This window comes from Vulpes lagopus, chromosome 2 (assembly GCF_018345385.1).
Source record: "Vulpes lagopus strain Blue_001 chromosome 2, ASM1834538v1, whole genome shotgun sequence".
NCBI lineage: Eukaryota > Metazoa > Chordata > Mammalia > Carnivora > Canidae > Vulpes > Vulpes lagopus.
In genome coordinates this window covers 143,954,159-144,242,516 of record NC_054825.1, presented here as the reverse complement: position 1 = coordinate 144,242,516, position 288,358 = coordinate 143,954,159, and the positions used below count along the sequence as shown (strand labels likewise).

The 288,358-nt window shown below is 42.8% G+C and overlaps 2 protein-coding genes and 2 long non-coding RNA genes across 6 annotated transcripts; 2 read left to right on the top strand and 2 right to left on the bottom strand.

Moving 5' to 3' along the window:
• Positions 1–49,768: 49,768 nt before the first annotated feature.
• Positions 49,769–75,623, bottom strand: KLF9 (Kruppel like factor 9). The gene is made up of 2 exons (XM_041740268.1): positions 74,413–75,623; positions 49,769–53,184 (listed from the first exon to the last, which is right to left on the bottom strand). Exons 1-2 carry the CDS (start codon positions 74,915–74,917, stop codon positions 52,955–52,957), a joined length of 735 nt encoding a protein of 244 aa, XP_041596202.1. The 5' UTR covers positions 74,918–75,623; the 3' UTR covers positions 49,769–52,954.
• Positions 75,624–75,887: 264 nt separating this feature from the next.
• LOC121482377 lies at positions 75,888–162,752 on the top strand. Of its 2 annotated transcripts, none has more exons than XR_005985596.1 (3): positions 75,888–76,018; positions 115,184–115,834; positions 162,622–162,752. It is a non-coding gene; the product is annotated as an uncharacterized LOC121482377 (long non-coding RNA). The 2 variants fall into 2 exon arrangements; XR_005985597.1 differs by lacking the exon at positions 75,888–76,018 and adding an exon at positions 105,850–106,076.
• On the bottom strand, positions 161,919–257,067 carry LOC121482335 (transient receptor potential cation channel subfamily M member 3). 2 transcript variants are annotated; one of them, XM_041740232.1, is made up of 15 exons: positions 252,552–257,067; positions 244,530–244,565; positions 244,215–244,355; positions 241,388–241,417; positions 240,208–240,497; positions 239,317–239,545; positions 236,996–237,163; positions 230,983–231,123; positions 224,322–224,450; positions 219,496–219,747; positions 213,616–213,790; positions 177,447–177,597; positions 177,128–177,327; positions 175,059–175,191; positions 161,919–167,664 (listed from the first exon to the last, which is right to left on the bottom strand). In XM_041740232.1, the coding sequence occupies exons 1-15, from the start codon at positions 252,651–252,653 to the stop codon at positions 166,212–166,214; spliced, it is 3,630 nt and encodes a 1,209-aa protein (XP_041596166.1). In that variant the 5' UTR covers positions 252,654–257,067; the 3' UTR covers positions 161,919–166,211. The 2 variants fall into 2 exon arrangements, with proteins under 2 accessions (XP_041596166.1, XP_041596169.1); XM_041740235.1 differs by lacking the exon at positions 244,530–244,565.
• On the top strand, positions 168,517–171,469 carry LOC121482372. Its single transcript, XR_005985595.1, has 3 exons — positions 168,517–168,976; positions 169,473–169,871; positions 171,032–171,469. It is a non-coding gene; the product is annotated as an uncharacterized LOC121482372 (long non-coding RNA).
• Positions 257,068–288,358: the final 31,291 nt, after the last annotated feature.

Sequence of the window (288,358 nt, the reverse complement as noted above, 5' to 3'; positions counted from 1 at the left end):
CACCTAAATAGATAAGGCAAATATTAAATGGACATAAAGAGAAAATTAATGGTAATATAATAATAATAGGTGACTTTAACACCCCATTTACATCAATGGATAGATCATCCAGGTAGAAAAAATATCTGTAAAAAAAAAAAGAGTATCTTTGAATGACACATTGGACCACATGGATGTAACAGACATATACAGAATATTCCATCCCCAAACAACAGAATATATATTCTTTTCAAGTGCACACTAAATATTCTCCAGACAGATAACATGTTTGGCCACTAAACAAACCTCAATCAACTTAAGAAGAATGGAATTATACCATGCATGTTTTCTGACCACAACCGCATGATACTAGAAACCAATCTCTGTCCCTGTCTGTCCGTCTCTCCCCTCCCTTTCTCTCTCTCTCTCTCTCTCTCTCTCACACACACACACACACACCTAAAAAAAGTCAAATATGTGGAAGCTCAACAAGGTGATATTAAGTAATCAATGGTAAATGAGTCAAAGAAGAAATTGAAAAAAGACACGGAGACAAATGAAAACAGAAGGGTCTCAAAGATTTGAAAAAGTGATTCTAAGAGGGAAATATATAGCAATATAGGCCTACATCAAGAAACAAGAAAAAGCTCAAATACACCATCTAACTCTACACCTAAAGGAACTAGAAAAAGAATAAGCAATCCCAAGGTTTGTAGAAGAAAGAAAATAACAAATATCAGAGCATATGACATAAATGACATAGAGACAAAAATTTTTTTAAAAAATTAAACCAAGAGCTGGTTCTTTGAAAAGATAAATAAAATTGATAAACCCTTAGCCTGACTCATCAAAAAAAAAAAAAAACCCAAATAAATAAAATCCAAAACAAATGACATCACAAATACATAGGATTATAAAAGAATGCATTAAAGATTATATGCCAACAAACTGGACAACCTAGACTAAATGGATAAAGTCCTAGCAACATAATTTTCCAAAACTGAATCAGGAAGAAATAGAAAATCCAAAACAACCGATTACTAGTAATGGAATTGAATCAATAATGAAAAAGTCTCAGATGGAATCACAGACGAATTCAATCAAATATGCTATAAAACTGTAGTCATCAAAACAGTATGGTCCTGGCACAAAAAAACATACACATTGACCAATGGACCAGAATAGAGAACCCAGAAGTAAACCCACAATTATATGGTCAATTAGTCTATACCAAAGGAGGAAAGAATATGCAATGAGGAAAAGACAGTCTCTTCAGTAAATAGTGCTGGGAAAACTGGACAGCTGCATGTGGAAGAAAGGAAAGAAAGGAAAGAAAAAAGAAAAGAATAGAAAGAAACTGGACCACTTTCTGACACCCTACAATAAAATATACTAAAAATGGATTGAAGACCTAAATGCAAGACCTGAGACTATAAAACTCCTACAAGGTAACACAGGCAGTAATTTTTCTGACATTGGCTATAGCAACATTTTTCTAGATATATCTCTTAAGGCAAGGGAAACCAAAGTAAAAATAAACCATTTGGACTATATCAAAATAAAAGGCTTTTGCACAGTGAAGCAAACAATTAACAAAACAAAAAGGCAACCTACTGAATGGGGAAAAAATATTTGCAAGTGCTATATCCAATAAAAGATTAACATCTAAAATATATAAAGATCTTCTACAACACCAAAACAACAAACAATACAATTTAAAAATGGGCAGAGCACCTGAACAGACATTCCTCCAAAGAAGACATCCAGAGGCCAACCAACACATGAAAAGATAATCAATAACACTCATCATCGGGGAAATGCAAATCAAAACCACAACGAGGTATCGCCTTCTATCTGTCAGAAAGGTTAAAATAAAACACAAGCAGTAACAAGTGCTGACGAGGGGAGAAAAAGGAATCTTTATATACTGTTGATGGGAAGCTAAATTGGTTAGAGCCACTGTGGAAAACACTATGAAAGTTTCTCAACAAATTAAAAATAGATATGATCCAAATTAAAAATACCATATGATCCAAAAAAATTCTACCACTGGATATTTACCCAAAGGGAAAAAAACCCCCACTAATTCAAAGCCATACATACCCCTATATTTATTGCAACATTATTTACAAGAGCTAACATATGGAAGAAACCTACATGTCCAGTGATAAATGGATAAAAAATTATTTTATATATATATTCATATGCAAGCAAATGCACATACAATGGAATATTGTGCAGCTGCAAAAAAGAATGAGATCATGCTATTTGCGACAACATGGATCTAACAGAGAAATAAGACAGAGAAACACAGATACTATATAACTTCATTCATATATATGGAATCTAAAAAACAAACCAAATGAACAAACAAAAAAGCAGAATCAGATCTATAAATACAAATGGTGTGTAAGGGAGTGGGAGATACAGGCTTCCGGTTATGAGGGAATAAGTCATGGGGTGATAGGGATAAAAGGCACAGCATAGGAACAGAGTCAGATACTGTGATAGCATTCTGTGGTGACAGATGGTGGCTATGCTCCTGGTGACCATGGCATAATGTATAAACTTGCCAAATCACTATGTTGTACTCCTAAAACTAATGTTATATTGCATGTCAACTATATGTAATTTTAAAAAAAGAAAATCAGAAATGAAAGCAATGTTACAACTGGTACCACAGAAGCGCAAAGGACCATGAGGAACTTTTATGTGCAAATGTTTGCAAAAACATTAGACAACACAGGACAAATGTCTAAGTTCCTAAAAACATCTGAGAATGAATTGTGAACAAATAGAAAATCTGAACAGACCAATTACTAGTAAGGAAGCTGAATCAGGAATCAAAAACCTAACACACAGAAGTCCAGAATGAAATAATTTCCCAGTGAATTCTATCAAACATTCAAAGAATTCATACCAATCCTTTAAAAACTCTCCCCCCAAAATAGCAGAGAGACTGCTTCCAAACTCATTTTAGGAGGCTAGCATTACACAGATCCCAATACCAGACCAGGATGCCACAAGAAAGGAAAATTATGGGCCAATATCCCTGTGAAGACAGATGCAAAAACCCTCAACAAAATATGAACACATTGGGGAGTTGGGTGGCTCAGCTGCTTAAGCATCTTCCTTCAGCTCAGGTCATGATCCCAGGAGCCCCACATTGGGCTCCCTGCTCAGAGGGGAGTCTGCTTCTCCCTCTCCCTCTGCCCTTCAGCCCCACTCATGTGTGCGCTCTCTCTCTCTCGCTCACTCTGCTCTCTCCAATAAGTAAATTCTTTAAAAAAATATTAATGCATCAAATTCAACAATACATTAAAAGGATCATATGCCATGATCAAGGGGGTTTATTCTGGAGATGAAAGGTTGGCAAACCTTTGCATCTGCAAATCACTTGATGTCATATACTACATTAACAAAACGAAAGATAAAACTCATATGATCATCCGAAGAGATGCACAGAACGCATTTAACAAAATTCAACATCCACTTATGATAAAAACTCTCAAGCATGTATAGAGGGAACGCACCTCAATGTAACACAGGCCTAGAACTAACATCATGCTCAATGGTGAAAATCTGACTTTTCTCTGTAAAAATCAGGAACAAGATTGGGATGCCTGCTCTAACCACTTTTATTCACTTTTATTTTATTATGGTGCTAGAAGTCCTAACTAGAGTAATTAAGCAAGAAAAATGAACAGAGGCATATAAATTGGAAAGGAAGAAGCTAACCATTTGCATATGACATTATATATATATATATATATATATATATATATATATATATATAAAACCCTAAAAACTGCAAATTCAGTAAAGTTGCAGGATATAAAGTCAATACACAAAAATCTGTTGTATTTTATACATTACTAATGAACTATCAGAAAGAGAAAGTAAGACAATAATCCCATTCGTAATTGTTCCAAAAAGAATAAAATATCTAGGAATAAATTTAACCCAGGAGGTAAGAGACTGAAAACCATGATGAAACATTAATGAAAGAAATTGAAGAGGACACACATACAAAAATGGAAAATATTCCATGTTCATGTGTTAGAAGAATTAGCATTGTTAATTGTAAAAGAATTAGCATTGCAAAATGACCCTATTACCCCTAACATTCTTTTTTTTTTTTTAAGATTTTATTTATTTATTCATGAGACACACACACACACACACACACACACACACACACACACACACAGAGGCAGAGACACAGGCAGAGGGAGAAGCAGGCTCCATGCAGGGAGCCTGATGTGGGACTGGATCCCGGGTCTCCAGGATCACACTCTGGGCTGAAGGCGGCGCTAAACCGCTGAGCCACTGGGGCTGCCCAAACATTCTTTATTCAATGCAATCCCTATCAAAATTTGACGGCATTTTCTACAAAATTAGAACAATCCTAAAAAACTTTATGGAACCACAAAAGATGCTCAGTAGCCAGAGCAATCTTAAACACAAAGTTGAAGACATCATGCTTCCTGATTTCAAACTATATCACAAAGCTATAGTAATCAAAAACAGTAGGACATTGACCAAAAACAAACAAAAAACCCAAAAACCAAAAAACCCATATAAATCAATGGAACAGAATAGAGACCTCAGAAGTAAGCCCACTCATTTACTGTCAATTTATGACAGAGGCAAGAATATATGATGGAGAAAGGACAGTCTCTTCAATAAATGGTGCTGGGAACTGGACTTTCTTACACCATACACAAAAATTAACTCACAATAAAGACTTGAATGAAAAAACCTGAAACCATAAAACTCTCCCCACGCCTCGAAAAACATAAGCATAAGGGTTGGTGGTGATATTTTGAATTTGACACCAAAAGCAAAAACAAGAAATAAGCAAATATAACTACCTCAAACTAAAAGTCCTCTAGGTAGCAAACCATAAGTAAAATGAAAAGGCAGCATACTGAATGGGAAAAGTATTTACAAAGCATTTATCTGATTAGGGGTTAGTATCCAAAAGATATATAGAACTCATACAACGCAACACCAAAATAATAGGATTAAAAAATGGGTTGAAGTTGTAAATAGATATGAAAATACGCCAAACATCATTCATCATCAGGGAAATGCAAACCAAAACCCCAATGAGAAATCACCTCACACCTATTAAATAGCTATTATCAAAAAGACAAGAAATACTAAAGTGTTGACAAGAATATGGAAGACAGAACCCTTGTGCACGGTTGATGGGAATGTAGAATTGTTTCTCAAAAAAAAAAAAAAATAGAACTACCATATTATCCAACAATTCCACTTTTGGGTATTTATCCAGAGAAAATGAAAACACTCAAAAAGATGTCTCTACCCCCATATTCATGGTAGCATTGTTTACAATAGCCAAGATATTAAAACAACCTCAGTGTCCATCAATAGATGAATGGATAAAGAAATTGTATATATACACAATGGAATTTTTTTTAAAGATTTATTTACTCATGAGAGACACACAGAGTGAGGCAGAGACACAGGCAGAGGGAGAAGCAGGCTCCCTGCAGGGTGCCCAATCCCAGGACCCTGGGATCATGCCCTGAGCCAAAGGCAGATGCTCAACCGCTGAGCCACCCAGGCATCCCTACACAATGGAATATTTAACCTTTAAAAAGAATGAAATCTTGCCATTTACAACAACATGAATGGAACTTGAGGGCATTATACTAAGTGAAATAAGACCAAGAAAGACAAATACCATGTGATTTCTCTTACACGTGGAATCTAAACAAACAAAAAGCAGCCTCATGGATATAGAGAATGGACAGGTGGTAGCTAGAGGTGGGGGGTAGGGGATGGGAGGAATGGTTGAAGGAGGTCAAAAGGTAAAAAAAAAATAAAAGCTGAAAATAAACATAAATAAGAAAATAATTGTAAAAGAAACTTGGTCTATGAAGATGCTTTAAATTGTGCCACAAAGTGGGACACCTGAGTGGCTCAACATTTGAGCGTCTGCCTTGGGCTCAGGGCATGATCCTGGGGTCCTGGGATCGAGTCCCACATCGGGCTCCCTGCAGGGAGCCTGCTTCTCCCTCTGCCTGTGTCTCTGCCCTGCTCTCTCTTAAAAAAAATCTTTTAAAAAAAAATTGTACCACAAGGACGCCCAGGTGGCTCAGTCTGGTAAGCATCTGACCCTGAATTTCAGCTAGGGTCATGGTGTCAGGGTCCTGAGATCAAGCCCTGCATCTGACTCTGCTTCCTGGGGCATCTGCTTCTCTTCCTCTGCTCCTTCCCCCACTCACACACTCTCATTCTCGCTCTCTGTCACACAAATGGATAAATGTTTAAAAAATTTAAAAAACTGTACCACAAAGACACTTTGCAGTGCAGTAAATGGCACGTGGATTGAACACTATTGGAATTGAGAGGGCATGGGATCTGAGAAACGGGAAGGCTTCATGAAAACACAGAATTTGGATGTTGACAGTGGGCCTTCCCGAGGGGCAAGCAGAACATGCAGGCGAGATCTCACAGGCAGTTTATGGAAGTGGAGAGACATTCATGTCATTAAAAATATATGTCCAGTTATTTCCAGCTGATCCAAGACAATTTGATCACGTATCACTCTTACAAATTTTGTTTGGGGAAAAAAAAAACTGAATTTAACACAGATGATGGGACCCCAGGGTGGCTCAGCAGTTGAGCGTCTGCCTTTGGCTCAGGTCGTGATCCCGGGGTCCTGGGATCGAGTCCCATGTCGGGCTCCCCGCATGCCGCCTGCCCCCTGCCTCTTTCTCTTTCTGTCTTTCATGAATAAATAAATAAATTTTTTTAAAAAAGGGCAATCCTGTCGGGACCCTTCTCACTTCTGAAAGCTTTCTCTATACCTTTGCTTAATAAACTTCTATCAGTTTACTCACAAAAAACAAAACAAACAAAAAAAAACACGGATGAAAGTTAGCTACTCCCCCCTACAACCCTGTTTACAGGATACGATGAAAATAAGTCTTAGATAATTCTGCCAATCATAGATATTTGAAAGTATTTTATTATTTTGTTATTCCATAGACATTTGTTAAGCATTTGGTACAAGTAAACACAAAACTATTCTTGTGTTTTCTAAGTATAGTGAAGTTATATCTAGTTGTTTACCATTTTGGGTGATTTGATCATGTTTTGCATGAAAGGTTCACTTGTATCAGATGTAGTAATAATTCCTTTAAATGGACAAACAACAAGAAATCCTTAGACTGATTGCCAGTCATAAGTCTGTTGGAGGAGGAGGGGGGAATTCAAGCTTTGGGAATCACCTCTAGAGGAAAACATCTAGAATTTGCTGGATCCTTATACCCAGGTTCTTGAAATAATTGGGAGTATCTGAGCATTTTAGCTAAGCTATTAATACATATCTTGAATACCTTCCTCAGTGAGGGCCCATTGGTAACATTCATCATGTTAATTACAAGCTATCAATGTAATAAAAACCCAATTTTGACACTCTGTGCTAATTAACGAAGCATCTGTCTGGTTTTAATCAATATACTGATAGTAGATGCACTTTTGATAGCTGCCTCTCTGGGGTGGGCTTTCTGTTCAGAATGCTGAAGTACACACTGATTAGGCCAATTGGCTGTGCCAATATAACCTCCCACATGATAGATATATCGCTGTGTGCAGGCAGGAACATTTGAAAGAAAGGAATTTTACATATAACAGCAACAGCGGGCAAAGGCAGCGGTGGAAAATGGCTTAGCAAGGTATAGAGTGGGGCTAAATAACAGAATAAGGCACAGAATTTTCTTAATTACATGGTCTTTTTTTTTTTTTTTTTTTTTGGTTATTGCAGGAGAGTAACACAATGAGAACTTAAATCCTGGGTGACTCATTTGACCATCGAATTTGGGGGAAGGAAACAAGGGCATGTGAGAAAGATACACAGAAAGCAGGTAGATGCATAATAAAGCCTGAACAGTTGCTGTGCTAAAAATAGTAGCAGAGAAGTGACAGTAAAGCACAAGAGCTATTTATACACAGAATATATAAAAATACTGATTCTGCTTCCCATTTGTGTAATGCGTGGTCTTTCACGGATCTCCTTTAATTTTGATAGAGCCTACAGAAAATGAATAGGAGCTCCACCGAAGAAGAGGATTCGGAGAGATTAGAGTGACTTGTCTACACTTGTGAGCCCAGTACAATGCCAGTGCTGGGGACCGGGGCGGGGGGGTGGGGGCAGCAGTCTGGCCACTGCAGAGCACAGGGAAGGGCCAAGCTCCAGAAGCAGGCAAGCCTGCGGGGAAAGAGGCACCTGCTCCGTCCGTGACCCTGCCAAACTGGTGTCGCCTCCGTGGTGAGCGGTGTAGAGATCTGTTCCGAGGAAGGTCCCTTCTGACCTAGCAGGTGCACCCACAGGAACGAATCCTGCCCTATTCTCCACTTGTAGGTCCAAGCCTGTTCGAGAGCATGAAGCTCAGTACTGCTTGATATAGCCATTGATTAAGAACAGGTTAATAAGGATCCCTGGGTGGCGCAGCGGTTTGGTGCCTGCCTTTGGCCCAGGGCACGATCCTGGAGACCCAGGATCAAATCCCACGTCGGGCTCCCGGTGCATGGAGCCTGCTTCTCCCTCTGCCTATGTCTCTGCCTCTCTCTCTCTCTCTCTCTCTCTCTCTCTCTGCGACTATGATAATTTAAAAAAAAAAAAAGAACAGGTTAATAAATTAGGATGCAACCAACCACTTAAAAGAATATTGTGGGACACCTGGGTGGCTCAGTAGTTGAACATCTGCCTTCAGCTCAGGTCCGGATCCTGGGGTCCTGAGATCGAGTCCCCCCATTGGTCTCCTCACAGAGAGCCTGGTTCTCACTTTGCCTGTGTCTCTCATGAATAAATAAAAATCTTTAAAATAAAAGAATACTGTACAGTTGTTGAAAGAAAGAGGCTGCTTTTTATGTACTGATATGATCAGAGCCCCAGGCTGCATTAAGGAAAACAGCAAAATCCTGGGGGGAGGGAGGGGGAGGGAATTTACCATGGACACTTACAAAGAAACAAATACACAGACACACATTACATTTTCCATCTCTTTAAGGGTAGAAACAAATGGTGGTTACTTCTTCAGAAAGCAACAGGGTTGGAAAGAAGATTTATTTTTCACCATATGTCCTGTTTGTAGCTTTTGAATCATATAACTTACACTGCTTATTTTTTAAGGCTTTTATCTGAAAAGAAGAAAGAAAAGAAAAGAAGAGAAAAGAAGAGAAAAGAAAAGAAAGGAAAAAAAAGAAAAAGAAAAAGAAAAAGAAAAAAAAGAAAAAGAAAAAGGAAAAAAAGTTTGGGCTTTGGACTCAGAGAATTTGTTTCCACTACTTAACTAGCTATGTGAACATGGCCAAGTTTTTTTTTTTTCCAACTTAATGTGACATAATAGAACATATGACAAAGTCTCTTATGAAGCCAACACTTAGACACAATTATTGTCAAACTTTGATGTAATTCCTCATAGTCTCTAAAAAATAAAAAAAAGGTGGGGGCACCTGAGTGGCTCAGTGGTTGAGCATATGCCTTTGGCTCAGGGCATGAACCCGGTCCTGGGATTGAGTCAGGCTTCCTGCAGGGAGCCTGCTTCTTGGTCTGCCTGTGTCTCTGCCTCTCTCTCAGTGTCGCTCATGAATAAATAGTCTTAAAAAATATTTTTAAAAACCACTTTACTTCTTTCTGATACATGTAACAGTTAAATTTTAAAATGTATATTACAAAATTCATCAACCCATGTAAGGTATAGTGACGTGTGCTGAAAAATTAGAACATTGGGAAATATTTAAAGGTTTACTGGTCAATAAGTGTGCCATGTTTTCCTGTTAAAGTCCCAAAATCATCTTTATTGTCAAATGCATCCTTCCTGGCTAATAGCATATCCCACCTGGAAAAAGAAGTAGTGACAGTGTTACTACTTTATTTATTTTTTTTTTTTAATTTTTTTTTTTTTTAATTACTACTTTAAATCCCACAGCTCTGGGAATTTGTATGGAAACAATACAGGTTATTTTGTCTATGCAGTTCTCTAGTACCACCACAGATTTTAATGCTGGCACATTATTACTCCTGGGAGTGCATCATTCAGTGACTTCCAGGAACTTTAACACTGTTACTATGCTTTATGGATGATGAGGACAAATGCGAGTCTTAGCCAGAGTTTGCAGGAAAATATGAACCATAATTCATCTTCCGGGCGGGTTAAATTTGCCATTCAGAATTTTATGGCGTAAATATAGAACAACATGTTTTCCAGCAGGGCTTTTGCTTGAGCTCTTTAGGCCATCGTCACAGCAAGTGCAGACCATGCTCTCTTTTTCTGCAGGGCGCCCTGCCTTCCACCACTGCCCGGAGAGAGAAGCATAAGCAAGGGGCCCAGATGCCAAGTGAGAGAAGCAGCCCCATCTGCACAGGGAATGTCTGTCCCAGTTAGGTAGGACCCAAGTAAGACTCAGCCCATGAAGGAGGCTGAGTCCCGGGGCCCAGGGCAAGGTTCCCACTTGCAAAGCCGTCCACGTTGATCTGGACCATTCACAGAGGGAGCATTAAATAGAACAGAAATGAGCATCTGTCTTAAGCCACATTACTAATGTTTGATCTCTGGTACAGCAGTGTAGCCTTATCATAATTAATATACTCCTATATATCAGATACTGCAAATCTGTCATTTCCATAAATCTGATAAAGCAAAAATAAAATACCTTCTTTTTCTTGCCTAATTTGAACTTGTTAGTGAGGTTGAGCCTTTCTGCTCTGCAGTCATTTGTATTTTTTCTTTGAATCGTTTCTTTTCCTTCTGTGCCCATTTATCTTATGGACTTTTTCATACCTATTTTTATAAATATATTTCATAAATATATAAAAATATTTCATAAAACAAAAAAAATAGATTGGGGAAAATATTTGCAACTTCCATCATGGACAAATAGTTTAATTTTTTTTTTTTTTTTTTTACTGTTTATAGTGTATTTTTGTTTTTGTTGAAGTAAGATTTGTTCCTGTCTGTTTAGGTTTTGCTTTAGTCAGATTTTTCATTCTATGCTTTATGTCATTTGCAGAAAGGCTTTTCCCACTCTTACTCATGTTTTCTTCAGTCTTTTTATAGTTTTTTTACATTTAAATCTTTGTCTGTAATTGATTTTGACAGAAGAATGATGCAAGAATAAAGTTCCCACATGTAACAAGTCTATTGCCACATTGTCTTAATTACTCTTGATTTACAGTATTTTCTTACCTTGTGGAAGTAAGTAGTCTACTTTTATTGCTCAGAATCACTCTGTTTCCCTATGTTTATATTTCCAGGTGGACTTTAGAATCATTTTGGCATTCTAAAAAACAAGCCTATTATGATTTCGTTTGATACTGTATTAGTTTACCAATTAAAAAACTGATATTTATATAATACCAGATCTTCTCATCCAAGAGTAAGATAGGTCTATTTAATCACACTTCCTATATTCCAGGGAGATTTATGGTTTTCTTCACAAAAGTACTGCATAGGTCTTATCAAGTGTATTTCTAGGCATCAATTTTGGTGTTACTGCTATCATAAAACAGAAAATATAATGATGTTGATATTTTGCAACTATTAAAAAAATCAATAAGAAAATTTTTGTTCCCCACCCCACATTACCAGTTGCACATGGACCTATTTTATGAAACTGATATTGTACACTGGAGCATACAATTAAAAAAAAAACCTAGCTCATATGAGCTAGTCTATTCATAAAATTTGTTATGAAGCCATATATCCTAGATTAAAATTATTCAAAGCTTTTAAGATATAAAATATGCACAAGCCAAAAATGTTAAGTAACATATAAAACAGTATCTGAATTGCTGATATATTTTCAGGTTATTGATACTTCTTACCATAAAATACATAATTCTATTTCATGGATGAGCATGGAAATATTTGTTACAATTAAATATTTGTTACTATTTAAAAACTAAGGATTTCCTCATTTTGTAAAGAGTATATATTAAACCCACAGGACCAAGAAGTCTAAAGAAACCCAAACACAAGAAACGTGACAAAAATGTACCAAAGTACATCATAATGAAATTGCTAAAACAACAACAACAACAACAACAACAACAACAAAAAACAGGAAAAAACTTAAAAGTATCCACAGGAAAAGATATATAAAACAAGAACAAAGATAAGATTAATAGCAGATTCCTCAATGGATATAACACAACTGAGGAGTCAGTGGAGCAGCACATTTACAGAAAGAAAAAACCCAGCCTAGAAATCTATACACACACAAAAAAAATCTCTTTCTAAAACAAAGGCAAAATAAAGACAGCCTTATTTTTTAAAATAAAGTTATTTATTTTAGCAAGCTCTATACTCAGTGTAGAGCTCGAACTCACAACCCCCAAGATCAAGAGTCCCATGCCCTTCTGACTGAGCCAGCCAGAGTAAAGACGTGTTTAGACACACTAATACTATAATAAATGTTAACAGAAGTCCTTCTAGCAGAAAACAAACAAAACCCAGAAATCCAGATCTATAAAAGGAATAAAAAAGACGAACAAGGGGCATCCTGGGTGGCTCAGTGGTTTAGCACCAGCTTCGGCCCAGGGCCTGATCCTGGAGACCCGGAATCGAGGCCCATGTCGGGGTTCCTGCGTGGAGCCTGCTTCTCCCTCTGCTTGTGTCTTTTTTTTTTTTTTTTTCTGCTTGTGTCTCTACCTCTCCCTCTCTCTGTGTCTCTCATGAATAAATAAATAAAATCTTTAAAAAAAATGAACAAAAAAAAAGAATTAAGTAGTAACTACCTGGGAAAATGTATAATATTTAATGTGTAAAATATATAAAATTTAGTATTATTTAAATCTCTTTAAAAGATAATTGACCATTTAAATAATAGTAATAATGTGGTGTTGGGTTTATATCATATGTAAAAAAGTAAAATGTAGGACAATACCATAAAGATCAGAAAGTGGGAAATGGAAGCATATTATTTTAAGGTTCTAATAATATTACATATAGAGAAGTAGTATAATATTACTTGAAGATAAGATACAACAATACCTCATCACAGTCTAGAAGCCCTAAGGCAATTGCTAAAATAACATATAATTACAGCTAATAAGCAGAGGCTGGGGTGTGGACAAAATGGGTGAAGGTGACCAAAGGTACAAACTTCCAGTTATAGAATACATAAGTACCAGGAATGTAATGTATAGTGTGGTGACTATAGTTAATAATAGTGTACTGTATATTTGAAAACTGCTAAAAGAGTAAAATCTTTTTTGTTTTACATATTTTATTTATTTGTTTGAGACAGAGAGAGAGCAAGCACATGCAACTGGGGTGGGGGTGGGGGAGTGTAGAGGTGGGGAGGGTAGGAGCAGAGGGAGGGGGACAAGCAGACTCCACTATGAGGTGAGTGTGGACCCAAGGTGGGGCTCCATCTCAGGACTCTGAGATCATGATCTGAGCCGAAATCAAAAGTTGGCTAACAACCAACTGAGCCACCCAGGTGACCCCTAAGAAAGTAGGTCTTAAAAGTTCTCATCACAAGAAAAAAAAATGTAATTATGAGTGGCAATGAATGTTGACTAGATTTATTGTGGTGATCATTCTGCAGTATATGCATGTATGCATTTTTTTATTTTTTATTTTTTATGATAGTCACAGAGAGAGAGAGAGAGAGAGAGAGAGAGAGAGAGGCAGAGACATAGGCAGAGGGAGAAGCAGGCTCCATGCACCAGGAGCCCGATGTGGGATTCGATCCCCGGTCTCCAGGATCGTGCCCTGGGCCAAAGGCAGGCGCCAAATCGCTGCGCCACCCAGGGATCCCACATGTATGCAATTACTACATTGTACATCTGAAACTAATACAATGTTATGTGTCAATTATATATCAATTTTTAAAAAACATTTTATTTATTTATTCATGAGAAATAGAGCGACAGAGACACAGGCAGAGGGAGAAGCAGGCTCCATGCAGGGAGCCTGACATGGGACTCAATCCCAGGACTCCAGGATCACGCCCTGGGCCAAAAGCAGACGCTCAACCACTGAGCCACCCAGGCGTCCCATATGTCAATTTTTTAAAAAAAGAGTTCAATACCCTTCTCTCACTAATTGATTGGTAGAATATTAAACCAGAAAATGAGTAAAGATGTTCAGCACTTAAGCAACACTGTCAACCAACCGGTTCTATTTGACATTTCTAAAACACCCTATCTTGGAACGCCTAGGTGGCTCAGTGGTTGAGCGTCTACCTTTGGCTCAGGGTATGATCCTGGAGTCCTGGGATCAAGTCCCACATCAGGCTCCCTGCACGGAACCTGCTTCTCCCTCTGCCTATGTATCTGCCTCTCTCTCTCTGTGTCTCTCTTAGGAATAAATAAAATCTTTAAAAAAATAAAATAAAAAAATAAAACACCCTATCTAACAAAAACAGAATACACATTCCTTGCAGGTGCACATGGAAAATGTACCAAGACAGACCATATTCAAGGTGATAAAATAAAATTTTCTAATTCAAATCATACAAAGTAACTTCTCTAACCATAATATAGTTAAATTAGAAATAGAAAAATCTAAGGGGAAAGTCTCCAAATATATAGAAGCAGAACAAAATATTTTAAAATAACATGTGAGTCAAAAAATAATCAAAAGGGAAATGAGAAATTATATGGAAATAAAAAACACAACATCAAAATTGGGTAGATGCCTACAAACCAAGACTTGGGAAATTTATAAGCAATAAATGGTCGTATTAGAAAATAAGAAAGATCTCTAACCATAAACCTCCTAGAAGAACACTAGGCAGTAAGCTCTTTGACATCAGCCTTAACAACAGTTTTCTAGATCTCTCTCTTCTCGGGCAAGGGAAACACAATAGTTTATTTTTGCTTGAGATTATACCAAAATAAATCAGTAAAGCAAAAAGGCAACCTATTAGGGAAAATATTTGCAAATAATATATCTGATAAAGAGTTAATATCTAAAATATATCAAGAACTCTTACAACTCAACATCAAAAACAATCCAATTAAAAAATGGGCAGAGGACCTCAACAGACTTTTCAAAGAAGACCTATAGTTAACCAACAAGCACATGAAACTGGGCTCAGCATCACTCACCATCAGAGAAATGCAAATCCAAACCAAAGAGAGGTCTACACCTTACACCCGTCAGAATGGCTAGAATCAAGAAGATAATAAGCATTCATGAGGATGTGGAGAAAAAGGAACCTTCATACACTGTTGGAATGTAAATTGGTAATAGTCACCATAGCCACTCTTTTTTGGAGTTTCCTCAGAAAATTAAAAATACTATATGATCCAGTAATCTCACCATTTGATATTTATCCAGAGAAAGCAAAAACATCAATTCAAAAAGATATATGCAGGGCAGCCCTGGTGACCCAGTGGTTTGGCGCCGCCTTCAGCCTGGGGAGTGATCCTGGAGACCCGGAATCAAGTCCCACCATCGGGCTCTCTGCATGGAGCCTGCTTCTCCCTCTGCCTGTGTCTCTACCTCTCTCTCTCTCTGTCTCTCATGAATAAATAAATAAAATCTAAAAAAAACACACAAAAGATATATGCACCCCAATATTTATAGAATTATTTATAATAGCCAAGATATGGAAGCAACCTAAGTGTCCATCAATAAATGAATGCATAAAGAAGATGTGGCATTTATATATAATGAAATGTTACCCAGTCATAAAAAAGAATGAGATCATGCCATTTACACAACTTAACATTTTCCACTTAAGGATGGACCTTAAGTCAGACTGAAGAAGATAAACACCATATTATTTCACTTACATGTGAAATCTTAAAAGCAAAACAAATGAGCAAAGAAGCCAAAAAATGGACTCTTAAATACAGAAAACAAACTGATAGTTGCTGGCATTGGGTGGAGGGTGAGTGAGGAGTGAGAAAATAAGCAAGATCTCCAATTAATGACCTCAGCTTCTACTTTCAGTAGTTAGAGAAAGAGTAAATTAATTCCAAGGTAGGCAGGAGAAGGGCAATAAAAATCAGAATGAAAATTAAGAAAATAAAAACCTAAAACAATAGATAAACATCAATGAAACTAAAGCCCGTTGGAACGATTAGGAAAGAATGCAGTACAAAAGTTACCATTATCAAGAATGAGAAAAATGACATTACTAGAGATTCCATAGGTGTTAAAAGGATAATATCATGAACAAATTTACACCAATAAATTTGATAATTTGATAACTTAGATCAAATGACAAATTTCTTAAAAGATACAAACTGCCAGAGCTTGCCGAGGAAGAACGATAAGATCCAAATAGCCCTATATCTATTAAAGAAATTGAATTAGTAGTTGAAAGATTTCCCACAAAGACAACTCCATGCTCAGAGGGCAGCACTGGTGAATTCTAATTATTTACAAATTCTTCACAAACTCTTCCAGAGATTGAAAACGAGGGTAAATGTCCCAACTCATTCCATGAGTCCAGAGATAACTCTGATACAAAGCCAAAGATATTACAAAGAAATTGCAGATCAGTATTTTTATGTAATAAACAGGGATAACAAAAACCCTAAGCAAAATTTTTACAAATGGAATCCAATGTATGTGAAAAGGATAATTAATACATTTTGACCAAGTAAAGTTTATCCCAAGAATGCAAGATCGTTTTGACGTTTGAAAATCCACCAGTGTAGGCCAGTGGCACACGGCTAATTCATCTGAATAGAAAAAATCCATCAATGTAACTTACCTTGCTGACACATTAAAAAATATATATCTATAAACATATAAATTATATGTGATTATCTCCATAGATGTGGACAATCATATGAGAAAACCTAACTTCCATTCTTTTTTTTTCTTAAGATTTTATTTATTTATTCATGAGAGACTCAGAGAGAGAGGCAGAGACACAGGCAGAGGAAGAAACAAGCTCCATGCGAGCCCGACGTGGGACTTGATTCCGGGACCCGAGGATCACACTCTGGACTGAAGGCAGCGCTGAACCGCTGAGCCACCCGGGCTGCCCTCTAACTTTTATTCTTGGTTTAAAAAAAAAAAAACTCTCTGGTAATGAAGAATAGAAGGAAATATTCTTCACCCTGACAGAGGACATTTACTTAAAATCCCCTAACTAGCATCAAACTTAATGATGTTAAACTAAATCATTTTCCCCTAAAATCAGGAACAAAGCAAGGATGCCTACTCTCAATATTAAAGATTCTAGCCATTGTGAGAAAGCAAAAGAGAATAAATAAAAAGCATCCATATTGGAAAAAGTAAAACTGTCTTTTTTCACAATGACATGATCCCTTCTGTAGAAAATCTGATGAGATCTGTAAAAACCCTAAGAGCCAATAAATGAGCTCAGTGAGTTTTCCGGATACAGGATCTACATACAAGCACTGTTTCTATATACTAGCAATGAAGATTCAAAAATTAAAAATACCACACAGTATTGTTTATAATGGTACCAAAACCATGAAAAGTCAGGGAATTAAGTCTAACAAAAGATATGAAAGGCTTACACACAAAACTATGAACAACGCTGAGAAAAATTAAAGAAGACTTAAATAAATGGAGATACACTTTATTCCTTAGTCAGAAACTCAGTATTGTTTTTGGTTCTGCCGAATTCATTCTGGCTTCAACACAAGCTATACCAAAATCCTAGCAGGTGTTTTTGTAGAGATTTTGACAAGCTGATTCTAAAATTCACATGAAAATTCAAAAGATCGAGAATAATCAGAACAAATTTGAAAATGGCAACAAAATTTAAGGTCTGACACTAACATTTCAAGAATTATTATAAGGTAAAAGCAATCAAGTCAGTATGCTATTAGCATACATAAATTGACTAATGGAATAGATTAATGGAATTAAAGGGTCCAGAGACAGACATTTTTTTCAGCAACTAATTTTTGACAAAATTGCCAATATGATTTAGTGGAGAAATGACAGTCTTCTCATCTACAACAACTAAAGATCCTCATGTTAAAAAACAAAATAAACAAAACCTTGATCCATATTTTGCAACATAAAAAAATTTAACCTAAAATGAATCATAGGCCTAAATGTAAAACCTGAAATGGTAAAACTTCCATAAGGAAACGGGGGAAAACTTTTGTGACCTCAGGTTAGGCGAAGATTTCTTAGCTAGGACACCAAAAGCACAATTCATAAAATAACAAATTGTTCAAATTTCTGCACATTGGAAGACACAGGTAAAGGATAAACAAAAACAGAAATTCCAAGGTTGAAAATAATTTCAGAGCATATATCTGATCAATTACTTATGTTCGGAATATATGAAGTACTCTCAAAACTCAGTCATTAGAAAATAAACCAATTTTTTAAACTGCCAAAAGTTTCAGGGGTAAATTCACCAAAGAAGATATGACCAGCACATTAGGAAGTACTCAATATCACTGATCACAGGAAAACACAAAATAAAACTACACTCGGTAAAACACCTAAAATTAAAAAGATATTTAATGACTGGTGTTGACAACCATGTGGAGAAGCTAAAATGCTCCTACAAGGCTCGTGGGAATGCGAATGGAACAACCACTTGGAAAACCAGTTGGACGGTGTCTTGAAAACTTAAATACATTAAAGCATATGATAAAGCTCTTCTACACCTGAGTATTTACTCAAGGATTGTAAGCATGCGTCCCTGCAAAGATTCTTCAGTGCAGATTGGTAAAAGCTCTCTTTGTCATAGCCTCAAACGAGCAAAAACCCAAATGTCCATCAACAGAGAAACGGGTAAGGGAGCTATAGTTTATTCATGCAGGGGAATTCCACATGGATCTACCTCCAAATAATTATACTGGGCAAGAGAAGCCAGACACTCCTCCCCTCAAAATAGAACAGGCTGTATTATTCCACTCATAAAATTATAGGAAATGCAACTTACCTTATAGGGACAAAATACATCAGTGGTTACCTGGGTGTGGTAGAAGAGGATGGAAAAGAACAGGAGAGGTGGCTGGTGGCTGAGCCTGGTGGCTCAGTGGTTTAGCACCGCCTTCAGCCCAGGGTGTGGTCCTGGAGTCCCGGGATCGAGTCCCACGTCGGGCTCCCTGCATGGAGCCTGCTTCTCCCTCTGCCTGTGTCTCTGCCTCTGTCTCTCATGGATAAATAAAATCTTAAAGAAATTTAAAAAAAGGAAAGGAATGGGTGGAGTTGCATGGGCAACTTTTGGGTCTGATGGACATATTCATTATCTTGATCATAATGATTTCATAAGGTGTACATATGCTAAAATGTACATCGTGCAGTTTCTCGTATGTCAACTATAACTCACCAAAGCTGTTAAAGTTATTAATTTCATAAGATAATGAGAACCTAGCTTAACCTGATCATCCCTATGGAGAGATGGGGGGAAAAGGAAGACTTTCATAATAAAGGAACTCCCATTCCGGAACAAATCAAAGCTTGAAGACTGTTTCTTACAAAGGTTTGCTTCTTTGTTTTATTGTTGGTTGTTTGTCTTACCTTTCATCGATGCTAGTTCCCGAGAGTCCCCATAAGACTGTTTTGATATAGAGTGAGCAAAAATCCCATACCCCAAAACCCTCTAGAAAATATCCTGCTCCTTTAAAATTCAAAATGACCCATTTGTCATCATTAGAGGGAAAACAGTTTCTCTGCTGATTATAATCCAAACTTGTTATGAAGTTACAGCCAATGTTCAGTCTTACAAATCATGATTACTCCCTGAGACTATAAACCAGGGAAATAGGAATGCCCAGCTTAATGAATTGATCACCATTGTGTGCTTGAGGCCTCTTTCTTCTCATCCTTTTTATTCTAATGTGCGGATATAAATTCATTCTGTATAAGCTTGGATTCAGTTTATAAAATTTAGCAGAAAGTCTTCAGAACCCACAGAGCCCAGGTGGAGAGATTCTGTTCTTTATCTGGCCTCCTGCCTCTGCTATAGCTTCTGAATGGATGGAAAGTCTTTAGAGCGAGGCTGTGCCCCCACCCTCCACCCCCAGCTCAGCACCTGTCAGATCTTGGGAGAAGGCAAGCACAGCAGTGGAGCAGAGAGGGGACAGAGTTATGTTTCAGTGAGCATCACAAAAGGCAGATGAAACCGAGGCCAGGACCCCAAAGCCCCGTGCTCTTGGACTGTGCTATCCGAGGCTTCTTTACATTATTTCAAAATTATAATAAGCAACTGTTTTCATTTTGAGAGATTCCCTTCACGTTTCCTTTCTGCTCCTCGGTTCCAAACTTCATGGCTCTTCAGAAACTCAACGTGGAGAAATTTCAAGTGGGAAAACTCTAGCCACCTGTGAGAGGCACAGAATATCATCAACTGCTGAAAAAAAAAAATGGCATTGGCATTGGTTTCTCCACCTGGCTTTGTATGCGGTATCCAGAGAACAACGCCTTCCTTGGAGACTGTCTCAGGACAGTCACTTGAAGTGACTGTGAAGATGAACAAGGAATCAACAAAAGCAGAAAGTGGCAATAAAGTGACTTTATGAGGAATTTTGGGGCTTATGTTCATATTCCCCATTCATTGATACACCTCCCCCCTCAAACAGTTGAAAGATTTTGGCCATAAAAATTGCCTTGATTAGAGAATTATCAAAACCCATTTCAAGAATATCCCATTTCTATACCATCTTATGGGTGAAGTGCTTTTTATTTTGCCCAAGTTCCTATCTCCTGCTCACAGGTTTTAATTATAACAGTTATCTTAACCATTTACACATTTACATACACTTTTTCCCCACCACTTAGCCAAGAAATTTCCCACAAACACTGCCTATTTTTTTTTCAACACAACATACATATGGCCATTACTTTTCCTTTTGTTTTTTTCCCCCTCTTTTATCCTCAAATGTATTTTCCCATTCTGCTTCCATTCTTCTGATGCCTACACATTTTGCAGACTTCTACATTTCTATTCTTTCCAGACCCATTGTTTTTCCTCTCTTCTCCCACTCAAAAGGTACCTGTGAATGAGCAGCAAAAAAAAATCACCTTGGTACAGAACCATCCGGAGGCTTTGGAGACGTGCAGACCTGGACTTGGACCAGGGACCTAACACCTCCATCTTTCTGCTTCAGCATCTTTAAAGGGCCTCGTAGTGTTGTGGGGATTGAATGCGATGATGTAAGCTCCAAAATACAGCTGCCCCCACTCTTCCCTTTTTCCTCCCTCCCCCCGTTTTTTTGGCCAAGTGGACTCCAAATCTTTTTGTATTAATACATAAACAACATCAGTTGAACTTCCAGCCCTGTGTTCAGTATATTATATGTGCTGTCTATACTATCTCAATCATTATGATCACAGTGTCATTCCCGGTGCTACCCCAGCTTGCAGAGAAGGGGACTTAGGCTTACAGAGGTAAAGTCACTTAGTTCCCCGAAGTTACACACAGAATAAGCTGCAGGACTAGCTTTGAGCCTCTGCTAGCTGGTTTCAGAGCCTGAGCCCTTGCATACTGAGCCCCTTCTTGTTCTAGGACCTCCATGCCTTTCTTTGGAGAGACCCTATTTTTCCTTCTTGTTCTAGATGTATCCTCTAGCTTTGATCTTATATTAGTCCTATCACCTGAAATATTTTGCCAAGCAAAATAGATAAGAAAAAATTTAATGCTGATATTTTTAACACTGATATATATGTGCATATATGTATGTGTTATATACACATACACAATATATAGATTTTTTGGTCTTTTTTGTGAAAAGACTCCCATGAGTTCCTGTCTTCGTCTTCAACTTCAAATTCTGTAGTTGCTTTCCGATGCCTAGCAACCCTGCCTGCACGTCCAGGGACTCTTTCCGTCTCCCCTTGGAGGTAGCCTGGCATTTGCAATTCCCTCCTCCTCTTTCTCATGCTTGGTTCACCCTTCACTTTGTCTGCTGTGTAGCTTTTTCTCTCCAGAGCTGGGCTTCCCCCTCCCCAGTCTTCAAACCTCAGGCAGTGGGTTTCAGAATTCTCTCTCCAATCCTGTCTTCTTCATATGGAAATGCAAGAACTGAAAAGGACCCTGCCTCTATCAGGCCTCTTGTAATAGTCTGACTCCCGTGTTTATGCTCACCTTCTGAGGCTTGTAAGCCTCCCTTCTCTGTGCTCCACTGGTGGGCAAGCTGACAGAGGCCAAGGACCCCTCCTTTGAGGGGGTTCAAGCCTCACAAGGCACTGCCCTCACCCTGGCCTGATCCCCTGTCCACCTCACTCTGCTCTCCCTGTCTTCTTCCCAAGCCATTCTGGGTACACCTGGGAGGTCTGCTCTGATCATCCCCAAAAGACTTGTTATGGGAGTAATAAGCCTCTTCATACCTCTTGGTATATGTGTGTGGGATCATTAGTTTGGGTGTCTGCACCACATTTGGGGTTGAGAGTCCACCCTGCTCCTGCAGAGTTCCCGCACTTGCCACTGAAGGAAGCCTTGTCCTCTTTCCTCTCTCGAGGGCCCTTCTGAGTCGGCTGCCTTGGTACAGAAGGTGCCCAGACATTCCTTGACTTGCCTCACTGCTGGTCTAGCCTGGACTGCTAACTTTCCTGACCTTAGTACCTATCCCAATTGACTGTTTTCTTTCTTTCTTTTCTTCATATAAACCAAGAATTCTCACCAGCCTGCCCATTATTTGTGTTTATTTAATATTATAGTGTTTTGTTTCTCTTATGTTTATCATTTTCCATTTGGGGTTGCATTTTGCTTCTACTTCTATAGCATATTCTTTATTCAATTTAATAAGTGTTACTGATCAGTCGTGTGTCATACAAAAGATGGATTTGTTGGACAAGGAGTATTTCCAGTCATGGTTTCGCAACTTTTCAGTCAGCAAGGGCTCCTTTACCTTAAACCACGCTTCTATATTTACAGTGGAGATAATAAATACTGCCTCTAATTATTGGAATGTTCATTTTATTTTTTAAGATTTTATTTATTCATGAGAGACAGAGAGAGAGGCAGAGACACAGGTGGAGGGAGAAGCAGGCTCCCTGAGGGGAGCCTAATGCAGGACTTGATCCCAGGATTATGCTCTGAGCCAAAGGCAGACACTCAACCACTGAACCACTCAGGTGCTTCTGGAATGTTCATTTCAAAGGTAATGTATTTTCCAATTGAAAAGATAATATATGTGTGTGGATATATAAAAGATAGACAAAGACGTCTCCCTCTTACCTCAGACCTTCCCACCCCCTTCTCAGAGGCAATCACTTTAACATTTTATTAGGTATTAGGTATATACCAGGTATATAACACACATGTATATCCCTATATACACACAAAATTTTTAAAATTATACCTTTATAGATATATGTAGACACACATGTAAATACTTATTTAAAAATCCTTACAATGGGGCACCTGCATAGCTCAGTCGATTAAGTGTCTGCCTTTGGCTTAGGTCATGATCCCAGGGCCCTAGAATCAAGACCCATGCAAGGAGCCCACTTCCTCCCTCTGCCCACTTATGCTCTGTGGCTACCTCTGTCTCTCACAAATAAAATTTTAAACAAAAACACAACCCTCACAAATGGGGTGCATGATTGGCTCTGTCAGAAGAGTGAGTGACTCTTGATCTCAGGGTTACAAGTTTGAACCCCATGTTGGATGTAGAGATAGATTCATTCATCCGATAAACAACCAAAGGCCTCACAAATGAAAATACGCTATATGAAAGTAAGCCTTGTCTGCCTTAAGTGCTGCTTCTCTAGGGCTCAGACAATACCTGGCCTATATTTATTTTTAAATTAATGTTTTTACATTTTTAAATTTAAATTCAATTTGCCAACATATAGTATAACACTCAGTGCTCAATACCTGGCTTTTAGAAGGCACTCACTCAGGGACGCCTGGGTGGCTCAGGGGCTGAGTGTCTGCCTTCGCCCTCAGGGCATGACCCCAAGGTCCTGGGATCGAGTCCCCCTGCTTCTCCCCCTGCCTATGTCTCTGCCTCTCTGTGTCTCTCATGAATAAATAAAAAAATTTTAAAGCACTCATTCAATAGTTTGTTGAATGAACGAATGCTGTTCACAGAATTTATCTTGAGAAGTGTCCCTTGTCACACAGAGGTCCTACCTCATTCTTTGTAAAGCAAAGGTGAGTCCATGTTCTAGGTTTGTTATTAATTTATTTAACTGAGAGACTACGATGGACATCGAGTTTGTTTTCGACCTTTTTTTGCCTCCAAGATTAATAAGAAGTAATGTTGCCGACGTCTCTCACGTCCTGCTTTCCCACTCTGCTGTTTACAAAAAGTTCTTTGCCCTTTTCAGGAATAAGCCATAAAAATGCATCATCCCTTTAGAGGTTTCCAGCTTTTCTTTCTGGAAAATAAAACCGAAAAAACCCAAACGGTGAAAGCTGCCTTCCTTGGAGACTGTCTCGGGACGATCACTTGAAGTGACTGTGAAGGTGAACAAGGAATCAACAAAATCAGAAAGTGGCAATAAAGTGACTTTATGAGGAGTTTTGGAGCTTATGTTCATTTTCCCCATTCATTGTGCACCTCCCCCTCAAACAGTTGAAAGATTTTGGCCATAAAAATTGCCAACATTTTTCCTTTTCAAGAATACCCCATTTCTATACTATATAATGGGTGAAGTGCTTTTTATTTTGCCCAAGTTCCTATCTCCTGCTCACAGGTTTTAATTACAACAGCTATCTTAACCATTTACACGTTTACATACAATATTTCCCCATCACTTAGCCAAGAAATTTCCCACAAACACTGCTATTTTTTTTCAACACAATATACATATGGCCATTACTCCATGCATCTAAATGTAAGAGAAATATTCAGTTGAAAACGTAGAAAGTGTTGACAAGCAGGCAAGGAGAGTCTCTGACTGGAAAAAGGATTTTAAGTAACTTAGAAAAAAGTGACTGCTTAAAAAAATAATTAAAAAATTAAAAGATACATTTAGAAAATTTGTAAGTGTCCCCTGGAGTACACAGATGTTATCTATCTTCAAATTGATTGTAGCCAACATTGTTTTTACTAGTTTGCTCTTGGGCAATTTACTAGGAATTGGAGATTAAAATTTTAAACAATGGAAGTATTGCTTAAGTAGAAGAGTGTAAACAGCTTAAGACAACTCAAATATTTCAGATTGAGAGGGACGAGAAAGTCTAGGTTGGAGGGAATCCCTGGTTCATTAGAAGTACCACCTAAATTCTCTACCCCTTGTCATTCTGGAAAAATAGGCCCAAAAGGATAATTGGCCAATGAAAGATTGCAATGCTATTTGACTTGTAACAGATCAATTAAATATAGGCACAGCTCATTTTATTGCATGTTGCTTTATTATACTTGGCAGATATCGTGTTTTTTTTTTTTTTTAAACAAACTGAGGGTATGTGACAAGCAAGTCTATTGGCACCATTTTTCCAATAGCGTTTGCTCATTTTGTGTCTCTGTATCATTTTGGCATAATTCTTGGAATCTTTCAAACTTTTTCATTATTATCATATTTGTTATGGTGATCGGCGACATTTGATGTTACTATTGTAATTGTTTTGGGGTGCCATGAATCATGTCCATTGGAGATGGAGAACTTAATTGATAATTATGCATATTTTGAGTGCTCTACAGCTAGCCATTCCCCCATCTCTCCCTCTCCTCTAGCATCTCTATCCCCTGAGAGGCAACAATATTGAAATTAGGCCAATTAATAATCCTTTCATGTTCTCTAAGTGTTCCAGTTAAAGGAAAAGTCCTACATCTCTCACTTTGAATCACAAGCTAGAAATGATTAAGCTCATGGAGGGAGGCTTGTCGAACCTGAGACTGGTCCAAGAGGCCAAGCTTTTGGTTTAAGAGCCAAGTTGTGAATGTGAAGGAAGAGCTCTTCAAGGAAATTAAAAGCGCTACTCCAGTAAACATACGAATGATAAGAAAGTCAAACAGCCTTATTGCTGATATGAAGAAATTTCTAGAGGTCTGGATAGAAGACCAAACCAGCCACAACATTCCTTTCCACACAAGCCTAATCCAGAGCAAGGCCCTAACGCTTTTTAACTCTATGAAGGCTGAGAGAGGTGAGGAAGCTGCAGAAGAAAAACTTGAAGCTAGCAGGGATTGGTTCATGAGGTTTAAGAAGCCATCTCCATGCAGTGCCTGGGTGGCTCAGGTTAAGCATCTTACTTGGTTTGGGATCAGGTCATAATCTCAAGGTCATGAGATCAAGCCTTGCATCAGGCTCCATGCTCAGCATGAAGTCTGCTTGTGATTTTTCCCCCTCCCTCTCTTACCCCTTCTGCTCGCATTCTCTCTAAAAATAAATCCTTTAAAAGACAAAAACAAAAGAAGCCATCTCTATAACATAAAAGTGTGAAGTGAAGCAGCAAGTGATGATGTAGAAGCTGTAGCAAGTGATCTAGAAAATCTAGCTAAGACAGTGCAGGAAGCCACACTAAACAAATTTTTATTAAAAATGAAACAGCCTTCTATTGAAGGAAGAAAATGCTGTCTTGGACTTTCAGAGCTAGAGAAGTCAATGCCTGGCTTCGAGCTTTCAAGCACACGCAGACTCTCTTGTTAGAGGCTAATGGACGGGTGACTTTAAGTTGAAGCCAGTGCTCCTTTACCATTCAAAAAAATGCTAGGGGCCTTAGGAATGGTGCTAATTCTTCTCCGCCTTCTCCTGCCCCCTTCTGCCCACCTTTGTTGTTTGGAACAGCAAAGCCTAGGTGACTGTATATCCACTAATAACATGGTTTACTGAATATTTTAAGCCCACTAGTAAGACCTACTGCTCAGATTTTTAAAAATATTACTGCTCATTGACAATGTACCTGGTCATCTGAGTTATCTGATGGAGATGTATGGAGATTAATGCTGCTTTCATGCCTGCTAACCCAACTTCCTTTCTGTAGCCCTTGGAACAAGGAGTCTTTTTCACTTTCAAGTCTTATGATTTAAGCAATACATTTCATAAGGCTGTAGCTGCCATATATATAGTGGTCTCTCTGATGGATCAGGGCAAAGTAAACTGAAACTTCTGGAAAGGATGTGCCATTCTAGGTGTCATTAAGAACATCCATGATTCATTGGAAGAAGTCAAAATATCAATGTGAACAAGAGTTGGGAAGAAGTTAATTCCAAACTTCAGGGAGGACTTCAGTCTTGAGGAGCTCAAGACTTCAGGGAAGGAAGTAACTGCGGATGTGGTAGAAACACCAAGAGAACTAGACCTAGAAGTGGAGCCTGCAGATGGGAATGAATGGCTATAATTGCATTATAAAGTGTTAATGGACAAGGAGTTGCTTCTTATGCATGAGCAAAGAAAATGGTTTCCTGAGATGGAAACTACTCCAGGTGAAGTTGCTATGAAGACTGTTGACCTAATAACAAAGAATTTAGCATATTACATAAACTTAGTTGATAAGGCAGGGAAAGCATGTGAAAGGATTGACTCCAAATTTGAAAGAAGTTCCCCAGTGGGTAAAATGCCAACAAACACCATCACATGAGAAATCTTTTATGAAAAAAAAAAAAAAGAAAAGAAAAAGAAAGAAAAAAGAAGAATCCACTAATTGGCAAACTTCACTGTTGTCTTATTTCAAGGAATTGCCACAGCCACCCCAGCCTTCAGCCACCAGCACCCTGATTAGTTAGCAACCATCAAAAAAGAAATTAAGACTCACAAAAGTTCAGATGATGGTGAGCATTTTTTAAGCAAAGTATCTTAAAATTAAGGTATATACATCTTTGTTTTTTAGACATAATGCTATCACATATGTAACAGGCTACAGTATAGTGTAAACATAACTTTTATATGTATTAGGAAACCAGAGTCATTTGCCTTCCTTTGTTGCAATAGTCACTGTATTGTGGTGGTCTGGAACTGAACCTATAGTATCTCTGAGGTATGCCCGTTTCATTGGCTTTAAAAAAAAAAAGTGAGATTAGAGATTTGAAAAAAATCTGTTTAATGTTTTGTTGGTTTACAAATATTTTTTCACAACCTTGTGATAGAAAGTTTGACCAGCTTCATGGAAGACTTCTTGGTTGAAAGTCATGAAAGGATCTCAATTTTAAAAATGGAACTGGTGAATACGAAATGGAAAATCTCACACACGCCCTGTCAGTAGAAGGGAAGTTAAGAACCAAGAGACTATTTCCTGTAAATGCTTCATTTACTGAAAACCATGATTTCTCTCTTGACTAATGAACAGCCACCAAGAATCTCTTCTCATCCTCAAGCCAATGACTTCCTACTTGGACACTGCCTGGACTTCCCCTTTGCACTCCTTGTCCATAAATACAGCCTGCTCCAAACACATGCTACCGCATGCATTTCCCAAATTGTAATTCTTCTGTTATTCCCAAACCCTCCTTCAATAAAGTGGTAGATATTCCCTCAGTTTTTAGTGATTCAAATTCCCCTCAGTTTATTTGAGTTGACATTCACAGGTGTCAGAAGAGGAATCTGAAGGAGACAACTCCCAGGACAGTGACTGAGAATTAGGGTGCACTCGGTTTGGATCGAAACCTATAGACGTTCCTCAGAAAAAAACTAAAACTAAGACTGATAGGCAGAAGTTGAGCACCTAAATACTGCTAGAACATTTGCCACTTTCACCTGAAAGACAACAGTCTCTAAAGCACAAGAATCCCATATAAGGATAATATGGACATATGGACAAGTGTCATGATTGCTTGCCACCCACAAGAAAATTCCATGCAATGAGGGATATTTGGTCAAGAATCAGACAAATTGGGCAGAGACTGTCAGCCAAGAAACACAAGTATCTCTCAAAAGGCACACTGTTAAATAAAACCCAAGTCCCAGCCTTCAGGCTATCGAGGATTTTCTTCTCCTCTTGAGAAAAATCCAGATGTGGGATCCCAGTCATTAAAATGCTCTAAGGGTGGCCCCCTCTTTGGGAAACCCAGTTGGTTTTATGTTAGACATTATGGTCTCTCCTCACATTAATTTTTACTAAATGGACGAATCTTACTAAGACAATCTAGAATTACAATGGCCATTATGAGGAACATCCCAATTAGACAAGATCCCTCCTTTATGAAGTGCACTTGAAAGGGTTCCCCTCAAAAACAGAATGGGATACATACTTTAATTGGCATGCAGAAGCTTCTAGAAACCTTCAAGATTTTAATAGCTTCATTGGAAGATTCATTGCAAAACGCTAATGAAAAATTATGAAGTAACTAAAAGACTGTAAGACTTAAGTGACTCCCACTGCTTTCTCCTATTCTCCCTTAATTAGGTACTCAGGCTACTAATCCTCTAACTCATCTTTCCACTCTGAAGAGTCTATAGGATCATAAATAAGTCTGCCAAGTTAGTGGCCATAAGGACATCCCCATATCCACCCTCAAGGGTTGATAGGACTCTGAAGTGTTCTCCTGTAACTGTTACCAGTCATTTCCTTAAATAGCCAAGGGAAAAAAATTAATATAAAACTGCCAAATTCTGGTAGATACTAGAGCTACATGCTGTACTTTGAACTCCACTCACTCCAGAGCCTGTAGATGGGATCCTGAGAAAACCAGAGATGTTGGTGAAAAGTAAGGATTCCTAGCAGATTCAACTTTCCTGAATCTGTCTATAGCACCCAACTGAAAGAAAATTAATTTTCATGTTGTCCCTTTCTAAATCTGGACCCACATTTTTAATCCTTTATCTCCCAGAGACAGCTATTGCCTTCTTGTTTGCCCCCTTCTGTGTCCTGAGAACTCAGCTTGGCAACCATTAGATTGGGGGTGCCAAAATATTGCTAGACAGAAATGTGGATCCAACTCCATGTTTAGGTAGGGTCAAACTGCCTACTGCCAGCCCTCAAGAGAATTGTCCAAGTCTTTTTTCCTCTGGCTATCTTTCGAAATTTCTCTGGATCTTGGGAGTGTGGTATCCTTTGCATCATCCTCGGGGAGGCTTGTGTCCAAGAGAGTTGTTCAGTATTGCCAGGAATATTTACTCCTGGCTGAACCCTGATGAGATATTTGAAAGGATTTTTCTGAAGTAGCCCTATGGTCAGAAGTTGAAAGTGAAAAGAGATATTGAAAGCAAAATCAAAAGCAGATATTCAGGGCCTCACAGAAACTTTTTTTTTTTTTTTTTAAGTCTTCTTCTCTAACCTAAAATGAAACTGTACTGAGAGGGAAAGTAAAAAAACAAAACAAAACAAAAACATTCCAAAGACAAACAGCTCTAAATCTAGAATGCAGGAATTTTTCCAGTTTCCATCTTAGTTGAAGATCTTCCCCCTGGTCTAAGGAAACAAAGTGAAGATAATGTAGTAGGATGGATGGGTCAGCCTATGATGTCATTCAAGTTCCAACCCAATTCCTTGAGGAATTTAAAACCATGTTCCTTGTCTTATGGAATTCAATCTTTGTAAGAACAAGAATGCAGCTCTAGAAGCAATTTAAATCCCATTTTTTTAACCATCAACCTCCCAAACACTCCCCTACTCATCTCAAAAGGCCTGCATATTATTATAAAAGATGTGGTGTTAAGAAACCAATGTTCCTCTTGGAATAGCCTCCATCCTCTCCATGTGCCTCTGAGATGTCAGTGTTCTCCCTGGTTGCCCCTATGAACTCTGAACTAGGCTCATCTCTTTGAAGTGCAAACTTCAGGGGGTTTATCCTTTTCAAAAGAAAAACTGGAGGGTAGAGGAAAGACCATTTGGAAGACTTAGGTGAATTTTCTCAAGTGTCTTGTCCACAAATATTAGTCAAAAAGCTTTAACCTTCTGAGCAGTTAATTTTAATTTATTCAACTTCCAGAAACAATTTGGATTCAACCATTCTTTCATAAACTAGTGAGTTGTATTCATGGCTAAAATTTTACAACAAAAGCTGTAAGATCTCTATTGTGTCTGCCTGTATTTTTATGTACATCTATGTATATGTGTATGTATGAGACAAGTGTGTGGAATTTTTCTACCTCTGGATGGTATTGCTAAAGTTAATTTGGCTTTAATTGGCTAAAAGAAAAAGTAGGACTTACCAAATTAAATATTCCTAAAACTCTCAAAAGTATAAAAATGAACCCAAATGTTTTTCACGTTTACATGATCTAAGGTAAGTCTTTAGTGCATAAAAGCTAATTGGTTAGTCTAATTAAAACAAATGTGTCTTTAGAGCTGTCAGCACTAAATATTAAACTTTTGTTCTGCCTAAGTTTACTGAAGGTCAAATAAACCTGTGTAATCCGGTTGTAGAATTTCTCAGCAAGAGAGAGAACTTCAGATGATGGTTAGGCTGTTTAAGGTCTCAGGAAATTTTCTTGAGTAATCTAAGCCTAATTACTAAAAAACAAGTAAATAAAATAGACGTAAGTAAATTTATGAATGAACTTTTCATCAGTAATTGTGCATTTTAAAATAGTTTCTGAAATCTTTTTGGTTACTTGAAACTGTAAAGTTATACTGACAGAAATTAAAGGACGTTGAATGTTTACTGGAATGTTTACTGGAAACAATTATTGAACATAGATTTGTCTACTTTGCACTTCCAATTTACAGAGGAACTAAAGATACTTGTATCCATGTTGGTAAACATGCCACACATTTCTAGAAGTGTATACTTCTAAGAACTCAAAGTTTTTTTTTTTTTATATATATAGAAATTTGCCAGTAGCACAGAGTTCACAATTGTTTACCCAATTTTCATTAGAAATTAAGGTTAAGAGTTACAAATTCAAAAATATGTAATTAAAACTCATAGAAAAAGAAAAGAAAAAGAAAAAAAAACTCATAGAAAAAGAAAAGAAAAAGAAAAAAAAAACTCATAGAAATAATAAGGAAACATCTCTGTATGCCAGGAAAGGAGAATGTCAATTTTAAGCAGAAAAAGGTATGAGCCTGGACTACTTGCATGTATGTTAGAAAGAAAGAAATGCCCAGCTGTTTAAAGCTATAATCATTTGGAGTTTCTCTGTTTTAAAAGACAAACCACATGCATTTTCTCCCACAAAGTTCCAGTTAGGTAGACAGGAAAAAAGACCCATCATTTTATTTCAAAGAAGAGAAGACTAGACATAGAAAAATAAGTGGAAGCACTGAGGTTAAGATCCGGGACTCCCGGGCATCAGTCTAGGACTCTTTCCTTACAAAGCTCTGCAATTAATTTGTTCCATGGCCTCAACTTTATTTATTCCTTTTTAAAGATTTTATTTATTTATTCATAAGAGACACAGAGAGAGAGGCAGAGACAAGGGCAGAGGGAGAAGCAGGCTCCCTGAGGGAGGCCCGATGCACAACTTGATCCCAGGACCCCGGGATCATGACCTGAGGGGAGGGCAGACACTCAACCACTGAGCCACCCAGGCTCCCCGCCATTGCCTCAACTTTAGACAATGATTTTGTATTCACTCTCAGACATGGTATGGAATTGCGACTTTCCCACTATAGAAATAAAAACTCATAAGCCTTGATTAAAAAAAAAAAAAGAAAAGAAAAGAAAAAGGTGTGAGGAATGGAGGTGTATTTCTATTCAAGGAAAAGAAAGTAATTGTGTCCCAAAGTAATTTTGGTTATTTCAGAATGGGAAAAAGGCAAATAAAGGGCAAAATGAATGGATTTAGAAGGCTGGGAAGAAAGAGGGGAATGGGTGGGGTGAGGAGAATCATAACTTGTGTGGTCAAGCTGGCTAAAATAGAATCAGTTTATTACAAGTTTTTTCTTTTTAAAAAAGTTTTACTATAAATAGTTACTTATATAAAACTCAACCTTAATTTTCTTTCAGCTACTGAAAAGAAAACTTTTCTTGGGCTATTGGTCTGCTCCTGGGGTAAGAGATTGTGAAGGATTTTATTTTTATTTTTATTTTTTAACATCTTTCAGGCTAACTGCCTGGACAGCAAAGATTTTGTGTCTTAACAATATAAGTGTTGTTGTAGAAGTTTATGTTGTCCTTACCAGGTCTTTACTTCAGAAAACCCATTCTTCTCAATATTAAGAGAGCTAAGCTTTGTTCACAACTAGGTAAGTTTCCATGTTTACCTTTAAGATATTCTATTTTACTTTGGTTTAAGATTTCACAATGGTCTGAGATCCTTTTCAGATGCTCAAACCCTTTGACATTTTGACAACTTCCCCAAATCAAATTCTAAATCTTATTATTTTTATTTTTATTTTTATTTATTTTTTTTTTAAATTTTTATTTATTTATGATAGCCACACACACAGAGAGAGAGAGAGAGGCAGAGACACAGGCAGAGGGAGAAGCAGGCTCCATGGACCGGGAGCCCGACGTGGGACTCGATCCCGGGTCTCCAGGATCGCGCCCTGGGCCAAAGGCAGGCGCCAAACCGCTGCGCCACCCAGGGATCCCTAAATCTTATTATTTTTAAACCTTCAAAGTAACTTTGAGATTTCCCACAACAAAAAAAATCTCAAAGGACTTGTCTCTCATTTGGTAGAATGTTAAACTAATTAGGTTTATTTGACTTGTTAAGTTACATGGGAAGTATTCTCAAAATTCAGAACTGAGGCTATATCTTCTCAGCTTATATTTGTATAGATGCATGTTCTTAATTCAAGTCTTCTAGAAACTTATGGAATTCCTGGAAATCTGGTATGTTCTGGTATGATTTTATCAGTCATAATTCCAGTTATCTTAAAATGTTGGAAGCGGAACAGAAAGTCTTTGGCAAAATATTATCTTAGGCTAATTATGTTTAAGAAATAACAGATCTAGAAAAATCTCTGAAAATTGAGTAGAAATTACCCATTTCTAAGAAACATTTACATTTATAAGGAAGATCTCCATTTGTAAGGGGGTCTCCCTCTTTGTACCAGAAGAGGAGGTCTCTAAATCTCTAGAAACTCTTGTCAATGGAGAAGCCAAAAAACTGAAAGCTGCATAACAATCTATCCTTGTTTCCCATGATTTCCGTGGTAACCTCCCATAACTGGCTCTCCCCAACATTTTATTTTGTGTTGAGCTGGAGATGCTATTTAAGGTGGTGGCTTAGACCACTCAGTTTTCCTGAGTGTCTCCAACTTATACAGGTGGTATACAAGTTGTTATTAAACTTCTGTTTTTCTTCTGCCAATCTGTCTCTTAACCTACGGTAGTCTCAGACAAAAACCTAGAAGGTAGAAGGAAAATTATTTTTCCTCTCACTCAGTGATGCACAGAAATAACCAAATTTCCTCGTCAATTCAATTATAACAAACTCACCAGATTTGGAACCATGGGCATTTTAAAGACTTTTTTTTTTTTTTTGTCATTTAAAGATACTCTTAGGATTTTACAAAAGTGAGATTTGTGGGAAAAACCTTAACCAAGCACTCTTGACCACTGACCCTACTGGCAAATCACAAGGTGTCAAATGTTGGGTGCATATTTCACAAATGAAGACTCTCCACCTGATATCAAGTCCTGTGCAAAAACTGGAGACCTCAAAGTCACATTGACTAGTAAAAGAGGAGTAGCCACTATCCAAGTAGACTACTTCCATTCAACTCATTGGATCAAGGACATTTCTTCCCATTCTTTCTTCCTTCCTTGACAGCCTTTTTCTTAATTTTTATACCATGAAGATCTTTAGGATTCTTCTGTTTAATCTTTCATTTTGCTTTGGACTGGAAAGAAAATGCCATTGTTGACTAATCTCAGACTGTTGCAAATGGAGGTAAATCCAACCTCCAAATGACTGTGGGATCTGCCATGATGCTGGTGATCCTGTAGCTCTGTCAGAAACTTCTCCCTGATTTTCAATGCCTCAGTTGCTCTGGAACAAATTCAGCCTCCTCTGGATCGTGTCAGACTCCCTAATGCTAGGGATCCATTTCCCAATCTCTAGGTAACAATCTTACATCTGAAGAAACTTGCTTCTAGGTTCTGTACAAAGAAAGGGACACAAGGCAGGGGTAACAGAAAGAAAGCCATCTGTGTGGCCTACAGACTTTTACATTTTTTGGCCTCCATAGCAGTCACATTTCCAGTCCTGAGCCACAGACTCAAATGAATTACCAGGAGGCATTCACAGTTCAAAGTTCACCTCATTTGGCAGATCCTCCCTACTCCTCTGGCTAGGAATACATACAAATCATGCTATCATTAGGAACCTATCCTTAACTCTTGAAGATATTGCAGAATCTGTTTCTCAAAAAATAGCTGCCCAACAAAAATTCCTAGACTCTGGCCCAAGCTGTTCTTGATAATAGGGCAGTTTTGTTTATCTTTAGCAGAGCCAGGAGGTGTTTGTGCTATGGCCAACACCACTTGATCCACTTAGATGGACTCTTCTGGCAAAGCTGATTTACACAAGATCACAGAACAAGCCAGTTGTCTTAAAGGGACTCTTTCAATGAAGGTTTTTCTTTCACTTATTTGATTCTGATTGGTTTGGGTCTTGGAGACCAGGGTCCCAAAATATACTCCAGATTGTGAGGATTACTCTCCTTATAATTTTATAATAATCACAGTAGTCTCTCTAGTGAGCTGGATTAAGAAGATTGTTTTTTATGCTTATCAATTGACCATGGACATGGAGCTAACCAGACTAGAAGAGCATGACTAAAATTCATTTCTTATTCCTTTTGTTGCTCAAGTAAGACCAACAATATCCACTTGCCATTCCCCTCCTACATGGGATAAAACACCTGAGGATGGTTGTCCTCAGCTCCAAGGAATCTGCACCCCATCTAACAATGTTTTTGAGGAAAAAAAGGATCTAAGGAAAATAATTTTTAAATAACATGGTTGATGTGCAATGCTTTCTGTGGAAGATCCTAATGAAAGGGGTAAATGTGAAAGAATTTCAATCTAAAACAGAACCAAATGTAGGAGATGAACAATCTCACATCTGTACCCTCAGAAGTAGGAAACTGAAAATCCCCGATTTACAGAAGACCAAGACTTATATTTTAAGTAATGAATATCCACCAAGAATCTCTCCCCATCCTCAAGCCAATGAACCTATTGTTTAGACTCTAGCTGGACTTCCTCTTTGTACTCCTTGCCCATAGTTCTAGCCCACCTGAAACCCCCAGTGGACTCGCCGATAACTTGCTACAGCATGCATTTCCAAATTCCAGTTCCTTTGCTATTCCTGAAAAAACTCAATTTCTGGCAATTTGAGCTTGCCTCAGTATTTGCCACCTCTTTATTTAGGGTGACAAAAACCTGGAAATTGAATTTGAACTAGCTTGAACAAAATAGAAAATTCACTTATACATACAACTGGGAAGTACAGGGCTAGAACTAGGATTCAAGTACAGCTGACTGGTTTGAAAATCAGCCTTTTGTAGTTCCAGACTCATTAGGCCAACTTAGCCAATGTAGCAGAAAAAGCTCTTCTCTCTCTTCCCAACATTGGTTTGGCCAATCTGAATATCTGAGAGAGACAGGGTATAGGAGTTCCCAATGGATGCTATGCCAAGATAAGTAACACAGTCAAAAACAAACAAACAAACAAACAAAAAACAAAAAACTAAGCCTACTGGAAAAGTGAAGAGTAAATACATTGCTGTATTACACAATGTTGTGTGCTATGGAAGCCTAGAATGACCAAATCTTTGTTTTAAAAACAGAATCAGCCTTCCATGATTAATATCAGTGTTACACGATCTGAGTAAATGCACAAAATTCTTTAACATTTATACCACATTTCTCTTAAACACAGCATTTCCTCATAAAAACACTAGTTTGTTTAGCCTCCTACTCCCACTTTCGCTCCCAATAACCACTCCTTCATCTTGCGAAGACTTATTCCAACGTTTAAATGAGCAACATTTTCTAGTCAGAAAGAATACTTGCCCAGAAGAAATTGAGCTTATTCTTCAATTGTGTTCCTGTATGCATTATCATCGTTAAGATTTCAAATGGGGAGGTGGTGGGACAGGTGAGAAGAACCAGGAAAATTAAATGCCGATTTCAAAAGCAAACTTCAGGCATTCTCATTCTGAAATGACTTTTAAGTATATATAAAATTTCAGATATTTAAATTGAAGGACCCTTAAAAATATTTAAACATTGAGACATTCCTTGATAGAATCCTGAAGAAAAAAATACCAGTGATAAGCCCTGATATTAAAAATAAACATTAACTGAAACATGCACAAAGGCTGACTCACTCAGGTAAATTCCTCAGAGGCCAATTGGCATTTCCATTGGTGGGGACAAGAGAAAAAACTATTTTTGAGGATGCCCAAAGCTGCTCACCTAGGATCAGCACAGAAACATAGAAATGAACATAGTCCCTTTAAGTCCTTTTAAAAAGGGACTTGGATTTTCAAAGGAAACCTTTACCATCATCAGAAGTATTTGGGAACAATAGATTGCATGTCACTGCTGATCAACTTAGAGAAACAATTTTTAAAAAATTTATTTGCTAGAGAGAGAAAAGAGAAGAGGGGGCACTAAGGAAAGGGAGAAGTAGGCCTCCACTGAGCAGAAAGCCCGATTTAGGGTTCCATCCCAGGACTCTGGGATCATGACCTACGCCAAAAGCAGATGATTAACCGACTGAGTTGCCCAGCTGCCCCAAAACAAATCATTTAAAATGCACTTATTCATGGCTCCCTTAATAACGGGGGAAGGGACTGAGGAGGGAGGGTTTCAAGCCCCACATGGGGGCACCCACTGTCCTGGGGACCCACCAGGAGATGAGCTCTCATCATGTCTGGCTTTGGAAATCAGCAGGACTTAACCCAGAAGGCTATGGGAAACAGACTCTGCTCATATAGGGCCTGCACACAATCTCCCTTGCTCTGAGACTCAGCACAGAGGCAGCAGTTTGAAAAGTGCATGTGCCATATGTGAAAGAGATTTGTTGAGTCTCTTTAGGGCATGTGCTAGGAGGGATACAGGGACGCATAGAAAATTATACCAGGAATGGAAGCACAGGCAGGAGCCATTTTTTTTGTCCTCCTTCAGTCCAGCCAGCCTCATGTTGGCAGCTACCAGTTTTGAAATTCTCCATCTACGTTGCTAGCAATGCTCACCCAGTTCCAGTGTTCCCCGACCAACTTGCCACACCCAACCCATCTGCCCCAGTAAGGGCCCCTCTGAAACAGCTCCCACCACATCACACCTAGCCAACAGCCTCAGCTGGGACCAGTGTCCTTCCAGATTGTCTCCCGCCCCAGGGAGGAAGAGGCCAGCTCTACCACCAGCATGCCCACAACAGCTGCAGGCAGCCACACCAGTGGCTAACCCCACCCACTAGCCTGCCTGTGGCAGCTGCAGTTAAGCTGCCCAGCCAGCTGTGCTGGGGGTCACCCACCCACCAGTGCACCCACAGTAGTCATGGCCCAGTCACGACAAGAGAGCACATGCAGCCTCTACAGTGGATACCCCTGGAGAACTTGGTTCTGGGGGCTGGGGGATTGTATTTTTGGGACCCACAGGAGGCCTTCTGCCTAAGTCCACTGCCTTCAAGACCAGGAGAGGTAGTTGCTTTACTTTAGATAGCAAGAAACACAGAGAGTCAGACAAAATGAGGAGACAGGAATATGTTCTAAATGAAAGAACAAGACAAAACCTCAGAAAACAAAACAAAAAATGAACAACTACTAAATGAAGTGGTGCTAAGCAGTAAAGAGTTAAAAATAATGGTGATTATGGATGCCTGGGTGGCTTAGTGGTTGAGCATCCACCTTCAGCTCAGGGCATGATCCTGGAGCCCTGGGATTGAATCCTGCACCAGGCTCCCCACAGGCAGCCTGCTTCTCCTTCTGCCTGTGTCTCTGCCTCTGTGTCTCTTATGAATAAATAAATAAAATAAATAAAAATAATGGTCATTAAAGATGCTCATTCATCTTGAGAGAAGAGTGGATGAACTTAGAAATTTGAGAGTGATATTAAGAAGAATCAATCAGAACTAAAGAATAACGGCAATGAAGAATAAGCTAGAGAGACCCAAGGCAAATATTTGCCTTTCTGCATTCAAATAATGGAAGGGAATTTAAGGCAATTCCATTTATAATTCCATCAAAGAGAATAAAATAGCTAGAAATAGATTTAACCATGGAGGTGAAAGACTTGTACTCTGAAAACTCTAGGTCAATGATGTAAGAAATTAAAGATGCCATGAACAGAAAGATAGCCTATGCTTATGGATTAGAAGAATTAATATTATTAAAATATCCATCTTGTCCAAGGTAATCTACAGATTCAATGCAATCCCTATTGAAACACCAATAGCATTTTTCACAGAACCAGAACAAATAATCCTAAAATTTGTCTGGAATTACATAAAACCCCAAATAGTGAAGCAATCCTAAGAAGAACAAAGATTTCATACTATACTACAAACCTATAGTAATTGAAACAGTATGGTACGGGCACAAAAATAGGCAACACAGATCAATGAAATAATTGTAAGCCCAGAAATAAACCCATGCTTAGATGGCTAATTAACTTAGGACTGAAGCAGGCAAAAATTTACAATGGGGAAAAGACCATCTTTTCAATAAACATTACTGAGATAACTAGACACCTGCATGCCAAGTAAAAAATCTGGGCTACTTTCTCACACCATACACAAAAATAAGTTCAAAATGAATTAAAGACTTGAGCCTAAGACCTGAAACCATAAAACTCCTAAGACAACGGTCTTAGCAATTTTATATATTATATATATATATATACTTATTAAATTTATATATATATATAATTTTTTTTATCTGTCTCCACAGGCAAGGGTGTCAAAAGCAAAAACAAAGGACTACACCAAACTAAAAAGCTTTGCACAGTGAAGGAAACTATCAACAAAAGGATAGCCTCTGAAGGGGAGAAAGTATTTGCAAATGATATACCTGATAAGGGTTAATATCCAAAATATATGAAGAACTCCTATAACTTGAATCACAACAATTTGATTAAAAATGGGTGGCAAAAAAAGAAAAATGGGTGGCAGACCTGAATAGAAAATATTTTCTCAAATACAGAGATGGCCAAGAGACACATGAAAAGATGCTCAACATCACTGATAATCAGGCAAATGCAAGTCAAAACCATAGTGAGAGATTACCTCCCACCTCTCAGAATGGCTGAAGTCAAAAGAGAAGGCGTAATGAGTTCTTGCAAGGACCTTGGAGAAAAAGGAACCCCCATGCACTGTTAGTAGGAATGCAAACTGGTGTAGCCAGTATGGAAAACAGCATGAAGTTTTCTCAAAAAATTAAAAATAGAAATACCATATGATCCAGAAATTCCAATTTTGGTTACTCAAAGGAAATGAAAACAGACTAATTTGAAAAGATATGTGCACCCTTGTGTTCATGGCCAAAACCATGAACAGCGTTATTTACAATAGTCAAGGTATGAAAACAACTTAAGTGTCCACTGCCTGATGGATAAAAAAGATGGGTGTATATACACAATGGAATACTACTCAGCAAGAATGAAACCTTGCCAATTATGACCACATAGGTGGATGGACCAAAAGGATATTGGGCTAAGTGAAATAAATAAGAGAAATACAAAGACCACATGATTTCACTTATAGGTGGAATCTAAGAAACAAAATAAATGAACAAACACAACAAAAAAATAAAGACTCAAATACAGAGAACATACTGGTGGTTGCCAGAGGGCATGGTGGAGGGAGAATGGGCAAAATAGATGAAAGGGATTTAGAGGTACAAACTTCCAGGTATAAAATAAGTCATGGGGATGAAAACCATAGCATAGGGAATATGGTCAAACAATATTGTAGTAACTGGGTATGGTGGTTGATGGTAACTACACATCGTGGTGAGCAATTCCTAATGTACAGAGATGTCCAGTCTATCTGTACACCTTAACAGCATGATATTATGTCTTTTCCTAAAATAATTCATTTAATAAAAAAAATGGGGGAAGTTAGCTGGAATCCTGGCTAGCATGAACACAATATGATGAAATTACATAATGAACACATCCTAGAACATAATCAAAGCTTAGAAACGCTATAAACAGCTTAGCACTTCCTCTTTGGGAGACCCCCCTCTGGCTTGAGTTGTCTTGGTTTGTCAGATGTGTATGTAATTATTGTGTATTTAAATGTGCAGAAGAGTAGAGAGGCTCACCAAGGCAGGGATCTAAAATCTGCCAGAAGAGCTAGGGAAAAACCCCTAATAGAGACAAGGCATTGGAAACCTTTGAAGGGACTGAACGGGAGGTAGTACATGGGGCTGGTATCCTGCTGCTTTAGGAAAATGGAGAAATCTGCAAACATTTGATGGTTCACAGCTTAAAAATGCAAAGATGGTATAAAACCCTAAGGTTTTTCCTGGGATTAACAGAGAACAAGTATATTTCCTTGGGTAAATATGGTTGTTTTGAGCTACCATTGGAAGAAAACCTGCATGCTATGAGTCTCCAGGGGGTGTGGTGTTTCGGCCTGAGAACAACATAAAGGTCCTTTAGAATAAGCAAAACTGAGTTGAGTTTTGTTGTTTATCATCATCCTAAGGGCTGTGGCCTTTTAAATCTTGCCCTTGCGTGTACTGCCTTTTTTAGTGTTAGTTTCATTTAATAAAGATTTTTACTTTTACAGAAGAACTGTAACAGAATGGATGATGTGCTAGATTCGCCCTGCAATTATTTGTGCCCCATGTAGCCAAATTTAACCCTGACAGTTCCGGTTGCATCCTGATCATCTCCACCAAAATACCACTTATATGAGAGGAAAGGAGAATAAAAAAGGTCTTTCTGCAGAGGCTCCATCCAAGACACTCTACTGTCCCTGTTCAGGGGACTGCCTTTTGCAGGATAAAATAGAGTATTCACCATTAGTATCTGAACATCTCACCTACACAGAAATTAGAAAGTCAAAGTGGTCACACTGCATTGAAATCCTCCATTATAAAGGGATTACAGGCCCCTTTAAAGTAGCATCTTCTCAGAAGCTTGTTTATAAATTAAATAACAAAGGAAGCCAGTAACTAAGGCATTGGTGATCAAACATCATTTTGAATGTATGGCAAAAACAAATCAAAAATAATATTTAAAAATAGATTTAGAACCTAAAAGCTTACCCATAAATCTTGTCAAGACCACTAACCTGATAGCTCCTAAACAGGCTGAACATCTAAAAACATCTTAGCTGTGTCAGGCCTGCAAACCCAAATCTATCACATTCATTGGGATTTAAGGGATGGTCATTTTAAAAATTAAGCCTTCAAAATTCATTTATTTTGATGATTTTTTTAAAAATGCAACCCAATGAGCAACACCTTTCCTATTTAAAGCTTGCCTCCAAGAAATACTTAGATAGGAAAAAGCCCAGAGCAGAGGTCAGCAAACACTTTACATAGAGGGCCAGGTCGCAAATGTTTTAGGCTTTGCAGGTTGTACAGTCTCTGCCACAAATACTTTGTGTGTGACATTATGTGACAGCAGTCATAGACCACATGTAAACAAATGAATGGTTGTGTCCCAATAAAACTTTATTAACACTGAAATGTGAATTTCATGTAAGTTTCACGTGTCTGGTATAACATTCTTTCTGATTTGTGCAGCTATTTAAAACCGTGGAAACCATTCTTAGCTTGCTGGGTTCATAAAAAAATAGGCTGTGGGTCAGGTTTGAAGAGGGGCCATAGTTTGCCAACACCAACACCAACGTCCCAACCCCCAACAGACACAGACACACACACACTTCAAACTCTGCTCTTTCTGAATAACAGCAAAGGCTGTTCATAAACAAAGGCTGATATAGGGAAACTGTACCCACTCACGAGAGAGAAATGGGGCTGTAACTCCTTTTATTAATTGGAGGCTATATTAACTCTAGGGGTGGGGGACGGAAAGAACAAGTATTTGTTGAAAACAGCACTGTGACAGGTGTATATTTAAGCCTTACTGATTTGATCTGAACAAGAGATGTTACATACACATGAGATGTTACATGTACACTTTTCCTGGAGGAAAGAGACTCCGAGATATGAACTGCTTGGCCTAGATCTGGTTCCCAGTGAGGATGTGAACATGGCTCAGTCTGTAATGTGGTACCTCGACCAGAGGGGAGCTGAGTTGATGGTGAAGATAGGAGGAGCGAGAGCTGCATAGCAAAGAGGAATGGAGCTGTCCTGGGCTGGAGCCCTGAGTGAGAATTCACTGTCCTTCTACACAGCAGCCCCAGAGGCGACCGCACAATAATCCAAACCGACTGGATGGTGTGACCCTAGATTGGCCTGTTGTGGTGAGACAAGCAGTCCAGAAGTGGACCATTAAAAATCTAATGAAGGCCAGGCCATAGAGCAAGTCAACCCCATGCGAGAGCTAGGGGTTTACCTGCTGTTCTAAGAGATTTTTTTTTTTAAGATTTTATTTATTTATTCATGAGAGACAGAGAGAGAGAGAGGCAGAAACACAGGCAGAGGAAAAAGCAGGCTCCATGCAGGGAGCCTGACATGGGACTCGATCCCGGGTCTCCAGGATCATGCCCTGGACTGAAGGCAGCGCCCAAACCGCTGAGCCACCCAGGCTGCCCAAGAGATGGTATTGAGATGGATTTTGCCATTTCGGTTTTTCCCCTTTTAACAAATCTAATACATCATCACATTGTAAAGACTTGAGAAAAATATAGATAAGAACTATGAATTAAAAATTGTCCATCAAATTAATCACAGTTAGCATTTTTGGGTAATATCCTTCACATTTTTCTGGCCTTTTATCTACACGTATTAAAGTGGGGACTATGCTATTCATACCGCTTTTTTGCACCAAACATATCACAGATGTGTTTGTGTCATTTCTCAGAATCAAATTTACAAAATGTCCCCCCAAGACAGAGCAAAACAACCATAACCAAAAAGGCTTGTGTCATTCTGTGCTGCGTGGGTGCCTCAGGTGTTAACAATACCTATCCGAGAAGAGTGAGGTTCTCAGAGCTCCAGTGGAGAAACCTGTTCACTCTGCCAGGGTATCTGCAATTTACGTAGTCATGGGATCCTTCTGGAACATAACATTTGGAAAACTGACATTCTACAGAAGATTCTTGGTCAAAAGCTATTCTACATAATTCATAATGGTGCATAATATTCTACTGTTATTTAAACGATCCATTATGAATTGTTATAAACAATACCATGTTCATTTTTGCAACTAAATCTTTGCAAACATTCATGGTAATTCCTCAAACATGCAATTGCTTTGTCAAGGATGTAGACATTCCATTTGTTGTTTTTTTCCAGAAATGGCATTATAATGAAAATTTTGTTTTACATGAGAACTTGAATGCTAAATTTTCCCTTTTAATTTTATTTCATTAATAATTAATACTTAGACATTTAATCAGGCAATCTCTACTAGATGCTTAATATTCTGTGTCTACACTAAGACCAGCATGAAAAAGCAATTGAAACTCACACACTCCTAGTGAAAATTTAAATTGGTACTTTGAAAAACAGTTGGCAGCATCTACCAAAACGAATACATGCACACTCTACATGTTAGTTTTTTATTGCTGTATAACAAATTACCACACATTTAGTGGCTTAAAACCATTGTTAACTCACAGTTCTGTAGATCAGTCTGACACAAGGCGAGTGGGTTTCTGCTCCCGCACAAGGCTGAAATCAAGGTGTTAGGAGGACTGAGTCTTATGTGGAGCCCTTGGGGAGAAATCCACATTCTGGTTCACTCAGGTTGTTGGCAAAAATGCAGGTCCTTGAGGTCCGGCTTCCGTGCTGGTTGCCAGCTGAGAGCCACTCTCAGCTCCCAGAGGTTTCCCTACAAGACCCATGGATCAAGCCAGCAACGATGCAGCAAGAATCCCTCTGGCTCCAGATCCCTCTGACTTTCTCTTCCGCTCTTAGCTGCAGGGAAACTCTCTGCATTTAAAGTGGCTGGTGTGATCCGGCCCACCTGGCTATCTCTCTGTCATAAAGCCCACCTGGATAATATCCCTGTCATTAGCGCATGGAATCTGGGGGTGGGGGCATGCTTATTCCCCGTGCCTCCTATGAGTTCCAGTCCTAGATATACACCCGATAGAAATGCACACATAATGTTCTCCAAAATGCATGCACAGGATGCTGATAGAAACACAACTCAAAGTAGCTAAAATCTGGAGAAATTATTTAACAACAGTCGTGGTATATTTTTATAACTGAATACAGAAATGAGAATGAACAAACCGCCACTACATACGATAACACAAATGAACCTCACAAACACAATGCAAAGTAACCAGGTCAGTGTTTTATGGGACCAAGTGGAAGGGAACCTAGCCCAGCCCAGAAAGTCACAGAAAGCTTCCTGGGGAAGGTACAGCTTTCACTGTGAAGATTTAGAGTGAGTGATGGGATAAGGGAGGGCAGGACTGGCTTTCCATGTGAAAGAATAATATGAACAGAAGTAACCTATCTGTAAAAATTATGGCAGGTGGGTATTATGAATGGATAGCAAAATGGGGCTGGTTGGGAAATGATGTGTCTAGAGAAGGTAGATGCAGATAAGGACATGGAGAACCTTGCAGGCCATATTAAGAAGACTGATCTCGGGGCATGCTGGTGGCTCAATTGGGGGAGCACCTGACTCTTGGTTTCAGCTCAGGTCATGATCTCAGGGTCTTGGGATCAAGCCCCGTGTTGGCTCCACGCTGAGTATGGAGCTTGCTTAAGATTCCTTCTCCCTCTGCCCCTCCCCACCCCCTTTCCTGTGCTCACTCTCCCTAAAAAAACAAAACAAAAAACAAAGAAGAGATGGATCTTAGTCCTCTTGATGATGGCACCATAGGAGGTACTTGCAAAAGGAAGCATATGGACATATTTACAGTTGGGATCAGCAATACTGCAAAGCGGAAGGTGAAATTTCAAGAGGGAAACGAGGAGACTAGGTTGAGTTAGGAGGCTTTGCAAGTAGTACGGGTTACATACAAGATGGGAACCTGAGTTAGCTGGAGTGAAGAGGGCCAGGGACAATATTAGAAGCATGGATGCCTTGTATCCACCTCCCTTCCCAAGATCTCTTAAAGTCATCTAAATGTTTTTGTAGTTTTGAATCCTATTAGCTCTCAGAAGACACTTGCCAATCTGAATTCCCACTAACAATATGCCCATCTCTCTCAATACTTGACAGAATGGGGGCTTTCAAAAAAATGTCACCAATTGCATAGGCAAATAACTATTTTATATTTTATATTGTATTTTTGATTGAAAGCATTAACATTTTTTTTAAATGTTCATTGACTATCATTTTATAAAGCATCAATTCACATCCCTTGCTAGATTTTTTGAAATGTGTTCATTTCTTCATATTGACTTGTAAGAAGTTATTTATTAAAGATGCTAGCCCTTTTGAAGTCCATTTTTCCATATCCACACCTTTTGATTTTGTTTAGGCTAATTTTTCATTTATAATAGTTCCACATTATTAAATCGTTTAATCTATTCATGTTTCTACTATTGGCTTCTACCTTTCGATTTATGCATTTGAGTTCCTCTCCAATCATGATTTGTGAATCTTTACCTATATTTTCTTTAGGTGCTTTAATCATTTTATTTAAATCTTTAATTGATATAGGATTTATTTTGATATATGGTATATTCTGTATCTTAATTTTTTTTCAGATAATCAGTTGGCTAAATGAAATGGATAATTCATCTTTCCCTGTTGATTTGAAATGCCACTCTTATAAAATAAATTAAGTCTTCAAAACAGGCTGTATTTCATGGTAGGCCAAATTCCCCTACATTACCTTTCTTTTACAAAATATTCTCAACTATTCTTGTAAGTAAGGATTAAATTAGCATCGTATAGGAAACTGAGGTGTTTCTTATCATTTTCTATGCTCTATGTTCTAAAAGTTTAAAGGTCTTAAAAATTTTATTTTTTGAGAGAGAGCACGACCAGGGAGAGAGGCAGAGGGAGAGGGAGAAGCAGACCTCTCACTGAGCAGGGAGCCCTGCAGGGCTTGATTCCAGGGATCATGACCTGAGCTGAAGGCAGACACTTTACTGACTAGAGCCACCCAGGCACCCCTATTTTAACAGTTTAAAATCTAAAGGAGATAGCTCAAAGGTTTTCAAACCTCCTCAAAGGTTTGAAAGATTTTACTTATAAAATTTTCCAGATGCTGGAATTCTCTGACATTTGTCAACTTCTTTTATAGTTTTTGGTTTGTATAATTATATCATCCATTAATATGCTTCTTTGGGGCGCCTGCCTGGCTCAGTCGGTAGAGTATGTGACTCTTGATCTTGGGGTTGTAAGTTTGAGTCCCACATTGGGTGTAGAGATTACTTAAAAATAAAATCTTTAAAAAAGCAAACCATCTTTTACTAAAAAGAGCCACTTAAGATGTCCAAAAATATTAACATACTACACATCTATAGCTAATTTCCCTTTCAACTCATAATATGCATTCAGATTTTTTTTTTGTTTGTCTTTGCCAAAAATGTCCATTTTTCTGGTCTTTTCAAAGATCCACTGCTTGGGTTAAATATCAATCCTGCTTAAATTTTATTCTTTCCTTATGCTTTTCCTAGATTTTTTTTTTCCACTTTTGGCTTCTTGAATAGATTGCTTGGTTATTTTGCTCATGGATATAAGCATATAAATGGCTCTAAGTTTTACTTGAGGTAGAGCTTTGGGGTTTATTTTGGATATATAATTTTCCCTATTTTTATTGTCCTAAACTCTGATTATAGTTTGTATTTTTTCTTCAACCTATGAATTACTTGACAGTATTTTAATTTCTAGTAATTAAAAAAATATCTTTGTTATGAATTGCTCACTTCATTGCCTGGTGGTCAGAAAGTGTAGTCTATAACGTGTTACTTATAGTCTTATCATGTTCTATATTTTTGTCCAGGTTCCATGGATATTTGAAAAGAATATACATATTATAAAAATACTTTTTCTCATTTTTGGATAAGGCTGGTTTTCATAATATCCTCCTGCTGTTTTCTTGCATTTTTGCTTTGCATATTCTGATGGACTGTTACTAGGGACTGTTACATCTTCAATAGAGAATGCTCCTATACAAAGTAATTTTTCTTCCTTAAATTCTCTTTTCTTAAAATCTCATTATGAGTACTCTTGAATTGTTTTGTGAACCTTTTTGCCTTGTCTATACCAATCACTCTGTTTAATCAGTGTCGTTTCATCTTAGGTGAGTCTCTATTAAATGTGTGCGCGCACACACACACACACACACACACACACACACACTTGCACTGGTACACACATACACGGGACTTCATTTTTTGACCCAAATTGAAAGTCTAGGGGTGCCTGAGTGGTGCACGTCATGACCCCAAGGGTTCTGGGATCGAGTCCCCTGCATCAGGCTGCTCAACGGGGAACCTGCTTCTCCCTCTCCTCCCCCTGTGCTCTCACTATTTCTCTATCTCTGTCTCTCTCTCAAATAAAATCTTCAAAAAAAATTGAAAATCTAACTTTAAGTAGGGACATTTAGGTGACATGTGGATTCTATTATCCTTCTTAGTTTGTCTGTTTCTTGAGTCTCCCTTCCTTCGCTGTGCATTGATCAAGGATCCTTTGTTTTCACTTTCTACAGACTGTGCAAGAATTGACTCTACTTCCCCTTTATGTCTTTCACTTCCTGATTATTCCTCCCCCTACCCAACCAGATGTCTATTTTCACTGTTCTAATGTAACGGCTCTAATAAGCCACCAATAACTTCTGATTCCTAAATACAGTGAACACTTCCCTTTTCACTGAGCCCTAGTCTACTACACCCTCCTTGTGACATTCAACACATTGACTGCCCACTGCCCCTTGTTCTAGGACCCTGTGCTTTTCTAGATTTTGCCTGTCTTGATATTGCTATCCTCTTCGTCTTCCCTCTTCCCTCCCATTCCTCCTCCAGCCGCTCCTCTCCAGGTGCTAACCCCCTACCCCTCCCATCTGTATTCTATCTCGGGTGATTTCATCCACTTGTGGCTTCAGTTTCTATCAAATACGACTGACTTCCAGATCTCCAGTCCAGATCACTTTTCTGAGCCTTAAGCTAACATATACCATCATTCTCTTGACATTTCTGTGTGATGTCTGACCGACACATCAACCCTGACATGTCCGAACGTGAGTCCGTGACTTTTCCCTCATGCTGACCCTCTCTCCTTTCCTCCATCTGATCAAACTGCATTAACAGTGACCTGCTTGTTGCTCAGACCATAACCTACGAGTCATTACTGGACTTTTCTATCCTTTACCTTTGACCTCTAACATCACTAAGTCCAAATGATTCTGCCTCCTACGAGTGGTCAGGGGATGGTCTGAATGACCGCCCCCTCCTGCAAGGTATCTGACTCTCAATTTCTTCATCAAAATATGTGGATAACCAAAGTATCTACCGTAAGGGGCTGTACAGAGCTGCTGTATGGATTAAATGAGAAGAAAGTCCTAAATACTCAGCACCATGACTAGCATATGGTAGGTGCTTAATAAATTGTAGCTAGCTAGTATGTAACTATATAAATTACTTTCTCTCTTTCTCTCTCTCTCTCTCACACACACACATTTTGGTGTTCACCTTCATTTGGTTTTAATGGTTCTGCTGTCCTACCTTTGAGACCTTGACTTGCGTGTTCTTATCAGTATCCTATCTCAAGAGCAGAATCCGAGTCCCTAACATCCTCTGCCCAGTTCCTAGCACACCCCAGCATGGTTATGAACTTTTACAAACTTCTTCAAGTGATTTACCTGCAAATGCAAATATTCACCTCCAGTATCACACAGTGGTTTCAAGCAGACTCTAATCCAACCTCTTCCTCCGAGGTCCATGAACAAGTAAACACACGTAGGCCTATACAAATATCACATGTGTTGAAAGATGCAGAGTAAAATCATCTTGGGACTTGCCATAAAGGTCCTGTGAGCCCTGGTTAAGGAAGCAACCACCATCACAGCAAGACATGCCCCTTTTACAACATATAATGGCAGGGACAATTCACTCTTTGTCATTTATTACTTTTATTTGGACAACATATATACATATGTACAAAATACCTACGGTCAGAATCCTCTTTTATAATTTCATTTGATTTACAAAAACGGGACAGCAAAATAACTTAGGTCACTAATACTGTACAAAAATAAAACTGATTAAACAGTTGTAAAGATCAGTATCTTACAGTGTTACAGATCATTCATCTGTTGTGAAAGAACATCTCAATCTATCCAGAGTGATGAGCGCTGTGCTAAATCTACCTGCAAACTGACAACTAATCAATTTCTGTAATATGGCTACCAAATATAATTCTCAAAAGAAGCATGATGTAGAGCTAGACCTTAAAGCCAGGGCATCATTCCACAGTGGTGAAGGGCTTTCTTCTTCCCTAACCAAGGAGAGGAGTTATCTTAACTCTAAAACTATTAAATTTTCCAGAATATGACAACTACTTACAGTATTAGATAAAACGACTTTTCTTTCTTTTTAAACACCTGCAATAGTCTTTCAAAAAATTCAGTTTGGTTAAAAAAGTAAACAAAAATTACTATCCTGCATTTGGATTTTTATAAGTTAAATCCATGGTCTTTTTAATATAAAAAGTAATTGCGTCATAGTTTTAGTGTTCAATGAACTCTAGTAGTCCTATTTGAACCATATCTCGATATAGTAAATCTAATTAGAATGCTGGTTCCTGTTTCGTGACATTTTAAAACAGGATTTATCACGAAGAATAAAAAGCCTTGAGTTTATACGTTACGTTACTATAACATATTAGAGAATATCAAATGTGTGTTCTTCAACAACTTGAAAAGGCAAGTAACAACTTTTTTTGGGAAGTAAATTGTGCATTTTTTTTTTTTAAACAAGTTGCTGCATTTATATCCATCTAAGTAAGTGCTGGACAAAAGCCACATATAGATTTACTCCTGAAACTACAAAGATTGTCTTTCACTGACTTTGCTTGGTTTTCCTTCATTTCTTTCTGTGAGGGGAAGATGAGTTTGTCCAAGTTGGTGGGTTGCTAGGCAACCCCAAACTCCTCACTCACTAAAAGGCAGCGTGCAGAGGATCACAAGCAGGACCGTTCCATGAGCTCAGTAAGAAATAGACAGCCTAACCTATTTCGTATGGAAGAACAGATGTCCTTGAAACTTATTTTGGACACAGAAATTAAAATTTGGTTTAAAATAAGCGTTTCAAAAATCTGAAACAGAGGTAGAAAGTGTTCTTTATTTTTCCTGACATGTTTTCCCGTGAGAAAACACTTTCCTTTTTATCTCAATGGACTGTTCCCAGTCCCTAATGTTAAAAGCAGTTCTCTTTATAGAACTACTAATACAACTACGTTGGTTAAACAAACAAAAAAAAAAATAACACCGTGCTAGTGATGGCTATTGTATTGGAAGTCAGAGTCAGCCAGGACCCACGCCTGCCGTAGGAGCCCACACTGCTTCTGGACTGGAAATGCGCCTGTGTCGGGTGAAGTCACGAGTTCACCTTCAGGGAGGCCCCCAACGTTTGCACGACACAGCTTACAGCACGTGTATAAATGAGAGTGCACCATAGCTCCCTGGTTTATATATTGGATAAAATTGTCAGGAAGCATGATTTCTGACAAAAGAAAATGTAAACATTTCTCCCATGGTCACTGCTGACTCTCTTACTTGAGGTTTCTTCTTCGCTATGAAAACAGTTCATTGTTCTGACCACGTGAAGGCCAAACTTAAGTTTTCAGGTAAATGGCATATTATGGATGTAGTGGTTTAGGCCATTGTAGACACCTGGATATAAGATATCTAGTGGTGAGGCTTCTGATGTCAAAGGTACAGTGATGTGTTCTCATTCACACGCGTTCCGCGTACCCTCGTTTTCCAAAAGGGACCGTGCTGAAGTCACCTTGGAAATCATCATGGTATATTCCCTTGGGGCTCCCTACTTACAGAGGGATAGGCTTCTCTTTTCACATGTCAGCTCCCTTTTCCTTTTACATAACTCTTGCACCTGTTTGTGGGAGTTTGTAGGAACACGGGCAGGAGACCAACACACCTTTTTCTCCACCAAATCGGTGTTTCCCGAGCAGGTTACTGTTTTGCACCCATTCAAATAAAACCCAACAGAGTCAAAACCCTCTCGCTTCGTGGCATTAAAACAGTAAGGTGATGTTAACTAAAAGGATCGGAAAATTTGGAAAAGTTAATAGAGTTAAAATTCTGTTTGTTCTTTTTGATTTTTTTTTTAAATACTACCCTCCTCCTCCTTCAGCATCTGTCGGATGTATTTTGCCCTCCCATCTCTGCCATGATTTCATAGGGAAATGTGTATACTATATATATAAAAAAAAGCAGATTATAACGTGGTTCCAAACAGAATGTCTGCTTCTACCTTAAAGCACGTATTTAACTTATTCATCCTCTGCATTAGAAAATAAAAGTGCAGCTTATGTTCAAATAGTACAATTCATACAAAGCAAGGTTTAAAAGTTCTGTACTTAGTGTAACCTTTCAGAGGTTTGTCTTGATTAGTATAAATTCAGACTGCTTACCCATTGACTATAAGTAACTTTTTTTTTTGTGGTTTTTGTTTTTGTTTTCAAGTCTTTAGATGACAGATCATGCTGGAGTAGATGTGCTCTTGCTTGCATAAAGACAGCTGTGCTATGGCGTGTTTTTTGTTTTTTTTTTGTTTTTGTTTTTTTGTATCTCAAAGGTTAACGTGATTCAAGAGAGTGGTTTTTGCTAAAGAAACCGAAGCACACTCGTCATTACATCGAAAAAGGTAGGAAAACAATTCTGGAGAGAGACAGCAAGCAGAAAGGGGCCCAGCGTCACCCCGGGACGCCGCAGGTCCGCTCACCGGGTCGCACGTATGTACACCAGGGTCCAATCTTTAAAATCCTGCCCCCAAGTCTGGGCTTTGCCCCCTCCCCCCGGCCCCCTTAACCCCCCCCCCGAAAAAATAAAGGAGAGAGAGAGAGAGAGGGAAAAAACAAAAAAGCATTTGCCTTCCCTCCAACAGTCAGAGACGTTGGGAGCTGCCTCGGCGGGGCCAGGTGCGGGCTCGGATGTCCGGCCGCGCTGTGCTTCGGGGAGACGCTGCGGGAGCGCGTCCTGGTCCCGCCGGCGGCCGGGCGGGCGGGCGGGCGGGCCGGGGCGGGGCGGGGCGCAGTCCGGCCGGCGGGCGCGGCCCCTCACAAGGGGTGGGCCAGCGCCTTCTTGGAGCGCTTGATCATGCTGGGGTGGAACTCGGTGTGGCGCCGCGCGTGCTTGGTGAGGTGGTCGCTCCTCATGAAGCGCTTCTCGCACAGCGGGCAGCGGAACTGCTTCTCGCCCGTGTGCGTCCGGTAGTGGCGCGTCAGCTCGTCCGAGCGCGAGAACTTTTTAAGGCAGTCTGGCCACGTGCAGGGGAAGGGCCGCTCACCTGCGGGGGGACAGGGCGCAGGTGAGGCAGGGCGTCGCGCACGCCGCCACCGTCCGGGCCGGGGGCACACACACAGCCCTCTCACCTGGGGGCCCAGTGTGTGCCCCGCAGCCACACCCCCGCACCTGCCACCCCCCCCCGCACCTGCCACCATCACCCCCCGCCCGCACCTGCCACCATCACCCCCCCAGCCCGCACCCGCCACCATCACCCCCCCACCTGCACCTGCCACCATCACCCCCCCGCCCGCACCTGCCACCATCACCGCCCCCCCCGCCTGCACCTGCCACCATCACCCCCCGCCCGCACCTGCCACCATCACCCCCCCAGCCCGCACCCGCCACCATCACCCCCCCACCTGCACCTGCCACCATCACCCCCCCGCCCGCACCTGCCACCATCACCGCCCCCCCGCCTGCACCTGCCACCATCACCCCCCGCCCGCACCTGCCACCACCCCCCCCGCACCTGCCACCATCACCCCCCGCCCGCACCTGCCACCATCACCCCCGCCCGCACCTGCCACCATCACCCCCCCCCGCCTGCACCTGCCACCACCACCACCCTGCCCCCACCTGCCACCATCACCCCCCCCCCCGCACCTGCCACCATCACCCCCCCCCCCGCCCCCACCTGCCACCATCACCGCCCCCCCCCCCGCACCTGCCACCATCACCCCCCCCCACCCGACCAGGAGCCTGCATCCCCAGTGCTGGCATCCTGCCCACCCCACCCCCCACCCCCGGGGACCTCAGAAAGGGGCGCTGCATTTGGGGACAGAGAGCGACCCCAGAAGGAACCAGTGCCGCCGACTCCCTCACCTTGGGGCTGCAGCCTCCCACACCAAGCAATCCGTTTCTGTTCTGTAAGCCACCTACTCGGGGACACCTGGCCAGTGAATACGTGAGGACGGTTGGGAGAATCATGTTCTCCGGGCACATGAACCTGATATGTGATCCCCACTGGATCCCCAGCAGCCTTGGAAAGTACTGTTATTTGGGGGGAGGGGGTGGTGGTGGTGGTTATTCTACGGGGTTGCTGGTTCCATCGGTTCCGTGGGAAAGCCGGAGAGTGGGAAGCCCTAGCCCTTTGCTGGATTTGCCGGCACCGCAGGACTGAGGCGGCTAGTCCAGCCAGGCTGTCACCTGGAGCAGGTGTTTCCCCCTGAGCTCCTGAGTGCTGTGGCCAGCAAGCCTCTGGCTGACCCAGTCTGGTGACAGGGAGGCCAGCAGCCACAGGAAAGAACAAACAGTTCTCAGTAACAAACTCAGTAACAAACACTTTTAGAGACACGGAGAGTGCCTCCTGTGTAGGCCATATTTTAGGTCATATTGTCTTATTATTATTTTTTTTTTAGTAATCTCTATGCCCAAAGTGGGTCTCAAACTCAAGACCCCAAGATCAAGAGTCACACACTCCCCTGATGTAGCCAGCCAGGCACCCCAAGTCATACTGTCTTATACAAAAAACAAGTTTGTTTCCTCTGCCACATAATAATCCTTCAAATATCTGAAGACAGCTATCATGTCTCTCTCTCTCTAATCTCTGTTCAGACTAAGCAGTCCCGGTTTCTTTCATATTTCTCATACAAAGAAATTAACATTATTCTAATATAGTAAGAGCTAAGGCATCCTGTCACTGAATTCTCACAGGACACCCTGTGGAGGTGGCCCATTTCACAGATGAGGAAACAGGCTTAGCACTTGCTGGTGTTGCCAGCACCCCCTCCTTTGCGGCTCCTCTCCTCAGAGTCAGTATAGTGTCTTCATGTCCCACTTTATTAAAATGCGACTGAGCCTCACCCTCCAGACGTGATCGAGTTAGCACTGAGGGCCTCTGCCATGGCAGGAGAGGGCCTATGGCCATGTTTGCTGAGGACACACACAAGCAAAAAGGCATAAGGAGCTGTTGATGATAAGAGAGTCTTGTGTGCCCTTCTTGTGAGCACCTGGCTGCCTTCTTCTCACCTTGTTCAAGCACGGCCCAAAGCTGCTGCCTTACAGACCCAGGGCACACAGGCTCCTGCCTTCCACAGAACTCTCCAGACACTCCTTTGGAAGGTGTGAGGAGTGCATGTTTTCTCACTCCAGTTCCCACCTTCCTGGAACCCAGAAACTCAAAAGGCTGAGAGCTGTCCACTGCAGTGCATCTGAGTCATCCACATATTATTCATCCTTTCCTTCTAGTGTCTCCTACCTCATGCCAGAGATGTAGAAATACTGATCATAAGAACAAAACCAAAGCTCGGTCATTTCTGTGACAGTCCACACATGGCTAAGGTTTTATTTGCTATTCTCTCAGCAGAGCCATGGTTATCATGCCCTGTACAATCTCTTTATTCTTATGGGAAACCCAGTATGGGTAATACAAATCTCTATTAGTAGATTCGTTATACGTGGGTTTAGGTACGAACCCTCACTGAGCCAGGGGGCTGAAGAGCCATACCAGCAAAGGCAACAGCAAACCCGTGAATGCCAAGCCCTACCCAAGGTGGATGGGTATTGGGGTTAATGAGGCAAGAGGATGCTCAAAGACTCCGAGAGGGCCAAAAAAAACCCCAAAACTAAACAAGAAGAAACCACACTTCAAACTGAACACTTTTGAAAAAACTCAATGACACGGAATTTGGAGACCACACTTCAACTTCTGCTGGATCAAACAGTTTTCTACATGGTTCAGAACTTGGAACAAACGTGGAATGCAGGTTGTCACAACACAATAAGGTTGAGCCTCTTGGGATGAAGACAGCATCATGAATGATTTTTGTACTACTTATATCACCAAGCATTTAGTAAATGCCTAAATTGTGTGTGTGTGTGTGTGTGTGTGTGTGTGCACACATACAGCCGAGGTTGCTCACATGACTAAAGCCTGCTCAGAAGTTTCCTAGATCGCTGGGGGAAGACAACTCCTGTCTCTTCCAGAATTACACTGCAACCAAGTCCTCTTAACTCCAATGAAAGGTCTATGGGAGAAATATTCTCTTAAATATGTTATGTTAAAAAATATAATGAAGGGTTAGAACTCACACAGTGATGAATTATAAAACCAAACCAAAGCAAGCCAAACGGAACAACCCTCACTGCTCTCTCCACACTGGCTGAAGCCTTCTCTCCCCTGCTTTGTGATTTGGTGGTGAGAAAAGCGATGAAAAGGAAAGGCTCAGTGTTTTCTCAGTGCTTGTTAGGACAAAAACTCATCAGAGCGATTTTTCATGGAGGACTGGTAATGTGGTTTAGCTTACTCACTGGCACATGTTTCTTTCAAGTGAGTCACGAGAGGAGGTTAATTTACTGGAGTGGATCTGTGTCCACTGTGGGAAAGATGGATCAGAAGATCACTCGGCTATGCTCCAGGTTGGGAATGAAAGAAGACACGCCCTCTGTTCTAGGAAGATGGCTTTAGAGAAGAGATAGTGGATGGAAAATTACCATGCAGCCTGAATCAGCTGTATGTACAGAACCATTAAGTATTTATGATGATTTATGTAGGTTTCAAGTGTAATCAGGGTCCCTTCCCACTGAATTCACCTTCAGTCTAGCTTCTGGCTCTACTGTCTTCACTGCTCCTCATGGTTGTCACCATGTGACTGTTCTCTTGCTTCTAACCCAGATGCTACCATTGACGTAGTAGCATCTTTATCCCTGTTTCAGAGAAGAGAGGGCCACCTACTGAGCCCAGAGCAAATCAGAGCCACCAGCAGCCTTTGTTAGACTCATATAACTTGTGTAATTCCACCTTACAGTTTCTGAGCATTTAAAAAAAGATCTACCTGGAAGTGAAATGCTAGTGTAAAAGCTCCAGGATCATTTTGATTCTTCTCGGATCCTTTGGAAAAACATTAGTGATCTAAATCAGGGGTTTAGCAAACTACAGCCCGCAGGCCCAATCTGACCCACCATCTATTTTTGTAAAGTCCAGGAGCTAAAAATGGTATAAATACCATTCTTATTTTGGCTTTCACCAAATCGTTAGGGGGAAAAATCAAAATAATAATAATATTCTGGGATAGGAGAAAGTTTGATGAAATTCAAATTTTCACATCCATATACAAAGTTTACTGGACCACAGTCATGCTCATTTGTTTATATATTATTACCTATGGCTGCTTTTTACTCTAACAGCAGTGTCAAGCAGTTGCAACAGAGAATGGATGGCCCACAAAGTCTAAAAGATTTGCTACCTGGTCCTGCATAGAAAGTTGGCTGACCCATGATCTCAACCTGAGGATTTGAACTTTTACCTGGTGTATACAAGAGTTTGCAAATCCAAATGTCTTCAGGAGCCAGACACATAATGAAAAATGGGTGAAATGCCAGCTGTATTAGATCATGGGTTGTAGTGGAATCCATGGCCAACTGGACAGTGCTTTGTCCCCTCAAAGGCATTCAAATTCAACACTTTATAAAGCATTGTGCCAGCCAAACAATGTGTGTGCTTGCAGGAAGGCTGGATTCTTCTTGGGGACTGAAAATTTGTAGGCCTTTGAAGCCATTCAGTTCTTTAACCCAGTGAAGAGTCTGCATACCACCTACTTTGGTATGTTAGTTAATAATAGACACACAATAAGGTAGCATGTAAAAAATGACACATGTTTTGTACCTAAGAAAGTATGGAATGGCTAAATATGTAGAGAAGGAAGAATTTAAGGCTGAATGGGATGAGAGATTGTGGGCAGAGGAGGAAAAGAGAGGTCTTGGAGAAGCTGTGGCTGGCTTTTCATCCTGTACCCAAGAGAAAATCGAGTCAGGCCTTTCAGCTCAGTGCCAAGGCCCACAGAAGAACAGTTAACCTTCTTCACGCCGAACAAATCATATGGCAAAGCAACTACCAATTAAAGAATCTTTAAACTTGTCTTCAGCATTAATGAGAGAGTTACCATCCTCCAAGGGAGAGGGGCGGGGGAAGAACAGGAATGTACTAGTGTTTTATTTCTGGCCTTTACAGGAAAACATACCCAGAGGCAGTGACACAATAAACTCTTGCTTTACTGGAGCAGAGCTGTTAACAGCACAAGTTCCTCTGCGTTCTCATTATTTATATACCGCTCCCCTCCCCTTTCAGCAACCAGCTAAGCACCTCTCGCTGACAGACTCGGCTCAGAGTGTAAAATAAACTTGATCAAAACGGCTACTGAAGACCGCACCTGGTGTGTAAAAGACTTTCTTTGCAGAGACAGGTCAGGCCTCCAGAAGTCTCTGGGCCTCCAAAGGGTTCAAGAGAAGTGGAGTAAAGCCTGCTGGCTAGGCGCTTGCCTACTCAGCACAAAGGATGGCTCGTTGCTTTTAAGAAAGAGCCTCCACTCTACCTGGTGATTGGTGGACAATGCCAAGTAGTGAGTTCTCCATATGGAAGGAGAAAGACGACAGTGTGGGTATTGCTGCCTGGATATACTGAACCTCCTCCAGGCTGCCCTGAGTTCAGACAGGCTGAGAACACAGATCTCCCATACCCACTTCCCTACCTGGTTCTCTTTCCCATCCCATCCCAACCCACAGTTCCACGGAAGAGTCTAAAACGGGCTAACCTTAACCAAATACAAACTCTGAGCCTCCCATTGCTTCTAGCAAAAGTAACTCCATCTTGTAAAACAAATCTAAGGGCTTGAGGCCTCCTTTTCAGAACAGAATTCAAAAATACCAATTAAGAATCACAGCTTCTTGCCAGTATACAAAATCAGGGCTGCTTCTTGAGGAAAAAAAAATAATGGGTTTTGTTTATTGAAAAAAAGGAAGTAGGATTCCAGAGATAAAAGGAAAATCTGATATTAGAAAATCATATATGATTCTCTATTTTTAACAGGCAAATATACCTATCCTCACTCCCCCCCCCACATCTTCCCTTGAAAAATTCAACATCCATCCCTAATAAAAGGTTTTAGGAAAACAGAAGAATAATTCCTTAATAAGACAGAAAAATACAGATTGGACACTTTTCCTCAGCAAGGTCAATAGTAAAATAAAGGTAGCATTCTATTAAAGTCAAGCTCAAGGCATGAATGGACACTGTCTCCATCACTACAGCTACTTAAAATTATTCAGGAAATGCCAGTGAGGACAATTAGATAACAAAATAAGAAGTAAATCATTGGAAGGGGAAGTTAATATAAGAATTATATTGATCATAATTATATTGATACAGACTTGTTTGGAAAGTCTTAGAGAAATGCCTAAAAAAAAAAAAAAGCTAATATAAATTAACGAATGCATTCTTAGGTGTAAATATACAAAAGAGTAATGGGTTTCTTATATGCTAACCATAGCCAGTCAGGATGAGCCTAACAATAAAAGTTCAAGACCTGCATGAGGAAAATCTTTAGACCTTGATATAAAAGAAATTGAATAAATGGAATATTTCCCATGTTCTTGGATGGTAAGTCTCAATGGTGTGAATGTGGGAATGCTGTACAAATTCATCTATGAAATTAACACATACCATGGAAATTCTTTTTTCTTGAACTTGACAAAACTATTCCAAAGTGAATTTGGAAGAATAAATATACTCGACTTGCCAAGAAAATTTTGCAATAGAACAACAATAAGTGAACACTTGCAATACCAGTTATTACAATGTATGATTAAAGCTGCAATAATTAAGATAGTGTGAGACCAGTATAAGAAAAGACAACTCAGTGGAACAGTCAAGTCTGAAAATAAACCCAAGACTCGGTAGGGATGGGGTGTTTCAAATTAATGAAGAAATGAATGTTAAATTCAGTAAACAGCAGAGACATCTGGTTAAAAAGAAAAAAAAATTAAATCTGGATCCCTACCTTATACCATTCCCTTCAATAAATTCCAAATGAGCTATACACATAAATGTAAAAAATAAAACCACAGAGGTGAGAGAAAATATAGGTGACTATTTTTAGAATTCTGGAATGGGGAGAGACTGTTTCAACATGAAACCAAAGGCAAAATCCTATTTGAAGAGTAGTTTTGAAATACATAAAAAATTTTAAACTTCTATATAGTAAAAATATACCTAAGCGAAAGAACTTGAGTCAGAACGGTGAACCTAATAAAGGAAATTATATAGCACAAGACAAAAGGTTAAAATCTGTAATATGAAAAGGACACTTACACATCAAAATTAATAACCCAATTTAATAAAATTGGACAAGGATGAAAATAAGTAATTTATAAAATAAGAAATACTACTGGCATGGGGCACCTGAGTGGCTTGGTGGTTGAGCACCTGCCTTTGGCTCAGGTTGTGGTCCCAAGGTCCTGCAATGGAGTTGTACACTGGGCTCCCCACAGGGAGCCTGCTTTTCCCTCTGCCTATGTCTCTGCCTGTCTCTCATGAATAAATAAAATCTTAAAAAAAAAAAAAAAAGAAATACTAATGGCCAATAAATAAATATATGAATATATATTCAATCTCACAAGTAATCAAAACAAGCCAAGTAAGACACCAATGAAGTATCTATCAAGCTGGTGAAAATGTTAAAAAGTAAGTGCACATGGGATGCCTGGGTGGCTTAATTGGTTATGCATCTAACTCTTGAACTCAGCTCAGGCCTTGATCTCAAGGGGTTGTGAGTTCAAGCCCCATGTTGGGCTCCACGCTGGTCATGGAGCCTACTTAAAAAAAAAAAAAAAAAAAAAGTTTATCCATTATTGGTGGAGCCATGAGGAAATAGACCTCTGTTGTGTTGGTGGAACTTGAAATTGATGTAGGGATTTCTGGCAATATATTTCTGTAGGAATTATTTTTTGGTAATTAGATAGGAACAAAAAAGTATACAGGGGTACCAGCTTTGTTCATAAAAGCTAAAACTTGGTAACAACTTAATTGTCTAACAGTAGAGAACTGGTTTGATACATTGTAATGTATCCATACAGTGGAATAGTATGTACTTGTTACAAAGGTGCTAAGATTGTTACAGAATGAAATGGAAAAACCATAGCAATACCCAGAGATGTGAAAAGAGCAGTGTATAATCCACTGTATATTTATGTACGTGCAACATCTATAGAGAGAAAAAAAATCCTAGAGGAATATATATAAAATATGAACAGCAGCTATCTACAGGTGTGTGTTTTTTTTGGGGGGGGGGGATAAAGAGTAACACTTTCTATAATTTTCCTATATTTTCTAATTTTTTAAAAACAGTCACATACAAATTTCTTTTATGAGACAAAGTCAGAAAAAAGTCTTATACAAAACAAAGGAAACTGATGCACTCAAGTTTAAAATTTTCCATGAATGGGTTGATCATTCTCGATCAAGAATATATTCATAGAGGATGGGGGGCCAGGTATTTCCTTTCTATTGAGAAATAACACTCCGGATATCTAAGACCAAAGAAAAGAGTATCACTCTGTTTCCTTTTCAAACAAATTGTTAGAAAGAAGCTTTCAGAACATACCTCATCTGTTTTCTCACTTCTCCATCTCCCCACCGACTCCTACTTTTTCTGTATGCGAAAGGGAGAATGGCCCCTATGAGGACAGACAGGAATCTGTCCAGAGTGATGGCAATGCTACCCAACCAGGGGGTGAGTTCACTGGGAAGCAGCGGGGCAAGCATGTGCAGAGGTGCAAAGCCCAGCATCCACACAGACTCACACAGACCTGCCCTGACCCCAGACCTTCGGCACCCTCATCCCATTGTTCATTATCATGTCTTGTAAGGCTGACATGCAGGTCCAAAATGTGAGCCTTTGCTCTATTTTTCATGCCCATGATCCTCAAGTGCAGAAGCACAGTGCACTTGACAGAGGAGGTACATGGGCCATCTCTGGAAGTAAACAATTCGACAGCTCCCTGCATAAATTGTTCCAGTGAACCATGAGCTCAAAAATCAAGAAGTCAAAAGGCAAAAGAAAAATCAAAAGTCTCCTGTTTGCCAGAAATATTTCTACCTACACATGCAGATGCTCTGAAAAAATAAAAGCACTTCATAGGCTTTAAAAGAATAATCCTGCCTGAATGCCATCCCATTATATTGCCATTTGCTCTTGGCCCCTCTCAGAGTCCCTCTTGCGGTTGGGTTTCTTTTTATATTTGATTTGTTGGTATAACAGAGTCATTTTAGAGTTTGAATGTGAGATTTTACTTCCTGGCTCCCATGTTTATCTGTGGAAAGCAGCCTGTCCCATTCCTTAGGTTCTGAACTGGGAAGTGGGTGTGTGTCAGTAACATCTGCCACATAGCACTTGTTCTGCAGCACACTGGTGTCTAGGGAGCAAGCCTGTCTGAATATTGTTTGTGTGTCCCCAACCTCAACTGATCAGTGAGACAGCTCATGTGCTGGGACCTCAGAAGGAGAGACGGTGGACAACAGATTCTTGGCTCTGGGTTCTCAACCTAGCGAGAGAAATGTCCTGAAGTCCCAGGGATACGGACCCATCACAGCAACTCTAAAACTGGCAGAGGTCGAGAGCCCTCCCCACAACCACACAGCCAGGTCCAGGCCTAGATTAGCTGGTTCCCACGTTCTTCCTGCCACCCCAGACTATGCTGCTTCTGCTCAGCTGTTTGTGGGAAAGAGAAATAATAAGTGGACCCACTAAGCATTGAACAGGATATAAATGTTGAGTGGCAAAACTATCCTAAGAACATAGATTCTTTGCATCTTTGCATTTTGGGTAACTTTTATAACCATCAAATTCAAACCTGTCAAACCTGTCAGATAAAGCCAACTTAGATGGCCGATGACTTGTCCAAGGACACACATAGATGAGAACCGGTTTTCAAACTCTTCCTTGGCTTGGAGCACAAGACAAGACTGGATGTGAAAGAAGAGCAAAGGCCCTAACTCAATGGAGAGAGAGAGCCTTCTACCACACCTTTCTCTCATTTTCTTACTCCCAGGCCCTTCTTTCCCGATGGATTGGCTCAGGGAGGGCATTTACAGTTTAAAACAAATAGGTGCTGCTGAGCATTAAGTTCCAAAATAGGGTCTTAAAAATGGAAAGCAGACCCTGAAGTCCTTGAAATCTCTTGATTGGCCAGCGCTGCTGACTGAGACCTGAGCCATAGAGAGAGGCAGGAGGGGTGGGGTTTATGAACAGACACAGAGGTCCCTAACAAGTGCCCTGTGTTCTGTACTGTCCTGTTAGTAACACGTGGGGGCAGTCCTGGGGGGTGGCCACTGTGGCCTGGCCTGGCCTGGAGTCTGCACCGGCCCCTCCAGGGAAGTTCCCACACAAACCAGGGCACCTGAAGAGTCAGGCAGCCACACTGAGGAGGGGCTGTGTGCATGCCTCCCAGCCTTACCCTTCCAAATGTCGGGTGTGGAAAGGGACTGTGTGCTCTTGAGCCCATGAGCACACAGTTGGGAGAATGCCACAGGGGTCCCGAGTCACAGACTGCAAGGACCTACCACCTGGAGCCATGGTCTAGAGGTCCTCTTGAGCAGAGGATGCCGGAACATGAGGACCAAGACCTAAGCTAGTGCATGACACCCCAGGGGACACTATCAAGGTCAAAGGATGGTGTGTAACATCGACAGCCCTCCCATGATGCCAAAAAAAAGTGCATTTCTTGCCTACCAAACACCAGATCACTCCCAGAGAAAGGCAAAGGAAGAAGGAAAGAGAACCCTGATTTTGCAAATATTTACCTAAAGAAGACAACAATTCAATAGATAAGTGACAGAGAGACCCTGAATAGGACTCAAGATAAAAGTTTTTCCACCAATAGTACAAATGAGAGTGGAGGGGTGGGGGATGAGGGGCAGCACTTGAGAACTCAGTTCTGGTTATTGACAGTTACATCTTTGCACACCCCACGGCTGCGACTGGAAAATCCGTGTCCAATGCACACGGGTTACTTTGCAAGGGCTACTGAGACTTTTAGCATCCTTAGCAAACACAAGGATAACCTTTCCATTTGTGCACTTAGGTACAATTATATGTGGCGTCCACAGCTTCCTGTTGGGAGCAACCACCATCCGGAGAGCTGGCGCCTTTGGCACAGATCAAGCAATGGGCAAAAGACAAAAATATAGATGAGACTGCTGTCTGGTTAGAAAAATGCCTACTCTACCTGCCAGCCAGGCTGCGGCACTCGCAGTGACTCTGAGTGACTAGTGATGCTTCTCCAGCACGCGATGCCAGCCTTTCCCTTCTGGGCTCAACCTCTGTACACTGCTCACACCACGGTAAAGTTGTGATGACCACATGCCATGTGGGCCACCGTCAGACAGTTTTTCAAGCTTTCATGGAAGGAGCCACTGATTCCTATTGCCTGGGGTTTGTTACCAAAGACCACAACATTTGACAGTGCTGAAGTGTCCGACCTTCACCATGCAGTCCCCCACCTGGCTCCCCCGGCCCCCCTGGATGGGCATTCCTGGGCAGTGCTTCACATGTGGAAGCAAGCGGGACATGGAGAAGAAATACATTAGGTGACAGGGGCAGAGCCCATGTCTCTTTATGCTGGGGACCCCCACCTCAGAGGGATAATGCTCACTAGACAAGCATTTTCTGGCTGGCCATGGGTATGATTTGTAACTCAAGAGATGAAGAGCCAGCTGTTTGGCTGTCATTCTGCTTATTTTCATTAAAATGGCAATGATACAAAGCTACTGTAGAATTATGGCAGCACAGGAATTAAAGTCATTTTAATGTGTTCTTTAGAAGTTATTTTTAAGAGCTAATTTTTGCCTCTGATAATTTATTAGGGTGTTTGTGTTGGGCATTACACACACTAAATAGACTCCAGAATCCCTACGGGAACTGTCATATAAACAGCCCATCTTTGTAAAGATGAGCTCTTTATCTACTAACATCCAGGGTGACAAACATTCATGTAAACACAATTCATTTTCCTGGGCATTAAAATGGACAGACAACTGGAATCAAGACCAAGTGAATGGTGCTGGTTACCACACCGTTGCTGTTAACTTCATTCCATGAGAGGCTTTGGGTACTGGCTTCCAGGATGTCCACTGAAGAGGTTTGAGACATGAGCCTGAACACGAGAACTTCGTGTTGAAATAATCTATCTTTTGCAAAGGCCATTTAGTACATGCATTAGTGGCCTGTCTTTTAGGGTAAACTCCAGGGATAGCTCCGAGCCTTTTCTCTTCAAAGGGGAGAAAAAAGAAAAGCTATCATATAATCTGTCTCTCCTTTTGTCAAACCTCTGTTTTTTGGAACAACCTGTCTATAGTTCTATGTGGCAGATAGAGGGGGTATCTGTTGGTTTTGCCTGTCTGGCATCCATTGCTTCTTTTGGGTAATAAATAGCACGCCTTGCGTTTCCTCATGGAAAACACCCCTTTCCCACTCTGGCGGGGAGAGTGACCCTCAAACCCCAAGCCCAGAGGTTCAATATGACCTAGCCATGCCTCAGTGATTGAGTTCAGGGACAGCCACAAAATTCTAACTCAGTTAATGAAGATGGAAGCCTGAGACTTTTGCTGGAATCATTAGGAAATAAGAACTTTCTTTCCTGGCTGAAACGGCAGGCTGGGAGTCTGGTATGTGGTGGCCACCTCACCACCATCCAAAGACAGCCTGCTCATGAATGAAGCCAAAGCAAAGGACGGCAGAGCTGAGCCAGAGAGAGAGCCCGACACTGAGTATCTGAATCCAGAGACACCAGAAACTAGAACCACCTCAGATATGTTGGTAATTTGAACCAATCACTTTTTTTTTTTTTTTTTTTTTTTACTGAGTTGGTCCAAGTTTGGATTCGGTTGCCTGCGACCAAGAGTCCTAACTCATATAGCTGTGCACTCAGAACTGGTATCTTTTTCAATTGGAAGGAAGTAGCTTCTGAATAGCTCTTAGAAAATATTGGAGAGGTTTGGTCAGAGTTCAAGAATTCTGTAGACATTCCTAACCAAGGTTCATAAAAACCAGCCACAAGCCAGAGTTAAAACACAAGAACAGAGAGCTAAGGTTTGATGGTTTGGGAGCCAAGTCCAGGAGAGGCATGCAAGACAATGGGGTCTCTTTCCCCACTGGTGGAGATCCCAGGGGTTCAGATCAATAACAATTCATGCAGAACTACAGGCAGCTAGAAAGATACTAGGAAATTCCAGAGTAAACTTGGATTAAGATAACTGACTCCAAGTCTAATTCCTCCTATAAAATAAGAGTACTTTCCTACCTCAATGGACTTCTGTGAGCTTACATGTGACAATGCATATAAACCATTTAGGTTAGAAGTTGGCATGTAATAAATGCTGGATGTTATTGCTATTTCTATTATTATTATTACTGCTAATATTAATAATTTTCCATTAAACTATTATTCACAATGTTCACAGTGCCTGCTTTCAACATCTAGCACAGCTCTATGCATGTAACAGTCACCCAATATTCTTTCAATGAATGAGCTGCTGCTGGATTGCTCTGGAATTGCACACAAAAATTCTAGGAACCTCAAAAGCTTCTGGGCAACACCTATAAATTATTTTTAATTATAATTCTTGGTCAATGAGGATACTATCCGAAATGCTTTAAATGCATTATCTGAATTAAGTCTCAGAGCAACTTCAGTTGAATCACTGAACTCCATTTTACAGATGAGAAAACTGAGGCTCAGAGAGTTTTCAACATACAAGAGTGCCGGGGTGGGACACAGCTCAGGTCTGAGGGCCCCGAAGCCCATGCTTGGATTGCTCTCCGTACTGAAGCAAAGGCCTTTCCTGGGGATGCCGTGCATTCAGGCTCCTTAGAGTAGGCTGGTCTCCCCATTACACACTCTTCCAACTGCCTCTTCCTCATCAAAGCCGGCCCCCTGGAAGGGAGAGATGGGGAAACCTTCTTTTCCTTCTCTTTGAACCAAGATGATCTATAAAATGCTTTCCAGTTCTGAAATGTCTGCAAAGCTTTTTGTCCACTGCTTACCCTACTGGTTCCCACTTTGGGTCCAGTCAACTCTGGGAGGCACTCACTTCTAAAATGACAGAGGCTTGCCTTGGAAAAATGTTCACACTTTGTTCGATACAAAATACTGCTGCCTGCATTTCAAATCCTTGTCATTAATTTTGCATGGCTTAAGCTCCCCTCTCTTTATTTTCATCTACGTAAATAATGTCCTCGCTTTTTAAAAAGGCTCAATCAGGGATGAATTCCATTCTCCTATTCAAATTTGTGATCATTCTCAATTTTATTTAAACAAAAAAAAAAAAAGAAATTCGAACATCCAGAGGACCCAGGCTTGGACAGTGAGCTAGCTGGTTCTTGCAGCTCTAGAATCCTTGGACTTCAGATCCAGACGTTCATTCACATCTCAGAATTCCAGAGGCTAACATACCTCACGATGAACCCAGATTCAAAGGGAAGCCTGTCAGTGTACCTTGGTAAACACTGGCTTGGAGCACAAATGGAAACGAATGCCTTGGAAGATCCCACGCATAAAAAATGGATGCACCTCACTCCCTTAGAGGGGAAGGCATTCTCTATGAATAATAATGTGAGTCCTATTATTTGCTGAGGGGACTGCTTGAGGCCAGGATAAGACAAATGTTTACTCTTGGCCTTAATGCACCAAAAAGGTATTAAAGTTTCAGGAGGGCTCCAGGAAGGGCGGAGTAGGAAATCTCACTGGCACTTGGCCTTGGGCTGGTTCACAGTGTGCTGCTCCCATAATAAAAGGGCAGAGGTTCCCTCTGACTCCACCTCTGCCCTTTCGCTTGGTTAATTTGGTTAATGTGAAGCAGCTCTTTAAACCAGGATTTTAAAAATGTTAACCACAGATTGGAATTCTCAGGAGGCGGTGGGGGAAAAGAATTCAAATCAAAGAATTGCAAAGAATTCACTGTGAGGGAAGGTCTCTGCGTGGGCCAACCTGGGTTGGGCTTTTAGCAAGTCTTCAACAGCCCTATAGAGTCCGGGGCGCCCTCTTGTGTTGCTGAAGAAACCCAGGCCCCAGGAGATCGGGCTCTGGGCCGAAAGTCACATGGCTGTCAGGGCAGCCGGCCAGCCTCCCCAACCCCGGTGCTGCTGCTTCCAAACCCTCCAAGAGAACATGCTTCAATCGAACAATACCCGATACTTGGGAGGGTGGCCAGACCCTCTTCTACAGGCAAAATGATGGATGTGATGACCCCTCAAGGTCACTTCCAATCTCCAAATTCTACTCTTTTGATGCTAACAACTGCTGCCACCAAGTGCTCTGGTCATGGCCTAGACCTGGGACTAGCTTCCTAACAAAAAGTGGGGTGGAGCGAGAGACAGGCTTGCTCAGAGACCACTGCAGAGGATCCCATTTCTTTCCCTTTAACCATCTATGGGTTTTTTTTTTTCCCTTCCTGTTGCCCCTCCTTTTTGCGAGTGTTGCATAGAAACAGAAAGTGCCTTTGTACCAATTACTAGGCACTAATTTACGTTCTTCAGTGGGCGCTGGGCTTGCTGGAGAAACATTAGGATCAGGTGGGAGGGTCGGATGTGGGGGAGGCCTGGAAGGCTGCAAGCTTTTTCTCCAAGCCTGAGAACAGCCAAGAGGAGAAGAAAAAAAAAAACAACCCGAAAAATTTGGAAGTCAAGACTAACGAAAATGACAAAGCTGGTTTTATCTTGTTTGTTTGTGTGTGTGTGTGTGTGTGTGTGTGTGTGTGTGTGTGTTTGTTTGAAAGTCAAGAATACTGGTAATCATAAGGCATTCAGAAATCAAACCAATGGCCTGGAAAGTCGTCTCTAACCAGGGCCCGCCATGTTGTTTCAGAGGCTCCTAGAAGAATGAACACTGGAACCTTTCCACCCACTTTTCTTCCCAATGAACTTAAGGAAGACCACTGTCAGCTACTTTCCCAATATGTCATATGATAGTTCTCCCTGGGAAGTTCAGGCTGGGAATTTCCCACAGACATTGCAGAATGATTTGCTCTTGGAATAAGCATCAACAATTGAGACAAGAATGTAAATCTGACCTTTACATTCAGAATCCAAGCATTCACTTGGAGGTTTGAAGGTAATGGGGTGTTGCCATCAAAACAGCCCTATATTTGCTCTGCTACCTCCTCCCGACGCCGGGCCCCACTCATCCCCTCCCCTTTCCTCACCACTCATCCAAGATCTGAGGGGGAAATTAGGGGAATGACGTTTTCACCCTGTAATTCCACTCTGTGTGTATCTTCTGTTGTGAAATAATAACCCTGCCAGCAGCAGCAGCTTTTCTAAGGCAACCCCACTTTGTTTTTTGCTAGGACAGCTGGATGGAGGGTGTCTGAGGACAGGGAAGTGAGGAAGAGGAGCAGTGGGTCCTTCCTACATTGAGGACTGGCAATGAAGAGCTATTGGGTTCCCCCTGCCCCACCACGACCACCAAAGACCCCAATCCCCAGGGTGAGATCCTAGCAGTGGGCTGGGGCTGGGGCAGCCAGCCATCTGGGCCATCTTCCCTTGGAACAGAGAGGGTGTTAACCTCTTGCCTGAAACCCAGAAGCAATCCTTTCAGTAGTCCAACCTTGCGATCCTTAGAAACCTCTTATCCTCTACAGCTAGAAGCCATCTGTAGCTCTTTGCTTTCTTCTTGAATGTAGACTGTCATTTTTTCCCTGACAGGATACATGAGATTGTGTCTAGACAGTCTCACTGGGGACTGGGGTGTATACTGCCTCAAGGGGGCAAAAATTGGATCTCTGGCAGGTGAAAAAAGTCTTAGCTATTACAGTGGTTTGTGGCCTTCTCAAGGGGAGCAATACGTAAACCACTCTACAGTATATCAGTGGCACTAAGATGTCATGTGAGGGGCGGAGAATTATGGGGAAAAAAATGACTAGGGTTTCCTTACAGGAGAGAAAACCGGGCGGCGCGGGGGAGTAGAAAAACAGTTACCCGTGCAAACCCCACTCAGGCTAAGCTGTAAATCTATTTTGGATGAAGCGTGTCAGGTTATGAAATACAACAATCCACATCACTTGGGGAGTCCTAGGGAAAGAAGAACAGAGCAGAGAGAATGTCTCCTCAAAGGCCTCCGTTCTACTTACGAAGAGAAGAGAAAGTCACAGAACTGGGCATGGGCTAATGAATAGCCTGCCCGGAGGCCACTTGTGAGCTAAGGCCCCCAGCCTGGGGCCTGCAGCCAAAGTGAGACCTTGCCCTGTCCCTGAACCCCTGCCTCCCGGGTAATGGAAGTGGATCCTTTCTCACACCTCTGATGGCACAATCTCCTGAACCAAACAGTTGACTCTAAAGCTTTTTGCAGTAATTAAGGGAGATGAGTACAAGAGGCTCAGGGCAGGCCTGGCACCTGCATAAGCAAAATCTTTCAAACTCTGGTCTCAGGGAAGGAACGTCCTGGCTGAAGGGACATTCTTGAAGAGTCCAGAAAACTTGTTTCCAGGGTTGGAGGAGACCTTCCACGGTGAGGGGCCCTCCAGATCCCTTCTGCCAGATATTCTCAAGTATCCCAGGGAAATGTTCAAGCTGGATGAGGAAAAACAGAAGCAACTGCTCTTGAGGGTTTTGCAACTCTTGTGTCTCCTTATTTTACACGGACGTCCTTATGCTCTATTAAAAAAAATAAGTGTCATTTTTAAAACCCTTTCTGTAGAACTCGAGTGATATAACCATGATCCTCAAGCTCAACCCACTGTCACTACTTGGGGAGAGCTGACTTGAGTCCTAAAAAGAAAGAAAAATGGCACTTGGCATGGAAGTGAAGCCTAAGGTCTCTACCATTAGGATGTCAACCTTGCATGAGTCTACACCAGCTGGTTCTGAAGACCTGGATCTGGAATTTGGATGTTGTTGTTTCCTTCCCCCAAAGATTACCCCCCTCAGTATACATAACCATTCAAGGTGACCACAAAATCAGGAAACTTAGGATAAACTCTTTTAGTGCTCATGGAGAGACGTGGGTGTGGCAGGGGGTCTGCACAGTGAGTGGGTATTTGTGGAGTTAGTTTGGGGTATGTGCTCTGAGATGGGGGGTGTGTGTGTAGGTGTGGATGTGGGGGCTGTGAGAGGACTTCTGTGTGCACACGGGCACACAGGTAAGGGCAGTGATATGGCTGTGGCTCTGTGGGGCAGGTGTGACAGGATAATCTTAAAACCGCTTGCCTTTAAAAAAATACATATGCCCCACATGTTTTCCGGCCAAGTACTCTTAATGGGTCCCATTGTTAAACTGAAACATTACCATGAATGTCCTCTAATGTGTCCCCAAAGTCTGGAAACGAAACCAAATGTGTTTATGGCATTTTTCAGATTAACCGTGCATCTGCTTCTTAAACTTTAGAGGCACATTACTTGAGAGGAACATCTGACCCAGAGGCTAATGAAAAGCAAATTGAGCTTAGTATTATAAAATGTAAACTGACGTACTACTTAAAAATAAGTTTATCCTGGTTCCTGATTTTGAGGATACCCTCTCTATCACACACAAGCTACAAGATGCAGAATTTCTTGAGGGCTTTCTGTACGTGGAATCCTATTAGGTGCTTTGCCTATGTTATTTAATCTTTGTACAAGAACCTATGAGGAGTTGGGTGATAATAGCCTATCCAGTGGATTAAGAAACGGAGGGTCAAACAAAGAAGGATAGTAAAATTACATGCCAAAAGAGATGATGTAAATGATTAAAATAAAGGGCACTGTCGAGTAAAGAATGATCAGTTCAAGCCAATTGTTGCTGGGTAGGACTTCAGGCCCAGTACTGCCAGATGGATCGATTTTTCCAGAGAAGCCAGAACTCTGGATTTGTGACGAATCATCTGATTTCTAGATGTTAGTAACTAAACCACATTTTTATTAACTCTGTGTTGGCCAAGCCAAACAAATTTGCGAAGCAAATCCAGCGGCAGGCCTGTCTAGTTTGCAAACTTGGAATTCCAAATTGCTGAAGTTTCTCCCACCTGGGAAACAATAGGACAAACGAGAACCCAACTCAAAAGTGTGTTTTCTCTTAGGATACTGCGGAAGTAGCTGCACTGGATGAAATGCAATTTTGTTTAAATGACTCAACTTCTAAAGCCACTGGTTTTGTGGAAGTGGCAGCTGGAGGAGGCTCCAGGAGCTGGGTGAGCAGCAGGAAGGACTCTCATAGGGCCACACAGAGCAGGGGGGTGTGGCTGGAATTTTAGCTGTTAAAAGCTTCATAGAATGCAGACATTCCAAGGGCTATCTGGGATCCACCTTCTGGAAAAAACCAGGAAGCTCCTTACCTCACTCCCCCCCCCCCCCCCCCGCTTTACCCCCCAAGACAATCCAACTTAAAGCTGCTGCAACTTCCAAATGCACAAGACCTAGAAATCTCTTCTTTGGAGTATCCTTCACACATCCCTAGTTCAGTAGGAGTATGCTTCCCACAATATTTACAGAGGACGAGGTTTTTGTGCAACCACGTCCTGGTGTCACAGAGCCCCCCAAACGTAAAGAAGACACCTGCTATCACCATATCCCTAGTTTCAGAAGACCGACTGTAGCATTTAAAATGGGATTAACATTTTCACTCGGTTTTCCACTCCTGACTGTGTAAAAGGTTCTCCTGGAACAGCTGGGCCGGCTTGCCTTATGGAGAATTAAAGAGCACCACGCATGCACGCACACATAAGCAGCCATTTCTATAAATGGCCGAGAAAAAAAAAAAAAATCACTCTGCTGAATGGGTCACGTCTCCAGGAATCCTTTTTTCTAAGACAGGAAGACTCAGGTAGCGCCCACGCCCACAGAAACCCTGCAGGCCTCCCCGGCCACCCGAGCGGGCAGCTCCCTGAAGGAGAAAGTGCCTTTGCTCAAGGTGGCAGTGGGTGTCGGGGTGAAGTGAACCCCCGGGAACATGGCTGACAAGGCCAGGCCCGCCCAACAGCTGCTGGTGAGTAACACCCTGGGGCTGATATACCCCTACCTCACCCTGGGGGGAGTGACGCTAAAGGTCACATCCCCCAGTTCAGGCACACATCTGCCTGCCCCCAGCCTTGCAGACACAAACTTTGTCAACTGTGCTAGTTTGATGGCAACTTAAGAGGACAACCCCAAACAGAACCTGATTTTGCAGGAACCACGCAGGAAAGTCAGTTTTGCTCCTGTGCCAGCAGCCACCTCCACAAGGAGCACTGTCCAAAGGAAATAAAACCCGACATGCAGTTACGTGGCCTTCCTCTGAAAGAGCAAAACCAACCCAACCCAACCAATTACCGTTCTCAAACCACAGGCCCAGGGCCTCATCTTGAGTGTACCGACAATTACACCAAAGAATGACAGTACTTTGCTAAGTAACTCCAACAGCCTCTTAAATATCGCGTGGGATGGAGGGAAAAGAAGTTCTGCGAAAAAGATCAAGTCCTGTGCTTCCTTATCAGAACAGCAGTTGTAACAGAACCTTTACTAAAGATGTGGAGATAGCATGGCCCAACCCTTTCCAACTTTTTCTGAGTGTGTTACCCAGAACCAGCACAAGGCTGACCAAGAATCTCCAGAAGCCTCCAAAGCCCATCTTAACCTGCTTATGTCTTTTCTGGCCACATCCCTTGGGCCAGCCCTTGCCTTTTGGTGTCCTGGGAGAGACCCTGCTTGCAGGAGGGAGCCTGGATGTCAGGCAAGGACCACACCTCCTGGCTCGCTGACTGTTCAGGGCGCAGGGTGCCACCAATCATGGTGGTGGTGGTGGCGGTGGTGGCGGCGGTGGGGAATCAGCTATGGAATCTCATTAAAAAAAAAAAAGGCTAACTAGTCATGAAGTTAACCCCTCCACCATCACTTGATCAAACTCCTCTGCTGCCCGAAGCAGTGTTATTTTAAACCTCCCTGGGGGACTCTGGGCCAAATTTAAAACCACCTTGGCAAGCCCTGAAAAAGTAGCAAGCACAGGGCTAAATGAGTCCTTAGTCATCCCTAAAAGGCTCCCCCGTAAACTGCTTCTCCCCAGGTTTGCAATCCCACAAGAGAGTCCAATAAAAGCTGCGCCATTTGACCTCCCCGATGCCAGCGTGTGCCCGGGCGGGGTGGCCCCGCGGCCGTGGGGTGCGGGAGCCTGCGAGGGGGGGCGGGGCGGGGCGGGAGCGGAGGGGAGGGGCGGCCCCGCTCCCGGCGAAGCCACGCAGGGGGCCGGCCCTCGGCGCTGCTCCCGGGCCTGCCAGGTTAGGGCGCCCCGCGGCTCCTGCAGACGGGGAGCTTTCCGTCCCTCCGCGGCTCAGTCATTTAAAGAGTCAAACGGCAGCACCTGATCCAAAATACTGGCCCCCTCGAGGCCGAGTGTGGTGTCCTTAACGCCCAGAAAGGCTGCCCAGCCGGAGGTGGACTGACCCCAGGGCCGGGCCGGGCCGGGCCGGGCCGGGCGGGGCGGGGTGGGGGCGGGGCGGGGTGGGGGCGCCGCTAACCTGTATGCACTCTGTAATGGGCTTTGAGATGGGAGGATTTTCCATAGACTTTCCCACAGCCACTGTAGGGGCACTTGTGCCTCTTTTCGGAGGCGTGTTTCCCCTTCGCAGCCACTCCGGGGTGGAGGAGGGAGAGCGGGCTGGGCGCGCCGCCAGGATCCTGCCTCTCCTCGGGGCTGTGAGAAGGACTCGACCCAGATTCGGTGGTCACGTCGCTGTCGGATCCCATGTCCTCGTCCGGACTCTCCAGACTGTCGCTGCACACCGAGGGGGTCTGGATGGGTCGGTACTTGTTCAGGTCCAACAAGCTCTTGGCGATGGTGACCAGCGTGCAGTAATCCTTCCAGGTGTCCCCCGGGTCGCCGTGCTCCTTGGCCACCTCGCGCTCGGGGAGCCGCAGTCGCTCGGCGTCCGGGGCGCCCCCGTGCTCCGGCACCGCAGCGCGGTTCGAGATGGACACCAGACACTGGGCGGCCACGAAGTCCATGTAGGCGGCCGCGGACATGGTGCGGGCGGCGGCAGCCCCGGCGGCGCGGCCCAACTCGGCGGTGGCTGCGGAGGTTCGGCGCGGCCGGCCCTGGCCTCGGACGACGAGCGCGGCGCGGCGCGGCGGCCAAGGGGGCGGGGGCGGGGGCGCGGGCGCGGGGCGCTTCCGACTCGCAGGAGCGCGAGGCGACCTCAGCCCCTCATCTTTACGTAACCGGCAGCGCCTCCGCACGCAGCATCCACGGCCTCGGGCTCCGCCGCGCCGCCGCCGCCGCCGCCGCCGCCGCCGCCCGCGCCCCGCGCCCCGCGCCCGGGCGCGAGTCCCCCCGACGGGCGCGCCGGCCGCTCCGAGCCGGCTCCCTTGGAAAGATGCCACACGTGGCGGCCGCAAGTTTATTCGCTTGAAAACGCCCCCGAGGCGCTGCGAGAGGAAACTGCAACGGAGGTACACGCCCTCGGCCGCCGCCTCTCTCCGTCGAGCCGAAGCCCCGGGTCCCGTTCACGCGAGCACCCGCGCGCGGGGGGCGCGGGCCGCAGCGAGCGCCGGGTCTAGGACGCGCTCCGCGGCCCGTCGGCGGGCGCCCTCCGAGCCCCTGCTCCGGCCGGTCCGGGTCCGCGCCGTTCCGGCATTCTCTCGCTCAGTAACAATTTCGCAGAATCCCATCACGTCACAACCCAAACCCCCTCCCATTGGCCAGCGGGGAGGGTGATTCAACTCTGTTTACTTTCTCCCCCTGCCAGTCAGCGCGGCCTCTCGGCGGAGAGGTGCGTCTAGGACTGAGGCGCGCGGCCAATCCGGCCGTTCCGTGCCGCCGCCTCGTGCTACCCCGACAGCCTCGAACGCGGACACTTAAAAGGGTAACGGCCGGGGAGGCTGGCGGGGCGCGCCTGGCGGTCGGGGGCCGCCCCGGGCTCCCCCGGCCCGCGCGCTCCAGGCGGCGGGGCCGGGGCACGCGCCTCCCGCGCCCCCGCCCCCGCCCCGCCCCCACCCCGCCGCCCCGAACCCCCGGCGCTCGTTCTCGTGACAACAGAAAACTTCGCGCCCGGTTTTCCAGCTTGCAAACGGTTAAGTGACTTCCTGCAAACGCTAGAGTCCCAGCAACCCGCCTTCCAATCGAAAGTAAGTTGGTTGATGTCACTGACATTGGCCCGGCCAATCAGAAGGGCCGTTCCGAAAGCGAGCGCCCCGCGCCTGCAAACCCCGCGAGCTGGAGTGAAACTGGACGCAGCCTTGTGTGTCGTGGTGCTGGTAGTAAAAGTGAGACGTGTATGGGAGGGCAGGGGTGATGAGTAAATGCAATGTGAGTCAGTACCTAACAACAACAACCAAATGTCAGGCCAAGTTGTCCAAGAATAAGCACAAATGAGAAAGCATCATTTCTTTCTTTGTGTCTTTTCTTTCTTTCTTTCTTTCTTTCTTTCTTTCTTTCTTTCTTTCTTTCTTTCTTTCTTTCTTTCTTTCTTTCAGTTTGGGGATGCAGCATACTTCTGGGTAGATTTTTAATATACATGCAATGTGAGTCAGTACTTTAAAAGAAACGAAATATGTCAGGCGAAGTTGCACAAGAATAAACACAAATGAGAAAGCATCATTTCACTTCCCCCCCCCCCCTCCAGTTTGAGGCTGCAGCATGCTTTTGGGCAGATTTTTAATAATTCTTCAATCCAGGGACCCCTGGGTGGCTCAGTAGTGATCACAGCTCACGGTGTGATCCAGGGATCCTGGGATCAAATCCCACATCAGGCTCCCTGTGAGGAGCCTGCTTCTCCCTCTGCCTGTGTCTCTGCCTCTCTCTGTGTTTCTCATGAATAAATAAATAAAATTAAAAAAAAAACTATTAATGATCCTTCAAGCCAATGCATTGACTATGACCAATTCATATGAAAAATGTAGGGCTGACAAAAGTTCTGTTTAAACCAAATTCTTGGGATGCCTGGGTGGCTCAGTGGCTGAGCCTCTGTCTCCGGCTCAGGGTGTGATCCTGGAGACCAGGGATCAAGTCCCAGGTCAGGCTCCCTGCATGGAGCCTGTTTTTCCCTCTTCCTGTGTCTCTGCCTCTCTGTCTCTCTCATAAATGAACAAATAAAATCTAAAAAAAAAAAAAAAAAAGGCCTTTTTTACTATCTCACTATTCTTACACAAAATACCCCATCTTTGCTTTTGGGATACCTTTTCATTCCTCTCGTTCCTTAGTGCAGTTTATTCTAGGTAAATTATTTTAGTTTTGTTTTGAAGCTACTGTAACCCATCTTCAATTAAATGCAGACAAAAATTTGTATGACTCTTTTTAAAAACACCATTTTCTTTCCATAGACCCTTAGATGTGACTTCAGGGTTTGTTCCTCTTCCCTCACTTTACAAACGCCAAGACTGAGATGTATAGAAGTGACTTGTCTATCTTATCGGGTAGATAGTGACAGAGCTCAATTGAAACCATAAATCTAATGATTCCAAGCCCTTTGGGCTTTAAAACAACTGGGCTCTTCGATTTTGTGAAATATTAACTGTGCTAGACAGATTCTTAAGAACTGGAAGGAGCCAGAGATCCTTAGATATTGAATATTGTGGCATTACCTGATCAATGATTAGCATGGGTCCTGGAGTCTGATTAACTCAGTTTGCCCCTCCCTCTGAATGAATGATGGGTTGTTTTCCATCTTGAGAGCTGAGAAAAGAATCTAGGGCTAATGCCTCTTGCAGGAGGCAAACCATCAGCACAACTGGTTAAAAATACATTGATTTTCCTAATTGGGTATGAGAGGTACCTGCCTCTTAGTGATACAGATCCACTGAGGTCCAACCATGGCCCTCACTGGCTGTTAGCCTTGGTCAAGGGTTGGGAACATTACTCACACCAGTTTCCTGGTCTCTAAAGGTCCAAATTAACACTCCCGGTTTGAAGGCCAGTATAGTTTATTTTGACTTTGCTTTTGAAGTGATACAGGAAGATACAGCAGTAGGTTGACTATATGGAAAAGTGAAGTTTGGAAAAGGGGTGGCAGTCAACCACCAATGTTATCATCACCATCACTGTCACCATCACCAGCATGGAAAAGTAGGTACATCATGGCATGTGAAAGTGATGCCGTCTTAGAATTCTTGCATCCTAATCCCCTTAATTTTAGAAAAGAATTCACTGAAGCACAGGGGAGTTTGCCTACTTCATAATTTTTCTGGGACAAACTCTGTCCCCAAGGATAGATGATCATTTAGAAATTGCCTGTGCTTGCTTCCAAAACCAATGGTATCTCTCCAGGGTCTCTAGATCACCGCCTATATAGTCTCTTGAACTTGCATTGCAAATGGGCATTGCACTGGGTACCTCCAGACAGCCCTAGAGTTAATTAACATTCGGATTGTTCTAGAGGAGAACGAAAGTCTGATCTTTCCTTGGACATGAATGAATCAATCATCATAAGTTTTTTTAAAAATACGAACTTTCGCCTCCCTTACATCTTGCCCTCTTCTCTTTTATTAATTATCTTTAATTTAATTTGGTTTGGACTGGGCATAGACCATGAATTTTTCCAACTCATTCATTTCACAGGTATAAAGTAATAAAAGAAAAACCTAGATTTCATGCACATGAGTTTCTCTCACATATTTATAAGTGTATCTGCTGCTTGACTTGATTTAGAATAGCTTTTTAGAACCCAGAAATCCTAGAATTATAGAATGCTTTCCCCTTTATCTCTTTTTCCACTCATTCCTTCTTCAGATACTTATGTTTCAGTCAGGGAGCTAGGCATGGGGGAGTATAGAAATGACAGTCTATCCTCAATGACACTTAATATGTTAAAAACGAATTATATATTATTTTATATATATTACAAGTAATTCCTATATAACATATAATATGTAATACGCATGCATATATACATACATTATTTATATGATATCACAAAATAGCATCAATCACAAGTAATTCCTACATCAGTATTTTTTTCTGTGTGTAATCTAACAACAAGCTCTCTTTGCTCTATTGGGATGTGCGTTATAATAGTTTTATGATTAAAATCAGCTTACACTGTTTTGCCAGCATGTAGTTGTCCCAATTAAATTCTGGCAAAGTAAATTATCCCAAATTAATATGAATCATTTCTAATTACAATGAATAATTTACCAGTAAAGTATATATTATGCCACATAAATATGAGAGGTCTGTTTCTCCCCAATTTAGTCTTTGTAAATACACATTTCAAATCCACACAAACCAACTGGGAGGAGCACAGGAATTCAGACTATGACTGTGCTTCTAGTTTATAAGTATGTGTTTTCCTCTCTAAATTCTGTCTGAGGCTTGGCTTTATTATTCAAGTTCTCAAGAACAATCACTTATGGACTTGTAGCTAGAAGTCTTATTTTCTGTGCATCCTAAAATTATTATCATTATCACCTCCAGAAGAGGTGGTGCCTACAGTGAGCTGATTTTTTTGAGCAGTGTTTAGGCCAGCCTGGGGCAGAGAAGGGGCCTCCTCGGCCTGAGATGAGCAGTAGGACCTAGGCAACCTCTTAGAGGGATTCCCTTATCTGTGAATGAACAGGATTAGATGAATATATCTCCATAGTACCTTACAAACTCCAAATACTCTAGCCATCTCCCCCCTCCCAAAAAATCATACGGGAAAAAAACAGAACAAGACTTGGGTTCTTTAAACACCATCTCCTCTGCTGTACATCTACAAACAAGTCTTTATTTTATGGTCTTTTTTAAAAATTTAAATTCAATTAATTAACATATAATGTATTATTAGTTTTAGAGGTAGACTTTAGTGATTCATCGGTCTTATATAATACCCAGTGCTCTTTACATCGTGTACCCTCCTTAATTAAGGTCCATCACCAGTTACCCCATTCCCTCCACACCCCCAGTGAAGGTCAGAATATCCGAAATCAGTACTTAATGGGCCAGCAGGCACAATATAAACTTGCCCAGAATCCCTTAAATCCTTTTTTCCCCTTAATTTCATGGTCTCACTTTTTTTCCCCCTTCAAGCTAGCTTGTGCAAATTTTCCACCCTAGCCCCAGCCGAGGAATTTCTAGGCGATTGCAACCCATTCCCAGTACCCTTCCCTGGAGATTTTAATCCAAACTGAGCCCGGGGGCAGAGTCCCCCCCCCCCCGCCCCCCGCCGCCCCTCCGCGCTCTGGGTGGAGCTAATCACCTGGGGCTTAATCTAAGATACATATTGCCCAGTGTCATCTTTGCCCAAGGCCCAGGGAGGTTTGGGTTAGAGCAGTACTCCGTACGTAGTGGGTTCCGCCAACCCTGGCGTTTCTCACTCTTTCCTACTGGGAGGCGTGGACGGTGCTGGGCAGAGCTGCCAGCTTCCAGGCGGGAAGGAAGGAGGAGAACAGATGGCCCGCTGGGGGGAGGGGATCACGTGTCGGACCTCACTCGGGGCTGGATCCAGACTTGTTTCAGGACCCAGGCCCTTTGGCTTCAGCGACTCCACCTAGGCACAGAGCATGTATCTGGGGCGAAGCAGCGTTCATTATAGTGAAAGCTGGGGAGTCAGGGGAAGATGGTGAATTTGGGGAGGGGGAGGCGGGGCTGAAGGGATCGGGGCTTCCAGCAAAGGCAGTGTTCTGGATTTGAAATACAATCCGGTACGGCCCGATCTGCCGAAACCCCCGTGGCCATAACGTCAGTGAACGCGCAGCGGCTGGAGAGGGAGGGGGGCTCGGCCCGCGCGGAAACTTGCACAACGCCCTACTTTGCTCTCGCTCCACTTAGCAGCCTTCCGCAGAACTCCAGGCCTCTCCTTCGCCGAGCAGAAAGGCCACACGTTCATGCATATGCAGGAGGATAAGTTTAGCTAGCAGCCCCCGGCGCGCGGAGAGGCCCTGCGCGGCGCACCGTGCCTCACCCGCGCTCGGGGGCGGGCGCTCGGCGAGGGCAGCAGACGGGCGGGCGGCGCAGCCACTTGCGGGCTGCGCGCTCGGCCTGGCATCGCCCTTTTAAAAAGTCTTCCGCAGGCGGCCGCCGCAGCAGCAGCCGGAGGAGCCGAGTTCATCCGAGGACAGCCCCAGTTCTCAGAAATCCCTTCCCTGCTGGAACATCTAGCTCCCTTTACTGCAGTTGAACAAACTGCCCTAGATTGGGGGATGAGGAACCCGCCCCAAACTCGTGCAAGGAGCTCGGGGCGCCCGCGCCCACGTGAGCTAACCTTGAAATTAGCCCCCGCACCCGGCGGGAGGTGGGGAAGGCCGGCGGGGGTGAACGTGGGCGGGGGCCAGCTGTGCGCCCCGTGAGGCCCCAGCCCTTGGGTTTGCGCCCTCCGCTGGCGCGTACCGCCCCCACCACCCTGTTTCATAACTCTATCGGGTTGCATTTTTTTTTTCTTTTTTAACTCTTCGGGGTAAGATAGGTGCGTGTGTGTGTGTGTGTGTGTGTGTGTTGGCGGAGGTTGCGGGGCGGGTGGAGCCACCTTCCCCATCCCCCCAGCCCGCGAGGAAGAGGAAAACCTGCCCTGCGGTCTCCCCTGGGAACACTGCGGAGTAGGGTGTCGGGATGACATCAGCTTCTAAACATAGCCCGCACCGCACCCCAACTCCGAGCGCCGCTCGCAGGGCCGGGCGGGAGCGCGGGGAGCGCAGGGAGGCGGGTGCTGCTGTCCGCGGGCGGGGCGGGGCGGGGCGGCGCGGGGCGGGCCGGCCGGGCTGTGCGGGAGGAGATGACTTTGCAGGAATCCTGCTCGCAGAGTTTGCAGGCGGTCTCTCCCGCGCTGCTGGGGCCGCGGGCTTAGGGAACATTCCTGCCGCTCCGCGCTCCCCGCTGCCCCGCAAAAAGCCACATGCACACGTGCGCACGCACGCAACCCTGGGAGCTAAGGTGTCTTTCTGTATCTAAATCAACCCCGCCCTGAGCCGTGGCGCCCCGGTGGGGGCCGCCCGGGGGCACCGCGCCCTCCAGCCCCGCGCCTGCCTCGGGGCTCAGCCCGTGAGGGGGTCGGCGCGGGCCTCCCGGTGAGTCAGAAGGGCTGTGCTTCCTGTGGTTGTTGTGGAACAGTTTGTCCTTTTTACCACCGCCCCCCCGCCCCGTCTCCACCCCCTTGGTAAATATAGCGCTCACGTTTCATCATCTCTTTGTCCAACGAGCGCCAGACACCCCGGCCCGCGGTCCCCGCCGCCTCCCCCTCCTCCCCGCTCGCGGTTACCTCGCATAACCCCGCGCGGGCAGGCGGCGGGCAGCAGCCTGCCCCGCGGGCCCCGCCAGCCCTGCGCCCCAGCGCCTCCCGGAGCGGCGCGCCCCCACCCACCCCCTCCCGTCCCCTCCCCTGCTGCCGAGTCCCGCTCAAGTTGTGCCCCCAAGCCGCCGCCCCGCCCCTCCGGCCCGGCGTCCCGGGGACCCAGTCTGGATCTGTGTAGGTGCTGGGCGTGGACGCCCCTTCTTCGCGGCCCCGGGCGTCACCCCGCCCTCGGGCCGGTGCTGGGCCTTCCGCTTGCGAACCCCCCTCCACCCCCGGCCCCCCTCCCGAGCGCAGGTGACGAGCTGCTGAGACAGTGTCTGATTCACAGCTAAAGCTGCGGCGCGTACTTGTAGGGCTGGGGGTGGGGGTGGGGGTGGGGGTGGGGGGCGCGTAGGTTCCCGAGGGGAGTGGGCTGCAGGGGCGGGAAGAGCTAGGTGGGTGGCTGGCAGCCGAGAAGCGCGTGCCTCCCCTTCCCTCTCTCCCTCTTCCCCTCCCGGTTTCATTTCCACACATACAGCCACCCACCGGGGACCGGAGGCGGCTGGTGTTCTCTGAACGCAGGGAACTGGCTCTCTCTGTGGTCTCCTGTTTACTTCCCTCCTCCTCTTCCCCCTCCCTCCTCCTCGCCCCCACCGCCCCACGCCTCCTCCCGCCCCCAAGCAGCTGGGAAAGCTGCAGCAAAACACTGCAGTCATGAGATTTCCCTGGACCCGAGCTGTGGCCTGGGTTTGCCCTGCCCTGCCCTGCCCTGCCCTGCCCTGCCTTGCCCTGCGTCCACTTGGGGCACTTGGTCCTGGAAAGAAAGGCTCTTGGGGCTCCCCATCCAGGAATGTGGAAGAGGTGACAGCCTCCCCCCACCTCCCTCCCTCTTCCTCTCCCCCCTTGGCACCAGATACCATCCTGTGGGGGCTCCGCCTGGCTGCCTTTTTTGGCCAGGGCTCTGGGCCACCCCCGTGAGTGGCCACCTGTCCAGGGAGGGGCAGTGAGAGAACTGCCGGGGTGTGAGAACTCCGTATCCAGGATGCTGCAGGGCTGCCTGATTTGCCATCACAAGGCTGTCCTGTGCCTGCTGGGGTGCCCAGAGTCCCCTGCTGACCCAGGCTTTCAGGCAGAGCCCCCAAAACCTGCTCCGGGGGACCCACCCTCTCCTTAGGGAGTCTGGCAAAACCTTCCCTTTCTAAGCTTGCTTCCCAGCTGGGAAGAATTCAGCCTCTCTTCCTAAGTAAGCTGAATGAACAGAGCTCCGGGGAGGCCTTGAGGGTGAGCTCTGGGTGCCCACTGCCTGGAGTTCACCCCTATTTCAAAACCACCCCTTCACCATCGCTCTCTGCTCCACTGCCATGGTTACCAGCTCCCTGTCCTGCGGCAGCACAAGCGTTGAGCAGAGGCAGAAACAAACAAGGGCATTTTAAATGTTCTTTTAAATATTCCCAAACAACAGCCTTGGTATTTGGGTAGTGGAGAAGAGGGAATAGAAGTCCTGACAGTTCCTTGGTTTCCTTCTGACCCTGTGACCCTGAATCAATCCCTCACCCTAATTGGCCTCTCAGCTGCCAAAGGGAGGGAAAGAAGCTTATTGAGATACTAGAGCGTGGAATTGAGAACAGAACAGGTCCACCCACGCTGGTGAATCTTACTAGTTCTCCCCTCCCCGGCAGACTTATCCACATGCCACCCCGCCCCCCGCAACCCAGCTGCTGGGGCTATACCACCATCAGACCAGCCACCCCTGCTTGCCGCTGTCTTTAGCAGCATGTCTTGCGTATTCCCTCTCATTCCCAGAGATTCTGGCGTGGGAATCACGGTCCTCCACCTCCACCCCACCCCACCCCATCCTTGTTGACGTTTTCTGGGGAATTTAGCAGCCTTGCGGAATAAGGACCTATCTGGAACCCCAGACCTTACACTGCAACCATTTCTCCCTCCACCCTGCCTTGGAGTTTGGTCATGTGGGTACCCCCCCCTTTTTTTTACCTCTAAACAGCACCACCTCTGCTCTTTATATCTCAAGCGTTCTGTTCCCTGCCCAACTCGTCTTTCCCTTTCCTAATTACCCCATTTGAACCATTCTTTGACCTTATTATGACCTCCAACCTACTTTTTCACTGTTCCTGTCGCCCTTATAGCCTCACTACCCTCCTGTCCAGCTTAGATTTCATGCTCTCTATCTGTCCCTATGGCATCCATACACACCTCGCTTTCTTCTTCCTGGGACCACCACCCCGCTCCCCCACCCCCGGCAAAACCCTGATTCTGTCCAACTTAACACACTGGGCACAAACAACAGTGCTGTCGTCACTAACTACGATCATAAATCTCAAGTGGGCTCTCAGTGCTGCCCTTCTGCATTTCCCTAGTCGGTTAGCTCTCTCACACTCTGAAACGACACTGTACTTCGAAGCCTCAGATACCGCGTAGCTCTCCCCTTCCTCACTCCGAGCTGAGAACCCTGCTTCTTAATCACAGACCAAATAAAAGCAATTTCACAAGCACTGCCTCCTCTTCCCCTGCGCCACGGCTTCCATCCGGCCTGCCTCTCTGCCTGCCTCTGCCTCCCCTCCTGCCACATGGAGGTGGTATCCCTGACCCTATCTACAGCAGACCCCCCCACTTGGCACCAAGGTCCCTCCCTCTCTTGACCATTTAGTGGCTGCTCCTGGAGTTCTCTCTCCTGCTCATCAGTTGTCTTCTTCTTCTTCTTCTTCTTCTTCTTCTTCTTCTTCTTCTTCTTTTTGAGAGAGAGAGTGAGCTGGGGGGGCAGAGGGAAAAAGAGAAGCAGACTCCCTGCTGAGCAGGAAGTCTGACGTGGGGCTTGATCCCAGGACCCTGAGATCATGACCTGAGCTGAAGACAGATGTTTAACCAACTGAACCACCCAGGCACCCTAGTTGTCCCCCTCTTCTAAATAATTCATGTTGACAGAAAAACATGGTGTACTCCATTTTTTTTAAAGAGAGAGAGAGAGCACACATGCATGTGTGAGCAACAGGGGTGGGGCAGAGGGAGAGGGAGAGAATCTTAAGCAAACTCCATGCTCAGCACAGAGCCCATTGAGGATCTTAATCTTAGGACCCGGAGATCATGTCCTAGCTGGAATCAAGAGTCCAACACTTACACAACTGAGCCACCCAACCCCCCCTTCCTCTATCTGTCTATCTATCTATCTATCTATCTATCTATCTATCTATCTATCTATCTATCTAATCTATCGCGTTAGCTCCAAATTCCCCTCCATTATTACTCCTTTTGCCACTTTTTCTTGGCTGCAAACATCTCAAAGTTGCCTGTGGGTCTACACCTCCTATTCTCTCTTGGTCTTGTGCCAATCTGACTTTCACTGTCCTTGTGCCACCAAAACTGCTCTTGTCAGCGTCACAAATGAGTTCCATCCTACGGAATCTGTTGGCCAGGTATTTCACTTCATGTAATTGGAAGCAAAGAAAACCAAGGAGTGGGCAGTGAAGTAAGAGAAAAACAGAAAAATAGGCCATCTCAGAAGCAAAGGGAAGAAATTGTTTCAGGGCAAAGAGTTGAATTCTTTTTTTTTTTTTTTTTTTTTTTTAAAGCTTTCTGTTTATTTCTTTATGAGAGACACAGAGACATAGGCAGAGGGAGAGGCAGGTTTCCTGAAGGGCCTCCATGCAGGACTCCATCCCAGGACCCTGGGATCACGACCTGAGCCAAAGGCAGATGCTCAACCACTGAGCCACCCAAGTGCCCCAAAGAATTGGGAACTTACCACTTTATTTGCAATAGCTCTTTCTTCTACCTGGAACCTCTTCTCTGAGAGGGTTCTGCATAGAGCATCTGTGTGGCTCAGGTGGTTAAGCATCTGCCTTCTGCTCAGGTCATGATCCTGGGGTCCTGGGATCGAGCCCCACATTGGACTCCCTGCTCAGAGGGAAGCCTGCTTCTCCTTCTCCCTCTGCCCTCACCCCCTGCTCATTCTCTTTCTCTCTAGTGAATAAATAAAATCTTAAAAGAAAGAAAGAAAGAAAGAAAGAAAGAAAGAAAGAAAGAAAGAGGGATCTGCCTGGCTCACTCCCTTACTTTTTTCAAGTCTTTGCTCCCCTGTCCCCTTCTAAAAGTGGTCTGCCCTGACAGTTCTATTTATAGAGCTCCTGCCATTGCAGGAGTTTCTATAAATTTCTTTCTACATTTACTGCTATATTCTCTTTTTTCCTGTGACACTTAGCATATTCTGACATGCTCCACAGTTTGCTTATTTATTACTTTTGTCGTTTATTGTCTGTCTCCTGCAATCTATCTTACTTTCTTCCCTTTCTTCTTCTTCTTCTTCTTCTTCTTCTTCTTCTTCTTCTTCTTCTTCTTCTTCTTCTTCTTCGTCTTCTTCGTCTTCTTCGTCTTCTTCGTCTTCTTACTAATTTTTCGGCCAGTGTATTCTTGGTGCCTAGAACAGTGCCTGGCAGATAATAAGCTTTCAGTAAAATGTGCTGAGTGTTGAGTACACAACAGTTATAATGTTTTTGTTTGTTTGTTTGTTTGTTTGTTTGTTTGTTTGTTTTTTTAGAACCCTGGCAATGTGCCAGGCCAGGCACTCCAAAATGCACTGTATGGTCTTGGCACTCGTGGATGACAGATAAAGAAATTAAGGTTCAGGGAGGGCAAATGACAAAGCCAAGCTCCCACGGTAGCAAAGCTAGGATTTGAGCTCAGGACTCATGTTCCTAAGCTCTCCATTTTTGTGCCCCTGCAAATAAGGAAGCTGTAAGGCCAAGAGTAAGTTCTTTTTGTTGTGGCTACAGAGAAGTGCATTGGCTTGTGACATCTCCGCACGTCACCTGAGGATGTGTGCAGAAGCAAGATGGATCCCCCTGGTTCCTTCCCCTACTCCTAGTCTAGTGCTGAAGGAAGGGTCAAGGTGATAGGCAAGGACATGGCCATCTGTTTTGCTTACCCTAGAGTATTTTGGCCACTTTGAAAGATGTTGGGCATATTTGTATAAAAGAGACAGCACGGGGCTCACGATACATTTTACATTTCTTGCTCACGATACATTTTAAACAAGGATTGGCTGGGGTCTCTATTAATTTAAGACTCAGGTTGATGGAACAGCCACCATTTGGAACATCGGAGTCATTATTCCTCCTTACATTTTGTTTGTCACCATCATAGCCATAAAGAGAACAGGAACCATGATATTTCCAGGTGCCCAGAAGGCCAAGAGCTAGAAATATTTCTTAGGTCCATGTCCAGTATGACTCAGTAAGCTTTTGTTGGACTAATCCTCTTACAGATGACAGTGATACACCCTGGATGATACGTAAAAAACAATGACCTGAGGTCTCTGGAGAGTGAACAAAAGCAGGCAGGTAGTGGAAAAGAGTTGGCTTATGGAAGATGGGAAAGACATGAAGATGGCTTTTGACTTGAGTGTAGGTCCTAATTCATACCATTTAAAATGATTAAAATAGGGGCACCTGAATGGCTCAGGTTGTGATCCCAGGGTCCTGGGATTGAGTCCTGCATCGGGCTCTCCACAGAGAGCCTGCTTCTCCCTCTGCCTATGTCTCTGCCTCTCTCTCTCTGTGTCTCTCATGAATAAATGAATAAAGTCTTTTAAAAAATAAAATAAAATAAAATATCATCTTCAGCTAACAATTTTCTGTGGATGTTTTCTGTATTCCATGTTACATTCTTCCACCTTATTATTTAAAGAGATGATTTATTTTTTGAATAAGTAAACATTCACATGCTTCAGTTAAAAAAGTATAAAAAGCTATATAATGAAAAATCTCTTTCTCAACCCTTCCCTTTTCTTGTTATCCTTTTCAGAAACAAATAAATATTACTCTTCCCTCTACCATTTTTTTTAGGGTAAATCTCTCCTGAGATATTTTATGTATATCTAAGCAAATACATGTATCTTGCTGACATTGTACACAAATGGTTAATATCATCACAGTCCTCTGTAGCTTACTTTATTTTTTTTTTTTTTTAAGATTTATCTACTTATTTTAGAGAGAGAGAAAGAGAGCACGAACAGAAGGGACAGAAGGAAAGAGAGAGAAAGAATCTCAAAGCAGACCCTGCGCTGAGTGCGGAGCCCAGGGTGGGGCTCGATCTCACGACTCCGAGATCATGACTTGAGCAGAAACCAAGTGTCTGATGCCCAACCAACTGCCCCACCCAGGCGCCCCTATACCTTACTTTATTAACATAATGGTATATCTTGAGGATCACTTCAGATCAATATACATGGTTTCCTCATGTTTAAGGACTGCCATAGAATTCTCATATAAATGTACTTTAAGTTGTTTTTTTTTTTTTTAAACAAGTCCTCTGCTGCTCAGCATTTAGGTTACTTTGAGTTTCTTGGAATTTCAAAAATTATTACCACAAATAACCTTCTTTCACCCTGGGGCAATGCAGCTGTAGGATAAAATTCTCGAAATGAAATGCCGGATTAAAAGATACCTGTGTTTGTAATTCTGAGAGATGTCAAATTGCTTTCCCCAGACTTTGTACCAGTTTATGCATGCCTACCAGTGAGTGTACAGAAGTGCCTGTTTCTCCGCATCCTCATCAATGAGATGGTTGAAAATGTGTTCGATCTTTGCCAATGTGATTGATAAAAATGACATGTCAGGGTGATTTATTTTCCAACCTCTCATTCATTATAGGTGAGGTTAAGTATCTTTTCATAGGATTGAGAGTTTTTGACATTTCTTTTTCCTTTTTTAGTCCATAGCTATTACCGCTTTTCTTCCAGACCATAGGCTTTTTCCCTACAGAGTCTTTCTATATTAGGACATTAGCCTTCTATCTGTGAGAATGGATCATAGTTATTTTCCCCAACCTGTCACTTGCTTTTTAATTTTATTTACTGTGTTGGTGCCATGCAGGAGTTTTTATATTATTATTATTGTATTTTTCAGTTTTCCATACTTCTAGATGTTATTTCATAACTAGAAAGGCCTTCCATATTCTTACTATGAAACAATTGTCTCATGGCTTCTTCTTGTACCTTTATGATCTTATTGATCTAGTAAAAAAATTTTTTCTGGTGTAATGTGTGAAGTGTGTGCCCTGTTTAATATTTTCCAAGGGATATTCTGTTGTTACAGTCCCACGTGTTGATTTTTTTTATGTGTATAGTCTTATCATCTCAAAATATAGTTTTTCTTCTTCTTTCCTGAGCTTTCTGCCTTTTCTTTTTCTTACCTCATTGTACTTACTGAAACCTCTAGCAAAATGTTGGCTAAAGTAAGGGAATGGCATCTTTGCCTTGTTCTTGATCCTACACATGAGCAAATAGGTAAATGATGGGCTGGCTATGTATTGCCAAATTATTCCCCACAAAGTTGATGCCAATTTGAACTGCTCTGCAGTGCTTGGGGTTGCCTAGGAAACCATAACCATTAAGTATGATGTTAGCTGTAGGTTGTAGATGCCCTTTATTACATTTAGAAAGTACCCTTCTATTCCTAGTTTGGTGAGAGTTTTTATCATAAATTCTGACAAGTGCTTTTTCTCTATGGGGATGATCATATGCCTCCCGCCCCCCCGGCCTTTATTCTGTTAATGTAGTGAATTATATCATTTTTGAACCTGAATAAACCCCACTTGGTCATGATTTATTGTCCTTTTTATGTATTACTTGATTCTATTTGCTGATATTTGGTTAAGGAATTTTATATTATGTTCATGAGGGATATTGGTCTGTAACTGTCTTTCTGCAGTGTCCCTGCTATATATTGATTTGAGATACCACTTCTGCCATATACTAAATTTATGTTTATATTTGAGTCCATTTCTAGATTTTATATTATATTCTGTTCCATTAATATTTGCCTTTCTTATCTCATTATTGTTAATGGGCGCATTGTTGGATATTAGGAATTAGGTTACTTCCAGTGTCCTGCTAATACAGACAACACTGTAATGAATTGTAGTTTGGCTAGATCTTTACTGACTCCTTGATTATATCCTCAGTATAAACCCTTAGACATTGAATAACTAAGTCAATGGGTAGACATAGTTTCAAGAATTTAGATATTTTGTCAACCAGTGTCCCATTGGGAAAAACAGAAACCATGCTAATTGTTTGAATCAGGGGATCTAACTTAGGGAATGATTATTATTGTTGGAAAGGCTGAAGGAGAAAAAAGGGGGAATGTGGGGTAACCCCTAGATTAGTAACTGGAAAAGTAGTTTGCAGGATCCAGCTCCAACTGAGAGCAGCAGGGTCAGTATCATGGACATTGGATCTGCACAGTTGCACAGAGACTTGTCTTTAGAAAAGCCCCGTGCTGTCATGGTCTTGAAATTCTTAATACTTTCTGAGCAGGGGGTCTTGCATTTTTATTTTGCGCTGGCCCTGCAAATTATGTGGTCAGTCCTGCCGAGCAGGGCGTGGAGGTACAAAAAGGGAGCTAGCTGGGAGCAAAGAGGAAAGTGCCAGGGCTGCTACATTGCCAAATTGCTCTTTACAAAGTTTATGCCAGTTTGAATTACTTGCCAATGTAGGGAGTTGCCTGGGAAACCACAAATTAGTTATGGTGCTCATAGAGAAGTTCTTAAGAGTTCCCCTAAACAGTCTCTAGCAGTAGCACAAGCAAGAGCAGAGAAGTCAACAAATTGGTTCTCTGTTCTTCTAGCTCAGGGAGTCTGATCAGTAATCCTCCCTGTGTGGGCACCTGGGTGGCTCAGTAGTTGAGCATCTGCCTTTGGCTCAGGTTGTGATCTTGGGGGTGTTCTGGGATCGAGTGCCATATCGGGCTCTGCCTGTGTCTCTGCCTCTCTCTCTGTGTCTCTCATGAATAAATGAATAGAATCTTAAAAAAAAGAAAGAAAGAAACCCTCCCTGTGCTGCAGTGTGTGATTCTCCTCCCTTTCCCCTAAAGGAGTCAGATCTGATTGGTGACTATACTGGTTGTCCCAAAAGTCATACATCATTGCTTTGTTTTTGTATTTCCAGTCTATCATCACATTTATCTTATATTGTTTTTTCTATAACTAACTGGTGCAGAGGAAATGGTGGGACACTCAGCAGCACCTGGGGTCAAGCTTCTAGACCTATTCCTGGATGGGGACATCAATCCTCACATTGGCTCTAAAGAACCCAGCAAGATGAAGGGAAAGGGGAAGACGTTCGGAGAAGGGTCTTGAGATTTGGGGAGGGTAGTTATGTTACAGCAAGAATCAGAGAGTGTGGCCCCATCACTGAAGGAGGTGGGGAGGTGGCCCAGAGAGGAAGCAGAGGCACTGGTTAGGAGCCTAGACCTGTGTTCCAGCCCTTTAGAGACCTTGGGATAGGGCACTTTCAGATATGCCTCCCCTATGCCTACCGCCATTGTCAAAAATGTCTTACTTAATATCTGTTTCCTGAGTTAAATCCCATAGGCTACTTTCTGCAGTTACTCATAAAGGGAGCCATTCATTCATTCATTCATTCATTCTTCAGTAGATTGGGCCTCCACTATGTGCTAGTATGAGACTTGGCAGTAGGGATATAATGGTAACTAGGACCCCCATGGCTCTGCCTTCTCTGTCCTACAGACTAAAATGGGAGGAAACTGATCAGTTGCAATCGAGTGTGATTAAGCCCTGTGACAAGGGAATTAAAAGGTGCTGCACAAGAAAACATAACAGGGGTCACTTGCCTTGTCAGAGTGTGGGAGAGTTGCTGAGAACAAAGCTGAGGGGGAGTTAGGTAAGAAAGGAGTGGGAATGGCTGGAGGGATGTTCTAGGAAGGGGAATAGCAGTACAAAGTCCAGAGGTGAGAGATTAGGCTCCTATAAGGAACTGAGAGTATGCCACCTGGGTGGCTCAGTGGTTGAGCATATGCCTTTGGCTCAGGTCATGATCCCTGGATCCCTGGATCCTAATTGGGTTCCCCACAGGGAGCCTGCTTCTCCCTCTGCCTATGTCTCTGACTTTCTCTCTCTCTGTCTCTCCTGAATAAATAAATAAATAAATAAAATCTTAAAGAGAAAGAAAGAAGAAAGAAACTGAAAGGAGTGCAGCGTGGGGAGGCCCCAGGGAGGGGAGCTGAGGCAAGTAGGTGCAAGTCATACCTTCAAGGGCTTTGAATATCCATAGGGCCTTGATCCTCAGGCCAATGGCAAGCCCTTCAGGTCTTTAGCCTGGAAAGAGGCATAGACTAGTACTTTAAGAATAGCAGTCTGTCTACATTCTGAAGAATGAATAGAAGGGGGCCAAGTTTAGAGGAAGGGAGATAAGAGCCTGGGGAAGAAAGGAAGTGGCTTGGAATATGACCGGGGTTAAGGGATGGAGAGAAGTAGGCAAATTCTGAACCCTTTAGGATGAAACATTGACAGGGTTTGGGAATCAGATCAGGTGGAGGAAGGCGGGGGCGGGGGGGTGGTGGTGATGCCAAGCATGTCTTAGGTTTTAGGGGTTTTTGGGTCACACAACTGTGGAACACATACTTGTTGGCGAGGACAAGGAATTGGCTTTTGGGTGAGTTGAGTTTGAGGTGTCCATGGAGCTGCCCGGCAGTCAGGTGGAGAACCCCTCACTTTGAAGCACTTCATTACAGATAAACCACCAAACATGCCAATTACTAAGGGGAGAAGACGCAAGTACCTTTGCTTTGCTCAAGGAGGGAGGATGAAACAAAAGCCCTGAAAGGTCGGTCTTCCCCCTTGAAATCAGGCGGCTGTGGAGAGATCCCCCACTCCTGCTTGCACTCAGCTCCCTGCGCCTTCAGGAGAACACCCATCCTGCTGCTTATGTTGCCCATTTACCCATCAGGGTTTCTTATTAGACCATGAGCTGGAAGCAGGATCTGGGTTCAATCCATCTTTGGCCTTTCAGTGCCTCCGAGGGTGTCCTGAACATAGTACACTCATCTCCCACTAAGTGACTTTAAAATAGACTAAAAATTCTGCTACTAAGTGAAAAGCTGTTATATGGGGAAAACCCGAACAAACCTCTATTTATTTTAGTGGGAAAAATAGTGTTGTATCCCATTGCAAGATACCAAACAATTTTCACAGGTAGAACAATATATCCATTGAACAATGGCACCAAATTAAGTTTAAGGAATAAGCACAACTTGGGGCACTTGGCTGGCTCAGTTGGCAGAGCATGTGACTCTTGATCCTGAGTTTGAGCTCCACATTGGTTGTAGAGATTACTTAATTAAAAAAAAAAAAAAGAATAAGCACAATTTGAAAGTTCAATCAATACAGCTTCTACAGAAAAGGTAATGTATTAAAACTTTATTGTACTTCTTTTTTTTTTTTTCTTTTTAACCTTTGGGTGACTTCTGCATTCACACTGGGTTAAAAATAAAATTATAGCCTGGAAAAATATTTCTAGGGTAAAATAAAAGTTAAACATGCACGTGCTTGGAAATATATGGAAATAGTGCGGGCACATGGCAGGTCACGGAGTCAGAGATACTGTCATTCCTCAGTTCTCTCCTGGGGCATATGTACACACAACAAAATATTTTGGGTTCATACAAACATGGCTTACAATTTAAATTTGTTCCAAGTAATATTCCCTACAATAAACTATTGTGTCACACAGGCAACCAGTGAGCTGTCTTTGTTTGAAACCCTGATGAAGAAATAGTACTTCTTTTTCATTATTTATTTAGTGAGGTTTTGAGTATAAGAGTTACTATACATATAGAGAGAAGAAAGAAATCACAAGTGGTAGGTCTTTCAAGAGGTGTTATGATGAGAAGCTGTTAATGCATGAAAGAAAGATGAATGAAGGATGAATGAATGGATGGACACCTGGTAAGGCCTTTGGTAAGGTCAGAAGGAACCCTTGTTGTCTGAGAGAAGCCTGAGAACATTGGGAAGCACACAATGATGGAGGAGGTGATGAGAAACCCAAGCAGGAGCCAGTGCAGAAAACAGAATATTCTGGAAGAACTCTAGCTACCCTTTATTGATCATACAGTATATGCTATGCATACTGACAAAATTACCTCTCCTGGGGACTTCAGCTCTGCAGAGAGTCCAAGCATATGGTCTAATTTTCTCACCCTTAGGATCCTGGTCTGCACACCAGCCCAAAAGGCCTTCATTTGGTCTGGGTTGCAAACTTGAACATGGAGTCCCTTCAAGTTTCCAGTTTACTCGGTGGAAAGATCTTCATTTGTTCTGACCACTGGGAATTTTCTTTTCTCCTGCAAGGTTATACCACCACCCATACACTCCGTGGACATGGAAATCAGATGCCTCACATGCAGCCATGCCGCCATGTTGATTCTAGTCTGTCAGGTTGGCCTAGACAGCCACAGCTTCCTTGGTCCAGGGCTGTGTTGGGCAGTTAGCACATGGTATGCATGACTTTCCTCTTCCTCACCCCCAGCAAAACCATCACCCCTCACCTCTACTCCTAAAACAATCTGGAATAGAGAACTGTTTCTTGCATTTACCATTTACCTGGGATATGCATTCCTTGAAACGTAGGTATTTTCTTCTTCCCTGTATTCCCCTTCCTCATCTCTGTTTTTTGCATTTGCTTCTTTGGTTTCCATACGTGGCTTTCTTGTTCTACTGTGTGTCCATTTTGCTCTCTCTGCTCTGTCCCAGTGCTCCATTTTTTCTGATCTCTCTTCTCCCCTGTATTTCTGCATACTTGTTCCCTCTGTGGCTTCCCACTAATGTATGTGAAGATCAGTGAGGGCTTTTTATCCCACAGACCAATGGAAAACCATAGGGAGCTCTGAGTGTGAGCATTACGTGGATGGCAGTGGAAGAACATAATAAATTGCAAAAACAATTTCAGCATTATCAGATCTTAAATCTCAGGAGATGGTAGTCATTGAAATCTCATACATCCAAGTTAAATTTTATTCAGGGCTTTCTTAAGCTCTCAGTTCTAAGGCCTTCTACTGAATAAGTCTATTTCCAGCAGCTCATAGATTAGCAGGAGTTGGGGCAAAGATGGTATAGAAAGCAAACATAACTGTTCTCCAAGGGGTCTGCAACGATTATAGGACCTTTCTTTGGATCACTGAGTAATTATCTTCAGCCAACTCTTAGTTTCCAGCTTCTTGAGTCTGGTGTTCATAGTTGCAAAGGTTTGTGACTTCTTGCAAGGTCTGTAATGGGTTTTTTTGGGCTTTGACTGGAGACTAAGAGAAATCAACTGACCTGACAAAGTTGTATCTTGGCGTTAGGCTGATGTTGATAAATTATAAATTGAAGTAGCCACACTGAGTGAGGCCACCAATTCAGCCCAAGTTATATGAACAGGGGTTTAAGATGTCAGTACTCTCATAGTTCGTATTACCATGTGGATCTCGATGGAAATTTTACTCAACACAACCATTTAAGGAGGATATCATGTCTGAGTTATTTTGAAAAGGCAGTCTGTCTTAACACTTTTACACTTTCGGTGTCTTCTAAGCATTTCTGTCATCTGAAATGGAGGCAAGCATTATCGCTCTCCTGTCATGGGTGAAGAGCTGGTGCACAGGCATTAATCGACTTTCACCTTGCAGGGCAATGGCTGAGTCATTCAGGGTTACAGGTCTCCGTTCTGCTGCTTATTCTATAGGACAGCATCACCTCGTGGTCAGAGACTTAAAAGTCCTGGGCTCCCTACTGACAGAGGCAGTCTGGTGGTGACCTTGAGGGACTTTGACATTCTCTCCGGATGCCTGTTTTCTTGCTGGGAGTCTAGATAACACGCCCGTACTTCTGATTGTATCTTATTTTTTTTTTGTTAATTAGGAATGATGGATTGCCAGTGAATCAGAGGTGAGGGATTTTATATTATACATAAGCACAGAATCTCCAGGTTAGAAAGGACCTAGGAAGGGCAGCTGGCTCAATGGTCCTGAAATTTGGCCTTATGGGAGAGCTAGTAAAGTAATTAAAAACTATAGGTAAAACTATAGGTTCTTGAGGCCCACTGTACTGAAATAGAAGACACCAGTATGAGGACCAGGATTCTGTATTAAAAAAAAAAAAAAAAAATCACTCCAGGTAGTCTGGTGCAGGTTTAGAAACCATGGCTTATGTGACACCACTCCAAGTGAATGGGGCAGGACACAAATGCTCTGCAGCTGCTGAGGGTCCGACGTGCACTTTAAATAAATAGGCCAGGAGATGAAAAAAGTCACCCCCTTAAAAGCACTTGAGCTGGGAGGAGGTGTTGGGAAACCCTGGACTCTGTTTTTGCCAGTAAGTCCTTGATGTGTGACTATCATAAGTATGGAAGCTGGAAAAAGCCCCAGGCCTGGAGCAGGCTCAGCGTTAGCCAGCTACGTGACCTTGGGCAAGCCACTCCCATCTCCTGACCTCAGTTTCCTGTCTGTAAAATGGGAGTGTGGGCTCTAAGTGTTGATCTCTAAGGGACTTCCATGACACGTTGGTACTTACCTACTGTCCTTTTGGATGTGGCCATGCTAGAATTCTAAATGTTCTCCATTATCTTAATTTTTTAATATAATGCTCTATGGACCCAGTGCCTGTCCCATTCAACCTGTTTTGAGTCACAGGCCTCCCCAACCCAAGCAGTGCGAGCACAGTGTCCGGCCACTGAGATGGGCGACAGCCTATGGAACCCAAAGCATTCCAAGATGCTTCTTGGCCCTCTTAGGGCAAAGAAGGTAAAGAAGGCGAGATCTGGGGAAGAGAGACTGAAGTCTAGATTGTAACCTCCAAGGAGGTGAGATCTGGGGAAGAGGGACAGAAGTCTAGATTGCAAAGGCACAGAGAAGAAAAGGGGTTTGGTCTGGAGGGAGGGGTGTATCCTACCAGACACCTTTGTTCCAGGTGAAGGTAACTCTACCCGCTGCCTGCTACCTCTGAAGGTGACCAGAGAAGGCCCCAACAACTGGCAAAGACTGAATGTTTTCCAGTGACCACGCTCACCTTGCCCTGGGTCGTGGCCCACGTTGGCAGGACAGGCACGTTCGGTTAGAGTAGCTGGCACCGGCGTGGGCTGCTCAGGCTCCAGCCTGGCCCATGACAGGAGGCTCAGCAAAGGCGAGGCTGTAGGAACAGCAGCATCTCGTAGGCCAGAGACGATCAAGTGTTCACCACGCTTGGAAAGGAACCAAGAGAGAACAGTTTTGGCGAAGGAGCCAAAGCCGAGGAGCCAAGTAATAGGTTTTATTGGGCTTTTGTGAGGGTCAATTAAATTCAGTGGAGGGACATTTATTGGGTAACTACTTTGGGTCAGATGCTGAGCAAGGCTTTCGGAATTCAAAGATAAACAGGGCATAGTCCCTTTCTTTAGGTGTTTATAATCCAGTAAAGCAGTTCTCTGGAAGAAGGGATATCATGTGTCATTCTAGTGGTGACAGCACAGCAGGGGAGGAGCTTACAGGGTCATGGGCAGCAGGAGAGGAAGGCAGATGAGGTGACATCTGAGCAGGACTTAGCGAGGAGAAGAAGGGAGTAGACAGGCCTTCTAGGCAGAGGAGACAAAATTGGCAAAAGCAAGAAAGTGTGTAAGAGCATGATACCTTTGGGAATGGAGAGCAGGTTGGAGGTGTGACAGGCAGTAGCTACACACAGGGGAGTGTGTGTGTCTGTGTGTGTGTGTGTGTGTGTGTGTGTGTGTATGTAAGGGATTTAGCAAAGGGAGTCTCTTGTTAGATATTCACATTTGTGTTTAAGAAATATTGTCCTAAAAATAAAAAATAAAAAAAAAAGAAAAGAAATATTGTCCTGGGAAAAATGTGGAGGATGAGTGGGTAGAGGGTAAGAATGGGGCCAGGGGACATAGTAGGAAGTTAGGGGGCAGCGAGGCAGTGGTAGAGAGGCCAAGGTCCTATTGTGTCTGGATGTGGCCAGTATGTGAAAGGGAGGTGTGAAGAATCAGTCTTGGTCTTCTGGCTTGGTCTAGGGGCTCCAGAGATGCTGCTCCCGCCCCTACCCCCCCCCCCCCCCTGCCCTGGACCCTCCTGCAAGTCTTGTATATGTTAGGCTGGTGGCATCCTGCCCTCTGCTTCTCTAACAGTCCTTCCAGATAACTGGGAAGCAGGTGGTTGAGTGACACACTTTAAGGAACAGAGAGTTCTCAGAGGCGCCCCTAGGAGGAAAGCACTTAAAAATAAACTTTTGCAAAATTCTTTTAAGAACTGCATATTATTTCGGACGATTAATCTTCTGGAAAAAAAAATATATATGGTGAAACATTACCCACATACCTGAAATATACGACAAAAATAGAAATGTATGACTCCGTGATGGATCACAAAGCAAACCTCAGTGTGACCATCACGCTGGGCTGGAAATGTGGGCAACGCTGCCAATGCCCCTGAAGGAAGCCCTCTTCACCTTCCCTATCAGCTGAGGCTCCCTTGTCCCCCTCCTCCACCCCCAGGAGAACCACATCCTCAGGAAAGCACTTGAAAAGAAACCACACATTTGCAAATTAATTAAATAAATAAAACAAACTATAAAAGCCAATCTTCCTTATTTTCCTTTTTCCAATTTAACTTAATTTCTCCTCAACTGAGACTGATTGACTTTGGAGGGGAGCCCTTAAAATGGTCATTTGGTTCAATACCCACAGTGGTAACAGAATTGTGATCTGGGCTGTCCCTTCCTCTGCGTCTACAGAAGCTAAGCTGCCATCTTTGGCGATTCATCATCTCTGTAACTTTTTGTAGCTTATACAGCTGTGAGTTTACAGAAAGTCCATTTATCTTGACAGAGGCATTTGCTCTTGTGTAAACAGTGGTGAGTACACCCCGAACCGTTTAAAGGGAGGGAGGAGGAGAAGAAAGGATGAATTGTTGTGCCTGGAATCTTTGTTGAACTCAGTTTAGGGTCTCGGTGTTCCTTATAGGCTCTGTATCCATCCCCCTTTCTAGAGCTGCTGTTTCTCCAACTGGCCCTCAGGCTTGTGGGCTTCAGCAGCCTCTGGTAGATGGGCTTCCGTTCCTTACAGGAGGGAATTTTGTGTAGAAAGGGGGTCTCCCTGGGGGAAAAAGTGGATGGCCCCATGTTTGGTCCACTAGGGTGAGCCACCTCAGGAGAGGCGCTTGGGCAGTGGAGCAAGGCATTGGGGGTTGGGGAAAGACTTCGGAGTTGGCAGCAGCCTCCTTCCTCCCCCTTTGCCATCCTGAAGGCGAGGTGGGCCAACCCCTCCCAAGTTCACCTCAAGGTTTATGAGGGTCAGTGTGTTTATGCTGGCCTTGACGTTTTCACAAATTGCTCTGTAGTTGTTTTTATTAGTTTTATTCCAGCTGTTGCTCCAGGGCCCTTCTGGCAGCCAGGCCTTCCAGGCCGGCTTGGACTCCCTCCTTAAATTGCCTCAAGTCATGAAGAGGCGCCATCTGCTCTGAACTGTTGCCTGTTGCAATGGCCGACAAGTCCCAGGCACGCATCATAGGAAAATAGGAAAAGCAGTAATGAGGCTCACACCTCCGAGCTCACAGCGGCCAGCTCTGTCTGGTCAGGTGTTAAGTGCAGAGGTGAAGTGCAAGCCACCCCATCTCCTGCCCTGCCTGGGGTGGGGTGGGGGGACAGGGGGACCTGGAAGGGTTTGAAGAGTAAACAGGGCCTGAGAACGTGCTTCCTCCTGGGGTCCTAAGTGATGCCAGCCTGGGGAGGAGATTTCACAGCAATCCTGTCAAAACCTCGCGGTTAATAGCATCACGATGACCTAAATAAAATTCACATATATCAGTTACTGCCTGTGTTTTCAATTCACACCGACCCTCCACGGAGATGCCTCAGCTTGGGAAGTACGTGGGGAAAGGCCTCAGGGAGAATTTTCCTGTGAAGCTATTAATTTTATCCCACTTCCTAGACAGAGAATATGGGGGAAAAAATGAAGGAGGTTTAGGAAGAAGGGCCTCCATCACCATGATGGAGCTGATGGGTACTGCTGTTGAAATACTTTCTTGTCTCGTGTTTATTGTTTAAAAGAGATACCAAGGGCAGTGGCAAGGGAGCAAAATATTTATTGACTTTCGGGGACTGTCCCCCCAATAGTGACTTTTTAAAAAAGTTCTATTAACTGTAGTGTGAAATCGACTCCCGTCTCCTCTGGTATAGTGCATAATCAGAGTGTCTTTCTTTGATAAATTGTGAGACGTTAAAATGGACCCAAGTTCAAGCATCCCTGGAAATGGTCTGTCTTAAAGAGGGGCTCCAGTAGGCTGCCATTTGTCTATCGGGAGAGATGAGTCACTACTGGAAACCAGAGAGCTGCATGTTGACTAGACCTTGGAAAGATGGTCTCAGAATGTACCAACTAGTTCAGGGTGTGGCAGGTGGGGCTTAGTGGCAGCGGGAGGGAGAAGCCATACATTAAAATAGATTTAAGAACCGAATCAACCAAAAGTAATGCATAGACCTTGTTTGGAGCCTGACTTGGACAAACCAACGAACTATAAAACAAACAAGACCCGAGACAATTGGGGGAAGACACTGGATATTGGATGACATTAAGACTTTATTTTTTAATATTTATTTTTAAAGATTTTATTCATTTATCCATGACACAAAGAGAGACACACACAGAGACACAGGCAGAGGGAGAAGCTGGCTCCATGCAGGGAGCCCGACGCGGGACTTGACCCGATGCTAGGATCACGCCCCGGGCTGAAGGCGGTGCTAAACCGCTGAGCCACCAGGGCTGCCCAAGACATTTTTTTTAAATGGCAATTATGTTCTTTTCTTTTCTTTTTTTTTTAAAGTTCACTTCTTATCTTTTAGAGATTTGTACTGAAGTATTTACAGATGGAATGATATAATGTCTGAAATTTGTTTCAAAATAACCGAAGGGTCAGGGTGGGGATTGAGTGTACCGCAAGGGGAGGGGAGGCAAGAGATGAGATAAAACTGGCCTTGAACTGATAATTGAAGATAAGAGATGCTGACAGGAGTTATGGGTTTATTGTATTCTTTTCTCTACTTCTCTATGATGAACATTTCCATGACAGAAAGTTACAAATGAAAGACCTCAGTGACTCTTGTCTCTGTTAGCTTTTCTTTTATAGGAGAAGGAAAAGGTATTAAGGATCCCCTCTTCAATTGGGTGTAAAATTTTTACCTTTTTAAAATTTATAATCAAAGAAATCTCAATGTGTTCTTTCTAATCTTTTTTTAAAAAATATTTTATTTATTTATTTATTTATTTATTTATTTATTTATTTATTTATTTTATTTATTCATGAGAGAGGCAGAGACATAGGCAGAGAGAAAAGCAGGGTCCATGCAGGGAGCTGATGTGGGACTTGATCCTGGGACTCCAGGGTCACGCCCTGGGCTGAAGGCAGATGATCAACCGCTGAGCCACCCCGGTGTCCTGGCTCTTTCTAATCTTATGAATTTTTGACTATATGATTCTGTAAAATTATGATGACTTGACATACTAGTCATAGTAATCGCCAGTGCTGCCCTTCCCCCCCCCTCCCCACTGGGGTTGGGGAGAGGCAGAAAGGCAAGGAACTACTTCCCACTGGAAAGTGGTTGGTTTGTTACTTACACAAAGTTATGGACCTGGTCTGAATGGTCATAACAGGGTGGGGTGATGTGAGACAAGACAATGTATGCTTTTAGGCATAACAGGTAGGGAGAATAGTTATATTTTGTGTGATAAAGCTCATTTAAAAAAAAAAGATTTTATCTATTTATTTAAGAAAGAGTGAAAGAAAGAACATGAGTAGGGGGAGGGGCAGAGGGAAAAGGAGAAACAGACTCCTGCTAAGCATGGAACCTCACTCGGGGCTCAATCCCAGAACCCCAGAGATCATGACCTGAGTTGAAGTCAGATGCTTAACCAACTGGGCCACCCAGGAGTGTTGTCACTCCCCCCTCCACCCCTTTTTTTTAAAAAAAAAGATTTGATAAAGCTCATTTTAAAGAAACTGTATCCTAGGCTCACAAATAACTTATACCTTAGAGTGGATTTCCAATGCTATCACAACTGTATTTGTTATCTGTGCTGTGTAACAAATTCTCCAATGTTCAGTGGCTGAAAACCACTAACATTTATTATCTTACGGTTTCTCTGTAATGTGGTTCTGGCTCTGAGTCTCTCTCGAGGCTGCAGTCAGGCATTGTTTGGGGCTGTGATCATCTGAGGGCCTAAGGGAGGATCTGCCTCTGCTCTTGTTCACATGGCTGTTTGCAGGCCTCAAATGTTTCCAAATTCACACCTGTGGATCTCTCCACAAGGCTGCCTCCCGACGTGGCAGCCAACTTCTCCTAGAGCAAGTGAACCAAGAGAGCATGAGTGAGAGCATCACAGGGAAGCCACAGCCTCTTTATAATATAATCTTAGAAGTGGTAACTCATTGCTTCTGCTGTATTTCATTCCTTATAAGTGAGTCACTAAATCTGTCTAGGGTGATCAATTCATCCTCATTTGCCCTGGGGCTTTCCTATGTTAACATGGAAAGTTCCACATCTTGGGAAACCCCTCAGTGCTGGGCAAACCAGAATGGCTAGTTACCCCGAATCCTGCACTCAATGGGAGGGAATTCCACAAGTGTATGAAGACCAAGAGGTGGGGATCACCGAGGGTCATCTTGGAGGCTGGCTACCATGGCAACCTTTTTTTTTTTTTAAGATTTACTTATTTATTCATGAGAGACAGAGAGAGAGAGAGGAGAGAGAGAGAGAGAGAGAGAGAGAGAGAGAGAGAGAGAGAGACAGGCAGAGGGAGAAGCAGGCTCCTTGTAGGGAGCTCGATGTGGGAATTGATCCAGGATCCCAGAATCAGGCCCTGAGCTGAAGGCAGATACTCAACCACTGAGCCACCTAGGCATCCCTATGGCAACCTTTTTAAGATTCACCTCTCCATTACTGAAAAGTCAGGCCTATGGGCCACTTTGTGATTTATAAAATGTATGTCTCAGTTTTTAAATGATAATAATGAATCATGTTGAACTGAACTGAATAAATATATAAACCAACTTTAGAGATAGAACTTCATTTGAGGTGGGTTAATGAGATGTATTATAACTCTATTTTTTTCCCTATCTTGTCATTACTTCAAAGCAAATACTGAAGTTAGTATACCAGTTGCATCTTTTGCTTTGATTTCTAGAATTTCTGGCTAGATTTATGACTGAATCTTTAAAGAAAAGTTCACTTTTGAACCATACAAGTATCCTGTTTATCCTAGACAATTTGGAATCTATCGAAGAATGATATGAAGCAAAAAGCAAAACATCTGAGGACTTTTGCTTGTTTCTGTATGTTGGCGCTTTGCATTTAATCTTTTAGTACATTTTCCTTCTTTTCACAAATTCATCATTCGTGTGCTTTTTAAGGCTACATAGTTTTTCCAATTGAGGGGATTACCATGATTTTATATTTTCCCTATGGCTGGATATTTTAATTATTTTGAATTTCAGAGCATTTTCTTACAATTATAACCTACATTTGACCATTTGACTCTGACTCAGAAGAAAACTCAAATAATTCATTCATTCATTCATTCATTCATTCATTCATTCAAGGGATCATTATTTATGAAGCACCTACTGTGCTTCACAGAGAGGACTGGCGGCATAATAGGATGAGGAGTCTGAGAGAGGGGACTGATTTGTGCTCAGGTTGTCCCCCTTTCAGGACCGACCTGCCCATAGAGAGCCCACATTCCACTCTGCTAAGGCATCCTCTGTATGGGGCAGCCTTTGCCTTTGTTGAGGGCCTTGTGATCATTCAGTGCTGCTCTATTTCTGAAATTCAGCATTGAAGCCCATTATTCCTGCACCCCTACGCCACATCTTCCCACAGTCTTTATGAGCAACATCTTAGTCAGTTTAGGCAGCTGTAACAAAAATATCATCAACTGAGTGGCTTCAACAACAAACATTTACTCCGTACAGGTCTGGAGGCAGGGAATCCCAAGAGCAGAGTCCAGCACGGTTGGGTTCTGCTGAGGGGCCCCTCCTGGTTTGCAGATGGCCGTCTTCTCCCTGTGTTCTCATGCGGCAGAGAACTGAGAGCACTCCCGTGTCTCTTCCTATTAAAGCACCAATCCATCATGAGAGCTCCACCCTTATGACCTAATCACATCCCAAAGGCCTCATCTCCAAATACCATCACACAGGATTAGGGTTTCAACATGTGAATTTGGAGGACACACATTCAGTCCACGGAAGTAATGAAGACTTTCGTCTCCTTCTGCCCGACTCCTGTGACTTTCTCTCAATTGATTCCAAACTCGGGTGAGGAAGGGACTTCCTCAAGTATGGACAGCTAAGGTCTAGTGTGTGGGCATGGGGGTGGGGCTGATCCAACTGAGAGGCCCAGGGACAAGCAGATGGCTTCTTTGGTTCAGCTCTTAACCAGTTTTCACAGAACAATCATTTTCTTCCTTTGGACTCCTGCACCCAAGCCTGCCCTGGCCCTCTCCTGGGGGTGAGTTGCTGCTCCCTTCTCTACACATGGTGTAACCCTCTGCTGTCTTGCAGCTGCTTGCAGACCCTTTTTTGGCAGCATCCTCCATCTGATAACTTGGGAGGGAGGGGAACTTTAGGAATGGCAGGCAAGAAGAGAGGACAAAAGTACTCCAAATAGTAGCCCTCTAGCCTCCTCTTTCTCAAATGCAAACTGATCCTTCTTCAACCAAGTGGACGCATGGAGATGCAAGTTTCATCAGGATGAACTCTTTCTCAAGAGGCACCTTGGTTGCTCGTGCAAATGAAACTCTTCACGAGCCAAGCCCAGCAGCTGACCAGGCCATGTCTGAATACACACGTACAAATGTATGAAATACACACATGCTAAATAAATGCAACAAAGCCAAATGTATAATATATATGCTAATATCCAATAATGGGATACAGACACATAACTTAGGATTTAATGCTACAGACAGATACACATACACTCAAAGAAGCAAGTGTATACCCACACTTTTGCTACACATAATAGAACAACTTTTCCCCCAAGCTTTTACACTGCAAGTCAATGAACACAAGGAACTTCCCATATTTCCTCTGTCCTCAAGATTAGCATTTTGAGTCATGCTTCTCTTCCAACTGGGGATTTAAATTCTTTAGAAGGACAGTATTTGGGGCACAAGAAGTTAAGGACCTGGTCCTTCTTCTGACCCTATCACTGGCTCTGTGATGTGGAGAAGTGCCCTCCTGCTTGGCTGCCTGAGTTTCACTGCAGTTAATAGGTGAAGGCTGTGCTGTAGTGGCTCTCTCGCTCCTTCAGTAGGTGTATGCTCTGAACAGACAGCCAGTGATTTGTCAGTGGTGGGGGGAAGCTGTGATGGGAGAGAGAAGGTGGTGAGGTTTGAAGAGACAGGATACTGGGTAGCCATCATCCTCTGGAGAGTAGTATATTCTGCAATTGGGAAAGGACAGGGTGTAGACATGTCAGCTGAATGCACTGCGTTATCTCTTCAGTTGTTGCAAGAATGAGATGGAGGACTATAGTCCATTTATGCACCCTGTAAAAAAGAAGGTGGGCAGCCCTGGTGGCTCAGCGGTTTAGCGCTGCCTTCAGCTCCGGGCATGATCCTGGAGACCCGGGATCGAGTCCCACGTCGGGCTCCCTGCATGGAGCCAGCTTCTCCCTTGCCTGTGTCTGCCTCTCTCTCTCTCTCTCTCTCTCTCTCTGCGTGTGTGTGTGTTTCTCATAAATAAATAAAATCTTTTTTTTTTTAAAGGAGGTATTTATAGGTGTCATGGTACTTGGCCCTTTATTGGGTGATGCAAGGAACACAGTGTTGGGCCAGCCGTGGACCCTTCCCGAAGGCTTGCCAACAGCTCCGCCGTGAGAGCTCACTTGCAGGCCCTGGAGAAACTGTTCCCCGAGAATGGGATGGGTCAGATGCTATGGAACTTGATAAACTGGAAAATGATATCCAAACCTTTCTATTTAAGTCGTCAAGTATTTACCAAATTCCTTCAAGAGAGCCCCCCTAGGATTCGTGTTTGGTTCTCTCACCTGGCCTCTCCCACAGAAAGTATGGTAAATATTTATTGAATGAATTGGCACATGTTATTTATAAAACCCTCTGTTTGGATTGCGGTTCGGTTGGGACACATTTAGAGAAGCTTTCGTGCTGCCTACAACTCCGTGCTCCAAAGGTATGACTTGAGATGGTTAATCTGGGTTTCTTAAGCATTTACCTTAGTCCCCTGTATACCCTGTTTTCTGGTTCCGACTCACTCAAGCCTTTTCCCCCTCTCCTTCCTTTACCCCCTGCCTGCAGGCTGTCACCTGCTTTGGAAGCCAATTCTTGCGGAGAGTTCCAAAAGTCTTGGGTTTTCCAGACTAGTCCTCTGCCTCTCGGAGAACAGCTCATGAGAGTTTGTCCTGAAACACACAATGATTTCTGTGCTAGATACTGATTTTTTGGTATTTCCTGCTGGAGCTCTGTGTGGGTGGAGTTCCCTCTGGAAGTGCCAGAGTTTTCCTGTTTGAGCAGTTGATTTTTAAAACCTTAAATAAACTCTGTTGTGATGTGTTCAGAATCATAACAACTCACCAACTCTTTCTAGAGCACCTGCTATGAGCCTGGCACTGTTCAAGGGGCGGGGTAGCCAGTGGTGACCTCAGTAGACACCACTTTCAGAGGGCTCTCAGGTCTAGGACACTGATTAGCAAACAGGCATCTGCCTGCCACGTGGTGAGCGCCGTGAAGGGTAAAGTCCAGGGGGCCGAGATGAGAGGTGGGGTGCCCATAGCAGGGGCAGCGGACCCAGGCTCAGGCCTGTCAGGGCTTTGGGGCGTAGGTGTGTCAGAAGAGGCTGCCAGCTTACAGCCAAATCCAGCTAAACTGAGCCCAGAATCTGAGAAACTAAATGTGATAGAATCTGTTCTCATTTATCTGTAAGTAGATGACTCCCTTTAATTTGCAAGAAAACTTTTTCAAGCCTTTTTTTTCCCCCAATAGCTTGAGTATCTCAACTCCCCGTTTCTGCTGCATGTTAACACAGACGCACCAAGTCAGAGGCGCCAACCAAGACAGGATGCTTGCTGGAGGGAAGGTCTGGGCCCTGGGGAAACGTTGCATTTCCTGCATGGAAGGAGAAAGGAGAGGTGGCCTCCAGAGGGGGAGAGTGAAGTGCTCCCAAGCTTCCACCAATTCAGGTCTCTATAGGGAACTTCGTTATTTCATTTGAAGTGAATTTCAGGGATGTCAAGCAGCCACATCCAGCTCCAGATCGGCCTCAGAGCTCTATTTCAGAGCCAAATAAATGGCTTGTGATTTCCTCTTTTTAGAGTGTCCAGGTCATTGTTTCCCACCATTCGTGCAAATCATAAAGACCAACTCCTTGCCAAAAGAAAAAAAATAGGGTGTGGGATGGGAAACAATATAAAGGATTCTGTGTGTCTGGCCAGACAGAGTTCCCTGTGATTAGTCTTGGATTTACTTTCAATCTCTTGGTCAGGCAATAAAATGCCTATTTGTTAAAATAACTTTTTAAAGGTATGATTTACATCAATAAAACACACCCGTTTTAAATAGTATACTGTTCTGTGAATTCTGACAAATGTTTACAAGGGTGCCACTCTCCACAACCAAAACTTGGACTGTATGCAATCCCCAAAGTTCCCTTAGGGCTTTCTGCAGTCACTCCAGCCCCAGCCCCAGGCAAGCACCAACCCACTTTCTGTCACCAGAGATTAATTTGGCCTGTTCCAGAATTTCCAATAAATGGAATCACACCATATATTCTTTTGGCTCTGGCTATTGCACCCAGGATAATGTTTTTTGAGATTCATTCTTATTGTTCGTATATCCTTAGCTCATTCCTTTTTTAAATTTAAGATGCTGATTTTTGAAGTGGCAAACAAATGTTCAATGTACCACTCAGTAAGACGAGCAGATCAAGGAAGTCCCTCCGGTCTAAAAATTCAATCAACTTGCCCAGGAAGCTCAGGTCTGAGCATTGCATCAGGTTAGTCCAGATCATATTTAAGAAGCAGCCAGGCCCGGGAATTTCTGAGCTGCAGGAGCCCAGGAGGCCAGGGAGTGATGAAGCCTCAGTGAATGACAGGACGTATTACAGAGGATGACAGGGCTATTTGTTCGGTTCCGTTATGAGCTCAGCAAAATGTGACAATCCTGAAAAATATAAATATATATTGCTGTATTTATATGTGTGTTTGCCTCAGGAGACCCGGCAGGGAGTGGCGGGTGGGAGAGTGGGTTCCTGCAGGACTGGTGTGGGCAGAGATTACTGGGTAAAGTGTAGGCCATGTCAGTGGCATAGCCAATAAATAAAAATTACAAAAATCTCTAATATTTATTGAGCACTCACTATGCACCTGGCACTGTGCTCCCTCCTTTTTTTTTTGTGCTCCCTCCTTATACTGTCTGTATCCTATGAAGCCAAAGCCTTTAGTCTCCGCCCGCATCCATCACGTCCCTTACCATATTCCTGCACACGTATCACTGCCAGCTCTGTGCCCCCGGAGCCAGCATGGTGGGGCTCTGTGGTGGGGGATGATCCTCCAGTTGCTGGAACCACTTTGCATTCCAGTCTGGAGAGCAGAAGTATCTGGGACTTACGGGTAACCAAATAGGGCAGGGGACAAGCACCCCAGATCCCCATGTCACTCACCGTATCCCCAGTTCTCTGGTCCATGGCATTTTGCTTGACTCAACATTATTTGATCTCCTGCCCTTCCTTGTCCCATTTTCCTCAACTTCTTTATTTTTAAGAGAGGGAGAGAGGGTTGCAGGGGGAGAGGGACAGAGAGAATTCAGGCAGGTTCCATACCCAGCGAGGAGGAGCCAGTCGTGGGAGCCTCATGATCCTGGGATCATGACCTGAGCTGAAAGAGCAAAGGTCTAATGCTTAAGTGACTGAGCCACCCAGGCGCCTCTGTTCCTCAACTTCTGAAGCAGTGTTTCCTGGAGCTGCTTCCTAACAAATCATGTTTACATGAGTCCTCCTCTCAGGGTCTGCTTCTAGGGACTCCAGACGTAGACACAGCACTATCATAGTCATTTTACAAATAAGGAAACTAAGACTCTCTGTCTCTTTGTCTCTGTCTCTGTCTCTTTCTCACACACACATCCCTGGCTAGATCCTGCTCATCCTTCAGATAAAAACCTGAACTTCACTTTCTTAGGCAGCTTTCCCTGACGCCCCATCCACAAGAAGTTCTCAGAATCATCCTTTGTAGCACTTACCTCCAGTTCTCAGTTTGCAATGATTTGATTATTTCACCAATGACCATCTTCCCTGCTTGACTGCTGGCTCCAGGAGGTCAGGGGCCCTGTCCCTTGTGCTCTCACCTGTACCCTCAGCACCCCAGCACCCCCAGCAGAATTTCTAGAACACAGTCATTGCTCAATAAATTTTTGCTGAACGTATGATTTGAAATTCCTTTTGTTTTCTCACAGGTGCTCACTAGCCTTCCAGATACCTCTCAGCCTCTGCATGGGTCAGAAACACATAATGTATAACCCCCAGGAGTGACACAAAGCCTCCCACCCACTTCTCTTCTTCTGGGTATTTAGGGAAGCACAATTTCCAGGGCAAGGTGACATTACTTTGCTCCGGGGGAATGAAATTTAGCATTCAACTGTGGAGTGAATCCAGAGCTGAACCTGGAAGGCTGGGTAAAATTTGAATGGATTATTAGGAGGAAATTTGAATACTATTTTAATGAAATATGATGCCATTTAAGTACATACACATTGTGAATTAAATACACGTTCTTGGATGCCTATAACTTCTTATCAAAAGCACACTTAATCCCAAATTCTCATTAGGAAGCTGATAAGCATCCTATTTCCTTCTATTCCAGCAATGATGATTCCCCATCTAGACAAAATTTACAAACTGCTTTGGAAGCATCTGTGGAGAAAGGTGCCATATGAATGTATGAGATTATTGAAATAAATGCTGATTTAGAGATTTCCCAGGTGGATAGTTAAAATATACCGGGGCACACACATATCCTCATACCCCACATTCAGGGTACTTTCTGCTCTGATCAGCGGGGATAAATTTCCCTACTTGACAGTTGACTGTAAATCAAGAAGTGTGTTTTAATAGTCACTGGCTTTGTGCTGCTGTCTCAGGCAATCCTTCACTCCTGGGACACAGGACCTGAAGGATCTTGGCACTTTCTCTCCACTGCACATGGAGAGGCGGTGCTTAGCAGCAAGGTAAATACTGGCATGCTGTCCGTGAGTGGCGAATACAAATAAGTCAGGATATCCTATTTAAGTTTTAAATATATTTGCATTCTATTTAAGTTCTCCTCTGGACCTACCATTTTTCTTATCAACAGGTAATAGAAGAAGAAATCATGAGTTTCCCAGGTTTTTACCAACCCAAAACAAAATATTTTTTTTGTGACAATATAAAGGCCAGAAGGTATTTGAGAGTCAATAAATGCTGGGTGAATCATTTTGAAGGTAAACACATGCCCTTATTCCCACAAACCCTGATTATTGGACTAGATTACTGAACTTGCTCCTTTTGACTTTATCCCTTATAATCCTGCGCATCAGTGTTTGTTCCGGAGGAGCTCAAATAAACCAGGCTGTTCCCTATCCCAGTACCATTGTGCATACTACCTCTGGTGCCTAGACTGGAATGCTTCCCAATAACCCAGGTGGGTTGGGGACACTTTCTCATGTTTCAATAATACCCAGTAACAGGATGACCTTTAAATTCCTTTATGAAGCTTTTCTTGAGAGATTCTCCCACTCCTAGAATTGCCACTTTATCCCGTACAAACGCACATATCTATTTAACACAAATATGACGGGGCTCTCTTGGGAAGTCCCAGCTTGCACCCTGTACACTTTGACACCGTAATCAATACTTCATTGCTACCCAGTTGCCTCCTTGTAACCTCTGAAGCCTCTCTCCAAAGCATTTTGAGTAATATATATTTTACTGAAATGTTCTCAAGCGAGAAAAGCTGAGGGCTTTCATTGAACACCATATGGCCCAACTTCATAAAATTGCCGCCATTCCAAAAGCCTTTTCTCTCATTGCCAGCAGGCTTCTCTCCTCTGTCTCCTTCATTCTCTACTCTCTCCTGACCTCCTCCCACCTGGATGCCTCATTGTCACCCTGATTGCATTTAGCAATTCAGCCTTTCAACCCTTTCTCTTTCACAAAGGAGACATCCTCAAAATCCTTCACATCCTTGAAATTGTAGGGCCTTTTATCAAAAAAACTCTCTCTTTGAGATTCCTCTTAAAAGGCAAGGGTAACAAAACCAAATACATTTCTTCTCTTTCTGCTCAAGACTGGAGCAATTTGAGGACAGGAATCAAGCCTGATACGCGTATCTCCTGCGCAAAATATTTCAAGTATTTGTGAAATGAAAGAATGCAACAATATAGCCACAGATTAAAATCCCTAAAGTTCTACTTTGGCCATGGCTTTCTTCTGCTCACCTTGCATATCTTCTCAACTCCTGCTCTGGCCATCTGCCATTTCTTCCTGACTCTAGCACACTGCTCAGCTATGATGGGTCCTCTCTCCTCAAGGCCATGGCAATAACCTTGCCTTTCAGTGTTCATTTGGGATGTCTCTCCAGGCCTAGAATATGCCGTGTCCCTCAGGAGAGTGGTTGGTGGTGGGGTACCATCACCCTCTTGAAGGCCAAGGTGGACGCTACTGGTCTGGTCTTGCAGGTCCATTCAAGTCCTTCTTATTCTTCAAGGTTCAATGCCTAACCTACCTCAAGACATGCCACTGAGGTCTCCAGTCCAGACATAACTCACTCTCTTGAGTCCTCAGGATATAAGCCTTGAATACATCCACTCTGATGGCCCTTATTATCCAGACTTCCATTATTGTGGAATTGGGGGTATGGGGTTTTGAGGGCATTCCTTTTCCCAGAATGTGGTCATGATTAGACTTATTCAACTAAAAATTTTAGAGTTTTTGCCCATCTCCAGACTTGGGGTAGGTTTGTGCTTATCAAACCCCTTGAAGTTATATGGTTATGTGCGCCTATTTAATTTGCTTTGCCTGGTAAAATGTAAGCAGAACAGATATGATCCCCTTTGAGGAAGAAGCTTTCAGAGGGAGAAGCATTAAGAGCTGGTGAGTGATGGATCATGTTGTCTTTCCTCCCTGACATAGTGACTGGCAGTGTCAGAGGTATCTGGTGGATTGTTCACCAGTCTGGGTTCTTGAGTAAGGGCCCAGCTGATTCTCTGTGGGCATGTGGTATGAGCAAGCAGTCAACCTTTGTTGTGTTATACCGAGTCGATTCAGATATTGTTTGAATAATTAATAACATAAATAAAGTGTTGTGATGGCACAGCCTAGCCCATGTAGGCAGACTGTAAGTTCCATGAAGGCAGCACCCATGCATAACTGACCTTTCCATTCCCCCAGAGAACTTAGCACACTGCCCCCTGGACATCTAATAATAACTTTTGCTGATTGAGTATATACACTGGGATAAAGTAAATATAGGAGACTGGGGAGTAGGACTTGGTGTTGGGACTTCAACTTGAGACTTTGGCCTCTGAAAATTCTAAATAAATGTGGGAGATGATTCCAACAGCATTCTAATAAGATCCTCACATGCAAGGAGGCAGAACAGCATGATGATAGGAACCCGGGCCCTCATGCTGGATCGGGTTTGAGTGCAAGCTCTGCTGGGTGCTTGGCTACATGACTGTGGGTCCATTATTTCAGCTCTTTGAGTCTGGAATAACATCACTACCTACTATATAGGATTATTGCAGGGATTAAATGAGGGAATGTATGTAAAGTGCCTGGCACATAATGAATGGGCAACCAACGTCATTCTCTTAGGCTCTCCTCCCATCCAATGTGTGTGGGTTGTCTGAAATCTTGCTTAACTCTCTGGGAACTACTTCCCTTCATTTATTCCCTCTGAGATCTTGGTCACTTGCCTAGTCCTTGAATTTATTTAGCTTGGTCTACCTCAGATCCCCGGGGTTTTTGCTTTTAATGCCCCAGGCACACTCTGGTATTCTGAGAAATTCCATCTGCAACTGGCTGGAGTTGGCAACAGCCCCTGGCAAAGGACTCCAATGGGGCAGGGGAGGGAGCATTTTCACCACCTGCTGTCTGCTGCCAAAACTTTAAACATGGCCCTCTATGTGGTGGGTATAGTCAGGGAAGTGATCTTCGTGGGGCAGAGAGACTTTAGGATGTCATGGTGACCAGTTCCAAGGAAGCCCTACCTTGGCCTGGGCCCTGGCTCTCATAGCACATGATTTGTCTATTGAACCCTGGGATCTTATCACTGATGGCAGCAGGGATGTCTGTGAATTTATCAGTGACTGACTCCTTCCATGGGTTGGGGCTTGGTGTGGTGACTGAGGGCTTGTGTTTTCTTGATCTCCTGGCCCAGCGAGCCTTATGTTTTCCAGTTTATGTATTGTCCCTGAGTCCTTGAGGCTACTTCTGTCCACCTCCCCTACCCTGCCCCCTCTTGTGGCAGCAGCCACTCCAAAGGTGCTTGTGTAACTTGTTTTTCAAAGTCTTGGCAGGAGCTCCAGTCCTGAAGTGAGAAAGGCTGTTTACATTCTAGAAGAGCAGTCTCGAGAAATGTCTTGCATCAGGGCTGTCCCCAACCAATCCCTGCTTCCCTAGCAGCTTTTCTCTCTCTCTCTCTGGGATGGCTTGTGAGGGTCAGAGAGGTGGCACGGGATCTAGGAGGAAGGAGCCTGAGTGAGGACAAAGGTGGGCTATGAGGAAGGCTTCATCAAGCATTGGGGCTCCGCCACTGCCCTAAGTCAACAGCCCACCCTTGAAAGGCGAGGGAGCATCTTGAGAACAAGACTCTTGTTGCCCTAGTGTTTGGCGCAGTGCTGGATGCTGGTGCTCAACACTCACTAAAGTCAATAATTGCGCAGATGTGTGGGCAAGAAAACATTTGAGAGGATGCCTTGGTGGAACTGTTTAACTGACCCCCCAGTTAACAGCTTTCTCTGAACGTTCCTTATGTTAATGATAACAATCAGTACTATTTATTATGTAGTCTAGGCCAGGCAAGGGCATATAATATTTCCTTAAATTCTACAATGGTCAAGAGTTCTACAAAATAGGTAGTCTTTGCTCCCATTCATATCTGAGGAGGGCACGGAGACTCATGGGCACAAAGTCTGGGGGTCTTGCCTGAGGCTTACAGTCAACCAGGATTCGGAGTCTCTAGCCAGCACCCAAGCCCCTATTTTTCCACTTTCCATTTTTTCCCACGCTGCCCCTCCCCCCTGCAGCCTCTGCATCCTTCAAGAGCTCCTAAAGAGAGACCTCCCAGGGGCAGAGGCAGCACTCCCCAGCTGCGGGCAGCTATGCATTCTTGTTGTCATTCCTTCCTCCTGCACAGGGGCTTGAATTCAGCATGCAAAGAACCTCGGGGAAGCACCCCACTCCAGACAGTCTGCACCTAATACTTAAGAACACGCACCCATTTTCAGGGCCTTCTTGTACCTCCACCTCCCCCCAAATATCCCTCCCCTCCCTTGCCACCTTCCCAGCATGGACACACACAGCTCTCCTCTTTCCTTCCTCTTCTGATTGGCTTCCAGGCTAGGTTTTCCCCTTTTCTAGAAAAAAAATCCTGCTGCCTGCCCGGATAGGATTCTCTGGAGAGTCCCGGGCAGCATCTAGGCAACTAATTATTTAGTCAATTGCTTGCTAACTTCCAGCCAAAGAAGAAGAGGAAGGGGAAAAAAAAAAATCGGAGATGTAGAAGAAAATGCAAAAGCTTCGAGGGTGGGGGAAGGGGGTGCACCAGCCAGCTGCCCCCCCCCCCCCACAGATGCAGCGGGCGGGCGGATTTGGAGTTAATGCCGTCTTTGAATTACTGTAACATCCAAAGAGGCAGAAAAGCTCCAATGGAAGCCAGAGCAGAAGCGAACGCGCAGGGGCTTGCTTCCTTGGAAGGGTTTCAGCTGTAAAGACTCTCCCCGAAGAAACAGCCCAACGGGCTCCTGGACCCGCTGCGCAGAGGGAACAGGGGGCGCTCTGCTGCGCTCGGGCGGGCGGGGGCGGGGGCGGGGGCGGCCGCGGTGCGCATGTGCGGGGCCCTCGGGGCGGGGCGGGGCGGGGCCCTCCGGGCGGGGCGGGGCCCTCCGGGCGGGGCGGGGCGGGGCGGGGCGGGGCGGGGCCGGGCCGCGGGGCGCCTTGACAGCCGCTCCATTCAAACGCCGGCCCGGGGTTGGCGGCGCGGTGCCTGCCGCCGCCGCGGCTGAGATCATGCTGTTGATTTTGTTTTACAGAGAGCAGCCCGGCCTGTTGTGCAGAGTACAGAATGTTCTCTTCTGTGAACTGAGCTTGAACTTCTCCAACCCACTCTGTCGGAAGAATCACACAGACACAGAGGGGAGCAGGCAGGGACGATAACCCCCAAATTGTTGAAATCGTTGTGTTCTCTCCCGGGTTTGGCCCAGATCCTTTGCTTTTCACTGCGCAGAATGAAAAATCCCAAGCATTACAGTTCTTGGAAGAACAAAACGCCTGGGATGTCCTTTGTCTAAGTCAGGACCCTGGCGTCAACTTTGGAAATGAACAAGTCTGTCTCTACCTCTCCTTGATTTTTTTTCTCTTTCCTTTTTTCTGATTTTCTTTCTTCTTTCTTCCTTCCCATCCTTCCCACTACCCCGCCTCCCTCCCTCCCTACCTCCCTCTCTCTCTTTCCTCCCTTTAAGGCATTAAAGGGACATTAGAAGGACAAGGACAACAAAAGCCATTTTCCTGCAAGAGAAAGAAAGGATCCCAGGCCCTGTGTCTTCTCTTCCAGTTGTTCAGGCTATTATGGTACTACAAATAGTGCTCCCCAATTTGTTGTATGGCCGGAGAGAATCCACAGTGAGGGCTTCGGGTTGATGGCCTTCATTAAATCACCCAACTTGAGAAGCTGCCAATGCCTGGTAAGGTGGTTTGAAATTTCTCTTTGGAAACAATCTTTGTCCAGTCTTAGGGCTGAGTCTCCAGTTTGGGAGCACTCTGATAAATGGCTAGGGGGTCTGCTTGGAGGATCTGAGTGTGAGACCTCTGTAGGACAGGCAATAGTAGTTTTCCAACTTATTATTTTTTAATGGCAGTGGATTCCTTTCTTTGTACTCATATTTACCCTAAACTCACTGATGAGGCAGAAGAGGACAACTTTGTGTGAGTCATGGATTTGAAGTGTGAGCTGTGGGGCTGAGTCTCCTACTCATGGGTGTACTTCTAATATTGGGCAAGTCATGTCTTCTAAAACTCAGCTGGTCGAAGGGGCACAAGGCTTGTCTTCTATACCTGTATAGTCATTTGCAAGTGTGGAGTGCCATACTGTGACACCACAGGAGATTGTTCTCTTGAATTTGTAGCTCTACTACCTACCTCATAGCTGGGGGTGGAGGGGTGGGAGCTGCTGTCTTATGGATCTTGCTCATTGCTAAAAACTGGGAGATTCCTACAAGAGGGGTTCTGAGATGATTCCAGTTCTCTGGATATTCCATGTGATTTTTTTACTTTTTCTTTAGTTACCACACTATCAGAATATCATTCATTCATTCCATAAAATGTTATTGAATATTTGCCATGTTTAAGTTACTGGACGGGACCTAGGGATTGGGAGATAAGGAAGGTATGTTCATTGCCTTCAATGAGATTATTGTCCAGTTGGAAAGGCAGAAATACACACATACATACACACATTTACATGTAATACTTATGTATTACTTATAATACAAATGAGGTTGATACGTGTTCAATGGAGGGACAAGTTATAAAATGTGAAGGTGGAGTATTACAAGAACAAGATGAAGATTCTAATAAGTGGAAGTTGAGCCAAGTGCAGTCTAGACAGCAGAAGATAAAAATCGTGAAAATAGATGGTCTTTGTGGTTAATAAGATTGTGTAGTATATTTGGATGTCAGTGTGTATATCTTTTGGCTGAGCAGTTGAGGCTAGAAGATATAGGAAGAAGCAAAAAAACACATTGAGCCTAGATTGGGGATGTCTACTTCCCCCTCTTAAGCCTGTCACTAACCGTTCTTCTGGAGTTTGTATGAAGCCTTGGAATCAAACTCAACACTGTTCTCTAAGAAGCTACCCCTAATCAGTTGTTGTTGGCACTTGGAATAAAACCACTTATTGGAGTCAGGGAAGATGGCGGAGTAGGAGGATCCCAAGCTTACACCCTCCCATAGATACACCAAGGTAACAACTGCACATACTGCAAGTGACTCTAAAAATCACCTGAAGACTGGAAGAAGATATCTTCCACAGCTGGAGTCATAAAGAGAGGGGCACATCGAAAAGATCCGGAGAGAAAGAGACGCAGTCAGGAACCAAATACCCAGTGTGAATTCCTGCAAGTGGGAGGGAGATCACAATTGTGGAGGATTGAGGACTTCAGGCCCCACACTGGGCACTCTCAGCTCTGGGGTCCTGTACTGGGAAGAATACCCATAACATCTAGCTTTGAAAATCAATAGAGCTTAACTCTGGGGAGACAGAAGGTTCTAGGAAACTGAGTTCCCACCCCTAAAGAGCCAGCAAGCTTTATCACTCAGTTTGAGACCTAGCACAAAAGCAGCAGTTTGAACAGTGGCTGGGTTATACACGAAGGAGACTTGTTGATTAATTTTAGGTTGTGTGCCAGAGGGACAGGGATCTGTTGGAGCTTTCTATAGGAACAGAAGTGTTGGTAAGTGCTATTTTCTTGACTTCCTTTAGCACAGGTAGCTGAAAATGTGCATGAGCCAGCTCTGACACTCTCCATCTACCTTGCTAGCACTGCTTGCCCCACCCTGCTGTTCCTCTGTAGATCCACCCTGGCAGGCCCCCCTCCAAAGCAGTGCCCACCCTGCTACCTCTGGTGGGCAACCTCAGTCAGGTTGGATGCCCCTCCAAAGCAGAATACACACTCCTTCCAAGTGCATGTGGAATTTGCTCCAGTGTAGATCACATGGTAGACCACAAAACAAGTTCCAGTGCGTTTAAGAAGACCAAAAGCACATCAACCATCTTTTCTGACTGCAACAGAATCAATTACAAGAAAAAAACCAGGAAAAACACAAACACATGGAGGCTAAACAACACGTTACTAAACAACCCATGGGTCAACAGAGAAATCAAAGAGGAAACAAATAATATCAGCAAACAAAAGAAAATGCAAATACTAGAGTTCAAAATCCTTGGGACACAGCAAACTTCCCCTCTCTAAGAGGGAAGTTTGTAGTGATAGAGGCCTACCTCAAGAAACAAGAAAAATCTTGAATAAATAATCTAATTTTGTACCTAAAGAACAACAAAAGAAGAATAAACAAAGCACAGAGTTAGTAGGAGGAAGAAAAAATAGAAATCAAAAGGGGAAAGGAATGAAATAGGGAGTTAAAAAAAAGAAAAAAATAAATGGAATTAAGAGGTGGTTCTTTGAAAAGATAAGCAAAATTGACAAACCTTTAGCCACAGTCGAAAGAAAAAAGAGGAGGACTTGAATAAAGAAATCAAGATTGAAAGAGAAGTTACTGACACCAAAGAAACACAAAAGAGTATAACAGACTACTACAGAAAATTATATGCCAATAAATTGGACAACTAGAAGAAGTAGATAAATCCCTAGAAGCATACACTCTTCAAGAAATAGAAAATCTGAACAGACAAAATTGAATCAGTAATCAAAAAGCTCCCAACACACAGAAGTCTAGGACTAAATGGCTTCACAGGTGAATCTTAGCAAACTTTTATTTTATTTTATTTATTTATTTATTTATTTATTTATTTATTTATTTATTTATTTATTTTCCTAGCAAACTTTTAAAGAAGAGTTAATATCTATCCTTCTCAAATTATTCCAAAAATCAGAAGAGGAGAGAATGCCTTTGAATTCATCCTACAAGGCCAGCATTACCCTGATCCTGATCCCAAAGGCACTATGAAAAAAGAAAATTACAGATCAACATCCTGGATGTATATAGATATAAAAATCTTCAACAAAATATTAGCAAACCAAATTAGAAAGTACCTTAAAAGGATTATTCACCATGATCAAAAGGGATTATCTCAAGAATACAATGATGGTTTGTATCCACAAACCAATCAATGTGATTCACCACATTAACAAAATGAAGGGTAAAAATCATATGATCATCTCAATAGGTGTAGAAAAAGCATTTGACAAAATGTAACATCCATTCAAGATAAAAATTCCCAACAAAGTGGTATTAAAAACACAACCCTCAACATAATAAAGGCCATATTGTTAAACCCACAGCTAACAAGGTATGGAAGTCCTAACCACAGCAATCAAATAAAAAAAGAAATAAAAGACATAAAATTGGTGTGGAAGAAGTAAAACTGACACTATTTGCAGGTGATACGGTGTTCTACAGAGAAAACCTTAAAGATTCCAGCAAAAACTATGAGAACTAATAAATGAATTCAGTAGAGTTGCAATATACCAAATTAATACACAGAAATCTGTTGTGCTTCTATACACCAATAATGAAGTAGAAGAAAAGGAAATGAGAAAATGATCCCATTTACAATTGCATCAAAAATGTAAAATACTTAGAAATAAATTTAACCAAGGAAATGAAAGATCTGTACTCTGAAAACTATAAGACATTGATGAAAGAATTAGATATGACACAAATAAATGGAAAGGTAGACCATGCTTGTGTATTGGACGAATTAATATTGGTAAAATGTCCATACTGCCCAAAGTAATCTGTGAGTCAGTGCAATCCATATCAAAATACCAATAGTATTTTTCACAGAACTAGAACAACAATAATAAAAAAGTCCTAAAATGCATAGGGACCACAAAGACCCTGGATAGCCAAAAGCAATCTTGAGAAAGAAGAACAAAGTTGGAGGCATCACACTTCCAGATTTCAAGCTATATTACACAGCTTTAGTCATCAAAACAGTATGGTACTTACTGGCACAAAAACAGACACATAGATCAATGGAATAGAACTGAGAGCTGAGAAACCCACACTTACATGGTCAATTAACATATGAGAAATGAGGCAACAATATACGATGGGGGGACGCCTGGGTGGCTCAGTGGTTTAGAGCCTGCCTTCGGCCCAGGGCGTGATCCTGGAGTTCTGGGATCAAGTCCCACATGGGGCTCCCTGCAGGGAGCCAGCTTCTCCCTCTGCCTGTGTTTCTGCCTCTATCTGTGTGTGTGTCTCTCATGAATAAATAAATAAATAAATCTTTAAAAAAAATACACGATGGGGAAAAGACAGTCTCTTCAATAAATGCTGTTGGGAAAATCAGACAGCTATATGCAAAAACATGAAACTGGACTACTTTCTTATGCCACACACAAAAATAAACTTAAAATGGATCAAAGACCTAAATCTAAGACTTGAAACTGTAAAACTTTTAAAAGAAAGCATAGGTAGTAAACTCATGGACATTGGTCTTAGCAATACTTTTCTGAATATGTCTCCCCAGGAAGGGAAACAAAAGGATAAATAAATCATTGGGACTACATCAAAATAAAAAACTTTTGAACAGTGAAGGAAATCATCACAAAATGAAAAGAAAACCTACTGAATGGGAAAAGATATTTGCAAATGACGAATCCAGTAAGGGGTTAATATCCAAAGTACATAAAGAACTCCTACAATTCAACACCAAAATAACTCCCAAATAAGCTGATGCAAAAATAAGCAGAGGACCTGAATAGGCATTTTTCCAAACAAGACATACAGATGGCCAAGAGATACATAGATGCTCAGCATCACTAATCATGTGGGAAATGTATATCAAAATCACAATGAGGTATCACCTTACACCAACAGAATGGCTAAAAACAAAAAGACAAACAAAATAACAAATGTTGGTAAGGGTGTGGAGAAAAAAGAATCCTCTTGCACTGTTGTTTGGAATGGAAATTGGTACAGCGACTGTGGAAAAAAGTATGGAGTTTCCAAAAAAAACCCTAAAAATAGAATTACTATATGATCCAGTAATTCCACTTCTTGGTATTTACCCAAAGAAAATGAAAATACTAGTTCAAAAAGATATCTGCACCCCAAGTTCATGGCAGTATTATTTATAATAGCCAAGATATGGAAGCAACCTATGTGTCCATCTGCAGATGAATGGATAAAGAAGATGTGATATTGTAAGCGTGTGTGTGTGTGTGTAATGAAATGTTACTCAGCCATAAAAGAGAATGTGATTTTGCTATTTACTACAACATGGATGGACCTAGAGGGTATTATGCTCAAAGAAGTCAGATAGAGAAAGGCAAATACTGTATAATTTCACTTATATGTGGAATCTAAAAAGACAAAACAAACCAATGGTAACAAAACTAGAAACACACTAAAAACTATAGAGAACTGGTGGTTGCCAGAGGGAAGGTGGGCAGAGGAACAGGCAAAATAGATAAGGCAGATTAGGAGGTACAGATTGCCACTTATTAAAAAAAAAGTCACAGGGATGAAAAGTATAGCATAGGGAAGACAGTCAATAATACTGCAATAGCTTTGTATGGTAACAGGTGGGAGTGACACTGGTGTATAGAACTGTTGAATCACTATGGGGTACACCTGGCATTAATATAATATTACATGTCAACTATATTCAACTAAAAATTTAAAAAAGATGAAAATTTTTTTGAAAAAGCCACTTGTTATTCTGTGCTTGGGCTTTGAATCTCATGCCTACAAATTTGTACGTTGATTGTTCTTGGGGAGTTATTGCATGTTTTTAAGATTCAGAATAATGTGAGTGAATGCCATGATTCAATTTACACTTTCGTAAGGTAGCTGCTGGCCACAGGAAGGGTCCCTGGGAAAGGTGGGAGACTGGGCACAGACAGACCAGTAAGACTACACAAATCATCGTGAGCAGTGTGAGTGGGGAGGACGAATGTTTTGGACAGATGGGGCTTTGGGGAGGTAGGATTGGTGATAGTAGAGGAAGCGGAAGGAAACTTCACAGTAACTGAATTTTTTTCATTTGGGTTACTGAGAGGCAATAGGGTCACTATGGTTTGAATGTGTCCCCCCTCCTCCCCAAATTCATATGTTGAGAAATCCTAACCCTCAAAAATGATGGCATTAGGGGGTAGGGCCTTAGGGAGGTATTAAGTCGAGAGAGTGGAGCCCTCATGGTTTCATGATGGGATTATTTCCTTATAAGAGAGATCCCACAGAGCATCCCAGCTCCTTCCACCTGTGAGGACACAGCAAGAAGTCTCAGACCTGGAAGACGGCCCTCATCTGACCATATCAGACCCACGATCTTGGATTTTCAGCTTCCAGAGCTCTGGGAAATATGTTTCTGTGGTTTATTAGCTCTCCAGCCTTATTTACCACCATTATTTTTTTAAGATCCACTTATTTATTTTAGAGAGAGGGGGCCAGGGGAGGGACAGAGGGAGAGGGAGAGAGATTCTCAGGCAGACTCCATGCTGAGTGCAGAACCCAACGTGGGGCTCAATCTCACAATCCTGAGATCATGACCTGAGCTAAAACTAAGAGTTAGACACCCAACTGACTGAGCCACCCAGGTGCCCCTGGTCTGTGATATTTTACTAAAGTAGCCTGCACAGATGAAGACAGGCCAAGAGAAGGAACACAGGAAGAGCTTTTTACCTTTCTTTTTATATGGGGCAGATGATAACACTGAGTTTCAGATAGGCTTGAATTTGAAGGAAGAGAGAACAAAGAGAATTCTGGCCATCATTTGGAAATACAGACCTGGAGTCAAGAGCTAGAAAAGTAATTCAGAATTCAGCCACACAGAGGAACCAATGGAAGTCCGGAGAGTAGATGTTACTGCCCAGAAAGAGAGCTATGCAGGTCATTTACAGGCCTGTGGGGAAAAGGGCCAAGTTAGACCTTGAGAGGTGCTTATATTAATGAACACCAGAGGGAGAGCATTCTAGAAATGATTCAAATTCCTAACAATGTAAGGGACCATCTAGTCCTCCACTCCTGTATCTGATTTTTCTTTAATACAGAGCAATGGCTGGGGGCGCCTGGCTAGCTCAGTTGGGGGAGTGCACAACTCTTGATCTTGTGGCCATGAGTTTGAGCCTCACATTAGGGATAGAGTTTACTTAGGAAAAAAAATTGGGGTGCCTGGGTGGCTTAGTTGGTTGGTCCAATGCTTGATTTCAGCTCAGGTCATGATCTCAGGGCTGTGGGATTGAGCTCTGAGTTAGGCTCCACGTTCAGTAGGCGACCTGTTTGGGATTCTGTTTCTCTCTCTCCATCTACCCCTCTTCCCTTCCCTCTACCACTGGAGCTTTCTCTCTAAATAAATATAGTCTTAAAAAAAAAAAGAATGACTACTCATCTTCTTTAATACAGAATCTATTTAATGCCTGTCTGAGAATTAAAGAAAATGGGTAGTTTTCTCCAGCATATCCTTCAAGGCAGTACTTTAACTCTTGATGGTTGACCATGACCCGTAGTGAGAAATACAAGTTAGATATGCACACATAATTATGGAACTAAGACAAAGGGCTTTATGAAACAATATCTACCTGCATCTTCTATAAGTGACGCTATTTTCTATTTTATTCTATTCCAGTAAGGAAAAGAAAAAATGCTAGCTGGGTCCCAGTGAGTTCCTATCACAAGAGACATTGGGATTAGGGGTCATGGTTTCTGGAAGTCCACTCTCCCTCTAGTGGTTGGCATCTTTCAGGAGAGATCAGAGTTTGTTAATCTTAGCCGAGCCTGGAGACCCATGGAGCAGAGCTTAACTCCATCTCCAAAGGTCCCCCCTTTCCTGGAGGAATTTTTAGCTTTAGGAGGAAGTCCAGGTGTGTTCTGCCGGCAGGGCTGCTTGTTTTGTTCCTAGAAGCAGATAATAATAATAATGACAGGCACTGAATCAAGCACTTTACTCATCATTAACAATACTCATAATAAGCCTCTGAGGGAAACATAATTATTACCACCTCCATTTTACAGATGAAAAATATCAAAGCTAAGAGACAATTTGCCCCTGATCATACTGCCAGTGAGCAGTGAACTGAGATTCAAACTCGGTTGGCTGGCAGGATAGTGACCATAAGTGGTATCTTCTTTGGTTCACTCTATGTCATCTCCATGAGGCCCTCAGCAAGTGGTTCTCAGCAAGACTTGGTTTGTTCTCACAGTACTCTTCATTGCTTCTCTCACTGGGGTCCCCCTGCATTTAAAAGTTTCCTGAATATAATCAAGTATCTGGAATGCATTGGAAAAGTGGAGGCAGGAAAGGAAGTGAGCCAGGGAGAAAGGCTAGGGGGGCTGTGGGGTAGAGCTGGAAAAGGCTGTCTGAAGGGGTAGAGGAGGGCCCTCAACACGTTGACCTTCCTGCCTCTATCTTTGCCCTGATACTCATCCACCCCCACATCTCCACCAGGCTTCTCTCTCCAAAACAGCTCCGTCATCATCCCTCTCCTATCTCATGCTTCCTGCTGACACGGCCCACCCACCCTGTCTGGTACTGAAACCCTTCATCTCTCCCTTAAATGCCAACTCAGTGTCTCCTCCTCACTTGCAACGGGCCCTGCCCTACTGTCGCCACTCCTGGCCCCTGACTGCCCCACGTGCAGCTCAGCAGGTTTTCTCTCTGTCCCTGGGGACGTGGGGCTTGTCCAATTTCAGCACCTGTGCTCCCTGAAGGGAGTGCACTTCTTCCTTCTCCCTCGATATCTATCCATCCTTAGGCTCTGTTCAGATCTGGCCTCTTTCCTGATGGCTTCTCCTGATCTCTTCTATCTTTGCATCTTTGCTTTGGTATCATCCATTGAGGAATATCACCAAACAATAGAATATTTAAATGGTCCATGTTCGTACACTCAATCAGATTCATTCATTCATTCACCTTTCTTTCTTTCTTTCTTTCTTTCTTTCTTTCTTTCTATTTATTTATTTATTTTAGAGAGAGCAAGAGCAAACGAATTTGTAAGTGGCAGGAGGGGCAGAGGGAGGGGGAGAGAGAGAACCTCAAGCAGATTCTCCACTGAGCACAGAGCCTGAGGTGGGACTCGATCTCACAACCCCGATCATGACCTGGGCCTAAACCAAGAGTTGGACATTCAACCAACTGAGCCACCCAGGTACCCATTCACTCACTCATTTTAAATTTATTGATTGAATTGCCTATTAAGTTTCAGACACAGGAAAATCTCTGACAGTGAAGGTAAGAAGAGGTATCATGACTCCAGGATTCATAGAGCTGTTGCCTTTGACATTGAACTTCCATTCCCCTTCTTGGAAAATACCCCAATTTTCTTTGGGCAGCCCCTGAAGTATAAACCTGTGTTGTAGGAGCAGGGTGGGACTCCCCACCTTCGAAGAGGAGGGAGTCTGTGACAGAGGGCTGGCCAGTGAGAGAACTGCACTCCCCTGGTCACAGGTTCAGAGATAGTGTGCACCTGGCGAGGCCAGTGACAAATCAGTCCTGGGTTCTTGCTAGAACTATCTGGGGAGGCTAAGCTGGTGGAACATGAGCCAGGAGCCTCTGGCTATTATTATTGCCACCACTTTGTAGAGGGCCCATCTGAAGGTGAAGCCAACACAGAGGACATCGGAGGTGAGGGATTCTGGATAACACTTTTTAAGCACTTGGATCCAACCACTACTAAACCAGAAAGCTTAAATTCTTTCCCACTTAGTTTCTGTTGAGATTTTGTAACGTGCCACTTAAAAGTGCATTAACTTTTGCGGTGCATCCTCTGTGATCCATGCTCCATGGTTATCTGTAAGCGGAGAACAGCTCAAGGCACAGGCCCCTGGCATCTGGCCTGGAACTGCTCACCGGCCCTAACTAGCCTAGCTTCATTCCCATTCCAGCTCGGGTTGGGCTGAGGATCAGATTCAAGTGAGCCCATCGACTTCACCGGGCTCTGGTCATGGAGGAGCACTGCCTCTGCCCCTACATCAAGTCCTTCCCATGGCACCTGGCCCAGCGCTGATGACCTTCGAGTGCTCAGTGTATCCCTGGGGCCTCTGTGCTGCCTTGTGTCGGCCCATTGGTGCAAGCAGCTGGTTTTATATCTCTGCACATGGTAGAGATGATCCTCTCTCATGTGCTGTGATAGGCAGATCTCGAGTTGAGATGGGATCCTCATGTTGAGCAAGACTTAAAGTGAGGAGCCTGCAAGCCTACAGGGGGCTTGTAAACTATAAGTGGTGGTGATACAGTGAGAACAGGGGAAGAAAGAGAGTAGTCTTCATTTTAGTAATGCCTGTGGGCGGGTGCTGGCTACTGAGGGTGTGCTTTATCTGTTCTCTGAGAAGTTCTTGTCAATCGATCAGCATGTATTTAAAAAGCACCGACTAGAAATTAGAGCCAAAACTTGCCAGTCATCTTTCCCAGCCCTAAGCCAATACTTGCCTAATAATACATACCCTTGGTGATTAATAAATGCTTTACAGCCTCACCTTGCCGTTATTTAGACACAAAGATCAAACACAAGGAGAACCAACTCTTGGCTCCCAATACAGTGCTCATCTCCGCCCCAGGTCTAGGGACGACCAAATATTCCCGAGCTCTTTATTGGGAGTAGTTACCTTTCCTCCGACATGTAGCTTCTGATTCTTGGAATACTGTCAGTCCCCAAAGTCAGAGGCTGTGGAACATTCCAAAGTGCTCTCAACAGAACAGGTTAGGCCTTGCACTAAATTGCTGCCTTACCTTCAATGTCCTGAGGCCGCCCAAGAGGGCTTCGCTCCTGCGTCTAATCTCCGGCCAAGGCCACCCGTGGACACGCCCTTGGCTCAGGCCCGAGTTGGAGCTCCTCCAGCTGAAGGTGTCCTTCTTGCTTAAGTGCTTCTGCCTGGTGAATATTTGGAACATTTCGGGTGCCCTCTCTGGCCCCTTTTAGTTAAATCCTTTTGTAGTTCAGTCATAATAAAATAATGATAATGGTCTTCTGCCAAGGAGCCCAATACAGAGCTCCTGTCAGAGGCGCGTTCAGAAGTAAGGCTCGCCCCTGGTCTGCATGTGAGGTGCTGGGTAGCAGGCGATCCGACCACAGAGTATGGTTTAATTAGACCCTGTTGGGAGGGCCACCTGGGTGGCTCAGCGGCTGAGCATCTGCCTTCAGCTCAGGTCGTGATCCTGGGATCCTGGGTCCTGGGATCGAGTCCTGCCTGCGTTGGGTTCCCTGTGAGGAGCTTGCTTCTCCCTCTGCCTTTGTCTCTGCCTCTTTCCGTGTGTCTCTCATGAATAAATACATAAAACCTTAAAAAAAAAAAAAGAATCTGTTAGGATTTAGCTAGTTCCTATTAAGAAAGCTCATAGTCCCTTCTGAGACAGAACACCACTTCCCTTCCCCCAAGTATCCCAGGTATCACTAGACTTTAAAGACCTGGTAACAGTTTTATTTTTCCTATAGCCAAGAGTTGGGAAGTATTTAAGTCACCTGTTTTTCTACCTAAGTGAAGTTGGGTAGCCATTGGTTTTAGGGTAGATGCTAAAGTAGTGGCCATCCTGAGCAGTGGGTCTCAGCCTGGAGGTCACAGTAGAAAATGGGATTTTAGGGGTGTCTGGCTGGCTTAGTCAGGAGAGCATATGACTCTTGATCTCAGGGTTCTGAGTTTGAGCCCCACATTCATTGTGGAAACTACTTAAAAATAAAATCTTAAAAAAAAGGAACCTGGGAATTGAAAAAACTATTCATGTCTGCCCTCCTTCCAACCACCCCCCCAACCCAGAGGCTGAGTTATGTGGTCTGGGGTGTATCTAGCATTAGGACTGAAAAATCTTGCTAGCTATTTATAACATGCTGTAGTTGTATGATCTGACCAGGCCCAGAAGAAAAAAAGAAAAGGCCAAATCCAGCCTTTGTTTATAAAGGTTATCATTGCTTCGAATTTACTTTTTATATGCCACAGAATATGACTTTGTAATAAATTCAGAAAAAACTTTTTTTTTTTTTTTTTTTACTGTAACTGGGGGGAGTAAAAGTCTCCATCTTGCAAATTCCACAGGATTGTGGTGAAGCCTACATAAGCGTGTGTGTGTGTGGGGGGGGGGGGAGTACAGTACTTTGTAAACCAGGATTTGCAGCCTTGCACACTAGCCCGGGGTGGGGCTGGGGTCTGACAGCTAAATGCTGGAAGTGACGAGCAGGATACAAGACAAGGGATTATAGGCCTGCACACTGTGTGACATTGACTCAGCTGTGGCTGATTGGTGCCACTTTCTTTTTTCTTTTCTTTTTTTTTGAAAGGACATGTAAGGATTTATTTACCAAATCTCTCACTTTTAAGAACACTGGGTGGGTGCCTGGGTGGCTCAGTTGGTTAAGGGTCTCTTTTTTTTTTTCTTTTTTTTTTTTTTAAGATTTTATTAATTTATTCATGAGAGAGAGAGAGAGGCAGAGACATAGGCAGAGGGAGAAGCAGGCTCCCTGCAGGGAGCCCGATATAGGACTCGATCCCCAGGCTGCAGGATCACACCCTGGGCTGAAGGCAGGCACTAAACCGCTGGGCTACCCAGGCATCCCCAAGGGTCTGACTCTTGATTTTTGCTCAGGTCATGATCAGGTCATGAGATTGAGCCCCACATAGGGCTGTGCTGGAGATTCTCTCTCCCCACCCCCTGTTCCTCCTTGTGCACATGCGCTCTCTCAAAATTAATAAATAAGTCTCAAAAAAACCCCAAAACACTGAGTGCCAAAAAGCATACTTGGGGAGTAGGCACATGGATCCCATATTTTCTTTGAGAGTCATCTTGGGGCCTTCTCATACTCTTTTACAAGATAGCTTATAACCCTCTCTCAAGTATGGAGACACACTGGAATTCTTCAAAACATTCCAAGAGAGCAGGGTGCCTGGGTGGCTCAGTCAGTTAGGCACCTGCCTTCAGCTCAGGTTATGATCCTGGGGTCCTGGGATCCAGCTCCCGCTGAGCAGGAGTCTGCTTCTCCCTCCCCCTCTGCTGCTCCCCCTGCTTCTACTCTTTCTCTCTCTGTCAAATAAATAAATAAAAAGTCTCTCACACACAAAAGATTCCCAGAGTAATCAGTGTCCTTGATTCTATCCTCTTCAGTTTGCACAAGCACACTGAGGCCCAAAGAGTCAGAGGGACATGCCCAGGGTCACATGGTCAGGTAGTGGCTATAAGGACATTCTTGATCTAATTCAAACATCTAGTCCCTACTTCTTTCTTTTCAATGGAATTCCAGTTTGGGGATCTGTCCCTCCCAATGTGACTTAGGGATGCCCAGTGTGACACCATTTCTAGCTCCAGGGTAGATCCTGGTTAGCCCTAAGCCAATCAGGGCATGGCATTCTCTTGACAACTGCTAATGATCCGGTGGTGAGTACATGACCTCTGGTGGCCCAGGTAGATTGAAGCGGAGGATGTAGGTCCCACGACTGGGGGAGAAGACTCTTTTCTGCATGTCGCCTCCATCACCAATGGGAGCCATCAGGGCCCATCTGATGTGGGTGTCCATGCACAATCAGAGCACAGCCGAACCTCTGCTGAGTGAGGTGTTGTCTTCGTTATCTCGTTATACCACACAACTGCCTCACTATTCCCAGCAGGCCACGCTACTCCACTGGGCAAAGGGGACATTTCAAACTTTTCTGGGCTGCTGCGTAGAGCTGGTCAATAGTCACAGAACGGCACTGAGGGAATTTCTGTGACTCAGTCTTTAGCAGGTGAACCTTGTGCTGGTCCCCAGTGCTGTGAAAGGCAGCACCTGCCTCTGTACCCGGCTAACGAGACAGAAAAGGAAGACAGTCCTTGAACTAGCCAAGGACTAGGAAAGTTGTAGGAAAGAGATGATGCACTTCGAGCTGCCTAAATAATAAAATAAACTGGCTCAAGTCAATAAAAAGTACTTGGGTGCGTGGCTTAATCTATAGGCTCAAATGATGTCACTGGGACCCTGTCTCTCGTCACTCCTTGGCTGTCCTATCACCCACATTGGCTTTACTTATTCTCACATTCCACACGGGGTTGGTTGACAGCCAACAACTCTAGACCCACTCCCTCTGCCCTGCTCAAGACTCGGGGGGGCCCCCTTCCTGCCTCATTGCTCTGGTGGGTCCCATGGCCCTACCAATCACTGCCGCAGTGGTCTCAATGGCCAGGCCTGAGCTGCGTGTCTCTCTCCCCCCGGAAAAAATGTCTACTGAAAATGGCAGCAGATCTCCAGAGAAAAATTACTGTTCTGTCACCCGGGAGACAGGCAAATTGGTGCTGGCTGCCCAACTCAGTAACTGGAAGCTTTTCCAAACGTGTAGGTTTTGTTGGGTTTATATTGTGTAAAGAGCAGAGAATTTGAAATCAGAGGAGATCTCAGCCCACAGAAGTTCCCTGGTGAAGGATACCTTTATGCAGCTTGCCCCCCAGGTCGTTCTCAGAATTGCATGAGATCCTGTACAGCAGAGTACTTTTTAAAAATGCTAAAGGCTAAACCCATATGAGGGATTGTTGTTGTTGTCATTACTGTTATCGTCTTTTCTGAGTTTCTCCTGCTCATGCTCTGATTATGATGTAATGCGACTACGAATAAATGCATCCAGATAGCAGCTAGGGTGAATTTGGCCAAGGATACATGGCATCTTTATGAGAATCAGAATCCTCCCACCTCTGGGTGGTGCAGTTCCCAGGGAACATGGCATGACAAGCGGATAGAATCTTTGTGCAAAGAAAAAGTCCGCCCTTCCCCTAGGTAGACACACCTGTGTGTCAGCTGGCATGGATTTGGTGAGTGGAAAGCATACTGGATTTCAGCTGTTGCTGCCCCCTTGGCAGGAAGGTGACCAGGCAGGGGTGGGGAGTTCTGTGCAGTGCACAACCTACACAACCATACTTTGTGGCCCTGCCTTTGGAGCAGGTTAAACTCTGGAAGCCTAACTCATTTTCCTGGCAGAGTTCATCTAAGCCTCGAAGACCATTTATCATCTTCCTCTCTTCCGAGCATTTTCACTTCATGCTGAATGCAGCAGTCTGTGCTGTCTCTTTTAGGTAACTACCCACTGGTGATTCAGATTTGACCAGCCTTTTCAGATGCTCACCACACACCAGCCTGACTTTGGGGAAGGGAGTCCTTCCTCTCTGACCACGCTGATGAGTGATGCTGCAGAGGGTGGCTCACCCTTTAAAACGAGCACAGGGCCACTGGTGAACAGTGGTTGGCTGTTGCTGGAAAGTCAGACACTGATTTCTCCGAAATGGCCAGGAGGGAGGGATGAGGAGCCCAGGCCACTTCACTTAGACTCATCACCCCTGTCTGCTCTTCCAAATCCTCCTGGCAACAGCGGCTCCGGAAAGAAATGATTTGAACTAGATCCAGCCCGCCTCCAGGGAGTCAGGGATGCAATACAGGAGCCTTTGTGTTCCTGGGAGTGAAGGTCTTCCTCCTCTTAAAAGATTATCCTTCTCTTGTGTGACAGGCGGGTAGCTGGCGCCAACAGGAACTGGCAATGTTGTCGAGTTGTCAACGTCTTGCCCCTTTTGCTTCATTCTTGGTCATCCTCTGGGGCACCTGAAAGGGTAGAGGCTTTTCAACCTGACATGGGCCACGACTGCCTCCTCGCCGTGACGCCAGTGGTGTGGCCTAGGTGAACCGAGTCTCGGTGCCAAGCGTCCCTGGGTCTCTATTGTCTGGCAAGCAGCCACATTCACTTGACACCGCTTTTCTTCCTTCATCCCTCCTCGGGTACTCAGAAAGGCATCTGCTACCTTAGCTGTAATTTCCTGTCTCCCTGCTTTGACTTCCTTCTTCTTTCAAGTTGGTGGTTTTTCTCTCTGGCCTCCTGTCCCCGTAGATCCATTCTCTGTGCTCTCCCCCTTTTTTTGCCCTTGCTGGGGCTCCTTGGCTCCTCAGATTTCTAGTTGGGAGGCACAGCAGACGACCAGAAGGCGTGAGGGCTGTGCCACAACATGTTGGCTGCCTCCTGACCACCGCCACCCCCTGCCCCCAGTGCAGCCTCAGCCTCACAAAGGCTCTGACTCCTGGGGGGCAGGGGTTGCTCCCCAACTCCCTGTCCCCACTCCCTCTCTTGTCCCTTCAGACACAGGGATGTGAACAGCTTCCCGCAATCATGAGTCTCCAGGTGCCCTCTGATCTCCATGTGTTTCTGGCTCCCTTAGCACCTCCTGCACCTTGTAGAGTCTCTTCATTAAAGTCTTTAGAGTTCAACTCTTTGGAACATCCATCTGTTTCCCAGCCTGTCTCTTTAGCCACCTGTGCCCAGGTTAATTCTTCTTCTTGATCCTCTTTCACCTTTAGCCTCCTGGAATCGATTCCATCCTCCTTTTCTGCCTTTCTGCCCACTTGTCTGACGAGACCCAACATAGTTGTTTCTTAAGTGGTCTTCTAACTTCCACTCCATCCTGCCCCATCTGGAACATCGGTGATAAAAAATAATCTCCCTAAGATACAGGCCTCCAGTTACGAAGTGAATAAATCACAGGGATGAAAGGTACAGCATAGGAAACACAGCCAGCGGAATTGTGATAGCCTGGTATGGTGACAGGTGGCAGCTACACTTGCGGTGAGCACAACCTAAATAAAAATGTTGTTATCAGTGTTATATGCCTGAAACTAATGTAATGATGTGTTATATTAGCCATATATATACAACTATATATTTAAAGATTTTACTTATTCGACAGAGAGAGAGAGAGAGAGAGAGGAATAAAGAGAGTGCTTCTGCATGCGGGCATTGGGGAGGACCAGAGTGAGAGGGAAAGAGTCTCAAGCAGACTCTGTACTGAGTGTGGGGCCTGTTGAGGGGCTCAATTCCAGGACCCTGAGCTCACGACCTGAGTTGAAACCAAGAGTTGGCTGCTTCACTGACTGCACAACCAGGCGCCCCCCTACAACTATATTTTAAAGAAATCTCCCTGGGGTACGCTCAGGGCATGATCCCAGGGTCCTGGGATTGAGTCCCGCATTGGGCTCCCCTCGGGGAGCCTGCTTCTCCTTCTGCCTGTGTCTCTACCTCTCTCTGTGTCTCTCATGAATAAATAAATAAAATCTTAAAAAAAAAATCTCCCCCAAACACCTAGAACCAACTTCTGGAGCAGTCACACTCAGGAGAGGGAGGACAGAGAGTTTCACTCACACAGGGAGGTTGCCGACAGCCTCCACTCGCCCCTTCTGATGAGTCCTCCACCCTCCTCCACCTTGCTCTGAGCCCTGGCAGGTGGAAGGTCACAGAGGTATTAAAGGGCTCCGTGGACCACTAGCTTCCCGTTGGGTCCAGCCAGTTGGGAAGCCCTGGCAGGAAACGAGAGGACAGGAGGAAGATGAAGTTGGGGGCATTTGCCTCCTGGGCCGCCTCCCGGGTGGGCAGGGGGTTGGCAGTGGCTGTGCCTCGCCACCGTGGCCCACAGCTCCCTGCAGCCGCTGCTTCCCCCCTTCGGGCCTGGGCCTGGATCACAGCTCCCCCCTGCTCGGGCCTTCCCCTGCCCGGTGAGCTCCCCTATGTGACCTTTAGGAGGGGCCCAATTCCGTAGGTTCTTCCTTCTTGTCCTGCAGGGAGCTCGCACGCCTGCTGCGCACCCCAACCTATTAGAGCGCAGCCCGGTCCTGGGAGAAATCTAATCTGCTCTGTAATTGAATTCTCCTCCCTTCTCCTCCCCCAAGGACAGGGATGTGAGGAGGAAGGCAGAGAGGGAGCCCTTCGGGTCTTTGGCGCCTGGTGCGTGTTGGGGGAGGAAGCAGCGAGGGAGGATGAGGCAGGACGAACCCCTCTGCCCACCCAGCTGCCCTTTCTCACCCCCGGGGTCTCTGGCTGCCCGGGGGCCCAGGAGGCTGTCCGAGGGGCAGGAGGCCGAAGGCTGATCCTCCCGGGGTGGCACGGGCAGGCCGTGCTGACAAGCCACCCCCGGTCTGAGCGACTCGGGTCGGCAGAGCCTGACTGCTCTTAAGGCCACGTGTCCCCGAGGCGGACTCACTGGATCACCCGATCCCTCGGGGGCTCAAGCGGACAGACAGTCCCGGCCTCTCGCGGGGCTCCCGGGGCAGGCTCACCTGCTCACCCTACATCTTGCCTCGGGCTCAAATGAGCCAGGAGGGGCTTACACGTGCACGCGCCTCATTGGCCAGAACCAGTCACGTGGGTCCCCTCAACTGGAAAGGGGGCGGGGAAATACACTCTTAACAGGTGCGGGGGGGGGGGGGGGGGGGTCTGAGGTATTCTGGAACAGCGCTGATGCCCACGGCAGGGCAGGTGCCTGATTTCTTCAGAAGATTCTGGGCAGCCCAGGTGGCTCAGCGGTTCAGCGCCGCCTGCAGCCCAGGGCGTGATCCTGGAGACCCCGGATCGAGTCCCACATTGGGCTCCTGCATGGAGCCTGCTTCTCCCTCTGCCTGTGTCTCTGCCTTGCTCCTCTCTGTGTCTCTCATAACTAAATAAATTTAAAAAAAATCTTAAAAAAAAAAAAGATTCTACATGGCCTTGTTCTCTCTCTGCAGGGGAGATGAGGCTCCAGCCTGAATGTGGCTGACCCCTGTCCCACGTCGCTGAGAGCGCGCTCCCCTGCTCCTTGCGTCCAGGTCTCTGCTGCTCCTCACCGGCAGCCCCGGGGTGGGGTGGGTAGGGTAACAAGTTGTCTGAAGCTTCGGCTGCTCTTCTATCTTTAGTAAAAGAAAAGTATTGTGGTCAAATATACATAACATAAAGTTGACCAATTTCATCTTTCTTAAAAAAGATTTTATGTATTCTTTCATGAGAGACACACAGAGGCAGAGACACAGGCAGAGGGAGAGGCAGGCTCCAGGCAGGGAGCCCGATGTGGGACTCCATCCCAGAACCCCGGGATCACGACCTGAGCTGAAGGCAGATGCTCAACCACTGAGCAACCACTGAGCCATCCAGGGGCCCCCCAATTTCATCATTTTAAAGCATACAATTTAATGCTATTTATTACATTTATGGGGTTGTACGACCATCACTACTAGCTAGTTCCAGAACATTTCCATCAGCCCAAAAGGAAACTCCATACCCAGGGCACTGGGGTGGCTCAGTGGTTGAGCATCTGCCTTCCACACAGGTGGTGATCCCGGGCTCCTGGCATCAAGTCCCACATCGGGTTCCCGGTAGGGAGCCTGCTTCTCCCTCTGCCTCTCTCTGTGTTTCTCATGAATAAATAAAATCTAAAAAAAAAAAAAAAAAAAAAAGGAGTCCCTTACCCATTAAGCAGTCACTCCCATTCCTACCTTCCCTCGAGGCCTGACAATCCCTAATCTGCTTTTGGTCTAGGAGGTCACCTATTCTGGATATTACATATAAATGGAACCACGTCTTGGAGCTCAGCTACTTTCGTAGGTGTCCTTGTGACCTGTGGGAAGCTCACCAGTCGTACCCAACGTTGGCCCAGCAGGTGCTCCACAGATGCACCCTCTCTCCACCTGCTGTCATTCCGTTTTCCTCCTTCCTGGCTCGGAGGGCAAACAGCACCTTGCTGTCCAAGCAGGGAATGGACTGCTTGCCTTTTCTCAGCCCCTATGGGTGTGTCTCTGCGGGAATCCCTCCCCTACACAAGTAGGGGGTGGGATGGAGAAGAAGGCATGTCCCCAATGCACACAGAAAAAGCCACTGTATTCACTGGCCAGTCTCTCCCGATTCCCACTGCCTCGCTTCCCCCGCATTAAGTGCTTACCTGGCCTGACGTGGGCTAATTATAGCGGAAGCCCAGTTAATAAGCCCTGGGGGAGTGTGGCATCTGTCCCCATTTCTCCCCTATATCCTTTACCATATGTGTTATTTAGCTGCTGTTGTTTCCAGCTGCAGGCCCCAGGACCAACCTGCCGCAGGAAGGTCCTATCTGATGTCGACTCACACATCATTTTGATAATGTTCCTCCCCCACTCAGCGACTTTCCATGGCTCTCTTTTAGGAATGAGTAAATCCCAAACTCCTGACTTTGCATTCAAGGCCCTCGACCAACTAGTTGCAATTTCGCTTTCCTTCTCACTATGCCCCACACAGACTCTGCTCCTTTCAAGCTGGCCTGCTCTACTCACTGCCCCCAGAATGGCCTCGCTCCATTTGGGCTGGGGTCCTTCCCTCTCTCAGCCCCACCTGGAATGCGCTCCCCTCTTCCTGGACGGAAGGCTCTTGGCCAATGAAGCTTGACCCACCTGTCCCCTCATCCGCTGTGGTGTCCTTGATGAGGGAAACCAGCAGAGCCGGACAGAAAGGGGACTAGCCAAGGCCACAGAACCCAAGCCTTTTTCCTGGCTGGTGAGAGTGTCATGAGGAGTGAGTAGGGAAGGGGACTCTGGGTGGCTCCACCGTCTTCCAGGGACACCTGCCTGGAGCCTGCTGGGACTGAGGATGGAGAAAGGATGGATGGTCATGCACGTTCTGTTTGGGGTTCCTTCAGGTTGAGCCAGAGGTGCATTCTGGGGTGGCAGGTTTAGGTGCAGGGATGGGGAGAAGGGAGAGAGCCAGAGAGTTGAAAGGGTAGGGAAGGGAAGGCAGAAACAGAGGAAGGGCCAAGTCAATGTGGGGCGAGGCGGGAGGAGAATATATTTAGGAATCCCAGACTCTGGGGAGAAGTGGGGTCTTTCTCATCTTGCCAGAGGGAGGAGACCCTGCTCATTGGCTCCTGCTGATTCTGTGCTCCCCCCTGCTCTCCCTCCTCCCCTCACCCATCATCCCCTTATCCTCGAGTCACCTGCCTTAACGGGGGAGAGCAGCCCCGGCCCAGGGTGTGCTCCTCCCCAGCACCCTCCTCTCTGCGCTGTGCCCAGCTCGGTTTTTGTGCTTCTGCTTTGGCTTATTTCAGCGAGAGGAGCTGACCTGGGCCGCGGAGGGACAGTCCCTGCTCTGGTCACTTCCCCCGTCGGTGCAGCCTGACCTTTCTCAGCATGCTTAGAGCCACCGTGACGCCAGAAGCGTGCCTTGGCCAAGCTGGCACCTGCAAGGGCGCGTGCCCAGAGCCCGCGGGTCGTTTTCCTTTCCGGGGCCCTCGGCTAGGCCCTGCCTCGCTCAGGCCAGCCGGCAGCGGTCTGCGGCGAGGTGGCCAGGTCCGCGGACTCCCGCACATCCTGGCTCCCTTACACGGGAGGGCACGGGGAAGTCTCAGGAAAGCTCAGGATTCTCGGGCTTCTCCAGGGCCTGAGATGTGGTGCGCCCTCAGCTGAGGGGGCCCGCTGCCCTCTTCTGGGGTGTCAGTATTATCCCCGCAGGCATTCTCGGCATGGATCCTTGGCACCCGGACTACTGCGTCTGCAAAGACGCCTGGCCCCCAAACGCTCCCTTCCATTGGGTCAGTGGCTGTTGGATTCACTTTGTTAAAAGCCATCTCTTATCTTGTCACTCTTCCCCTCAATAACCGTCAGTGGCTCCCGCTGCCCATGGAATAAATAACCGATTTGTGCCGTCAGACTTTTTGTGCTTACTCCAGAGTCCACACCATAAGCTCTGCCGCTTGTCCCCAAGGGCAGGCTGGGGGCTGGGGAGCAATGTGCAGGACCGTAACCTGCCCATCTCCTCTTCCCAGTCCCAGGGGATGCCACTCGGAATGTTGGTCCAGGGATGACCCTGTCTCATGGCCTCCTTCACACTTGGGGTTCCTTCTTACCCTAGACTCACCATCAGGTCTTCTAATAATATTTGCTAATAGGATCTGGAAAAGGAAGGTTCTAGATGAATCTCCTGGTTTGCAGATAACAAGAAGCTGGTGATGGCTAGTTCTTGGCAAGCATGCTCTCACAATTTTCCTTCTTCACCCATGGCAGAGGTGACTAATCCACTTTTGCCCATTGAGCCCAGCTGAGGCCTCAAATCACCTCTGAACGCTGCTTGGGCAGCCACTATCAATTGATTGAATTTGGCAAATGAGATGGAAATCTATTTGTTATCCCTACACACAGTTCTTCCAGTGAATGGAACTTTGAACCTCATTAAGATTGAATATGAGAAGACACGAACAGGCCACGAAAGCAGACCCACAAGTGGCAAGGGGGGCTCACTATTGTGTGATAATTATATTTTGAGATTTAACCAAAGTTCTTTCCCTTCATCCCCTTGTCCCCCTAGCCCGTCCCTGAATTCAGGCTAAAGACATTCTGCTTTTATTCTCTTAGTGAGTGAATGACTCAGCAAAAATGCAGAGAGTTAAGAGTCTAAACAGACTTTCAAAACTCCTGGCAGAGATGGTAATTTGAGGGGGGAAAAAAAAAAGAAGAAAAGCATTTGACGTTCAAAAGCCTAGGTTTTGGAGTTTCAAAAGGATGGCTCCAAAGGGGAACTCAGGGCACTGGGAACATAGGAGGAGTAGAAAAAGGAAAGAAAGCAGGCAAACAGGGAAAAACAGTCTGAGAGTGCAGGTTGGAGGCTGGGGAGCAGGGAGTCTCTGATAAGGGCTTCTGGACCTTGCAGATCCCTGGGTCACATCTGGAGGAGGAATGATGTCTCCCCAGCTAAGTTTGGGAAACTGAGGCCAAAGGGGATTTGTACCTCTCTTTCCTGGGGCAAGCCCAAGGAAGCACCCAGTGTGGTGTGGCAGGTGGAGATCTTCAGACAAATCCTCTGGGTTTCTTGAAGCCCGGGGCAGGGGGGGGAGTAAGAAGCACAGGCAGGATCCCAAGCTTCTGAGAGCCACCGAGAGGCAGGGGACATGAAGAGGAACCCAAACAACAGGGCAGGAGACAGTGAGGGTGGAGGGTGGAGACCCCTCTGTGATACCAGTGTGGTAGATGACGATGACGATGATGAGGGCCCAGAGACCCCTTCCCCTGGCATCTGTACATAGAAAGGCATTTTCCCAGGGGTGCTTGGGTGTCTCAGTTGGTTAAGGGGCTGCCTTCAGCTCAGGTCATGCTCTCAGGGTCCTGGGATTAACCTCCGGTGGGGTCAGGCTCCCTGTTCAGCAGGGAGTCTGCTTTTCCCTCTCCTCTGCCCCTCCCCCCTGCTCATGCTCTCTTGTACCTTCTCTCTCAAATAAGTTAAAAATAAGCAAATAAAATAAAAATAAATAAATAAAAAGAAAGGCACTTCACAGACTGCAATTAGGAGGTGATATTTTCTGGCTCTTGATTGTGGCCTGGGAAGTGTATTGGTCATCTCTTTTTGGAAGCATCCAGTTCCCTGCCAGGCTCCTCCCAAGAGTAGGGAATGGGGATTGGGACAGTGCATGCCAAGAAGGACCTACTGTCTGGAAGAAGATTCAGGATGGGTGATTCTGAGAGAAGGTGGGAAATTGGGGAGGGGCGTGGCTCTGATATGCATCAAGGCTGCGTGATTGTTACTGCAGCCTAGAAGGCACATGCTAACCAGAGGTTTCATCAGAATCGTCAAGGGCAAGGGCCAGGCCTCCTGGATTGTGTGGGAAGTTCTGGAACACCACAGATCATAAGCTAGCCAACCACACAGGATTGGAGGGAAGATAGGTGGAATCACAGAAGACAATGTATCTCTGGGCCTATTAGACCTGTAAGAATACAACTAATAAATAAAAATAGAAATAACTTCAAAGAAGGGGTTTGTTTAGGGTTTAGAGTTTCTTAGCCTTGGCATTATTGGCATTTTGAATCAGGTAGTCTTTTGTTGTCCTGTGTGTAAGATGTCTAGCAGCATCCCTGGCCTCTATCCACTAGATGACGGGAGCATCTGGGCCCCTGCCCTGGCCCCAGGTGTGATAATAATATGTTCAGATGTTGCCATAGGTCTCTTGCAGGGGGGAAAGGGACAGAATTGCTCCCCAGTCAAGAACACTGGGTGAGTTTAAAATTCCCAAAGGATGGCATCATGGAATGAGGTCACGCAAAAGGGAAGTGGAGACTTAGTCGAGTAAGCCTGGAAACACTGCATGAAAATAAGCATTTTGTTTGTAGGGCTTCCCAGGGCTGCAATATGCCATGGACATGTTGAATCTCCAAGGGGGAGCCCTTCAGATTAGCATGCGTGCAGTACGCTTGGGCATTGCTACGTTAGACACGTCCACGGCCTGTGATGCACGACGGTTAGTAAACACATCATTAACGCTTTACAGATGAAGGATCCGCCCAACAGATTTTGTTTTTTCCTCTTCACAATTGTCCGAGGTCAGTTGAGGAGGAGAACCAGGACTCAGCATTGAAGTATCTGCCCATGGCCACACAACCAACACAGGGGGAGACTGGGAATCAAATGGGTTTTAGATTCTCAGTTCTGTGTTCTTAATAGGGTTCCCTGCTGCCTCACAGGCACTGCCCTTTGCTTTTGGAATTCATGTCCTGCCACAAAATTTATCCTCACTCTCGGTGACACTGACAATTTTCCATTTAGAGTTCTCTCGAGAGACATTGTTCACCGGGTCCACATTTGCATAGACAAATGAGGGCCTCAATGGGAAAACACTGGCAGTCTTCGGCATGAGGCAGTTTGTCTTCATTATGATTCTTAGATAAAACTTTTTTCTTCTTTCTGAAAATAAAAATTCCGTCATTGCATTGTTTGAGGTTTCCCTTGGTTGCCAGGAAGTTCAGATCCAAAATTTCTATCATGTCTGACACTGTTCTTTCCTCTTGGTTCTATTATTATTTATTGCATATATTTTTATATCGTTTGTATGCAACCTCAAATACTTGCTGGATAAAAGGGAATATGGAAACATATGTAACTAATAAATGGAAACTGCAAAAATAGTCACCCCTTAAAAAAAAAACCTTAATGCTTAAAAATGGTTCCACCTGATTTTATTTCATAATCGTGGTGAAATGCCTATGTGTGGATTGCAGCCAGGAGTGGTTACATTTGAAAAGTGAAAGATAAGTAGCCATCCCTTTGGGTTTCATCTAAGTGATGTACCATCTGATAGGAGAGTTTGGTATTGAACAAAGCCTTTGCAGGACCAGTATCTTATCTGAGCTCGTCAATTGGCTTGAGAGCTGGAGCAAGTATCACTAATTGCTGTTCTCACTTGGCTGCTGATGAGTAAACCCAGGCTCAAGTATTTTTAGAGGACTCATTTTTTTTTTTTTTTTTTGCTTTTCTAATATTTCTGGCCCAGACTAGCGAGTGCAGGAATTTCCAGGTAGCGCTGGGTCTTTGGCCTCCACATGGGAGGTTGGACACGAGCAGAGGCGGCCAATCTGTGGCACCTACACCTATAATTGACACATACATATTCCCTACCCCCCTAGCTCATGTACAAGCTCCAGGGCTCAAGAGGTAGCAGTACAGCCCTGAGTGATCTAAGCTCTCTTCCCCAGGAGCTCAACCATTGCCAAAATCCTCTCCGCAGTACCCCAACACACGCATCACAAGATACCCCAGGGTGGCTAGTTCTTAGAATTCTGTTACACTCCAAGATCCTCCAACTGTATGACTGTATGCAAGATTAGAAACCCGAGATTACAGGGGTGCTGGGTGGCTCAGTAGGTTAAGCATCCAACTCTTGGTTTTGGCTCAGGTTATGATCTCAGGGTTGTGGGATGGAGGCCTGGGGCAAGACCCACGCTCAGTGGGGAGTCTGCCAGAGACTCTTTCCCCCTACGCCTCCTCCACCACCAGCGCAAGTGCATTCTCTCTAAAATGAATAAATAAATCTTAAAAAGTAAAAAGACACCTGAGATTATAAAACATGATGGATTTTGTCTGTAGCATCTGCATGGCAATTTTATTTTATTTGAGGGAGCGAGCACAAGCAGAGGGGAGGGTAGAAGGAGAAGCAGACTCCCCAGGGAGCAGGGAGGCTGCCGTGGGGCTCGATCCCAAGACCCTGGGATCATGACTTGAGCCGAAGGCAGATGCTTAGCTGCCTGAGCCACCCAGGCCCCCATGCATGACGATTTTAAATGTAGCAAGCAGTACATGAATCCACTCTAGCTGCTGAAATCAAATACCACAGACTGGGTGGTTTGAACAACAGAAATGTAATTCTCACAGTTCTGGAGGCTGGAAGTCTGAGTTCAAGGGGTTGACTACCGTGGTTTCTGGTGAGGACCTATCTTCCTGGCTTGCAAAATGGGCCACCTTCTCACTGTGCGCTTGCGCAGCCTGTCCTTGGTGTGTGCCCAGAGAGTGTGAGAGAGGGACAGGAGAACGAAAAAGCCAGAGGCCTCTCTTCCTCTTTTATAGCTCCACAGCCTTACTGACTTAGGGCCCTACCTTTGCAAGCTAATTTAGCCTTAATGGCCTCTTCAAGGCTGTCTCTCTCCAAATAGGGTCACACTAGGGCTGAGGGCATCAGCAGATGAACTTTGTCAGGGGCACAATTAAGTCCACAGCAAGCAGGTGTGTTGTTGGGGAGTCAGCTTTATTCCAGTGTGGAGGGTATTTTTTTTTTTAAAGATTTTATTTATTTATTCATGAGAGACACACAGAGAGAGGCAGAGACACAGGCAGAGGGAGAAACAGGCTCCCTGCAGGGAGCCCGATGATGCAGGACTCGATCCTAGGACCCCGGGGTCACGACCTGAGCTGAAGGGAGAAGCTCAACCACTGAGCCACCCAGGTGCTCTTGGAGGGTGCTAACTTTTAAATCAGTTGTTACCAATGGGCTGAAAATGGCATAGATAAACCACCTGGAGCAAATACTACACCTTGTAAAAAATTTAGTTGCTTCAGCTTTAACTGCACTGAATTCCCTTCTCAGCTGATGTTTGGGATCCTGCACTTCTGGTCACTTCAAATCTCGCTCTAGGTCCCAAATATGCATGTGGACCAGCACCTCAGGGCAGTAGGTCCAGATCGCTGTTCTGAGGAAGAGGGAAAAATGCCTTCTTGTGGTTTTAGAGAGCAATTCAAACAGAACCCACTTCTCTGTCTTCACGGACACCATGACCTCAGGGCTTTTGGTTTAAAAAAAAACAAAACAAAACATTACTCTCTCTGAAGTGTTGCCTTTTGTCTGACTTGCAGTATAAATTAAGGGCAATTAAAACCAACACCCTGCTCTTTGCATGGGGTTGTTTATCAGTATATTTGTTTCCTTTGCCATCTGGTCACAGATGATGTAAGATCTCTGTCATCCTGAGTGAATAAGATGGTGACATCCCTGCCTAGTGTTCTTCATCTCAGAGTTCTGTGTTATTTAAGGCCATGCTCCTATTCTTTTTGACTCCATTTCCTTAATTTCATATGACTGTGCTAGAAAGATGGCCCAACCACAAAGGAATCTTTGGACCATTGACTGACAATCATGGATCATCCTGTTTCCAATCTCTCTCTCTCTCTCAAGGATAAGGGATCCTGAGCCTTGCCTGATAAAGCCACAAAAGGAACCAAATTATGTTGAGCAAAAATAAATTCTTTTTCTGAGAATTTCCCAGGAGTTGGGGTATTTTTGACTCTTGCTCACTAAATATGGAAAGATTGAGACACCACAAGAAGCAGGGGAGCTGTTCTGCCTTTTTTAGTCCTGTTAAGAAATCATTTCATGTCTTTGATGCTATGTTTACAATATATCAGAAGGCCCCTCCCTGGAGAAAAGTCAGAGCCCTCTGCTTGGTAACAGTTTCTGGAGATATTCTCTGGCTTTTCTTTTTGTATAAAGACTAAAGCTCTGTGAATGATAATTTCTATTTCCTGCTGGGCTGATTGCTGCCCAACCTAGGGAAAAGAAGCCAACGGCATCTTTAATCTTGCAGGAGTCTTCTCTTTGTCTCCCATTTAGCACTGGCTCCCTGCATGCTCCAGATTCAGTGGGTGTACCAGTGGAACTGCGGAGGGAAGTACTTGGGTACCAGTACTGGGGAGGGAACTGTGTACTGCTGTCCCAATGCGTAGGATGCCTTTTTATGAAGGAACAGATAGGATCAGGAACTTTAGTTAATGGGGTTTATTTTAAGGATACAATTGTGGAAGTCAAGAGGAGGTGGAGCAATCTGAGCAGTTGGATGGCTCTGCTTCAGTGGAAATGAATGCATTGTCCAAGGAACAGTAAGACTCATTAAGAGTGATGGGACTTGGGTAGTATTGGTCGAAGAACGACCTGGTAACTTGCGATGCCGCTGCCTCTGTGTCACGTCTTCCCCTGGGGTCATTTTACATGTTTCTCTATTTTTTGTGGTACATGCAGATTGGTCTTGAGAACTAGGGGTTTGGTCATTCTCCTTGCTCTTGTTTTGCTAAGAGTTCAGAATTGGCATCGTATTTTCTGTCTGGTTATCTCCCTCTTAGGGTTGCGAGTGACCACCGATGTTCATCGGCTGGATATATTAATTCATGACTGTTGAAAAATGGCAGTATTCTGCTTTTATCATTCTTTATTGGTTGGAATATAGCTATGAAGAGAAACTTTCCATGTCAACTATTTGATTGCCTTGACGTACAGTTCCTTGGGAAAGCAGAGTCAATGCTTGATTCTTTTCTTCTATTTATTAGTTGTCAAGATAATGAGTTGGTTCTTGAAGTAGCATATGGAGATGCTCTGCATTCCTATAAAGTCATATTTTTCACTGTGTTCATGGACTATCCAGACCTTTTAACAGTGTTCAGGACTGCACAGGGGAAAACAAGACCCTTTCAGAAGAACTCGTGCACTGTTAGTGGAAATGTGAAATGTTGGAACCACTTTGAAAAGCCATTTGGCAAAATATAGAAAAGAGAAGAGTATGTTTTCTCCAACCTAGCCATTGTTTTTCTAGAGAAACTCTTAATGTTGAAGGCATACCATATTATTTATAATGGTAGGACTAAAAAAAAAACCCCACCTAAATGTCCATTACAAGGAAAATGGCTAAATAAGGTATTATATATTCAAGTGATAGAATAGACCAATATATAATAACATAGATTTCAAAAACATCATATTGAGCAAAAAGCAGACTATAGAATGAATATAGTAATGTAGCACTGGTGTAAAATTAAAATCTTTGAAATAGTACTGTGTGCTGTTTATGGCTACATAAATAGATAGTAACAGTATTAAAACATGAACATAACCCTTCCTTCAATGAGCTCCCTGGGAAGAGAGACTTTGTAAATGGAATCATTTTTGTATTATTTTCTTCGGTTTCTCTGCCCATCACCCTGCCTTGCCCTCCGGTTTTCCCCTAGGATTTAGGTTTGATTGACTAGTCTGATTGATATTTCCACTTACACTCATCCTTGCCAAGGCATACCAGGAGAAAGGCAATGACTGCAATGTACCTCAGAGGACCAGGGTGGAGGGACCAACAGTAGTGAAGTAAGAGAGAACCCTGCTTAACCCTACTTAACTTGGTGGTCTCTGCAACCTTCCAGAAGGAAGACTCTTCTTGTGTAAACACATCAGATCTGTAAAAAGTACAGGAAACCAACTCCTGAAATTGTGAAATGTCAGTTGCAGGACTACGTGTTCTGTGACAGTATGAAGTGCAAATTTTCATCATCAGAGGAGATGAAAACAAAGGAAAACAGAGCCCCGGGGCGATAGAAGGCAGGGAACCACAGTGTTTGGGGTTGGGAGAAACAGTCTTGCGCTACAAGAAATGAGACTGTGGGTTACCGGACGCAAACTGGCAGCCCACAGACATTTTTTGTTAAAGTTGTTTTGGAAAAAAAATTTTTGGTTGAACTTTTATTGGGTAAAAACGCATTATTTAGAAATGTGTAAACATTTAAGTATTGGGAGATTTCCCATTAAAAAAATACAACAACAACAAACCCAGATTCTGGATTCTCTTGAAAAATCAGGAGGTTTGGGTACCTCTGGCTCACTGTGTAGTGATGTAGGTGACACTCACCTAGAGATGCTGTCCCCTGGGGGTGGAGCTTGTGCTCTCTGGCTAACTGCAGTCCCTCCGGACAGCGCCACTTATGTGTCACCTGCTTGCTCCATTATCAGATGGGTAATGGCTGCTTTAGGGCAGCAGATAATGCCATTTGCATTCCTCCCCTTACCACATTTTTCTGTCTTCAAACATTTTGGTCACGTGTTTCCAAGTATAATCAGATGGAAACCAAGAGCCCTTGCAAGTCGGGGCTGCTAGGGCCCCACTACCTTCCTCAGGCCTTGGTTTTATTTGGGGTTTGGGGAATGGGATTCGATGAAGATGCATGTAGAAAGGTCCTCGAAACCTTGGTTCCTCATTGGCAGGGCTGTGGCCTTAATGCTTGTTCTTGGTCCTACGAGGCCGTGAAAGATGGCAGAGTGCACCAGGCAGCCAAAAATAAGTTTTACGATTCAGAATGCAGTGCACACTCTATTATTTATAACACCCACAGCAACGATTCCCAAAGAACTAAGTCTCATTAAGAATTCCTGCTCATTATCTAGTGAGGAAATAGATTGGGGTGAGTCCCAGACTCTATCCATGCCCATGGCATGGAGTGGGGGTGGGAGGGCGAGGGCTTCCCAGATGGGGAGAAAGAGAGGCCCAACGGCTGGTACAAATAAGTCATTCAATCAAAAGGATTCATTTCCACAGGGTAACCTCTCAGAAGACTTCGTGCTCAGTGCCACGGGCAGAGGTGGGTTCAGATGAGTCAGTGTGGATTCAGACTCAAATATAATAGATAACTGCTGGCTTCAACAGAACACATGCAAACCAGGGCTGGACTGTTTCCATCAAGAGGGCGCGTGCACGATGTGAACCAGGGGGTGTCGGGAAGGGGTGACTCGAGGGATACCCACCATCACCACCAGTTTGCAAAATTCACTTTCTGTCTCTGCTTCCTTACCTGCCTGATATCCCATCGTTAGAGAGCTGTGTCTTGGTATTCAGACACCATCCCTAGGCATGGTCTCTTTTTATATAAATATCTTAGGAAGAAGCTTTTAAAAAAGCTTTTAAAAATACTACTATCTGTGCCAGGCTCTTTCTTACGCGTGAATTCATGCCCAAGGTGACATAGCTCGTCCGTGGTCACCAGCAGTGGGGCTTCTCTAACTCCAGACCTATGGCTCTATGTAGTGGTTTTCAGTGTATGTTCCTGGACACCTGCGGGCCCTGAGGTGGGTCTGTGGAGTCAGGATTATTTTTGTAGTAATACAAAGACTGTATTTGCCTTTTTAACTCTCATTCCCTCCTGGACATAGGTAGAGTTTTCCAGAGGCTACATCCATGTGGTATTATAACAGATAGAACCAGAAGCAGATGGTAGGAGAATCCAGCTGTCATGCAATAAGTCAGGCACTGAAGAGGTTTGCAAACATACAAAACAATGCTGTTCTGGCTAATTGTTTTGCCCATTGATTTTTGGAGCTCTTTGGAATTGTCAATAATTCTGAGGAGGTCAAAGCATCCTGAGGTCAAAATATTTGGGAGTCACTGTTCTATGGCACAGAGAGCACGGTACCTAGCCATCTTCATCTGAATGTGAGCTGAGTTGTTTTCTTCTCTGGGATAGCTGGCTGAGACAGGCACCGAGTGTGGGAGAAGGGAAAGTTCTACCCAAAGAGGACAGACTTAGAGCCAGGAAGGTAGCAGGAGGGTCTCTGGAATAAGGAGATGGTGTGTGGAGGGGAGTCGGGAAGCACTAGGAACAGAAGTTTCTCCATGCTCAGGACTGGTAGTCTGATATTATGGTGCAGAGGTGGGAACCAAGATGTGCCTCAGAAGACTTGTTTTAGTGAAACCACTTAGGAGTGGTGTATCTGGGCAGATCACTTATCTATGGGGTTTTACTCTTTCTTGGCTCTTAGTTGGACTAAATCAAGATTTTTCGGGATCCCTGGGTGGCGCAGCGGTTTGGCGCCTGCCTTTGGCCCAGGGCGCGATCCTGGAGACCCGGGATCGAATCCCACATCGGGCTCCCGGTGCATGGAGCCTGCTTCTCCCTCTGCCTGTGTCTCTGCCTCTCTCTCTCTCTCTCTGTGACTATCATAAATAAATAAAGATTTAAAAAAATAAATCAAGATTTTTCAACCAAGGATTGTGATAAAATAATAGATGATCATACAGCAGTAATTCAAGATAAAACAGCAGACAAAAATAGCAAAGTTTATAAATGCTGATTTAATAAAATATTAAGGCGTATTTAACATTGTCTCCATTCATAATGCTGCTCTACTTATTTGAATTCTGATGTGGTTTCTCAAATGGGACCCCAACTAGCACCAAATGGCTTCGCCTGGGAAGTGTAAGTCGCCACAGCAGGGGAAAGAGGCAAACAAACAGTCATTAAAAATAGATGATTTAGTACAGTTCTCTTTTGGCTCAAAGCCTCTAGAGGTCTAAAACAGTGTTTGGTGCCTCTCCTGGAGACATGTGTCCTCAGAGAACAGAGGAGAGACCACTTGGAAGGAGGGTCGAGAGTTACCAGACTTTCTGGCCGCAGAGACCTGGTATTTCTCAACCCTGTCACCTGATATTTGTGTGTTTTGAGCAAGAGATACAATCTCTTTGTAAAAATGGGATAATAATGCTCACCTTCTAGGGCTGTTGTAGCTGCTCAATGAGAAAACATAAGTCAAACTGGCTGACTCACAGCCAGCAGTTGATAAAACCTTGGCCTCCTTCTCTTGTCTCAAAGTGCATAAACAGAGAACTGAAAGACATAACATGAGAAGTTGGTCTTTTCTGGGTGTCTCTCGATGACAGGGGGGGGCTGCCTCAGAGGAGTCGGTTTCAAGCACTTAGATGTTGATTAAGAGGAGAAGCAATTTGGTAACTGTACACGAAGCTGAGAAGATGCTATCTCAGTGGCCTGTTCCTTCCTGGCGGCCCCACGGAATGTCTCCTGATTCAGAGCTGCTCTCCTGGGCCCTGCTTCCTGGGAGGCATGATGGACGAACCACGGCCAGCAAAGACTTTGCTCCCCGTTTATCTTCTGGCTTGCTATTGGAGCCGTTTGTTTTCCAAAAGGTGAGCCGGAGGAGATGGATTACAGGGTGTCAGGATAGTAAGTAATGGGATGTTGCTGTCATTTTCTCTGTGACGTACAAGTGGGAAATATTTAAGCACTTCGACTTAGCCTAACAACAAGCTCAGGAAATAGAAATTTACAATTCCCAATCTTCCCTCCCTGGTTTTACTTAACGATTTTAAAATTCCCACAAAAAGTGCCTTATTCAGGTTTTTAAATTTTTTTTTTAGATTTTTAAAATTTATTTATTCATGAGACACACACACACACACACACACAGAGGCAGAGACACAGGCAGAGGGAGAAGCAGGCTCCACGCAGGGAGCCTGACGTGGGACTCGATCCCTGGTCTCCAGGATCACACCCTGGGCTGAAGGTGGCGCTAAACCTTTGAGCCACTTGGGCTGCCCCTTATTCAGTTTTTTGGTGTTTTTTTTAAAAAACTCTTCTCTTGGCACAAATATATTTGCAAATAAACACTGGCTTGAATTATGTTTAATGTTATTTGACAGTACTTTGTATGAATAGATATGATAGGTAGAGATCGGAGAAATGTTGTCAGGACTCCTTGGTTTGTGCCATCAAATGAGCTCCAACTGAGGAACCTCTCTTAGCATCCCAGAACACTGAGTTCTTGAACTCCCAGCACATGGTTTGCACACAATGTGAGGAGCAGGGGAATGGAAAAAGCATAGGCGTTGGAGTTGGAGTTGGAGATGTCTAGGTTTGAACTGAGGCCCCAGTATTTGCTAGGTGTCTGACTTTGGAAATATCTTTTAATCACACTGAACCTCAACTTTTTTATCCCTAAGTTGGAGGTAATAAAATCTACCTTGTAGAACTGCTTTGAGGATTACATATAATGAATGCAAAGTGTCTTATAATAACAGGTGCATAACAAATGGTAGCTCTGATGATAATGTTGTCTGTAGTCTGTGCTGATAAATTTAGGACGTCTACTTTAACCAAAACGATTTGCCCTACACAGTTACCTCAAAGCACCCCTTTATATACCACGTGCTTTCCAGTTCTGTTCTCTAGGCTGGCTGAAAATGACTGGGTTTTGAGAGAGGTTAACTCATCAGTGGGCTGGCTTAACATGTACAGTCACAAGCTGCATAAATCACCTTATGAAGGAAGCACATTAGCTGCTATAAAAGCCCAAGAATATATATCCATTGTGTAAGTGGAAGAGCAATTGTGAGTACTTGTGGGTAGAGAGTAGATAGGACACATCAGCAGATCCACCTTTTAGAGTTATACTGGAAGAATCACTTGCTCCCTAATGGGAGTCTTTGGGAGAGGAATGGAGCTAGTTCCATCACTGAGACAGAGAGGTGGGATGCGATAGAATCATTTGCCAATCAGCAGTCCTGGGGTAGGCTGGTGTGCTCAGATGAGACTTTACATGAACCAGAGAACTGAACTGGGGACTACACTTTCACTTAGCACTGACGGATGGAGATGGGCCTCCTTGGCAGAGACAGCAGACTGTTCTGGGGTCCAGACCCAAGAGGTATGACCTCAGGGTGGACCAGAGCTGTTGGGACCGTCAGCACAGACTTCAACAGTGACATGATGTGACCATAAGAAGCAATGATGGTGGCAGATTGCTCAGACTTAATCTCACCTCATTTGACGGGAAAGTAGGACAGATTCTTTGGATTGAGTAATTCTAGAAGAGAGGGGAGAGCATTTTGCAATTCAGTCAGGGACTGTATCAGTGGATCCTAAAACCATTGGGTGGAAGGTTATGGAGGAACAACATAGTTTTGTGTTATCTAAATATCACCCCATAGGTTGTTCACCAATCGTAAAGGTGAAATATATCTTTACATCAGAGAGATCAGGTGGTCAGACCTGGCACCCCTATTCCTAGTGGAAGTATGTGGTATGATGTGCCTCCAGGTGCTGAGCAAAAGTCTATAGGATACTTGTGATGTGTTCTTGCCAGATATGCTTAAGCTGAATCTGATAAAGCTGTTGGACCACACTTCCGGTTTGTAGAAAATACAGGGGAGAGAGTAACATGCAGAAATAATCACAAATTCAGAATGTGGGGTGTTCTGCAGGATAATTAGCCTGTTTTTTTTTTTTTAAACTCAATGTCATGAAATATAAGCATGTGCTGGGGGATTGTTCTAGGCTAAAAGGCTAAAGAGATATGTCAACTGAATGCAGTGGTTTGGAAAATAAAAATTAGCCACAGAAGTAAATTTGGAAACAATTGGGGAAATTTGAATACAAACTGGATATTACGGTAGAGTAAAGATTATTGCTAATTTTCTTAGGCATGATAATGGTATTGCGATTATGGAGGGCAATATCATTTTTCTTAGGAGATAAATTTGAAGTAGGCAGAACCGAGGTGCACCTTACTTTCATCTAGCTTTGGGAAAAGTATATACAGAGATAAAGCAAATAGAACAAACTCAAGAATCATTGAACAGAGGCAGAGAGTACAAAAGTGTTCATCATCCTGTTCTTTCAATGGCTCACTATGTTTGAAAATTTTCATAATGAAGGGGGAATAAAAGAAGCGGGGGGACCCAGGAGTTGGTACTAGACTTCCTGCTAACACTAAGAGGTGTGGCAGTCGTTGTACTACCTGTCTGTGGACCACCAGCCCATACTGGTCAAAAAAGCAAAAACAAAAACAGAGATGAAGCCTGTTCACTTAGACGTTTCAGCATGACATGTCAGTCCCCTAAAGTCACGATGAGAAATCCCAGTGCTGAGATGGGGGTGACTTTCTCAGCAACACAGTCCTTGGTGAGGTGAAGGTGGGGAGCTGGATCTCAAGACAAATTGAAGTAATTGACAAGACTATTAGCTAATCTTCATTTGTAGGCAGAGCTTAGGGCGGGAGAATTTCTGGTTTGCGGGAGACCGGGAGGTGTGCAGGCTGTTCACACGGCCTTCATCGGAAATAGATGGACTCTTAATTCAAGTTCTTACCGTCTCGACTTGAGTGAATTTGCTCAGCAGCTGAGGAGGATGACAGGTGAGAGCCTGCTGCTTGCATCCTGGCTCATCCAGCTGTCAGCCTGATTTCTTCGGCAGACAGATGTTTCAGAACGACTGTGTACGCTTTTTGTTTTGCCAGCCTGCATGGTGTCTCGGGGCTGTTGACCTGGAGAGACATTTGGTTCTTAACCTGGGGTTCGTAGATTCTTCTGTTGGGGACTGTGGATGGGCTTGGGGGATTCAATGAACCCCTTTAAACAGTCTCCTGGATCTAAGCTATCTTTCAACAGTTTCCAATAAGTGGTTATAACTCGAGAAATTTAAGAGCCACTGATCTGGTTCAACCTCTAAACCCCACATAGCAGACATAAAAAAAATAAATAAATAAAATAAACCCAAGAGAACAAATTAGGAAAAAAAACACTTATTGAAATTTTTGGAATGTCTGTATACTTTAAAGAACTGACCTGGTTTCCTGCCACTCCAGACTGAGCTAATGGGCCAGGAAAATCGGTTGAATGAAATAGAGACCCTGGGGAGCTTTTGCTGTCAGCATAGAAACCCCAAATAGCAGCGACAAGTCTGGTTGAAGTCCCCAAGAAGGCAACATAATTTGGTAGCAGGTTCTGCAGTCCCTAGAAGTCAGGGACATGAGGGAGACCAGTTGGATTCTTTTGCGTGGATTACATTTGAGCTCTGGGAAGGAGAATATTTTTGAGAAATATTAATGTCGACAAATTTTATCGCTCTACTCACTTTCCCCTAGACCCAGCCCTTCCAACCAATTTAAAAAAATGGGGGTCCCTTGGCAGAATGGAGTTCTGATAGAACTGAGAACCAAGAAAGCTCAGTTTTCTTTCTGAAACACAGAAAGCACTCTTTTCGATGAAGCATTGGTGTGCTTACCCAATAAGCAAGATAAAGGCAGAAAAGATTCTTTAAATTATAAACATTGAGAGGGATAGGGGTTGGCAACTAGTTATAAACAAGCCATTTAGGTATTTTTATCCTATTTTTTTAAATTTTTAGATTCAAGTAGAATTAACATAGAATTTTAAATTAGTTTTTGGGTGTACAATGTAATGATTCAGCAATTCTCTACAGTACTCAGTGCTCATCGTGATTAGTGATCCCCTTCACCTGTTTCTCCCATCTCCCCACTCACCTCCCCCCTCTGGCAACTCCCAATTTGTTCTCTATACCAATGAAGTAATGTTTGAAAGGCTCCTTGCGTCTGGGTGCCAGATGGAGGGTCTGGTGTGTCCTGAAACTGCCTCTGCCCTTCGTGAGCAGCTCCTGGTCATGCAGGAATCTTCCCTCCGCCTCCATCTCCTTTGTGCCATCTTCTCTTGCTGTCAGCTCCTCCTGAGCATCCCATGACTCAGTGGACCTCCCTGTTAGCAGCGTCTTCCCATGACTGCATTGACTTTCATGCCAAGTTCAAAATTTCCCTTACGGGACATCTGTTGGATTTTATGTACCTTTCTGCTAGATTGGGAGGTCACTGAGGGCATAGTCGGGCATACCCCCATGGGAAAACAAGCTTGGTGGGCAAAGTGTCTATGACCATGGTCTCCAAAATACCTTTCAGCCCAGATCCAGTATGCTGTCAAACGTCCCAACTGTCTTCTACCTCGGCCTTACTCCCACTTGCCACTGCTTGGCCAAAGAACTGTCATTCATTTGTTCAGCCATTCAGCTCATCACTTGTTTGTTCTGTAACCCATTGATGTGTTCACTCATGTATTTGATAAATGTTGATTGGCTCACAATTGGAGTATATAACTGCCCACCTCTCCATCCCCCAGTAGAATATCTCTAGGAACCACATTTGAGAAACAAAATCTGAGTCATCTTCCATGTTCCCCTTTCCATTGGGTTGTTTCCATCCTCACCTTATTGTGTATGCCCTACTTGATTCCTCCTGCTGCATTTAACCCCATCCAGGGTCCTTTTACCCCATCGGCAAGTCTTGCCTTTCTTGCACTTTGGCTTCTACCATTTCCCCTGTCCAATCATCTTCACCTCTCACCTAGATCAAATTTTCTGGACTCCCTTCTGTCCTTTTATGACATGTTGGCATGTGCTATAGCCATAATGAATTACTTGCCTGTTTTCTGGTGCTTTCTTTTCTCTTCATTCCGTTGTGACTTTTTTGATCATGCTATGCTTTTTGCCTGTAATCCTTCCCCTACTCCACCTTTTCTGCCTTTCAAAATCCCACTCATCCTTTAAGGCTGAGATATTTGAGCTCAAATGTCTGTCACCTCTCCTGAGAAGCCCTCTCAAACTTACCTTCTACCCTGCTCTCTAGTTACTGCAAATTTGATTGCATATTTAAAAAGCACACTCTGTGTTCCAGGATGCTTTGTTTATGTAATTTATTCATGGTGCTTTGAAAACTCTGATTTGTATAGTGACATATCTGTTTCTGTTGGCCTTGGAGCTTGCTGAGGTCAGACAGTATCTATTCATTTATTTCCTGATACATTCCACGTGGCATTAAACTAGACGCCAGAGACTATGCCAAAATGCTTGGGGTTTACCTGGAGAGACAAACAAATAAACCTACCACTATCAAGTAGGGTGACAATTGACAGAGGATACGTTGAGGCTTGACCCATGGTCAAGAAAGGAGAGTTCATGATGGTAAATTAGAGAAGGCTTCATAGACATAGAGCTGGTTGAATTCTGACATGAAGGATATATTGCTTTATTTCATTAATTCCGAGTACACATTTCCCCCCCACATTTTGAAACCAGAATGTCTTTTGATCAATATGTATATGTATACGTATAATGTGGCAGTGTTTCTTTTCCACCCCCAAACTGATGCTAATTTGGCAGTGTGTCTTACGGTCTGCGGCATCTTAATATTAATATACGGTACTTAGATTCTTGTGGTTGCACATAAAAGATACCAACTTGATTTTAAATAAAAGTGTGTGTGTAGGGGAGGTGTATTAGTTTCCTATTGCTGCTGCCATAATTCACCACAAAGGCAGTGGCTTTCAACAACACAGATTTATTCTCCTACGGTTCTGGAGGTCAGAAGTAAAAATGAGTCTCAAGAGGCTGAAATTAAGATGTCGGCAGGTGTGGTTCCTTCTGGAGACTAGGGGAGAAATCTATTCCTTGTATTCCTTAGCTTTTAGAGGTTGCCTGCATTCATTCCTTGGCTCATGGCCCCTTTCGTCATCTTCAGCATGAATCACTTCAGTCTTTGCTTCCCTGGTCACACCACCTGCTCTCTGACTTTGACCCTCCTCCTCCTCTTATAAAGACCTTTGTAATTACATCGGGCCTACTTAGATAATCCAAGATTATCTGCCTATCTCAACATTCTTAATTTATCACATCTGCAAAGTTTGTTTGCCATATAAAGCAATATTCATAGGTCCTGGGGATTAGGATGTGGGCATCTTTGGGAGGTCATTACTTAGCTTACCACCTGGGGAATTTATTTTAAGGATACTGATTTGCTTTTAGACCCCCATAATGGCACTATAGTTATGTCCTAGAAGGAGGCTAGATTTTCTGTTTCCTGTATCTGCTCCTGTGTCTATGTCTATATTCCTTCTTTCTCACGAAGACTGACTTTCTCTGCAATTCAGCTATATGTAGGAACATGATTGTCAAGAATTCCTGAGCCTGTAAGTTATGGTTTCACTCCCCAGAGATTGCCACCCCCATTTTTACTCCAAATTCCCAAGGTAAAAGCTCTGACTGGCATGCTTGGGTCAATGTCATCCTTTGCCAAAGAGCGAGCCTAAACCATAGCCGTAGGCAAAGGGTACAGCTCTTCCACAATGTGCAAAATGGCTGCCACCAAGGAAGCATCTCAAGGGATGCTCAGCTGGGCATACACTAAAACATAGTTGTCTGTAAATGATGACTAGTTGTTCACTAGGGAATTAAGTCAGAGGGTGACATTTCAAATAGAATGTGCTGGCACTTGGTCAAGTGTTTTTCCACAAGTGAGTCTTCATGAAATATTTGTTGAATTAGGTTGAGTTGTAAAACTTCTTCAGTGTCTTCGTCCGGGTTTTATTACCTCTTGCCTTGAATCCCGTCATCAGCCCCATGGCACCTCTCCCTCCCTTGCCATGTCACATTTTTGCCTAGAATTCTTCAGTCACTTTCAGAATAAAGTCCAGACTCTAATCTGGATTCATGAACAAAATGATGAGCAGTCCCCCCACCCCTTCCCCGAATCTGGGACAGGAGAATGACAATGCTGATTTCATAGATGTGCTGAGAAGATGAGAAGATTAAATGAATATAAGGGATTGTGATACTTTCCCACGAATCTCCAGTGTGAGTCCTCTGACATGATCAGGTTGGTTTCTGTTTTCCAAGCAGGCCTTAATTATTCTCATGGCTACAGCCTCCTTTTCCAACAGCCTTGGAAACAAATGCCTGGTTCTCACCTCCTGTCTTCCCCAGCCCTGTCTATTCCATTAGGCCCTGGCAGGCTACAGATGTTCACTCTTCCCTCTCAACCAAAAAGCATCTCCAAGGTTGTTTTATGCAGTCTCAGAGCAGATGAGGTAGTCTAGTTTCCTACCCAAATGTGGGAAGCCATCCACGCACCGTCTTCCTGGTGGCCATTTTGCTTCCATGTGAACACTTTCAGTGTTGATGAGCTAAATTTGGGCCACTCATCCCGTTTTCTTCAACAGCTCTAATTAAATAACTACACCATGTAATTATCTTTTTAGTCATGACAGCCTTGCCTTTTTAATAAAATTTTCAGTTCTTCCAGAGGAACAAAGTAGCTGCTCGAAAGACATTGGTTGTATTTATGCCTAAAATGACAATTTCATGACACTAGTAGTTAAACCATTGCTACCACTTTTCTTTTCTTTCAGATTTACTGTTCTTTGGAGGAGACATGTTGCCATTCCAGGGCTTGTGATCATTGTGATGATGTCTAGAACAGATGTCTGGAGAGAAGGAAGGCAAAGGTGTCTTTTGATCCTTGAACCAATTTTTCTTGGACCACTTTAGATTACTCCTCAATAGTATTTGAATTTTGAGAAAGAAAAAAAACACTTCTGCAACAGAACTTTTACTCCTTCCTCTCCTTTCTTGGTGTATTCTCTCAATCTTTACTATTCACATGTGAATACATCCACATCTCTCTACCTGGTTTAATTTTTACAAAAATTAAATATGCTATATGCTGCTCTGCATTTCCTTTTGAAAAGACTTGACCATATACCACTGGCATTTTTTCATGTCAGTATACAAAGATTTAGTTATTGTTAATGGCTCCATGGTATGGCATGATTGATCTATTTTTTCTCCTATTGATCAGTACATGTATTGTTTCCAACTGATTCCTGAATTCTGATTTCTCTACTTTAAAAAACATTAAAAAGATAAATGACCACCACACTCTTACTCATAAATTCACTTAGTATTAAGGTTTGAATTTTATTTCTCCTTTCTATGTTGAAATCCGTGTTGCCTCAGAATGTGGACTTTTTGGTGAATAGGGTCATTCCAGATATAACTAGCTCAGATAAGGTTGTAGTGGAGTAGACTGGGTGCCATACTGGTGTGATTATAAAAAGAGTAAATTTGGGTACAGATAGCACACAAGGAGAGTGTCTTGCGAAGATGGCAGAGATTGGAGTGATGTTTCCATAAGCCAAGGAATGCCAAAGATTGCCAGAAAATCACCAGCAGCTAGGAGAGAGGCATTGAATAGATTCTCACAGCCCTCAGAAAGAACCAATCCTGCCAGTGCTTTGATCTTGGACTTTTGGCTTCCAGAACTATAAAAATAATAAGTTTCTGCTGTGTAAGCCACCTAACAGAACCTTTGTGGTATTTTGTTAAGGCAGCCCTAAAAAACTAACACATCTAGTCTTAAATAAAACGTGTACTTAATGCCCAAGAAGAAGAATGTTGAGGCAACAGTTCATGATTTTGAGTAAAGACCTTTCTAGTGTGACTGTGTTGTGTCAAGATAATGACCGTGATTTAGCACAAAGATTCTGAGAAATGGTTAAAGCTATGAAAGTAGTGTGCTGAATGTTCGGCAGAGGCCAAGTTAACAACCAGAGATCAGGAGAGGTAAAAAAGAAGGAATGCTGAGAACTTTCCACTGATAAAGATGTGGTAATCTAGTCTTTTAAACAAGCCATGTTCTGGCTTTTAATCAAATGGGGTAATGTCAACAAGTAAGTAATGACAAATTACTTTGAAATCTAAATTAAAATTAAATTTAGCCCTAGAGAATTAATCTTCTTCTTCACCGATATTTCTTTCAAGGAAGCTCTATGCTGCTCTAAATCTGAGATTGTGGTAACAAATGACAGTTGACCTGATTTTCCAGGAAATCTGAGGGCACACGGTTGAATATTGTGTGTGTTATATAAATGTGCATATTTATAAACATGCCAGCTATCCCATTTTCAAAATATTGACCAGACAGCCAGTGGGAAAGGTACAGATGAAGACACCAGCTGGAGCAAAGCCTCATTCACAAAACTGGGATCGATGCTGGAGATACCGTGAAGCTGCCTGGAAGTTCTAACCAGGATGAAGCACTGTAACATTCGAAGGCTTATCAAATGAGTGTTCTTACCTGGAGTGTCCTCCTTGTGTCTTGTCAAACCCTCCTTGTTCTTCAGGGCACATCCCAGGGTATCCTCTTCTATGGAGACTTCCTTGCCCTGAGTCACAGAGCACTGTCACTTCTCTGAACCTCTACAGTCTTATTTTTCATACTTGATTCCGTAAGCAACTGAATAGTAGTTATATGACTGTATGGTTACATTCATTACAGCTAGATTCAAAACTCTACAGGGGAAGGGAATTCCTCCACTTTATTCACCTGGGCATGCCAACTGGGGACATAGTAGGCACTCAATGAATATTTTTTGAATAAAGGACTGCATGTATGCATGTATGTTCGGCAATTTCTCTTCCCACTGCTATTTGAAATGAAAATATTTGTAAGGTCAAGGAGCACTGTTTATTCTTTTAGGCAGAAATTACTTAATGGGGGTGGGATTGATCCCCTTTCACCCATCCATCAGCTTTCTCAAAGCTAATCCAATTATAGATCATAAAATTCTTTAAAATGGATCATGAAAGCATGCCTGCCACACCTTTAATGTGAAGACAAGTCCCACATGTGTCTCTCATGTGGCCAACTTGCTATCCTTAAGCCTTTCCTCAGAAATTCTAAAGCTGCTTTTTTTTACATCCTTTACCCCAGAATAGGGGTCCAATATCCCAGTGCATGTAGGAGCCTTCCATGTGATGTTAATGAGGGAAGGGACCATACGTGAGATACAAAAGGGGGTGCTGGAGACTGTGGCCTATTGAAGAGCACGTGCTCCTTTCAAAGGGGCAGCCAAGACGCTGTGAGTCAGGTGACTACTGTCATGTGAGAATCCAGGTCTCATTTCACTGGATCTTCAGATTTTTCAAGAGAAATCAGAAGTATAAAATTAGATGTGAAATCAATCAATTTAAAAATGTTTCACATTTTTAAAAAACGTCCCTTCTCTGCCAGCTAGAGACGACCCACAGGCTAGTTTGCAACTTCTGCTGTACAAGTAACTTATGGGGCCCTAGGCAATTATCTCTGTGTACCCCAGCCACTCCTGGCATGAAGATGGTGGAGACCAACTGATGGCAAATAAATGCACAAGGAAGCCCAAGTCATGTTTTAAACTACCGAGTTTTTTTTTTTTTTATTGCAAAACAGTTGTTACAGAAATTTCAGAAAGATTTTCCCATGGTATCTGCCAACTTCTGCTTCGAATTATGTATCTAAACAAACAAGCTCAAAGTGCATTGTGAATCCAATAATAGACCTTTAAAAAAGAACAATTCCTCTAAGGATTTATATATATTTATAATGTCGATAGATATGCCAACCGTGGTCTATCCATACACAAAGAAGGAAAAGATGTATATATCTTTAACAAACCCAATTTCAAAATTGTCATATTTATAGGAATTCATTTAAAAATGATATTTGAATAATTTCCCCCATTATAAACTATGGTTAGAAGCTTTACAAATGAGAGTCTAAGTTCTAGATTAGGAAATGACTATGAGTACAGAATACCGTGTGTACTGTTTTCCACAGCAGGAACAGCAATATAAACTCAAGTTAGACGCTGTAGTGACAAGAAGCAGATAAGCCTTGATTCAAAGCTAGGGTACTCTTCTGAATCTCCCTCACAAAGATCCTGCATTTGGGTCCAGAAAGATGCAGCTAGTAATGCATCCATCATGCTGGAGAACAGGAATAACCCTAAATAGGGTGAGTTTCTCTCTGCCCCCACCTCAGTTCTCGGTGTATTTCTTGTATACACTAAGTCAGGATCAAGAACATGATCCTGGTTGGCCCTAAAGCAGAGGTCCCAAACTATTGCCATTGGGACTGAATGCTGTTGGCAGACACATTTGTTTGGCTAGCAGAGTGTTTACAAATCGGAATGTGAATGTTTTTGTAGTAGGACACATGTTCTTTCATGCCCTACAAACCCTACTTCTTCCTGTTGTCTTTTCCCATCCCAACGGGCACATTTGGGTCCTGGCTCCAGCCTCTGCAAGTATTTGGGTTTGCAGCCCCATGATCTAGATGCAGATGGCTGGTTCTGATGATACGTGGGGGAGCCAAAGACATGTCTTCGTGGCCGAAGACATGAGGGACTCTTTTGTGGTTCAGACAGGCAAAAAAATTGGATGGGGCTGCCACAAACACCAGTTGAGTTAGGGGTATGGAGTAGAGGACGGGGAGGAGCCTAGTTTAGTGGGAAGACTAGGGGTGGGCAAAGTCTGAAAGCTGGACTTGTTCTACATAGCCACTGTTTCAGGCTACTGTGCCAGGCTCCATGGGGTACTGGGGGTAATAGGAGTAAGGGTCTGTTGTTCTGGCAAAAAGCATGTTGTGCTGGGCTAAGAGAAAGGAAGAAAGTTAAGGGGTTGAAGAAGGCTGTGCATTCCAGGCGTGAAGCTCAACCTTCCTCCATGACCCAGTGTTCTCAGCAGCCTGCCTGTTCCTGGGGAAGGCCTAGGTCAAGGTTGGTACTGATGCTCTGCAGATGGCACATGGACTTGTGGCCATACGTGCCCTTTCAGTTTCTAGCACATAAACATTATGCTGACAGGTGAGGGCCTAGAGGCTTAAGGGGATCTACAGACGAGAGTAGTTAGGGAGGGGAAATTCACCTCACTCTTACTGCTATGTGGACCACATGGCCACCGAAATCCTTTCTTAGATGGACATATTGACATTGTCATGTCTTGATTTCATTAGCAGTGATCAGGGCAAGGAACTCATCGAGAAAAGGTAACACAGTGACCTTCTCAAATGAATGAAAAAAGAAAAGAAAAAAAATCTTGTTTTCCTTAAATCAGAACAAACCTCTGCTTTGATTGACTCCATTCTGGGAAAGAGAATGTTTGACATGTAAAGGGAAGACAAAGCTTAGGTCAGCACGGGTGGAGGGAAAAGTTTTCTCTCCCCATTTGAAGAGCAGTCATTTATAAGACTGTGCAAACTAGCTCTTCTCTTTTCCAGATGTTGAATGGCTTCTGATAATGACATGGTGATTTCTTTAAGGGACAAGCTCTTTAGAGTCACCCAGTTCTTGACTGGACACCCAGTCACCCACCCCTCTCTCTCTCCCAGGTGAGGCTCACACATAAGGTAGAAAGCTACCAGGTAGGAGGGGGGCCACATGCACCATGGAGTCACTCATTCTAATGATCTGTGGATTTCTGCACTGTCCGAATGGACTTCTCACTCTCATGTCTGGTGTAGCAATTTGTACCCAGTGGCCCTAAAGAAACAGAACTGTGTCTTTCCTATATCACAGATGTACCAACACCTACATTGGTGTTGGCCAGCCATCTCTGGGTCCCCTCGCTATACACCCTGCAGTTAATACTTTATGTCATATGATTTGTTCAGAGCTTTAAAAAAAGATTAAAAAAAAAAACCTTGGTCACTTTCTTGTTTTTAATTTTTAAAAATCGAACATAATTCCCAAACAATGTAAGAAGCCCAACAACGTGAGCAAGTTCCTAGCTGGGTTAAGTGTTACAGCAGGCAATAGTAAAATGTTAAGTGCCTTTTAAAAAGTCAAAAGAAACGCATAAAGCAGTGCATGCATTTTGTTGCCACAAAATTAAGACTGGATTTGGAGAAGGATTACTTCATTTAAGTTACATTGCTATTGTTAAAGAATAGTGAGTAATAATGCAATATCGAGAATGTATATAACCACCTACACACTAGCATCACTTTATCTAGAAACAAACATATCAGTGTTACTAAATGAACATATTTATAAAATACTGTACACTGTTTCCGCATAGGGTTAGCAGATGTAAACAAACAGCTAATTCAACTGGAGTTTAAAATATTATTTTTAGTTCATTTGTCATACAGTCTGTCGCATAACATGCCAGTTCGTCTTTCACAAAACACAACTTGCCTACCACGGCTCATGGGGCTGGTCAGAGGATGTACATAGGCTTGTACAAATATTTCCTAGTGGTCTATAGGATTGTGGAAACCATAAAGTAGATCAAGGACAGGAGTGCTCATTTTGCGAGGATGCTGAATAACATGGAATTGGGAACATACTTACTCCTTGCAACATGTGCTTCTTTATTGAATGTTACAGATTTGTCAATGATTATAAAGCTATCCTGTAACGTTCATTAATACAACCACATGCTACAATTCTGCTGGGTTACACAGGGGTTACAGATATGTGTACATGTGTTTTATAATACAGCATGGCTCGACACATCGAATGGTACAGCCTGTAGATACAGCATGATGGATGACTGGATAATACAGATTACCATGTCAGAAGTTAAACAGCCCAAACATTTGGGAAGATTAGCCTGTACAGCCTCAGAAGGTCGAATTAACAATGTACTATCCAGTTATCTATCATAATATCATCTATAGAAACCATCTTTTACAATACATTTGAAACATTCAGAAGAAACACACTTTGTGTTTTTACAAGTACATTTTTCCCATTCGATTATTCTTTTATATATATATATATATATATTCTTTTTTTTTTTTAAGGGGAACTTTCAAAGTGCTAAATATATATCCAAGACCTGGAAGCTTAGACTCAAAAGGAAAGCCAGTTCTGGTAAAGTGCTGTATATGGCCTGCTCATACGCCTTCTGGCTTGGAGAAATACACGAACTAGCCATGACGACTGTGCCCACGTTTGCCAGCTCCTCATTCAAATCCATCAAGGAGGAATTTTCTAACTGTAAGTGTGTGGGTCAATCAGGGAATTTCCATGGCCATTTTCATAAAACATCCTTAATTTTTTTTTCAGAAGGAACATGCCACGTAGAACCAATCATTACATATAGTAGTATGTAAAAACTGGCACCTCAGGAGCAGATGATGAAACCAAAGCTATTACTTCTATGAGCTCTCTATGACTTTATTTATATTCGTCAGTAATGTGCTGCTCAGGAGCTGCTTAATTCACACAGACAGGTAATTAACGTCCCCTTGACCAGGGACAGGATGGAATAAATGAGCTGAACGTAAGCTGACTCTACAAGGCCACAGAATCAATGCCATATCGGGGTGCAGAGAACCCAGAAACGGGAAGAAATGTGCTGAAACAGGACACACATGTATGTGCACAGGAAAGAAATGGCTCAGGAGAACTGCACAGTTTACGTTTAAAGTCACTTAAATTTGGCTTATATATTTTGCACACTTCACAGAAGATGTAAGAGCTTCATTTTCCTGTACGACAAAAGAACCAGGCAGTCACAGGGTCAGGACTGGTAAGTACTGTGTTTCCCAGGTCCTGTTCTGTTCTCTCCAGAAATCATGATGAATGGAAACACTTGTGCACATAATTTCTTTCCCTCACTTTCTGTCTGGTCCACATGGGGCCCTAGAGGTGCCGTGATGTCCTGCTCTGTGGTCAAAGAATAATGGTTTCATCTCCTTCTTGGATCCCTCTACGGACTCACTCAGAGAGCCTTCTGACTTTTTAAGTGTGCACTCCACACTTAAAATCATCAAACATTAGGATACAAGTACATCAAACTAGCAAAATATAATCTAAGGGACAAAAAGAAAAAAACCTTGGTTCCAACTCTGGTGCTGAGACTTGGCCTTCCTGAGAATCACAGAGAAATGGTCTCAAATGTAAAGTGCCTGTTACAACTGTATTGATTATGAACAAACATGGTTCCTCTTCCTCATTAACAAGCAACACGGAACCAGGAGTACAGGGACCCTTTCAAGTTATATTGCAACTCTGTATGTTTATGTACATTTTTTTTCTGGGGAGAGGCCTTGGAGCTTTCATCAGATTCTCACTGAGGTTCATGTTTCAAGAAGTTTAATGGCAACTGATTTATTCTCAGACCAAATGCATGTTTGCTGAAAGGGAAATAGCTAATCAGGGGCTCAATAAAAATGTGAGCATTTCTAGAGCAATTACACATGAGGGAGTCTGGTTGCCTGTGTCTGATTCACCCGAATACCAAAGAATGACAAGGAATTCTTTAATTCTTTATATGTGGCCTCATAACTATTTCTGTACCCAAAAGTCTTGTTCAGAGGGGTTAAAAAAATAAACTTAAAGGCTAGAGCTTTTGTCCATGTATTTGCTGATGATGATTTCACATCATGAGAAAATTTGAAGCTCACAATAATAACTAAACAGGAGAACCACATAGTATATTGGGGGCCAAGAACATGAGGTCATTTTCCTTAAAGACTTTATTCTTTTGAAAATCCGTGACACAAGTAGGAATCTGAAGATTTGAGGGTCAATATTTCTTTATCCCCCTTCAAATCTAGATTCTGACCTAGTAGTATACGTCTGTATTAAAGAGTCCGTAATACTATCTGGTTTTGAATTGCGTGTCTAATTCAGATTGTACTTGGCGTCATCACTTTGTGCAGAAGAAACCAGACTAAATAAGATGTCATCACAGCAAGTGTTTCTGGACAGAAAAGAAGCAGAGGGCAGGTAGCCAGTCATTTTGAAAACTGTAATTTGGTGCAAGGAAGAGTTAAGGTCATAGGGCTTTAAAAAAATCATAATTTCAATATCTGTCAAAATCCAACGTAATATAATGAACTCTTTCAATGGAACACCTTGGATATTATAAAATCCTGGTTATACCTCAAGGTGATAGAAAAGTCCAAGCCTCTTAAGAAAGCTCTATATGCCTGTTTATATACTATATATAAACATCTCTGTGTGAATGCATATATATGTATATAAGCAGCATATACAAAAGAAGTCTTTATGTGGTTTATTTGCTTTCTACTTGAGTCTACTGTATCATTTTTATAGGTCTGTATATAAGAAAAATATTCATGGTATGCCTGCAACTGATGGCTTTGGGTTGATACCAAATTCCCAGTCAATTCTAAGATTATTTATGATTTGAAACTTCCTTAAAAAGTACTTTGGAACATTTCCATAAAAAAGATACCAGCCCTTGAAAAACTCCAATTAAATTTATACTGAGCTCAGATTAAATGGCAAAACTCTACGTATGAAAATATCCACATGTGATCAGATCTTCATATACAAAATGGTCATGTGATGGGTGGTGTGAAGAATTTCCAGGTACATCTCGGAGATGTTTAGAAGACATGGTAGAGTCATGCAAATGATGACAATCACACAGCAGCATGACACATGACACGGATGGTGAGACTATAATAATGTATCACATGGCAATTTTAGGTGAGTTCTGCCCACTATTTTTTTTTCCTTTTAGTTCACTATCACATATTCAGTGAGTGACTTCATTGATGACAGGTGAGATACAAAATAAATTAAAAAATATAAAATTATTTAATTACATTCATCCTGAGCTTGCTCGACTATGCTTGAATGCCCACTGTATATAATAAACCACTTGACATTTGTTTTTAGCCTCAATTCTTCTTTCAGTTTGATTGCAATACAAAAAGGCATTTCTTTTCCCTTTATTTTCTTCAAAAAAGATAAACAGTTGTGGCACCAGAAGTGAATATATAAGAGACAGGTGAACTGTGACTGTTACCTTGTTCTTTCTTTATAATGATCAATTACAGAAGTGTTGGCATGAGAAGGATGTGGGACGTTAGGTAGAACTGCTTGCTGCCGGCTTATACTGAATAAAAAGGATGCTCTTCATCAGTCACCAGTGATGGAGCCAATGTGAAAAGAAAACAGAATTGAAGTTTAGAATATCTCATTTGTACGCTGGCTACTTTATTTCATCTTATTTTGCAATTTAGCCCTGTTTCCTAAAACTCTTGACAATGGGCAGAAATGGAAAGACGCCTCCTGGCATGGAGAGTGCTTGAAGCCCCTTCATTCCCAGAGCTCATGGCTTTCTGAAGTCACTAGAGATACACATTCACCTCAACCCTTCTTCTCCCTCTTTTCCCTCCCTGCCCAACAAGTGTGAACATGACTTAAAACCCCTGTGTTTGGCACTGGGCCAGACCAAGCGCTTTCTCAATCTGTGGCCCGAAGTCACCTTAGTTAACACCTCCCAAGGCTTTGCTTGTTTTGCTCAGCTAAGAAAAAAGCAAGGAATGTTTCAAGGAAGGGGAACAGGTGGAGCGCAGGGAGGATTCTAGGGCTGGATTCTTGGGCCTCCTGCAATGCTTATGAAGAAGGTTTAGTTGTGCTTGCTTTCAAAGCTGTGGAAGGCGGATGTTCTGGACAGTCTCCTCATGGATAGGCTGTCCCCTCGTCCCTCCGGCTTGGAGGACTTACTCCTCTGGAAGGGGTTTCGCAGGCTTGCTGTGTTCCGCTGCCTGTCGAGTTTGTCACTGATGGAGAAGCTCTTCCTGGTGTGCGCATAGGGCGCACTTGGCTCCTCTGCTGAGTAGCTGTTGGCGCGCTCTATCTTGGGAACCGTGATGTTGTTGGACAGGGTTCTGTCTGAGTTATCACCCTCTTGGGAGGGTATTGTGATAGTGGCTCTCCGGCCTTTGGCCTCGTTCTCTTCACTGTCGGAGCTGGGGTGACTCAGTTCTGCCTCTCGCTCGGGATGGCAGCAAGACGAATCCTCTACTTTGCCTCCAAGACCTCCAGGGAAGGTGGCCCTGTCAGCAATCACTTGAGGAGCATTGACACACCTTGTGTCAATACAGTCTGTAATACTTGTATATTCTGCTGTTTTCATGGGCACCCCAAAGTTGGCATAATAGCTCCTTGAGGGAGAAAACATAAAGCTATGAGATTTCACGATGGGGCCCTCTTCTAGAAGAAAGGGTGTGGTGGCTAGATAGCGGCTACTTTTGGAACGCTCGATGCTCTGGTACATTGGAGGGTCAGTGTCCCAGGGGTTTTGGCATTCTGGGAGGTGGGTATAGTCTGAAGAAAAAGATCTAGTGTCCATGGAGGTGAGGTCCTCGAAATCAATGCTCCGGCTTGGAGGTCTGTCTGTGGGTGCAAGAGTTGCATAGGCACTACTTGAAGGAGCTGTGGAAGGTGCTGGAGCTGAAAAGCTTGGTTCCCCCAGTCCAAGGATGTTCATGGAATTGTCCAGAGGGTCTATATCACAGTGGAGTTCATCCATGGCAGAGACATAGATATCAATACACGAAGATGGTCTTCTGGAGTCAGGAACAATGGCCAAGGTGTTTGCAGGGGCTGCAGGAGCTTTGGATTCTTTTGCTACTGAGTGGGAGCTAGTAGCCCGGTGTAGGCTCAGGGACCTTTCTTTAAAAAGACTTTCCAACTTTTCTATACCACCTTTGTCTTTCATATTGACTGAATAGAAAGAATGGCTTCTCATACGGGGCATTAGGGTTGGAGAAGTTGGGGACATGGTCTCCTCACCTGCAGGGTCTATACTCTCTTGGAGCTTGAAGGTGTTCCCCTCCTGGCTGTTGAAGCTGCTCTGGCGCACGATGTAGGCTGCGTCTGTGCAGTCTGAGGAGGTCCGGGAGCGGATTTTGTTGGACTCGGCCCGTTCCAGACCTGTTAGGCGCTCTAGGGCTGTGGCCATGCGCCCAATGAGGTCCTCGAGCTGTGCCAGCCTGATGTCCACGGTCTGGAGTGAGGCCTTCATGCAGTGCTCTCTTTCGTTGACTTCCTCCAGCCGCATGGACATGTTCTCCACCCTGGGCGAGAAACAAAATGAGGGTCACTCAAGGCCAGGTTCCTCTCTGGAGAATCTAAATCTTTTTGAGCTGGAATAGGCCTTAGAGATGATCTAATCCAGTGGTATTTATTTACCAAACCCCTTTCTACTCAGTAAAATTTAATGCATGATCCCAATAAACACCAAAGTTGAGTAGTTCTTATTGAACTGGAGTGGGGCCAAAGGACCTCATGACTTAGCTGTGACTTGGGGCAAGGTTTAATGACCTAACTAAATATTAGGGCGTTGGCTTAATCAGTCACCATCAAATTGAGCAGTGTTGCATGTTGAGGACTTTACTCAGAACCATACAACAGAATTTTAGAAGGCAGCTTTTCTCGTTGCAGTGTACATTTTAAGGCTTGGAGTATGGATTGGGATTGTTTTTATTTTGTGCATTTGTAAAATCTTTTGTTGTCATTGCTATTCACAATAATCTTAAAATTTAGCACCTCCAAAGGAATTAATAGGGTCCCGTCACTGAGGAACCTGGACTTGATCTAATCTAACCCAAGGCTTTCATTCATAAAGGAAAAGCAAACATCAAGAAATTTAACCAAGATTACAATAAAGTAACTTGTGGTAAACTCTGGAGCGTCTATCAATAAGTAAATTCTCCTACTCCTCTCTCTTTCTCTCTGTGTCTCTCTGGACAGCTGATCACAGATGCCTTATGTTACAGTTATTTCTAGATGTCTTGACCCTCTCCACTGGAAATTCTCAAGGGCGTGATCTGTCTCATATTCCTTTTTCCATTTCCATGCTGCCAGGTGCCACTAACCGTTCACTGAGATAATCATGGTGGTGAACTTGATTTCAATTGTCTAATAGGCTGCCTGCACATTTATTTACAAAGACAGAGGCCACACACTTAAAATAAAATTGTGCCATAGTTTTCACTTGACTGGGAAAGGACAGACCAGAGCCAAGCTTTGGTTTGACCTCCAACTAACTTACTTTCTTTTTTTTTTTCTTTTAAGATTTTTATTTATTTATTTGACAGAGAGAGAGGGAGAGAGCACGAGCAGGGGAAGCAGCAGAGGGAGAAGGAGAAGCAGACTCCCCACTGAACAGGGAACCTGATGCAGGACTCAATCCCAGGACCCCAGGATCATGACCTGAGCTGAAGGCAGACACTTACCTGACTGAGCCACCCAGGTGCCTCTGACCTCAAGCTTTCACTATGAAATGCCCAAAGGCAAATCTTTTGAAGACTCTAAATAAGACCTATTCACAAATTTCCTGGAGAGGACCAAGATAAAGATACTTTTCCAAAACTCCCAATGTGCACAGTAAGTCCCGTGTCTGCTGACCCTTCAAAGAAACCTGCTGGCAGGTACAGAATGTATCTTACAACAATGGTGGGAATTGGAGCTGGGTCCCCCCAGCTGTTGTGATGGGGGCAATGGGGGTGGTGGTGCCAGTGGTGGTGGTGGTGGTATGCTTAATAATAGCAACACCTCAAATTAAATTTAAATTTAAAAAATGTAAAAAAAAAAATAGCATCACTTCCATCAGAGAAGAATATACATTTCAGTGTCAGAAGGAGGTATAAGAGGCATGTGGTTTTCCTCTCTGAGGACCTGTAGGCTTTAAAAAACAAAACCAAAAAACGCTCTTCTGGCCAGTGTGTATGTGTGTGCGTGTGTGTGTGTGTGTGTGTGTGTGTGTGTGTGTGTGTGTGTGTGTGTGTGATTCTCTGGCCTCAGGCCACATTTCTGCCATTTTCAGTAACAGCCCCCCTGCACCCCCAATTCACTCCATCCACTCTGCTCTTTTATCTTTCAGGTTCCCTTCACCCAGCCCAAGGTTCTGGACTGCCCTCAGGAGCCCTGCCTTGGAGACATACTCCCCACGCTCCAGAACCAATGTGGCCCTTCCTAGGGTCCAGGAACATTCCACCACTGTGCCCAGGAGTATTCCTAAAAGACTTGTAAATTGAGCAGTTTCTGTATCTGGCAAACCCAATGCTATTCACTCAGCTAACACAGCTGATTCAGAAGGAAAATACAACCTTCCCCTGTTTCAGTTCATTTTGTGCTATAAACACAGCTTGAGAAACAAACTACTTACAATAATAAGTTTGTGTGTCTTAGAGACTCACGATTCACTTTGTCACCATCTAGCCTGTGCAGTGTGGTCTTGCAAGTACTGCAGTTTTGTTTTTTGCAACGCAATAAGCTTTGGGTAAGTGGATTAAACACGTCCTCATTACAGTCAGGAGCAGGAGAGACACATTTTTGTAGAATGAGACTTTCCATTTTGGATACACTAGGTACTGGGTCCTCCTAGTTTTTTAGTGTTGGCAGAGTTAAAAAAAGGCAGGATGGTTTTCTGCCTCCCTCTCCTTCCTTTCCTGGAGCCTGGTATATACAAGGTTGGTGTGCAAAGAGATAAAGATGCTCTTTTAGCATAACTGCATGTGATTACCGGTCTGCACACTGTGAGGCAGCTCTGCCTACACTGTGGGGCGCTCCCTCCCTGCACCCCACCTGCCTTCAGCCCAAGGATCCAACACTGCAGAGAAAAGCAGCAGATGAGAGGCAGAGCTAGGGCATCATGAGGAAGAGTTAGGAGCTGGCTGTGGACAGCAAATAGGACACGGAAGCTAAGGAGCCCAGTGGGATGGGAAGAACAGAGAGGTGGTACAAGACGGAAAAGGGTTTTTTCAAGGAAAGCAAAGAGGAACCAGGGGAAACCTCAAGAACAAAGACAAAGAAGCATGGCCCCAGGGAATAGAATAGCTGGAGGTGGTGGGGAAGATAGCTAGAGCAGGACCCAGGAGCTTTTTTTCACCAAATCTCTCCTCAGTGGGCTCTCCTGTGGGCTCTGAAGTGTTTTGAAGCCTAAGACTGGAGGGGTGGTGGGGATAGACTATTTCATCAATCTTCTCCCAGACTTCTGGATGTGTTTAACCACCTGAGTGTTTGATTATTCAGGTCACGGATCTAACTGCAGGGTTTAATATAGGAGTTATAAAAGAACAAAAGAGCCTGGAATAAAATTTATGTATGCTTATTCCATAAACAGAGTGCCTCTCTTAATCTTAAACAATTTTTTAAAAAAGCGATCATAAATGGGTGTTGCATCACACATATAAAGAGGTCTGAGGAACAAGCTAAGAGCGATGGGTCGCGTTTGCCGTCACCAGTTGCTGACTCTGGTCAAAGCACTCAGGAGATAAAGGAGGTGAGAATGATAAGAATTTATGAACCAATAGGAAGCCTCAAGGAGAGAGAGACAGGAAGTTACTAAGTAAGAAAAAAAAAAAAAAAGAGGGACCATGGAAAGGAAGATACATTGTGGGAAGAACACCTCAGTTTTCTTTCCCTTTTTCACATCTGCAGGCTTTGCAGGGCTTATTCACTTGGGAGGCAAGCACAATAAGGATATAACAGGGTCCTGAAGGATGTGAGATGTCTCCTGGCCCCAGACGCCCAAGAAAAGTGACAGCCAGGATCCCACCAGAGAGCACTCAAAAGGTTGGTGAAAAGCTCAGCTAAGAAGACAATTAGCCTCTAATGGCCAAAGGGATGGAGAAAAGGGCTTTCATGAGAAGATTCTAATGACACAGAAAATTTCAGCTTCCCTATGCAATTTCTTAAGAACTGTTATTTTCTACAAATTCATTTTCTTGTCTTTTCTGATAACCTCACAATGTGGTCAAAGGAAAGGCAGAAAAAGAAAAAAGGTTGGCAGGCCATGCCTGTTTTCAATCTCCAATAAAATAAGACAAAAACAGAGAGGGAGGCAAGTGATAACAGATTCTTAACTATAGAGAACAAACCAAGGGCTGCTGAGGGGAGCAGGGTGGGGAGATGGAGTAAGGGATGGTCATTAAGGAGGGCACTTGATGGAATGAGCACTGGGTGTTATATGCAACTGATGAGTCACTAAATTCTACCTCTGAAACTAATAATACAGTATATGTAAGTGAAATTGAATTTAAATAAAGAAATTAAAAAAAAAAAGACTCCCTGAAGTGCTAGCAGTAGGATGGCTAGAGGATGAAGGGCAAAAACAACCTTGTATCACATGAAGCAATCACAGGGCCTCTTGTGGGGGGGTGGGGGGAAGGTTATGCTCACACAGGTTTTCAAATGAAAGCCAATGATGCAGAACAAATAAAGCAAACTCTTGTTTATCCACAGACTGACACCTAATTTGTGAATTATTTAAGTCCCTTAGGGTCACCTACCCTTCCCTTTGGGCCAGTTATCCTTCTCATCATCCTGGGAAGGAAACGGAAGAGCTATTTAAATTCAACTCAATCAGTGGAGAGACCAAAGATCAGCACTGGAGAAAAGATATGGTTGGGAGGTGGGTGAAACTCATCTTTTTTAGCTTATGCTGGTTTTTGATTACTTATGAGTCTCATATATCTTAAGTTATTCTTGTCTTCCTTTGTTATGAAAATTAGAAGTTGAATACACTATTAATAGTCACATGACTATTCCTTTTTTTGGATCTAGGTGAAGAGCAAAAAGGGCACAAAGCTCTTTGGCTCAGGAAAGATAATATTAGATAAATGACTCTAGAAATGATGTGTATCCTACTTTGCTTACATCATTACAGGAGAGAAGAAGATCCAAACTGCAACTTCTTCTGACAAGTGGAACTTGACAGGTGGGATGATGGGGAGGATGATCTAGAAGCTGTAAGCCAGGGGTCGGAGAGCTCAATGCCTACAGGCAGGGCAGATGAAGAAAGTAGATGAAGCCGGCGAAGCGTATGAGGTCAGAAGCAAGGATTCTGTGGCACGCCCAGGCCAGAGGCATTCAGAATGGATGCAAGCCTAAGCCTCTGTGGGCAGCTGTTGCCCATGAGCCACCAGTTTGCAAACCTTGCTTTAAATGGGTTAGAGAAACCAGAAAAGAACTTCCAGCTGTGATTGCCAGAAAGTGTAGGTGACCCTTAACGAACCAAGGGGAAATAAAAAAGAATGCCAGGAGACTGGAGATAGGAAAATGTCTTCCTGATATGAGAAGTCCTGAATTCTAGGAATTATGTGAGGTGGACATAAATTCTAGACAGCATTATAGAATAGCTCAGTCGTATGTAGTTAAGCAGATGGTACCTTTTGAGTACTTTAAAAAGATAAGTTTCATTAACAGGAGACTTTGTGGGCACAATATTCATCTTGTCTTGACAATCTCAACCAATACAGTAATGCAGATGCATAACGTTTGTGATGGAGCACTCTGTGATTTTAGCAGGGAGGTTGACACACTGGGCTGAGTGGCAAAATGGGGATACCTGGTTGGTTATCAATCAAGGGACAGGTGGTAGAGTAAGGGGCCAGTGTTGTCATGGGAGGTATTGTTGGAGCCAATGTCTTGGTTGACCTGATCTGTGCTGGTGGGCATCTGGTGAATTACGCTGAAGGCATAGCAGGTATGCTTATCAAGTCAACAATGAGATAAAAGGAATAGGATAAAAAAACACACTTGAAAATGCAAAACAAACCAGTATCACCACCACCAACAACAAAAATCAAACTCCAAACAAACACAGACAGAAGCAACAGAAGCAGGATGAGGTCTGGGTTTAGATTTACTTCTTTGGCACCCGGGCTTGGTCATGAGGTTGTCCTGGTCCTCCCAGCTTCTGTTACTCCAGAAAACCAGCTAATGCCTAAGATACAGGAAGGGGGTGTCTATGATCTGTCCTGGATTTCTGGGAACTGCTCACCTCAGTCATGGTCCTTGAGGGTGGGGCTCTGTAACTACCCCAAGAGGAAGAGGGTCTTGGGGAAGGAGTCGCCTGGAAGTGTTTGCAGGTGTGGGGTGAGAGGCTCAGGTGAAGGTGCTGTTTCCATTCAGTTCCAAGGAATTGGTGACATGGTCACAACAGGTTCACATGTGCTGGTGTCTATACCTCTCATTTTAGTTCCCCAGAGAGGCCAAGGCTTCCGTGAAGCTCCATACTCCTTCCCCCTACCTTTGCTCCTAGGTCTGTAGCTTTTTGAGTTTGAAAAGCATTTCAAAGTCTCCTGTACATATGCTTTGGAAATATGTTTGAGCAATAGGCAATGTGTCCACATGGCACAATTTTCTGGAAACCACATGGTTATATGTCCATTAATAAATAGCTTTTTCAAGGCCACAGAATGAGAGAGATTTTTAGATTTGCAGCTCCCTCCTCTGTTTGCCAGAAAATTGCTCACATCATATCATCATAGAATGCTGTATTGTGCAATGACAGATGTGCATAAAATTTGTGCATGGTTTTAAACTTTGTTAATATTGGCTGCGTACCAATGGATACAATCACTCAATGGCATGTGTGTATATACCTACTTATCTAGACTGCGTTCTTTACAGAAATGGAGAGCCAGGGACAGAAAAATGCCACTTGTATAATTTCTACAGAACCACTAGAGAGTGTACAGAGTGGGTAGGCAGACAAAATGTCATTTCTTGAAAACTCGAGGTCACTGACTCATATCTTACAAGTCTGAATCATATCAACTGAAGCCATCAATAAATGCCTTTTCCCACTATTTATAATAGTGCCATCTTCATATCTCAAATGCTTACAATTTAGAGTTATACCAATGCTTTGTAATAGTCTGCATGTTCATTATCACAGTGTTTCCCAAATGCTGGGTTTTGAATGTGCCAGCCCGGAATGAAGTTTTTTATTAGTCTACAGGAAAATGAGAGAAATAAGAAAAATGTAAATTCAATTGCATTAGGCTAGATTTATTAAATTTCAAGGATCCTCTTCTTTGTATTTTGGGATTTCTTTTTTCTTATAGTCTTACTGGTCCACAAAACTGCTTGGCCAGTGAGATCTAAAAATATATCACCACTGGGTAAAAGGATCTGCTTCTATTCTTTGCTTTTACCTTGTTCTACAAAAAGAATAAAACAAAAATAATTCTGATAAAAAAACCCTCACCTATTATTGTAACAAATTCATAAGTCTCACTGCTGTTGATTCAGAAGGCACAAAACACCCATATAAGCCAAATACCAGAACTGTTCTACTCCTCCCAAAAAGATTCCCAGTGATCTACATGAAATGTCAACCTGCTGGAGACCCTTGCATTGGGTTGGATCTCTCTTGCTTGGTGTCTGGGCCAGAATATTCCAATTTTTGGTCTGAGTCAACAAGCCCTGCCCTGTCCTAGACTCAACAATCTAGTGTCCAGGAGATAGGTGTTACTGCCTTCTGGAGAAGTTCAGGATCTGTAAGTATGTAGTACTAAGTAGACACTTCAGACAATGTCCTGTTCTCTCATAAACTTGAACAATAAAAATAAACACAAGGGGATCTCTGTTTCGGGGGGCTGTACATATGAAAACAATTGGTAAGTCATGTCACAATGCAAAAAAATCCCTGTGAGAGGCATGTGCCCATGGAACATACCTTTCTGAGGTCACCCGTATCCTCTCATCATTGGACGAGTTGAATCGATCATCCTTTTCTCTGAAATATTCCTCTATGCACTGCTCTTCGAAATCATGTACTTTCTTGAGCTCATCATCAGTTATGAACAGTTCTGTGGAAAAAAGTGAGAGAATGAAGACAGGAAGCATAAGCAATGGCATCTTATCTGTGGGCCTAATGAGATTTGTCATTTATCATGGTTAGGAAAAGGGGCTGAGGTGCTTTACTAAGTCTCAGGCTAAATCCAAACCCAGTCAGGCAACTTATGTCATTGTCCTTCTGTGCATTAGACTCACTATGGAGTCCTGAAGTTCACCTGAGTATATCTGGTTTACTGCAGGGACTGGTTGGAGTTAAGCCCACTGTAAGGCTGAGAAAGGAGCCAAATCAAAGAAAAAGAAGGCTATTCAAAAGCTCAATTTCTGGTATATGGAGTGTGGTGGACATGTACTATTCTCTGGCCTTCCTAAAACCCACTGCAACCCCATTCTCTCCTTCCATCTTCCCACAACTGAGGCTGGAAAGCCACATCCACACATCTCCAGCCTCCTCTGAAGTTGGCAGCAACCACAAGACCCAGGCTGGCTCAAAAGAAAAAAATTGGCTACAGGAAGTGGTGGTGTAATGGGAAGAGGTTCTGCTTGCATGACAAACTATTCAGATGTAGCCATTTTTCTCTACATTTTCTCACCTCCCCTCCTCTTCCTGCCTTGAGCATGGATGTGACGACTGGGAGGATGGCAGCTATTTTGCTGCCATGAGATAAAACAGTGCAAAACGGAATAGCGGAGCCTAAAAACAGGACTTGGGGTCTCTGACTTCAGAGAGCCATTGCTGAACTCTGGGCTCTTATCTCTTCACTTTTTGGGATGTGAGAAAAATAAAACTTTATTGATTTGTGTTATTATTAGTCTGGCTTTCTGTTAACATCAGGTAGAGTAATTCATAACTGAAACAGCTACAAAGAGCCCAGTAGAAATTTGAACCTTTTTCCCCTCTAAGCTTTCTATTTGCCTAGATTTTTGTTTCCAGGGGAAATGGTGAATTCTGGGATTCCCAGCCCTCTTCAACTCTCTGATTTGAATGTCTGGAAAGAAGTCGGTCATCGCTTTGTCAGAGAAGTTGTTGAAAGTCTCAGATTTAGAGAAGCAGTTGAGGAAGTGGCTTTGGTTTAAACCTTAGAGCACCAGTGATCAACAAGAGACACTTCCTGGGTCACAACCCTAGAGGCTCTGGTCCAGTAGATTTAGTATGCGTGGTCTATTTGATAGGGTTTGAGAAACCACAGTAGCTTGCTGTACAGGGCTAGCTCCCCAGTGGTTCTTAACTGTGGGTGGGGTACTAAGGGACATTTAGGGACATTCAGGAGCTACTGGTATTCAATGCCTGGAGGCCGGATGTGCTAAATCTTCTGCAATGTGTGGGACAATCCCACACGTTGAGGAATCATTCCACCCCAATGCCAGTGGAACCTCCTTTTAGAAACACTGGGTAGAAGGTGGATGGTAGAGTGTTTTCTGCTTTTCCTTTGACTAATAGAGAGCAGGGATGGTTTCCTCATGAAGTCATACAGGCATAACCCATAAGATTGGAGAATGTTTAAGACCTTAAAAAGTGATGGTTCAAGAAATGACCATGGAAAATCAATCTTAAGTCACCTGCAGCCCAACTCAATGCAGGTAATGATGGTTACATTATAGATAATGGAGTGTTGGGAGCACATTAATATGTGTCTATTTTGCAGTGGGACTTCTGGACAGTAGGAAGTTTAGAACCTGTAAAGGTGCCAAAGCAGCTCTGCTGGAAGACTGGTTTTATTCAGTAAGAAAGATATGAGGCTAAAAATGCTCCATTTCAGCCTCTTGTGTCTTTTCAGCACTGTTTCCCAAATAAGCGTGCCCTCCCATGTCCTCCCGAGTGTTCAGAGCTGTCAGCCATTTGCAGGAATCTAGAAAAGCCAGGTGGGAACATGGTCCTACATGACTGTCTGCAGGATGTAGTAGGAATTTCTGCTTTGTGGCTGCCCAGGGCTGTCACCCAAAGCTTACTCAGGCCGTAGTCCCGCTCATCTGGGTCACTCTCATGTTTTCTCCATCGGCAACATAGGTGCTGGAATATCATGGTCATATGGCTAAAGATGATCAGAGGCGGGGGCAGAACCGGCCTTTCATGGAAAGTCATGATAAGCTGATACCTCTGAAACTTCCACACTTGGTTGGATATTGATTTTACCTCAAAAAATGTATTGCTGAAATAGAGATGAGAGAGAATCAAGCGAGAAACTCCTCTCCTTTCGGAAGCACCAGAGCCTGCCCTCCCCCGGCCTCCCACTCCACCCCAAGTCCTCTGGAGGAAGGACCCACTCACTTAAAGACAGCGATGAGCAGGTTGACCAGCAGGATGTTCGCCACTAAAAGGTAGCAAGCCATGATGGCCGGTACAATCCAGGCTCCCGTCTTGCAGGGAGGTAACTGGATTATTTTGCCGTCCTCTCGGGTCTCATTCTGTCCACAGGGAGCTGAAGAAAGCAACACAGGCAAGAAGTGAGAAACTGTGGTTATGTGATTAAAAAAAAAAACAAAAAACAAAAAACAAACAAAACCCAACTGATATGAATGAGAGAGGGTTTTTTTTTCCTTTTTTAGATGGAGGAAGAATACAGCCATCTCCAAACAAACAGAAAACAAAACAAAACAAAACTCTAAAAAAGCCAAAAATAGAAAAATGAAAGCTTTGTGAATATCCCAAGGGATATCAGAGGGGAGCTGGTGTGGCACGTCTCCCAAGTTGTCACTGGACATAAAAGAGATGTAGGACCCCTGCCTCCTCACCCTGTCCCTTGCCCCCTCCCACCCACTGAAGGGCACCTGCTGTCCTCAGGGAGCCTGGTGAGGGCTTTCCTGCAGAGTGGAGGGGGTGCAGAGTCTCACCACCCCAGCAAGTTACTTCCAAAATGTGCTGTGGAGGCTGCCGCCTATAGCCGTAAGAGCAGTGGCAGAGGGGCTATTGATTGGAATTAGCACCAGGGCAGCAGTTAATTGCTGCGGGAAACAACCCAGGGGCTCTGAGCTAACGATCTGCTGTCTCAGTGAGGAAGGAATAAAGCAGGGCAGCGCTTTGGGAAACATTGGGAGGCTTGTCGCTCGGTGCTCCTGATGGATGGCATTTCGCTGGGAGGCCAATGAGAGGTGATGAGCCGGGACCCTGGGGCCCTTAGTTACCTGCTTTCTTCCAGTAGCATTTCCATTCCAAAAATGTGCTTTTTGGGGCACAGGGCACGAAACCCAACTGCACTGAATAAATGGGCAAATGGAAAAAAAATGTTCTGGAGGTGGGGGTGAGAAGGAGGAAGGCGATGTGTGGGACTCGGTGAGCATGAGTAATGTGCTAATGAGGCCTGCTTGGAGTTTCCAGGTAAATTCAGGGGAAAAGCAAATCCTTGACAAAGCTCCTCAGGGCTTCACAGACAACATGGCCCTGGAGTGAGATCATGCCCTCCCGGTGCCCAGAGAGAGGTGAGGTTGCTCTCCCTCTCCAGCTGCCTTATGTTGGCATTAGGGAGAGGCCTGTCTTTACAAAGGGGGTGGGCATGCAGTGGTCTCAGCAGTTGCCACAGGTAGCTTTTGAAGATCTGCCGGGAAAGTTTGCAAAGTTGGCCCAGAATCTTGGCTGGAGTATCTGACAAGGGAAGGCCCTTCTCAAGAGCTTCCCATTCCCTTCTCAAGAGCTAACATTCCTACACTGGGCACTCCATAGTAGTCCTCAGCCTTGGCTGCACAGGGAGCTTCCCCCATTCCACCCCCCCCCCCCCAGACAATTGAATCTGAATCTCTGAGGGTGACCTAGGCAAGGACATTTCTTTTAAAACTTTCCAGGTAATTCTCAGGTGCCATTTAAGAGAGTCCACTGAGCTAGAAATCAGCTGGCAAGATTATGTGATTTTTGACATGTCCACAAGTCCAAAATGCATGTTCCTAGCCTAAGAGGCTTTTAATAATGTCAGAACATCAAGATCCTGTTTTGATGACCAGAAAAGATGCTTCCTTCGATCTGCCTTCGAGGCCCTAGCGTGTTGGGGTCCGGTGTGTTCAAACAGCTGGCATTGTTTTCACTAGTAGTTGTGGCACTAAGCTACCCAACAGAGTCCTCTGGAAGGTCCTGATCATATACTCCCCTGGAAGGAAAACCCAGTGATGGAGGACCCTACTTGCTTCAGGATGAAGTCCAAACTCTGAGGGTGGCTGGCCCAGTGCCATCCCCTGCCACGTCCTACCCCTCTTTCAGAGCACAGATTGGAATGAGTCTCCTGCAGTTCCTAGAAATGCCATGCTCTCTCTTACTTCCTGATTTTCAGCCATGCTACTTTTGCTTCCAGAAGGGCCCTCTGAAACCTTGCTCCCACTCCCATGCTCCACCTGGATGAATCCTGTTTAGTTTTCAATGTTCACTTAGATTTCTAGAGCTTTCTGGAACCCACTCCAGCTCACTTTCTGGCCTGTTCCAGCCAGGACTGGGGTAGGTATTGACTGAGACTCTGCCTGGCTAAACTCTATTCAGCTCTTCTGGGATCTTTTTTAGCTAGGCCTCAACTTTTGTGCTTCCATGTTTGTCTCTTCATTGTCAGTTTCAGCAAGAATCCTGCTAAGCCAGTTTAGCCAGAATTCTCACCCTTAATAACTTCATCACCATTGATATCTCGTCTGTTTTCTCATCCTCCACCATCCTCCAGCTGGTGTCTTGATCACCTTGGCCAGCCCTTGCCAAGAAGCCTGTTTAGCCAAGATGGCCAGACTCCCCTTACGCTGGTGTTTCCTCTTCGTGATCTGACCCATACCCTGCTCCTGGTCATAAATTTCCAGTTTCCCTTGCTGCATTCAGAGTTGGGCCTGATCTCTGTCTTCTATCACAAAACTCATTGTAGTAGCCCCCCACTCCCACCCCCTTGAATAAAGTCTCCCTTGCCATCTTCCCTTGCCATCTCCCCGGAAATACTGATCCCAGTTCTTTATTTGGGATCCTCAAAAGCGAAGGATAGTAGAGACTGGGAGTATACATGTGGGGAAAACACAGCATTTGCCAGCCTCCGCTCTGGGCACTTCACATTGGCCAACACATTGAAGCTTCCCAGAAGCTCCATAAGAAATGTATTCCCTCTGCATCTTGATTGAGAGAACACATGCCAAGGGGTGAAATGCCTTACCCAAGATCACACAGCTAATAAGGGATAATGCCAGAACCATTCAAACATTCATCTAAAAAATGCTGAGTTCTAGCTATGTGATAATAGAACTGGCATTGGAGATGCAGTGATGAATGAAGAATTGAATCCTGTCTTCTCTGTGACCCCAGAGCCTGCACATACTCTGATTTATCTCATGTGGTCTTTTCAGTGTAGAATACACAGTAATAGTAGTGACCACCTATCACATGCTTAAAAGTAAGGCAGTGTGCTACGACCTTTACTTATATTGCCCTATTTTAATCATGACAATATTTTGATAAACAGATATTCTTATCCTCATTTTACAGATGAAGAACTGAAGCTCAGAAACCTTTAGGATTCTCTATCAGGATCTCAGAAAGAACAGATTCAAGAGGTCCATGCAAACCTTCCTGGCTATGAAGTTTCCAGTGTGCCTCTAAAGAAAAGGCCAAGAAAGCGTTGAGGGGAGTCTGTATTATGAACAAATGCAGACACAAGCTGATAGACATCTGAATTTTTTTGTTTCCACCAACATGAATAATGGCCTGAGTTGTTCAGATGAGGTGACAAATGTACTGAACACTAAAATTTGGAGTGTGAAGAAAGAAATTTGATTCACATTAAAGGTATCAGGTGTAGGAACCCATGTTGCAAAGATTAAGATGCATGCCCTTTTGACTTCATCCTATAGTATATGGGGAAAAGAAACTTTTTTTTTTAAAATGTACACAATACCTTTTCCCCAAAGAGTAACGGAAATTTAAAATGAAACACTAAGGAGTGTTTGATATAATCAGCATCATCCTTAAAAATATGATGAAGGAGGATATTTCTCCAAGATTGTCTCTTCCCCTTCTGTCTGAAGAAATGTCTCAGAAGCTTATTCCAGATCACAGGCAATGGAATAAAGAGCTTAGTTGAGTGTATGACTACATTTATCCTATTTTTTTTTTAAAGAAAGGATTTTCAACTAAAAATCCATCTTGAGAAGATAACAGGACAAAGAGGATTTCTCCACCTCCTTTTGAAAATCCATACAGTTTGCCAGAGGATTTAAAATTCCATTAGCGCAGCTCCCACGGCTTACTCCAAAGGTGAATTAGATTTAGATGGCTCTGCTCTTTTCTCACACAATGCTTTTTTTTTGACAAGACAACTGGAGATGCCTCCCTTTGTATGGCTACATCCTTCTAGAAGGTTCCTGATCTACAAATGTTTTCAATGGTGGTGGAGCCAGACAGAAGTTCTCTTTATGGAAGTGTGGGGGCACTTTCTAATTCTCTCAACAGGGCTACCATCTATATCTTATAGTAATGGAGGACAGGAAGAGGAAGCATAATCGAATACCAGGGAAGCTCTAACTTTGTAAAGTCAAAAGCACCACCTGCCAGCACTGCCTTCTACTTCTTTTGTGGCTCATTTCTTTTTCCTTCCCCTAACCAAACTGCTAGGTTGGAGGCCAAGCAGTAGTGATGTGGCACAAAGGTAACCATCAGGAAGGAGTGAGAAGAGGCTTCAGTTTCTCCATCCATGAATGGAGGGACCAGGACCATTGCTATTCCCTACAGCACGGTGCATACACGACAACTCAGGAAGTCCAAGACGATTTTAGAATACAGAAACAGGGCACTAAATAACAGTGAGAAACTGATGACCTTTTCAAATCCCTTTTGATCTCTCTGGCTCCATCAGAGAGAATACATCAGTTTGAGGATAATATTTCTTTAACACTTCCTTCATATTTGCCAAATTCCCTTGTTAGTGAAAATTGGGCAGGCTGAAGGCTCAAACAACTGGACAGAATTTCATAACAATGCGATTGTCATTCTGTTTATTTTTTTGTTATCTTCTATTTATATCAAATCATACTGATTTTTCAACTTGTGGCTGTGATAATACATTTTTAAAAATAATGTAGGTTTTAAAAAGAAGCCAATCTCTCTAAAACCATTAAAGAGTAGAACCCATTTTTACAAAACAATGAATGGTTTATGTGACTAACCACTGAAAAATGCTGGACTAGATGATTTCCAAGCCCATCTAGCCCTGTTATTTTATTACTGTGATGAGGAGCAAAAGACCAGAATAACTCTCAGACTGGATCATCTATCCCTGGAGCTAACTGTAGGTCACTTGTAGAGGCCTTATTATTTCCATTCCTGGCACAAAAGCAATCAAATAATTAGCTCCCATTGCATGACATGGAGCCCAGCCACCATGGGGGGAACCAGTGAAAAAAGCGTGTAACTCTTCAGGGCTTCTGGTCTACTTGCTATTTGCACACATGTTCAGCTTTGAGCTAGTTAAAAAGCACTACTGAACTGAAAATGCCTCATTTTTTCACCCAGTGAATTAGAAAGCAGGATATCACAAGTCTAGGTATATAGTACGTGAGTTGTGGGTATGGGTGGGACATGCATTATGGGGGAAAGTTCAATTCCCTCTGTTATCTTGGTTCTGTGGTCTTGCTATTCTATACGTGTAGTTTACCTAGAGACAAAATTGTCATTTTTTGCTGTTATTTGAAAGGTTTCAAAATTCCAACCTTGGTAATTCATTATTAGGGACTGGGAATTAGTATTAGAAAGATTCTGTGCAAGTCTTGCTGGGAGAGGATGTAGCCTGTCGCACATGTCCTTGAGTTCATTGCCATGACACACTGGGTTGACTGCATTAATAGTTTCAATTTCTCTCTTCCCCCACCCCCCATCTCCAAGCTCCTTTGCTATATGATTTGACAGTTTCTCTCACTAAACAGGTAGAAACTATCTTTTTGCTCCTTGATTCTGAGTTTGGCCACTTGAGTGTCTTTGGTCAATGAGATGTTAGCAAATGTGGTCCATACAGAACCCAGAATAAACCCTTGAGTGTTTCTGTTTCCACTTTTCCACCCCAGTCATAACCATAAGGAATACATCAGAGCTAGTCTGCTGGAGGATGAAACACATTGGCCTCTGATTCTACTCACTTCTTTTGTTGCAGCTCAGGCTGCCCTGGATCAGCTGACAGCCAGCTGAGTCCCTTGGCATGTGACCGAACCCGGCCAAAACCAGAGAACCATCCAGCCAACCCACATCCTCCTGAGCTCAATACGTGCTTACAGCTTTAAGCCACTGCCTTCTGGGATGATTTGTCCTATAGCATTATCAATAGGCAATGTCAATATCCATGGTCAACAGGTAATGTCGATACACACCTGATACACACACTCAACTTCCTTTGCACTGCTCACAGCCAGGAGAGGCACCCTGACTTTCAGGTGGATAAAGCCCTGACTTTCAGGTGGATAAAGCCCTAAGTTCTTCACCACCACCTCCCCCTGTAACCCCAGTTTAGGGCCATTCCCATCATCGCTAAAGGAGGAGCAATTTCATCAAATGACCAATGACTAATCAGACTCTGTCTTTAGAACTTAAATTGAGGTGCTGGAACTTTAGGGAGATGATGCCAGGAACTTCACTAAAAGATCACGTGGAGTCAGACCACGTTAGATTGTGTAAAAGAAGCGAGCCATCTGTGAGAAGGAGTGGAGAGTGAGGGGAGGAAGGAGAGAGGCAGAGAGATGACTGATTGATCGAGGCGGAGGGAAGTGGCGAGAAAAGCAGATGAGAGCGGTCATGTCTACAGATTCTGGCTTCTCCAAACCACTTCCAGTTTCATTTCCAGTCAGCTCACATCATGCTTTGTTTCCTGTCTTTGAATGTCTCTGAGGTTTCCTCTTACACACTTGTAGCCAGTCTTTCTCTATTAAAGCTAGTTTGAGTGGGTTTTGTTTCTCTTGCAATTACCATTTTTCTCTAGTTGAGGACAGTCATTAACACCTTAGAGAGAATCAATGTCTCAGGCTAGTAGTTTCATCAGAGGGGGCAATGATGCAGAGCACTGGGAATTCATGGCAGTTAGGGATGGGGCTCAGGGAAAGGTTGGGAGGATAGAAATAAAAAGCATTTAACTTACAATTTGACTAAGGCCTCACCTCACTCTTTTTGACATTTGCCTAAACAAACTAGGATCAGATGAGTTTTTTTTTCTTCCTCAAACCACAAACAACAAAAGAAGTCTAAGAAAAAGTCAAAGAAATGATTCACGCTCCCAGATCTTTGTGCCCCTGTCCAGCTCCACTATAATTCTTGACTGTGAGGTTCTTGTCACAGCTCCTCTTGTGGCAAAAATACCCCATCCCAGAAGCAGGGGGGCAGGAACAGGTGGCCCTTGTATCACAGGGGCGGGGAGCTTGGATCCATTCTCACTGCCTTAACCGTGGAAAGACCCCTTAACTGTGGGTCCACACCACCCTGGCTGTCATGCCACATGTTAGGGAATATGTTTCTTGCTTTTGTTTAAAAAGGGGTTGGGGGATTTTTCAGACATCTATCCTGTACACCATACATCTCTCCTGTAAGGTGTCTGAAGGGGGATGAGCCAGGCTCTTCTTCAAGAGGGAGTATCTCGTCACAAGAACCAGCAACCTCTCATCAGGGCTTTCTGTGCTGAGAAGGATCAGTCCAGAGAGCCAGACTGTGCATCTCTCTGCGTGAATGTATATCATGGACACTAAGCTGTACTGGCTCCGCAAAATGATCCATGGCTCCTGCCGCTGCCCATCGGATTGTGCCCTGGAGTTATATGACATCAAGGGAAACAATCAATGTGGCCCCTAATATGCAGCAATGCCCTTATAAGCAAACACAGGTTCCCACTGACATTATTTACGAATCCCCTGGTAAGTGTCCGTGCAAGACATCCATTCAGACTCACAGCTCAAGCTCCTGGCTCTGCCTGACGGAACACTCCCTCCCGGTGGCCCTGGGTCCCTAACTGCCAGGCTCTGTTTGCCCCACCCCCTCTCTTGTTATTTTAGGGCCATGTACTGTTGAAATGTGAGCCTTTCACACTTCAAGTGATGCTCCTCAAACAGTAAAGAATCCAGATCATAGTGGGTCCACGTTCTGCTTAGACCTAAGCTCCCGCGAGCGGGCTCACCAGTTCCCATCACTTGCTACTACGCCATGAGTCCGAGTCCAACTGTACACTGAATATAAGCATCATGACGATTCTAACACGCGGTTGGGTGGCAGTACACCTGCATATGGTGGATTAACAACTTTTTTCTCCCTCCCCGGGGCAACACTACACACACCAGGTAAGATAAACACCTTCACCTTATAAGAATTAACCTGTTAAAAATAAGAAACTCAGATGGAGAGGCAAGGTGGCCGGCACAGGGAGGGCCAGGATGGGAGAAGCATTTTGCTGTTTGTCTTGGTCTGGATGTTTTAAATAATCACATTACTGTCCATTTCCTATTCAGGGATCTACCTATAATGGATCCATCTTATTAAGTCATTTTTAGAAACCACTGTATGCAAGGCACTAAACATGGGTGGGTTCAGTTTGAGTTCTAGAGCCGATATTTTGCCATCTGTGTACTACTGAGTAGATCAATTGCTGTATCTAAGCCTCAACATCCTCACATCTGACATCATAATAATAGAGATAATATTACCACTGATGAGGATACGTGTCCAGCGTCCCTCATTCAAGCGGTTATCGAGTCCCTTCCCTGTTCTAAGTGCTTGGGATATGCCAGTGCCAGCACACCAGACACACCTGCCCTTGCACAGGGTTTCTAATACCGGGAAAGTGGGGAGAGGTGGTGGTGGGTGGGCAGAAAATAAACAGTAGCATAAGAAATGAGTCAACTGGCAGCCCGGGTGGCTCAGCAGTCTAGTGTCGTCTTCAGCCCAGGGCCTGATCCTGGGGACCCGGCATCGAGTCCCATGTCGAGCTCCCTGCATGGAACCTGCTTCTCCCTCTGCCTGTGTCTCTGTGTCTCTGTGTCTCTGTCTCTCTCTGTCTCTCTCTCAGTGTGTGTCTCTCATGAATAAATAAATAAAATCTTAAAAAAAAAAAGAAAAGAAATGAGTCAACTAAATGGTGTGCTAGTAAGTGATAAGGAGTGTGGAAGAAAAAAGTAAGGGAGGGCAAGAAGGAGCAGGCGGGCACGTGGGTGGCGGGGAGCCACACTGAGGAGGTGAGGTGGGAGCAGACGAGGGTGTTGGCCAAGAGCCTCTTTGGAGACAGGGTGCTCGAGGCAGCAGGCACTGCCAGGGCAAAGGCCCTGGGGTAGTGGCGTGCCTGCTGCATTCTGTGAGCCAAGGGCAAGCTCTCGTGTGCGAAGTAATGCAGAGGACAGCAGCTGAAGAGGAGGAAGGAGCACTGGGGGGTGGAGGGAGGGCGTTAGGTGGGGTGCGGGGCAGGACCTCCTGGGACCCAGTCAGACAGTGATAAGGTGCTACGACTTACTGTGATCCTTCCTGGCTCTATTAAAGAGACAGTAATTCCCCTTCACCCAATTTAGCTCCTGCCTGACGGTTTCTTGTTCTACTAAGTAAGTCCTCTCTCCGTGGCTTCTGTTTTTTCTCAGCAGCTCCCTCATTCCCTTAAATGAAATAGGGACCAAACCCCTGCCCCCAGGCGGGAGGGCTGAAGCCGCCTGAATTTTGGTCCTGTGCCTTCTGCAGCGGGGACTCTCAGACTCCCCTTCGCTCCCCCCCACCTGCCAAGGAAGAGCGATCACCAAAACAGGTGCCCGGGCTCATGTGAGCGATCTCGTGATCCCACCCGCCTGGCAGCTAGCTGTCCTGCCTGCACTGGCCACACAGCAGGCCCGCTCGGGGACAGCTCACTTCCAATCTGACTTGAGCAGAATCACCTTTTATAGACACAAGAAAGGCTCACAGTGTGTGTGTGGGGGGGCCGGGATGAGGGGTTCTCAGTGACGGCATCAGAACACAAACCCACCTCTTCTGGTGGCAGCGAAACTCCCTAGGGGTTTCTGCTTGGTGCCAACCGCTGTACCCACTGCGTCAAGGGACGCTAAACGTAGGCCCAGGCAACCCCCCTCGGTTCCCTACGTGTCCTAACCTTTCTTGGCGCAGGACTCCCACCCCAGAGCTGTAGCCAGCGGGGAGTCTGAGAGCGTGCGCCGACGGCTTTACAAGCTGTGTGCATACCTATCACAGAGTTTATAAAGAGAAAGGATGGATCTGAGTTCACATTTCCCGAACACGGGAAGGTGGTCACTGCTTTTTTAAGTGAAAATAGATGGTTTATACAGCAACTGCATTTCTTCCCCAGACCCGGTACTCAGAACCCCCTGCCCCCCCAGCTGCCCAGAGAGGCTGCTGTTTTCACAAGCGAACAACTGAGTGGGCCACGCTGATCAGAGTGCTGGAAGATACTCTGTCATTGCACAAAGTACAAACTACTGACGTGACAGCTGACCTATATTTGCTGCGTGTGTGTGTTTTTGAGCCACAGCCATCCCATTTCTTTAACAAGTTTACGCTTCATGCAGTTCTACTCTAAATAACGCCCGGTGGTGGCATTTCCTGTGGCCAAGTTGGTCTGAATAGACGTTCGGGAAAATCTGAACATTATGTTACAAGCAGTATAAAATTGGCTAGTTTCTGAGTCCTGCATAGGAAAGGAGCCAGTTGGGCTCTCCCCACTCTATCCCTTACCTAATTGTGAAGCAAAGGCTGTTTTCCGGGCTCTCTGGTGGACCAGCTCGTGGGCTGCAAACTTGAAGAGTTTATAACTGAATGTTCTTTCCCAATCTCTCCGTATATCGTACCACCAGTTAATCAAAGGAGAATGATCAATGTGCAGGCTCTGTGCCGCATGCTCAGCGATGAACCATACACATGTGTGTGAGCCAGTGAAGGGTCCTGGGCCACCCCCACGAAGAGAAGAGAGAGAGAGAGGAGTAAAAGAGAGTTGTGGGGTCAAGTCCAGCTTGATTGCTAAGTTAGCTAACAAGATACAGAGGAGTAGCTTCCTGTGTGCATTTAACGTCTGACCCAGCTACAGTCAAACCCCAGCGTAAGATGCAATTCTACTAAGGCGACATAAAACCAACGTCTGGTGGAATGAGAGCAATCATCGGTCCTTGGGGGCCACAAAGGACAAGCCAACGTGGACAGGCATAAGGCAGATGTTCATCTATGGCCGGCCTTTCAAAGAATAGGGTCGATATGGGTCTAAATGAAACAAGTTTCAAACTCAGGTACAGCAAGGTCTTACAATTATATAGCAAATGAACTGTAGTTACAACCATCTTGGAGATTCTATGTCAGATTCCATGCCAGATGCTCTCAAATATAGTAGCTCATTTGATTACCATAATAACAAATACGTTTTTAAAAAGGTATTAAGGTTACGGAGGCTGAACATTAAGACAACAGGGTGAAAATCCTGCAAGAAACACTGTATGATTTCTCAGGTGTTTATTTACTTTAAAAAATTCCATTCGACAATTAATAAAACACTTGCTATATCCCAGAAATTATTCTGCATGCTTTAGAAATTTCAGCTCATAAAACATAGGAGAAAAAAAAAAATAAGGGAGTGTCTTACAGTGAGCTCAAACTGTCCTAACAAAATGCCATAGATTCGGTGGCTTAAACAGCAGACATTAACTTCTCCCAATTCTAGAGGCTGCAAAGTCTAAGACTTAGGTGCCAGAAGAATCGATTCTCCAGCGAGAGCCCTCTCTCTGGCTTACAGACAGCCGTCTTCTCACTGTATGTTCACATGGCAGAGAGGAAGCAAGCCTTCCACTGTAGCTTATTAAATGGGCACTAATCTTATCATGAGAGTCCCTCTCACCCCCTCTAAATCTGAATTACCTTTCAAAGACCCCATCATAGTCACACTGGGGGTTAGGGATTCAACACATGGATCTGGGGGAAAATAATTTGGTCCATACAGGTAGGTACTATTATGTCCATTTTACAGATAAGTAAACTGAGGCACAAATAGGAAGTAACTTGTTCAATGGCACGCAGCTAGTAAGAGGCCTCAGAGCCTGGATTCAAACCTACGATGGTCCATCATTTTTGTTACCACATTGTTCCATTTCTCATGATGAGGGAGTTGACAGCCATGTTAAAGCAGAATGTCTAGACATCTGCATGGAGACTTTCCTTGTGTTTCATTCTTTTGGCTGGGTCAGTGGCTCCCAAATGGTGATGTCCACAGAGAATATTCTGTATAAAGACTTTTGAGAGTGGGGCACCTGGGTAGCTCAGTTGGTTGAGTGTTTGACTCTTGGGTTCGGCTCAGGTCATGATCTTGAGGTTGTGGGATCGAGCCCTGCAAGGGTTTTATGCTTGGTACATTTTGCTTCAGACACTCCCTCACCCTCCCACTCCTTCCCGGTCTCTCAAATAAATAAAATCTTTAAAAAAAATTTAAAGACTTTTGAGAGTAAGTTTGAGCATGTTTTTGGCCAACATGCTTACTTTAGAACATCTATGTGGATAATACATTCAATGTGAATGGAAAATGTAGGTTTATCACCACAAATATAGTGAAAGATATTACAAAGCCCACTTTTCATTTTATTGAATATCCAACGTTGCTTTTGGAAACAAGTAAACTGATATTCTTTGGAAGAGGCACAAGCAATTGATTCCAGGCCAGGAAGTGCCAACTATTGGGCATTGGACGAGCTGCTTCATCTCATAGGCTTGAAGACTCAATTTCAGTCTTCTTCAGGTCTCTCTTATCCCAGTTAACTGTGTAAACAGGCTGTTTTTAACCCATGAAAACAGAGATCTCCCCACTTCACTGGAATATGTTGATGGGCCCAAGCATAAGCAGTTAGTTGGCTTAGACACAGCTGTTTGTACCCACCGTGACTAATGGCTTCATTTAGCATCACAGTGTTCGGTTTTCAGTAGGATCTCTGTTGAGAAGAGGCTGAGGAGTGGCCTGAGATAATGTATAATCAATGAACAAAGCCAAATCTTGTTTTGCTGTCACATGAACAATTAGCCCATTGCTTCACGTTACTAGGTGAGTGAAGGAACTGGTTATATCAACGGTTGCCATGGATATGCACTGCTCCAACTGGTCTCAGATTACAGCATGATGTTGAATTGAGGAATATCAAGCAAAGGGATCTGGCTTTACCAACCAGTGGAAGTGTGAGGCATCTGAGCCCAGTTGAGATGTTCATGGTCACAGTTATGCACTTCAAAATCGAGAGAATTGCCATTGTCATGACAGGTACAGAGGGCCAAGTGGGCAGAGTGGTGCCAATAATATATATTCATTGCAGTGCTCTTTTCATTAATTAATTAAATTTTTATACGAATGACTGAATTTTTTCTGGCACCTTTGCCTTATTCAGGTCTGTTTCTAGTCTAAGCTGTATTTTCATGCCACTGACCCAGAATATTGCTCCATGAACAATGGTACCTAATTTGTTCTATTTTGAGATTTGAAGAGATAAAGCTAAGGAGCTTTCCATTTTTGTGTAAATTTGGTGGTCTGAATTACTTAGTGGTCAAGACTGGAGTGACTTTAGATTCTGGGGCCCTTTCTTTGCATAGAATCTTCTTGCTAGGCAATCCATAGCTAGCTTAATTTAACATATGGTATATGTGTGAAAATAATGAAACTGCATTTCTTAAAAGTAAGTAGTACAGATTTTGTTGTTGTTGTTGTTGATGCTGTTAATTTGGAATAAGTTGGCAGCTAACATTAGTAAAGGTTTAGGTCATATTATGAAATGACATTGTAAAAACCTAATTTGCCAGACGTCTAAGCAACATTTGGACATTTTTTTTTTTCCTTCTCCGCCTAAGAGAACCCTGGTGTAAATTAAGTCAATTAAGTACTGGGTCATTCTGACATGACCACATCACTGTTGGACAGAGTAGATCAAAGGGCCAAATGTCCATGGGATGTCCGGCTGGTCATTTAAGAGTAGAGAGAAGGCAGCCAATTGCAAATAAAGTACTGGATTCCCGATGGCTCCAGCACAGGAATGCTTCTCCCAGCCTCTCAGCATTCTCTTCTTTTGCTCCATTGTCTTTTATTCTCTTTTGTTTCCATGCTTATTTTTTTAAAAGATTCTGAGGTCAATTTTCTGTTCCCCAGAAGAACAATGGATTCATTCTGAGTTGGCCCAGAGATATAATGTCCCCCTCTTGCATGTCCTACTAAGGGCTTTGCATCTGGTAGGACATGAGGTTTGACAGGGAAAGCCTTTTCTCTCCAGATTTGCTAACTGATGTGAAAGCTCGTCTCTCTCCATTCTGCCATACTGAATCTAGAAACACACGAGAGGCAGAGAGCACTGGACCCATGCTCTGGAGCCAGCAACCTGGGTTCAAATCCCAGCTCTGTCATTTGTTAGCTGTGCCACCTTTGGCAGGTCACTGAAGCTCTCTGGGCCTCAGTTTCCTCCACTAAATTGGGTGATAATCATACCTATCTCTAGAGTGTTGCTGCAAAGGGAAATAAGTTGTTGATTCATGTAAAGCTTTAGATGGTGCCCAAGACATAGTGAGTGCTCAGTAAATGCCAGCCATTTCTGTAAGAGGCCCTCTAGCTGAGAGGCCTCCAGCCCAGGCTCCTGAGCCAGCTGCCAGGTTTCAAAGTCCAGTTCCACCTCTCCAATACCTGTGCACCTGAGGCAAGTTACTTACTAGGTAAAGCCATATGACCTTTCTACAGAAATGGCAACGTCATAGGCTTCAATCTAACGTATGCATAATAGTCTCTGTGCCTCAGTTTACTTGTCCATTAAAACCAGGGTCCATAATCCTACTCATAGTATTATTGTGGGGATTAACTGAGGGCACATTCACAAGCATGTGGGACAGTGCTTGATATACAATGTCTCCTTAAGTATTTGCGATTATTATTTGTGTTACCCTCACATCCCATTACTACTTGACACAAACTGTCTCCAAGAATAGCCTGCTTAGTAACCTTTCTTTTTGCTTCTGTGAATCAGCCTTTCTGTTTTGCCTGCAATGCCCCTCTTGTCCTTCAAAGTTTGGATTTCCATTCCTCTGACTGCCCCGCTCCCTCCATTCCCTCCATTTCTATGTCTCCTGGCATTTGTATTTTACCAAGGTCATGATGTTTTACATTAGCAGCCAGGGGTTCCCATGGCATCTTTGTCTTCTTCATATATTGGCCCTGGGGTGTGAGGGTCCACAGAGGATATGACATGTCTTCTGCTTTATGTCTTTTCATGTGATGGTTATTTTATATCTTTACAAAAATTCCTTAAGTTATATATCTACGTGTGGGACCCCTTAATGCCTTCCTATGTTTATTTTTTAAAAAAGACTTAAGAAAAACTAAGTAATTTTAGACTCATAGAAAAGTTGCAAAGCTAGTACAGAAAATGCCCAGATGCCCTTTACTCAGTGTCCTCTAATGCTAACATCATACACAACCATTTTACATTTGCCAAAACAAAGAAATCTGCATGGGTCCATTTCTATGAACTAAACTTCAGACTCGATCCAACATTTTAACCATTTTCCCCTGATGCCCTTTCTGTCTTGTAGGATCCCATCCAGGATACTACATTGCAGTTGGTTATTATGCCCCTTTAGTCTCCTCTGGTTTGTGACAGTTCTTAACCTTCCTTGCTCTTCATGACCTTGACAGTTTTGAGGAGTCTTGGGCATTTTGTAGAATGTTTGGGCATCTTATAGAATGTCACTTGATTTGAGTTTACCTGATTTTTCCCCCTAATGATCAGACTGGGGTTATGGACTTTGGGGAGGAACACCAGAAAGGTCAAATGTCCTCATCATATTACCTTGGGGGTATATGGTACCAAGATGACTTCTCATTGGTGATGTCAACCTTGATACCTCTGTGGGTCTACAATTTTTACAGAGTATTCTTTGCATGTTAAAGTTACTGAGAGACCATCCAGACATTAATAGTAGGTAGCTACATTGCAAAAATCATAGCATTTTGAAGCATTTGACAGGCTTACTCAGTTGTTCTCAACCTTATCAGACCCAACACCTTCTTAAATCATAAATATTTTCAAATGCCTTGTTTACCATCCTGAGAAAAAAATTTATAGATAGTATAATGTATCTGTACTCATGATCCCAGAGAAATCAATAAAAGGTCCTTAATTTTAATATAAGGGCACAATGCAAGGAAAATAACATGTAATAAAATAATAAACATTTCCATATATAAATGTCCCAGTGTGAGTATCCTACATGCCATAGTGACGTGGTCAGATGCTTACACCTATATGAAGACCCTTCACAAATGAGACAGATGCAAACATACAGATGGACTGAGGGCTCAAGGACAATGAGTGGCACTGTCGTTGGTGAGCTGATTTTCTCAAGGGGTGAACAATCCTTGGGAAAGTTCTAAAGCAAACCAAATAACCATCGCCTTCAATTTTCATGGTGTTTCATTCCTGGAAAAATTCACTGCTTACTAAAAACATGCAAAAATATTGTGCCTTTAAGCATAAAATGGAGTTAGGCTCTGATAAATTATAACCAGGTTTTGCACTTACATGGGTGTCTGCTGGAAACACAGCAAAGCTGTATGGGGCAGAGAACGATGCTTGATGGTGGAAATGTCCTGTACATTGAAGGACATGGGCCCTCCTTGGACTCCAGCTACTAAATGCCAGTGGCGCACCCCAATCAGAGAGGGCAGAGAGAAACACGCCTCAAATTTCAAGATAAAATTTCCATACTCTGGGGGCCATGCTGCCCAAGTCAAGACCACCAGGTGTAGTCTATATTCAATCACTTCTATTCATACCTTGGAGCTGGCTCAGGTCTGTGTGGCTAGCACAGGAGGGAAAAACTTAGCCTGGAAGTCAGTCTGCCAGCTCCTAATCTGCATAATCTGGAGCTTGTTGAACCCTCAATGGGACCCACTGGTAACCCTTGGATTGATGCTGATTGATCAAATCGTGCAACTCACATCACCTACACACACACACCTATGCACACACCTACACACATGCCTACATATACCCCACCATCATCACCACAACTCAGTGCCTGCACCTAATCCTTCATAGATTTTTCCATTAAATGTAAGAGAATGTTCATTTCTTTACATTGGCCTAAAAGTCCCTTCTCAACTTGACCCTCATTTATCCCTTCAGCTTTATTTCATAGAATGTTTTGCTCCTTGCACGTTATGCATCTACCATGCTGGTCTTCTCAGTTACTGGCAAGAGTTACCTCTTTCATGCTATAGGGGCTTGGCACATATTATCCTCCACTCCCTGGCTCTTTTCCTACTTATTGCCTGGCAAACTCTTACTTACTCTGCATAGCATAGCTTAAAAGTCACTTATTCAGAAAACCCTTCCATGTTTAGATGTTCTAATTTCTTCTATTTCTTGAACATACACTTATCAGAGCTTACGATGAAGTATTTGTGTGATTCTGTATTTGGTATCTGATGCCTCTACTAGGCTCCCCAGGAGGGAGGAGCTTCACTGGCTTTGCTCATTATTGTACTCCCAGCACATAGCCTAGTGCCTGGAACAGAGTACGTTCTAAATCTTTACAGAATTTACGAAGGGAACACACTTAATTGAGTTAGGTGTCTAGAACGACTCCTGGGCTGGCTAGAAGGCAGACCCAATTGAACAAACAAAATTACGGCTCTTCATGATGGGCAGTGGCAAAAGAATCTTGGTTCTACTTTGTGGGGAAGACACAGAGGCATGCTATTTGAGACAGTTCATTTTGGCTTGTTTCAATGGGCTTGGTTTCAAAAGGACATAAGAGAAGAGAGGGGGCTGGAAGGTACCACTGTTTAGACAACTCAAAGCTCCTGCATCTGTCTGGAGCTAGCTTCCCTGCTGGAAGGAATGGGAAGCTCTACTAATCGCTTTGCAAGCTTTGGCTTCATAAGACTCAACCCTACAAGTACCCTTAGTACGCTTCATCCTTCCCCTGGTATTACCAATATCAGCTTCTCTCTCAAGAGCCCTTGATATTGTGCCTTTTAAAGTGCAAATTTTGCTTCATTATTCCCCAAACTTCAGTCCTTTGGGTATTACTTTCATTAGTTTGGCACATCTGCACATCACCAGTGCTCTATTACTTATTAATGTTTTTCTTTGAACACACTGCACCCTGACATTGATGCAGATTTTAGCTTCAAAACACACACTAATATGCATGAACCCCTGTATTTCTGGGGCTAGTTATATTCATTTGGGAAAGACTGCTCTTTTTCTTAACAGCATTCCTGTGGAGGAGGCACACCAAAGCAGACCTCCTTTGTGTCCTTAATTTGTCAAGAATGCTGTTGAACAGAGAGGTTCCCTTGCTTGTGCAAGGTCACAGAGTTGTCAGCAGTGACAGAAAAGGGATTCAGAGTGTCTGGCTCATGGTTTTCTGTCTTGGGCTGTCCCTGTCACAGTAACTCAAACCATTCTTACCTGAGTTCTCCACCCACACCAGGCACTCCATAAATGTGCATTGCTATGGGACTAATGATCACTCCTGAAAGCAGACTTTTCTGTAAGGTTTTCCCCCCTAGGAATGTCATATCCAGTACATGCTGCGGGTACCTGTGGAGCTAAAGCCTTTCAGCTGGCTCTTCCCAATTTGTAATATTCCGAGCCATCTGTGAGCCACGTCTCGTTTACAAATGCTTCACCCATCTTGTTTACATTACTAAGATGTTCACAGTTTTGATGATGAATGCCATTCTGACATCTTCATAGCAGTCAGGTAAATCTCCTTTTGGGAGGGATGACACATTTTTCATGTGAGTGTCTAATTCGTGTGGGATGGTGCTTCTGAGAGTAGCCAAGGCATCACCACCTCAGTGCCATAGGAAACCTTCAGTGAGGCCAAAGGATGACTCCAACACCGGAGGGAGCTCCCTTCCTGGCCCTGGAAGCTACTGACTTCTGGAAGATTCCCTGCCCTACTGACTGTCAGCATATGGTGGTGTGCTGTTTCCTGAACTACCGCAGAGCTGCTGATCCTGTTTTTAAATTCAATCCTTAATTTAGAATTAAGTCACACACTGGATCCCAGGAATTCCACCATGACATGGTATACCAACTTGAGCTACTTTAGACCTTACACTCCAACCACACTGGTATCTCTTCTGATCCTAGCTGCACACGTCTAGATCATTCCAACCACATGGCATTTGTCCTTGCTGTTCCCTCTGACTGGAACATTCTTTCCCCAGTTCTTGCCACCCCTGTTTTCATCATTCACATTTCAATTCAATCTTCTCTCTTCAAGGCCTTTCCCTGACCATGCTGCATAAAACTGCACCCCCAACTCCTCACGCCAATGACCCCTTTGCCTGTTACCTGAACTTACTTTTTTGATGAGATTTATTATGACCCCCAAATAGCTTGTTTACTAATGGCCTATCTCCCTCTTGCTCCAAGATGCAACTCCCACAAAAGAAGTGACCTCTTGTTTACTACTTTCTCTCCAGTGCCAACTAGGGCACCTGATAAATAGTTGCTAAGTAAAAAAATGCATGACTGGGGTCCAGTCCCCACAGTGAGGTGCAGGAGAAAAAAAGGAGGACTATGGGGTCAGATGGATGTAGCCTTTTCTTAGAATGGAGAAATAAGAACATGGGCTTAGGATTCCGATAGGGCTGGGCTCCAATTCCTCTTCTGCTGCCCTAGCTGTGGGCCATAAGTAAGTTGTTTCATCTCTGCTCTTTGTGCGCATCCACAGTAACTTAACACACTGCTCTGGTATAACATGTGCCTGGTCCTGTGCCAACCACGTACCAGGATCTCAATAAATGTTAATTGACTTCCCTTCTCTTACAAATGCCAGAAGAAACCCATGAAACTCACGGCAGCCTTTGTAACATGCTTGACAGCTAATAAAGATCTCGGGCGTCCTTATATTTGGTACAATCTACGTAAGCTGCCATACATTTTTCAAAAGGCTAGTGACATTTTCGATACTTGGTTATCTTATGTAGACTCCTGAGAGGGTGTATAGTCTTAAATTCACTGAAAAGAATCTAGTCTTTTAGTGCATGACCTATTAGACAGAGGTGTCCCTCCCCTGTATATTCAATTACTTGCTGTATAATAGAACCGTCTGCGCCACATAGAGTTTGGTAGTTGAACACTATGTTCCTCAGGTGGCAGGAGTGACTTTGAAGTACTTGTCAGCAACTGGCTTTCCTGGAACCGTGCGGTAGCTACTCAGTTCACAGTGGCATTTTACTTCTGAAGCCGTTGTTCAGAATATTAAAAAGGGCATGCAGCAGACTTCATTCCTTTGCTCCAAGGACTGTGATTTTGCAAAGACAGACCCCGTGGTCTACTCAGGAGAGTGTCACTGGCTCCAGCAAATGTTTAAAAATGGTTTTGAATTTGGTCCAGTGGTGTTAAGTTGGTTAGTAAGCATCACTACAGAGTCTGATCATGGGGAGTGTGGGTCTCCTTCCTGCTTCATCCCAGATGATGAGCTGGGCTGATTGAACTGGGCAATGTTACAGGACATCTGAGGTCACTCAAACCACTCGTTCTGTTAGTGCAGGATGGTGTTTCCCTGTTGAAAAAAAAATCACTGGCCTTTCTCAGACCTATTGGGAAGGGAAGCGTTGAAGTTTGCTAGACCTCACCTAGATCAGCAACATTTCTGGTGAATTCTGAGATTGGTCAGCCCTCTGGGTTCTTCTCATTCTTCACTGCAATGGTTGTTGGCTTTATTCTATCCAACAGTGGTGCCCAAGAGCAGGAGACACGACCTGTTGGTGTTTGCCAAAAGTGGTTTGTCACGTTGGCCACTGTCACACCATAATTGTGCCATATCCAACTTGGTCTTTGGTCTGAAGAGCATGAGCAGAGCAGAGGGAGATGTGAAACTCTGTAAGGGATGGCAGGGTGTGGGGGCGGCACACTTTATTCCTGGCTTCGGGTTGTGAGGGTTTGGGATCTTTTTGGATCTGTTTCTGAGGACTTTGCAGATGTTGAGAGCAACTGCCTTATGCTATTTTCCTTCAAGAAGCAACAGGAAGTTAAATTTTGGATTCAATTGTGAAGTTCAATTTTGGATAGGCAAGGTTTTCTTGACCTCAACACTATCGACATTTTGGGTTGGCTAATTCTCTATCTGGGGGGCTCTCCTGTGGATCCTAAGATGGGTAGTAGCACCCCTGGCCTCTGTTATCAGCTGCCAGGAGCACCCTCCAAGTTGTGACAACCAAACATACTTGTAGGCAGTGCCAAACATCCCCTGGGGGTCGGGGTGGGGCCAAATTGTCCCTGTGAGAACCAGTGGGGTAGACTTTTACTGTGGGGGATTGCACGGTCACGGGAGAACTTGGGAGTATTCCAGCTTCTCTTGGCTGTTCTGAGGCTTTTAGACCTTTGAGTTTTCTGGGAAGTAGATTTTTGATGGACCTGCAGACAGGCAAAGGAAGAACTGAAGAAACAGGTTTGAGAGGGTGGTATCCAAATGAACTTGATTCCTCTTTGCTGTCTTCCTCCCCCTCCTCTGCACTTGTTAGTCTCTCAGCAATGAAGATGGACAAGTTGGAGTTGGGGAGCCCAGTGCCTGCAGACTAGACTGGGAGGGCCTGAGGATTTTAGAACTTCCAGCAATCCCGACATTTAAATTCAGGTGTCAGCAATTTTCTGCAGACAGCATGGAAGAGGTTTGGGGAGGCAGCGGGCATTGGCTGGGGCCCTTGGCAAACCTGCAATGTAGGCAAAACTGTTTTTGCCACCACCTCTCTCTGTGACCCTCCCCCACACCCTGTCTCACTTTCCCTGCCCTCCAGGCACACAGTCCTCTGGCTGCTCCAAGCCTGCCTCGCCCAGCCTGAGCCATCTGCTTCATTGCCTGCCCGGGTTTTAACTCTCCTTACCCAAACGCTGATTTCAGCTATTTTGGGGGTTAAGATGAAAGGTCCAAATACCTCACACTAAGGGGAGGAGAGTCCATGGGTTTAACCTATTCAGGGGATGTTTTGATTCTCTGAAGCTTGCTACTGCTCTTAGAAGACATTTGGGAACAAAGGGCTTTTCCATGGATTATCTGTTTTCCCTGAAATGAGCATCCAGATTGTATATTTTCCCAGTAACAGTCTCCCCATCCGGCAATCACAATCCGTGAAATCCATGAACTAGAGACCTCACTGAGAAAGAGGCCCCACACAAGGTGAGATGCAAATTTCCCATAAAAAAAGATCCAAATTCCTTAGCTTGGTCTGCAAAGCCCTTTATAATCCACCTTTCTAACCTCATCTCCACTCATTCACTCCAACTGGGTGAAAAAGATGGACATAGACCCTGGCACCTGCTCTCCAAAAATGCATACTGTCCACAGGGGTGGGGGGATATACAAAACAAACCAGACAAAAACAATACAATGGCACGTGTCGGTCCAGGGTAAATCGAGGAGGCTGGGGAGCACCTCACAGAGGGTATTAAACCCAGGCGCTGGTCCAGGAAGGGAGTCTCTCTGCTATCTCCATATGCCTATACTTGACCCACCCTGTCACCTCTGTGTACCTGACAGTCCCTCTGTCTAAATGCCCTCCCATCATCTATCTGGAAAACTCTTAATAGCTTTCATGATCCAGCTTACCTGTAAACCCCGAGGGGATTTTTCTCTGACTGTACTTTGTCCTCTCTTGCTCTTTGCTTTGCCATGGTTCCCCTTGCTTACCCCCAAACAAGTGTGTTCTTTTCTTTAAGCTTATATATCCGTTCTATGGAAATATATATCATGGTGATTTGCAATGATTTATTAACTCATCAGTCTTCCCCATTAAAGTTTTTTTCAAAGCCGAGGCAATGAAGTGTATCCCTGTTTAAAGCCCAGTTCCTAGCACAGTGCCTGGCACACAGGAGGGCTCAGTAAAAGTCCCTGTTTGAATGACCTCATTCAAACTAGAATCTGGAAAACATGATAGCAGGTTGTCTGCTTTATTCTCTTTTATATTGCACTGTGAGATTGATATACAGAAAAGTCCATAAAACATATATGTCCAGTATCAAATGAAAACCCACGTAACCACAACCCAGGTCAAGAAATCGTTCCCTCTATTCTTAACTCATCAGTGGGTGTCATCTACTTGAATTGAGTGTGTCACAGAGACAAGGACTCAAAATTCTGTATCTGACCTGAAGTTATTGGGGTCTCCTGCGAAGCATGTCCTCAGCTTGAACCTCAGGCCTGATATTCCAGAGACCACAAACCTGGCTAAAAGCCAAGCAATTCGGTCAAACATCACTTGGCAGATGTGGCCTGAAATCTAGCTACAGGAAGCTATTCGCTCCACTGGACAATATCTTGTACAAGATCTTGAGCACCTTATTCTCCCCCTCCATATTGAGGCTGCAGGATTATTTGGACTCTGTCACATTTGAAAACAGAACAAAACAAAACAAAACACCACCACAATTAACATGTGAGCCTATCTGCTAATAGTTAACCTGTGTGGAGCTCAGTCTATTTTTTGGTTGCTGTTAATATGGATCAGCTAAAATCTTGCCATGCTCTCGGAAGGGGTGTGCTCCGCTCTGCTTTGAGTGGAAATCGGCCATCTGCCTCACTGCACTTGGTCAGAACACTGTGCCTTTGGAAAGGCCTGCAGTTACAGGATGCGTGGCCACCACCTCCGGCGCAGCTCAGCTCGGAGCTGGCAGGGCTGTCTGTGTGGGGCTCCTCCAGGGCCACTGCCGGGCCCCCCCAGCTCTCTCTCCCTGCCCTGGCTGCCCTCAACAAGCAAGGGCCTGCCTGCCTGCCTCTTTGCCACTAACCCTCCCTCTCTCCTTCCTTTCCCTTTCTTCCTTCTAGCTGTCCAGCAATCATTTCTACACACAGACTAGCATAAGGGCTTGTTCAATAAACATTTCTTGAGCCTGGCTGCAATTCTTTCCTTTCACATAAATTCAGCTAACTTTCAGCAAGTTATCAATTCCAGGGTCCTTACATTTTACTTTTCTTTCTCTCTCTCTCTCTCTCTCTCTCTCTCTCTCTCTCTGTGTGTGTGTGTGTGTGTGTGTGAAGCATGAATCCATGATGAGTACACTTAGCTTAAGTTAAAACCATTTTTGTGCGTGTGTAAACCCATGACAACCTTATTCTCTTTCGAGTTCTTGCTTCACAGGGTTTAATTTATGCACTGTTTTCTGAGCATCTACTCTGTGACAAACAATTTGAGATGCCAAGGCTACAACAGGGAGCAAGGCAGAGGTGGTCCCTTTGCTCACAGGGGCAGTAGCATTTTATTTTATTTTTATTTTTTTTATATTTATTTATTTATTTATTTATTTATTTATTTTTTTTTTTTAAAGATTTATTTTTTTAAATTTATTTATGATAGTCACAGAGAGAGAGAGGCAGAGACACAGGCAGAGGGAGAAACAGGCTCCATGCACCGGGAGCCCGATGTGGGATTCGATCCCGGGTCTCCAGGATCGCGCCCCGGGCCAAAGGCAGGCGCCAAACCGCTGCGCCACCCAGGGATCCCTTATTTTATTTTTAAAGACTTTATTTATTTCTGCATGAGAGAGAGAGAGAGAGAGAGAGAGAGAGGCAGAGGGAGAAGCAGGCTCCCTGCAGGGAGCCTGATGTGGGACTTGATCCCAGGACCCTGGGATCATGCCCTGAGCCAAAGGCAGATGCTCAACTGCTAAGCCACCTAGGCATCCCACAGGGGTCACATTTTATTTATTTTATTTTATTTTATTTTATTTTATTTTATTTTATTTTATTTTATTTTTTATTTTATTTTTATTTTATTTTTAAAGATTTCATTTATTTATCCACGAGAGACACACACAGAGAGAGAGAGAGGCAGAGACACAGGCAGAGGGAGAAGCAAGCTCCATTCAGGGAGCCTGACATGGGACTCGATCCTAGGTCTCCAGGATCATGCCGTAGGCTGAAGGCGGCACTAAACCGCTGAGCCACCCAGGCTGCCTGGGGGTCGCATTTTAAAGAGTTTTTATATTCTAGAACTGAGCTGTCCAGTATGGTAACCACTAGCAACATGCAGCTATTTAAATTAATTACAATTAAATAAAATTTAAAATTCACTCTCATTCCTGCTGGCCACATTTCAAGGGCTCACTGACCACATGTCACTAGCACCTAGGTATTAGCACAGATCTAGACCAGTCTCACCATCACAGAAGATTCTACTGAACAAGGCTATTCTGGAGGAATTTGCCAGACCTACTACCATCCTGAGGCTTTCAGAAATCCCCAAAGCAATACTGTGAGATGATTTGTTATGACACCAGATCACGATTCCTCTACTTACACTCCACCCTTTGAAACATGGAGCTTATATCCAGCATGCCAGGAGCCAGTGAGTTTATTTTTATTTTGAGCATCCTGTTTTACTTACAAGACAGCTAAATCAGTGTGGTGGAATAGCATTTTGAAATACTCATTTTTCCCTCTTGTCTTGCAAGCAGGTATTGGCTCCGTGTCAGGGAAGGGAGAGATGGAGTCCAGAATCCAGAAATAGCCTTTGAGTCTCTGGCTGCTTTTGCGGTCCAAATGGACAAGCTCACGGCCCTTTGAGCATCTGTAGAAGGGGCAACAGAAAGGAGGTTTTGGGGAATAGATAAAAATGTCTTGGTAGAAGCAGGACTGGAGGACAGAAAGAGAAATGTTTGTGCACATGTGTGAGGGTTTTGAGAGACAATGCCAACGTGCGTTGCTTTGTGGGCTCAGGCTGCATGGTTTTCCTGGTGGTTCTTTTGGGGGGGGGGTAGCAGGATCCCAGAGGGATAAAATGTCTAGGATTTGGGACAGTGGGGAGACATCACAAATCCACCAGACCTAAAGGGCCAAACTGACTGGAACGATGGACATTTTAGCAGCTAACTGTGATAATTCTACTACATCCTGCCCCTTAACCCACATCAGGGAAGGTAAAAAGGGGTGAGCACTGGGTGTGATTTTCCTCCAGCAAATAGGGATGCACGTTCAAAATAGAAATCAGTGGAATTATAATAAAAAAATAAGCTGATTTTCTGGCATTTGTGGTCTGGGAGCCATACCTGCTCCTCAAGCAGTGTGGTTTCCTTGCATACTAACTTAACAACCACAGACCTCATCCCCTCTGGTCTATGGTACTTGATTTGGTAGAGTAACATTTCTCCTGGAAGAAATAAATGCGCAAAGCAGTGTCATCTTCTGTATTTGCATAAAATGTCAAATAGGAAATTGATTCCATCCTGGAGCTCTGGTTTCACACATTCATCAATCGAAATAAGGGGGGAGGAAGGAAGCCAATGCAATCGCATGACTGGATGGTTTAGACGAGGAGTTAGCAAACTGTTGCCCCCAGGCCAAATCTGGCTTGCCTCCTGTTTTAGTAAATAAAGTTTTATTGGCACACAGCCACCACCATTAGTTTATTTATTGTTGTTTTGCGGAGTCACAATGTAGACTGTACGGCTCTCAGTGCTGTCTGACCTTTTATAGAAAAGGTTTGCTGACCCCTTGGCTCAGATTACAAACTCCTGAAAGACTAGGACAGTGTCTATACATCTCCTGTTTCCTTGCAGGACCTGCCTGGTGGAAGAGCAGGTGCAGAGGTGGGATTTGAGAAATTGGGTGTAATAAAATAGTCTAAGGCTGAAATAAACTTTCCTGCTTCAAGAATGACCTCCTCCATGGGCTCCTGGGAACATAATGCCTTGGGTTGCAGCACTGACTTCAAGTGTTAAAGAAGGATAAGGTGCAAATCAGTCTCTAACAAGAAAGAGAATCTTGTTGTCTTGTTACTGTAGATGACCAGATGAACTGCCTGTTTTATTTTATTTTGTTTTTTAAAAGATTTTATTTATTTATTCATGAGAGACAGAGAGAGAGAAAGAGAGAGAGAGAGAGAGGCAGAGACATAGGCAGAGGGAGAAGCAGACTCCATGCAGGGAACCTGACAAGGGACTCGATCCCAGGTCTCTAGGATCACGCCCTGGGCTGAAGGCAGCACTAAACCGCTGAGCCACCTGGGCTGCCCAACTGCCTGCTTTATATATAATCTGGGAGCCCCTGGACTCTTACTCTGCACTGCACGGAAGGGTTCCAAAGCCTCCAATACACATGGCCTGTGTGCCTTTCTTAGGTGAGCATTCTTCCAGGAGTGACTCTATGCAAAGGATTCACGTGAAAGTGATTTGTTAAGGCCTGCTCTGAAGAGAAACTGGGCAGAAGAAAGTGGAAGAAGCAGAGTAAGCAATGGGAAAAAAAAAACAAGGTGCAATTTCAGATGAAGTCCAAGCCTTAGCCTGATCCTATGGGGATCTTTGGAGCATGAATTGCACATCACATGCAAGAAGCGACTATGCAGTCCTGAAGGCAGAGTTTTCCCACTGAAGCCAACAGTCAAGGAACTGGGCTTTTACACCCTGTCATCCTCCCCTCCTCGGCAGGCAGCAGCAGAGTACAGAGGCCCTGGAGGTACAAACACTCTCAGGCACATTAGGGTCTCTGGGTGGTGAAGAGGCATCTGCCGCTCAATGGTGAAGTTCTCAGCTAAGAGCCCTTAGCACACAGTAACTGGACAGTACGGAAAAAACTCTGGTAAAGGGGAAGTGGGGGATCTTGGTAGGGGACTAACAGTATTTGCTATGTGCCAGGCTGCGTGTCTTCTCCACCAACGCTTACAGGTGATTTGGGATTATAGGCCATTTTAAATAATCCATGTCATTTCCATGATATGGGCCCTCCAGCATATAGCAGAATCTTTCTCCTCCCTTCTCTCATCCTTTTCTTTTCTTCAGAAGAAAATTATTTTAAGGGGGAAACCAAAAAAAAAAAAAAAAAAAAGGATCATCTTTCGTTCAGCATCTCCCTTGTTATGATTAAAAAGATAAAATGTTCAAAATTCGCTTTGAGACTGTATTATTTCTCCTGTAACATCTCCAAGGGGAAATAAATCCCTGAAGTTCTCTACCCACTTGTAGAGTGGCATTTCTTTCATTTGACCCAAGTCTACAACTTTCACACTTCAATGGATCCTTAGCTCGAGTACACTGGGATTTGGGGACCCATGTTATACTTTATCCACAGAACGATTCATTTGGGGAGTTCACAGCCTCCGACGTGGCTGCTTTTGCCTTTTAAAGCAAAGAGTCCTCATCTTCCAGATCGGTCCTCAAATTACAGCTTTTCATCCACTCCCTTGGTAAGTCTGGCTGCCTTCTCTGGTTCAATGCACTTATGTCTTTCTTGAGAGACAGTGACCAATATCATCCTCAGTAACTCAGGCACAGATATACCACAGCTCCAGATTGGGTAAATATAGCCCTTTTGTTTTGCTTTTAATACACTTCTAGATGCTATTCAACAACACTTTGGGTTGAGTGATACACCACAGAGGTGTTTCTAGTATTCTGTTTAGAATAATTACCTTCCTCTACCTTATGGTCAATTGCACTTGTTATTACATTTTGGTTCACTTTTATTATCTTAATTTTTAAAATTTTTTTTAAAAGATTTTATTTTTTAAGTGATCTCTATACCCAACATGGGGCTTAAACTCACAACCTCAGTATCAAGCGTCGTATGCTCTTCTAATTTAGCCAGCCAGGCACCCCAGATAATTATTGGTTTTTAATAACTACTGTCCTCTTAGACATGCTCTTAGTAAACCTTTCTGCTACTTATCTGCTGTCGCACACATGAACTCTTTCTGAAGTCCTTCACTGTTGACTTAGTATTTGGCATTGCCAGAGACTTCAGTTTTTTCTCTAAATTTTACAGAATCCTATTTTATTTTTGCATGTGCTAAAGAGGATAAATTCAACCAGAGTTTTAAAGAAAACTCTACTGATTTGCTTCTATGTGGAGGGGCACATATTTTTTTTCATACCTTTTGACCCCAGTGATAAGTTAGCTCCTCATAGGTGACAAAATAGTTGTAACAGGTAGATGGGAAGCTAACTCTTCTCTCCCAAGTAAGATTTTTGGGAAATGGTTTAGAGCTTTTTTGAGAAAGTTTCCAAAATTTAAAACATATCCCATCTGCTGATGCTTTATTTTCCACGGGGTTATGTAGGACTTACTTGGAGTATTTGTGGTAGAGCAGAAAAAACATAGGCTTTGGAGTCATGCAAACCTACAATGTACCAAAAGCACTCTGTTAAAGGCAGAGTTAAAACAGAGGCTGAAAATGGCCAGGATGGGCCAAATACTAAATTTAATTATAGGCAAGGTATCAGCCAGTCTATGGTTAAAGAAAAATGGAATACTCCAAGGTGATAATAAGAACTCATTCTTGTAAAAGGTAATGAATGATGATGCTTCTCTGATGCTTCTCTAGAGCCTCCTCCAAGACAGGAGAGTTCTCCAAACTATCTGAAGTGGTTCCTCTTTAGAACCTGGTTATTCTGCATCACCACACAAAGTCTCCACTTCCATCCACTGAGGGCATCAGAACAATTTGCCTTCAACACAATCTTGAAAACCCGAGCAAAGGTTGCTCTAGACTGCCTATGAGACTGAGCTGTCATTAGCCCAATTTGTCCCCTTACGCTACCTGCGCTCCAGTCTTTAGCTGCCTCAAAACCGAAGAATAGTTATTCCCACTTCTCTTACCTATCATCCTCTATTCCTACAATGCAAGTTCCTCTGGTGAACTATCCTCCCCTGTGCTTCTGTCTTCATGTGATGTTGGGCTCTCTGCCCACTGAATTTTTCCATCATTTCTCCCTTTCCTCTCTTTCCCCAAAGACTTCTGGAATACCCTTATCATTGAACGCATATCCTCTGCTTTCTCATACTTCTACAAGCCCAGTATGCATTTTCTTGTCTTAACTAAATCCCATTTTGCAGAAAGACACCACTTCCCTGTAACCTTCCCAAATGAAAATTGCACATTCTTGTACCTCCACCATTGTGGTACCCATAAGTAATGTCTGTATTGTCACTGATACTTTGCCTCTTCTAACCCGTTGCTTTTCATTCTTGTACAGAAAGCCCTTTCTCCTTTGAGTGTCAGGTAATTCTGATCAAAGTCCTCCTGACCACTCCCTCTTCTGTCATTATGGATACTTTGATATCTGCAGTGACAGACACAGAAGAACCTAGCTCCAAGATGCTTGACCTCAATTCCAGCAAATCCTAGAATCCATTCTGGACCTTATCATTTTCCTAAATTGTTCTACCTCAACTCTGAATATCAATTTCCCACTGTCTGACCACAACATCTTATCATCACACCTCTCAGGATCCTTAGTTCTCAAGTACTTGGTGCTCAGGCCAGAACTCTGGTCCTTTGATCTTTCTTCCTCCTATGTACTGACTAACATTATGCTTTTATTTTCTTCTCCTTCCATCTTAGACCTTACAATGCATAACTTTAAACCCTTGTAAACATCTTCAAAGAACTTAGTCTCCTTTATTTCTGCCATGCTGGCACAGCAACAATTCAATCTTGGATTAATCCAACAATTTGTTTTTCTTGATCTGGACTGCTGAGTCTAAACTGAGAAAACAGACAACCTAACTATGCAAGTGGGTGGCCCTAAGCCATCCTTTGAAGTGTACTTAGTGACTTTCCTGAGTGGTGATTATAAAACATTACTCTTTCTCTCAAAGCCCCACTTCGTTGATCTTCTTCCCTCCCTTGCCACCTCTACACATATGCAACATTTCTCTCTCTCTCTTCCCTAGTAAATGTTTTGCTTTACTGCTCATTTACTCTTAAATCATTGTAATTTGTTTTTGCATTACTCCTGAAATGAAAATTCTCTGGCCAAAATTACCAGTGACTTCCTAAAGGTCTAGCTGAATGAAATTTTTCTAAATATTCAGCTAATTGTTGTCTTCTCTTGCTTTTGATACTGTTGATTTCTCCATTCTACCGTTCCTCTCTGGCCTTCCCTACTTGTGCTCTCTGGCAAGCTCACCCACTTGCATGGCTTTAACTGGAATTATATTCTTGATTTTCAGATCTGTATCTTCAGGCTAGCTCTTTCTACTTAGCTCCAGAAATCCACATGTAAAACAGCCTTCTTTGTGGTTTTCCTGGAATTCCCATGGGAACTTAAATCTATCCAACCCCAACTGAACAAATCCACCTCTCCCCATAGTTCTTCCTTCTAGGTTCTCTATCTTGCTAAATGACATCATTCTTTCGACTGAGCCAGAAACCTTAGAGTGGCCTTCAACTTCTCCATCTTAAATCCTTATCCAACTTCCCCAGTACCATCTCCAAATGAGGTCCTTCTGTTTTGACCTTCTTAAAGTCTCATGCTGCTTATCTTCTTCATCCCAACTGCTACTGCCTTAGCTAGTGTGCTCTCACCTCTCACCTCTCACCTTTATATTTTTGCTAGAGGGCTCTAAAACATGTCAGGTCATGGTACTACCCAGAACATGAACTATATGTCTTTCAAGATCTATATTCCTGTCTCTCTTCAGACCCATCTGTCCTGCTTCCGGCCTCCTGCCTCTCACCCTATAGTCAGCCATATTAAACTACCTGCTGTGCTTGGAACTGTCCATGCTGAGTCTCAGTTTGGAATGCCATTCTTCTCCTTCACACCCACTTGCTCCCATCTGCCCAGCAAATATCTGTTCATATTTCAGGTCTCAGCTTAATCTTCCCATTCTTTGCAAGGTCTCATCTGTTGTACCCTCAACTCTCACCCTAGGAAGAACCAACTACTTTTCTTTTGGGGCTCCATCTCCACATATATATTGTCAATGTCAGTTTGCCTCTCTTGGACTGTAAACTTCCTTAATGACATGATCTCTGTCATGTGCATGTCTTTACCTCGGTGTCCAGCTTATAGTAGGATCAAAATAGATATTTGCACAGAATGAAGAATGAATGGATTAAAAATGGAGCCCAACCTGTGAGCAAAGACTAAATGAATATTGTAAGAGTGGAACAAATGTTGATCACTATAGCATACTGAATCATCACAAAGGCTTGTCTGCAGATAGCTCTGCTGTTTGTAAACTCACTAAGTCTCAGTTTGCATTAGCAAACGAGTTGGGTGGGTATTCTCTAGAATGTAAGCTGACTTTCAGGGACAGAAAAAGGGGGTGGTGCCTTCTACTGGCTTGCTTCCTTAGCAATCTGTGAAAACAAAACCCAGCAAAACAATTCCCCCTTTTCCCAAAAGTTGGCACTGGCTCAAGTTTTTCTTTTCCAAAATACTTTCTTTGGTCAGGCAACACTCCCTACACTATAGCTGTTAGGCATTAGTGTGCTCTGAATCCATTAGAGAAGGTCAGTCCTGAATACCAAACAGATGCAGAGCTCCAAGTTTCCAGAACTGGAGTCCAAGAATCGAAATGCATAACAATAGCCATCTTCTCTGTTCATGTTGTTCTCAGCTTTGCCATAGCAGGCATATTTTAGAGACCAGACTTGAGCTGTCCTAACTTCCACACATGAAGGGGGAACAAATAATTTGAGACAGAAGAGTAATACAAGGGAATGTTTTAGCTTTACACATACATACATGCTCCTTGTTTCTTGATGAAAACAACACTTCGAATCCAGTCAATATCACAGAGACACCAACGGTACACAAGAGTAAGTTTTTTTTTTTAATAGCAAAACTTGTACTAAATAAATAGATAGATAAAAAGTAAATCAAGTAAACCAAACCACAACAAAAATAAACCCTCTTACTCCAGATTACCTATTAATTTCAGATGGAAAGCCCTAGGCAGTAAGAGAAAAAAGAATGACCCATGCATTAAGTAGACTTGGATAGTTAATTTGGGCCAAGGGGAAAAGCCAAATAATATTAAATTGTTATGGTAGAAAGTAAGTTTTGGACGTTCTGCTTTCACATTAGTACCCAAACTTATAAAAATACTCAGAGCAGCAGAAAGGAGAACTAAATTTAGACCTTGATTTAATGCATTCAAGAGCATGATTCATTTTCCCCCTGCCCTGGTATAGCCTGGGTAATCTGCATGGATGGCAGGCAACACAAGGATGCCCTGTGCATAAAGGGAAGTCTCATTCATTCAGAGGCTCAAGGAAGCTAGAGACACCCCATCTTCTCTGCCAACAAAGGTGCATTTCTAGGCACCTCACACACCCTGGAACCAGATTTCTTAACTGGCAAGAGTCCCTCTAATTTTAGCTTTGCCCTGGCCTTGGCATGAATGTGCTGGAAATTTATTCTGTTGCTCGTTTTCTATAAGTGGTTTTTTTTCCCCCCTCGAGCTCCAGTAGGATCCTGACCAGCTCTCAGATGCCATGCAACAGGGGTCACCTTAATGAGACACTTAAAAAGGATGTCATCGTTTGGTAGCAATGCATTTAGCAAGCTGGGGCCCAAGTCACCAAACGGTAGCCCATATATTGGGTTTTAGAGAGCTGCTGTTATATATAACTTAAACATCAACCCAACGATGACGGCAAGGTTATTTCTTATTAGTTCATCAAAGGGCTAGGCAAAACATCCAGGCAGAGCAGACCATCATCCTCCCTTCCCAGTTTCATTATCTGCTGCTGCCAATCACTATCTCGCATTCACGCCTGCTCCGGACACAAAGCAAATATTTTAGCCACTACAAATAATTGAGATTAATGCCAGACTATCATTTGTGTTAATCTAACCTAGTTTAGAAATGAAAACCACCTAAATTATTTTGTGATTTTATAGTCACTCCATTCTTTATTTCTTTAGCTTTCAGTCTTTAAGCACATTTGGAAAGTAACCTCAGAAGTCTCATTCCAGCTTTTTTTGGCCTTATTGAAAGTCGCTGGGCTTAGGACAAGCTACAAGAAAAAAATGGAACGTATATTAAAAAAAAATCTGTAGTTCAGGAACATGGTCTCCTGGAAGCGAGGGCATTAAAGCTGTCCTCCCTTCAGAGGTATTAGACTGATGTAAATAACCCACCCATTGGGCCCCATTATACATCCATGTACATTCATCCCAAGAAAGATTATTTCCCCAACCATGAAATGGGTTCAGCAATTTTGCAGTTCAACACACAAAGAGTTCAATACAGAGCACGTGCATCACATTAGAAATGAGTTGCTCTGAGAAGGTGTGTGAGAATGAGCAGCATTGGAGAGGCCCGCATGGGGGCACATCCACAGGATGGGCCTGGTGGACCCTGGGCAGGGCTTTGGGTCCAGGAGGATATGAGATCCGATCAGCCTGAACACATGCTTCAACAAACCAGCCTGGACATGGCACAGAAAAGAGGCAAGACACCGTAGGGCAGCATCAATGATTTGTACCTTTCTCAAATAGCTTGGTTCTTGGGTCTCCTGGGCAGTTCTGAATGGCAAGATGGGGCAGTCACTCTGCCCCTTGGGCTTGTCCAGTGCCACAACATGAAAATCAAATTATTTTGAAGATAGGGATGTTTGATGACTTTGACCAAATGCAACGGCAGGTTTGGGGGCAGCCTCGTAAGAGGCTTTCCCATTTGAGAAAGGACAAATGCTCTTTAGCACTCTAAACAGCAAACTGGCTGATTTAGCTTAGAACAGTGGCTACCATTGCAGCCAATTTCAGAATGTCAAGAAGGAAGGTAAGAGCAGGGGAAGGGTGTCATGAAGGTTGCATCCATCCAAGGCTGGGTCGGTTATATATTGAGATTTGGGGAAAAAATTTATTCTCACACATGTAGAGCACCACGGGTCTAATGAACAAGAAGGGACATCTATTTTCATACTTCACTCACACAAAACACCTCTCTCCCATCTCTGGGGGTAGGGGTGGGGTTCCAGTTCTAAACTACAATCAGCCCTTCTTTTGAAATAACAATAATAAATCTTCTTTGTTCAGCCAGATGGTGGTGTCTGTTGCACTAGGTTGGGCTCATAGTACAACATCAATAAATGGCCACTAGTAGAGGGACAGACAATGCCGTTTGTAAAACATGCCTACATGTCCTGCCTTCTCCCCTCCCGAAATGTTGTACTGTCAAAACGCCCATGGAGGCTTGATCTCATTTTGGGAAAGAAAGGAAAACTTAAACAAGGCAAAATAATGCAACGTGGAAAGTAATTTCTGGGGGGCCGGGGAGTATACATTTAATCTTTGAGGAGAATGATGGTAGATGGGCTTTTAGTTGTTTTGCTTTAGGGACCATTTGAAAGGAGGATTCCCCAGAGGGTTTTCCCCAGGCTCTGGAAAGCTGTCTTGGTGAAGGCGGCGCATTGCCAACCAAAGTTATCACGACTAGGAGATGGAGTCAGAATGCCTCCTCAGTGAGCGTGGCCAAGTCTCCTGAAATGAATATTGTTCCAATTAGGTGTCCATAAAGCCTTCTTGCCTCAGATAACTCCTTTTAAGAAAGGTATTTGTTCAAAATCCATCACAGAAGGGAAAATGACATATTACTGTGTCCTGCTGCCCGTGTACACATGTTCCTCACAGGCCCAGAGGGCTCATACTCTTTGATGCTTGCTCCTTATTTACTTGGTGTCCGTTCTACCTGGGATTGGCAGAGGGGTAGGGGTGGGGGGTTGCTGACTGGTCTCTGCTCCTGCTCTTAACAAACTATATTACCTGGTTATATAACCCCGATCCATGTCCACAGTCCAGAGCTCAGATGGCTGGCGTGTCAGCAGAAAATGTTTCAAAAATGTTAATTCGACAATGTTGGAGGGATGTTATTTCTAGAGCTAAACTCCTTAGGGAAAATGAGAAATCCTTGCTTCAGGGATTTAGCTCTTCCATACTGGAAGATACTTCTTTCCTGATGCTTTCTTCCCAAATAATTTCTCAATGTCTGCTATGCCCTGACATTTGGTCTAAATAAAATGCTGGAACAGACTCCTAGTATACAACTACCTCCAAACTCTGTATAAGAGGGTGTTTATTATAGAGAATCAGCATCTATTAGGGCATGAAACACTTGGGGGCCTGCTGGCGCTTGCTCTTCACACTGAATCATTTCATGATATAGATACTTTTTTTTTCTGGCATTTACAGCAAGCAACTCAGTTTATAACCTAAGGCATTTTCCATACTTCCAGGCAGTGAATACTAGGTCCTTTTGAGTCTCAGTAGCACATAATTTAAGACAGTGGGAAAAGGAGTTGGAGAATAGTTTCCACTGCAAGGAAAACACCATGCAGATGTTTGCCCTCTTGAATTCTGATGGCAAAATAGAGAATTGTTTACTTGTTCTGAAGTCAAACCCAAGGAATTTAGTTTTTACTGGCTGGGGGTTGGGGGTTGGGGTAGGGGTGGGGAATCATGACATAATATATTAATGATATTGAAATATTCAACACATGGATTTTGAATCCCCAAATAATTTAGATCTTTTTATATGGTTCTTGATCAAATTTGGTATATCAAATGTCGATTTGTGTCACAGAAAGGACATACCTGGAGAAAGACTACTTTGTGAAAATTGTATATTCACCTTCTGTAATTGTTTTTTTTTTTTTCCTCCAAGATACCAAGCTAGGAATCGGTCCTCTATCTTGAGCCATTTATTGAGAACAAACAAATGAACTCAGAAAAGACATGACCCAATTGAAGTTCAATACCTGACTTTGGTGTATGAGAATCATAAACTTGCTTACGGTCAATCTGGTCCGCAAACACTTCCCCATAAATCATCCAATAGGGCATGTAGAAGATGTTCTTGGCCAATTTCCATGATGGCTCTTCATTGGGAAAGAGAATGGCTTGCCTGGCGACCCCAAAACTCATCAGTACCACCAGCATGATGATGACAAAGTACATCATGTCTATCATCTGGAAGGTTGGGGAAACAGAGGGAGAAACAAAAGAAAATCCATATGACTGAATGTCCCTATGACAGCAACATTGATGGAAACCTTTGTAGGAGGTTCACTTTTAATACTGCTGTTAAGGGATATATACATAGATAGCTGTGTAAGAAAGTAAGAAAGAGAAACACTTGGTCTATTGCAGCAATGTCCACAGATGCTTATCAGTAACTCAAGAATCATTTTTACAAAAGCACACAGAGAATGGAACCTCCTCATTTTTCATTGTTGTCTGTGCCACGTAGTCAAGACTAGGCATGGGAGTCACATGAAGCTTGGGTCTCTGTAAGTTCAGTACTAGCTTTGTCTCTCTTCCTGGGAAGGGCAAATGTCCTCCTTGGGTCTCTTTCTTCTTAGCAAAATTGAAATTGGGAAAATTAGACCATCTTAAGAACTACTGCAATGCTGTAAATTCCCTAAGTTTGAAAGGCTAATGAAGCGGTGGAACACTCAAGGAAATAATCATTTGCAAACAAAGCTAGGACAACCCAAATATCCATCATATACCTTCTTATTCTTGTGCCCCTACCTCATTGTCTGGTATTCTATCACAAACCAGTCCCTCAGAAGACCATTCTTTCTGTATTTAATTCTCTCACAGTATATCCTATCAGTTATGAAGGGTGTTTTTGTAGGAAATAGAATCAGGTTGCCTAATGGCCCATTTCTGTGTCTGCTGCTGAAAAGTTGGATTTTCATCTTGACATGTTTATAAAATTCTCTTGACTGCATTTGAGCACAATGTTATCTCTTGTTCCTCTTGATTCCTTTCTTTTTTGCTTGTTTTCATGATACATATTATCTGTGATCTGTTTCTCATATGCCAAATTACTTTCCTTTTATCACCAAAAATAGATGGGGAAGTAATAACTATTATTTTGCCTGGCCAGAACCCATTGCCTCCTTCTTTTAGAAGCAGTTCCCACCCATTTTGGCCACAAAGATAGGTGTCTTTTCCAGGCTAGGTTAATCATGCTACCTCACTCTCTGGCAACAGTGATAGGAGGTAGGCATGTGACACAAGACGGGCCAACCAGAGTCCTTTCTTTGGAGTTTTTTCAACTGAAGTTGGGAGAGAGAAGCTCCCTTTCTTTCTCCATAATGATATGAATTCAGAGTGTCTGAGGCCGAGTCTCTGACTAGTGAAAATGATCAGGAGTGAATGAAGCAGATATTCCAGACACAGAGAGAGTATGTCCTGACAATGGTTGAAGGCCTGATTGCCATAGCCCTTAAGGGCAGTTTCAACATGCCCTGCTCTAAGTCAATATATCCCTCCCGGGCTTAAGCTAGTTGGGAGACTGGTTTCTATCCCTCACATCAAATCATCTAATACAAAAGACGGCCTTCTCTTGGGTATCAAACTTCCTGAAGGGATACCCATCCACAAACAAACACTAATGATAATTTTATCAATGATAATAAAGGCTTTAAATCTGCTTTAAAATTTTATTTTAAAAGAATATATTCCATGGTGTCTGTTATTAGAATTTAAACACTATAACTTTCCTGTTTGCCTTAGGACACTGGGGGCTCAATATATTTTAGGTCAGTTAGTCAATCAACCATCAAGGCAACTTCCAAATCCATCTGTCAAGTATCATTTAACTTTAAGACTAAATAAGAATCTCTCAAAACTTGATGTTCATTCATATTTATTTAGTGTTTTAAAAAAATATATGCTACTGAATTGGTTATTCTTTTTATAGCTGAGTGGCCTCAGAACTCTCTTAAAAGTGAACAAGCCAACTGTGTTGAAACAGTTTTATAGGAACATAGACCTGTTGCTCATCCTCTATTTTGTAAAATTCTTTCATCTTTTATTTACAATTAGTTCTAGCAATGAAAAAACACTAATGGGTCCTTCATGTGTATTCAGATTGATTAAAAGGTAGGTGGGGAGAAGAAGGTGTGTACCCTGATTTAAGAGCCAGTCTGACCCAAGAAAACTCAGCCAGTACACATGACAACTGTTCTAATCTAATTTCTCAGGACTATTTTCATTCAGATTAAGTCTGCTCTCTACCTGAAGGCTCAAAACCACCAAAGACAAAAGACATTCTTCTCACTCAACTATATAGATTTCAAAACAGTCTTCCATATAAATACTGAAATCTGGTAGAGTGCAGAAACAGAGCATTAGTAAAAACTAAGGGTGGGGACCTCTGTTTTTATAGCTAAATTGTTCAGTTGGTTCAATATGAAGAGAGTGGATTTTGTCTCACTCTTCTAAATATGCGTTGGTTGCATCCTGTACGGGTGTTAGACTACCAGACTACCTGAGTTTTCATCTTGGCTCTGCTAGTAAAAATAGCCTAAGGGGTCACATGCAAGTTGCTTAATCTTGTTTTTCTTCTCATTTTCAAAATGGGGATAATAAAGACAATAATGATACATATTAATTTTGTAAGGACTAAGTGTGATAACATGTGAAGCAATGTGGGTAGTTCTCTGTAGTATTAATGTATTGTTATTATTAGCATTGGATGATCAAGCTGTGAAGTCAGAGCTGGAATCCTGCCTCTGTTCTTTGCCCAGTTTGTTTATTCAATTGACAAATGAATGAAGATACTAAAAGCCATTTCGTGGGGTTGTAGTGATGATGACACGTTTGACATAGTATTGGCACAGAGTAAATGATAGCTATTATTATTGTTGTTTTTATTTTGCATTATATAAGTGAGCTTAGTACTTAGCTTGGAGAATTGCATTGAGAAGTGGAATATGAGGGAAAGGGTTCAGGATTCCAGAGTGATCCCAGATTGTAAGTTCAGTTGGGATCATACTTGATCAGTATTGCATCCAGGTATTTTAGCAGATGTCTATCCCTAGACATCTGCTATCCCTAGACAGGGCACAGTTAGTTACTTGGCTGTTTAATACTGAATAGGGACCTCTCTAATGTTAAGGGGCTTTCAGAATAATCACATCTGGGCATATTTTGTTAAGCTTCCTGCCTGGCAGTCCATTTGGCTCACTGATAAATTCTATAGGCATATTTTACCTACCTTCTGGATCAGTGACTCAATTATCAAACTAAGTATCTTAAAAGCTCCATGAAAGAGAATAAAGCCACCAAAAACACTCATTTTCTTATTCTTGACTGATCAGTGAAGTCATTCATAAGTTAGAAGGTAGAGAAAATGTAGTACATCTCTCTTGCTCACTCCAAAGTAAGGTTTCATTCAAATCAAATCTGGGGATAATTATGCCATTATTAAAATGATAGACATGGATTTTACAATAAGCTTGTCGTTTTAGTGTGACTTCAGATATTTCAAGTATTTCAATGCCACCTAACCTTTTTAAAGTAATATATTTGGCTGGTTTGAGACTTCAGATCTTATTTATTGAAACAGAACAAGGCAACCAATCAATTAGAAAAAAACAAGCCATCAGATTATGTAATTGTCTACTGTGGCAGTTTTCAACAGAGGGCAATTGTGTCCACAGGGGACATATGGCAATGTCTGGAGATGTTTTTGTTGTCGTAAGAGTGTGTGTGTACTTGTGTGTGAGCACCTACTCTACTGGCATTAGTGGATAGAAGCCAGGGATGCTGCTAAACATCCTATGATGGACAAAATGGTCCTCCCAACAAAGAATTATCTAATCTGAAAATCAATAGGGTCCAGGTCGAGAAAACTTGGTTAATTTTGCAGCTGCTATAATTCTTCACTTTCATTTGGTTCATTTGAGAATACATTTGGAAATCTCGTGAAAGCTTGTCCTCTCTGTCCAAGAAATTCACACGTCCACGTATTTTTTATATATAAATTGGGTGGAGGGTCCACCAATTCTTTCTCCTAAATCTCTCCCAAAGACTCTAAGTTGAGAGTCTCTGCTTCTAGACATACGAATCTTTACCACAATCTCAAATTCATACTAAAATACAGAGAAGATTATATAACGGGCTGTGCAACAGAGTCAGATACACATTTTATATCTAGTCAAAACCCCCAATTGAACTGGGATTCAGTTTTGGGTAAATAAATCAAGCTTGTTGAATTCAAGTTTCCCTCTCTAGAGTGGGTTTGCTGGTATTTCCCCTAAACAATGTTGGTGTTATAAATCTCAAGCTTTTGTACAAAGGATTTAAGAATAGAGCTGACCAAACGTGCTCACCAATTCTTCCGCTCTCCTTTTCTTTGTACTTTAACAAACATAAATATAACAGACACAATTTATCAACTACTTATTAGGATCCAGATACCATTAGTTATTTAGAAACTGTTATTTCTAATCATCCTAACAACCTTGCAAGATATAACCTTGCATTTATTATAATTACTTTAAATGAGTAAACTGAGTCTTAAAGATGGTTAAATAAATTGCTTAAAGCCTCACAACCCTTCCCTTTTTGATTCAAATTCTCCTCTTTGCATGTGTTTGTCAGTGCTTTTGTAGGAACAGTCTTGGTTATTTAAGATTCATTTCAATAGAGTTATATATGCGCATATAGAATAATAATAATAATAATAATAATAATAATAATAATAAATACTGATTGGCTGACCGAAAGGTCAGCAGCAATAATGTATATAGTAAAATTTGAGTGAGAATGATAAAGGATATCTATTGACTAATTGCTGGGTTTTCAGCAGCTCACAAGTGGAAGTGGAGTGGAGGTTATTAGTATAGAGGTTTCTCAGTAACAGGTGTTTACCATGGTAGGATGAACATATTTGGCTTTTCCACATATGTCCTATAAAGGTGAAGTAAGGGACACTTAGAAAACTGGAGTAACTGATAAAAAGCACCCAGGTTCTGGGCTTCTGGTTCTAATTCCTCTAGTGAGTCTGGAGCAGAGGCTGATTTGCTCGTGCATACCTCAGTTCACGAGCTGTCCCTCTAGGGCTGGATCTTTACGGAGAGAGTCTGGAAACTAGTGTGGCCAAGGAGTGCCGGAGCAAGTCTACAGCTACTTCTGGGAAGGCATATTGGTTTGCCACTTGAGATTCTTTTTTAAAGAATACGATAAGTAAGTGTATCATTCTGGAATCCAGTTTTTAACTCATCATTTCCCAGTAGTGTAACAAAATACATGGATATATGGATAGAACTTATGGGCCGACTCAAATTCAACCTAACAACTCAGCTAAAATAGATTATATTTTCTTCCTTTTGTGTAGGGAAAGGCATTTTTCAAGCACTTTATTAAAAAAAAAAGAAGAAGAAGAAATGTTAAAAATCGAAAAAAATCTGTTAAAAACTTGGAGTGGATACCACACCTCCTCCAAGATCCAGCTAAAATGTAATCGCCACATGAAGCCTTCCCTGACCTACATTGTCTTTTCTATTCTCCTTTATACTTTATTTGCATCTCTACCACAGCATTCTCATACTGTATGGCAATTACTTCTCTTCCTCTCAACTCTGATCTCACAGAATGAGTTCCTTTATATACACAACTCCTACTCCAGTGCTTAACACAAAATAGATGATCTGTGTATGTTTTTCAGTAAGTAAATGGGTGAGTGATGGTTAATTTTCCAGTGATGTATATGGATGTAGTCAAACTCCCAAACACTCAAAAGGAATGAAAAAATAAAACATCCCCAGGGCCATCTTGGACCATCACAGCGGGCCCAAATGAATTATTTTCCTCTTCCTATAATTGTTACTCCTCCTCTGCAAATTTATAACATGGAATCAGAGGACCCTGCTTACCATTTTTCCAATCATCATTACATATGGGCCCAAATACTTGTTCACGCCGAAGATGTCTAGTAGACGGATGTACCAATAAATGATGTTCACACAATAGATGACCCTCCCATCGCTCCTGAAGGGCTGGTCTTGAAGACGAAGGATCATTCCGACAGAGAACAAAAGGATGGCTATTAGGTCTGTGACATTCCAGTATTCCTGCAGCCACACCTTCACTTTCTGTAGCAACTTCCCTGGTTCTGACATCAGAATCTAAAAGGCAGGAAAGAGAGTGGGGTTAGGTCTGATTTCAGTCTATGTTTTTGGTCTAGTTGGAAAGTGCTTCGGCCTGTTAGTTGACATCAGTAGCTTGTTTTGTTTACTTGTGTCCACTTGAATACGTGCATGCTGTGAATATACAACTGAGCTAAGTTTAGGCCAGGCAGATACAAACATTCCAGAAGCAAATGTAAGCAATAAGTTTGATCCTTTGGGTTGCTTTACAATTCTAAGACATGCATTGGGGCTTTGCTATAAAATTACTGATTCCTAATGCACTGTAAATCTCTGAAGTTCTGCTCCATTTCAATGCCACCATATTGAGTTACTCAGATCCACAGGGAGGACAACTTCAGTCTTCTCTTCACATCCACATAATTGCATCAATATCACCTCTATTTCTAAATACAATGTGATCCAACCACTTCTCACCACTACCCACTGCTGCCACTCTATTCTAAGTCCTATCACATCAACCAGATGATTGCAACATCCTTCTAACTGGTATCCCTGCCATCACCGCTGCCCACCCTTCCTCAATCCATTCTCTGAGTAGCACACAGAATGACCTTTAAAAACTTAAGCCATGATCTGGGTAGTGACTACACAGTTATATGGGTTGACAGAAACTCATCAAGCTGGACCCTTATGAGTTGTTCATTTTCTTACCAGTAAATTATACCACAATCTAAAAAAGCGAGAGACTTGAGAGATGGGTGAACAACAATAATGACAACAAAAACGAAAGTAAATTGTGATGAGTGAATATTTAAATCTCTTGACAGCTTCCAAAACAAATAGAGAAAAATCCAAACTCCTTCCGGTGTCCTCATTTCCCATCCCACCATATTCTTGCCATTCCACACCTCCAGACACAGTCGTGTTGTCTGCAGCATAACAAGTCCATTCTAAGCTCAGGATATTTGCACCTGTTCCTTCTGTTGGGCATTTTCTTCTCCCAGATTTTTACATGTTTGGCTCCTCCTCATCCTCAAGGTCTCTGCTCTAATTTCTCCTCCTTAGGAAGACCTTCTTTGACTAATCCTACCTGCAGGGGCCTCCATACCCGCAAGTCAGTCACTAATATATTACCCTCTCTTATGCTTTAAAGAGTTTATCACAACATGAAATTAGTAAATATGTTGTATGTGTCTGTTTACCTGTCATCTCCCCTAGACTGTAAACTCTGAGGGCAGACCCTTTGTTCCCTAGGGCCTGTTACATAATAGATTCTCAATAAATGTTTGTTGACTTATTGCTACATAGACACCTACCTCACAGCAATCCTCCCCTCCCTCCTATATCGTTAGCGACTGGGTGGGGCTCTGACTGACCTTAAATCCAGAAGGACTTTTCTGCTGCCACACATGGGCTCTATGAAATGCACAGTCGGCTAGTGGGAGTTGCCACCCATCCCACAGCACAGCTTGCACTGGATGTGAGGAGCCAGGGAGGCAGGCCTAGTGAGGCTGTATAGCAAGGCTACCTTCATGCATCCCCTGTGTTTATTCAGAGACTTCCTTCTTTTTGAGACATCACCAGCCCTGCTTTCCCAACTCAGGATCTCCTCTCAAAGAGGAGGAAAGCAAAGACGGGGACAGGTCTGATCTGCAGCTATTTATTCGAATCCTCATGTCCCCTGTCATGGCTTACCTTGGCCTCAAACATTAAGGAAGGGAGGTCTTGGTAAGTCAGGACGAGGACTTGGGAGCGGTGCACCAGATACCAGAGCCAGCTGGTAGTCCTTTCTCCTCTGCAGTGCTACATTCCTAAACCCTAGGCCAGGGTTTCTTAAACTCAAGCATGCCTCAGAATCACCTGGAGGGCTGGCGCCAGCACAGATGGCTACTGCGTCCTATGTCCTACGCCTGGAGTTTCTGCTCCCGTGTGCCTGGTATGGGGCTCGGGGGTTTGCATTTCTCACACGTTCCCCAGGACAAGCTGGTGACAACAGGTGGAGAACCACTGTCCTACCCATCCGGGGTTCCTGCACTGCCGTCGTCCTGGTGGCTTCTCAGGGGCTCCCTGGTAACTAGGAAAACTTCCCCGTGTGTGGGCTGAGGGGGGTGGGGGTGGGAAGGGAAATGCCTTGGAGGTTTCCTAACCCTGTGTCCACATTTTCCTGCAACCGGTCAACACAGAGGTTGGCAGCATCATTTTTTAGACAGTGGCAACAGTTTTGGGAAGGCTCAACATAAAAATAGAAAAAAGAGAGATCAAGGCTTGAGCGGCGGCGGGGAAGGAGCGCAGAGACCCGGGCCCTGAAAGTTCTCCAACAGGCCGCGAGGGGCGTGGCCGCGAGGGGGCGTGGCCGCGAGAGGGGGCGTGGCCGCGAGAGGGGGCGTGGCCGCCGGCTGCGGGCCGGGGCCTCGCGGGGCTGCGGGGGGAGGGGAGGGGAGGGAGGACGCCCGCCCACGCGCGCTGTCAACAGTCCCGGGCCCCGGAGGGATCCCCGCGGCTTGTTTTGGTGACTGCGCGCGGAAGTATGTGGTGCTGGGAATGGGAGGGCCGCCTGTGAAACCACAAAGCCCTGCTTGTGCGTCGCACGGCCGGGAAGCCTGCAGACTTTTCCGTGTTTCCGGGATCTTGCGAGCCCGCGCGCTGCGGGAGACGCGGAGGCGGGACCCGTGGGGTGCTCAGGCCCTGGGCGGGCGGCGGAGCATCTCTGACGGGTCCAGGGACCCGGGTCAGGGTTGCGGTGAAGCGGGGTGGGGTGGAGGCGGGGGAGGCTGCAGCGCCAGGCCCGGGAGGGCGAGGTCGGAGAGGAAGGTGGTCGGCGCCTCCCTGCGCCCGGGGCGGGGCCCCTCCTCCTCGCCGGCCTCCGGGATGACCCCCTGCTGACCCAAGCCTGCAGGGCCCTGCCCGGTCCACGGTTACATGCCGCCTCAGGAGAAATGGATATCCAGGCCGGGAGGTTCCTGGCTGCCCGCCTGCTTGGCAGCCTCTTCCAGAACAGTCCGTGGAGTACAGACTGCTCCCTGTCTTCTTCCAGTCTGGTCCCTGGAGGGATTCCAGTCTCCCTGCCCAAGTCCTTCCCTTTTCTGCTTATCATGGGTTAGGATTATGCATCAGGGCGTTAAATCACGGGAGAGGAGCTGGCGCTCAGCAGCAGCAGAGCCCCTCGCAGTAGCGGGCCTCCGGGCCTCCGTTCTCAGGGCGCTGCACAAAAGACCACAGCAAATTTATTACAGTGTTTTCACTTCACAGATGGGAAATGCACAGCCCTGGTCAGCGAGGAGAAGGCATTGTGAATAGGAAGACCTGAGAGTAGACAACTAGTTAGAACAAGGCCAGGCAACGCATCCATTAAAAAAAAAAAAAAATCCAGACTCATAAAATGGGACTAAGTGTACACACCTCCAAACTCTCAGGATGAGGGCATCCCAATTAGAATTTCAGTATCCCCAGAGCAGTTTAAAAACCCTAAACGGCTCTAAACATATTTAAGAGATTTTAAAAAATGATCCCAATATAATGGCATCTAATAGATACTGCATCCTTTTGTCTGGAAGAGAACATTGTAGAGCTAAAACCTAAGGGTCTTTTAACCTGTCTGCCTTGGTAATGAAGGCAAGGGTGAATTTGTGTATTTGTAGGAATCCTTTTTCCTGTGGAGCCTAATATATTTTCCCACTCACTGACTGTTCCGGAATTCCTGAGGGTGCAGTGGACTTGACAGAGAGTGATTCTTCCAGAAAAGACCTTGCCTGCTGACTAGTTCCAGGGGGAGATGCAGAAGAATCATCACACAGCACAAGCCAGCCTTCCCTCCAGCCTAGGGAACCGGAGTTTGCGGAGCCTGTTGAGCAGGGTTGCAGAGCCCTCTGGTGGACTCTTGCTTGACCACATGCATTTCAGCAGCTCACGTTCTGATGGCCCCTGACACTGGCTCTGACTTCAAGCAAGTCCTTATGCAGGTGGGGTTATGATGGCTCCTTTTACAAGAAGGGGGTAGGGGTAGAAGAAGGGGGCCCACACCCTCAACCTGAAGGATAAAAAATATCTTCATTTCACCTCATTGATGCATAGGGCTGGTGGAAAGCCTGGTGCCAAGCAGATGCATAATAAACGTTGAGAAGGAATAAACCAGAGGATAAATTAATGAATGAAAGTATAGTTCTTACCCCCGGAGCTGCTGAAACGCATTTGAGGAATCATAGGTGTTGGATGACAGTGTGCAAAGAGTCCCAGAGTAAATAAAGCTTTGCCATGGGAGTTAAAAGTAGAAAAAATGGAGCAATTTGAGAAGTCCTGTTTCTAGGGTCCATGGAAGATAGGCGTAAACAGTGTCGAAGACTACTGGAGGGTTTCTTGGGGCAAGAGCTCTGTGGGCAAAAGCTAAAGCAAATCCTAAGCATGTGTGGAGTGACTGCCTTATAAACACACACTGTGATGTCTCCCCAGATTTGTCAGCGGCCCCCAAGGCCAAGCCCATGATTTCTATGGCAGCATTAGAGAAAACAGTTTCTGACTTAATATGGATCCCTAGCAGCCACCCTCTCCCTTCCATCCACAAACCTAACTAACCACGGTCTTTCTCCTACATTCTCTTTTGTGAAAGCAGTTACCTCTCTCATCTTCTCTATTCCCAGGGTGAATATATAGGAAATAACGATCCATTCCTGCGTGGAAGGCCAGCGCTCCATCTTCACTAACACAATATAGTTGAAGAGCATCAAGTATCCGATGTACGCCAGCTGTAAGGAAACACAACAGAGTGCTCTGGCTACGAGGACCCGGGAGCCCTGCCCTTGGGCAAAGCCACCGCACGGCAGGACGGAACGAGGTCAGCAGGCAGGACTCAGAATTCCCGACAAAATGAACCTCTGAGCTATTCAAAGACTTTTTTTGTAAAAAGACTGTAATAATGTGATATGCTATCTTCCTTTTGACCCTTACGTGTATCTGTGGGTCCCAGTATTTTGTTTATACCTCTGTGTCATGATGCATCATTTTGTTTTGCAGTTACCCAGTTTCTCGTGTCCTTCTGGCTAAAAAGGGAACCTCTTCTCTCAGGGTTCCTCTTGCTCATGCCTGAGCCTCAGGTTCTTGAACTAGGGCACACAGTGGATTTGTGCCTAATGAATGCCAGGTAGATTAAATGTCTGTAGGAAGGAAAGGAAGACACATACTGTACTTGTAAACTGGCCAAACCCACAAGAAAATAGACTGGACTTTATCTCAAAGTTCCACTTGAATTCTTCCCTGAGTTAATGTCGTTGTTGTCATCATCATCATCATCTTCTTCTTTTCCCTCCTATATAATGTGCTTTGCATGGCAGGACCCTGGGAGGGTTTTATCTGTTTTCTGTTGCACACCCCCCCCTTCCTTGTCCAAGCTGGGATATTTCTTCCCAGTTTCTGCTGCTTTGAAAGAAAACAAGAGAAGATAAAGCAATTTATAGGAAGGAATGGGTCTGTGTGGCCAACTGTGGCTTGGAGTGGGGTGTGATCCTCATGAGGCTTGAGAGCCTGAGGTCGAATCTCAGCGGAACTGGCTGAAGTGCTGGGTGTCTGAGGAAAACCTCAGGGCTTAGGTTTGGTGACTGTCACCGGACGATTCAGTTATGTCTAGGTGAGTGAGTGCAGGTGTAGGAGGACTGGTGAGGGTCTAGCAATGGGGGGCCTTGGAGCAAAAGTCCCCCTTGGGGGAAATGGCAGAGAAGCTCAACCTAGAATAGACAGTGCTTTAAGTTGACTAAAGCATTCCTGGCTTTGGGGGTGCCCGGGACTGTGAGTAAGGAATGAGAGTGAGTTTACTCTGATCTGCACTCTTCGGAGCCCACATAGCAAAAAATAGGACACAGGGTGGGCCAAAGGGTTGAGGCCTTGGAGGTACAGTGTGACTCTGGAGCCTGGAGGCAGCATAGCAGGTGGGCAGCTTAGCAGGTGGAGAACAGCTCAGCCTGGCTGGGAGACAGGGAGGGGAACTAGCAGCCCCTACAGAGCCAAAGAAATGTTGCATTCTCTGCTAATGGGGCCTCTCTTGCTCTCTCTTCCTTTCTTTCCTTTTTTTAATCAAATGAATACATTAATTCTTAATAGGAGCCAAAGGTATTTTTAAAGACCCCATGACCTCACTGCATTTAAAAACACAACCATATAATTTCTCATCTCTTGCAAGGTGAACATATGTCGGCATTCAGCAGAAGCATGGGGGCAGCTACAGAGAGGCTGAGGGGCCAGCGGGGCCCATTCTCCCCCTGAGGGATGTGCTCTTGCACACCTACCTCTTCAGGGACTGTCATTTTTGTCCACACCTCAGGTCCCACTGCTCCCCTTTGGGATCATTAGCACTCTGTGAAAACCTCACTTGGGAAGTCTGCTCTACCTGAAATCACATAGGATGCTGTTAAAATGTAACTTGGGGAATGCCTGGGTGGCTCAATGTTTGAACATCTGCCTTTGGCTCAGGTTGTGATTCCGGGGTCCTGGGATAGAGTCCTGCATTGGGCTCCCTGCGGGGAGCCTGCTTCTCCCTCTGCTATGTCTCTCTCTCTCTCTCAGTCTCTCTGTCTCTCATGAATAAATAGATAAAATTTAAAAAAATAAAATGTAATTTGATTCCTGTGGTTCCTGTTCACCATTACACACTGGCATCTACTCTCTGCTCCCTTTGAGTATTTCTCAGGACACAGTGGACTTTAATGGCTAAACTCTAAAATATTTTCTCAGCCTCCTTGTGTCCTGAAATCCTTCTTTATGCTTGCTCTTTTTTGTTTATTGGATCATATTCCATTACTTCTAGGAGAAATGAATCTCCTTAACTGCCCTGGTTTTTTAATCATGTTACCCAATTCACTGCAAAACATTTCAAAGCATTATCTTCTCTTGTCACACGTAGGCCCAGTAACGCCCACACAATTCTTCCAGAACCTCGGCATTTTAGCATTTACCTCCTCCAACCTGCCCCTGTCCTCCGAATTCAGGTCTAGTGTATTTGTTTGATGCAAGGAACGCAGACACCTGGATCAGTGAAACTTGGATTTAAATCCTAGCTCAAGTACTTCCAAGCTGTATCATTTTGTAGAAATCACTTCACCTGCCTGGGCCTCCATCCTGTGACTTGGAGATGATGGCTACTGACCTTACAGAGCTTTGGGAAGGATTAGGAACATGGGGGCAGAATATGTATCTATTTCCTGACAGTAGAGGCCCAATGAATGGTGGCTAAGATTACTATTTGCCTGTTTTCTCAAGAAATTTCCATTCCTCTTGTCTCCTCCTACCTTACTCTTTGCTTCCTTTTGATGCCGTGAACAGGTCATACCTCTCCTTTTTAAAAGTGCCTCCTTATTGTTTATGCTTCTTCCATGATCAGCCTGTTCTTTAAATCCCAGTTATTCTATACTGCTTTTCTTTCCAGAATCAAGCTACAATATAACATTTTGGGACAACTCTCAAAATATGGGCTTCCAAAAATACGGCTTTAAACATGTTTAAATGGCACATCAGAGGACTGGCTGCGTCTGGGAGGCAACCTATCTTAGAAGTCACCAACATCCATGGGGTCTTGCTGCAGGTTACCTTAACATGACGTGCTTTAAGTTGTGTGTGCATGTAGACACAAACACATGTATTCTGTAGGCTTTAACAAGCTGTGTAGAATGTCAAAGCTCTGAGCAGAAACAATAACCTTATGATTCTTACTTAAGTCACTGCAAATCCTATAAGGATTTGTATTTTATTGCTTAAATATTCTTCTTATACATTTTCTATTAAGCAGGATGCACAACTCCTAAACTATGCAATGTGAGCACCAAAGATTGCTGCAGGTTGTATGGATCCCTGGTGGGCCTTTCCTACTGCTGCTGGAGAGTGAAGGGCACATGGCGTTTAAACAGTGGAAGGGGTCTGTCACTGCTGGAGAAACCCAGAGCACATCCCTTGCCCTCTGACCTGGTTCTTCTTTTATACCTTGAATTGGCATCCTCTCCAGCTGGGCACTTGAAATGGCTTTCATCGCAAACCAGATCTGGGAGCCAGTTGGATCCCTGCCTCCTTTCTTCTTGGAACAGAAGAGGACCCAACCTGCTCTTCTGGAAACTTGCTAAGATACAGAAGTGAGGTTTTGTGAAAATGAGGTGTGTCCCATCTTTCAGAAACTTGGGAGCATCGAAGGGGATATTTTTTGAAATCAGAGTAGGAAATACTCTTAAAGAAAAGAACACAACCGAAGGCAAGTAGGACCTTTGATCTAAAGCTGAATTTTACCATTAAGCATCTCTTGAGATTTAAAAATTAAAAATCTCTCCTCATCTCCATGTACTTCCTTGAGGCCTGGGCTTTGTCAATACATAAATATGGATTTCTGAAAGTCCTTATGTGAACACAACCAAACACGACTGGGGCATCCAGTCTACAGTCAGCTGTGCACAAAGGAGCCAGACATACAGGCTCTCCTTCCCAGAGGCCACTTCACAGCCTGCTGGGTATTATACAAGGAAAGTGTGTGTGTCCCAAGCTTCCTGGACCAAAAGACTCACTTGGGAAGCTTGTTGAACATAGATAGAGCCTCTTCATCTCCTCCTTGGAGATTTGATTTAACGGGTCTGTGATGGGGCCAGGATTTGTATTTCTAACAAAATTCTTTATCATCACAGAAACTTTGGAAAATACTGGGCTGACAACTCAGCCCTCTATCTGATGCAGTGGTTCTCAACCCTGGCTACTCATTACACAACTACCTGGGAGCTTTGAAATATCCTGATGCTTGGGCTGTGCCCCAGACCAATGATGTCAGAATCTCTGAGAATAGCACCCAGGTACCTTTAAAAAAAGAGATAAAGATATAGGTTAAATTGAACCCAGGTATTTTATTTTTATTTTTTTAAGTACTCCAATTGGTTTCAATGTGTAGCCAAAGCTGCAAACCACCGTTCAGGTCATTTGTGACTTAAAAGACTCCTTGGCTAACAAATTGCTGCAGCTGAATAAATGGGGACAAAGGGAATCAAGGAAGCAAAGTTCATACTGAACAAAGATCAAAGATAAAAAGATAGGGATACTCTGGAAGGATAAGAGAAATAAATCCTGTCCTTGTAAAGGTGATTGATAATTCTTGATACTATTGCTTCTACTGATTCCTTTATGCTCTAGATCAGGAATTAGCAATCTTCTTAGTAAAGGACCAGAAAGTTAATTTTTAAGGCTTTACAGGCTGGACAGCCTTTATGGCAAGTTATTGACTCAGCAGTTGTAGCACAAAAGCAGCCAGATTATATGTAAACAAATGAAATTGGTTGTGTCCCAATAAAACTTTATTTATGGACACTAAAGTATGAATTGCATTTAATTTTCATGTGTCATAAAGTATTCTTCCTTTGATTTTATTTCAATTCTTTAAAAATGTAAAAACCACTCTTAGCTCACAGTCCGCAATAATAGGCCTTGTTTTGGGACTGGATTTGGCATATGGGGATGTAGTTTGCTAAGCCCCCTTTTAGGCTGGGACAATTGAGGTAGCTTGGTATAAGAGGAAAGACAGAAATATGTGTAAAATGCAGTAAAATTATTATCTTGATAAAACTTATATTATTATTATTATTATTATTGAGTGGATGGATGAATAAAAAACACTATTGCTGTGCAATGTGACTAGGCTTGGAAAAAAAACAGTTACATTTATATTATGCTTACACGTTCCAAGCACTGTTCTAAGTGTTTTACATATTTTAACACATTTAATCTTTACTAAATCCTACAAAGTAGGTGCTATTAATATCCCCATCTTAAGGAATCTGGGCACAGAGCACTGAAGTAACTCATTGGAGGTCACACAATAAAACTAAGACACATAGACAGGATTTCTGCTCAGCGCTCAGCCTGTCTTACCCCAAAGTGCATGCTTGTCACCACTAAGTCGTTTTCTGCAAGGTAAAAATAATATATATGTGTATATATATATATATATATATATATCTGCATCAAATATATAAATCAAAATTATTTTTGTATGTCTTTTTTTCAGAGGAGTATTTTTCTTTTTTAATATTCATAAATTTGAATTTTTACTTTGCTAAAAATAATCTAATATTTATATTTTGATTATGTCCTCTGCCGAGACCATAGTTTAAAGCAGTAGTTTTCAACGGGGGGCAACCTAAGCCCATAAAGGGACGCTTGGTGATGCCTGGAGACATTATGGTTGTCACACTTGAGGGCTGGAGAATGCTACTGGCATCTAGTGGACAGAGGCCAGGGCTGCTGCTAATGCACAGGACAGTCCTCTACGAAAAATTATTCGCTCAACATAATGTCAATAGTGCTAAGGTTCAGAAAGCCTGATTGGAAGCCAGTGTTAATTGTTAGCATACGGGACCACACACACACACACACACACACACACACACACACACACACACAAACACCTCATCTGGTCATCTGAGTCATCTTGGCCTCAGACTCAGATTTTCCTTTGCTGACTCAGGTGACTGGTGTGTAGCTGGTTGTGAGAAAGGCCAAAAATACAGACGCCTGTCCTTTGTCTGGCACAGTGCCACCGTGGCTGGAGAGAACCAAGCTGACCTGAGCCCAAGCTCACTTTCAGCTTAAAATATCATGAAAAGTAGAAAACCAACAGTCAAGCCATTTCTATCATATCCAGAGGATATTTTGGGGACAATCTTTCATCTCGTGGGCAGAAAATACTTGCACGGTGTGCACTGAACCATCTCTGCTGTGATTGTAGGTTACTTTGAGCAGTTCTTGCTGCTTTGGTTGGCATGTTGTTTAATTGTGTCTGAGCAAGAAAGGTTGTTTGATGACACTACCAGGTTGGCAGTGGTTGCACACTTATGCTACCCACCTTTCCTGGTGTTACTTTTAACACTCTGCTCAGCCCTTAGCCTTCACATGTCCCCCCAAACCCAGGATTGGCACCTAAAATGGGCAATTTGGATCCAGTGCTCATCTATCCAGAACACAGAAGTGTTTTATAAAATGACATCTATTTTCCTGCTAGACTAGACTCATACTCATCTCACCTCTATTTCTGTTAGTTCTCACTTTTACCATTTCCTTTATTTTCTGCAAGGAGGAGAAATGCAGAAACTGTGGAAGCTGCCTCGCAAACTTGACACATCTTACAAAACCACTGGGAAAAGCTTTCATTCCTGGCTGTTGGATCCTTATATTGTGACTCACAGAGGAAACCACATAGGTGCACGTGGACCTGGTATTGGCCCTCCGCAGTCCCCCATTAGGAAGAAGAAAAAGGAAGATGCTTACGGTATAGAACCAGAACTTCACAATGGGTGCATTGTAGAATTCATAGATTTTTCTGCCCAGGGGGATTAACCGGTGTCTGCTCTGAACTTCCTCTTCATCCTTCTTTCTGGAAGACTCCCCGTTGTTTCGCCCCAACATTGCCTACAGTGGAAGAGAACCAGTACCATCACGGCAGAGCTCTGGAGACCAGGTAGTTCACTGGGCCCATTTCACAGATCAGGAGTGCATACTCATAGAACCTAAGAGTTTTGTCCGGGGTCCCCAGAGATTCAGAGGTTTTGCCTTCCCTAAGTGTGCATTTACATTATATATAGAATCAAAGGTTTTTGCCTGGGATGGAAGGCCTTTAGGGATAGCTCTCGACCATTCTCTTTTCTTCTACCCTGGGAGCTCTGGAAGCTATTGATGATGGAAGATACCCAGAGTTCTGGGAGGAAGAAAGAGCAGAGTCTTTGGAAGGCCAGGGATCTGTCTTTTCTTTCCACCCCTTTTTACCATATATGTAGTAAGCCAGGCAGATCTGGATTCGAATTCTACCTCCACCCATGCTAAAATGGCTCTTAACTAAAAAATACATTGGACCAGTAATAACAAACTTAACCAAAGGTTATGAGTATTCCAGAAAGCTAAGTTATCTGAAGTGCCTGGAACTTAGTTGAGTTAGAAACGTCTCCTCAACCCTTAGGCATAAACTTTGGTTCCCTGATTTCAAACACCATGAAACCTGAACTACTGCTGGTATTAGTTTCATGGCAATTCCTAGACACAGTGCCTTCTGTGTGGGACAGTTCACTAGGTGGAACTAGGAGAAGTAGGACCTGACTTGGAGAGGCCTCATCTCCAAGCCATTGGAAGTTTCTTTATAAATAGAATTATTTCCTTCTCACTCATGGCAACAGCAGCTGCAAAAACAGTAATTTAACATCACAAAAAGGACAGAATTTGAGAAAAGGCAGATGCAAGCCGGTCTGGGCAGCAAGTGACAGGACGAATGTCCCAATGATGGCCGAAGATCTTGATGGTGAAGAGTTCCAGACTTGAGGTCACTCAGAAAGAGGACTGAGTCCTCTCTTGGACACTCAGAATTCATGGCACCTGGGGCAAATCTTTTAACCACTCTGAATCTTAGTTTCTTTATCTTTCAGTTGGAAGTAGTAATAGCACCCGTTACAAGATTGGTCTACAAATCAATAAGCATCTGCACTTAATAAGGACTCAATATATTCTAGCTAGTGTTTACAAAGAACTGAGACTTTCTTGGATACTCTTGACTGAAATGATCTAGTTGGGAATCTCTCACCAGAAAAAAGAAAAGTGTTATCAGAGGTTTATTACAGCATAATTTATTGGCTTTAGTTCTTTCTTTTTCTTTCCTTCTCTTCTCTCTTTTCTTTTTTCTTTTCTTTTTTTTCTTTTCTTTTTTCTTTTCTTTCATTTATTTGACACAGAGAGAGGACAAGCAGGGGGAGCAGCAGGCAGAGGGGGAGGGAGAATCAGAGTCCCTGCTGAACAGGGAGTCTGACTTGACTCAGGGGCTTGATCCTAGGGCTCTATCCCAGGGCCCTGAAATCATGACCTGAGACACAGGCAGATGTTTAACTGAGCCACCCAGGTGCCCCTCTTTCTTTCTTTTTTAAAGTGGGTTCCATGCCGAGCATGGAGCCCCACATGGGGCCCAAATTCACAACTCTGAGATCAAGACCTGAGCTGAGATCAAGACTTGGATGCTTAGGGGATCCCTGGGTGGCTCAGCGGTTTAGCGCCTGCTTTCAGCCCAGGGCGTGATCCTGGAGACTCGGGACTGAGTCCCACATTGGCCTCCCTGCATGGAGCCTGCTTCTCCCTCTGCCTGTGTCTCTGCCTCTCTCTCTCTCTCTGTCTCTCATGAATGAATAAATAAAATCTAAAAAAGAAAAAAAAAAAGAGTTGGATGCTTAACTGACTGAGCCACCCAAAGGCACTAGCTTTAATTCTTTCAATATTATTCTAAGATAAGGTTAGTTCTACAATGTTTGGGAAATGAGATTTTTATTTTATTTTTATTTATTTATTTTTAAAGATTTTATTTATTTATTCACGACAGACACAGAGAGAAAGAGAGAGGCAGAGACACAGGCAGAGGGAGAAGCTGGCTCCATGCAGGGAGCCTGACGTGGGACTCAATCCTGGGTCTCCAGGGTCATACCCCGGGCTGAAGGCGGCGCTAAACCACTGGGCCACCGGGGCTGCCCTGTTTTTATTTTTTAAAATTTTATTTAAATTCAATTAAGTAACATATAGTATATTATTAGTTTCAGAGGTAGAGTTCAGTGCATCAGTTGCATATAACACCCACTGTTCATTACGTCAAATGCCCTCCTTAATGTCCGTCATCCAGTTATCCCATCCCCCACCTACCTCCCCTCCAGCAACCAAGTTTGTTTCCTATACCAACGAGTCTCTGACAGTTTGCCTCCTTCTCTGTTTTCACCTTATTTTTCCTTCCCTTTCCCTATAATCCTCTGGTTTTTTTTCTTAAATTTCACATGAGTGAAATCATATGATAATTGTCTTTCTCTGATTGACTTATTTTGCTTAGCATAATACCTTCTAGTTCCATCCATGTTGTTGCAAATGGTAAGGCTCTTTATTTATTTATTTATGAGAAATGAGATTTTTATTAAATGTGAGAACAGGGCAAATATTTCTAACTGCTTTGAGACTAGGATTTGGGATAAGAAAAAGGACTGGGAGACGAGTTTAGAATTGAGAACTCTAACTACAGAAATAATTTGTTTATCTTGAATTTGAGACTAGATAATTCTGGTTTCAAACTACCTTACTCAAGACATACATATATAAGTTTTAACTACTTTTGTGATAGCCTCAATTACCCACTTACTCAAATATAGAACAATCACAAATGATGAACCTATAATTCATAAGATTTCTGGAGAAGGTAACAAGTAACTTCCGTTCCTTTAAGGACCGCCTGGCTAGAAAGTTAGCTTGACCTAATGAATAGGTAGGATCTCTTTTGATGGCTTATCCAAACCTTTATTTTGATCAGTGAGCTGGGTCAGTCTTCATGATGTATATAGCACATTAGACTTCTATAAATATTGACCACTGACCTCAAGAAACTCCAAAGTTCCATGATATTTATCCTTCTATAGTTTATAATTTATGTAACATAATTATCCTGCTTCTGTTCTACTTTTTTATTTGCTCAATAATACAGTACCATTTGGAGCCATAATAGGATGTTAGTAAAGGCAGCTTGGGGAGTTTCAGGCATGTTGGAGAGTGACATCTTGGGGTAAACTCTAGGAACAGTGGCTTCCCCAAGAGTTGAAACAATGCGCTGGGTCTGTGGACAAGCTGGGACTTTAGTAAACACATCTGGCAGTGCAGGTAAAACAACAACAAAACACCACAGCCTGTGTTGCCTTTATTATTCAGATACATTCCCAAATGATGCATTTTTAAAAAGTATTTTTTCATGGGTTTAAGTGAAGCATTTTTGAAATTTCATTATTTCCAGCCTAAACAGCTTCACTCATTGATTTTCTTGATTTCTCTTCCCAGAAGTCAGACACTTTCTTTGACTACATTCCTTTAGCGGAATATAATAGGGTCAAACAGGCACAACTGTACAATATGGATTGGAGAATTTTTGCTGGCTGGATTACCGATGTCAAGTCTGGGAAAGATCTACTAACGGCTACTGAGATGAAACTGAGACTCATGTTTGTGTGTAATTTTGGAAAGGCCAAGGGAAAATGTCCTAGTGCAAGAAAGGATATCCTGGTTCCAATATCTTTCCTGTGAAAGGAGTGGAGGTGTCAACAACTTGGCTTCTCCAGTCCTTTCCAGGGTGAGTGAAGACCAGTGATCCAGCAGTGACAACACTGTCATTAGGGTCAAGGAAGCTCCACCTTACAGATATTTGCTGCCCAGCCCTGACTCTACCAGCCTACAAGTCTCTTCTTCCCTTCCTCCTAGCTGTTTCTGCCCATGAGGAAGAAGCCCAGGCAGTATTGCTAAGTGTGCTTTTACTTGGGTTCTCAGGAAACAGCAGCAGGGCCGATTCTCTGGGAAGCAGACTGCCCTCAGCTGAGAGATGCATCCTTTATTGTGGATTCTTGAAGGATCAGGTCCTCAAAGCTCTACATGGAACAGGAGAAAGGAGCTGCTTCCTTTGTTGCTTGAGACCTAACCAGAAAGAATGCTGACTCAGCTTCTAGCTGCCTTCATAGGATCGTTCCCTGAGCCTTGAAGGCCATGCCATACTTGACTTAGGAGGCCCATGCATTATTTTTGGATTCTTTCTGCTATGTCGTAGACCAAACCAACTGAATACCTACATTTGAGACCAAGAAGAAATTCTACGCATCCCTGAGCCTATCAGCCTACAAGCATGGCCAATGGGATCTCAGTGCCTGGGTTCTTATCCTGGCTTGCAACTAGTTAGCTGGGTAACCTTGGGCAATTTAACTTCTCTGAGTCTCAGCTTCCTCATCTATAAAATGGGATAATAATAGTACCTGCCACATGGGATTGTTGTGAGGATTCCAAGAGTTAATTAAGTGCACATAAAACAGTTAGTACAGTTACCACGACATTTGCAAACATTTATCAAGGCTTACTGTATACCAGCCCTGGCCTAGAGAATTTACAGGTACACTTCTTAAACTGCAAAACTACTGGTGAGCTAGATAATGTTCTTATTCCCATGTTAGAGGTTAAGCAATGGTGCCCAAGGTCCCACAGGGAGTAGGTGTTGGGGCAGGATTCTGGCTCCAGAATGTAGCCTCTTTACCCTTCTACTAAGGTATTTGATAATGCTCACATTCAATAAATACTATAAGTACTACTACTATTAATATCTCTGTTAATGATTAAAATATCATTCCCTATCCTTGAAGGATTTAGAGGCCAAGATTATGGTCGGATCTTTAAGGAAGATAGTCAACTTATTCTATCCCAGAGGCAAGCACTCTGGGACTCATCCACTGGTTTTTATAACAATCCTGAAATGGAAAACAAACATTGGCTTTTATCTCTAGGAGTCAAAAACTGTGAGTGATTAATCAATCCAAAGAGCTGTCAGCTGCATATGCCCTGCTGTACTTGGGGTTGGGATTGTTTCCTTAGGAAGGAAATATTGTTGATCTGGAGGAAAAACAATTCACAGTGTGGTCCCACTAGGATAATAAGGCAAAGGGCCTTTTGTCACCCAAGCAAAACCTATTTTTGTTTTCTCTCCTTACAGGTTTTTTTTTTTTTTTTTGGTGGGGGGTGGTCATCACAGTCTTTGTTCAGGGTGGTGGGGAGGCTGGGCATATTAAGGAAGTCCTACAGAGTTGTTACTTGATGTCTCCAAAACTCTGAAGCCCTGTTTGTGCCTTTAACAGCATGTGATATTTTTAGACTTTGGATACAATCCAGTGGCAGTCACGCTGTCCAGGCGGGGGTTGTGGGAAGCTGTCCCATGCCCAGCTGCCCCCTTCCCCTACAGAACAAAGCATCCACATTCTATAATTACACCAGGAAGAGCTAATAAAAGCCTTCCATACAAACCTCAAAATTCAATTAGTCCTGCATTTGTGAGCCTGACCCTGAAGACAGACAAAGGCGCAGCATCTGATCACCAGCACAGTTCCAGCCCGGGAAGCTGGCTGTGTCCACCTTGTAGATTGCTTTGCCTTCCTCGTGTGCTCAGGTGGCCACATCACCTGCTTGTTTATAAAGCGTTGCCTGCTTGGAAGACGGAGGGTGTCTTGCTTTTGAATTTCACCAGGTTGTCCTGTGTCACTGACTCTGGCTGAAGGGTTTTGCACAGAAACAGTCCCTGGAGTTATGTCATGTGTGCCTAGAGAAGGCTCTTTTAGAATACCTGGGTCTCAATATTTACACTACAGCATCTGGTGGCGGGCAGTGACCTCAAGCATGACCAAGGCTTAATACATATCAATAGGACAAGTGAATTAGGGTTGCTGTCCCCTGACCCTGACCGTGTAGCTTTCCTTACTGTCAATTCCATGTCCTCTTCATCTTTTTCCTTCGTGGGCTTCTCTGGCTCTTCTGGCTCCTTCTCTTGAAGGTGGATTTCCTGGGCCTGAGACATATAGGGCATGTCGTCTTTGTTCTTGAACTCCAAGCTGAGAATTGAAGGAGGAAGTAGAATTCCCAGAATTACCTAAAGTAATAATAATGATAATAATAATAATCACATTTAAAGGATTAATATCAGGGCAGTTTTTCTTTGTTTCTGTTTTTTTTTTTTTTTTTTTTTAAGAATCAGAGGGCCTAGGGCGGTGTGCACTGTATGTGTCCTAAGGACCTGCATATGCTAATGCTCAGAGGGTCACTATTGCCTATCTGAGAACCTTCACACACAGCAGTAGTTCCTCCTGAACTTGGAGAAACAGAGCATTTCTTGCCCAAATTCATCTTACCCAGTTAACACCCATTTTGCATGGGGGAAACTGAAGAAAATGATAGACCCTGCCCTAGGCAAAAGCGGGAAAGGATTCAGATTCTCCTTTAGCCATCAGCATTTGGCTTCGTGAAATCGATTCATACGTATGTCCACTGGCATTTATTTGCTAACATGTCAGGTGGAGTTGGTTATGTATCATCCGGTTATCTCTGTAAAGAATGCTGTCCTCAGTTGACCTTGAGGAAGTCCATGTGGGAAAGTGTGTTTTTGCTTCAGAGTACTCCCCTGGCATTTGCTACTATACCACAGATACACCCCCCCCCCAGTGGGCTCTGTATTCACCATGAGAAGCCCCCTACACAAACACTCTGGGACGTTCAGCACTGTGTTCTTCTCATGTATAAACGACATGCTTCTGCCTCCATGTGATGATAATAAAGACACGGACCCTTCTCATGAGAGGACGATCTCAGCTGCACTTGAATGATAATCCGGGCATGCGACTCGTTACCCCCAGATCCTCTCCTGCCTCTTTCCTCAATCCTTCAGTTGGTTCTGCTGTTCAAGGCCTCTGAATGTGAGCCTCCTTGAAGAAACCACACCGAGGTGAGGGGCCCAAAGAGATCCTGAACAGCAAGTGAAAAGGGTCCTGAAGTAATGAGGCAGGGACAGCCTGGGCCTGAACACCCACAGGATCTCTGGAGCAGCCGAGGGAGAAGGGAGTGTGGTGACCCTGAAGTCAGGGTGCCTGGCAGGCCCGGGAAGGCTCAGATGGCATGTTGGCAGCCTTCAGGGGACGTGACACCGTGTCCTCTGAGCCGACAGCTGGGTTTGGCGGGCACTAGCCGTGTGGCTTGAGAGTCCCCAAGCACCGCTTCACGGAGCCCTCTTGTGACTTTGGGCCAAGAGTGGCCAAGAGCCCATGGGAAGGGTGGTGTGGGGGAGGGCTGTGGTGCCAGCAGGGCGGCCTCAGCACATTGCTCTGGTCAGGTGGCCCTTCTGCTTTGGGCTGGCCACAGAGTTACCTAGGCCAGGTAGTTCCAGGGAAACATGAGCCTGGCTTCAGATGTAGCAGCTGCAAACTCTAGCCAGAGAAACCATCTAAAAATGCTCCCTCAATCTTTCCCTCCCATTTTTTTTTCTTTCTTTTGACTTCTTTCAGTTTAATGTCTTCCTTGTAAAATACTCCAGAAAACATAAGGAAGCAAAGCCACATGTCATCCTGTGTCCTGGACTTTTTTTTAACCTGAGGTAACCGAGGTAACTGCTACACACAATTTACTGTGTATCCTTCCTGGTTACTTAAAAAAATTGTATACAGATATAACTATGCATGGGCATGCTTTAAACAAAAACCCTCACAAATGGACTCAGGCTCTACAGAACTGGACTGCAGCTTGTTTTCCTTCACTTAGGAATAGATCAGGATGATCTAGAAACATCTTCACACGTAAATCTGTCTCCCTTTAAGTCAGTTTAAAACATTTCTCAAGCATAGCTGGTGAGAGCCAATGTCTCAATGACAAGGTTCAAAGAGGGCCAAGCCATTCAGGTTTGCATGGCTGTGACAGGTTGTCTGGTGGGGGGAGGGGTTCCTGACACAGTCTGGCTTGTGCTAGAGTAAATGGTACCTCCTCACAGTATCTCTGTGTGACCATCACCTTTGGATCTTCTGCAAAATACTAATGTCCGGGCACGCTATCTTTAGAGGTTCTGACTTAGCAGATTTTAGAGACTAGTAGACTCTAGTCTCTATATGAAAAAAAAACAAACCACACACCCCACTATATAGAAGATTCTCCACCCTCTAGAGACAAGAGAATGCCCAGTCCCACTGCAGACTTGATTTAGAAAGCTCCAAACCGACCCTCTGGTCCTCAGAGCCAACAGGGCCTTCTGAGGGCGCTGACCTTGAGGCCTGAGTTCTTGCGCATCCGGAGCCGACCCATCCACATATCTGTGAGCAACATCTGGCTACATGTGTGTGCGATGAAGTCGCGGTGCTTGGCAGCCACAGCAAGCTGCAGACATGTAGCGTTGCTCCAGTTCTTTAGTTCATATGTCAGCAGTTTCATGGCCAGTTGCTCATCCTGCTTGTAGGACTGGTCGAGGAGCTCCACAGCCAGCTGGCCAAAGTCCCTGGAAGACAGAAAGCAAGGAGTTGTCTTTTGGCCATCTTGGAGACTTAGATGATAAAAGTGGGGCTCATTGGCCAAGCCACAAGAGGTGGTTACAGTGTGGTCTTGTTTCTTACACGGTCTAGTCTGTCCATTCCTTCAGTTAGCCAACATCTACTGAACATCTACTGTGTGTTTGGTACTGTTTGGAACTGGGGGTGTAAATTAAATAGGACATGGTCCTGGAACTCAAGGACTCCAGTTTAAGGCTATGGATGGGGGAGGCAGACCAAAACATCAATGATTAGAATGCTGCAGGTCTTCTGTGACAGACCTCCTTTCAGATCTGAGCCTTTTCAACCACAAATATGTGATCACAAATATGTGATCTTGGACAAGTTAATTAAATTCTCCCAGTCTCATTTTCTTCAGCTTTAAAATATGCATAATAAGAGGACCTACCTCTTAAGGCATCGAGAGGATGAAATAAACTCTATGTAGCTTTGAGTACCTCTGTATCTAGCACTGTATGCCACAAATGTTAATTATTCATGTCCACCCTTTGTGTGTACCACGAGGTGACACTGCCTCCACTTAAAGGTGTAGGTAGCTCGGACCTTCTAGTATTTGGGGCCTGCCTTCTCTTCTCTTCCCCTGACCACCCCATTTGCTGGGCTGGCCAACCTGGAATTGTGGTTCAGCTCTTGGGAGATGTCATCGACCATGTCATTCTCAGAAGCCTCGTGAGCCATGGCTTTGCAGAGCTTACAGGCCACCAGGGCCTTGGCCATGGCCTCCTCGCCATGCTGCCAGAAGAACAGGGCCATCTTCTGTCTCTTCATCAGGACGGCCCACACCATCAGCTCATGGAAAGGGAAAGGGAAGTGGTTGATCTCAGGGTCATCCAAGTCAATGTCCACCTCTTCTTCTCGCTTCTTGGTGGTCTTTCTTCCTCGCCTCAAGGGGACATCATCCTGTAATTTTAGGGAAAAAACATAGAGGTTGAGTTAGAAGCAAATCAAATAAATTTATTAAATAGTTATTTGTTGTATGTCTACTATAGATCCTGGTCTGGGATTGGCACAGAAATGAACTAGCCTATCCCAGCTCTGATTCCAAAAGCACTCATGCCTAACTTTAAAACAAGTTATAGTAAGTGCATAAGCACAGCCCTATGGGAACATGCCAGTGCTATATACTTAAATTTTTAAACAGTATTTTTTAATGGACCATTCCCTTTTGTTCCTCCCTCTTTCCCTCCTTCCCACCCTTTCTTTTCTTTCTTTTCTTTTCTTTTCTTTTCTTTTCTCTTTTCTCTTTCTTTCTTTCTTTCTTTCTTTCTTTCTTTCTTTCTTTCTCTTTCACTTTGGTCCTTTTTTTTTTTTCTATAGGTAAGGCTATTTGTGCCCCATGATGGACAGCACTACCCTTTTCTCTGAAAAGGACAATGACATCCTATATTTGCATAAGCAACAATACCAACAAGAACAAAAGATGTGAGACAATCTATCTCCAGTTTCTACATACTTCTTAGGTGCATTTGTGAAGTATTTCTGGCCTTTGGATCTGTTGTCAGTTGTAAACACCCTGAGTAGCTTTCACTTACTGGAATTTGTATGCTTCCTTGGTTTTCAAGTTAATATTTCAAGTAAGATTTATTTTCTTGCTTGTAATGCTAATGTAACCTTATGGTGGAATTTTCAAAGCTACTGTGACTTGACCCCCAACACTGGAAAAAATTTTACTTCCTTATTTTAGAATCATGTACTAAACCTTACCAATTAAAAGGATATATATATATATATTTAAAATGTGTAATAAAGAGAACGAATAATTGACATCAATAATTTAGGCAAATACTTACCTCCATTCCCAGTAGTTTCAAGGCTTTGGGCTGTTTAAAAAAAATGTTATACATGAAGTTAGATCTTTCTTTATAGAGGTAAGAAAATAATCCTATTATATCTTAACCAGATACTGGAAGAACTATTGTACCATATAGCATGTATTCATTTCACTACATAAAGCATCACAAGAGGAACCCATTTATAGGAATTCCAGGAGAGTTAGAGATTTAATGATTTTGGTGAATCACAGAAAATTAGAAATCTGGTGAGGCACAATGAGATTGTCTAAGAGTAGAGCCCGTAGGTTTATAATCTCTTTTAATGGACTAAAATTTCTTCCATCTTCCCAGAACCGTGCTGCTTGGCTGACATCTCCACAACTTCAAACACTTGGGTGAGCCATGAAATGTTCAGTTAAACCATGAGATGTTTCTCAAACCTCTGAAAGACCTCTATTACCTAGAAACTTGGAATATTATTCAGACTATGTGTTCAGACGCTTCATGTCAGCCATCTCTCTATGTGGCTGTCCAGTAGAGCAAGGGTGAGTAAGGCCACAGGGTTGTGTGCTGACTGTGGCAAAAGGTGCTCAGTGACATGGAAAATGTCAGCACATACAGTAGCATCATTGGTCATGCTGGGAATGTGCAAAATAACCACAGGTCAAGACAGAGAGAGAAGGCGACTCAGCAAATTACAGAACTTGATTTATATCTAACAAGTGGAGATACAAAATTACATCTCAGGGATCAGGAATCCCAATTCTGTGTCTTAAGTGTCACAGAATGGTTGAGTGCTATCTTGGAAGCTGTTTGGGTAAATAATAAGGTTACAGCACTTACCATTCTTTCAAATTTTATTTGACCGTTCAGGTAGAAATAGCCTGAATCTTGCCTCTCTCCCTTTCTTTCCCTTCTAGCTTCTAAAGCAACCACCAGTTTGAAATTTGTGTGATTTTTATTTCTTATTTATCCGTTTTTGGTGTTTTTAGAGTGGTCTTCCAGCACCACCAAATACTTTCATAATCAGAAGATAAGCTTTGTTAAAAGTAAAAATCCTGCCCACCACCAGCGAGACTAACAGTTCTCAATATGTGGTCCAGGAATCATGTGACCCTTTCTGGAGCTCTGTGACATCAAAGGTGTTTCCCTAATAGTACTAAGATGTTACTTGGTTTTGACACCATGCTAACATTGGCAATTATGGTGCAAAAGCAGTGGTGAGTGAAACTGCTGGGGGCCTTAGCAGGAATGAAGGCAGTGCCACCAAATTTCACTAGCTGTCTTTAGATTCCACTGTTATGCACTTGAAGTTTAAAGACAAACAAACAAAAGACCAGTGGTATTCCAGAAGTCCTTGATGAGGCCTAAAAAAATATTAACTTTATTAAATCTCTACCCTTGATACTAAAAAAATGTCTTCTTACTATTTTGAGGGATGAAATGGGAAGTATGCATAAAACACTTCTGCTACATACTGAACTATGATGGGTCATCCTGAGGACAAACATGCAGTTATTTGGATTATGGCCACATTGTTTCATGGGTGATCTACTTGAAGGAATACTGGCAGACAAACTATGGTTTATTTAGACTTGGACATTTGGCAGACATTTTTGGAAATGGCCAAAGTGGGGATGTCATTTCAAGGAAAATAATTGATGGCATTTGTTGCCAATGACAAAATTTTTCCAAGCAGAAATTAGAAAAAATTAGATTTTTTGAAAACTTGTATATACTTCCCCCCATGATCTTGACAGTTTTTCAGACTTTTCCGATGAGATTGGAGATGACATTAATGAAGGTGAGTTTTTGAAATTGTTTAATGAAATTGTCAACCATCAGAAGATCTGCATAACTCAAGAAACCAGGATCGTACAATGCCCAATCTACGATGTTAAAATAGCCATACAAAATGTAAGATTAATTAATGCATTTTAAAGTAGCAGAGTATGAAAAGTTCATTGAAATTATTTCAGATTTTGTGTTGCAACTAATCTTTAAGAAATTGCCAATTAAGTTTTGATGTATGTAGCATCAAAAAAGAATATAATTATTTGTAAAAAGTATTAAAATACTCTTTCCTTTATATATATGTATTTACCATATTTGTCACATATTTGTATGAAGTCAGATTTTCTTTGTATACTTCAACCAAAACATCTGGCAACACACTAAGTGCAGAAGTAGATATGAGAATCTAGCTGTCTTCCATTAAGCCAGACATTACAGAAATATGCAAAAAATGTAAAACAGTTCTACTCTTATTGCCAATTTTTGTTTTTGAAAATATAGTTATTTTTCATAAACATGTCTTTTACGTTAACATGTAATGAGCTTCTTACAGTTAAATTAAATTGATATTAATCATTAATTAATAAATACTGTTAAGTCTTTAATTTCTAACATGATAATATCGATGGCTATTATCCCTAGGCCAAAAACCTTGAAAGCTACTGAGGTAGGTAAGATTAATTTGAATTTCATTATTATTCCCTGATTAAGGCTCACTCGCAGTGCCAGTTTCTGATTATTTATTAATTTATAGCTTCTGATTTCAATTGGAGCTAGTGAGGAAAAGAAAGGTGTGTATCACCCAATAAATTGCTTTCTTTCTTTCTTTCTTTCTTTCTTTCTTTCTTTCTTTCTTTCTTTCTTTCTTTCTTTCTTTCTTTCTTTCTTCTTTTTTTTTTAAACAGATTTGATGGTGGAGGGAAGAGGTGAGTGGCCCAGTTGCCTTCTTCTCTGATCTCTCCCTTGGAGATAACGAAGCCACATCCCAAATGGGTCGTGCCCTAGTCACCCCCCCAGGAGTCTAGAAAGGAGAATTTGCTGCAAAACTCACCCTCTTAGGGCCAAAGAGATTGTGGTAGAGCGTCCGGAAGCGCTTGCGTGTGTAGTTGCAGCGGTAAGCCCCGCCCATCAGGTACTCGATCACTAGGCCGATGTCAATCAGGCTGATTCTGTAGTCCGGGGGCAGGTTCCCCTATGACGGATGGAACGAAACACACACACACACACACACACACAAACAAATCCAAAAGACAGAGTGGTTTACTAGGGATTCTATGCCATGTGTTCTGTAACTATTTTAGAGTAAAAAAAAAATAATAATAATTGAGAAACATGAATGTATTATTATGCTGGTTAATTAATTCACCTTAAAATAGATCCAACCGAAACCTGGATATTCTCGCTTGGAAAGAAGACATAAGTTAAATAAGAAGATGCAGTAATCGTCGGCAATAACAGAAAATCAAAATATTTATTCAAGTCTTCAGCTGGGGAGAAAAAAACACCAGTGTAGCAGAAAGAAAGACAAGGCTTGACATGGCAAATGCTATGAGTCTGAGCCACTAGCAACTGGGTTCCCCAGATGTCCCGCGGGCCCACCCCGCTGCTCTGCCTCTGACCCAGGCTTGTTACTACTCTCTTGTTGATCATTTACTTCCTCACACTCCCTAAATGAAGACTCCTTCCAGAAGACGATTGTTATTACCAGGGCCTGCAGCAGGTGGGATATACTTAGAGTTCCTGGATAAAACCTCTATTAACAATGAAAAAAAGGTAGCACCTTTTTCACAAAAGGAGAGTGGATGGATGCCAGCATGAGGTCATTTATGAACACCCTTGTGGTTAAAGAGAAAGAGGGTGGTATAAGAAGAGATTTTATCAAGGGAATATTAAGGAGGTTTAGGTCTTTAACTTAAAGACTGAGAGTTACAGGGTTTTAGCTGCTTGCATAGATAGATGCAAAAACATCAAAAGGGCTCTCTATAGGGTCTAAGGAATATATTTGCTCTGCTAGGCCAAGGAGAAGTTAGTTCTATTTGTGGGAAGCTCTGAGCGGGCAGTGAATTCCAAAGGGTGCGACTAATTAACTCACTGTCTGGTTACTTGATGCAGGAGCCCGCTCTAGGTGATGAATTGGCAAGGGTACCGCACACTGTATCCTTGGATTTATTTTGGAGAGGCGTGAGGGCTTTGTCTACTTTTGTCTTTAATGAAGAACCCACCCCAGATGCTGTGTGAGCTTTCTGACCCTTCACAGAAGTGGCTCATAACTGTGGTGCTGGCTCTCCAACTTTGGTGGCATCAGAATCACCTGGGGAATTTGGTGACGGTGCAAAGGACTGGCCCTTGTCCTGCTTCAATGTTTGGGCTTTTATGCTTTATTAGCTCTCCAGGTGATTTTGATATATACCAAAGGTTGTGCTAAATAAGATTGTTCAGGTGGGCTCACACGGTGGAATCGGAAAATTCACAGTATATATAATCACTGCCATTGGGAAGTCACCTTAAACTGTGTTGCAAAACTGAGGGTGGGTTTTCCATTATTCTTACTCAGCTTTGCTATGGTCAACAGCATCTCTTTGAAGCGGATTATGGATTAGAGGTGGTCTACTGTATCCTTCCATCAAACCTGTATCTTTGTTTTATTGATCTTTGAATCCCCTTTATTGCCTTTTATAGTGACTGGTGTGAGGCAGGCATTCAGGATGTTTCCGTGAATGCCTGCAGACATTTAGGGAAATTAGTTTCACAATTTTTACTAGGGAATGAGTAAAACAGTGAAATTAATTGCTGTGGCTAGGATCCAGTCTCAGTTTCAGGGTTTTCAGTATCGGGTTGTTTGTTAGTAACACAACTAACCAGCCACAGGCAGTGAGTCATCCTATTTGGGACAGCCCCACGTCACTGTGGGAATTGGACTTGGAATACACTGATCGCTCTATTGGTATTTACAGGAACAAAGGGCGGGCAGCTGAGACACCAGCCATAGCCTAGGAGAGCCTTGTGCTACTCTTTAGACTTGCTGGCTGCCCCCGACAGTTCCTAGCCCTGCCGGTCGGGTTCGACCTCTCTTTCAGCTCATTTGAGCCAGCTGAGCACAACAGGACAGTGTGAAGACCGTCACACTTGCAATGTGAAGAAGTTTGAGGCACAGATCCTTCCCATCCTTGACCTTGGCTCATCAGAATCCCAACTGAAACGTCCCTTCATAAAAATGGTCTTATTCTCCTCCCCACCATGTGCAGAATTTCAACATCTCCTCAGAGGACTAGCTCATCGATCTAACTGAATAGGCAAGTGAAGCTACCCTTGAGTTGTCAGAAAAGGCCAACTGACTTCTTTAGGCAAAGCAGGGCAAAAACATAGGAAAGGGAATCTGGAGAGTAACTTTTCACGTATTGCCCTTTCCATAAACATTAAACCAAGTTTAGAAATATTATTCATGCAACCGCTTTTTTTTCCCACTGTTGTGGGGCAGGTTAACAAGGCTGCGAGTTGCTATGTCAACGGGCTGTACCTGACAGTTAGGCAGGCCTCTTATTTCGAGAGTTGATGAGGCTGAGAGCCTGGACAAGCCTGGGTCGGCCTGTCTGCCTCCTCACATCTGCATTTGGCTCCTACAAGGATGACCTGAAGAGGATGCCCCACATCTATTTTATTTTCCTGGGCGTTGGGAAGCAGCCAGGGTAAAGAACACTGGCTGTGAATTACCTGCCCTGAGTCTCTTTCTGTCCATCCATCATAATCAACCAGTTTTCCTAAAGGCCTCAGTTTTCTTCCCTGTAAAAGAGGTAGAACTTGAAGGCCTCTGTGGTCTCTAATGCTCAAGTACCAGGATTCAGAAAAATCCCTACTGAGATTTAGCATGATGCTGTTGAAAAGGAGTCATCGCAAGTCTATGAATTGGTGCCTGTTTTTAATCCTGTAAGAATTTTCTAAATTTTAAAAGTGAGTAACAGCGAACCTAACACATCTATATTTTCTTTTAGGACACCTATGTGTGAACATCAGTTTGAACTCTAAGAATAAGACAGCAGTATTGCTTGAAGGCCAGTAGTGAGTGGCAATAGTTATGCTTTCAGATTGTCTATAAGACTGGAGGTTATTAGGAAAGTGATAATGGTAAAGTTCAAAATACTAAAAATTTGAGAGGGGCAAAGAACACATTTTTTGTGTGATTTTATTCATTAAGAGTTTTTAGGCTTACATACTACCAAAGAAGGCGCTGGAATCTTTTTTTTTTTGTCGGAACTTCTGTAAAGTTTGATTATTTTGAAGTGATTTGTATGTGATCTGGTCTCAAGTCAGAGAAGGGACTCCGTGAACATTCTGGGTTCTGTCCAGCTTTGAGCAGAGGCCTTGGACGAACTGGCCTGCCTTCTGTTTGACCACAAGGGGGCGATGTTCACCTGACTGAAGCCTATGACCGCATTTACCTGCCTGGACTGTTTTCTATGTGTAATAAGGGGATGTAAATGAATATAGCAGATTGAAGGATTTGGAAATCAGGAGAGAGTCAAATGCCCTTGTTAAAGTGATATCTGGAGGAGGGAGAGCTTACTTTACCACGTAATGTGTTTGAAGGAGTGATTGCATCTGTTTTTTTTTTTTTTTCCTCCCCCAGAGGCTTTGAAAGCAGAGACATTAAGGGAAATTAGTTTCACAATTTTTACTAGGAAGAATGGAACCCTTTTGGGGAAGAAGAAAGAAATTTCATAAAATTAATCAAATCGGATACAATTTCAGCCTCTTGTGATAACTGCGTCCTGGATGAACTCTGAAGGGGATGGCAACACTGGGGCATGTCTGATGCGCTAGGCTGATGGCCTCGGCCACCTGTGACCTTAGATGTCACAGGTGCAGAGAACAGCCCACAGTACGACCCCACAGTGGAAACAGCACTGGGCTGGACTGTGGTCCTTGCTCTGCCTCTCTGTGACCCTGGGCAGATCACTACCTTTCTCTTTACCTCAATTCACACTCAAGACAGGCACTTTGGACAGAGTTACTTTGAAATTCATGCCTTTTTCTAGAGGGCCAGTTGTCTGGCCACTATCTGGCAGGCGGCTCTCATTTCTGTGCTGTCTGGTCCCTGGGCAAAGATTGTTGTCCGGAGCTCGCAGGGTTGGAGTAGTTTCCTCTCATCACCTCTGAAATATGGTTAGGGGAGCTGAGGGCTCAGAGACAGGAATGGTAAAGGGCTAGACAGGGATGGTGTGGTGCTCATCACATCCACCTCCTTTGGAAAAAGCAGAGAAAGTGAACAGCACCTCGCATACCACAGGTAATATCCAGAAATCTTCTGGAGGAGTCTTCCTTTGCTTGGGTGCTTTTCAAATAGGAAGCCAAAAATAACACTGGAATAATGCTCCTCCTGTCATTTCTGTTATTCTTTCCTCCGTCTTTCGGCCATTGCTTTGGTAATCGGTAATGCCTGAACACTTATGTCCCATTTCATGCCTCAACAACATATGGCAAGCCATGTGACTCAAACAATTCAATCCACAGGGTAAAACAGAGAAGCATGGCACTCTTGGTAGGTACAGTCTGACAATGTGAAAACGTTGTCTCCTTTCCTCGTGCCATGAGCCAGTACTCTGAAGCTGAGTTTTAATCCATGCCATCCTAAAGATGACTTTTAATTAAAAGCGTAGTTTAAATGTATGTATTAGATCTGCTCTTCTAAATATATTCCTTTTCAGGAGTCAGCTCATGATATCATTATCAGATCTCAGCTGTGTAGGGAAACACATTTCATGGAAACTTACAACAAGCCTTCCAGACAAGATTGTTTCCTTCTGATGTATGTAAGGTGTAAAATGATTGCTGGTTGTTAGGTTTACCATGGAAGGGTGGGGAAAAGACTATTCTGGTGGAGGTTCCTGGAAAAGAGGACATTCCCTCAATGTCTGGCATGGTTATAGACAAGGCAATCTTTTAAGAAATAAAAATTCTTTTGCAAATCTGCATGAATTTGGCAGATGGGATTATGAAAATGTCCTTTCTTTATCTAAAGAGTGTCTGAAATGCTTCCCCCTCCGCCCTTCATTCTAGAAAGCTCTGGGTCTTACTTCCCATATGAATGAATTTTAAACTATCATAATTTGACAACTATTTCTCTATAGTACTCAAATATTACCCTTCCTTAGTGGGGAATGATAGTACAGGTAATCTGAAGTATTAGCACATTTAAGTTAAGAAAGAAAAACTAGTACTTTAAAACATATAGAGGCACAAATCGAGCAGACAGTTAGCTTCTAAAAATGGCAAGTTAGATTTCACGGAAAAGCAGACAGACTGGGGCCACTCTGGATTAATGTAGCATTGGTGCATCCAATGGATTTATGCAAGAAAGCAGTTCAGGGAATTGGGTTGGCCTATATCATTTAAAATTTCTGATTAATGCTGTATAACCAACTTTTTACCCACTGCTCCTCAATAATATGAGATTCAGTTCTCCAAATTCAGCTCTGTTTGATTTCAAAGGAGAGTTGGACTTGGAAATACCATGCTGTTAATGTGGGACTGTCTAGTGATTCCTAAATGCATTCCCTGGGTTCCTAAGAGTTACTTGTATTCAATTTTACAGACATATCATCAAACACTATGTTTAAGATTCAGAACTATGTTCTTAATGTAGGAGTAGCATTTCATACCAGGGCTTATCACCACTGGTTAATATTTTTTTTGTCACAGATCACATCAATCAATATGTAACGTAAAGTCCTATAATCATAGAGCACAAAGCACATGCTAATTATCAAGTCGCTTAATTTTGAAAATTGCTTAAACTGTCCAAGATTTTTCTTAGCATTTTAAACCTAGCTTTTGTAGACTTTTGTATATCACATTGGTCTCAATTGCTAGAAGTCATCTGGAGCCATCTGAGGAAGATGTAACCAATATTAAGTTCTCTTAAGAAAACACAGAGACTTCTCATCTTTAGCTTCCTTCTTCCATATAACATGTGGCTCCAGTGGTTATACCTTCTTGCTGTCCAAGTCAGGGGCTTATCTTTATCAAAGAAGTAACTGGAAGTCTGCTTTTCCTATTCCTCTTTCTTCCCAAGGGAAGAAACTAAACACAGGCTGGCTGTTTCTCCTCACCTTATTGGGAGTCTCTTTTCCCAGGTAAAAGGATAAATCGTTCCTAAGCCAGTTCAGAAACTATCCTGGATCATTTGTGATCACTTTCTCCAGTCACTAAATCAGTACGTAAATGAATCCTTACATGTTTTTGCTCTAATATTTGGATCACACTTGAAAGAAAAATAAGCCCACTCCTAATACTCCTTCCTCCCACATCCTTACCATGCCATTCTTTCTTGTTAGTGTGTATTACTTTTGAAGTACATCTTTAGTCAAGAAGTTTAAAAAAAACCCCTATCTTAAAAATACATGCCTTCTAATGCAAGTGATACAAGCAAATATAAGAGGCAGTGAACAGGATTTCAGAAGGGAGATGTTGCAAAGCAGAGCCCTACAAGGAAAAGAACCTTGTAGGAGGGATTTTGATCATTTACACTCAATGAAATCTAACTGCAAAAAATCCCTTTGAAAATCAGGCAAGATATTGAGAAACTGGGGGGTGGAGGTGAATCAGTGACTCTATTTGAAGGCTCAAATTAGCCAATGGCTGAGATTGAAGGATGTAGCTGTCTCTTCAGAAAGTCTCATAATTCCTGCAGTGACATAGTGTAGCTCAAGGTGATGGGGGAGATAATATCTTATTTATTATTTAAAAACTCTGTTGTACACAAGCAACAAATACCTTGGCAAAAAATATGTTAGATGAGTATGCTTACTCGCTCTAGATATTTCCCCCTCTTTAGTTTCCATGCAATTCTAAGCCGTGATAAATTGCCCAAAGTTAGAAGACTTGAGGGTAAGAAGAGTGGCTCTGGTGAGTGCAGGTGTGCTTATGGCTCGAAAGGGGGCAAATTGGGAAAAGGTGTGATCTTGGTAAAATGGTGGTTGGGTTGGAAATACAGATGGCACAGCATCTGAGGCTTCATCCACTCACCCAGATGAAAAAAAACCCTTCAGTAAGATCATGTAGAGATGAGAGGAAGGTTCCTAAGAGCCAACAGAAGGTTTTTTTTGTATGTTTTTCGGAACTTTTATCCATTACTAGCAGAGGTCTAGCTGGTTAATAGAACATTCTAAGCAGCCCCAGGACCTTTACTTGGTCTTTCAAGGGAAAAATTAAAAAGTGGCTACAGAACACCTGGGGGAAGTTCTAGACAATGACTCCATATGAGATGAAGGAATCGTACTCTATTTTTGACCTTACTTTGTAGCTATCTCTGAGTATGTGCTACGGGCTTTGGTGAAGAATTGCTACCGTCTGGTGGGTGGGTGTGCCTACATGTGTTGTAGGGGTGGGAAAAGTGCCCCCATCTATTTCCTCCTTTGGAGCTAAAACAACAGTCTCTGGGAATGCTGTCAAAGGTTCAGAATGAAGTTACCTCTGAGAGAGACTGAATGGGGCAAAAGAACCAACAGTTGGCTAGGATTAAACATACTTCCCTGCACCTCACTCTTCTCATCTATAAGTGGGAATCACACTGTATAATAATAATTTTAAAAATACTAATTCTACCTCGTAGAATTATCATGAAGATGAAATGAACTGAGATGTACAGAAAGCTTAGGTTAGTGCCATGCACCTGGTCATCACTAAAGGTTGGTACTATTTTGTTGCTGTTAACAAAGGATCTGAGTTTGAATCCCATCTCTTCCCTAAGCATTAATACAGTTCTCACCTCCTTACATTTCAGCCTCGGGATCTGTAACATAGGAATAATTCTCCTTGATCCAAACCTCCTGGCTTTTAATTTTTATTTATTTTTTACCCCATTGGGTTAGATGATAAACGTGAAAAAATATACTGGAAAAAATAAAGTGTTAGAAGAATAGAAGGCACATGTGTGTTTTAGTCTCTGATTCTCCAAGACGTTTTGAGCTATGTTTCCTTCGCTCCGTGTAATGTTAGAAGCGACAGTGACGCGTGGCATCAGGAGCTGGTGCATGAAAATACCTCCTCTGGTTAGTCAGACAACATGGAAAACCAACTCCCCAAACGGTGAGGGGCATATGGAAGAAAACAGGCAATGGCATAAATCCACACAGCATGGGGCAAAGCTATCCAAAAACATTAGGAATTGTGCTCTCCAAAAACATTGTGTCCAATGAAAGCATCTAAAACCACAGCTGCATTGTAAGCAGAGATGTCATCGTTAAAAGGCAACACACACACGCTGCGTCCTGAAATGAGGGGTCTCGCGGGGACAGGAACTCGCTGGCAGCTCATGCAAAACAGAGGCGCTTTCTAATTACAGGAAGCAGTCAAGACAGGGCCTCCGACCTGCAGTCGAGAGGGTTCTTACCTTTTTGACATCCCTGACCAAGTGGTACAATGTATTTGAGGGCCCATGTCTCTGAAAACAATAAAGAAGAATCAAATGGTTTTGCTGGTCAGGGGCTCTCATTGGTAATGCAGGAAGGATCTGGAAGGAAGGGTTCTGGCCAGTGGAGGGGGTGCAGTTCTTTAAGATGAACCTTGTTCTAGTTGCTCAGTTGTACCTGTCTTTTCTAAACAAACACGTTGGCAGATTTTTGGATTGTGGTTCCTCAAGAAAAAGTGTTTGAGGTTCTAGGTTCAAACTTTATAAAGGAGCTTGTCAACTCTGTTGACAACTGGGCCAAAAGATCATTTAAGGGGTTAGTTTTGAGGCAGGGGAGAGACAAAAAGGCCAATTTACAGCACTGGAAATACACTTTGGCACACTGCTGATCACAACTTGTTTATTACCCAGAATGACTGAGAAATTGTCCAAAATGGATTGGCAAATTTTTCTATAAATGGCTAAAGAGTCAATCTTTTAGACTTTTGGGTCATACAGTTTTCATTACAACTGCTCGACTCTGCCATTATGCAAAAGCAGGCAGAGGCAACATGTAAACAAATGAACCTACCCATGTTTCAATAAAACTTTACTTATAAACACCAAAAGAGAATCAAATTTCATATAATTTTAATATGTCACAAAATATTCTTCTAGTGATTCCTTCGATCATTAAAAAATGTTTTAAAAACACTTTTAGCTTGCAGGCCATTAAAAAACAGGCAGTGGGCTGGATTTGACCCTTGGGTAGCAGTTTGCTCAAATTTAGTCAAAAGAAAAAGCCACAGGATCTTTGTGGGAAAAGAGAGGCTAATATGAAGTGACGTACCATCCTGTTATTTTTCAGGAATAGGAATGCTAGATAAAATACAGGATGCCCAGTGCAATTTGACCTTCAGATAAATAAGAAATAATTTTTAGTATAAATATATCCTAAATGTTTCATGGGACATGCTCATTTTAGGAATTACTCACTGTCTACTTGGAATTCACGTTTAACTGGGCATCTTGTATTTTTATTTGCAAAATCTGGTGCCCCTACTGGAGAATCTCAAACAGTGATGGCAAATCCTTCAGCGCTGTGGGAACATATTCAGGTATGGAGATAATTCCTGTGTATTTCCTCAGCTATCTGCCCATTCTTGCAACATACTTCTCAGAATTCTTTTTCCTCTGAGAAATGCAGTCTGATATAGGGATTAAACACACAGACTCCAGGATCAGAACGCCTGGCTCCCCACCTGGCTCTGTTGCCTACCGGCTTTGACCATATGCAAGCTCCTTATTATTACTGAGGCCATTCAAAGTCCCATAATTCTTCTTGACAGAGTACTTCAGTTGATGTAGGTGATGAAATCAATTGGCCTTTCTTATAGAATTTTCTTACTGACTTCTTTCCAATCATTGGAATAAATATATTACCTTGATTCTCTAACTGATATGCAAGGAATTAAACTGTTTTTTATTTCATTTATTTTCCTGAAAACCCCATTATTCTTTTTTTTCTCTAGTTTTGTTAAGAAATAATTGAATAAGACATTGTGTAAATTGAGGTGTAAAATGAGATTTGTTTATCACAATAACGTTAGTTAACACATCCTTCACTTAACATAATTACAGTTTTGTTGTTGTTATGGTGAGGACATTAAAGCTCTAATCTAATGGCAACTTTCAATTATACATTATAGTGTTGTTAACTATAGTCTTCATGCTGTAGGTTAGATCCCTGGAATTTATTCATCCTGTAACTGAAAGTTTATACTCTTTGACTAGAATCTCCCATTTTTCCCGCCCCTCAGCCCCAAATATTTTGAGGATCCTCCACATTGTATTTTTATATCTGGCTTCCTTTTCAAATATTAGTTGACCTTATACATATGTGTTTATTGCTGGGCTTTCGATTCTGTTCTGTTGGTGTTTGTGTCTATTTTTATGCCAGTACCATACTGTCTTGATTACCATAGCTTTGTGAAATAGTTTGAAATCAGGAAAGGTGATTTCTCTACCTTTGTTGTTTCTTAAGATTGCTTCGGATATTCAGGGTCCTTTTTGACTCCATGTGAATTTTAGGATAGCTTCTTCTATTTCCATGAAAAAGTGCCATTGGCATTTTAAAAGGGATTGCATTGAATCCATAAAAGGCTTTGGGTGATATGATCATCTTAACAATATCAATACTTCTAATCCATGAATGAGGGCTATCTGTCCACTTATTTATATCTATATAATTTCTTTAATCAATGTCTTATAATTTTTGCTTAATAAATCTTGTACTTCTTGGTAAAATTTATCCCTAAGTGTTTTATAATTTTTGATGCTATTCTAAATGGGATTGTTTTATTCAGATAGTCCACTGTTAGTGTATGGCCATGCAACTACCTTTTATATGTTGATTTCATATCATGAAACTCTACTGGATTCATTTATTAGTTCTAACAGGTGTTTTGTTTGTTTGTTTGTTTTTTTTGTGTGTGTGTGTGTAAAGTCTTAGGGATTTTCTATATACCAGAGGAGGTTGTCAGCAAAGACCAGCTTACTTCTTCCTTTCCAAATTGGATGCTTGTTTTTCCCTGTCTCCCTCCCTATTGAGAGGATATGAGTTTGTCTCCATTCTACTGATATTATGTTCATTTGTTGATTTGCATAGATTGAACCATCCTTGCATTTAGGGGTGGAATCCCATTTGGTCATGGTGTATGATCTTTTTAATGGGTTGTTGAGATTATCAAGATATCAAGATTGAGAAATCTTGTACCTATAGTCATCAGGGAGATTGGCTTATAGTTTTATTTTCTTGTAGTGTGTTTATCTGGCTTTAGTGTGAGTACAACGTTGGCCACTTAAAATAGGTTTGGGAGTATTGCCCCCTCTTCAAATTTTTTGAAAAGTTGGACAAGAATTGAGGATAATTACTTAAATATTTGGTAGAATTCATCTGTGAATTCTATCCACCTACTCCTGGACTTTTCTTTGTTGGGAGGTTTTTGATTACTAATTCAATCTCCTTACTTGTTATTGGTCTGTTCAAATTTTTCTATTTCTTGATGATTCACATTTGGTTAGTTGCATGTTTCTAAAAATTTATCCATTTCTCCTATAACTAATTATTGATCTTTTGGTGAGGATAGAAACTGGGGCCTCCTACTCTATTATTTCAGTCTATTATTCTTGCTGAAAGTGTCACTGTGAAAAACCAAGAAAATTTGCAGAGAAAACAGAAATCTGGAGCTACTCTGCTAACCTATCTTCTAGTTCCAGCAGCAAGAACAAGATAGAGCCAGTGTGGTACCACCTAATACCCACTAAGGCTGGGGAGAGGTTAATAAACTCCATCTCATTAGAGCTGCGGGTGGTGGGACAGAGAAGCATTGTGACAAATGAGAGGAAGAATAACCTCTAAGACAGAAGTGTTGGTTCAGTACTGGCTTTCTTCTTTACTTAGGAGTTTTGTGACCTTGAATGAACCAATTCACTTCTTGGCCTTAGTTTTCTTATCTGTAAAACGGAGGGAAACAATACCTACTCTTTCTTTCAATATTCCAAGTAAAAATTTATTGATCTTGTATGTGAATTATATAAAAAATATGTATATACAGAATACTTTACATATTTAATACTGCTTCTAATGTATCATAGGCATTACTTCCCCAAAATGTTAATCACAGCTGGATTGAAAGAATATTTGGGAAATGTGGCAAAGTTGTTTATGTAAGTATACCACATTATAAGTCTACTGGAGATCCAAGGGGATTTGCCTTTGTGGGATTTGAAAAAATAAGCAGCAAAAGCTATTGAGGTAGGTGCAGAACCTTTGGGAAACAAGGTTTTTTTTAACCTTCCTGAATTGTACTCTCCAAGCATCCTGTTCCCTCTTGAGGTTTCCATATCTACTCTTTAAACTTCATTGGATATTAGCATCAGCTCGACCAATGTACTTAACTCAGCAAATACTATAAACAACTTCATAAATAGTGGTTTTTCTTTACGCTTACTCTTTGGTATCCCTAATAAATGAATTAGCAAATTGTTACAAAACAACACAAGAAATATTTTTGGGTAACTCCAAACAAGGGGTATTTTATATTTCATTCCATTATAGAGGAAAAGGAATGAATGTCATAGCTCTGGGGGTAACAAGATGGTGCAGGATAGTTAATCGGTTTCCTTTGAATTAAATCAATTCTCCTCTGCTGATTGCTTCAAATACCCTCTGGGCTTAGAGCATAAACTGAGTTCTAATTTTCAGAACTGTGGGTTTTGTGTAAGAATCTGAGAATGTTAGCTTTTGGTGTGATCATATAACTTTCTGCCTTAGATGCTGACAACTGAGCAGTTAAAACAAGTGGAATCTTGGTGACTTGACATTGTTGTCTACAGGTCTAAGGGAGCATTTGTGAAAAATGATCCATGCATTTGGAGAGGAGGGAAGAGACTCACAGGCATGTTGGGGGCAGGAGAAGGTAAAACAAAAAAAAAACACAGAGAAAATAAAAAGTGCCTTAGCTTGGTCCTACCGTATTGTACAATTCCTCTAGTCTGGAGATGGTGAGAAAACGGTGCATGCTTACTCCATTCTCTATGAGTAATTTCACAAAATCCACTCTGTCCAGAACTAGGGCATCCAACATGGCTTGCTCCAAAGACCCCACCTGCAAATCAAGTCACTGAGTTAGTCTGCCCCAGATTCTAGGGATGCAGTTCCTTGGTGTTCACCTCAACAGTTTAGAAATGGATGCCTTTGCCATCTGATAAACCTTCAGCATTCCAAGGACATGCTAACAACTCCACTTTTAGGACAGCCACAATCTCTCTTGTGTTTTTGGGCCTGTCTTTGCAAATAGAATTCAAAGGTTTCTAGTTCTAAAAGCTATTTCCTCCTTGACTCTTTTGAGAAGTCAAAATAAGAGTCTGGGAAGATGCCGGATATACAAGGATTATCCTTGTGTTCTCTGACCAAACTTCTGCAATAGTAGTGAAGTGCCAAAGTGGATGCTTTGCTGTCCTCCCTTTCAACTTCTCAAGGCTCTGAATTAGACCCCTGGCTACCTTGAAAATAGAGACCCTAGTGAACAGATCAGAAAGTAGGCCCTTCTTTATTTTAATTAAGTGTTAGATTACCTTGCCTCTGTCTCACCCATTTCTATGCAGAGACCCAGCAACTATTTAGATCCTTTGGTCTGTTTACCAGGGTTTTATTTAATTCATTTCACAAATATTTCCCAGTGTCCAGACTCCTTGACAAATCTTTCCACACTAGCAATCCACTTGCAGCACTAAATAAAGACAGGGGCTTAACCGTAGGTAGAAGCTGTCTGGGGGGAAAGAAAGAAAGGGTTAAATGAGGTCTTTCCATGAGGGTATTGCCCTCCAGTTATTCCAGCACAGAAATCAGATTTCAGACTGCTGGCTGCCTCCTAGGGACACACACATAAACCACCCAAGAGTCAATTTTCCAAGTTTTTATTTTTGGTAGTGTCAATTGAGGGAAACAAACCAAGAACAGTTATATAAAGCTTTGGTTCCCTCTGTGTTGTTCTTGGGAATAGGGAGGACCTGTGCTCAGCCACCAGGACCAGATGGTACCTGCATGTGGAAGCCTGCTAATTCTGCGTCCTGAGGTATGACCAAGCCATACGCTAGCGCGGGGCACCGCCACTCAGAGCAACAACCTCAAAGACAACCAGAAACAAACTGCCAGTTCCATTCCTTCCTTCACTTGAATTAATACAGTCTTGTCTTATAAGTATTTTTTCAGATGTGTGAAAGAAACAGCATCATGTGCAGCTGAAAATTGCCATCAAAGGCCACTCAGAGGTGGGAAGTGTCTGGAATGTTTGCAGTTGTGCTTTGTCACGTCTTCAACCAGGTGGCAGTGTTTTCCTAAATATGAGAAGGGCTGAACAAGGAGATGGCTACGAGGGAACATTTCCATCCTGGAAAAGAGGCAGCAGTTTCCTGAGCTGCTTTCAGAGACTTCTTAGGCAAATACCCTTGCCCAGGCAAGTGGGCTTTTCCCAGGGTGGTGACATATACTCTACCGGCCACTGCTGCCCATAAATAAAGATCTGGCTGCGAGCGATGTCCACTCTGTTCCAGGCTAGAGCTAAGCTCAGCTGGTCTGGCGCCGAGGCATTTGCTCCTGTGTATAGACAAGTAGGAGAAAAAAGTGGGAGACAGAAAGCAACGATCAGTTATTATACCAAGAAGACCTACTCCCCTACTCTCCCATCAACCCCCTTCTTCCTGAAGAGTAGACACAGCTGGACAGCTGGGTTTCTCAGACGTGGCACTATTGGCATTTGGGGCAGGATAATTCTTTACTCTTGGGGGTCGTTCTGTATATTGTAGACTATTTAGCAGCATCCCTGAATTCAACCCAGTAGATGCCAATGACAGACCCCACTCAGGTCATGACCATCCAGAATGTCTCCAGATATTACCAAATGGTTCCAGGCGGAAGGGAAGAGATAAAACCAGCTCAGTGAAGACCCACTGCTCAACAGCATTGCTAGTCTGAAGCAGCAGCAGCATCTGGGCACTTGTTAGGATTGCAGACCCATAGGCCCCACTCTAGAGCTACTAAGTCAGAATCTATATTTTAACATGATCTCAGATGATTCATGCACACATTCAAGTTTGAGAAGCAGTGCTCTGTAACATGTTTTGTTTCTGCTGGTCAATTACTGGTGCAAAGCATCCTTCAAATTGTATATTACATGGTGCTATGCCCTCATCACCTCATGGGCTGGCTCTGCCGCTCTACTGACAAAGAGTTAAGATCTTTTTCTTTTTTTTAAAAAGATTTTACTTATTTATTTATTCATGAGAGACAGAGATTGAAAGAGAGGCAGAGACACAGGCAGAGGGAGAAGCAGGCTCCATGCAGGGAGCCCGAAGTGGGACTCGATCCCGGGTCTCCAGGATCAGGCCCTGGGCTGAAGGCGGCGCTAAACCACTGAGCCACTGGGGCTGCCCAGAGTTAAGATCTTTTAAGACAAAGGCAAACAAGTGGCTTAGGTTTTCTTTGGTTTGTGGGCAGAAGCCACTGGAATACATTTTCAGTTTCCCCTTTTTCTCCAGACTCTGTGGCTAGATCTGTGCTGTCCACCTGTGGTTATTTAAATCTAAATTAAATAAAATTAAATAAAACAAAAACTTTATTTATTTATTATTTAAAAAAAAAACTTTAATTCCTCAGGCACACTGGCCACATTTCAAATGCTCAGTAGCCATATGTGGCTGGCAGCCCTTGAGTTGGGGAGTATAGATTCAGAACGGTTCCATCATCACAGAAAGTTCTATTGGAACAGTGCTGGTCTAGTAGCAATGCATGTGCTGGTCAATGATCAATGCATCCTGTCAATAAATGCAACCCACCAAGCAGCTGGGTGTGAGGCTGAGAATGAAAGGTGGAGAGAACACTGGGCCCTGAGTCTGCCATTTTGCAGCTGCGTGACTTTGGACCTCTCTCTATTATTGCTCTATCATCTTTTGAAATGGGGACAGTAAGAATTGTCCTGTTTACTGGCTGGGATATGAGACTAGAATGAGATCATATAAATGAATTCACATGTGAACAGGGTTTTGCAGTTAACACCCTTGTTACCCTGACCAGGAGCCATCCCTAAATATTTGCCTGTCTTCATGCTGCTAGATGTCCTACCAGCAGGGGAGCGGGGTACAGAGACAGCATTCTTACCTGCCTCAGATTTTTCGGACATCTAATATGTACTGCAAAATATTAGGCATTTGCACATATTATATGTAATGTCCCAAATAATCCTGGGGAATGGATATTATTGTGTCTGTTTGACAGATGACCATACTGAGGTCCAGAGAGATTAAAAACCAAATCGCCATAACAGAAGGTAAACAGGGGAAGCATTTATCATGACAGAGGTGAGATTCAGCCCCAGTGAGTTTTTCCTTCATTCTATCTCTGCTAATTCTGATGTTTGTCAGGGAAGGAAGGATAGTAAATGCTAAGACTGCCCATTTTTCTGGATTTTTTGGCTGGGGGCTCAGAACCACGAGCTGCAGATAGGGTTGCTGGTGATGAAGCTGTACCAATGATTCGCAAAGTCTGTTGCCCATGAGAATAACCTGAGAAGCTTTTAAAACATCCATAGACCCAGATTGCACCCCAAAACAACTACATCCCTCTGCTTGGTGTGGGAGCCAGGCTCTGATAGTTTTTAAGATCTTCAGGTGTTTTCAATGTGCCCAGAGAATGATTCTGTCTTCTGCCTCCCCTTGCCTCTTCCCTTTCCACTCTGAGATATTAAAGTTAAGAATGAGGTGAGCAAAATGCTCTCTAGACAGCACCTCTCCAATTTGGGCATGCATAAGAATAATCTGGAGAGCTTTTTATGTTTTTATTTTAAAATTTTTATCTATTTGAGAGAGAGAAAGAGCATGCACAAACAGGTTAGAAAGAGAAGCAGACTCCCCACTGAGCAGGGAGCCCAACTCGGGACTCAATCCCAGTACCCCAAGATTATGACCTGAGCCGAAGGCAGACATTTAACCAAGTGAGCCACGCAGTGCCCCTGGAGAGCTTTTAAAAACACATTCTTGAGCTCCAACTCCAGAGAATCAGATTTATTAAGTCTGGTATGGGACTTGAGTTTCTGCATCTCTAATAGGCTCTCAGGTGGTGCTGATGCTAATAATCTGAGACCTTCATTTGAATAACAAAGGGCCTAGAGAGCTTTGTGCCACTTTCTCCTTTCAGGTCAAAGGGTGATTTTTGATTCTGGTGTCTACACATTGATGGGTTCCATATAAATCACATACTAGTAGTGAATTAATTAGTGTTTGGGATGATGAATATTAATTCAGTTTACACAGGGAGTTTTCTATTAAGCTATTTATCACCTCAAGTGATATCAGAAACTGCAAATTAATACCAGGGTAATGGATGTAAACAAATGATAAATAGGAACATGTCAAAAGGTACAGTCATCATTCTGAAGGAAAGAAAGTGAAGGCTCATTGGGAATGCATTTGAAAAGGTAAAACCTTATACTTTCCTTTGGTTCCCTAGAGGCTCTGTTGGTCATTGCTGACCTGCTGTAATAGTTTAATCATTCCCTTTGCCATTTGAATGACACAAATTTGTATGTCACCCAGTCAATAGTAGCAGCACAAATCTGAACAAGAGGACATAGGAGGAAGCAGCTATTGGGGTCAATGTGAGTTACCTGAACGTAATTACATAAGTGTCAAGTGAAAGCACAAAGCCAATGAGTCTTGACTTTTCAAAAATTGAAAATACATCACTCAAAAATGATCCTGGGTGACAGTTTGGATCAGAGGTTTTCAAGTAGGCTGTCCAACCATCCCAGCTGCCCAGGAGAGTTACTCTGTTAGCACTGAAATATCCACATCCTGGGGCACCTGGCAGTCCTGCACAAACCTGGATGGCTGTGCCACATGCTCAGTTTGCATGCTGGAATTGCCTGAAGGGTTTGAAATATACTTGTGCTTGGGAGCCATCTCAGAGGTTCTGGTTTCATTGGTCCTGGGCATTGCAGTTTTTAAAAGCTCCCTGAGAGCTTCTAAGAACAAGACATCCTTAACCTCATTTTCACATTAGAATCATAAAGACAAGGTGAAGAGTCTTGAGTCCAGATAATATATATTCACTTATCCACTTGTTTATTAATTTATTTACACATTTTAAAAATCCAGATTTATGCCTTCTCTTAGGGCAGGCACTGTCAGTATGAGGGCCAACATGTGTAAGGCAGTCCTTTGTCCCAAGATTCTTACATTCTAGAGGAAGAGCCAGGTCTATAATTAAATACACCATTTCATGCAGTCATTCATTTATCTGCTCAACAGATATTGAATACCTTCTATGCCAGGAACTATTTTCAACACTGAACATCCAATGGTGAGTGAGATAGCTAAGGTCACCCTGTGCACAGAGCTTACTACTTTCTTCTAAGCACTCAAAGTAAAGGAATTATGAAACTAAGAAATTGTGTACTTTCTGATTGTGTAAGTGCTATGAAGGAGTAGGGTCATTCCCAAGAAACATGGGACCTATGTCAATAGGAACAATTTGAGTCACTCCAGCTCAATGTGGCAGCACCATTCTGGTTACCCAGTCTCACTTGACCTAGTCAGCTGGCGTGATCTGCCTGCCACATTGCCCTCCTGAGGCCAGGGCTGGATATGAAGCCATTGGATAACCTCTAGGTACAAGTCTGGGTGTCCTTTAGGGCATCTAGTTGGCCCTGTGAGGGAAATAGAGGGTTGGAACATACCCTGAAGTATTGACATGGGTCTGGGGTCCATGAAGTTCCTGGTTTGGGCTAACGGTACACTACCCACATGCCACTGTGGCCCTGGATGATGCCAGATGCCAAGTGGGCATGGAGAAGGCCTTTTAAAGCTCTGGTGTTTTGGGGGGTACTAATAATAAGCTAGGTGATGAATGAACAGGAGACCTCTCTGAGAGTAGCACTTGAATGGGGCGGGGGCGGGGGGGCTAAATGATTAGAAAAAGACATCATGTGAAGAACTGGGCAGGGGGTGGGAGTTTGGGGAGAATTCTAGGAAGAGGGAGCATCAAATATTAAGGCCCTGATGTGGGAATGAATACAAGTAGGTATAAGATATAAAAAATATGGTTTTAAGATTTCCTCTTTCTGCAGGAGGTCAGGGAAGATTTAAGTGCATATATAATGGTTTTAAGGGAGAGATTAGTTCACTAGAGAAATGAGATGAAGAAAGGCATTGAAGAAAGGCATTGTGGCAAAAGGAACAGCCATGCAAAGATTGGGAGGGTTGAATAGCCCTGTGAATTTGGGAAATTCATGGGAAGACACTGAGGGAAATTCAGTACTTGAGGTATCTGTGAGTTGGAAACAGAGAGAGATGAAGCCAGAATGGGAGGACTTGTGCATGATGTTGGAGGAGCTTGCCTTTATTCTGAAGACAGAAGGAAACCATTGGAAAACCTTATTTCAGAAATAATTTAGTCAGATCCATGTCTTAGAAAAATTCCTTGGGCAGCAGTGTGAAGGATAGATTGGAAGGGACATTGGACTGAGGGAGAAAGAGCAATAAGGAAAGTTTTGCAATATTCTAGGAAAAGGATAATGATCTAAAGGAGTTGCTTGGACAAGGGATATTTAGAAAGTACGATTGGTAGCTTTGGGTAAGATATTTTAAGTGGGGAGCAAGAGAAGTTAAAAGTAGTCTTCTAATCTCTAACTTGGGAGCCCAGATATAGAATGACCAACTGAGATTTGCAAGTGCAAGATAAAAAAAAGGGGGGGGATGACAAAATTGCATTCTTGGATAAGGGTTAGGTCTGTAAACAGATGTGGAAAATATTAGCATTAAGGTGATAAGAAGAGAGGAGAGGATGGATCATTGAATAGCACCAATATTTAAAGTCTATGAAAGTAAGGCAAATCTTTAGAAAGAAATCACACACACACACACACACACACACACACACACACACACACAAGACAGAGAGAACCTGGAGAAGATCATGATGCCCTAAACTATGGGAAGGGAGAATTCAAAGAATAAGGGGGTGATCAGTAGGATTAAAGCTGCAAAGAGGGTAAGTAAAAAAGATAGACTTTTAAAAGATATTTATCTATTTATTTTAGAGAGCATGGAGGCAGGGGAGGGGCAGAGGCAAGAGCGAGAGAGAGACTCTCAAGCTCCCACTGAATGTGGAGCCCAACACAGAACTTGATCTCAAGACCCTGAGATCATGACCTGAACCAAAATCAAGAGTTGGATACTTAACTGACTCAGCTATCCTGGTGCTCCATTGGCTTTCCTTCTTCACAACTCTTTTTACTACAAGGCACTACTCATGTGTCTATTGGTTTATTATTTATTTCCTTCTCCAGAAGGTAAATCTTGAGAGGCCAGGGGGTTAGTCTACTTTATTCACTATTGTATTCTTAGCCTCTAGAACAGTGCTTGATACATAATAGGTACTTAGTAACCATTTGTTGAATGAATGACTGAACTTCAAAATGTGCATTGGATTTGGCAATTAAGAAGTCTTTGATGATGTTAGCATGTGCAACTTTAGTAGAGCATGGAGATAGAAGCATATCTGCAATCTCTTCCCTCAAGGAAAATGCAATCTAATAAGAATGGATGTGGGATGAGATAAAGGGAGAGCTGTGACAAGTATACAAATGACTATATCAAAGAGCAAAGTGATAAGAGGCTGTATGCATAAGCTCAGAGCACTCCCTTGTCAGTTAAGTCACTTTGAGGAGGAAATCTAATTTGATTATAGAAGAGAAGGATGGTGGAGATTTGAACAAATGGAGTGTGTGGTAGGCTGGATAATGCACCCAACTCTCAAAAAGATGTGCATGTCCTGGATCCTGGGAACCAGTGAAGATGTTACTTAATATGGCAAAGGGATGTCAAAGACACAATTAAAGTGAAGAATTTTGAGATGAGGTTATACTGGCTTATCTGGTGGGCTCAGTGCAATATAATCACAAGGGTCCTTAGAAGGGGGAGGCAAGGGACTCCAAGTAGTGGTAGGACATGTGAAGATGAAAGCATTAGTTGGACCAATGCAAGAAAGGAGCCCAAGTCAAGGAATGCAGGCAACCTCCAGAAGCTGAAAAAGGCAAGGAAGTGATTCTCCCCTGAAACTCTCAGAAGGAACATAACCCAGCTGATCCCTTAATTTTAGGCTTCCAGCCTCCAAAATAATAAGAGAATGAATTTTTGTTCGTTTAAGCCACTAAGTGTGTGGTAATTTATTATGATAGTAAAATACAACTAACACTACTAGCCAATAGTAAAAATACTATTGTAGGTAAACCATCAAGATAGGAAGGTAAAATGGAGTTAATGGACCAAGAATACTTCATACGTTGGCTGTAGTGCAGAGCAGGATTCTCAAACTTCAATGTATGTGTGATTCATCTGGGAATCTTGCTTCAACAGTCACTCTGATTCAGCTGGTCTGGAGTGGGACTCCTAATTCTATTTCTTTAGACAGCACTCATTACCACTGTGAGCAATGATGAATGTTGTTTGCATACTTTCTCTTCCTCTTCTCTCCTCCACCATTGAACTTTAGAATACACCATTACATGTTTAGTGTTTTATTTGGTTCCTTCCATTGAATATTCTTACATTTCTACTACTACTACTGTTTGAATTGTCAGTCTTACATTCCTTATTTTAGGAGGCAAAAGGTACAGATATTATAATGAGTCAAAAAGCCTACTACCTCTCCCTCCATCCTTCTCTTAGCTTCTTTTCATTGCTGTGTTATTTCTACCTTGGAAGGCAGGTAATGCTTACATTCATTTCTGTTACTCCATGTCTCATTTTTGTTTTTTGTTTTTTGTTTGTTTTTATTATTATTATTATTACTTATTTTTTATTTTTTTATTGGAGTTCAATTTGCCAACATATAGCATAACACCCAGTGCTCATCCCATTAAGTGCCCCCCTCAGTACCATTTTGTTTGTATCTTAGCTCTGTTAGCTTCTAGTATCAGTGCTTACAATTAGTGATTTTGCCGGAATGTTACCCAAGCATCTCCCAGTTAGTCAAGTTGTATCTTCTCTAGTAGTTTTTCCAAGAGGAACTCATGAGAACAATATTATCAGAATTCTAGAATGTTCTAAGCTGCTTTTTTAGTAGTCTTTATAGTTGAATGACATGGGCTCAATATAAAAATCTGTTGCTCTATTATCTCCTGGCATTGAATGTTACTGTAAGAAAGTTTGTAGCCAACTTGATTTTTAATCTCATGAAAGACTTGATCATTTTGCCTGGTGGCCCAAAGTAGTCTTTATTTTTCATTGAGTTTCAGTAACTTTATTAGGATGTGTCTAGGTGTTGAGGATCCCAAATCAGTTTAACCTGGCACAAGGTGGCCCTTTCAATATCTAGCTCAAAGTTTCAAAATTTGTTTAACAAAAAAAATTCTTTTTTTTATAAATTTATTTTTTATTGGTCTTCAATTTGCCAACATATAGAATAACACCCAGTGCTCATCCCATCAAGTGCCCCCCTCAGTTCCCATCACCTAGTCACCCCCACCCCCCGCCCACCTCCCCTTCCACCACCCCTAGTTCGTTTCCCAGAGTTAGGAGTCTCTCATGTTCTGTCTCCCTGATATTTCCCACTCATTTATTCTCCTTTCCGCTTTAATCTCTTTCACTATTTTTTATAACAAAAAAATTCTTAAATTATATTTTAAAGTATGTGTTCTGATCCATTATTTTGGTTTACTTCTTTGGAGATACCAGTTATGCTTATGTTGGATCTCCATTTTCTGTCTTCTATAAATATAATTTCTCATTAATTCTAATGATCTATTTCCATTTCATTTATTTCTGTTCTCATTCCTCATTTCTATCCTTTGTGTCCTGCTCTGTTTTTCATGATGCATATTTGATCTTGCACCCTTTCTCAAGTCTGCAGTTCTGTGCTGATTTCATATTCTTGACTTTATTCCCAAGTGCTATGCACATTATATCTCCTCTTGCTGCCTCACCTACTCTTACCTGAATTTTGGTATTCCAACTTGGAAGTATTTCTTCATAAATAGAGTACTTCACTGAGATTTAATTTTTTTTAAAGTTCATGGTAAAATATTTATTCATAAGATTCATCTGTTCTCTGGAATACTTTTACAGATATTCTTCTGTGCATACGTTTTGCCCTTTTTTCTTTTCTTTTTTTTTATGAATGTATCTATATGCTAATTGCTTTTTATTATTTATCATCTAGTGAGTTGGGTTATAATGGGCCCAGAGTAGCATTCCAGGCTACTTATTATTCACAGCTGGAAGGTTTTCTCCTCAGCTACCACAAAGATAAGCTCCCTGATGCAAACATGACTTATCTGCATAATTCTAGAGCCCACCACCTCTATATCTATGTACTAAGTCAGGATTGGGGTCACCATCGAACTCACTCTCGTTCTTGCACATGCTGTTCCAGGTAAAGGAGAGAACTTTGCACCTTTGGGCATTCCTTGCATCTAGGAATTACATTTTGGTGCTTTCTGAGAATTGCCACTGCCAGTTTTTCCTCTCCTCAGCTTTTACTCTTTCTTCCCACAGATCTCTTGCATTTACACATATTTTGGAATATTTCCCAGTTTTGTCAAAAATAAAGTTTCCTTGTTTTTTGCCTTCCCCTTTCATTATTGATTTTTTGAAGCTTTCTAGAAGAAGAGACTAATGAATTTGTGTTGCCATGTTTGCACTGGATGTCCCAAAGGATTCTGTAGGTAGAAGAGTGTTTTTGATCAGATCTTTTCATTACTAATCAAAATATTAAGGATGGATAGGGATATATGCTCAATAAGAATCAGGAAGATCTCATAAGAAGCCATTGCAATTAATCAGGTGCAAAGTCCTGATTGGTGCTGAATGAGGAGAGAAAAGAAGGAATAGACATATGAGATATTATGGTGGCAAAATGGCCAGAATTAGTAAGAATTTGCTTGAAAAAAAGGAGGAAAAAATGTGGTGGAGTTTTGGAGCCTGGAGAACTCCATGGATAGGGTCTGTATGGACATAACTAGGAAAATTGGGTAGAAATCAGCTTTTTTGGGAAAAGATGACTTTTTAAAAATATATGTATGTTTAAAGACAATTAATTTGACTGAACTTGGGGTGCAAAGTGACACCCAAGAGAGTTGTCCAGTAGGCAGTTAGAAAAGGGGGCAGGGAGGGAGGCTGGAGGTCATTCATGGAGACATAATATTAAACCCATGGAGTTTTATAATCATAATCTTGACAGAAGGCAGAATGGAGAAATAAGAGGGTCTGGTGGAGACAAAGGAGTGGCCAGAAGTGTAGAACACTCCATATCTCTGACACTGAGGAAAGGTAAAAATAAACACAATTACCATCATTTATTGAAAGCCAATCATATACTAGGCATTTTACATTTATTATCTCATTTAATACTCACAAAGCCCCTGTACAGTGAATATCTTTATCCCCACTTTGAAGATCAGAAAATAGAGGGTCAGTGAGATGGAGTAATTTGTAGAACCAGGTTTTAAGCTGAGGTCTTCCCTCAGGGTAAAAAAGAACTGTGGTAAGAAGTAAAGTTAACACTGTCAGAAGTTATTGAATGTTCATGAATAATAATAATCATTGGGGTGAGAAGAGTATTTGGGGTTTTCAGGAATACTGATTCCTGTGTGAGGAAACTGGATGGGGTAGAATGGGGAATGTGAAAATTTGCAGTGTGGACCAGTGAGCCCAGAATTCAGAGCAGGTGGAGGGAAAGGACAGTTGGTGGAAAGGCAGGTCAGCTTTCAGAGCTGGATCATCAAGAGAAGAAAAGTTAGACACTTCCTTGAGGGTCCTAGGGGATGGGGGCCAAGATCTCTGCAGGTGACAAGGAACCTGGATGCATTAAGGGCAGAAGCAACAGAGTCCTAGGGGAGGGAGGCAAGAGCAAGTACATGGTAGATGGGATCCTGCAGCATGGAGGCCAGAGAGCAGCCTGTCAGCAAAGAAGAGATGGCATCGGGGTGAGGAGGAAAAGCAATGAGGTTGAGTGGAGAAACTAATATTCATGAGTAGGGAAAAAGGGAGCTTGGATGAAGCTAAATATTGACAGTGAAATAAGAGGGGATACCGCTTGCTGAGAGTGAGAGGCAGTGAGGAGTTGAAGAGAAAGGAGGAATGTGGAGAATGTGCCACAGGCTGAGGCTTTGAGAAGGAGGGGGTTTGGGTGCAGAGTTAAGGCCCACTTGCTTGTAGTAAGACATCCCAGATATGTCATGGTACCAATGGCACGTATTGCAGGGAATGTTTGCTTATTTAGGGACCTGTGATTCCGTGTTTGAAGAAATATTTTTGTTTGTTTTTATTTTTTAATGCTCTGAAGGTCACTAAATACTTCAGTGGCTTGTAAATGGAGTTGTGGGCTCCCTTTGGGAGAGTTGCTAAATAAAAATGTCAGGGGTCTCATCCTACCTTGATGGTTCAAGTATGGTCCTGCTTGATGGACTGGGGCGGTGGAGGGGGCAGGATTTGCAGACCCTGCAATGTCTTTAGTGGTGCCATCATGTGTGATACACAGCATGATACCACCCATCTCTATCTTAGTTGAAAAACATTTCTTCTTGTTGAGGTCTTTGGACCTTTCCATGTGTTATCTGAGGAATCTTGTCTGTATTAAACATGCGGGATTCTATTCATTTCCATCAATTTATTTGTAGATGTTGTGCCGAAATGTGATAGGATCTCAGTCAATGAAAATTGAACGATCCATTCATTTAAAGATATCATTCTTTACCTATATGAAAACTACAAAAGTGTTAGGAAACTAGCGGAGAGACCCTGTCATGTGACTGGGTTGCTAGGCTACACCTGCAGTAGTCTCCCAGAGCAGAGTCACCCACCTACCCTGGTGAGGCTTTCTCAGGAAGGCGGCTGCTACATCGAGGAAAACCAAATTAAAGACTTGAAACGTGCACATAAAAAAGTAGATGAGGTCTGTGTATAATTTATTCTTTGCTCTATTTTCTTGCCCTGAATGATAACTATCTTCTTTTGGTAAAAATAACTCGAGGTAGATTCCCAGGAGGAAGTTACAAGGAATCAGGAAAAATTGGATTAACTTTAGCTAGAAGAAATTCACATTTGGTTTGTAAGAGACAAAACAGGCAGCTGAGTGAAAGAGCCCTTTGCAGGAATATAAGGTTTTCTTTCTCGGTTTATCTTTAGTGAATAAGATAATAAAACTAATTTCTGTCATGTTTAGCTGTGGCAGGCACTGCTTCTAAGTGTTCACGTATCACATTTTCACAACAAACTATGAGGTGCCATTATCCCCATTTTACAGACAAGGAAACGGAGGCATGAAAACTTGTCCAAGTCCAAGGTAAAGTAGCCAGGAAGTGCCAGAGGCAAGCTTCAAATGCAGGCAGGCTGATTTATTTATTTTATTATTATTTTTTTAATTTATAGGAACTTAGAAAACTTTATTGAACTCATGATACAAAGGGAATTAGGCAGACAGGCTTTTGTGTTCTCGATCATAAAACAACCCACATTGCATGAGCGAAGGAAGCCACAATACTCTCTAAGGCTCAATCATTAGGGCCAGAATTGCTAAAATGGTATCTAAAATTCACTCATCAGCTTCTTTAATTTTTTAAATTTATTTTTGTAAAGATTTTATTTATTTATTCAGGAGAGACACACAGAAAGAGGCAGAGACGTAGGCAGAGGGAGAAGCAGGTTCCCTGAGGGATTATGCCCTGAGCTGAAGGCAGAGGCTCAATCACTGAGCCACCCAGTGCCCCTAATTTTATTTTTATTTTTATTTTTTTGTCAGTCAATCCATTTAGGCTTGGAGATTTATTTATCTGGTTTTATTATTTAAAAAATTTTTATAAGTGCATCTAAAATAGGATGCAGTTCAAAAGGTACAGTTTGTGAATACACTTTAAGAAGTTATTGATTGGATACAATGATGCACATCTGTATGGACAAAATGAGCCCTGCCTGGATATTCTTATATTTTGTTTACTTGAAGGCTCAGATTTTCAGGATTAGTAAGATTTTTATTACGTTTTTAAACTTGAAGAAGTTTAAAGTGGGAATGCAAAGTGGTGCAGCCACTGTGGAAAACTATATGGAGGTTCCTCAAAAAATTAAAAATAGAACTAGCCTATGATCCAGTAATCATACTATTGGGTATTTACCCAAATAATACAAAAACACTAATTGAAAGGACACATGCTCCCTTATATTTATTGCAGCTTATGTGCAGTAGCCAAATTATGGAAGGAGCTCAAGTGTCCATTGATAGATGAATGGATAAAGAAAGGTGGTGTATATATAATGGAATATTACTCAGCCATAAAAAAGAATAAAATCTTGCCATTTGCAATGACAAGGACGGATCTAGAGGGTATAACACTAAGTGAAATAAGCCAGTCAGGGAAAGACAAATACCATATGGTTTCACTCATATGTGGAATTTAAGGATTAATAAGTTTTTTTTGAAGTATCTATTTTATTTTATGTTTTGGTATCTTCTTAATTTTAAATTCCTCCAGGAAAGTAATTGGCATACTATTTATTTGTTTTTCTTTAGGCTGTTTATTTGACATCACAGGTTGGCACTCCAAACTGTAGAGGGGCATTTGAAATGTTGCCTTTATAATAAAATTTCCCCTGCAACAGGGAGTCCCCTTGGTTTGCACCTTTTTAGCCTTTTCTTTAGTTTTCATTATGATGTGTACTTCTGCCATATTTTAAGACTTTGAAGATGTGTACAACTTAAGTGAATGCCTTGTGCATTAGCAGGTATACTGGCGATTAGGGCATTTACTTCTGATGTTAAGACTGACACACAGTGGCCTCTAAGAGATTCGAATCAGTTAGTAGCCTGGTGGCAGGCCCTTCCAGGTTCAATTCTGACCTGTGTCAGGTTACCCTTTGTAGGGGAGGGGTGGGGTAAATGTTAATAAAGTAGGAGCCATAAGGACTTTTTGGGTGGAAGAGAAAGGGCGCTGAGCTTGTTTATTCCCTGTTGGGGTTTAAGAACATTACTTATCCTCTCTAAGATTTAGCTGCTTCTTATTAAAATATGAGGTCAATAATATCTCCATCAGGGGATTGTTTGGAAGGTGAAATAGAAAAGTAGATGGAAAAACTGCTTTGTTAAAGCACTCTGCAAATATTTTTAGTATCTTACATATTCCCAACAATAAATTGGCCAGGTTAATGATAATTTAATAAATTGATCCAGTTATAATGCCATCGCAGACAGGCAGCTGCTCCAGACTGCAGTTTCTACTGTGGCCGATGTGACTGATTACGTGTCATTGAATTTTCATAAAAGGGATATTTCCTGTGTAGTAAAACAGTCACTCTCAGAATTAAGTACTGACACTCCCTTAATTACCCAGGGCTGATGCGCAGGTCAGAATTGCTGATGGGCTTGGGGAGCGGTCCTCTGATAGAGCTTGGGGGATCAATCAAAGGCTACCTGCCCCTGAGGTTTTATTTTTTGACACTCCCTCAAGTGAGCTGAAGCTCTAGGTGCCGAATTTAAACAAGAAGAGGTAGCTCTGTTACAGCTCAGCAGGAGGCGGAGTTTAGAGAGGAATGATCTCTTTGAATTGTAAGAATGTGATTGTTTTGCAGGGATGTAAATTAAGGAGACTGGTATGTAGCGCCTCTGTGCCTGGGCAGCCCAAGCCCTGGATGCTACGTGTAGGTGTTTTCCATATAATCTATAACCACATTCAATTAGGAAAGTGCCTCTGCTCTACCAACCCCACTGGGCTGCCTGGTGTAACCATGGCGAGGCACTTGCTGCAGCCTTCTGAGGAGTTCCTGCACCTTCTCTGGCCCCTCAGAGGTGAGCTAAGGCTCTGTGAGGGTCTGCAGTCCCTCCTCTCACCTTTGCTCCCTGCCTGGAATAAGAGCTGAACTCTTCCCCTGGGTCCCTCCATTTCCTAGACACTGGATCTAGCGGTGGGCGGAGGTGGTGGTGATTGAACTTTGTTTTGTTTGTCTCTAACTTTTGGGTCTGGGTTTTCTGTATCAGGTCTCACTCGGAAAAACTGTTAGTTTCATTTCAGACTTTTATGGACCAACACTGCATAAAAACCTTACAAAGTCAGGTTGTCTATGTGATGACATTTGCCAAGAGTTTCTGCAGGAAATATCGCTACTGTTTCTTTGTATCCTAATAACATATGCAAGCAAAAAGGACAAATGAAATTATATGGCTTATGATTAATAACATGGTGGAGCACCGCGCTATTTCCTTCTTTTTTGCCAACCTAGCTAAATGGATGAGTCCTCTTTACTGTGCCCTTTCTGCAATAAAAGAAGCCAGTACTTCACCAAGTCTCCCATTAACATGTTAAAAAAACCAACTTTATAAAAGTGTCCCTGCATTATGTGCAATATGCAAAACCGGGAAACATTATCAACTTAAGACAGAGGCAATACAAGCAAAAAAAAAAACCTCTACTGGGTGATTCTTCTTGCTTGTGATATGACAAAAATGAATTCATTTACATGACTGAGTAAGTAAAATATTTGCATCTTCCATATTGTGATTTTTAGCAGGATTATATAGAAATGTATCCCCTGGAGTTCTGGCACATTTTCTGGAATTATTGCATTGATGATGTCCTATATTCTGTTGTCTCTTCCATTGTCCTTTACTCATTCTGTCCCTTTCGTTGAGAACCAGGTAATCCATTGTGCACCTCATTTTTACTGAGATTATACATGCACAGATTTTAGAGTCATCTATTCCTACAAGATTTATTATAAAATCGCAAATCTCATCATCCAATGTCTCTTTACCCAGAGGCAACCACTTCACTTCTTGTAGCTGATTATTTTGGTCCTCCATGGTGGCTAGTCTTTGAAGGTAGCGTCTAAGGGACTATCTCCCAGCGTTCACACTTTATCTGGCCTGGTCTTGTGACTTGCGTTAGCCCATGGAATGCAGCAGAAGCCACACTATGCTGATTCCAGGCTTGAGTCTTAGGAAAAAGGTCTGATAGCTCTTGCTTTGGCCTCCTATGCCTGGTGCAGAACTGTCTCCCTGTGTCATCATCCAGGGATAGCCAACACTTCTCTCTGTGATAGAGCTCCCACTTTCCGTGTTCCGTGTTTTCTGTTTCTGTTGTTGTTTGTTTTGGGGGGTGCTTATCTTTCAATAATTTCCAAAGAAATAGTTCATGGGTAGTAAATGTTTGGATAACTCATGTCTGACAATGTTCTAGCCTACACTTGCAAGTGGCTGGTAGATTAGGCATAGAATTATAGATTGCAAATAAATGTTCTTCAGAATTTTTAAGGCATTGCACTATAGCTTTCTACACTGTTGTTTAGAAATCTAAAGCATTTTGGCTACTTTGCATGAGAACTGTTTTTCTCTTTGGAAGCTCATAGGAGAATTTTATGTATATAATATTTATGATACCATATAATATTTTGCGATATAATTTATAAACTATGTAAATATTATCATATTAAAATACATTAAATATAATTTATACATATATTTATAATATATATCATATAAAATATATATGGCTTAATATATAGCTTAACATATTATATTAATACATAATATAATATATTCAATATTTTAATTATTATATATAATATAATACACTAATATAATGTATATATTTGGCTTCCCATGTTCTATAATATTATGATACAACTTGACAGGGGTTTATTTTCACCCACTGTGTCAGGCACTCAGTGGGAGCTTGTAATCTACAAGTGTGTGTTTTAGGGTTCTTGGACATTTTCTGGAATTATTGCATTGATGATTATATATCCATATACATTTTCATATAGATATTCATGTATATCCATAGATATTCATATATATCCATATATATTCACATAAATTCATATATTCAGATATATTCACATATATTCATATATATTCACAAATATTCATACATATTCACATATATTCATATATGTATATATATATATACACACACATATATATAATGTCTACCATATGTCAAGCATTTTTTTGGGTGTTAGGATGCAAAGGCAAAGAAGATATTTTCTTCCAGAAACTTCTTATGGAAGATGAGTTTGTAATCGAGAATGATCACACTTCCCAGTTTACCTGGACATTCTAATAAACCAGTTTACCTGGTTTATTCTAGTTTTTCTGGCATAATTGTCAATACTTCTTACTTTCATCACTAAGAAAGTCTCAGTTTAGGGATAAATTATCTAGTAACCATTTTACAGAGTTGTTGCAAAGATTAGATGATGAAATTTATGTGAAAATGCTTTGTGAATTGTAAAACATACACATAACAGGATGAAAAAATTAACATTCTTTTATCACATTCTCCGACTGAGACAAACAAAAATGTCTAAAGTTGCTACATACCTTGCTGTCTGCTATTGCTCTAAGATCTACTTGGATTTGTAAGAAAATAAACTCGCCAGAAAATTAATTTCATTTTAAGGCAGCTTAGCATGTTCTCAACCATTTTCAAGAGGAAACTAATTTTTGTGGATCTATTTTGGATCTTTACATGTATGCTTGAGGTTTATATATTGGTTGCTTGTTGTTTTCAGGTGATTCAAATTTAACATTTTTTATGCTCTGTTGGGTTTTGGACATGGGGGCGTTCTAGTTCCCTAGCAATTTTTAGGGTCTATGTGAGAAGGGAGAAGGTATAAAAATACTAGTTGTTAAATGTTTACCATAAAGAAGGCAGAGTGCCTGTCCTCAAGGAGCTTCCAATGTCACCGTCTCAAGTGTCCCTTATATCCTCCCCCATGACAGAGCTCTGGTTTTATTTCACGCAGGGAAAGGAACTGAGGCACATATATAGAGGTTAAGTAACCTCCTTAATGAATACCACAGCCAAGAAAGAAGTAGAATCTAAATATATACCTAATCTGATTTTAAAGCCGGTTGATCATTTCTTCATGACTTTAACAATAGTTTTTGAGGGGCAACTGGATGGCTCAGTGGTCGAGCATCTGCTCAGGTCGAGTATCTTCTCCCTCTGCCTATGCCTCTGCCTCTCTCTATATATCTCTCATGAATAAATAAATAAAATCTTAAGAAAATGATGATTGTTTTTGAATACCGATGACGTGGTAGGCACTGTGTGTGCAGATGGCAGTGAGTAAAACAGAGGTGGTCTTTGTCCTCATTTCTAGCTTAGCATCATCATCAGTCAGTCCATCATTTATTAAATTGATTTTTTTTCCAGATCCTGGGTTAAATGCTTTACTTGGATTATTGGCTACAATGGTTACAAAGGCTATGAGAGAGATATTATAATCGTCTGGGTTTTACAGGTTATGAAACTGAGCCTCAATGAGAGGAAGCTGTTTGATCGACAAGGAGTAGTAGGCTTTGCTTATGGGTGTTGCTGTCACTATTATTGGGACCTTTGCTGGGTAGTCCCACTGTGGCAAGTAGCACTCTGAGGGGCTGGCATGGCAGGGAGGATGGCGTGGAAGGTGCCCAATGGGGAATGCCTGGGGCGACTTGGCCTTTATGGAATCATTTTTTTCTAAGGAATAGACAGATTTTGGTCTTGGGAAAAAAGTGCTAAAAATGTCATTTCCCTTAACATTTTTTTTTGCAGAAATACTCCAGCACAGACCATTAAAATTGAAAAAGTGAATGGTGATTATAACAATACATCATTGTATAGTAAAAATATTAATAAGTTACATATTTAGGTCTACCTAAAGTGAACTTTATTGAGTATGACTTGGGTGAATGGCTGGACTCTAATTAGTATTCATTTGACCTAGTTTCTATTTTTGGTCTATGGGATGAAGAATTTATTCCTGGTATATAGATTTTGAGGCATTTGCATTTGAGGCAAATCTGACACTCTTTGGGTCTCAACTTCAGAGAAGTGTATATATTTTTTAGTTGCTATTGGTCTTACCAGCACTCTTTTCTACTTCCAGGCTACATAATCTTTTTTGGGGGGGGTAGGGGGGAACCCATAACTCTGTAACCTGGGTGGAAACTGGAAAGGTAAGACCATTTCCCATTTCATGGTCAGAGGGATTGTCCCACTCCCATGGCCACAATGATGAATTCAGGGGCAGGCACTGATCTATGGGAAGCACATGCAAGTCATCCCTGGCTTCCTTTTGCTTTAAGTCCCAGGAATTTAATGGGGATTCACTCAGTTGGTTGGTATGAGCCTAGCACTGCCGATGGCCATGCTGTGTGACAGGTATACAGACTAATATCTGAGAGATGGAGGACAGACTCTAATGACATCATCTGAGCCCCAGATCCTACTTTGCCTGAACTCAGTTTACCCTTCACTTACTTCATCATGTAAACCCACACGTCCATCTTATTTATTTTTGCTTGAGCTAATTTGAATTGTGTTTCTTTTACTTGTAACCAGAAAATTTCCTGGTTGACACTCTCTTCCACTGGTGATCTAATCTTTAAAAATGAAACAAGTGTCGGATCACACTGATTTTAGCCAGAGAAAGTGTGGGCATGTGTGCAGCTAAGGTCATCTGACAGCTAGGTGCCCTAATAAGAGCCCTGAAAGTTTAAAGGAAGCAGATGTCCTGATTTACCGAAACAACAAAAAAATGGGAGGAACTAGGTAATTTTTTTCTGAAATGATTGTGTAAGTCCACAGGGAAATTGGATTTTGTACAAATTGTTTCCTATGAGTCCTGCATTCAAATATTGCTACTTAGGTTTTAGGGAGCCCCTGACAGGACTCTAACTGTTCCTGGTCAATCTGCTCTGTGACAAAAGGGGTAAAATGAGCCATCAGGAAACAGGTGCACATGGGGAAGCCTGATTTACAAATCAAAGGACAGAAGGAAGACCAAAAGTGGCCTCACGCAGAGAAGGATTCAACACTTGTGTAAAGAATCTTCATTGTAAAAATTACCTAGTGAGTTTTGTCTCTGAGATATTTTTCACTATTCTTCCAGTTTACCCCCAATGCCCTTATAAGCTTAAAATAAAGTGACCATGCCACACATTTTGACACTGTCAGTCTTATTTTTAGATGAAATTTCATCTACTTTCATTTGTATAATATTTGATAACTGATAACTTTGCATCTCATATAAATGATAGAAGTATCAACATGAATGTCTCTCTCTCTTTTTTTTTCTTGGCTGTATTAAGGCTATTCAAACAATTCCAGGTTAAAAAAATTATTAAAAGGAAAGCAATCATGCATGTGTTTTGTTAAGCTGCCTACACATGGGAAAGAGGGATGGGAAAGATTGAACATATAATCAGAAATAATTTTTTATCTTCAAAGCAAGGCCATAATTAATTCCCATTAAATCTATTCATGAATCATCTGAGATCAAGCAAGCTACCTTCTCAGTAAACACTCCCGGATGCTAGTTGCTTTTGAGGTCTACCTGGTGCATAGAATTATCGGACATATGCTACTTCAGAATAATGCCACAATTTTGTTTTACTAGGGATTAATTAAGTCACTTAAAAACTAAGATGAGTTATTTAGCAAGACTAATTGCCTATTGATGTCGGTCCTAGTTTGTGATAATAATAGCATTTTCTAGTTAATATGTCTAAGGGTCATACATTCAGAAGTAGTTTCAAAACATTCAGATATACTAGTTTTCCTCTTTAAAATTTTATCCACTTTTCTTTCAAGTTTAGTTGCTGGGAAAGATATAATTTTAAAGGAAAAAGGTTCAGAACACAGTGATTTTCATTGTTTTGTATGATCTAATCAACAGCATTCTTGAGAATGTTCTAAAGTTAGAACATACTGGCTCTTCTTTTGGCATTTGAATTTTTATTTCAAACTCCTTGCCTCATAGTTTCAGGAAAATTACAAATGTCTCTTTTAAAAAGAAGTTGTTGTCCTCCACTTATAAGTATCTGTAATTAATTAATTAATTATAGATAGCATTAATTTTGTCTGAAGAACCGAAACATAACAAAAAAAATGGGAGGAACTAGGTAATTTTTTTCTGAAATGATTGTGTAAGTCCACAGGGAAATTGGATTTCATACAAATTGTTTCCTATGAGTCCTGCATTCAAATATTGCTAGATTCCCCAGTGATATTTCTAATCATTTCTTATAGTGACCAGCTATTGTCCACACCTATCTGATTTATATAGACCCTTTATATTAAATATTGCCTACACATGTACAGTATTTTGATTACATATGTACATGACTTTTACAGCTAATTCTATAAGATGCTTCTCCTTTTTTGTCATTTTGACATGACATGAAAGGTTTTCTTGGCAACAGTACGTCTCTTGCTCAGATTTAAAACATGATAGCTCAGTTCTCCTATTTTCCCTTAAAATCTTTTAAAAAAATCCATGAAAATCCTAGTTTATTCAGATTTTTCAGTTTTAAACACAATATTCTTTCTTTTATTCTGACTGAGGATTCCATCTAGGATGCCCCTTACATGTAGTCATTATGCCTCCTTAGTCTCCTCCAGGTTGTGACAATTTCTCAAACTACTCTTGGTTTTGATGACCTTTGCAGTTTTGAAGAGGAGCATAGAGTTTTGAGATATCTTTGAGATTTAAAAAAAAAATGCTTTTCAGAAGAAAGGAATAAGCAATAAAGGTCTTTTCCCATGCCACAGAACTTCTTTACCAGTGAAGAATGAACCCAAAGGAAAAGAATTTCCTTGTACCCCAGTGTTCATAGCAGCAATGTCCACAATAGCCAAACTGTGGAAGGAGCCACAATGTCCTTCGACAGATGAATGGATACTGAAGATGTAGTCTATATATACCATGGAATATTAGCCATTAGAAAGGACAAATACCCACCATTTGCTTTGATGTGGATGGAACTGGAGGGTATTATGCTGAGGGAAGTAAGTCAATCATATATAGAAGGACAAACATTATATGGTTTCATATATGAATGAAATGAATGGAGAATATAAGAAATAGTAAAAGGGATTATAAGGGAAAGGAGGGGAACTGAATAGGAAAAATTAGAGAGGGAGACAAACCGTGAGAGACTCCTAACTCTGGGAAATAAACAAAGAGCTGTGGAAGGGGAGGTGGGCGGGGGTTTGGGGTAACTGGATAACGGGCACTGAAGAGGGCACTTGATGGGATGAGCACTAGGTGTTATACTATATGCTGGCAAATCAAACTTGAATAAAAACAAATTTAAAAAAAGGAAAAGAATTTCTTGATCGCCCATATTATACTTTAGTGCATGCACAGAACTGAAAGGGTACATCCACATGATTTGACTTCTGAGGTGTACAAGAAAAGATTTTTTAAAATTGAAAGTAATTATATCCACAGAGAGGGTCAAGGGACCCTGCTATGAGCAGATGTTTTCTGGCTTTATGGAGCCCAGAGCAAGAGGGGCCAGAGCAAGAGGCATGACCAAATTGGCCATGAGAGCAGGCTGGTAAACACTGAATAGTTTATGAAGGTGAGTTTGGGGTTGTTTCCAGGGAAGCCTCTGGCTGCTATGATTTAGGCAGGGCCAGGCTGAGCAGGAGGCAGACAGGGGCCAGACCAGGCAACTCCCCTAGATTTTTGAGTACTTCCCCATAGAATCACTCAAGGTGTCTGAAGTCCAGACGTATTCATGGCATCAGGCCTCCTCTGAGTAGGGATGCCTGATTTAGCAAATAAAAATACAAGACTCCCAGTTAAGGTTGAATTTCAGATAAATAACAAACAGCTTTTTTAGTATGAGTATATCCCAGGCAATATTCGGGACATGCTTGTTCTAAAAATTTCTTTGTTGTTTTCTGAATAGTCAACATCCTGCATGTTCCTTGGCTTCCCCTGACTATGCGTGGCAGCAGGAGAGGAGAGCTGAAAAGCAGAAGGGTGTAGGGTATACAGTTTGTAGCCTCAGACCACCACTCTTGGAGAGCAGTTACCTTAATGTGAAAGACACATGTGATATCACTTATTCTCAAAAGCTACTCCAGGTCAGCATTCAAAGAAAGCGTGAACCTCTAAGACCTCTGGAATAACATCCTTTTTGTCTCCTCCTTTCTTCATTTTTGAACAGATACCCCCCAAATCTGTATCTTATAAAGAGTATCCTTTATATATACAGATACTGAAATATATATATACAGATACTGAAGAAACTCAAACCCAGTGGGATGGGAAACAAGTTGTCAGCAAAGTTAGACTTTCCTCATGGTCACCTGTTTCCTAACAGTCCCTCCCCCTTTTTTTCTTCTGGATTTATGGACAAGTGTTTAGTTTCCTGGCATTCTCCTCCACCTCCTTTCTAATTTCTAGTTTTCTCAGATGATGGAGGGAATAAAAACTTGACAATAGATAAATTCCTCATGCATAGCATAATTGAAAACTAAATATAATTGTAAAAATTAAGTGTTAAACCATGTTACATGCCCAGGCATAATTTAAAAAGTACATACGAATAATTTAACAAACTAAAGAATTTGAAACTGATGTAAGTATGCTCTTGGCCTCCAAGAAAGTTGGCAAAAGGATTATGCTTGACATCCTTCACAAATCAACTGGGTCAAAATCAGAGAGCATTTAAAAGCCTTTGCAAAATAGAGTTGACACATCATAATCTTTTAACGGCATAAATTCCCATTAGCATCAACTGTTGCATAAATAATATTCATTATAGTGATTAGAAATGTTAATTTCTTAGAGCAATCATAATTTCCTTTAATCTATTACGGCAGTGTTTTTTAAACTGCAGGTTATGACCCATTAGTGGGTCATGAAATCAATTTAGTGGGATATAATCAGCATTAAAGAGAATAGAATAGAATAGGAAATATCCAATTTCATTGCATACAGCCAATGTAAATATTACTTCATGTACTTTAACTTCAGCTTTCTAAAAACATATGTATAACTACTTGGTTACAATATAAAAGGTATTTCATATGGTCTGTCATGCACAGTCAGGAAACAACTATCCTATATTATAACAAATAAATTCTAAGACTGATCTAAAGGCGAAACACAAATTAAAGCACAAATTGGTGAAAGCAGAAAAAAATATTTTCAGTAGAAGATATTTTGTGATGGCTTGTATGTTTTTAACCAGTAATGGGGCCGCTTCTCTGTTTGCTGAGTTCTGGTTAAGACAAGAAATGTGGCGTTCTACTTCTTATCATCAACGCAATAGGGATGCCTTGGTGGTTTACATAAGTGAGGGCTATGGGGCTAGCCTGTCTCTACTGCTTACTGGCCAGCTTATCTTGGGCATGTAATTAATTGTTCTGTGTCTTGATTTCCTTATGTATAAGACATAATTAACTGGTTATCGAACTTGTAAAGATTAAACAAATTTATACACAGAATGTATCTAACACAGTGTCTGGCACTTAGCAAGTCTTCAATAAATGTTAGTGGCTTTATTACTTTTTCTTATTTTTGTGAAGGAAGAGCAAATATCAGAGAATTTCCTGCCTCTAGCTTTTTATTTGATCTCTGACAAATGGAGAATGGTGGCCAGAGTATGCTTTGTGGTTCGGCCCATGCATGGTTCCATGCATGAATTCTTCTACATGTCTTTGTCAGTTCATTGGAATGAAATGCTTTGGAGCAGAGATTCTCAACCTGAGACACATGATACACTTCACAGGATTGTGAATTTCTGAAATGTGATTGGGATTTTGAACTGAATGTGCAAATATACTTTTGGGGAATACATGGAGGGGATCAATGACTTCTAGTGCCAAGGGGGCCACATGTGGTGTGGTGAAGAGTTAGGCCTAGATCTAAGTTCAGGATGATTAATTAACATGGTAACTCTGAGCAAGTTACTTAAATCTTGTAGCTCCACTTACCTGTCTGTAGAATGGGGATTAAAGATAGCTGCTGCACAACACAGTCGTTATAATAATTAATGTTTATAGTATTTGTAAAAATCTTAGCACTAAGCATAATGGCTACCACTTGATGGGTATTTAAGAAAGTATTAATAGTGGAAAAAAGGTAGGTAGACTGGAAATTAGAACACAATGGTTGCTATTCTGAATTTCAATTTTGGAATGTTAAGTCTATCACTGAATCATTAATAATCATCCATTCAGTAATCCATTCCTTCACGTATTCAACACTAATTGACTGAATGCTGCCCTATGGTGAGGAATTAGGTGAGATGCTGATCCACTGGTGGATAAGACACATTCTCTATCCTTACAGAGATTATAATCCATGAAGGCTTCCTAACAGGTAGTCACCAACCTTGTGATAAATGGGGCAGGAGGCAAAGTATGGTGCTTGGGGAGAATGAGGGTAACACCTTGAACTCAGAGCCACATTCAACAGGATTGGTGGTTTTGTTCATCTTATAGTTCTGGTTTTCAGTTCAGGCCTGAATAGAGATAACTTCCTTCTTTACTGCTGAATGTTATTGGTCAAATGTATAGACCTACTAAGGGACATAAGGGCAGAATTTGATCTGTGGAGCCTGGAGGAAACTGCTCTTCTCTTGATATGGCTCCAAGGATGAGAACATGTAGTGAGACATGTATGTATCCTCTTGATAGAAAGGAGACTAAAGAATAGGACAAACATCCATCTTCTAAAGGAAAATCATAAAATCCAGGGGATTTCTATTTTTCACTGGACTTCAAGGAAACTTAGAGCTAAAGTTAATGTTCCATTACAACAAGTATAGTAGCCTATTTTATTTTTTGTTTATTCTTTCTTCTTTCCTCTCAACGGTTTTGATTTTCCATTTTAATTAATCAACACATTTTTAATGTGTTATGATATCTTTATATCTATCATGTATGCCATATTATTATTTTTTTTATTTTTTTTTAATTTTTTTTTTTTATTTATTTATGATAGTCACAGAGAGAGAGAGAGGCAGAGACACAGGCAGAGGGAGAAGCAGGCTCCATGCACCGGGAGCCCGATGTGGGATTCGATCCCGGGTCTCCAGGATCACGCCTGGGCCAAAGGCAGGCGCCAAACCGCTGCGCCACCCAGGGATCCCATGTATGCCATATTAAATGGTTTTTTAAAGTAGACAGGATAATAATTATTAAGTAACTTCAGTAACTTAGTATTTTACATATGACATTAAACTTTTCCTTTGTATATTTTTATGACTCAGTAGACATGATTGAATTGTAATATATTTAAACTTTAAGAAATCTAGTCACACTTTGACAGCTCGATCATAGAAAAATTTCATAGCAGGAACAATGTCATCCAGAAGTCCTTATGTTATCAATAATTGGATATCATGGTATCCTTTAGGATTATACCCACCAATTAAGAGATAAAGTTGCTAAATTATTTAAATTATTTTTGCACTCTCTGGACACACAAACTCTTTTACCTTTGAGCAAAGCTGTCAGGATAGCTAAATCAATGTCCTGGTGTCCTTCTGATCCCATCCGAAATACCGTAATCTGTAATTTGAGACAAGGTGACCATTAGCAATGCATGTTTTTCCCCCAAGAGAAAATCAATCAATGAGACCATATCGGAACACAGACTATCTTAATATCTACAAGGTAGATTCTTGACCACAGGGTAAGCAGACAGCAGGAATTCAACTCGAGTTTTCTGCAATTCATTTGGAGGAAGCTGACTCTGTAGCCTCCCAACAGAGATCACCTCACATAATTGCATTGATTATTCTTACAATGGAGAGAAACCAGAGATCAAGGAAAACATCCTCTTCTATCATTTCAGTTTTAGAATTCAAACTTGCTGGATTTACAAAAATGTGTTAGCTGTGATGTAAACTGTGAATTGGGAAATTGTCTAAAAGCAGCTAGTTTAGTATGCCCTTCAGAAAATGGTCCTACTACATGCGTATGTACATGTGTGTGCGCATATGCATGTGTACCACATAGCCATCACCACACTTACTCCTCAGCAATAGTTATGAAGGGTTTCAGCATTGCAATGACTCTAGATCCTTCCATCCTCTCAATAACCTTGAACCCCCTTTAGAATAACTTAGCAATTATTTCCAAATTGTAAGAAGGGGAAAACAGAAATACAACAACATCTTTCCTTTTGGTAATCTAAGGGAGAAGAGTATTCTCCAGGGATAAATAAGGAAGGAGAATCAAAATGGAGCAATGAAGGATTAATACATGTTGAATTAATACAAACCCAAAATAATACTGAACCATGACCAAGGGTTTCTCTGAAGTCAGAAGGAAGCTACTTAAGGAAGCCAAAAGTTTCTTTGAATATCTACACCAAATTGCTATTTTATTCAGCTACTTTAGACTTTAGATTTCTCTATCTGTATAATGGGAAAATAATACTGCTTGCCTGTTTCCAGCTACATAGGAAGTAAACTTTATAGCATTTGCTAATAATATATAATTCTAAGTTTTGCCACAATGAGGGAGAGAATAGACATGGAGATCACACCTGAGCTGAGATCAAGAGCCAGATGCCTAACCAACTGAGCCACTCAGGTCCCCTTGCAAATTTCTAATTTTTTTTTCTTTTCTTTTCTCTTCTTTTCTTTTCTTTTCTTCTTTTATTTTTTCTTTCTTTTCTTTCTTTTCTTTCTTTCTTTCTTTCTTTCTTTCTTTCTTTCTTTCTTTCTTTCTTTCTTTCTTTTTTGCAACTCTAATTTCTATACCTGCTTTTAATATTCCAGAAATTACTCAAAATTTCTTGTCTCCTAGCATGGTATCCTTTTTTATCTTCTTCCCTGCTAAGCACTGATAGGGGTTTGTTTCAAAGAAATATATATTTTTTTGTTATTTTTGCCTTTTTTTTGTCATTGGAGGTGCAAGAAGAGAGATAGGCACATACACTCATTCTATCAAATCTTATCAATGTAACTTTAATAGACAAAAATTGTAATTACACAGAGGGAGAAGTTATTTAGTTATTTTATTGGTGATTTGTAATTAAAGCCTGATTTTCCTTTATGATAGAATTGGTATTTTTAACATATACCCAAAAAGTGACTCTTGGATTTTTTGACATGGTTGGTTACTTTGTCAAAGTGCTATGAAATATAGGGAGATTAAAGTGTTCTTCAGGATGTGAAAGAACAAACATCAAACATTTTGTTAAAAAACTCACAACTTTTCCCCAAATTCAGTTTGACATTTTCTATCTTCAGCTCACTTGCAGACAAATTGCCTTAGCACAGATGCAATTCTGATTCTCAGATTGAAGAGGAGTTAAGTCTTTCCAAATGACAAGTATTCTCCGCCCCCTGAACTTGTCCACTAACCAGCACCTCTGCTTATGTTCTCTCTCTCATTTTGCACCCCATTAAAAGTATAGAGTCAAAAAAAAGTATAGAGTCAGGGCATCCTATTTGTTGCCTACACTGCGACAAAAAAGGGAGTTGTGGAACACAGATTCACTGAGTATCTTTGTGCCAGGCACCAGAGAGGTGCTGGGGATGGAGCAGTAAACAAAGTGGACAGACAATTCCTGCCTTCATGGAGGCCGCCTACTTCTAGTGCATTCTACACAAGGAGAGGCAGAGGGAAGTGAGTAAATATATGGTATGTCCAGGTGCATCTCTGGGCACCTCTTCCTTCTTGGTTCTTACTGGCACAGCCGTTGTTCAGCCTGCAGACTCAGAGCTATTTAGGAGTTTCTTTACTGATCTTCCCCATTCTAGTCTTTATATTCTATTCTCCATGCTGCTGCTATCCAGGCAATGTTCTTGATTATACCACCCTCCTTACTAAAATTTTTTTAGTGGCTTTCATTGCTAAATTTTTTTTAAAGAAATGTTTTTAAAAATTTATTTTTTTATTTGAGAGAGGGAGAGAACAAGCACGAGTTGGGGGAGGACCAGAGGGAGAAAGGAGAGGGAGAAGCAGACTCCCCATGAGCAGGGAGCCCCATGCAGGGCTCAATCCCAGGACCCTGAGATTATGACCTGAGTCAAAGGCAGATGCTTAACTGACTGAGGCACTCAGGTGCCCCCATTGCTAAAAATTCTTAGCAGGGTATTCAAGGAACGCCAGTATTACACTCTCATCTATTTCTTTAGTTTTATCTCTTTCTGATACATGGTCACTGCTACACCCTTGCTGCTCTTCCCACTACCTCAGCCACAAACCCACACTCCTGATGCCCCAATCGTGCTGAGAAACTTGCTCCTTTAAGTGCCCCTGAAATTGTTTCCATCCTCTTAGCCTTTGTTTATTCGGTTCCTTTTTTTTTTTTTGCAGTGCCCTTTTCTCTGCTTGCAGAACAAACCACAAGCCTTTCATTTGACATGTGCCATTGAGGAAGCCCTCTCGTTCATCTCGTGTGCTCTGTGAAGCTATCGAGCATTCTGCTTTAACCCTCACTTCTTCTTTTTTTGTACATGTCTCTTTGTATAAAAGCGAGGTCCATTGCAGGCAGGATCACGAGCTAGTCCTTGCTCAGTATTGTTTGCTGAGTGGCTGAATCATTACCAAATCGCTGTGTTAAGGAAACTGGTTTGGAGAAACCAAAAATGCAAAAGTAGCACATTTTACCTGGGATGGTAACATAGCTAAAGCGAATGGTCATATTAGGTGATACGCCAAGAACGTATTTCACGTGTCAACCATCAATTTTAATTAAGAGTCTTCTGGGCACTGTATTACTTGCTAAGCACTTAGCCAAATATTGTGAGATCAAAACGGGGCTGCCTGAGTTTTAGAAATTATTTGAGGCTTAGTATAAGTGCGATGTTTTTGAGATACAGTAGCATCGATTAGCCCAGAAATATGTTTCACCAGAGTGTCTGAAACTTTGGTGCCATGAAGATTAAACCAGATTATAGAAAAGGACTCAAGGCAGGAATAATATTATAGAAAAATGACAAAATCCCAGAGGTATAAGAAATGATTTGGGAGCAGTAATTTTGTATTTGAAGATGGTTTGATTCATCTTCTGGGCAACCAACCAGTATATTCACCACTTAAATAATAAAATAGAGTATATGTGGCTGAATTTATCATGAGACTTTCCACTTCTAAAACCCAGCAGGTCCTGTTGTTGAACAAGATGAAGGTACAGAAAAACATATTGGAAAAATTAAACTGACTCCTTTTCAAGGCGTCTATTAATTAGCTTAACTTGTGATTTATATTTCTGTCCCAGCGAGCAATGAATCTGTGAAAATCGACATGGAGATTGAGGCAGGCTTTTGAAAATGAAAATAACCATGGTATTAAGCTGAAAAATATCTCTAAGTTGCAAGGACACTCTGGCTCTATCTATCAAAAACAGAAAAGAACATTCCACAATCATTTCATGCTGTGTTAGCTATGCAAGAGACGATACCTGGGTTTGACAAGTGGTTTGGAACATGTCAGAGAATTTTAGAGAAACAC

What these genes read in the sequence shown, in the direction of transcription:
- KLF9 (XM_041740268.1), bottom strand. Translation starts at nt 74,917, where the DNA reads ATGTCCGCGGCCGCCTACATGGACTTCGTGGCCGCCCAGTGTCTGGTG. An exon ending in CCATTACAGAGTGCATACAG is followed by an intron (nt 53,185 to 74,412) that starts GTTAGCGGCGCC and finishes GTCCCCCCGCAG; the next exon opens with GTGAGCGGCCCTTCCCCTGC.
- LOC121482335 (XM_041740232.1), bottom strand. Translation starts at nt 252,653, where the DNA reads ATGAGAGCCCCTGACCAGCAAAACCATTTGATTCTTCTTTATTGTTTT. An exon ending in AAGAGGACATGGAATTGACA is followed by an intron (nt 231,124 to 236,995) that starts GTAAGGAAAGCT and finishes CTTCCACTGTAG; the next exon opens with GCAATGTTGGGGCGAAACAA. An exon ending in TGAAGTTCTGGTTCTATACC is followed by an intron (nt 224,451 to 230,982) that starts GTAAGCATCTTC and finishes GTTTCCTTACAG; the next exon opens with CTGGCGTACATCGGATACTT.